A 288358-nucleotide genomic window follows, 5' to 3' on the forward strand; every position below is an offset into this window, starting at 1 on the left:
GATTACAGGCATGAGCCACCGTGCCCAGGCTTGTAGGTTTGTTCTGAAGTTGAATTTGTATGTACGTTAGAACAGGTACACTTAGCCTATTACCTGCAGTAACCTCTGTTTGTAAAAGGGAATTGTACATAAGGCGATGTTTGTAACTTGAGGATTGCAAGGACCATACTGAGTGACAGGACCCTAATTTTGGGACTCAACTGAAGGACTTTTTCTCCTCCTAAGAAAACAGGGATGAAGAAATGATAGTGAGGAAAGGAGACCTCTTGCAGGTTCCCTTTTATAATCAGTAGTTCACAAACAGAAAGGTGGGCAAGTGTGAGGGTACCTAGTGCAAATTTTGGGATGGAGTGAGTGTACCGAAAATATATCCCTCTTCTCAAAATAAATTCATTTGGTTTTATTGAATTTATTTTTTACACAGGTGGGTGACCATGCTGGAGTCTGAGCAACTCCACTTGAGAATTTTAGTGTTGTATCATATATTAGCATCAGTGCAGAGAGGGAGTTTCTTTCCCCCTAAGTGGGAGCAAGGAACGTATGAAAGTTCATTTGAGGGTGGCGCCTGTGGCTCAGTGGGTAGGGAGCCGGCCCCATATACTGAGGGTCGCGGGTTCAAACCCAGCCCAGGCGAACTGCGACCAAAAAATGGACGGGCGTTGTGGCAGGCGCCTGTAGTCCCGGCTACTCAGGAGGCTGAGGCAAGAGAATCGCCTAAGCCCAGGAGTTGGAGGATGCTGTGAACTGTGACACCACAGCACTCTACTGAGGGCGATAAAGTGAGACTCTGTCTCTAAAAAAAAAATGAAAAAGAAAGTTCATTTGGATTTCTGACTTTCCATCCTTTAGAACTAGCAGGATCCTCCCTTAGTGAGAGATTGGTGGTCATAAACAAGGAGTTCAAGGTTGAAGGAGTGTCTGTCTGTGTGTGTGTGGAAATATCCACTCTTTACAATCTTAAAATACTTTGGTAACAATTTTTAATTACACAAGCGACAGATAAGGACGTTCTCCCTATAACGAAAAATGATGGGGTAACTCCCCTTATGGAGATGGGTGAGTCCCTTGTTTGATGAGTATCTTGTCCACTTTTAAAAATTTAACTGTAGGGCGGCGCCTGTGGCTCAGTGAGTAGGGCGCCGGTCCCATATGCCGGAGGTGATGGGTTCAAATCCAGCCCCAGCCAAAAACCACAAAAAAACAAACAAACAAAAAAAAATTTAACTGTAAACATGTTACGTATCAGATACTGTAGTGAATTCTTTTGGGTGGGGAAGAGTGTGTGTGGCGGGGATAGTGCCCAGGCTTACTTCCTCTAGCCAGGTTTATGCTGGAGAAGGTAGGCAAATTGTTCAGATGAGAGGATTTCCAAGCACATTTCACGTAGCCGGGTACGGGTTAGTAGTGGTGGGTACGTCCCTTCCTCCTACTGCGTAGATTTTTACAATGGGAAGAAACGGTCAAGGTGTCAGAACTCCACGGGCACAATTCCGGTGTGGGCTGGGAAGGTGCATACCTCTTTGCTTCGATCTTACTATATTCACTCTTTACCGTAGACGGTGGGAAGGTGGTTGCACGTGAGCGCCAAGGGCACGCCTGTGTGTGCACGCATTCTAGGATACCAGCCCCTTCTCACCCGGGTCCTTGATTGGACGCCCGTTTACACCTGACTGCCTGGCCCTCGGAAGTCAGGTGCCTTCCGGTGGGTGTTTGGAAGGGGTGTGTTGGGGGGCGGAGGTTGCGATTCCCTCTCCGAAGATTCCCGGAGGTGGTGCCCAGATCTAACGCAGTCTGCCGGCAGTGAAGGCGAGCCCCGGGGTCTCGAGAAGGCGGCCGGCTCGTGACCCCGCCCCACTAGGCCCCGCCTTTTGGAGCATGCCCCGCCCCTCTATCTAGGCCCCGCCCCTGTCCCCAGGCCTGGCGGGCGCCCGCACCTCCCCTCGCTCCCAGCATGCCGTGCGGCAGCGGCGGCGCGGCGGGCGGAGCCGGGAGGCGGGGAAGCTGTGGCCGTGTGAGCTTGAGGAGCCGCCGCCACCGCCTCCTCCTCGCGGTCCTAGTCCTCCTGGGCCCCGGCGTCGTGGGCCGCGCACGGCCTTGGAAGAGACGTCGCCTTCCCTTCCTCCGCCTTCCTCTAGCCACACCGCTCCCGCTTCCTCGTCCTGCTCTGCGGGCTCAGGCGGAACCCGGAACGGCCGTCCACCTCCCCCGCCCTCCGCCGCCTCCTCCTCCTTCTCCTCATCGGCTTCCTCTTCAGTCCCGGGCCGGAGCGGGGTGTCGGCGGCGGCCGGTTTGGGCGGCGACTCGCGCTTCTTCGGGCGGCGGCGCTTGGCCATGTCGTGTCGGGGAAGGTAATGAGCCGCAGAGCCCCGGGGTCTCGGCTGAGCAGCGGCGGCGGCAGCGGCACCAAGTACCCGCGGAGCTGGAATGACTGGCAACCCAGGTGGGTGACCGGCGCCGAGCCCGCTACCCCGACCTCACGGGCTCCGCCTTGGGCGAGCGGAGGCCTACGGCCTCCGGGCCAGGAGGTGCGGCCTAGGCCCTCCACCCCTCGGGAACCGGGCGCGGCTTCCTGGGTCTCCTCCCGCCCGCCCCGGCTAGGGGAAGAAGGCCGCTGGGAGGCGAGGCCTACGTGCCTCCCCCTCCCTGCATTTCATTCCCAGGGCTGGAGCGGAGACCAGGGGCGCCCGGCGGAGCTATTGGCCTAGGGCTTGGGTCAAGGAGGGTGAAGAAAGAAGCTGAGGTTGGGAGTGGGGGGCATTCCAGTTACCACCTGTCTCCAAGTTGAGATTTAAATTGGGGGATCCTGAGAGTCCAGGATCCTTTCTGATACCCATTCACTTCCTCTGTTCCTCACCCTTTCAGCCGCCACGTGAAAGACCTCCTTAACTGTGTTCCCTTCTCTGACCCCCACGTGTTAATGTTTAAAAAAAAAGAAAACCCTCAACTAAGGCTTATTCTGACTTTAAACAGGGCAGTAGTGGAAACTGAGATGAGATTGTGTGACTGTTAATGGGATCGACCCACTCTGATCTTGGGAAATTAAGTTTTCCCCAAGTGCGGGGGCAGTTAACTCTGGTGAACAGAAATTCATACCTGGGAACTTGGTGAGTGAAGTCCTTGGGCTTTCACTTAGAAGAGTAGAGAATGTTCTTTTGTATGGAGGATTTGATCTCTTGACAGCTTTGAGGTTTTGTTGGATTTGAATATATCGGCATTAGCTTTTAAAATAAATTCAGTTTTCATAGCTTTCTGATTAATTATGACAGTTGTTCCTAATTTAGGACTGATTTATTAGTCTCTTACTAAACTGCTTGTAGTATTCAGAGGCTATTTGAAATTGAACCCAGTGCCCAGAATAACGCCCTAAATGAATGTAAATATATTTTACTGTTGTTTGATTCATTGAGCTTTTGTACTTTAGAGCACAGTTGCATTATGAATGTCCAGAAATTGGCTAGATAAAATGCACATCATGTTGGGATGCCTTTTTGCTTTCTGACAGATACATGTAGTTTCTTCAGTGCTTGGAAATTAAGAATTTGGAGAGATGTTAGAGTGTAACATTTTATTTAGACTTGGTAGAAAAATCAATAAGTAATGATGGAACACCTCTTAGTTTAGTTAATATGCTTCTCTCAAATACTGTGTCTGTTGAGAACTGATGTATATAACCTGGTGACTTTAAAGATTAGTGCCCGAGTCTACACTAGAGATACTAAGTAGTAAAAAAAAGCTGTTTGGAAAACATAGCTTTGACTTTCTCTGTACCATTTACTGTTTGAGTTAAATAAAATAATTGACTACTTCGTGTATTTTTGTAATGACATGCTTAGTTGTTTTGCCCTTTTATTGAATGTATAAAATTAGATCTTATTTTTTGGCATCTAACAAATTATGTGGTGAATGAACTTGAATTTGACATTTTTGCAGGGGTCCTCAAACTTTTTAAACACGGAGCCAGTTCACTGTCCCTCATACTGTTGGAGGGCCGGATTATAGTTTTAAAAAAAAACTATAAACAAATTCCTATCGGCAACAAATACAATCTTGCCGCAGCATGTGGCTGTGGGCCGTAGTTTGAGGACCCCTGTTTAGAGCTTTTCTTTAAGGGGCGGATTTTCTGTGATTTTTCACTAGTGATATTGGTATGGGTATATATGAGAATCCAGTTACTTTTTAGAGGACAAAAGTGCCTTTCCTAAATAGTCCAGAACTTTTAGAAAATAATAAATTGTAGCTTGTAGTTCTAAATAAAGGGAGAAGTGTTGCAGCCAGTCCTGGGTGGTCACATGACTTCATTGCTGACAGGTATGAAGTCAAATGGCTTATGTAGTTATGGAATATGTACATGTGCTATTAATAAATATTATCCATCTTGTTTCTTTCAAGTGCTTTATTTCTTGGCAGGGGGAGGGATTGGGAGGAGGATGAAGAGAGGAGAATGTTAAGTTCTCAGGAGCTGTGCTCTGTAACAAAGTCTCAGAACTTAATTCTTAGATTATACTGTGAGGTGCATTTGGTTACATGGAGTAACAGGATGTTGGAAATATTTTTTTTTTCCTGATGTAGAGAGACAGAGACATATGGACATACTCTGTAGTGTAACTTGATTTCTTTGCAAGATTGCCATAGTTGATTTGTTAACAGCCAATAACAAAACCCTCAAGATGTTTGCCAAGTCATACATTTCATAAGTTGAATTTGAGGTTTTATTCTGTCCCTTCAGAAAGATGACAGACTCCGCACAACGAACAGAATGGAACTTAATCTTTTCTCTTACTTAAATGAAGGTTTAAACTTCAAAACATCTTCAAATGCAGGCAGATTCTATGGTTCTTCTTAATCATTTTGATTAAAAAAATAATTCTTTGCCTTTTATGTATCATTTCTCTCTCTCTCTCTTTTTTTTTTTTTTTTGAGACAGAGCCTCACTTTGTCACCCTTGGTAGAGTGCGGTGGCATCATAGCTCACAGTAACCTCAACCTTTTGGGCTCAAGTGATCTTCGTGCCTCAGCCTCCCCAGTAGCTGGGACTACAGGAGCCCACCACAACTCCCAATTGTTTTTTTAGAGAGGGGTCTCAAACTCCTGAGCTCAGGCAATCCACCTGACTCAACCTCCCAGAGTGCTAGGATTACAGGCGTGAGCCTGGCTACTTCCTTGATATTTTGGGGGGAAGGCGGGGGTGCTTTCTACTTTCCTTGATTTGGGTTTTTGAAAAAGTAGGATTTCAGAAAGCAAATTTTGTTGGTTTCTTCTAATATTAGTTTGCCAGTTAGTCTGGAAACTTAACTGTTGAGTCCATTGTGGCCACACAATTCACTTCACACATATTGACAGGAAGTGTTCAGTTGGCTGAGTAATAAGGCAGCAGAGCAAGCTCATCTTCACTAGAAGCATACCTTTAACAGTAAGCATTTATATAGCGTGGCTTGTATGGTTTTTTTCATGAACTATACTCTAAATTAACATTTAAGAATGATTAGGCAAATGGCTGGTGGGATTTTTTTTTTTTTTTTTTGAGACAGAGTCTCACTTTGTCACCCTTGGTAAAGCACAGTGGCATCATAGCTCACAGCAACCTCAAACTCCTGGGCTCAGGTGATTCTCTTGCCTCAGCCTCCTGAGTAGCTGCCACTACAGGCACCCCCCACAACTCACGGCTATTTTTAGAGATGGGGTCTTGCTCTGGCTCAGGCTTGTTTGAACCAGTGAGTTCAGGTAGTCCACCTGCCTTGGCCTTCCAGAGTGCTAGGATTACAGGCATGAGCCACCACGCCGGGCCTAAATGGATGGTTTTAGATCAGTTTTATTATTTGAAATCTGTGGATCCCTCCTAAGTGGAAGTTTTGGGAACCTTTGAATGTCCGCATTTTTTCATATGGAGAGATGAGAGTGGTTGGCTTGTTAGAACAAAATGGGATCAGAATGATGTGTTTTAAAATTAAATGTGCATTGGTAATGTACATTTTGATATTCCAAAATGATTAATTTGATGTTGGAGTCAATATAGGTTAAATTAATTCAACAAAGGAGAGAAACATTCAGGTCACCAGAAAACAAGTAGATTTTACTTCTACACTTGGAGTCATAGGATTTCACACTTGGAGTCATAGGATTTCATTCGTTAACACAGTGGTTCTCAATCTTCCTAATGCTGCGACCCTTTAATACAGTTGCTCATGTTGTGGTGACCCCCCAACCATAAAATTATTGTCGTTGCTACTTCATAACCAATTTTGCTACTGTTACGAATTGTAATGTAAGTATCTGATAGGCTGTTATGAATCGTAATGTAAATATCTGATAGGTGACCCCGTGAAAGGGTCATTCCACTCCCAAAGGGGTCACGACCCACAGGTTGAGAACTGCTGAACTTTAACAGATGTATATGGAGTGTCTTACTGTGCCTAAATTTAAGACCTTATAAGACGATGAAACTGTGTATTAAAAATACCTTCCATTTTCGATAGAAAGCAGACAGATTGAAATTCTTAAAGGTACAAATATCTTTATTCTCTTTTATGATGGAACAAAAGATGGAAAAGTTACGTGAAATTACCAAAGCCAGAAAATTAGTATGGATGTTGTGAGAAACTGAATTTTTGAAACTAGACTTATTTATTCAGCCTTTTATGAATGTATATGAAGTCTGATGTCCATAGGTACATAATAGTGAATATATAAAGGATAAAATTAAGTGGAGTTACATGTCTTACAGCTATAAATGGCATTTCAGTTAAATAGAATTTAATGATGACCAATTCTGTACCACAAATTTCCAAACAGATTTTTCAGCCAATTGTGTATGGGTGTTTAATTTTGGATTTTGGAAAGGAAAGTTTGTTTTTCTCATTATGAAATAAAATATTCCTTATGAAACATTTGTCAATTTTCTCTTAAAGGATTAATATGGAGATAAGAAAAGGGCTTTGTAAATGGTAAAGCACGTGGATTTTGTGATATAATTCTTGGTATACTTATTTTTACATTTGATTAATGGAGTTTAAAACCTAGAGAGTAGGCTCAGCGCCTGTGACTCAAGCGGCTAAGGAGCCAGCCACACACACCTGAGCTGATGGGTTTCAAATCCAGCCCAGGCCCACCAAACAACAATGACGGCTGCAACCGAAAAATAGCCTGGCATTGTGGCAGGTGTCCCAGCTACTTGAGAGGCGGAGGCAGGAGAATCACTTGAGCCCAGGAGTTTGAGGTTGCTGTGAGCTGTGATGTCATGGCACTCTACCCAGGGTGACAGCTTGAGGCTCTGTCTCAAAAAAAACAAAACCTAGAGAATAAGAGGAGGGAAAACCATACAGTTGAGTAAGGGGCATTCGGGTGCTTAAATTAGTCTGTACATTTATTTTTTTTAAATTAAGAAACAGTATCACTTAGGTTGCCCAGGCTAGAGTTGTAACAGTTTTGACAGTACGTTATAGGGGGTGGGATTGCTCAAAAAATCAAAAAAGGAAAGGATTTGGCAAAATGTATGTTGTCCTTAGTTAGAGGGATGGGTACTTGGAGAATTAATAAAATAGGAGGTGAAGTGGAAGAGCTGGACTGGGAACTGTATTGGGTCCTGAATCATACTTTAAGTGTATTTTGATTGACTTTAGGGAGCCATTGAAATTTTACCAGCAGGGAGATTAAATCTAGTTGCTTCTTAAAGGGTGTGTGTGTGTGTGTGTGTGTATAACCACAGTTGGAGGCAGATGAAATAGTCTGGAGAGGAGGCTTCCTAAAGACCTGAGTATTCTGTTGATAATTCATGATTTCAATTAAAACAAAAGGATTCAGCCCAGTCTCTGGGAATTCCCTTAAGCAAAAGCCTCTCATTTGTTTTCTGATGTTGATTGAAGATGGTGACTAAAATAATCCTTTTTGTTTGCTCACTCTTTAGGACACATATATGAAATGTCACACATATATAAATAAGATAGAGTGTGGTCCATGGTGTCCTTTGGGAATTTTGAATTCTCCCAATTCTTCGGGATTTCCTGCCTTCATTATTTGGCATATAGTGGGCACTTGCTTCCTTTTAGTTTTTTTCCTTTTTCTAATTATCTGAAATAAATCCCCTAGTCTTCTTTCAGTGCACTACCCTTTATGGATTCATGCAAGCTGTTTGGTGTCTGTTTATATTGTTATCATTTTGGTTACTTGTCTTTGGCTGTTATAAAAGTTTTTCAGAGCCCATTTTATTTTTGGTACTACAAATTAAAACATTCTTGTATAGAGGCATAATAGTGAAGAGTGTAGAAATTTTGAGGTTTACTTTCTTTTTTTTTTTTTTTTTTTTTTTTAATTTGGCCGGGGCTGGGTTTGAACCCGCCACCTCCGGCATATGGGACCGGCGCCCTACCCGCTGAGCCACAGGCACTGCCCGAGGTTTACTTTCTATATGAAATGGTCCAATTCATTACATTTTGGCTTGTTTTATTTTAAAGTGTAGAGAGTGCCAGTTGTGGTGGCACTCTCTATACTTTAAATACCTATATTCCTAGCACTCTGAGAGGCTCAGGCAGGAGGGTCACTTGAAGTCAGGAGTTCGAGAGTAGCCTGAGTAAGACGAAGATCTCATATCTACTAAATATAGAAAAATTAAGTGGGGCATGGTGGCATGTGCTTGTAGTCACAGTTACTTAAAAGACTGAGGCAGGAGGATGGCTTGAGCCCAGGAGTTTGAGGTTGCAGTGAGCTATGATAATGTCTTTGTACTCTAGCCAGGACAACAGAGCGAGACTCCTGTCTCCAAAAAGAAAAAAAAAAAAAATAGTCTGTAGCCCCATGCAGGATGTTTAGTTTGCTATTCTATTCCATCTTTTATTAATTTATTGAGTGTACTTTTTCTTTCTAAGTTGAATTTTTTTTTTTTTTTTTTTTTTGTAGGCAGAGTCTCAGCGTGTCACCCTTGGTAGAGTGCCATGGTGTCATAGCTCACAGCAATCTCAAAACTCTTGGGCCCATGTGATTCTTTTGCCTCAGCCTCCTGAGTAGCTGGGACTACAGGCACCTACCATAACGCCTGGCTAAATTTTCAGTTTTTAGGGGAGAAAAACTGAAAAATTATCCTGGCATTATGGTGGGTTTTGCTCTTTTATTCTGGCTCAGATTGGTCCTGAACTCCTGAGCTAAAGCATGTTTGTGTTGTTTTTCAGGGGCAGGAAGTATTGTAACGTATACAGTCTTTTCCAGGGAAATCTGATAGGATATAGAGAAAACCATGGCTCATTTGTATCTATTTCCCTACACTGAAAATGTATTATTTGAACAATTAAGACCTTAAAAGTAACTATGTTTTGAGATTAAAAAAGATTAGAAATAAACAATGTTTATTTTATTTTTTTTTGAGACAGTCTCAGTTTGTTGCCCTCGGTAGAGTGCTGTGGTGTCATAGCTCACAGCAACCTCAAACTCTTGGGCTCAAGTCATTCTCTTGCCTCAGCCTCTCAAGTAGCTAGGACTACGGGCACCTTTCACAACACCTAGGTATTTTTAGAGATGGGGTCTCCCTCTGGCTCAGGCTGGTCTTGAATCCGTGAGCTCAGGCAATCCACTGGCCTAGGCCTCCCAAGTACTAGGATTATAAGTGTGAGCAACTGTGCCCTGCTAGCAGTGATTTTTTGTTTTTATTTATTTATTTTTTTTTTTGAGATAAGAATCTTTCTTAGTTGCCCTTGTTAGAGCACCATGGTATCAAAACTCATAGCAACCTCAAACTCTTGGATTCTGCGACTATAGGCTCCTGCCACCAGGCCTGGCTATTTTTAGAGACAGGGTCTCCCAAAGCTCAGCAATCCACCTGCCTCCACTATGCCTGGCCCTGCAATGATTTTTTAGTTAGAGCATATCTGCCCCCTTTCTTCCTAATATTTAGTACTATCTGAAGTTTTCATGTGTCTTCTCCCGTAAAACGTAAGTGCATGGATGTTGTATAATTGCTTTCTTTTTGTTATCCCTTTCTTTCCTACTAATGCTTCAATAAATAGTATACTCTGTATTTGAGTTCTGTATTTGAGCGTCCTTCCTCAAATATGTGAAAATGGGACTCTGCAAGTTTGTTCTGATGTTTAGAGTTAACTCCAGAGTTTACAACACTGTTGTTGGAGAATGCATTTTGAGGGGAATTGTTCCTCTTATGGCAGCCCTGTTAGCACGGGGCAGTAATTTAAACAAGCTGATCCAGCAGGTTCAAAGGGACAGTGTTCTAATGGACTGCAGTGGTCAGATCTTTTCACAGAGGGAATATGATAAAGTAAGATTCATAGGTTTTATCCATCTTGAAAAATACCTTGTTCAGGTATACATTAGGTTCCTTTAAACTCGGACCTCTTATCCTATATCTATTTAAATTGCTAAAAAGTCAAGCACTAGGTTGAGCTTTCAGCATTCTAATTAATAGAATGTCTGGGGAAACAAACCTCTTGCCAGTTGTCTTTTTCTTCCCCACTCTCTTTACCCTTTGAGATAGGGACTTTCTCTGTTGCCTGAGCTAGAGTGAAATGGCATCTTCAAGAGTAGCATTAATTTAGCTGTAATCAGATAAGGCTACGTTCAAGAAGCTTCAATTAGATATACTTAAAAACAAACATTATTTTGTAAAAGTTTAATTGCTTATACTTAATAACTTAAAAAAATGGAAACTATTTGTTAATTGAAAGTTAACCTTTTGCTGGGTGTGGGGGCTCTTGCCTGTAATTCTAGCACTTTAGGAGGCAGAGGCAGGTGGATTGCTTGAGCTCGTGAGTTTAAGACCAGCCTCAGCAAGAACGAGACCCCGTCTTTACTAAAAATAGAAAATCTAGCCAAGTGTTGTGACGAGTGTGTGAAATCTCAGCTACTTGGGAGGTCGAGGCAAGAGGATCACTTGAGCTAGGAGAGTGTGAGGCTGTTGGAAGCTATGATGCCATGGCACTCTACCCAGAGTGACTTAGAGTTAGACTCTGTCTCCAAAAAAGAAAAGAAAGGAAAAGAAAAGAAGGTTAACCTTGTAATGACTTTGTCTTGCCTGCATTTTGTTGGAAGGCATTTGAAGATTCGGTTGCAGCGTGGATGAGTTTGTAGTTTCAGTTGATTCTCTAGATGGGTATCAGTCATTTGTGACCTTAGGGGTGTCTTGATTTGAGTAAGATTGGAGAATGTAGATTTGCAGCATTAAGTGGTTGAAAAGCAAGAATGCATTTTGGGCATGTTGCTGAAGGCATGTGTATTGTTGCATTTTCCATATTTCAGTTGAATATTTCTTGGTATCAAACAATGCCTTTAAAATGTCATTTACTGAAAGTTCAGTCAATTCCAACTGAAGTTCTTTAGGTGCCTTGGGGATAGCAACTAGGTGAGCTGAAATGGTAATTTGAGTGTGATGTTGTGATTCTCAAAGTTAGTGAACCTTTCGTTATATTCTCCAATTCATAGGTCTATATAACAGCTGCGTTTTCTTCAAATAATTCACATATATCATCCTGCTCATCAGTGACCTTTGCCAACTGGTTCATCTGAAATTTCCTTTTGAAGAAGTGTTTTGAAAAAAAGTAGCTTTTTTTTGAAATGCTTGGATTTTTTTTTGCCACATAGCATGATAGACTTAGTTTTGCCTTGCAAAGAAATAGACAAGTTGTTTTGATTTGACATGATATCACGCAGAGATTTGCTGCATTCCTATAGAAATCTTTTTTCAAAAATTCATATTGCTAATTTTTTTCTTCATAAAATTTAACTATTCTTGCATAGGTAAAATTTTGGCTAACACCTGTTCCTGTGATATAGAAAGTCCACACTGGATAGTCATCATTCAAGTTAGCATGTTATGAAACTGAAGATGCTGTTGTGTTCTCACCAGTACAGTTAGTGATACTAACACCTTGTTATAAAGTGTCATTTAAAATAGTAGCTTTAGCACAAAGATTTTGCTGATGTTAAGATTCAGTGAAAAGAAGTGTGAGCATTTGGAACTGTTGATACTTTTTAAATCTGTGCAATAAATCCTTCATGTTTTCCTATCACGGAAAGCACACTGTCTGTACATACACGCACCTAAATTTATTGAAGTCAGTCCAATTTCATGATATTTATCTTGAACGTTTTCCCCCATGTTCAGTTCGCAAGAGTGCTCAAAGTGAGTAACTCTTTGTAGAACAGAAAATCTGTTATCACCTGAATGAAATAGATAACTGTGCTGAGTCAGTAGTTTATTCATCCAAGAGTGATTGAATAATATATATTTTCATTTTAAAGTATTACATGAAGTTGTTCTGTTAAGTTGAAGGGTTATTCATGCTGCTGGTGGGTTATGATTCTCCTATGAAGATACAGTTGTTTGTACTTTGAAATATTACCGAAGTCTAAGTATCCTACAACTTTGATGATGCATTCTTTCATGGTTTCTTCATCATTGTATGACTTTCCTTTTCCACACGAGTGTATAAGCTACTTTATGAGTTGTTTCAGTGGCACTATTTCTAGGTCTTATTATTTGTTTGAAAGAATTCTTTGCTTTGCTTTTGATCTTTTAATTTCTGTAATATAGGCAACCCCCTGGTTACAAATGAGATAGATTTTGTAGGTTTGTTGGTAAGTTGAATTTGTATGTTAAGTTGCAACAGGTACATTTACTCATTGCCTATAATAGCCTTGCTTTGTAAGTGCGATTTGTATGTTAGTCAGATGTTCGTAACTCAGGAACTGCCTGTACAACCTTTTTGTTTTTGTTTTTATTTTTCTTTAATTTTTAATTTTTTATATTTTTTATTGTTTGGGGTTGATCGAGGGTTTAAAGAATTAGGGTATACTGATTGCATTTGTTAGATAAAGTCCCTCTTATAATTGTGTCCTGCCCCAAAAAGGTGTGCCCATACACTGTGACTCCCCATCTACCTCCCTCCTCCCCTCTCTCCGCTCCCTCATTTCCCTACCCCACCCCTTGTATTAGCTGATCTACTGTCCTCTTATTAGAATTGAGTACACTGGATTCTTGCTTCTACATTCTTGTAATGCTTTACTGAGAATAATGTGCTCCACCTCCATCCAGGTTAATACAAAAGATGTAAAGTCTCCAGCTTTTTTTAGTGGCTGCATAGTATTCCATGGTATACATATACCACAGCTTGTTAATCCATTCCTGGCTTGGTGGGCATTTAGGTTGTTTCTCCGTTTTGACAATTGTAAATTGAGCTGCAATAAAGTGTGTTTTTTTTTTTTTTTTTTTGAGACAGAGTCTCACTTTGTCGAGTGCTGTGCCATCATAGTTCACAGCAACCTCAAAATCTTGGGCTCAAGTGATCCTCTTGCCTCAGAGTAGCTGGGACTGTAGGCACCTGCCACAGTGCCTGGCTATTTTTAGAGACAGGTCTCGTTCATGTTTAGGCTGGTCTCAAACTTCTGAGCTCAAGCAATCCACTGGCCTCTGCCTTCCAGAGTGCTAGGATTACAGGCATATGCCACTGTACCAGCCTGATCCATACAACCTTTTGTGCCTCTCCCTCTAACTTAAAATATTTGTTGTCCTTATGAGTGTTAGAATGCTGATGAGCATTGGATTTCTTTAATGTTGATAATATAATATCACATAGCAAGTAAATCATCTTATCGTTAGCTGAAATGAGATAATATTGCAATTCCCAGTTGTTAAAAAATTTGTTTTCTTTAGTGTTCTCTTGGTCTTCTTTGACAGGATGGGTTGTTAAGCAGACAGAATTTAAAAAATACTGTTCAGGGCCACTCCTGTAATCCTAGCACTCTGGGAGGACAAGGCTGGTGGATTGCTTGAGGTCAGGAGTTTGAGACCAGTCTGAGCAAGTGCAAGACCCTGCTTGGGGAGCTGAGGCAAGAGGATCACTTGAGCCCAAGAATTTGAGGTTGCTCTGAACTATGACAGCACTGCACTCAACTGAGGGCAACAAAGTAGACTATCTCAAAAAAAAAAAAAAAAAAAAGTGTTGAGCTGTGCAACTATTCACAGATTTCACTTCAAACAGAAACACAGTGTGCTATTGTCACATGCTGATAATGGACTGGTGTACTTGGTCCATATACACTCTTGCCAACCAACCTTGTGCGGTAGACGTGCCTGGTGGTGTAGTTTAAATCATGAGCATAGCAGCCATCAATTTTGCCCTTGTGCGTTACTTAATGTTCTAATTGTGCCTGTCAATCTGGGAGGATTATTTCACTGAAACTTATTTCATTCTTTGGTATTTTAAATGTTCATTTCCACAATAAAAATTTTAAAGACAAACAAAAATGAATTATTAAAAGGATTTGTTTTATAAGATTTGGATTCAGTCAAAAGGCCGCAGTTGATGAGGTAGCTCATGCCTATAATCCTAGGACTCTGGGAGGCCCAAGTGGGAGAATCTCTTGAGCTAGGAGTTCAGGACAACCCTGAGGAAGAGTGAGACCCTGTCTGTAATAAAAATAAGAAAAAATTTGTTGGGCATTGTGGTAGTTTCTACTAAAAATGGAGTAATTAGCTAGGTATTGTGGTGAGTATTATAGTCCTTGTGGTGAGGTATTATAGTCCTTGCTATTTGGGAGGCTGAAGCAGGAGGATTGCTTAAACTCAGGAGTTTGAGGTTGCTGTGAGCTAGGCTAATGCCAGAGCATGGTAGCCTGAGACAATAGGGTGAGACTCAGATTTTAAAAAGAAAAAAGTGTTTTGTAGAGACGAGGTATATCTAGGTTACTTAGGTTGGGAGTATCAATCGATTTCTAAACATAGCGAATTACTTTTTTTTTTTTTTTTTTTCAGTTTTTGGCCAGTGCCCTACCCCTTTGAGCCACAGTGCTGCCCGAGAATTACTTTCATACTAATCTCCATACCCTTTCAAAAAGAAAATTGGATTCCTGTTAGAAATTATTCCTTTGGAGGGTAATGTTGCTATTCATATTATTCATAATATATCTAGAACTGTCTAGAACTTCATTTAAAAACCTTTTATAGACTTTTTGTGTTTATTAAAAAACATTTTTTAGAGGAGTTTTGGATTTAAGAATTTTATTTATTTATTTTTTTTTTTGTGTGTGGTTTTTGGCTGGGGCTGGGTTTGAACCCGCCACCTCCGGCATATGGGACCGGCGCCCTACTCACTGAGCCACAGGCGCCGCCCCTTAAGAATTTTATTTTTTGTTATGGTGTGTTCTAAGTTATGCTCTTTCTTTGTTTATAAAGGGAGACACTACTTTTTTTCCTTTACCTTTTTTATCACCATAAAGAACCCCAGTAGTGCTCTTTTAGATCCATTAGAAAATTATTAGTGGCTCTCCAGTGGCCACTGGGGGTTATTAAATATCTTTGGTAGTCTATGGATTTTTAAAAAGTTGTTAAACTTAGAATTTTACACCATCTTTATTTTTGAGTGGCATCCAATATTGTAAAACCCTATGGAAAGAGCTCCACCAGTGATTGTATCTTGGATTATATGGTGACATGTTAGTTTTTTCTTAGTGTTTGATACCATTGGTAATTTTTTTTATATTTTAGTGCAGCTCTTTGAATTTAAAGTTTTTCCTCTTATTTGTTAATAGAACATTTATCTTGATTTTGTGCCCTTTTAACGTTTTAATTTTTTTAATTAGGTAGTGCTTTTGCATTAAATCTTCTGATTTAAAAAAATGTGTGTTTGAAAATTTAACTTTCTTATTTTTTTGAGGCAGAGTTTTCTTCTGTCCCTCTGTCTAGAGTGCAGTGCCATCATCATAACTCACTGCAACCTTAAACTCCTGGGCTCAAGTCATCCTCCTGCCTCAGCCTCTGCAGTAGCTGGGACTACAAATGTGTACCACCATGCCCAGCTAATTTTTTCTATTTTTAGTAGAGATGGAGGCTCAGGCTGGTCTTCAATTCCTGAGCTCTAGCCTCAGTCCTCCCAGAGTGCTACGTTTACAGGTGTGAGGCACTGCTCCCAGCCTGAAAATTTAACTTTCATATTGGAGTATTTAATTCTTTGACGCAAGCTGGGGTTCTTACTTGAGATCTCCCTTGTTTATATTCCTGACAATATGACCCTTGTAATTTCCTGTCTAAAATGTAGCACTCTATTTGCAGACCCTGATTTGATTTTTTTTTTTTTTTTGTAGAGACAGTCTTACTTTATTGCCCTTGGTAGAGTGCTGTGGCATTACAGCTCACAGCAACCTCCAACTCCTGAGCCTAAGCTATTCTCTTGCCTCAGCCTCCCAAGTAGCTGGGACTACAGGCGCCCGCCACAACGCCCGGCTGTTTTCTGGTTGCAGTTCGGCTGGGGCCAGGCTTGAACCTGCCACCCTTGGTGTATGAGCCACGGGTGATGCCCGACCCTGATTTGATTCTAACATGGGAAATTCAGATTCATTGCCCTAATGACTGATTCTATGTTGACTTCTTGAGATTTGCTGGATCTAGGTAGGAAAACCTACCAGTGCTGGGAAAACATTAAACTTTTTGTCCTCTTTGTAGAATGGAACTTGTTCTGATTAGTTCAATAATAATATGCAAAGGTGATCGCCATATCACACAGAATTAATACATGTAATCGAAAAGGAAACACATCCTGAAATTTCCTTCCTACAAAGATTGATAAGTTTGGTCTCATTTCTTGCCTGTCCTTATGATTTTTATATAAATGTGAAGGAAAATAAAAGTGTAGTAGGTTACATAGCAGGACTATAAAACCTGAGATTTAGTGTTTATTCATTAGATTTAAAGGAATTTACCATAAGGCATAGTTTGTATTGTTTTTCGAAGGATTCTGGTTTTTAAAAATTACTAATTCTAAAAAAAAAAATTACTAATTCTATCATTATTTGAAACATTGGTAGCATTTTAATGTGGCATCTTGTTCCTTTTTTTTTTTTTTTTTTTGAGACAGAGTCTTACTATGCCATCCTTGGTACAGTGCCATGGTGTCACAGCCCTCCTTGGGCTTTAGTGATTCTCTTGCCTCAGCCTCCTCCCAAGTAGCTGGGAGTACAGGCTCCTGCCACAATGCCCAGCTATTTTTTTTTTTTCTTTTTTTTTTCCCAGTTTTTGGTTGAGGCTGGGTTTGAACCCGCCACTTCCAGTATATGGGGCCGGCGCCCTACTCCTTGAGCCACAGGTGCCACCCCCGGCTATATTTTTGTTGCAGTTGTCGTTGTTTAGCAGGCCTGGGCTGGGTTTGAACCCGCCAGCCTCTGTGTATGTGGCTGGCGCCCTAACCACCAAGCTGCAGTGCTGAGTCTTGTTCCTTTTCTGAAAATACTAAAATTATAAATGAACTTATGCTTAAGAGTAAAGGTTATATGTATGTTTTAATCAATTTGCTGACTATAAATATTTTGTAAAAGAAGCCTTTTATTTCAAGGACTATCTTGACTGGGTGTAGTGGTTCACACCTGTAATGCTAGCACTCTGGGAGGGTCAAGTGGGAGGATTGCTTGAGCTCAGGAATTGGAGACCAGCCTGAGCAAGAGCAAGAGATCAAGTCTCTACTAAAAACAGAGATATTAACTGGGTGTAGTGGCCAGTACCTGTAGTCCAGCTACTCAGAGGGTGAAGCGGGAGGATTGTTTGAATCCAGGAGTTTGAGGTTGCTGTGAGTTAGGTTGATGCCATGCTACTGTAGTCTGAGCAACAGAGACTCTGTTTCAATCAAAGAAAAAAAAGACTTATCTTGTATAATTACTATCATGCTAATATTACTCATATTTTTATTGTAATGTTATTGGGAATATAAAGATTACATTTTTATTACTTCTGTTTCTCTTTTTTTTTTTTTTTCAAGACAGAAAAGCCTGAAAAGAGCCTGTTATCCAGGCTCGAGTGCCATGGCATCAGCCTAAGCTCACAGCAACCTCAAACTTCTGAATTTTTGTTATGTTTAGTAGAGATGGGGTCTTACTCTTGCTCAGGCTGGTCTCCAATTCCTGAGCTCAAGCAATCCTCCTGGCTCAGACTCCCAGAGTGCTATGTTTACAGGTGTGAGCCACCTCACCTGGCATATATATGTGTATATATATATTTTTGTTATTATTGTTGTTTTGTTTTTTAGAGATAGGGTCTCAGTCTGTTATCTAGGTTGGAGTACAGTGTTGTGATCAGAGCTCACTACACTCTAAAACTTCTGGGCTCTTGTGATTCTCCTGAGTAGCTAGGGCTATAGGTATGTGCCACTATGCCTGGCTAATTTATTAATATTATTTTTAATTGACAAATCATAATTGTACACATTTGTAGGGTACAATGTGGTGTTTCCATACATGTATGCAATGTGACCTTTTTTTTTTTTTTGATTCAGAGTCTTATTATGTCGCCCTTGGTAGAGTGCTCTGGCGTCACAGCTCACAGCAACCTCCAACTCTTGGGCTTAAGCGATTCTCTTGCCTCAGCCTCCCCCAAGTAGCAGGGACTACAGGCACCCGCCACAATGCCCAGGTATTTTTTTTTGTTGCAGTTGTCATTGTTGTTTAGCAGGCCCAGCCCAGGCTTGAACCTGCCAGCCCCAGTGTATGTGGCTGGCGCCCTACTCACTGAGCTACAGGCTCTGAGCCTGCAATGTGAAATTATTAACTCAAGCTAATTCACATATTAATCACTTATCATAATTTTTTGTAGTCAGACATTTGAAATTTACTCTAATTTTGAAATATTATTACTGACTATAGTCACCCTGCCATGGAATACAGTTCAAAACTTATTTCTCCTTTCTGAAGCTTTGTACCCTTGGACCAACAACTCCCTGTTCCTTTCTACTTTTTTAGTCCATTTAAAAATATACTTGCTGGCTTGGTGCCTCTAGCTCAGCCGCTAGGGCGCCAGCCACATACACCTGGGCTGGTTCCAATCCAGCCTGGCCTGCCAAACAACAACAACTGCAACCAAAAAATAGCTGGGCGTTGTGGTGGGTGCCTATAGCCCTAACTACTTGTGAGGCTGAGGCAAGAGAATCACTTAAGCCCAAGAATTGGAGATTGCTGTGAGCTGTGATGCCACGGCACTCTACCCAGGGCGACAGCTTGAGACCGTCTCAAAACAAAACAAAACAAAACAAAAGTGTGTGTATGTATGTGTATATATATACATACATACACTTGCTGTCTTAGCATTGGTGAAGTTAGAAGTAGATCCAAGGCGTTTTAGATTGCTCTCTCAGGTGTATTTATTTTTAAGAATGTGTGCTTTGGGTGGCACCTGTGGCTCAGTGAGCAGGGCGCTGGCCCCATATACCGAGGGTGGCGGGTTCAAACCCAGCCCCGGCCAAACTGCAACAAAGAAATAGCCGAGTGTTGTGGCAGGCGCCTATAGTCGCAGCTGCTCAGGAGGCTGAGGCAAGATAATCGCCTGGGCCCAGGAGTTGGAGGTTGCTGTGAGTTGTGTGTCGCCACGACATTCTACCAAGGGTGATAAAGTGAGACTCTGTCTCTACAAAATAAAAAAAGAAAAGAACGTGTGCTTTTTTTTGTGTATATTTTTTCTTCATAAATATATTTATCTTAGAGGTTGGTGTGATGAAAATAGCAATGAACTAAGAATGGAAAGACAAAAGTCTTTCATACTGGTGCTACCAGCTGTCCCTCTGAGGAGGTAATTCTTGCTTTCTAAAGATGTAAGGCTATGAGGGTTAAAGATAAAGTTTGAGAAATTACTTTCAAAAGTGTTAAAAAGTGCTACACAAATGCAATTTGTGTTGCTATGTCTGAATCAAATTTGAAATTTTAAATAACCTTTTACCTTTTCTTAAAATTTTAGAAATTACTATACACATATCACATACATGTACTATAGTTCAGATTTCATTTTTCTATCAGTATACAAGTGTATGGGTATGGTAACTTACAAAAGTTCCATAAAGTTTGTGTGAAATCTTTTAGAGAGTATATGGAATAGAAGCTGGTAGAATTACTGAATTTCTATTAAGCACAGCATATGATGTTCATGATTGTTTTATGCACACTATAAAAATATTGGTGGCAATAGAACTAATTGCTTTCCAACATAATGGTTCTTTTTCTACATTTTCTAGTGTGCTTCTGTTAGGCTATAAGTCTATTTCAAGTCTGCAAATAAGGAATTTCAGCATAGATCTGCATTATTCTATATCTTTTTCTGCTATATCTTATTTACTTTTAAGTACTACTACCATGAGGCTGGGCACGGTGGCTCATATCTGTAATCCCAGCACTCTGGCAGACCGAGGGTAGAGTGAGACCTCGGCTATAAAAAATAGCCAGGCATTGTGGTGGGCACCTGTAATCCTGGGAGGCCAAAGCAGGTGGATTGCCTGAGGTCATAGGTTTGAGACTAGTGTGAGCAAGAACAAGACTCTGTCTCTAAAAATATCTGGACGTTGTGGTGGGCACCTGTAGTGCTACTCTGGAGGCTGAGGCAAGAGAATTGCTTGAGCCCAAAAGTTTGAGGTTGCTATGAGCTTTGACACGATGGCACTCTACCTGGGGCAAGCTACTCTGGAGGCTGAGGCAAGAGAATTGCTTGAGCCCAAAAGTTTGAGGTTGCTATGAGCTTTGACACGATGGCACTCTACCTGGGGCAAGAAAGTGAGACTCGGTCTCAAAAAAAAGAAAAAGAAAAAAGAAAAAAAGAACTGCTACCAATCGAAAGTATATGCTAGCAAAAATATTCTAATCTTTGTGACTTGCATATATTGGAGGACAGCGATAATATAAATGGAATTTATTTAGAGAAAGGATAAGTTAAAAGGTAGCTTGTACCTTGCTTAACTTTTATCATACTGTTGGAATTTAAGAACTAATTCTTATAAGAATACCAGTTGAATGCTGAATTGTTTATCCCTCTATTGTATAAAAAAAGTATATACATTTTTATTTTAATTTTTTTATGGGATTAAGGCAAATGCCAGAATCATGGAAAGGGTGTACTGTGCCATTGTAATGGTTTTAAGTAATGGCTAATAAAACAACACACATGCATCTTCTAAACAAAGATAGAAATCAATAAAATTTCATTGAATTAAGAATGTATATATAGTATTAAGCAATTATAAGATTTATTTTTTTGAGATAGAGTCTTACTCTTGTCACCCTTGGTAGAGTGTCGTGGTGTCATAGCTCACGGCAACCTCAAACTCCTGGGATTGAGTGATCCTCTAGCCTCAGTCTCCAGAGTAGCTGGGAATACAGGTGCTGGCTAATTTATTTTTGTTAGTAGAGATGGGCCTTACTCTTGTTCAGGCTGGTCTCCTGAGCTCAGGCTATCCACCCACCTCAGCTTTCCAGAGGGCTAAAATTACATCCATGAGCCACCATGCCTGGCCAGTAAGTGTCTTTTTATGTTTGCCCCTATATTAAAATATGTTTCATGTTGAGGAATGAAAGAGTAGTTACTTGGTAGATATTGCTCTTTTGGTGACAAAAACCATATCTAAGCCCAACATTTGTAGGGTATACCATTCCATATTGTGGCAGTAATGTATAAATTGATAAGTTTTCTTGGTTTTTGAGATAGAGTCTCACTCTGTCACCCCAGGTTGGAGTGCCTAGGGATCAGCCTAGCTCACAGCAACCTTAAACTCCTGGATTTAAGTGATCCTTGTGCTTCACTCAAACCTCCCAAGTAGCTGAGACTACAGGTGCCACCACAACTCCTAGTTAATTTTTTATCTTTTTAGTAGAGATAGGGTCTCATTCTCAGGTTGATCTCAAACTCCTGAGCTCATGCAGTCCTCCTGTGTCAGCCTCTCAGAGTGCTAGCATTACAGGTGTGAGTCACAGGAATTAAGTATTCAATTATTAGAAAACTTATAAAACATGTCAGTTCCTTGGGCATGTGCTTGAGGTCCTAGAGGAACTTTATTTGAACAACTCTGCAATTCTTTTTCAATTTTTAGGATTTTGATGGTTGTACAAGTGATAAAACCTCGCACTGCCTTTTCCTTGGTTACAGAGTTCCAGTCTGCTTTTGAGACTCTTAAAATTCCTGCAGGGTGTAACCCATAATGATTCTTAATCTTCTGTGTCCTAATGGCTTGTGTTTGGCATTTAAGGGAGGGGAAAGAAGAGTGCATTCCTTTGTAAACTTTGAGTCTTTTTTTGTTCTCTTGCTTAAGAGGTCAAGGAGTAAGGTATTTTCTTTCAATCTTGGCAATTTCCCAGGCTGAATGGCATGTTTCTAGAGTACTTCCAAGACTTGCTGACAAAAGGGGATGATAAGCAATGCAAATGGGAGTGAAAGACGGTCTCTAATGCTGTGAGCTAGCTCCAGTTATCAATAAAGGCAAGGAGCCAGGAACTGTGGCTTGTGCCTGTAGTCACTGGGGATGCTGAGGTGGAAGAATCCCTTTAGCCTAAGAGTTGGAGACTGCAGTGAGCTTTAATTACATCAGTGCAAACAAGGCTAGGCAATGGCCAGGTGCAGTATTTACACCTGTAACCTTAGCATTTTGGGAGACAGAGCCTCAAGGTATCTCCCTCTGTAGAGTTCTGTAGTGTCACAGCTCACAGCAACCTCCAACTCCTGGGCTTAAGTGATTCTCTTGCCTCAGCCTCCTGAGTAGCTGGGACTACAGGCACCCACCACAACTCCTGGCTATTTTTTGGTTGTGGTTCTCACTCTTTGGCAGGCCTGGGCTGGATTTGAACCCACCAGCTCTATTGTATGTGGCTGGTGCCTTAGTCACTTGAGCTACAGGCCCCGAGTCAGGGTACTGTAATGAATTAAAAAAATTAACCGGGTCTGGTGGCTTGCACCAGCTGCTTGTGAGTCTGAGGCAGGAGGATTGTTTGAACCCAGGAGTTGGAGGTTGCCAGGGAGCTTTAAGTGTGCCATAGCACTCTAGCCTGGGTACAGAGCAAGACCCTGTCTCTAAAAAATAAAGAAATTAAAATAAATAGACATAAAGGCAAGGAGAAAGTCAAACTAATGTGCCCTTAGGTGAAGAATTAGTTGGCATAAAAAATTATTTTTGTTTAATGGAACACTTGAATTCACATTTATGGTAGAGATTAAAATCGTACTAGATTTTCTTTTCTTTTTCTTTTTTTTGAGACAGAGTTTCACTATGTTGCCCAGTAGAGTGCTGTGGCATCACAGCTCACAGCAACTGCCAACTCTTGTCTCAGCCTCCCAAGAAGCTGGGACTACAGGTACCTGCTACAACGCCTGGCTATTTTTTGGTTGCAGTTGTCGTGGTTTGGCAAGCCTGGGCTGGGTTTGAACCTGCCAGCTCTGGTGTACATGGCTGACGCCTTAGCCACTGAGCTATATGTGCTGAGCCTCATACTCTAAGTATCAATATTCACCATACCTAGTACGAATTTATGCAGTTGAGGTATGGAATCTCATACTTAAATTTTCAGCAGATTTCATGTGTCTGTTTCAGCCAGTGCTCTTTTCATTTTACCAGTCTAGTACTTTGGCTCTGTTTACATTTCTTTGTGTTTTTTTTTTCTAGTGGTAGATTAATGAGAATTTAGCCAGAAATTTGGAAGCCATCAAAATAGATAGGCAATAAAATATTAAGAATTTCTAGTGTATTTCTTTTTTAAAAAATAAAGTGCTATGTGGACTAGTGTAGGCATTTCTTGGGCATTGATCAAAAAGTAAAATTGTGCTAGAAATTTAGAACCTTTTTACTATTAGTATAGTTGACAATTGTCTTTTATTGGTTGATATAAGTTTCTTGCTGTACCTTGGTCAGCCTTTTCAAGGGTTTAAGTTCCAGCTCTTCTGACACCTGATTGATTTAGACACCAATGGTCTTTGGTTTCATTGGAAAAACACAGTGACTTCAAGGCAGTGCTACATTTTTGCTTTTTCATTTAGAATGGCTAAATATGATAGGTAGTATAAGACATGAAGTACTGAGTTTTTAAAAATAAATGAACAGTTTTATACTTTCTTCCTTTCTTATAAAGAAATGGATTGCCTTCAGACTCAGGCTTGTTAAGGTATAATTTACGTGATATGTAGTTCTTTTAGTTTTTACAAATGCATATTGGTAGTGTAACTGATACACTACCAGTTACAGAATCATCCCTCCCAGTTTCCTTTTGCCCTTTTATAGTCAGTTACTCCCCCTTGACCTTGGCAACAACTGCTTTTTTTCCTTCTATGCTTTTGTCTTTTCAAAAATGACATGGATGTTGTTTTATAACAACATGTGGCATTTTGTGTTTAGCTTATTTCACTTAGTATAGTGTTTTCCAGGTTCATTTGTGCTGTAGCATGTATTAGCATTTCATTCTTTCTTTGAGACAAAGTTTTACTCTTACACCCTGATTAGAGTGTAGTGGCATCATTTTAGCTCGTTGCAACCTTAAACTTGTGGGGGCTCAAGAGATTGTCTCACCTCAGCCTTCCAAGTACTTGGGACTACAGACCTACGAACTGCTCCTGGATCATTGCTTTTTATGGCTAAATAATACTCCACTGTATGGATATAACATTTTTCAAAATCCATTCATCCTTTGGTAGATGTTTGGATTTCTACCTCTTGGCTAATGGAAATAGGTAGTGTGATGATTATTTGTGTACAAGTTTTTGTTTCAATACCTGTTTTCAATTCTGAACATATACCTAAGAATGAGTTTGTTGGGTTATAGGATAATTCTATGTTTATCTCTTAGAGGGACTGCCAAACTGATTTCTGAAGTGGCTGTTCCATTTTACATTCCCACCAGCAATGCTTGAGGGCTCTAATTTCTCCATATCCTCACAATACTTTTTTTTCTTTTTAAATCATAACTATCTTAGTGAAGATGAAGTAGGTTTCTCATTGTGGTTTTGATTTGCATTTCTCTAATCACTAATGATGTTGAGCATTTTTCATGTGCTTATTGACCATTTGTACATCTTTGGAGGAACATTGATTAAAATCTTTTTCCCATTTTAAAATTTGGTTGTCTTTTTGCTGAGCTGTAAGAGTTCTTCATATGTTTTGGATGGTAGATTCTTAGGGGATACTTAATTTGCAGATATAGTCTCTGATTTTGTGAGTTGTCTTTCACCCTCCTGATAGTGTCCTTTAACAGAACTAAATAAGATTTTAGGCTCTCTGCCTGTGGCTCAAGCGGCTAAGGTGCCAGCCACATACACCTGAGCTGGCAGGTTTGAATCCAGCCCAGGCCCACCAAACAACAATGACGGCTGCAACCAAAAAATAGCCGGGCATTGTGGTGGGTGCTTGTAGTTCAGCTACTTGGGAGGCGGAGGCAAGAGAATTGCTTCAGCACAGGAGTTGGAGGTTGCTGTAAGCTATGATGCTACGGCACTCTACCCGGGTGACAGCTGGAGGCTGTGTCTCAAAAAAAAAAACAACAACTAAATAAATAAGATTTTTAAAAATGAGCCCAGTAGTTTGAGGCTGCTATAAGCTAGGATGTCATGGCACAGAGTGAAACTGTCTCAAAAAATCAATCAGTAAATAAGCATATTAAATAGATAAAATTCAAAATGCATTGAAATATATTGATGAGCTTGGCTCTTTCTACTTCAGCCTCCTTTTGGGTTTAGAAAAGTAATGTTTGTTGGCGGGAGGTTGTTTACAGTGGCTCACGCCTGTAATCCTAGCACTCTGGGAAGCTGAGATGGTGGATCTTCTGAGCTCAGGGGTTCGAGACCAGCCTGAGCAAGAGAGAGACCTCGTCTCAATGAAAAAATAGAAAAAAAAAAAACCCAAAAAGCAAAAAACTAGCCAGGTGTTGTGGGCATCTATACTCTATTCAAGAGGCTGAGGCAAGAGGATCACTTGAGCCCAAAAGTTTGAGGTTTAAGTGAGCTATGGCGCCACAACACTCTACCCAAGGCAATAGAGTGAGAATCTGTCTCAAAAAAAAAACAAGAAAAGAAAAATAAAAGTAATGCTGAAGACTTCATGAGTAGACTAAATTTTAGTTATGGAAATTGTATCTTAGATAACATTTTTACTTAATTTAAGCAATCATAATGATGTTTAAATTAAACTACCACCTTCTAATCTGTTCCTCTCCATGCAGTAACCACCATGTTGTTTCCCCTCTTAGCGTCCCCTGCTTTCAGTGCTAATAATATTTCAAATGAACGAGCAAGCAAGTTAAAAGTAGTTTGTAACTTCTGAAGTGTGAACTAGTGTGGGATACACTTTGCTATCAGAATGTGAAGAAGGAGCTCAATGATGGGATTTCTTCTGTAATCAGAGGATTATTACTACTCAAGACTTTTAAGATTTATCTAACAGTCTTTTCTAGACTTTTTTTAGGTTCTTAGGGGATTAGAACCATGTTCATTCAGCTTTGGGAATCTTCAGCTCTGGTCAATGCTCTTGTAGTAGATAGTCAAGAAAATGTAGTTGATTTTAATAGAACATTTTGGAGGGGAAGTGTGGATTGCAAGCTGAATCTTGCAGAAAAGTTATTGTTGAATTAGGTTAGGTGACTGAATTCCATAGTCAAGGGAAAGGCCCCAAGGATAACAGACAATCAAGTAATTTTATATGCCATCTGGTAAACAAAGCGGACAGGCTCCTGTCCTTCTAGTATTCACTGTCTCTTGGCAGAAGACAGTTAAATAAGCATTTCAGGTGGTGTAAGAGCTAAGGGAAACCAGTAGGTTCTCCATAGCATGTATGTAGCAGGGACTCCTAGCTAGCATTAGGGGAATCGGACACTTTCCAAAGGAAAGTTGAAGTTTGAAGGATAAAGAGAAAGCTAGGGTTGATGAGGACTGAGGATCCAGGACAAGGCTGTTCCATGCATGCAGGGGCAGAGCAGGGTGATTCTAGGCACCGAATGGTTAGGCTGGATAGGGTAGAGAATAAAAGAGGTGATTGGTAGAGATTTGGCTGAAAAGGGAACAAGTTATAGGATGATAGGGACAGTGGGATTGACATCAGATTTGTGTCTTGTAAAGAATTATTTTTGTTGCAGCACGGGGTAGAGATGCAATAGAGGAGAAAATTGGAGGCAGGAGACAACTGTGTCTGATCAAATAGTATCATTTATTAAAAAATAGCTGAAAACAATACCATTTATTAAAATAGGAAGACTGGGAAAAAGGAGCTGGTTGTTGTCTTTGAGGCAAAAGAACTTTGCGATCATTTTTAAATAGTTGAGTGTGTAAGTCTGGACTTCAGAGTGGGCATCTGTCTGGAGGTCTACACATGGGAGTTGATGTCATACAGGTGGTAAATACTGCTGTCAGAGTACAAGTGAGATGGATGGAGAGCCCAATACCAGGCTTTGAGAACTCCAAGGTTGAGTAGTTTGGTAAAGGAGCCCAAATTCAATATTTAGAATTCTCAGGAACTGAACATGACAGGGTTATTGTAAAAATTTAAAAAAATTTTTCACTCATCCTACTTTATTCCTCTGCAGGGTACCACTGTGCAGGGCAAAACTACTCAATCCTATTCAGCAGACCTGTGAAAGCTGCTGAGAGGATGAGCAGATTGAGGCCTGAGATATATCTTGGATTTAGCAATCTGGAGGTCAAAGCGGGTTTCCCTACTGTGGGAATGGGAGTATAGACAACTTTATTTGGCTACAAAGAGCACCAATAGATTGTTTGGTGTAGGAGCAGAGCATGTGAGATTGATGAATTTTTTTGTTTGTTTGTTTTTGCTTTTTATGTGTTTTGTATTTTTAAATGGGAGATGTTGTATATTTAAGAGGAAGATTTAGTTTTGTGAGAAAGGTATTTGAAAAGTTAAGGTAAGATGGAAGTAGATGGAATCTTAATTAAAGCCTTTTTTTCCTTGGGAAAGTAGGGAGAATGTGAAAGAGCTTCTGTGTTTGGGGGGGGTTAGGATATTTTGGAGTTTGAAGAGAATGGTGAAGGTCTGCATAATGCATGTAGTGAGTGGGACATAAACACTGCAGGACCTGGGACTGTGGTGCTTCCTGATGGGTAATTGGCAGTTGGGTTTACCCAAGGTTGGGGTTTTGCCAGATTGGTGTGAGAAAAATCTTAAGATGTCAAGAGTATCAAGGGTTATTGAAAGATAGACCATGAATTCTAAGCTAATTAAAGAATATTACAAAGAAGGAAGAGAACACTTGGACTGGGAAAAAGTAGAGAGAGTTATTAGAATTAAAGTCATTAAAAACCCCAAAGCTTTTAGAATGGCATTAAAGGAGTCCAAGGTGAACTGAAAAGAGCTAAGGGAATTGCAGAGACAAAGAAGGTCATGACTGATACTTCCTACCTTGGCAGATACAGTTTTGGTGGTGTGGTTTATTTTATTTTATTTATTTGTTTGTTTATTTATTTTTTGACAGAGTTTCACTCTGTCACCCTGGATAGATTGCTGTGGCATCATAGCTAAGCAACCTCAAGCTCGTGGGTTCAAGTGATCCTTTTGCCTCAGCGTCCTGAGTAACTGAGGCTACAGACCTGTGCCACCACACCTGGCTAATTTTTCTATTTTTAGTAGAGACAAGGTATCTCACTCTTGGCGCAGGCTGGTCTTGAACTTCTGAGCTCAGGTAATCCACTTGCCTCGGCATCCCAGAGTGCTAGGATTACAGGTGTGAGCCACCTTGCCCAGGCATTGGTGGTGTGTTTAGAGTGAACCCAGGTATTAGTGGGTTGAAAAGTGAGCGAAGTCAAGGAAGGGAAATTTTATTTTCCTTTTATATTTTTGGAGAGACAGGGTTTCATTCTTGCCTGGGCTACACTGCAATAGTGTTACAGTAGCTTACTGTAACTTCAAACGCCTGGGTTCACTATGTTGTGTGTTGAACTACTGGCCTTAAGCAATACTCTTGCGTTGGTCTCCCAAAATGCCGGAATTACAGGCATGAGCCACTGTGCCTGGCCCAGGAACATAAATTTTTCAAGAGGTTTGTCTGTGAAGAATATGGACAATTAGATTTATAAAAGGCAAAAGGGAGGTTTTCTTTTTTTTTGCCTCCAATTTTATTTTATTTTATTACAATTGAGCTTTTTTTTTCTTTTTTTTTTTTTTTATTGTTGGGGATTCATTGAGGGTACAATAAGCCAGGTTACACTGATTGCAATTGTTAGGTAAAGTCCCTCTTGCAATCATGTCTTGCCCCCATAAAGTGTGACACACACCAAGGAAAAGGGAGGTTTTCTTTTTTCTTGTGGTAAAGGTGCAACTTGAGACTGCTCATAATGATGATGTGATGAGTAGTAGTAAAATGGGAGATTTTACAACATCCAGAAGAGACACGACATACTGTGGAAAGAAGAGGGAATATCCAGCACTTGGCAGGAGCTCAAAAATGTTAGCTCTTATGGAGAATGCTGTGGAATGGCTTTGAGTGCTCATGAAGCAGGGTCACGCACTGGTTGTAGTGGGTGAAGGAAAGAGTGTACACAAAGTTTCGGGAAGGAGAGAATCTTGGCTAGGTAAACATGGGCAACATTGAAGGCCAAGTTGTAGTCAGTGAAAAGAAGAATGAGCATGGGGGAGGAGAATATTCACCAACCTTTTTTCTGAAGACAGTTGTGCACATGAAGCCAAGGATAAAATCTCATAGATTTTCCTCCTAGAGGTATTGGCTTTGTTTGGGTCTTCTGGTTAATATGAAGAGAGGTTTGATAATAGAAGTATTTGAGGTTCCTTAGAAGGGAAATAAACTATACAGAAGCCAATTTATCTTTCTTATGTTTCCTAAAGATGTTATTAAAAAACAATTTACATTTTGGTTTAGAGTTCCCTTAATGAGTTTACATAAAGATGCGGAATTTGGCGGGCATCTATAGTCCCAGCTACTTGGGAGGCTAAGGCAAGAGCCAAAGAGAATTGCTTAAGCCCAAGAATTGGAGGTTGCTGTGAGCTGTGATGCTACGGAACTCTACTGGGGGTGACATAGTGAGACTCTGTCTCAAAAAAAGGTGACATAGACTCTATCTCAAAAAAAAAAAAAAAAAGTCAGCCAAGGGCAAAGGCACATGGAGCGGACTGTAGGAAAAAGTCCCAAACATGGAGCTTCCAATTGTCCTCTCCCCATACAGTGGTGAAGTATTACATTTCTGATGGCATTGACGTGTGACAATACTCGTGGAGCATTGCTAACTGTGGAAGCTCACTCCAGCTTTCATGTCCAGAATTATTTGAGGACTCTGGGGTTGACTGCACATAAGACTGACCTAAGTCTCTAGCCCAGTGGTTCTCAACCTTCCAATTGCTGCGATGTATTTTCATTGTTACAAAGGGGTCGTGACCCATAGGTTGCGTCTAGCCCCTTGGGAGGTCAAGCTGATCCATGTGACTTAAAGCCTCCACTATAAGTCACCTTGTTGTACTCTGGTATGGCCCAAAGCTTCCAAGTGGAGAAGGATGCTCTTATTAGGCATGTCATTCCAAGCGTTTGGATATTACTTTCTAGAACCTACAGGTAAAGCCCAGACCTCTCTTTGGGCAAGGTAAACTTCTTTACAATGTTATTGACAGTTAAGTATATTTTCATGTTTTATTCTACAGTACCTCTTTAGCTGACAGTTTGATTTACAATTAAAATGGTTAGCAAAGTGCCCATCAATGGGTAATTAGGATCTAGTTATTATAGACACTTAATACTTGGGTAGCTAAGAAAGATTACCAACAAATTCTATTAACTTAATATTTCAGTATTACTATTACATAACTGACCCAGACTCATTTATAATTTTGACATAGCTGTTTCTTTCCATTTTGAACTTAAAATTTTAAGTTGAGTAAATTTGAACTTAAAATTTTCTGTAAGAAAAGTTTTGTATAATAAAGTTGCTGAGCTTTCCAAATTAATTTTTTTAGCTATAGTCTCATTTAGAACAGTGTTTCTGATAGAAGAGTGATTGGCAAAAGGTCCCAGGTTATGCATAGTTTCACCCTTTTATTCTTCATGAAAGCATAAGTGAGTCCAGGTAAGAGACATTACAGGGATAACCTTAATTTTATTTTTAAAGGATATAGCATTTCAAGTGGTATTAGTCTCATTTAGAACAGTGTTTCTGATAGAAGAGTGATCGGCAAAAGGTCCCAGGTTATGCATAGTTTCACCCTTTTATTCTTCATGAAAGCATAAGTGAGTCCAGGTAAGAGACATTACAGGGATAACCTTAATTTTATTTTTAAAGGATATAGCATTTCAAGTGGTATTAGTCTCATTTAGAACAGTGTTTCTGATAGAAGAGTGATCGGCAAAAGGTCCCAGGTTATGCATAGTTTCACCCTTTTATTCTTCATGAAAGCATATGTGAGTCCAGGTAAGAGACATTACAGGGATAACCTTAATTTTATTTTTAAAGGATATAACATTTCAAGTGGTATTAACTAAGTATGAAAACCTCACAGCATATCCTATAACTGCTCTGTGACAATGACATTATCTTGGAGTACCATTGCTTAGAATAAATGCCTTCCTACCTCATTGGCTTTAGTGCAAATCTCATTTCCTGGTTTATATCCATTACAAATTAGATCTCACCACAAGAGTGAAATCCCTTAATAAGCCTAGGTGAAAGCAAGTTGAGGCAATATGATGCTTATTCTAGTGGCACCACTAGTTGTGGTGTTTGCATCAAGTCATTTTGGGGTGCTTTACAGAAATGCTTGCTGATAGGGAATTCCCTGACTTCACTGGCTTTTACCCCCCGACCCCCCTTTCTTTCTATGCTTACAAGAACTGGACCACAAGACCACAGTTAGCCAGGAAATACTATCCCTCCCTAACACATGGTGGATTGTTGATGTGAGGTCTAAGGATTTGGGCAATTAAAAATGAGTGGCCTCTTAGATTTATTACATTTTCTGTATATTGAAAATAGATAACTAAAGTGAGTGGTGACTATATTTGCATGCTATTTGTATGTTATAGTTAACATTTAAATTCTTTTATGTACTGAAATTTTTTTGGTTGCCACATTAAGCCTCTTTATCCTCTATGGCACAAGGTGGCTTTCCATCTCAATTTTTGCTTTAACATATGAACCCTCAGGGGGGACCATAATTCAACTGCAAGCACCTAACTCATGAATGATATTTGCTTCATGTTTGAACAACAATGTTTTAACCCACTGTCTTCACTAATATTGTAACTACTGTCTTACAGATTGACTTGATGCAAAACATCACAAAGGCTCCATATTATACAGTATGCGATTTTTGAGGTATGAGCTTTAGAAACTTACCTCTCATGTGGCATGTACATCAGGCTTTAACTTCAGTTTGATCATTTTGGGGAAATTTATGCATTTCTTTTTTTCTTTCCATAATATTTTTAGAGTATTAAAAGGGGCTGTGGAGGTATTTTTGAATCCTTGCTAGGATTTTTAGCCTTAACAGATACATTTTCTTTTTTTCACTAAATTGAGACACTAATTCTGGCAGATGATATCTTTTCCAGCCCTTCTAACTAACTAGCTTAACATTTATGCTTGCTTCTTGGAGTTCAAATCTGCATTTTCTATTTTGTGCTTTTGATTGCCTCATTTTAAGTGCTCATTTCCGTTCTTTAACAATTTTCTATTCATTGGACTGAGATGATCCTGTTGGTGCTAACAGCCTGGCATTGACATTTTTTGAGACCTAAGCAGTCTAGATATTATAAAAATAGACATTTCATGTAAATGCTGAACCATTTTGTGATTTTGGGTTCAGAAGACTTATAATTAGAATTGGGAAAGTTTTAATCAATTTGTATTAAAAGAACTTGGCAACGAGGGAATTTTCAGGCAGTTCTGAGACATTGTTTCTATCATAGTGACTTTTTTGATATTTCTGAAAACCCAAACTTTTTTGGGGAAAAATCTGTTTATAATTCATGGGATTTAAAAACCCATGTTTCTAACAAATTAGGAATTGCTTCTGATTTTTACAGTTTAGTTTGAAATCAGATGCTTCCTAGTTTGAAATGGATTTATTGGTAGCAGTAGATGGCTTAATTTCTTCAGTGAAGAACTTAAGGTGCTATATATTGAGTCTAAAAACTTGTTATACTTGTATTCACATACTCATGAACTGCTTGTACCATTAATTGTCTATTAGACTGAAACCTTGAGTTTATTTTGTATTATGGTTAAACAACTTTTAATGTATTCTGCAAGATAAATATTTCTTAAGAATTCATTATCTTATTCAAGCCTCTTAAGAACATTATCTGTTGATAGTTATTGTCCCATTTTATGCAAAGACAACCAAAGGTTTGGGAGATTAAGTAATCTGTGCAAAGGCACACATACTTTTTCAGTGTTGGAGCTGGGATGTGAGCCCAGATCTTTTTTTAACTTGTATTCTCGGCTGCCTTATGTTGCTATTGTGTCACCAGAAAATGATAAAATTATTTAACTGTTGATAGTAAAAGTAGTATGTATGATATGTAAACATAATGAAAACAGGAAAGGAAGGCATGTTTAAATATGGTAGACTTCGGTTTTCTTTGTGTTTCAGAGTTAGTCCTGTGTTTATTTGCTTAAATATTACCAGCCCACTTTTTTGTATTAGGTGCTATGCATACCAGACAGGTTCAAAACCTATCAGAAAAGCTCATAAGCTATCTTATTTTTCAGTCCCCTTTGAGGAAAGAATGGTATGTTACAGTTGCTTATAGGTGTGCATTATGTATGCTATTTTTAAATATACAAGGAAAATCTTTCTATTAGCTTAAAACAGTTCACAGGCTTCTGGAGTGCTGTTAGTATTTTAGTGCTTATAGATTTAGTATACTTAGAAAATATCCCCATACTTTTTTCTGGAAATTCCATAGATTTTATTTTCTCATATGTTAGAAGTACTTAGCTTTGTCAATAAACAAGTAAACTCTGAATATTGGAAGAAGATACTCCATTGTGGACCTTAATGATTTTAGTAAGCTAGGTTATAGAATTTCATGAAATATCACGAGAGCCTTAGAAGTAATGACTTGTGCCAGTCAGGCATCCAAGTTTAATTGAACCTGTTGTCTGCATTCTGTATTGACAGCGATTGCAAGAATTACAGACCAAAGTGTCCAACTGACCGGGCCTATGCAAACTTTAAAAAAATTTTTTTAATGTTAGGTTACTTTTATTGTACATACTTTTATGCAGAGTTTTATGTTTAGTGTTTTTGTGGGTGAGAGCAAGGAAAGGCTGATCAATTCTGAATGAAATATGTAAAGTATATAAACGCTGTTGTCAGTTTTGCACATGAGGGAGGAACATGAGATTAGAGGAACAGGTTAGTTTCTATCCTTGCCAGTGTCTTTACCTTTTCTAAATGATTATGGCTTCAGAAGGTGTTTTTAGTAAATACCATGGAAGTGACTTTTTTCAAATGGTTGTTTCTCTCAGAAAGTCAGTAAGAGAGGAACTTCTTATTTTCATTTCTCGTATGCTACAGTGGAGTATTTTGTGTTGTCTTTTTTCTTGATTATGATTACCGGAAGAGTAAGACTCATGAGAAGTCTTGTAGCTCCATAGAGAATCTCAGTTCTCATTTACTGATGAGAAAATTGAGGCAGAGAGCAGTTAAGAGCTGATATTTAGGTAAGGACACTGATTTTACCCTGGGCTGCACTACTTGTTTATTAATATTTAAATACCAGGTATTCTAAACAGTACTTACATTTTAAATTTTAAACAGATTATGGATTACAAGTTTCAAACATACCAATACTTTACATTCATTTTCTTAAAACTTAGTCTTTTCGCTTTTTATAATTTTAATTGACAGTCTTTATAGTTAAGGCATCTTCATGAGGTCTTCATTATTGCAGTACATAAACATAATCTTTGTAGCTTATGTGTTTTTTCCTTATATCCTATTGAGTTTGCTTTCAAATATCATTCTGTATTTTTCCCAGCAAATTATTAAGTATTCCTCTGAGGCAGCACTTTTGAATAATTTGGTAGCACATTGCCTCTGCTTGACATGATGCCAGTGTTTATTTTTATGACTGGGAAGACTGAAATTTTGACTCTTTTGTGGGGAGAGTTTAGGAAAAATTACTCTATTATGTGAAGAGAATTCTGGACCAGACTGACCACTTTTGCCTGAACGTTAGACTTTCAGTGCTAAAACCAATAAAGTCTAGAGCAAACCAGGATGAGTTGGGTACCCTAATCCCAGTACTTATTTGTATTTCTGAATGAGTCTTTAGATTAGTATTATTGAATAGACTGAAAAGCTGGCATTTTATCCATTGACAGTTAATCTTTTCCCAGTTGAAAGAGTTATTCTTAGTCAAACAATTACATATAGTAGTAATAGTAAAATATAAAAGGTGGGGAGAAGAAAGAGACTTGTATAAAAGGAAGTTTATGATTTTTTTTAAAGATTCTAATCTTACACTTTTCTCTCTTTACAGAACTGATAGTGCATCAGCCGACCCAGATAATTTAAAATATTCTTCATCCAGAGATAGGGGTGGTTCTTTCTCTTATGGATTGCAACCTTCAAATTCTGCTGTGGTGTCTCGGCAAAGGCACGATGATACCAGAGTCCATGCTGACATACAGAATGACGAAAAGGGTACATATATATATTCTTATTGCTAAAGGGATGTTTTTAACCTATCTATCATAAGCCTTTCTCCCAGCCTGCTTGCTTTCTTCTACTACATTTAAGATGCAAATAACAAAAATGGTATCATTTCTGAAACCTTTATAGTAAGTTCACTCACTTTATTTAAGCATGTCTTTTTCCATAAACATAATTCAAAATGGCAGTTTCCTTGCCAATAACATACAGTATTATTGCTAAGGCTGAAGTTCCCCCAACTACCACATCCCCTGTAGACTTCGAGAAGAGTTTTAAACAAAATGCAAAGTCAGTCTTAATTTAGTTTTCATTTCTCTGCTTCCCAATCTTCCAATGAAGGAATCAAAATGATTTTACAGCAGGCAGCACAGAGTAAAGGTAGAAGCAAAGGCTGGGTGAATTGTAGCTTGGGTGATAAGATCCGGAAGTATCAGGATTGGATTGAGAAAAACAACCCTATTATAATAATGTAAACATTGCTGTTTTTTAGGTGGCTACAGTGTCAATGGAGGATCTGGGGAAAATACTTATGGTCGGAAGTCGTTGGGGCAAGAGCTGAGGGTTAACAATGTGACCAGCCCTGAGTTCACCAGTGTTCACCATGGCAGTCGTGCATTAGCCACTAAAGACATGAGGAAATCACAGGGTAAGGCTGAGAAAACTGGGGCTGAGCACACATTCCTACATGAAGACCTGTGTCTTCTTTCTCTTATCCTGGATGCCTCATGGCTTAGTAATGTCTTGTACAGATGGGAATTCATTGGTCTAGCATGTGTTGAAAAATGTGTAGGTGATAAATGTTTGCATTATTTTCCCATGAACTGTTAATTTTCCACAAGAAAGGTTATACTTTCTTTCTTTGTATTTTATTTTATTTATTTTTTTTTTTTTGAGACAGAGTCTCACCATGTTGCCCTTGGTAGAGTACCATGGCATTACATCTCACAGCAACCTCAAACTCTTGGGCTTAAACAATTCTCTTGCCTTAGCCTCCCAAGTAGCTGGGACTACAGGTGCCCGCCACAATGCCTGGCCATTTTTTTTGTTGCAGTTGTCATTGTTGTTTAGCAGGCCCGGGCCGGGTTCAAACCCACCAGCCTTGGTGTGTGTGGCTGGCGCCCTAACCACTGTGCTATGGGTGCTGAGCCAGAAAGATTATACTTTCTAAAAGAGTTTTTCTTAACAGAAGACTGGATAAGGTCTTGAAGGACTTCCCCAGTTGTCATGGATGATGAATGTACAGTACATAGTGGGCTTTTACTGCAGTAAGTCCTTGAACTCTTGGGCTTGTGGGGGATATGGGTGCAAATAGATTGGGCCCTTTTCTAAAGTTAAATACACCAATACCACTTTCTGCCTTTAATACAACTCTCACCACGTAGGTAATGTGCCTTGAAAATTCAGAGGATTAAAAGTAATAATTTCTTTTCTTAAAGGGAAATTTATTTTATTGGTAAAGGTAAGTGTGAAATTCAGATTTCTGATTTATATGCTTTGTTGAATATAATTACTCTTAGGACATTTAGTTTATGACCTTTTTTCCCCCTAGTGGGTATGTATGCATGTTGTATGTATCTTGGTGAAAATCTTTGTGCTTGTAGCTTTTTTCCCCTTTTATATTTATAACTTCTAAAAAACTGATTTCTTTTGTGGAAATTTTCAGAAGTGGAATGAATAAGTCAAAGACTGTGCTGTTTCTTACTAGAGTGAAATTTTATAGAACCTAAAACTGACTTTAAAGGTGATTTAGTCCAATTCCTCTTTCTCACAGGCTCAGAGTTGTGTAGTTTGCTAGTGGCCGAATTTTAAAGAGAGCCTAGATTTCCCACCTGGTAACTAATGACATTTTTGTTATCTGTTCTTATTGAAATAGTCTGTGGTCTAGGGATTTGTAAAAATCATATTCTTCTATCAGATGTTTCTTCTATTATCAGTTTTTTTTGTGCCTTAAAGAGAAATGTAACTTTCAGACCCTTTGATGTGGTTTGTATGTGTGTATCGGTCGGCTAATTATGGTAAATAGCACAGCTGAAAAATACTCTCAAAATGTTAGTTGTTAAATGCCTCTTTATTATACTAACATTGTCTAACATTGTTTGAGCATTTGTGCTTGTCTTTGTAATTAAAAAATAAAGAGGAGAAAGGTTGTGGTTTGCCACTGTTTAGTGGAAGCATACCTTGCACATGGTAGGTGGTAGTTAGACATTTGTTGAACAGCATGTGTGATTCTGGTTTGCCAAAAATTTGTCCTAGGGGAATGAAGCTAATGGGAACAATAGGCTCCCCCCCTAGTGTGATACAAAGATGAGAAATAGTCATTTATAGACTATTTTTACCTGAGACTTTAACCTGTAGAAGTCATCTATCCATACCCATGTTCTTCACCTGGATGTGAAAAAAGTTTGGCATGGACCTGAAGAAAATAGTTTCTCAGCCTTTATTTTTTTCTTTCATTTGGTCCTCTGGAATGAGTTATTCAGTTTGCTTAGGGTTATTTATTCTTTTCTTTTTCTTTTTTGTTTTTTTTACAGACACTGTGGTGACTTATTCTGTACTTCAGCAAATATTTATTGCAGGCCTGGTATGTGCCAGGTACTCAGCTGGGGCTTGGTATTAATGTATACAGAGGAACAAAAGATGATAGGGCCTGCATTCATTGAGCTTTTATTGTCCAGTAGACTTTGATTTTTTTTTTTTACACTCCCCTTGATTTCTTTTTTTAAAAATAATTTTATTTTATTGTTTGGGATTCATTGAGGGTACAAAGAATTAGGTTGCACTGATTGCATTTGTCAGGTGCAAATTCCCTCTTATAATTGTGTCTTGCCCCCAAGAAGTGTGCCATACACTGTGACCCCTCTCATCCCTCTCCCTTCTCCCCTCTCACCACGTCTCCCTGCTCCCTCCTTCTCCTACCCGTTATGTATTAGGTCATCTACTACCTTCATATTAGAATTGAGTAGATTGGATTCTTGCTTCTCCATTCTTGTGATGCTTTACTAAGGAGAATGTGTTCCACCTTCATCCCAGTTAATACAAAAGATGTAAAGTCTCCATCTTTTTTAGTGGCTGAATAGTATTCCCTGGTACACATATACCACACTTGTTAATCCATTCCTGGGTTGGTGGACATTTAGGTTGTTTACACATTTTGGCAATTGTAGATTGAACCGCAATAAAGTTGCAGTTGAGTACAATGCAAATGTCCTTATGATAAAAGGATTTTTTTTTTCCTGGGTAGATGCCCAGTAATGGGATTGCAGGATGAAATGGGGGGTCTAATTTGAGGATTCTCCATACTTCCTTCCAAAAAGGTTGTATTAGTTTATAGTCACATCAGCGGTGTAAAAGTGTTCCCTTCTCTCCACATTCATGCCAGCATCTGTGTCTTTGTGTTATGTGGGCCATTCTCACTGGGGTTAGGTGGTATCTCAGGGTGGTTTTGATTTGCTTTCTCTGATGATTAGGGATGATGAACATTTTTTCATATGTTTGTTAGACATTCGTCTGTCTTTAGAAAAGTTTCTATTCATGTCTTTTGTCCAGAGCTATATGGGATTGTTGGCTCTTTTTTGTTGATTAATTTGAGTTCTCTACAGATTGTAGTTATCAAGCTTTTGTCTGATTCATAATATGCAAGTATCTTTTCCCATTCTGAAGGTTGTCTATTTGCTTTGGTTGTTTAATTAAGTCCCATTTGTTTATTTTTGTTGTTACAATTGTCATGGAAGTCTTCTTCATAAAATCTCTCCCCAGGCCGACGTCTTCAAGTGCTTGCCCCACATTGTTTTTGAGTATTTTTATTGTTTGATGCCTTAGATATAAATCTTTTATCCATCTTGAATCAGTTTTTGTAAGTGTACTTAAAATATTTGGGCTATAAAATTTCTAAACTTATTTATATTTGAAGGGTAACAAAATGTTTATATTCACAGAGCGATCGATGTCTTATTCTGATGAGTCTCGACTGTCGAATCTTCTTCGGAGGATCACCCGGGAAGACGACAGAGACAGAAGACTGGCTACTGTAAAGCAATTGAAAGAATTTATTCAGCAACCAGAAAATAAGCTGGTGAGTATAGTATGTTTGAGAATGTTGATAATTTTCCATCATAAACTAGATAATGCTGTTTGGAGTAGTTTAAGAAGGGGAAAAGATTTACTTTTAAGGAGAAATAACATGGATTCTTTATGTATGACAAAATGTGCCCCATTTCACATATGAAAAATTAACAGATATTCTGTCCTAGAACACAGAAAGATAAATTCTGAGGAAAACAGGATTTACCCACAGGGTAAAATGTGTTAAAATTAGGCCACGTGCACCTGAAATCTCTGTACTTTGGGAGTCCAAGGGGGACTCCCTATTTAGTTGGCTTGTGTTATGATGATTTAGAACTTAATACTCCCTAAGATGTAATTATTTACTTCTACTCATTGTTGGATCCACATTGGTGCCTCTTCACTAAATTTTTAATGCTCTTCTTAACTTTTATTTTTTTAGAGACAAAGAGTCTTGCTGTAGTGCAGTGGCACAGTCATAGCTCACTGCAACCTCAAACTCCTGGGGCTCAGGTGATCTTTCTGTCTCCTTTTCCTGAGTAATTAGAACGATAGGCAGGCTAATTTTTTAATTTTTTGTAGAGATGAGGTCTCACTGTGTTGCCCAGGCTGGTCTTAAACTCCTGCGCTCAAGCATTCCTTCCCCCTTGGACTCCCAAAGTACAGAGATTTCAGGTGCACGTGGCCTAATTTTAACACATTTTACCCTGTGGGTAAATCCTGTTTTCCTCAGAATTTATCTTTCTGTGTTCTAGGACAGAATGTCTGTTAATTTTTCATATGTGAAATGGGGCACATTTTGTCATACATAAATTTGGGCTGGTGGCCGGGGATATAAGTAAATGGAAAAGCCCCCTTTAAAAAATTTTTTTGAGACAGAGTCTTACTCTGTAGCCCTCAGTAGAGTACCGTGGTGTGACAGCTTACAGCAACCTCCAACTCTTGGGCTTAAGTGATTCTCTTGCCTCAGCTTCCCATGGAGCTGGGACTACAGGTGCCCACCACAACACCTGGCTATTTTGTTGTTGTTGTTGTTGTTGTTGTTATAGTTGTCATTGTTTAGCAGGCCAGGGGTGGGTTTGAGCACACCAGCCCCAGTGTATGTGGTGGGAGCCCTAACCTCTGAGCTGCGGGTGCTAAGCTGGAAAAGCCCTTTTAAAAAAAAGTTCAGGAGCAATTTTTCCAGTCCAAGTAAATTTTTTTTTTTTTTTTAAGATAGTGTCTCATTCTTTTGGCCCAGATTAGAGGGCCCTGGCGTCAGCCTAGCTCATAGCAACCTCAGAATCCTAGGTTCAAGTGATCCTCCTGCCTTACTCAGTCTTCTAAGTAGCCAGGACTATAAGCATTTCACACAATGTCCAGCTAACTTCTTTTCTATTTTTAGAGAGATAGGGTCTAGCTTTTGCTTAGGCTGGTTGGTCTCTAACCTCTGAACTCAAGGATCTTCCTGTTTCAGCCTCCCAGAGTGCTAGGATTATAAGTGTGAGCCACCAAGTCTACTCCAAGTCGTTTTAATGTTAAATTAAGAAGTAGAAAACTAGTGAGAATGATATGGTTGGGCAAATAACATTTATTTCAGGACAAAATTTCTCCCCTGAGATTTTATAATTACAAGTTTCAAAATAGGGCAAGTTGAAAGAATTTTACAGTGAACCTCTCATGTCTACTATCTAAATTTAGTCATTCACATTTTATCATATTGTGTTGTCATATATCTCTTCATCCATCCATCAATCTGTTTTTTAGAGTAAATAAAACAAGCTTTTTGAGTTTGGTTTTTGTTGATGATTATGGCTCTATGTTCCTATATACGAATTTCTTTCATAATCTGAAAGGAAACTGACATTCCTGATGCATGCTAATTGGGGACTAGGAATAAGAAGGAAACTAAAGTGTTATCCAATTATAATTTGAAGTAAAAAGTAAAGATATACACATTATTATTAAAAGTATAGGAATTTGAAGTTTTTATGTATTTTTTTAAAGGTATTAGTTAAACAGTTGGATAATATCTTGGCTGCTGTACATGATGTCCTTAATGAAAGGTAAGTAATTATGGTTAAATTTAAATGACTTTAAAATACTTTTAGAAATTATTTTCAAATGTACAAGAAGATAAACCCATTGGCTTTGTTTATGAACATCAATTTGACATTTTACTGGGTCCTCTCATCATTTTAATCTATATTATTTATATGTTAATTGTCATTGTACAAATGAAATCTACTGGAAAGGAAATACTTTGTAATTTGCCAATCTGAGTGAGTAATTGAGCATTGACTGGAATGCAGTAAATGCTTTGATGCAGGCATGAATGAATGCAATTAGTATATGAGACTTTTGAAACTGCTTCAGAGAATAGAGGTAAAAAGGAGCCTCCTCCTTTGGGCAAGAATGGATTCAAATCATGTATGTTCTATGGATACTGGGGTACTGTAGAGGTGTACAGTAATTTCTTCATGTGGTGGTTCTCAAAACTCAGCAGATCAAAAACATTACTGCCTTTTGATAGTTTTATTTTATGATACTTAATAATATTATACTCAAGTCAAGTTTGGTAATCTTTTAAATTGATGTATTTAACTACACAGTCCTTATGTATTGAATATTGAATGAATATAGTCATTCATAGTAGCGATTTATCTAATCCTTTGCTGTTGCCCTTCTCTGAGAATCATTTAATATAGTTTGATGTGGAATTTGAAGCCTGAATTTTAGCATTTTTGAGCCTGCCTTCTCTGTTAATTGTGGAAAAGAAAACTAAATGTCTGGCAAGGGTAATTTGTGGCACTGCAGGATAGAGAGAACACAGTATTTAGAGTAGATAATATCACAATCTTTTATATAGTTTGAGTAGAAATTTTTAAAAAATCATTTAAGATGGTTCTTTTATAAGATGTGTCATTCTTGTCTTTGAAAGCTTAAGTCTTTTGTGTTTTGTTTTGTTTTGTTTGCATTAAAATTAACACAGTAGCAAATTGCTTCAGGAGTTGAGACAGGAAGGAGCTTGCTGTCTTGGCCTTCTTTGTGCTTCTCTGAGCTATGAGGCTGAGAAGATTTTCAAGTGGATTTTTAGCAAATTTAGCTCATCTGCTAAAGATGAAGTTAAACTCCTCTACTTATGTGCCACCTACAAAGCACTAGAGACTGTAGGAGAAAAGAAAGCCTTTTCATCTGTAATGCAGGTAAGAATAAAGGGGAAAAAAAGGGGAATAAAATTGTCCTTAACGTATATAGTTGGAGAAAGGAAACCTAGGGGTTTTTACTGATAGTAAATATGTTGTACATTAACATTCCCCTTTCTGAATTCGAGTAAATGATGCACATTAAAGATAGATTTAAAATAAGTTAGTCTCTTCTATTTTGTCTCTGTGCTTTTTAGAAACTTTCCTTTGAAATTGCTTAGGACCAAAATAATAACACAGATTTGAAAATAGGAACTCCATCAGGAGAACTGGACAGGAGGGTGCTTTCACATTTGTTGAGGGAGACAAAACCTAAGCCTTATAACTAATTTCTAAGGCTGTTTAGGTTTTATAACGTTAAAAATTATCATTTCAAGTGGTATAAGACTATTATGTATAAATGAATACCAGCTCTACTTAATTTTATTTTAGTTTGTGTATCTGAATATATTAAAAGATGATTTTTGATTCAGTTTTGAGCAAAATTTTAAGTAATTAAATGTTTGATGAGCTAATATTTTTAAAAGTTAGGGGATGGGTGTTTGAAATACCTGATTTTGTGGGGGGCGCTTTTTGACAATTCTTGATACGGTTTCTTTGGGGCATATAGGTTTTAAAAAGGATATAAGAAATAGTTCTGTTTTTTAAAAAATACGGTTTTTTTCCCCTTTAATTCTAGGTTTATGAGGAAAAACTTGGGGAAAGAATTCAGAAAATTTTCTGGAACTAAATAGCATACTACCCAATTGGGGTTATTCTGTATATAGTTTTCATATTAACATTTCTCCAGTTATTTATTTTGAAAAATTTCAAATCCACATGGAAACATACGGACCAGTGAAATACCCATTTATTCTTTACCTAGATTTATCACTTACTAATAATTTTGCTAATTTTATTTCTACACACATACTGACAAACTTTTTTGTTAAACCATTTGAAAGTAAATTATACACATGGTGACATTTCACCTCATGATACATAACTAAGCATTCTTAAGATTAAGGCTATTCTTCTATATAACAAAATATTATAATAATACCTAAGAAAATGAATTTTGTAAAACATGCAATCTATATTCAAATTTTTATAATTACCCCTAAGGTGTCTTTCATGGCTTTGTGTCTACCTGAACCAGGATCCCATCTAGACTCAAGCAATGTCTTGAGTAGTGTCTCTTTTAAAATCTCTTAATTTAAATTCTCTATACCTTTTTTGTCCCCCTTATTTTGTAGCATGCTCTACTTTCTGGGTTTGTCTTCTTGTTCCTTCTTGATTAGATTCAATTTAAACTTTTGGGTCTGAGTACTTCGCAGGTTGTCTCATGCCAGCATGCAGGCGTTGTCAGGTTATTGCACTCTCTGACATGCGGAGTTTGATCACCTGGCTGAGGTGACGGCCACCAGATCTTTCCATTATGAAGGCATATTTACTCCCCCCTTTGTAATTAGTGAGCAGTCTGGACATGATACCTGTTTTTTTTTTTCAGTAATATTTTACTAAATGCTCTTAGCATTGATATTCTGTACCTGTACCTATATAGGATATAACATTGGCTATTACAAAATGGTGATTTTCTCATTCTAGCCTTTCTTCCATATTTATAAGATTCTTTTATAAAGCAGACTTTTTTTCCTTTTGGGGAAAAATGGTTTTTAAACAGCTGCAATATTCTGGCAACGATATACCATATACTTACTTTAAGAATGTGTGTATATTGGTAACGTGGGCTTGCATGTCATTCATGTGGGATGCCACATTAATTTTTGTTAATTCCAATTCGAAGCAAATGCTAATATACTGAAGCATAAATTGTATAAAATTTTCTTCATATTTCAAATCAGAAAGTAATTATGGTACTTTAAAGAAAGCAGCTTCCCATACACATCTTTTTGTAATTTAATGACAGGGTTAGAAAGGGGACATTTAGAAATAATGTAAGTGGATGTTACTGAAAATGAATGTCAATTGATGTTAAAGGGATAATAACAAACATTTAAAACAACAGTATTTGGGGCAGCGCCTGTGGCTCAAGGAGTAGGGCACTGGCCCCATATGTTGGAGGTGGTGGGTTCAAACCCATCCCTGGCCAAAAACTGCAAAAAGAAAAAAAAAAACAACAGTATTTGTTTTCAGGCTAACATTTTAGTGGAATAAAAGGTTTTCAGTCTTTTTTCTTTTTTTTTTTTTAACTAAAACTATCGAATTTATTTTCTTTGGTATCATTATCAATTTTGGGTATAGTTACTAGTAAATAATAAACCTACTTTGTTTTCTTTCTATGTTGTTGAATGTTCATGTTTGTAATTTTTATTTTTAAGCTTGTAATGACCAGCCTACAGTCCATTCTTGAAAATGTGGATACACCAGAATTACTTTGCAAATGTGTTAAGTGCATTCTTTTGGTGGCTCGATGTTACCCTCATATTTTCAGCACTAATTTTAGGGTGAGTTCCCCACTCCTGTTTTCAGATAATGGAGTGAATGGATGGTTGTGTGTATGAGGAACTGGGAAATCACATAGAAAACAATGCTTTGCTCCTTTGAATATGTTCAGTGATATTTGAAGGTCCGGAGTTAAATGGTGCGATAATATATATATATTTTTTATAAAAATCATTATCTGTATTTTATTTTTTGTATTTTTCTTTCTGATGTTTATACCTTAAGATATTTAAAGAAATAAACTATTACAGTGGTGTTGTAAATGCAGTTTTTTTAATTCTCCTGTCATAGATGTTCTTTCTAGGATCTTTTACTGTGAAAGGGTCTTACTGTGGAATAGCAGTAACACCTTAAAAATGATTGGCCCCTTTCTTTTTGTCTCCATCAAGGATACTGTTGATATTTTGGTTGGATGGCATATTGATCATACCCAGAAACCTTCCCTCACACAGCAGGTGTCTGGTAAGTCATTTAACATATACCACTCACTTAAATATTGTGGGAGGAGACATGGTACCCAAACACCAGCTGTTAATATTGTTTAATAATCTAGGAAAACTAATTGCTTCAGAGAAATATTTTAATTATTATAAATGAGGATTACTTGTTAGCTTAGTTTATCTTTTCAGAGGGAGATTGGTAGTAGTAGGTAGAGTAAGTACGGATTTTAATGTTGAGCCTGTGAGAAATTAAAAGGACTTATTTTAAGTTATTTGTATTGTGTACTGGTATGAAAAAATATGGTAGTGGCAATACTTGAAATGTAGAATAGGATGGAAGATCTTAGTTATTTGTGATTTTTTTTTTTGGGGGGGGGTTGTTTTTGTGGTTAAAACCAGATTAATTTGGAGAATTGTCATAAAAGAAATGTTTTTGGGGTTTCTTTTTGTGCAGGGAAGTTAAGTGAATGACCAGAACTACTCATTTGCACATGAGATGTTGTTCCAAGTACTGTAGTTTCTCTTAACTTACTTGGTGAGATAAACTTTTAAAAATAGGATGTGCAGGCAGGTGTGGTTCTGTCTCATTTTCACTGGGAGACCAGTGCATTCTAGTGCATGCCTTTGATGGCTAGTTGTGGCCTTAGGTTAGACAGCCAGTCATGTATAGAAATAATATAGATGGGCGGCGCCTGTGGCTCAGTGAGTAGGGCGCCGGCCCCATATGCCGAGGGTGGTGGGTTCAAACCCAGCCCCAGCCAAACTGCAACAAAAAAATAGCCGGGCGTTGTGGTGGGCGCCTGTAGTCCCAGCTGCTCGGGAGGCTGAGGCAAGAGAATCGCTTAAGCCCAAGAGTTAGAGGTTGCTGGGAGCCGTGTGACGCCACGGCACTCTACCCGAGGGCGGTACAGGGAGACTCTGTCTCTACCAAAAAAAAAAAAAAAAAAAAAAGGAAATGAGAATTTCTGGTGTAGCATTGGTTAGTAATGATCAGTGTGTTTTAACATTTACCAGTAGTAATTGTATGACAGGGCATATTTTAAGGGTAAGCAATTAAAAACCCGATACTTAAAAAATAAGGCTCTTGAGTATTTTTTAATTTCTATTTTTTTTCCTATTTTTTCAAAACTTACGATTCCAAGGGTGGTTACAGAGTTTGGAGCCATTTTGGGTAGCTGATCTTGCATTTTCTACTACCCTTCTTGGTCAGTTTCTAGAAGATATGGAGGCATATGCTGAGGTGAGTTCATAGATAGCTAAGTTATTTCTTAAAATTTCAGTTGAGAAAAACAACAAAAAACAGGAGCCCGGCTGGGTAGCTCACACCTGTAATTTCAGCTGTTTGAGAGGCTACGTCAGGAGGATGGCTTGAGGCCAAGAGTTCTGAGACCAGCCTGGGCAACATTGCAAGACTTAGTCTCAAGAAACAAAAAAATTGGGATTTTTTTTTTCCAGATGTTTTTAAGTTACCAGCACAATTACTGAAAAAGACTAAGAACAATTGCAAGCCTAATGTTTTGAAAACTTGACATACTCTTGGTAACTGGTATTTTTCTGAAGACATTTTCTGTAGTTGATTTTTAAGACTCCCCCCCCTTTTTTTTTTTTTTGAGATAGTCCCACACTGTTGCCCTAGGCTAGAGTACTATGGTGTCAGCCTAGCTCATAGCAAATCTCAAACTTCAGGGTTCAAGCAATCCTCCTGCCTCAGCCACCTAAGTAGCTGGGACTACAGGTGCCCACCACAACGCCCAGCTAATATTTTCTGAGGTTTTAATTGAGATGGGCTCTGGCTTTTGTTCAGGCTGGTCTTTAATTCCTGAGCTCAAGGAATCCACCTATCTCAGCCTCCTAGGCTGCTAGGATTACATACGTGATCCATAGCACCTGGCCTATAGTTGATTCTTATTTTTCATTACCAAGACTCTTAAAAGGAATTGAATTTATGTCGTGTTTGTTTCCCTTCAAAAAGCCTTTAGAGACTTTCTTTTTGTATGTACCAGGGAATATTGAATCATGCTTTGGGGGATAGGCTTTGGCTTCAGCCAGCTTTCAAAGCTGTAGGAAGGAGTACAGTGTGTTGGCTTTAAGGATACTGCTATAAAGACTGTTTTTGGTGCTTGGCTTTTATGGCCCCACTGTCATGGCTTAACTCTCTGCCATCTCTTTGACTCTTTTTGTGTTTCCCCCCTATTCAGATATACCGTAATACTTGTTTTAGTGCTCAGGACTCCCATAAAGATTTAGCCTCATCATTTTTTTTAAAAACACGTTTTTAGTACTTGTAGCTATTAAGTATTCAGTAGTTTAAATTGTACCCCTCTTTTTGCTCTTTTTGAGAGAAAAACAAGAAAATACTTTGCTTAATTTTTTTCTTTGTCCCAATACCTAGACTGTCTTTTTTCCTAGCCAGTCTGTAAAGCTTCTCTGCCTTTCAGAAGCCACATGTTTTAGTTTGTAGAGATTCCCCTTAGTGTCCATAAGATTTCATTTCCTTCTGTTATTTGATGTTTATTTATATGTTGATTCTAGTACCCTGTTTTTTTTGCTAATCTTTTTCTTTGAGTATATCTTACTTCCTTAGTAGATTATGAATTTGCAGGGCCGGTCTCTCAATTTTCTAACCCTCCCTCCTCTTGGCTCTTCATGTGTGTACTGTTGGTGTGCAGTACTTAGTGTTGAGTAGCTTAAAGAATACCTACAGTGAGATTTTAGCAGAAAAGTAATTTAGGGGTGGCAAAAGTTTGTGGCTTCATTTATACCTATATAGAGTTAAAGTGTATGTAATAGAATTTCTTTTTCCCCAGTATCTTTCTGGATTATCTCTTCTGTATAAGAGATAATTCCTTAATTTGCTGTTGGTTGGATTTAATGTTGACTTATTTAAATAATTAGATAGATCAAATGCATTTTTATAGTGTAGACTCATAGTTTTCTCCAGTGGCTCAGAATTTTTCTTAATTTGTGAAGAATCGATTCTAAAATTATGATTTAAAAATTGTGAGTTCTTCTCTCTCTCTTTTTTAAAAAATTAAAACAATGTACTACTCAAATAAGAATGCTGTGAATTCACATCTAGGACCTCAGCCATGTGGCCTCTGGGGAATCAGTGGATGAAGACATCCCTCCTCCATCAGTGTCATTACCAAAGCTGGCAGCACTTCTCCGGGTGTTTAGCACTGTGGTGAGGAGCATTGGGGAACGCTTCAGCCCAATTCGAGGTCCTCCAATTACTGAAGCATATGTAACAGATGTAAGTGTCTTTAGAAGTTTATGTGTCATTTAAAAATAAACATTTTTTATATCATAAATGCTTCTTAACTAATGAACTGTGTTTCCTACATAGCATGTATGTACGTATGTGTCTGGCTGATTTCTTAAAATAGAAAAGTAGAGAATCCTGCTTCATCTCATCCTCTTCCCATCCCTACTCCCACGGAAACTAGACCACTCTGAATGTTACAATCTTACTCTTTTATTTTACAATAAATTATTATAATTTTACTTTTAAATTATTGAGTCTTTTAGTTTTTCAATATATTAAGAATAACACACTATAGGAAAAGTCTCAAAAAGTCATTTTCTTTAAGCATGACAGGATGAAATGCTTAGGAAATTTGTACATATTTATGTTCTATGATAGCCTGACATCAAAAAATATAAAGACATACTCATTTAAAATATTTACTAGTCAGTTATCACAGGTAGCTAGGTTGCCACACTTCGGCAACCTTAAATATTAGCAGCACTCTAGTATAGTCCAGTAAGTTGTTCAGTGTAATAGACATGAGAAATGAACCCCAGACATTGTACTCTATTTCAGTAAGAAGGGTAAGCAATATTTATAAAAGATATAATCTATAATGATTTAAAACTTTTCTGTTAGGGCAGAATTACCTTTTAGGAGCATTTACTTTTGTTGAACACATGGTTAGATAAAATATGTTACTGTGTATGTAATCCTTAGTGAGTTAATTGTGTATTTGAGATATGTTCAGGTTCTGTAGATAATTAAAACCAGCAAGTTAACATATAAATCTGATCTGAATGATTTAATCTTTTTCCTTCATTTTTACTGTTTAAAAGGTAGTTGTTTGAAGATGTTTTGGGAGTTGAAATAAAAGCAGTTAACTCAGATGTAAAGAACATAATCAGGGTAGTTATATATTGAATTGATTGTTTTACGATCCTTTTAGGGCTTTGTGAACGATTTTAATAAAAATACCTAAGAATAGATTAAAGAAAACTCAATGTGCAGTGGTTGTTGAATATTCAGGAAATATTTTTCCTTTCTGTTTTTTTCCCCCAGCTTATTTTTATTGGAAATTTAGTATGTGAATATTGACCATTGTAGTTTAGTGGGGTTTTTTTGCATTGTATATGTGTGTGTATTGTAAATGTTATGACTTTCATAATCCTTAATAGGTATTATGTGGTAAGCATAAAAACACTTACATTTCAAAAGAGACCATCAATACCTGAACTTTCATAAGCTTAAGGTGACTAGGTTATTAACATTGATTTCCCAAAAGCTTAAAAGCTAGATTGAAGTGATACGCACAAGGCAGGTATTCCCATGCTGTGAATATGGGTATTGTCCTGGCTCAGCCATTTAGTGACTTTGGGAAGAGAAGAGTAGAGCAAATTCTATTTCCTATCATAGTACTTACGGAATTTTAAAGCCAAGATCATTTTGGTATATTGTGCTAAGGATATTATTGTTATTCTATTACTGAGAACTAGAATATTAAGAGACTAACTAGCAAGGCTGGCAGTTAATTCTAGCTGAAACTGCATTAAATAGAAAATATTTTTTTGCTCTGTGGAAGCATGTGAATTTTTTTAAAAAGCTGCTTGTTTTCCCTATTTGCAGGTTCTGTACAGAGTAATGAGATGTGTGACGGCTGCAAACCAAGTGTTTTTTTCTGAGGCTGTGTTGACAGCTGCTAATGAGTGTGTTGGTGTTTTGCTCGGCAGCTTGGATCCTAGCATGACTATACATTGTGACATGGTCATTACATACGGATTAGACCAATTGGAGAATTGCCAGACTTGTGGTACCGATTATATCATCTCAGTCTTGAATTTACTCACATTGGTATGTGAATTATTCTTTTTTATTGCTCTCTAATGTGCTGCATTATTTAGGCCCTGGCATTTAAATTGATGTAGAATAAATTAAGGGCTTTGCTTTCTTTGTTTTTGAATACATTGATCAGTCTTCCTTATGTAATCCAGTATGCTTTTGTTGTAGTGTCTGTGTATTTTTGTGTGTGTGTGTGTGTGGTTTTTGGCCGGGGCTGGGTTTGAACCCGCCACCTCCGTCATATGGGACCTGCGCCCTACTCCTTGAGCCACAGGCGCTACCCTAGTGTCTGTCTATTTTTAGTATTTGATAGTTTTCCTCAGTGTAGCTTCACTCTTTTTTCTGATGAAACATCATCCTTCACCCTGGAGTCTCTGGTACTCACGATTAAAGAATATACTTGATAGCTATTTTAAAAGGCTCTTTTATGTTTTGTTTCCCATATGAAACTTCTTTTATAGTTTATTATGGACATTCTGAAGCACATAAAAATAGAATAAGATAATGGAATTCTACATTACTACAGTACTCAGCTTCTATAATTAGAAAGAAATGGTCCATCTGGTTTCATCTAGGCAGCTGACTCTGCCTCCTTCTAGTTGTCCCTTCATCTCCAACTGGATTATTTTATTTTATTTTATTTTTTGAGACAGAGTCTCACTGTCTCGCTCTGGGTACAGTGCCATGGGATCACAGTGATTCTCTTGCCTTAGCCTCCCAAGTGATTGGGACTATAGGTGCCTGCCACAATTCCCGGCTATTTTTTGTTGCAGTTGTCACTGTTGTTTAGGCGGCCCGGATGGGGTTTGAACCCGCCACCCTTGGTGTCTGTGGCTGGTGCTGTAACCGCTATGCTACGGGTGCCGAGCCTGGATTATTTTAAAGCAAATTCTAGATGACATTCTACTGAGCATTTCTGCCAGACTTTTACCTCCCTTTGTTAATATTTAAAAAAAAAAAAAATCCATGTTTAAGTGTAAAATACATATATTCTATTTAGGTATCCAAAATACCTCTGTCCCTCAACAGTTTCCCCTATCATTAACATACTGTGTTAGTGTGGTACGTTTGTTAAAATTGATGAGCAAATATTGACATATCATTAGTAACTAAAATTTGTAGTTTTCTTTAGGGTTCACTCTGTGTTGTACATTCTGTGGATTTTGACAAATCCATAATGGTATGTAGTCACTATTACAGTATCATACAGGGTAGTTTCACTGCCTTAAAAATCCCTCATGTACCACTTACTCATACCTCTTCCTTCTCCTAAAACCCCTGATCTTTTTACTGTCACCGCAGTTTTGTCTTTTCTGGAATGCCCTATTGTTGTAATCATTTTGTATCTAGTATTTTCTTTTTTTTTTTTTTTAGGGCTTCAGATTCTTTTATTTATTTATTTATTTATTTTTATTGGGGATTCATTGAGGGTACAATAAGCCAGGTTACACTGATTGCAATTGTTAGGTAAAGTCCCTCTTGCAATCATGTCTTGCCCCCATTGTATCTAGTATTTTCAATTCAGTTTTCCCACATAGCAGTATGCATTTAAGGTACCTCTGTGTCTTTTTGTGACTGAGAAGCTCATTTTTAAAAATCTTATTCTTTTAGATTGTTGAGCAGATAAATACAAAACTGCCATCATCATTTGTAGAAAAACTGTTTATACCATCATCTAAACTTCTATTTTTGCGTTATCATAAAGAAAAAGAGGTAAGTGATATGTTGACAATGACTTGATAACTTGGGTCATTGAAGAGTTGAACTTAAGACTATTGTTTAGTAGTCTACATAAGTAAAATTGAGTAAAATGATAAATATTTGATTTAGAATATAGTGATGGTAATAATTCTTTTAACTTAATATTTGTTATCATAGTGTATACCTTGATGAATGGTGTGCCAAATACACCTTTTAGACTGCTCATCGTTGTGTTTAGTAAACTTACTGGTTTCATAAGGGTAAAACAAGCACATATATTTATAAAGTTATACATTCAGAAGTGTTCTGTGTTATGTAAGTTAAAACTACTAGCAGAATCCATTAAAGACTTCTCTATAGATGTAGGAAAACTAATCTTAGACTGCTCTTTGCACGTGTATTTTGATGTTGCCTATTTTCCATTTTCAAAATGTTGAGAAATTTCATATTGGCAGGGGTATTTTTGTTTGTTTTTATTTGTTTTGTTTTGAGAAAAGATTTCTTCCTGTCATCCAGGAGGCTAGGGTGCAATGGCATGATCATAGCTGACTGCAACCTCAGACTCCTGTCCTCAAGCAATCCTCCTGCCTTAGCCTCCCAAGTAGCAAGGACTGTTGGCATGTGCCACCATGTCCTGCTAATTTTTTAATTTTTTTTAGATAGCAGGCTGTCTATCTAAAAAACTGTGTTGCTCAGGCTAGTTTTGAACTCCTGCCCCCAAGTGATCTTACTGCCTTAGCCTCTCAAACTGCTAAGATTACAGGCATGAGCCACTGTACTCAGCTGGTAATTGTTTTCAGAATAATTATAGTAAAGCTTTATAAAAGCTAAAAAAAAGTTCACTGATGATTATAGTTTCCCTAAGGTTCATTATTTTGTAAAGTTAAAAATCTTAGATGTTCTGGTTAGTGAATTTATCAGTCTTAAATTGGTTTGTACCACCAGTACTATGCAGATAGTGTTTTCCTGTATATTTAGAACATTGACATTCCATTTAATTATAATTATCATTTGCTTTCTCTTTTTCAGGTTGTTGCTGTAGCCCATGCTGTTTATCAAGCAGTGCTCAGCCTGAAGAATATTCCTGTTTTGGAGACTGCCTATAAATTAATTTTGGGAGAAATGACTTGTGCCCTAAACAACTTGCTACATAGTCTACAACTTCCTGATGCCTGTTCTGAAATAAAACATGAGGCTTTTAAGAATCATGTATTCAATGTAGATAATGCAAAATTTGTAGTTATATTTGACCTCAGTGCCCTGACTACAATCGGAAATGCCAAAAACTCATTAATTGGAGTGAGTCTTTAATTGTAATGACCTTGTTTTTTTTCATGGTTAAGCCTTTTCTTCTTGCATATTTATGTTTTTCTCTTACTGTCATGTCATCGTGTGTATAGAATCACTGTGTGGCCATATTTAGGATATGACTGGATAAATAAAATTGGCGGGAATCTTTCCTTGCCATTATATTTCTAGAAAATGTCTTTTAATGAATTTCCTCTGTTTACTCTGGCATGCTTATAGAAAACTTGTCAACATTTTCCACAGCTTAAATTTGTGTAATTCTTTTAATATGCAGTCTTTCTTCTTCCCTTAGTACTTTTTTCCCTTCTCTCCACTAAATTTAGGGCTTAAATATTGTCTTACGTATGTTGACTACCTATTTTTATCTAGTAACAGTTATACAGGTTGAGTAGTCCTTACTGGAAATGCTTGGGTCTGGAAGTATTTCAGATTTCAGATTTTTTTGGATTTTGGAATATTTATATTACAAAATATTAAAAGTATTTAATATTTTTTAGAATATTATATTAACTGGTTGAGCAGCTCTAATCCAAAAATCTGAAATCCAAAAAAAAGTGCTCACAATGTGAAACTTTCTTAGCTTCACCATGATGCCACAGTAGAAAATTCTACACCTGACCTCATATGATGGATTGCTGTCAAAATGAAGTCCAAAATTTATGTACAAAATTACGAAATAAATTTCATCATTCAAGCACAGTGGCTCACGCCTACATGTAACCCTGGCACTCTGGAAGGTGGAGGCAGGTGCATCACTTCAGCTTAGGAGTTTGAGACCAGCCTGAGCAAGAGCGAGACCCATCTCTACTAAAAATAGAAAAAATAGCCGGGCATTGTGGTGGGTGCCTGTAGTCCCAGCTACTGGGGAGGCCACAGCAAGAGGAGTTCTTGAGCCCAAGGGTTTGAGGTTGCTGTGAGCTGTGACGCCATAGTGTTCTACCAAGGGCGACAAAGTGAGACTCTGTCTCAAAAAAAAAAAAAAAATATATATATATATATATTTACATATTTATTTATATGTTTAAATATATAAATATCTATTTATCAGATTTCCTCTAGGGTATGTGTATAAGGTGTATATAAAACATACATGAATTTTGTGTTTAGTCTTGGATCCCAGCCCTAAGATAAGCTCCAAATTATGTATATGTACATATTCTAACAATCCAAACATTCCTACAAAATCTAAAACACTTCTGGTCCCAAGCATTTTACATAAAAGGAATACTCAATCTGTATTCTTTCTTTTAGAAAAACAATAAAGAAATTTGAAGTGGCCTGTGTTTGATTTGTAGTTATTGTTCATGGTTTGTATATTCTCCCTTTTATTGGGCCATGCAGGGTTGAAAAACATTATTTGTAGTAGAAATTAATGTGATATAATTACAGAAGAGAGAAAGATGAAAAGTTAAAATTTAATGTTTATGCTTACATGTGCTCTGTATTGTTTGATCAGATTGCCTTGTAAATCATTCCATAGCTGCTGTTTCCCTCATTGGTAGTTACAACTTATGTTGGAGGGCTCTGGTAAACTCTTGCCTTCTTTATGTACTAAAATTTGACTTTTGAAGAATTTACTTTATATACAGATTGGAGACTGCTATGTCCTGCACTCTGGAAAAAAGGAGATGGGTTGTAGATAGAGCAGTCAGATGAAATGGAATGTCTTAGTGGTAGAAAGGAAAAAGGAAGGATGAAAACAAAAAAAAACTAAGAGTGGAAAAGGTTTAAGAGTGGCAGATGTGCCTCTTCCCCCCCCCCCCATTGTTGGACAGGGCACTTTGCTATTTGCAGTATATGAGAAATCATCACACTGCCACCTATATTTGCAAAGAATGGAACACAGCTACTCTCAATCCCATATTTTGTCTATGGCTTTTTCTTAACTATAGTGGCAGAGTTGAGAGTGACCCTATTGCAACTAGGCGCTGTATGGTGCACAAAGCCTAAGATTTTTACTCATTTGTCTCCACACAAGGTATTTTATGACCTCGGTTTAGTGTACTGGATTATTTCCAAATTTAAATATGTAATTTTGATTTTAAAATGTCTAAACTTAAAGGATACACTCTTTGTATGCTTGTACATAACTTGGAGATGCCATAAATTTATTTTCTTTTGTATACCATCAGATGTGGGCACTGTCTCCAACTGTCTTTGCGCTTCTGAGTAAGAATCTGATGATCGTGCACAATGACCTGGCTGTTCACTTCCCTGCCATTCAATATGCTGTGCTGTACACATTGTATTCTCATTGTACCAGGTACTATATTTATAAATCCTTCAGAAAAAAGCCACAAAGCATTTTATTTTTAAGGAGGAAGAAGAGTTTTTACTGTACTTATTTATTAAAAATATGTGTTGCCTTTTTTTGATTAAAGATGATTCATACTTGTCTTTCAGGCATGACCACTTTATATCTAGTAGTCTTAGTTCTTCTTCTCCTTCTTTGTTTGATGGAGCTGTGATCAGTACTGTAACTACAGCTACAAAGAAACATTTCTCAATAATACTAAATCTTCTGGGAATATTGCTTAAGAAAGATAACCTTAACCAGGATACGAGGTAACTAAGAGTTATTTTATAATATTAACTGTTCCTATTAATTGCCTCATTAATTTGAGAATAAAAAATATACATTAGAGTGAGGTAGACTAGCTTCTTCATTGGGAGAAACATTTCATAATTTGGTGGGGCGACACGTATGGTGCATCTTAGAATGGGTACAGGCGAAACTTACTAAAGGCAGAATACAAATGTCTACATACAATAACTAAGAAAATGACATGAAGGCTACGTTGAACAGTTTGATGAGACTATTTCAGATTGTGTATGAAACCAGCACATTGTACCCCTTGATTGCACCAATGTACACAGCTATGATTTAACGATAAAAAAACAAAAAAAAAAATTTGGTTTTATTATTTAATCTAGGCTTTCTTATTCTTTTCCAAAAGAATTACACGAAAAATCTCAACCTCACCTCAGTATTTTGAAGAAGAATAAATCCTTAGAGATTTTTTTTTTAAATATTCTTTATTATAATTTATGCTACTTTGGGGAGGTTTTCTTAAAGGGCCCACAAGCATTTTGACAAAGTATTTTCTATAGTTTCTAATTTTATTTCTTAATGCTCGAGATGTATAAGAAGAGAATATAGGCTTTAAAATGTTTAAATTATTACTTTTTAGATGTAAATTCAACTGTATATTTTATATTTTAGGAAACTGTTAATGACTTGGGCTTTGGAAGTGGCTGTTTTAATGAAGAAGTCTGAAACATATGCACCCTTATTCTCTCTTCCATCTTTCCATAAATTTTGCAAAGGCCTATTAGCCAACAGTAAGACTGATTTTTTTATTTTGTTTATCAGCTTTTAAAAAGATCTTTGACAACAGGAGAAAGTAGTCACCTAAGTGCTTTTCCTGAGCTGAAGATATATAATCTTCACTTTAATGATAGATAAGTCAGTTTTGATGGTTGTTCATTCTTAGCATTTGAAAATTAAGTTTTTTAAAGTGACTTACATTTTTAAACTTAGATAAATGTTTATAAATTCCATGTACTTTTAGTTTTCTCTCAGAAAAAGATTTTTGTGAAGAGTATTTACTTTAAGTGGGTTTTATTGAATCTTTTATTCCCCACACATTACTTTCAGTGATGATTCCACATCAGAATGGTTACCAGTCAGTTCATTATAGGCACTTAGTGTTAAATAAATGGGTTCAGAAAGTTATGACAAATTGGGATATAAGTTCTGTTGGCAAGCTGAAGGTAACTTATCTTTTAATTGTTAATAGCTCTTGTTGAAGATGTGAATATCTGTCTGCAAGCATGCAGTAGTCTTCATGCTCTGTCCTCTTCCTTGCCAGATGATCTTCTACAGAGGTATGGGCTAAAGATCATTTTCTTTGACCCTGGCCCCCTAATAGCATGGAAAGTTATCACACCTGCTTTGTTTCATTTTTTCTTAGGTGTGTTGATGTTTGCCGTGTTCAGCTAGTCCATAGTGGAACTCGTATCCGACAGGCATTTGGAAAGCTATTGAAGTCTATTCCTTTAGATGTTGTCTTAAGGTATAGTAGTTATCTTGGGGCAAAGACATCCTGCTGTGTTCATATTGCCTAGTCATCTTCTAGTTTAAGAAAAGACAAATTGCCAATTAGTTTATTAATTTTATGTTTTGCATGGTGCTTTGTTTCAGTGATTGAAGGTGTCAAAGGATCAAATTTGCAGATGTAGAGGAAAATTATAAATTGTTTAAAAAACAATGAGCCTTGTAAATCCAGCAATTAGTATAAAATAATTCGTATAGTACCAAAATATATTTTTTAATAATTCAGATATTTGGAAAACTAAACTGTAATCTTTTATTGTTTTTGATTATGTTGATCTGGGAGCTTTAAGAGTATAGAATTATTAAGTAATAATAATATGTCTGAATCCATTTTAAACTCAGTATTACTGTATTTCCAATTAATAATAATCCATTTTTAGTATGTGATACCTTTTAACTAAAACATTTTGCATAACAAGGGCTTTTTTTTTTTGTCTCCAGCAATAATAATCACACAGAAATTCAAGAAATTTCTTTAGCATTAAGAAGTCATATGAGTAAAGCGCCAAGTAACACATTCCACCCACAAGATTTCTCTGATGTTATTAGCTTTATTTTGTATGGGAATTCTCACAGAACAGGGTAAGGCTTTTCTTTGACTATTCCTCTTGGGAAACGTAATTTTAAAAGTATCTTGACCTTATACCCAGTTTTGAGGAGAAATTATGTCCAGAGTGGCAACGTAGAAAGTTAAGATTCTTCTTAGCATTTTCATTTTCTTCAATAGGAAAATCATTTCGAAGATAGCATCTAGAGAAACAAAAGTGGGCTTTGGATTTGAGTAATGAAATGCAGTTGACACTTAACTGACATGATGTCCTTAACACTTTGGGGTGGGGGTTGCCACACTAATATTCTAAAGATGCTTAGTTGCATTGAATGAATTTTATCAGATAACTAAATTGTCATGAGGTGTTTACCCTAATTTTTTTTCCATATCTATATCCCATTCTATTTTAACTGTAAAAGACTCCAGAATGAGAGGTTGGAATGTAATGTTTCTATATTTCATAGGTTTTGCATTTTGGGAGTAAGAAAAATTACAGTCCTTTACTCCCATTTCTGTTTCAGTTTTTTTAAATTATTAAAACGAAGTTGTCATTTTCTATTTAATATGAAACTACTTTTCCCAGGAAGGACAATTGGTTAGAAAGATTGTTCTATAGCTGCCAGAGACTGGATAAGCGTGACCAATCAACAATTCCTCGCAATCTCCTAAAGACAGATGCTGTCCTCTGGCAGTGGGCTATTTGGGAAGCAGCACAATTTACTGTCCTTTCTAAGTTGAGAACCCCACTGGGCAGAGCTCAAGACACCTTCCAGACAATTGAAGGTAAATGACTCTTTGTGCTATTTCAAATTTTGTAATGTAAATGCTTTCAAAGCCCTATTAAGAAATAATGGATTTCAAATTCAAAGATTTGAGAATGTATGACTTTAAAAAAAAATCAGTAATTTTCAAGTATGAGGATTAGAATAAGCTTTTTTTGAATAATTGCATTAGCATTATGGTTGATTATTTTTGTTCAAAGATAGGAGATTTGTGTGGAGAAAACACTTTCATTCCCCCTTGAAATGAAAGATCTTTTGTGTTGGGATTTTTTATTTTTGAATGATGGATAGACAGTGTGGATGTTTGATGTTTAAAGATTATTTAAAAATTTAGAATGTTGTCTTTACTTTCAGGTATCATTAGGAGTCTTGCAGCTCACACATTAAACCCTGATCAAGATGTTAGTCAGTGGACAACTGCAGACAATGATGAAGGCCACAGCAGCAACCAACTTAGACTTGTTCTTCTTCTACAGTATCTGGAAAATTTAGAGAAACTAATGTATAATGCATATGAGGGATGTGCTAATGCCTTAACATCACCTCCCAAGGTTGGTTTCAAAGGGATAATGTTACTTTGTATCAATTTTACGATCAAACCAGACAGTATGTGCAGAGGTGAAATCACAGTAGACTTATATGTTGCGTTTATATGTTTTTGAGATGTCTATTGCTATAATTTGAACCAATCCTGAGCTCTTCTTTCCCTTTATCCTAAAGGTTATCAGGACTTTTTTCTATACCAATCGCCAAACTTGTCAAGACTGGCTGACCCGGATCAGACTCTCCATTATGAGGGTTGGCTTGTTGGCAGGCCAGCCTGCAGTGACAGTGAGACATGGCTTTGACTTGCTTACAGAGATGAAGACAACTAACCTATCTCAGGTAAAGTGGTGTGTTAAAGTTAAAAAAAAAAAAAAAGTCTGTTAATTAGAAAAACATGAGTTTAATTCATTCGGTATGATTTACTCTGTGGATAGAATAAGTTAAAACTTGATTTGTTTCAAAACCTTTTGATCCTATATTTTATAAAAGCAACAACTGCTGACGTCACCTATTTATGTTTTGTATATAGAACATGTTAAAAAATATGCATTTCTTATGTTTAAAGGTTGGACCTTTAAAAGTAATTTTAAGGGCTCAGCACCTGTAGGTCAGTGGTTAGGGTGCCAGCCACATACACTGGGGCTAGCAGGTTTGAACCCAGCCTGGGCCAGTTAAACAATAATGACAACAAAAAAAAATAGCCGGGCCTTGTGATGGACGCCTGTAGTCTTGGCTACAAATAAAATAAAAATTAAAAGTAATTTTAAGGAATTTGTTTATGGGAGAAATAATCATTATAATGCATGGAAAAGTGCTTGAATAATTCCTGGTTTGTAAGTGGGCTTACAAAAAATAAATGGAATCTAAAAGTAGCAAAATGTTTACTGATTAATGTAATGCCAATAAGCAACATTCAAAGAATGAAGTAAATCATTTTGTTTATATTTAAAATTTTTTACTTTTAATAACACATGAAGTAATGTATTATTTCTGTAGCATCTACAGATATAATATTAGGTTAACTTTGGCAGGGGCACAGATTTACACAGATTTACACCTGCTAAGGTTCTGTTTGTTACCTTTTGTGAGTGTTACTTCATATATAACATTTTAAGAATTCTAAGCTAACTACTGTGAAAATAATTGTTACATACATTTAACTTTAAATAGGCTTTTAGACTGTGATTAGTAGTTATAAATTTAGTTGAGATTTGGATTTTCATAGTATTGAGATCTGTGATTAATTTTTCTGAATGCCATTTTCAGGGGAATGATTTGGAAGTAACCATTATGATGGTGGTGGAAGCACTGTGTGAACTTCATTGTCCTGAAGCTATACAGGGAATTGCTGTTTGGTCGTCTTCTGTTGTTGGAAAAAATCTTCTCTGGATTAACTCAGTGGCCCATCAGGCTGAAGGGAGGTAAGTTGGAAGGAACCAAAGGGGTGATAGGATTACTTTTTGTTCAGATCCTTTGTAGTACTGGCTAACACTGTAATTAAATGTTTGAAATAGCTTTGTTCAATTTCAACAATTAAAGCTTGCTGTAAATCACTTTACTGGGAAGCATCTTTAATCTATTCTTGTATTAGCAGTAGGAATTATAGGAAATCATTCTGTAAAACAAAACCTGTCAATTACTTGTTTCATAAATACCTTTGAGCTTGATCTTTAAGTGAGAACCTTCCATTATTAGCCTCTGGTACAAATTACACTATTTGCTCATTAGTCCTGTGAATTCTATGTCCAAACATTTAATTCCTCTAGGTAAAGTAGTATGTATCATAATTGAGTCAAATCTGTTTATGTTAGTTTAACCAAATCTTGAAAATTTAGGAAAATAGAGACTTGCTTATACTTCTATTTCATGGTAATTATTAGTTTTGGTGTATATTCATTTCTAGTTCTCTTTTTTTCTTTTTCTCTTTCTTTTTTTTTTGAGATAGAGTCTTACTGTGTCGCCCTGGGTAGAGTGCCTTGACATCACAGCTCACAGCAACCTCAAACTTTTGGGCTTAAGTGATTCTCTTGCCTCAGCCTCCTGAGTAGCTGGGACTATAGGCACCCAACACAACACCTGGCTATTTTTTTGTTGCGGTTGTCTTTGTTGTTTAGAAGGCCAGGGCCGGTTTCAAACCCGCCAGCCTCACAGTGCATGTGGCTGGCGCCATAACCACTATGCTACGGGTTCTGAGCCTAGTTCTCTTTTTTTCATAGTTTTTCCCCCCACTTTTTACAGAAACAGCAACATATATAGGCACATGGTTTTATGGCTTGCTTTTCCACTCAATACTACTTCAAAAATATTTTGCCATGTTAAATATTCTACGACGTGATTTTGTTTTGTATTTGTGAGTGTACCATAATTTAGTACTTTTTATTGTTCGTCACTAATTTAGCATCAAAAGGTTTCTTTACTCCTCTTAACCCTTCCCCCCCACCCCCCCAATATCTGTTTGCATTGAGATAAGGTTTAATTTTTTTTCCCGGGCTGGAGTGCAGTGTTGCCATCACAGCTCACTGCAACCTCCAGTTCCTGGGTTCAAGCTGCCACTACAAGTGTGCACCAACAGGTCTGGCTAATTTTTTTTATTTTTATGTATTTTTTAGAGATGGAGTCCTGTTATGTTGCTTAGGCCTGTCTCAAACTCCTGATCTCAAGGGATCCTCCCATTCAGCCTCCCAAAGGGTTAGAATCTCCTTACTAATCTTAATGCACCATGGAACTTTCCTTCTATTTCTGATTACTTTTTTTGAATCTCTGCCTACAAGTCTATTTACTAGAAGAAAGGCTATATAGACCATAAATAAAGCTTATGATATATTCTGTTGCTAAGTTACCTTAAAGAAAAGATGCCTGCAATTATATCCCTAATAGGAGAGTACCCCACTTCCCTTCATCTTTGTAAATACTCTGGGTCAATGAGAAATAAGAACCCTGCCACTATTCCCAGTGAAAGTAGCTGTAGTTTACATTTCTTTACTAATGACATAGAACTTTCCCCCACATATGGACCATTTCTGACTTTTCAAAATGTGGGTTATGTCTTCATGGCCTCTCTTTTTTTTCTTCATTAATTTGTGAGATTTTCTTATATACTAAAGTTAATGATATTATCTAATTTCTTAAAATTTGTTTTTAACGTTTATGTTATATTCTAGACACCCAGAAGTGTCTTTATTATGCAGTTAGATCTGTTATGTTGTAGATTCTTGCATTTATCCTTCAACATAGCTTTCTCATACATTGACATCATTTACTTAGAACTATTTTCCACTACCTTGTATTTTTTAACATTTAACTTTCTTTGAATTTAGTTTCATTTGTTGTGAAGAGATCTAACTTATTACTCCCTTGCAGAATAGTTAACTCATTGTCTTAGCTTAATTTATCAAGTAATCCATTCTTTTGCTATTTTTTGGAAAATGAGATACGTGTTTTTAAAATAAGACTGCTTCAATTTGCATTTAAGGTTTGAAAAGGCCTCTGTGGAGTACCAGGAGCACCTTTGTGCCATGACAGGTGTTGATTGCTGCATCTCCAGCTTTGACAAGTCTGTGCTCACGTTGGCCAATGCTGGGCGTAACAGTGCCAGTCCTAAGCATTCTCTGAATGGTGAGCGTTCTGTATTTAAATGAAGCAAAACAAAAATAATACTCAAATATTATTTGATAGCAGTGATCTTACTTTAGATTTGTACGTTCTTTGAAATATTTATAATTGCTCTGAATCTCTCTCTTACTTCATAAAATACTTTCACTCAGGTGATTCCAGGAAGACTGTGCTGTCCAAACCAACTGATTCTTCCCCTGAGGTTATAAATTACTTAGGAAATAAAGCGTGTGAGTGCTACATCTCAATTGCTGATTGGGCTGCTGTTCAGGACTGGCAGAATGCTATCCATGACTTGAAAAAGAGTACCAGTTCTACTTCTCTCAACCTAAAAGCTGATTTCAACTATATAAAGTAAGGCTTTCTTTTTCTAATTATAGATTATGATACTTAATCCAATTCAAACAAATTTTTATTAACTACAGAGTCTTATACGGAAAAAAATATTAAAAGTGGTCAAATGCACAAATATCTTATAATACGGACATTATAAAAATGACTACAAGAAACTAACATTAGAGGTGAGGAGATATTTGTGTAACAGGTAAACAGACTCATAGCTACTTAGTAGTCATTTGATATGGATTCTTAGAACCTACTGTTCTAAGACCTAGACAAGCTTACCCTTCAAGGTGGACAAGAGTGAAAAAATGTAGATATAGCTTGAAAATTACACCAAAATGGATATGAAGAGAAACTTATTACTGCTTTATAAAGGATCACATTTGATGTCTTTGTTTCTAAATTGGATTTGAATATATTAAAGACATTTGTTGTAATGAGGACAGAGTTTGTGAGTGTCTGCTGATTAAAATCTTATGTCTCATTTCTTCTCCTTATTCCTTTGCATATTTATTAATCCCATAGTTCAAATTTGAGTACTCACTGTAACCCAGACACTTGGCTGGGAAAATAAAGACCATTAGACTTTATATGATATCCTTGCCTTGTGCTGGTAAATGGGTTAATCCGTGATTTCTTAATTGAGCCCATACTTTGTGCCAGGCAGTGGGACATAGCAGTACATAAAACAGACAGAAATTCTAACTTTTTAAAGCAAAGACTGAAGAAACAGGATATAGAACATTGATAGATTAATAATACTTCACCTTTTCTGTGCCTCAAAGAAGCAGGTATGCTTAAAACTGACTTCCTAATGAGAGAAAGACACTAAGACAGAGAATGTCCATGAGGATGCTGTATGGACACAGACTGGAGGGAACAGAGCTGATGTGGGAATGATGGGCTTGGAGTGTTCTAGAAATGGCTGGGAGGCCATTGTGATTGGAGCAGCCTGAATAATAGGAGATAAGGCCAGAAAGTAGCTGGGAACTGAGAAAAGGAGTTTGTTTACTCCTAATAAGATAGACGATTTCAGGTGGGATTTGAACAGAGTTGTGTTGTGACCTGACTTGGTGATTTACTCTTCTGTGTGCTGGAAGAGACCGGAGGTGGGGGTAAAAAAACACACATAGAACACTAAGGCATGTTTAAGATGCAGATGAAATGTACTGATGAGATTGTTGGGTTAAGCAGTTAAGAATTGGATTTGGAATTAAGGAGAAAGTCTAAGCTATTTGGACATCATTAGTGTATAGGTGATAAATAAAGGTCACCTTTCCTTTTCCCTCTCTACACTAGAGCCTTCATAAGCTACCAAACAGAGATAAGCCTCTGGAGAATAGTGAGTGAAAAAGAAAGAAGGCCAAGATCAGAATCCTTTTTAGTATTTTGTGAAGGGATGGCAGAGAAGGCCCCTGAAGAAAACACAAGGACATGGAGGAAGGAGGTGTCTTAGATGTGGGAGATCCAGATGGGACCAGTCAGCCTTGTCAGATGCTCCAGGGACTATAAGGAAGAAGAGTTTTGTAGAAAGATAAAGAGATGAAGCCAGGTTGAATAATACCGAATAGTAGAGAAATTTGAAAATGGAAAGCTGGAGGTAAGTTATTTGGTCAGTGAGTTTTTCTTAAAGCCAAGGAGAGGAAGTAGAAGGATATATTATGTGTTTATTTTAAGTATCGGAGATTAAGTATCCTTTTAGGATAGGGAGAAAGAGCTACTGGAAAGCAGAGGTTGAAAAAACAGTAGAGGCTGGGCGTGGTAGCTCACATCTGTAATCCTAGCCCTGTGTGTTTGGGGGGCTGAGGCAGGAGGATTGCTTGAGTCCAGGAGTTCGAGACCAGCCTGAGTAAGAGGGAGACACCATCTCTATTAAAAATAGAAAAAAAAAAAGATTAGTCGGACATTGTGGTGGGTGCCTATAGTCCCAGCTACTTGGGAGGCTGAAGCAGGAGGATCACTTGAGCCCAGGAGTTTGAGGTTGCTGTGAGTGAGGCTGACACCATGGCACTCTAGCAACAGAGTGGGACTCTATGTCCCAAACAAATAGACAAAACAGTAGAATAGTCATAAAAGGATTAATCAGATCTCACCTTTTCTCTGCATCAAGAAGAGCAGTTAAAGTTGGGTATAGGAAAAAAAATGTTGAATATAGTTTGGGGAATGTATGGTGGATTAGGGATAAGGGTAGGGGAAATTAAAGCCTTTTTGTTTTCCCCTGAGAAGTTAGTCATTAGATAAAGTATAGGACGTTGCAGAGCACAGTGGGAACAAGAGAACCTACCATTGGTGATAACCCAAGACCCTTTAGTGGTAGAAGTGATAAGTGTGTTGGTCACCAAAACTCAGCAGTTCATCAGTGTCCAGTAATCAAGGCTCCTCTGACAAGCTGGTGGTTGTATTGGTGTAGGTAGAAGCAGGTGCAGAGTCAATGTTGTACAGTGCTGGCTTCAGGCTGAGATGTCAGGGAGGTGATACCGTGAGAGGAATAGGCAGAGGTGGAAAAGAAAGTGAAAAATTTAACTCTTTTTTTCTTACTTGGAGAGCAATCATGGTAGAAATGGGGAGAGTGAGGGATCTGGAAGTAGCAGTGTGGAGCTGTGAGGATGAGGCCTCTCATCCTGGCATTTTTTTTTTATTAAATAATTAATTAATCTGTTAAAATTATATCATAGCTGTGTACATTAATGTGATCATCGGGCACCATATACTGGTTTTATAGACCGTTTGACATATTTTCTTCACACTGGTTAACAAAGCCTTCCTGGCATTTACTTAGTTATTGTGTAAAGACATTTATGTTCACATTTACTAAGTTTCACATGTACCCTTGTAAGATGCACTGCAGGTGTAATCACCAATCACCCTCCCTCCGGCCAGCCTCCCCGCTCCCTCATCCTGGCTTTGATACCCTGGAAAATAGGGAATAGTTTCAGAGGTGGTGTTATTTTTCAGATAAAGTGAGGGGATGGAAAGGAAGAGTTTTTTGAGAGAAGAGAAACGTGTGAAAAGGGGAGACAGGAATACCAGCAGTGAAAGTAGGAAGGTCTTAGAATAGGATTGAGATAGGAGGAGACCCACAGGGACTCATGTTGTAGGGAGGAGTCTTGCAGGGACCTCAGTGGCAGCTTGGAGAGAAATGGGTGTGGAAGTTGCCCTGGAGAGGTCTGCTGTCAGTGTGTTGGCCAGCTTTGGAGGTTAATAGGCTGCAAGACATAAAAAGAGGAAAGAGACGTGGAAGGCTGAGTAAGCACAGTCAGTGGTCTGTAGCTGTGACTTTCTACTTTGTCACTCCAGTTTCAGTGCTAATGAAACTGGTAGTCACATTTTCAACATGAAAACAAAAATGGTGGCATACTTATGGAAGGTATTTCTTCTTCCATACTTATGGAAGCATACTTATGGAAGAATGCTATGTACCCTGCTGTCTTTCTGGAATTTGTTCTGTTTTTTTTACATGGTTCCACAGGCTGGGGAGGACGTAATACAAGCTAACCAATATTTTCATTACAGATCACTAAGCAGTTTTGAGTCTGGGGAATTTGTTGAATGTACTGAGCAGTTAGAATTGTTACCAGGAGAAAATATCAATCTACTTGCTGGAGGATCAAAAGAAAAAATAGGTATTTGAGAAAATATTTTTAAAATTAATTATTTTTGTGGAGAAGTTTCTCAAAATGTTTGGCTTGGTATGCTGTGTATTTTACTGGAAAGTCAGGAAGGTGTTTTATGATTATTTGGGAGATAAAGTCCCATGTGAAACAACAAATTTAGGGCTGTTCTATTTATGTTTGATTTGGCAAATGAAAAATAGTTTAAGATTAAGCGAACATTAAAAAAGTCTTCATTAATACTTTTCTAGCCATTTTGTTTTAAAAAGTATGAACTGGTGTTTAAATATTTTTCTTGATTTTCATCTTGATGTGGCTCATTAAGTTATCGGAAGCAGAACATGTTACAATAAAGTTTTATGAATATTATGTAAGCATTGATTTGCTAGATATAGTAAGATTTGCTAAGGTCTTGATTGGCCTCTACATAGTAGGTTGTTACCCTGATTTTTTAGACATTGAAGGCAACTTATTTTTAGGGATCTGAGGTATAATAATTTTATATTCCTATATAGCTATAAGAAATCCTTAATTATAATGTTTAGCTGCTGAACTTAAATATGAAAAGAGGTATTGGCATTCATTGTCAAATATTTATCAAAATATATGATCACTTTCATACAATAAAAGCTAATTAACTTAATGGAATTTATTTAACTTCTGTAGACATGAAAAAACTGCTTCCTAACATGTTAAGTCCAGATCCAAGGGAACTTCAGAAGTCCATTGAAGTTCAGTTATTGAGAAGTTCTGTTTGCTTGGCAACTGCTTTAAACCACATAGAACAAGATCAGAAGTGGCAATCCATAACTGAGTAAGTTTAATCTTAAGGAGGTAAATATACATTATGTATATCATACAAAAAGTGACATGGGGTGAAGAGAGCTGGAAGGAGACAGTTACTAGATTGTACTAAATAGTGCTGATAGTTTCATTTTAGTTGTAGAAGCCATATGGTATGTGAACGCCACTTGCCAACATAGACTGAATTGAAAATAAAATGTAAAAGTCCCTGATATCAAATTGTCTTTGCTTGATTATATCATTTTACTACAGAGCTGGCTGATCCTCTTGCTTTCCCTACCTTTGCACGCGAGTATGGTAGCTTCTTATCAGCTGTTGTATTCGTTTAGTGGTTACAAGTTGGAAAATTTCATTAACTAGTTGACAGCTAATGTTTTGTTTTAGAAACGTGGTAAAATACTTGAAGCAAACATCCCGCATAGCGATTGGACCACTGAGACTTTCTACTTTAACAGTTTCGCAGTCCTTGCCTGTTCTAAGCACCTTACAGCTGTATTGCTCATCTGCCTTGGAGAACACAGTTTCTAACAGACTTTCAACAGAGGTGTGTATATGTGTATTTTCATGAGCATATTCTGATGAATATTAATATCATTGCTATAGAACAAAGACCTTATTTTTTGAGTTTTAAAAATAGCATTTGTAGTACAAGCTAATACTGAAATGTACTTGTACTACTGAAATGTAGTACAAGCTAGAAATTTGAAATGGTATTCTCATACTTGATTTGAGAGAAGTATGTCGGGTACGTGGAAGAACCTAAAATAATCTTCAAAGATGGCCAATTGCTTCTTTTTTCTTTTCCTTTTTCTTTTTTTGGAGTAGAGGGGTGGTGTATTTATATTTTCTCTTCAGGCATATTATGTAAATTTTAAATTTGTCTCAGAAACACCCGTTCCTCTTCCCAAGTAAGGTAAAGTTCAGCTAAAGAAAGGGATCTTCTCAAAGGAATTTTAATATATGCTTTTCTGCAGTTTAGTTTCTGCTTTATAGTAAATATGAGACTTTTTAATGGTGTGCTTTATTGATGGTAATTTGAACTTAATATTTGGAAAAACTTGTTTTTCCCCTGAAAAAAGGTTTTCTCTTAGATTTTATTTCTTGTAATTAGGAGATAAATGATGGAAGGGAATAGATCTGGAATAGATCTGAAGTAGCCAATCTGTATTGGAGTTAGCAACACTGTACTGTAGAAGAAAGACCTTATTTTGTAGCAGCATGTCTGCAAGCACTTAAAGATCCTGTTTTACTTTAATTGATCTTGGTTTTTCTCTGGCAGGACTGTCTAATTCCACTCTTCAGTGAAGCTTTACGTTCATGTAAACAGCACGATGTGAGGCCATGGATGCAGGCATTAAGATATACTATGTACCAAAATCAGTTGTTGGAGAAAATTAAAGGTAAGTACTTTTATTTTTAAAAGTTATCTTTATTGAGACATATTATAAATTACACATTTTAAGTGCATAGTTCAGTGAGTTTTAACATGTCTTGTGTAACTGCCAGTATAATCAAGTTATAAAATCAAGATTAAGACATCTCACCCTAGAAGGTTCTCTTTGCCTCTTTTTCTTTTGTCCCTATCCCAGGCAATTACTAATTTACATTCTATCTCTATAGTTTACACATGTATTTACTAAAGCTCCATACAAATGGAATCACATAATAAGTTCTTATATCTGGCTTCTTTTGCTCAGCATGATATTTTTAAGTTTTACCCACATTACATTTATCAGAAATATAGTTCATTTTATTGTATGCATGTACCACAGTTTGTTTCTCTTTCATCTTTTGATAGATATTTAGGTTTTTTTCAAATTGGGCTGATAAGTATAAAGCCTCACTCTGTAGCCCTGGGTAGACTGCCATGATGTCAGCCTAGCTCACAGCAGCTTCAGACTCTTTGGGCTCAAGTCATCCTCTTGCTCAGTCTCCTGAGTATCTGGGACTACAGACATACCATACCATGCCTGGCTAGCTTTTCTAATTTTAGTAGAGATGGGATATCACTCTTGCGCAGGCTGGTCTCAAACTCCTGAGCTCAAGCAATCCATCTGCCTTGGCTTCTCAGAATGTTAGGATTATAGGTGTGAGCCACCATGCCCAACCTGTGTTTGTCTTGAGTAAATACCTAATCATAAAATTGTTCGGTAATACGTCTTAACTTTCAAAATAGTTTAGCAGTTTCTTATGAAGTTGTATGTTTAAAATTCTTCCTGGCATCTTTTTATTTTTTTAAAATTTAATTTAATTTTATTTTTTGAGACAGAATCTCAAGCTGTCACCCTGGGTAGAATACTGTGGTGTCATAGCTCACAGCAACCTCCATCTCTGGGGCTCAAATGATCCTTTTGCCTCAGTTTTTTTATTTTAGTAGAGATGGGGTGTTGATTTTTGCTCAGGCTGGTCTTGAACTCATGAGCTCCAGCAATCCACCCGCCTCAGCCTTCCAGAGTGCTAGGATTATAGGCATCAGCCACCTCGCCTGGCCTCTTTCTGGCATCTTATGAAAGTTCCAGTTTTTCTGTTTTTTTGGTATTTGTTGGATTTTAAAATTTTAATCACTGGAGTGGGTATATAGTAGTATCTCATATGGTTTTACTTACGATTTTCCTAGCGATTGACGATTTGGGGCATCTTTTCATTTCCATAGTGGCCATTTGCATATTTTGTTTTTCAGATATCTGTTTGAATCTTTCACCTACTGGCCTTTAGCAGTAGATTAACAAAAAAAAGAAAAAAAATTTTTTATTCTTTTATAATGAAGTTATAAGACTTACCTTTGTGTTCTCAACATTAAGTTCTTTCTTACATAAAATGTACTTTGAATGTTACATATTAAACACTTCAGATAAATGGCTAGATATTTGTATATATATTTATACGTTTTTTATTTTATCTTTTGTTTTGAGATAGAGTCTCACTAATGTCACCCTCAGTAAAGTGCTGTGGCATCATAGCTCACAGCAAACTCAAACTCTTGGGCTTAAGCAATTCTCCTGCCTCAGCCTCCCAGGTAGCTGGGACTAAAGGCACCTGCCACAACACCTGGCTATTTTTTTTTTTTTTTTTTTTTTTTTTTTTTTTTGCAGTTGTTGTTGTTTAGCTGGCCTAGGCTGAGTTCGAACCCACCAGCCTAGATGCATGTGGCCGTTGCCCTACCCACTGAGCTATGGGCGTTGCCATGTTTTTTATTTTTTTAAAAGGTTTTTCTTTTTTAAAAAATTGAAAATATTAAGGGGGACAAATGTTTTGTTGCATGAATAGCTTTTGTAATGCTTGAGTCATGGTTACAAGTATGCCTATCACTTGAATGGTGTTCATTAAACCTGTTAGGTAGGTTTTTATCTTTCCCTGCATCCCCCTTTATATGTCTTTAAAGAAAGAAATGTTTGTCATGTTAAAGGGATGCTAGCAGTTTACTTTTTATTGCTCTAAGATAGAAAAGTTGCCAGAATGCTATGGAATTTTAATTGAAAATGTAGCTGGTGTTATTGAGGAATTTGAGTATTCAGTGTCAAGTAAGCCAGCTACCAACTTAAGGGCTTGTACTGCAGGGTGATAACTTGCAACTATGACTAAACTGTCTCCTTACTGCCAGACAGACCTGGGTTTTGGACCCTGGCCCAGTGTTTTCTTTTTTCCCTCTTTTTTCTTTTCTTTTTTTTTTTTCTTTATCTTTTTTTATTTTTTATTTTTTTCTGAGATGGAGTTTTACTTGGCACCCTCGGTAGAGTGCCATGTTGTGATAGCTCACACTAACCTCAAACTCTTGGGTTCAAGCAACCCTCTTGCCTCAGCCTCCTGAGTAGCTGGGAGTACAGGCACCCACCACAATGCTTTGCTGTTTTTTAGAGATGGAGTCTCGTTCTAACTCAGGCTGGTCTCGAACTCCTGAGCTCAGGCAATCTACCTGCCTTGGCCTCCCAGAGTGTTAGGATTACAGGTGTGAGTCACTATGTCTGGGTCAGTATTTTCAAATTGTGTAACCTTAGGGCAAGTCATTATACTTTCGAATTGCTTTCCATTTCAGTTATATGGGGATTATAGCATTTTTGAGATTTTTGCAAGGATTTTACAAGATGAGACAAGGTGTATAAAATGCCCTAGCACAGAGCATCATATCGTAGCAGTTTTGCAAGTACCATCATCTCCTTTCCAATCCATCTCATATCAAACACATTTTAAAATCGGAAAGAAAAAGTCAGAAACCCACCTGTTATGTTCGAAGACAGAACTTCATGCCTCTCATTTTTATTTCTTTATTCAACAAGTGTTCATCAAGTATGCTTTGTGTGAGGCACTGTGCTTGATGTTGGGAAACAGTGGTGAACAGGACAAGCCTGTCAGTGTGCTTGATGTTGGGATACAGTGGTGTGAGCAAGGCAAGCCTGTTGCCTGCATTTCTAGGATCAAGGGGATTCTAGATGGACTGTGGCAGGGAAAACTGGAATTACACAAGGAATAGCTCTATTGTATGCTGAATGGTATACTATTGTGTACCTGCATGGTGCTAAAGAAAACATATAACAAGGGCACCTGATTTAATCCTAGGAATCAGAAAAGGACTTGGGAAGGAAGTAACATTTAAGCTAAGACTTGAGAAGTATGGAGATGGGAAAGAAAGAAGGCTGGTTTGGTTAGAAAAAAACATGAAGTATGAAGGCCAGAGGAAATAATGAAAGATTCTTCTTCGAGGATTCAGTTTGCTTAAGGGTTGTAGTAAGAGATGGAGCTGGATCAGATTGAGATCAGAGTGGAATGCAAGGCATCAGGAGGTTGGACTCTGTCATAATGGCAGCAGGAACCAGCAGAAGATTTTAAGCAAAGAGGTCAATATTCAGATTTACCTTTATGTAAGTAATATCATTTTAGTTGCAAGTTGGAGAATGGATTAGAAGAAGATGAGCATGAGGGCAACCGGGGGTGGTAGTAGGGGCAGAAATGAGCACATGGGAGATTAGAGCTGAAGGCAAAATCTGAGATGATTGCTAGGTACCTGCTCAGGAAGCTGGGTTGTGATTGGAGCCAGAGGAGCAGATGCGAATGTCCAGGGAGGATATGCAGAGTGAGGGGAGTAGAGGGCCTAGGACCACGTTCAGCCTCTCAGTTTTAAGGGAGTGTGGTGGAAGGGGAGACTACAAAGGAATTCTTCCGCAAGGTAGGAGGAAAACCTGTAGAGGATACATGGTGAGAGGAAATGGGGGATGCTTACAGGAGGACAGGATGTGGTTTAGCCTTAGCCACCCTTGGCCTTGGATTTTTACTAAAGATTGAGAAACTAAAATGATAATTTCTTATAGTGAACGATTTCAGTATTTTCCACCTCATTGTACACATTTAGTTCAACAAACACTGTTTGTTCTATGCCAAATGCTGTGCTAGCTGCTAGGAACTTAGGGTAGAAGATCAGAGTGGAATGCAAGGCATCAGGATTTTGTTATCTTTGTTTCAGGTGAGGAAGGGAAATGGTTGGGGAAGAATTTTTTTGGCCTTGTTTCCCTGCAGCTGGGGGTAGACAAATCAGGGACTGATGAAATGTTTTCTTCTCTTCAGAACAAACAGTCCCAATTAGGAGCCATCTCATGGAATTAGGTTTAACAGCAGCAAAATTTGCTAGAAAACGGGGGAATGTGTCACTTGCAACAAGACTACTGGCACAGTGCAGTGAAGTTCAGCTGGGAAAGACCACCACTGCACAGGATTTAGTCCAGCATTTTAAAAAACTATCAACTCAAGGTCAAGTGGATGAAAAATGGGGTCCTGAACTTGATATTGAAAAAACCAAATTGCTGTATACAGCAGGTTAGTAAAATGAATTATGGTTAACACATGAGTATAATAAAAATCACATGTATGAATGTTACTGTGTATGGTGGAAGGCAGTAATAGAGAAGTTTATTTCCAGTAGTTATAAAACACTTGTGTCCTGAAAATTAAGTTGTTTTGTAATCGATGTGTATAATTCAGTGCTTCTAAAAGAAATAATTTTGTTACAGTGTATTAGATAGGTAAGAAATGTTTCCAGATATTGATTATTACTGAATCTTACGTGTTTTAAGAAATTATTTTACACTGGAATTTATGTCAGTCATTTGCTTTTATGGATTCTGAGTGATGATGTTTTTGTTTTCCATAGGCCAGTCAACACACGCAATGGAAATGTTGAGTTCTTGTGCCATATCTTTCTGCAAGTCTGCAAAAGCTGAATATGCAGTTGCTAAGTCGATTCTGACATTGGCTAAATGGATCCAGGCAGAGTGGAAAGAGATTTCAGGACAGCTGAAACAGGTTTACAGAGCTCAGCAACAGCAGAATGTCACAGGGCTTTCTACTTTGTCTAAAAACATACACACCTTAATAGAACTACCGTCTGTTAATACGGTGGAAGAAGAGTACCCTCGGATTGAGAGTGAATCCACAGGTAAGGTTCCTTATTAGCTTTAAAATACTTTTAGAAATTATATCTCCTCTTATTTTAAAGTGACTGGCTATAATCTGACAGAAAAAGTATGTCTATGGAAATTTAATGTATTACATTACCCGAGAGTAACTAAAACATACCTAGAATCAGGGTCTAATGTCCTTTAGATGTCACTAGACTCTGCCTCCAGGCCATACTTCAGTCCTCCAGATTCAAGTTGCTTTTATGGACTTTGATGTTTTTGTTGGTGTTAAGCTTCTGTCTCTGATATCTAAGGTATCACCTCATACCAGAAGAGATATTTTATATCTCTGTATATTTTATATTTTAAAATAATAGCTTGTGTTTACTTTGACTAGAAGAGTATTGAAAGGAAGCCCAGTGCCAGGCGCGGTGGCTCACTCCTGTAATCCTAGCACTCTGGGAGGCCGAGGTGGGTGGATTGCTTGAGCTCATGAGTTCGAGACCAGTTTGAGCAAGAGTGAGACCCCATCTCTACTAAAAATACAAAAACTGAGGCAAGAGGATCACTTGAGTTCGAGTTGGAGGTTGCTATGAGCTATAATGCCCTGGCACTCTACCCAGGGCAACAGCTTGAGACTCTGTCTCAAAAAAAAAAAAAAAAAAGAAAAGGAAGCCCAGTGAGAATTCCAATCTATAGGAAGGAAGATTCATGCTTCCCATTCTGACATTAGTGCTAGGAACAGAAAGTTACCTGAGAAATAGGGTAGTTGTTTCATTTAGTCAGTGTTTGAGTATCTTTTGTGGTAGGCACCATTGTCCAGTTTTTACAGTTTGGGAGATAATTAGCCTCTTTGTTGAAACAAGAGAATATACCTTTTTATTGTGTTGTTCTGAAGCTTAGGATTTTAATTATATTGCTCTCATAAAATAATTCTTATATATATATATGTAACAGGATCTTGATATTCATAAAGGATGTATTTATGATCATTATAAATCTTCATCTTAGCAAATGCACTATAGTTGGCAATTTTCTCACTTCTACCATGGGAATGAGGACTTTTGCTTCATGAGCCCTGATGAATGAGATGGTATACTCATAGTGAGGAAATAGCCAGGCAAAATCCAGAATACAGGACATTCTGCAGCTCATCTGATATTTGCCTTTTTATAAAGTTTAGCATTATGAAAGACATTGATATGTTCCACAGATGATAACCTAAGCCAACTGATTAATATCAACATACCAACCTCTGAGAAAAGCATAATCCAAATTTGTGCCTCATCAAATTATGTATTATAATATTGTGGAACTTATTGTTTGTAGACAAAAGCCTGAAATGCCAGTTGGCACATGACATTGTTGATTTCTTTTATTATTTTTTCTCCATCATGGCAGTGCATATTGGAGTTGGAGAACCTGACTTCATTTTGGGACAGTTGTACCACCTGTCTTCAGTACAGGCACCTGAAGTAGCCAAATCTTGGGCAGCATTGGCTAGTTGGGCTTATAGGTGGGGCAGAAAAGTGGTTGACAATGCCAGGTATGTACATTTAAATATGTAATTTATTTAATATGTTGCAAAATACAGATTTAGAATGTCTGCTTATATGATAAAGTTTTGGTAGCTAAAATACTGAAGACTTGTTTATTTTTTGTAGTCAGGGAGAAGGTGTTCGTCTGCTGCCTAGAGAAAAATCTGAAGTTCAAAATCTGCTTCCAGATACTATAACTGAAGAGGAGAAAGAGAGAATATATGGTATTCTTGGACAGGCTGTATGTCGGCCAGCAGGAATTCAGGCAAGGAAAACAGTGCGTGGGGGAGGTAGTGTCAAGATCACTATTCCAACTCACTGATTTTAAGAAAATTGATCACATATACTTGCTTAAATATTGAATGGGATTTTATTCCAACTCACTGATTTTAAGAAAATTGATCACATATACTTGCTTAAATATTGAATGGGATTTAGGCAATTATTGTTGCAAATAAAAACTTTTAAGTTTTATACTGGGCGGCATAGCAAGGCCACATTTCCACCTCAGAGACATTTTTTTTTAAACTATCTGCCACCTGTAGTCATCCGTCCTTGGCAGGCTGAAGTGGGAGGATTGCTGGAGCCCATTAGTTCAAGGCTGCCGTGGATTGTGATTGCATCACTGCACTCCAGCCTGGGTAGCAAAGTGAGACCTAGTTTAAAACACAAACAAACAAAAAACTCAAAACACCAAAACCACAAAGAAAGTTTGATTTTTAAGATGAATATAATTTTTTGAGAAATCAAGATATTTTCTAGGGTCTTATTGAGAATAGGTGGAGGATGAGTGTGGTGGCTTACACCTGTACTCCTTGTACTTTGGTAGGATTGCTTGAGGCCAAGAGTTTAAGGCCAGCTTGGGTAGCATAGACCCTGTCTTTACAAAATAACCAGGTGTGATGACACATGCCTGTAGTTCTCCTTGGATAATTGAGGCAAGGGGATCACTTGAGCCCAGGAGTTCAAGGCCTCAGTGAGCTATGATAGTGCAACTGCATTCTAGAGCAGCCTGAGTGACAGAGTGAGACCTGCTTTCTTTAAAAAAAAAAAGTTCTTTTTATGGCAAATTAAATTTCTCTTAATTGCTCTTCTGATTAGAAATTAGATTTTTTTTTTTTTACCCTAGGTTGATAGCTTTAAAAAATAAGCCAGTGTTTGATCCCTGCCCCCAGGTATTCTGAATGAGACCTGTGTTTGTGTGTTTTTAAGCTTACTGGGTGAATCTAAGACATAGCCAGAGTTAAAAACAATGGACTAGATGATCTGTAGGATTCACTCTCTACCCATCAAAATTCTGTCAATTTTAGAAGGCGGTAACTGTCAAGTACTTAATGTCATAAAAAGCATGGATTTTACTTGTTAGCTAAACTGTAAATAACTCAGTTCTTGCTCTACAAGTCTCTGCCAAAGTTTGTACATGCTGAGTACTGTAAAGAGAGTAAGGTCTATTGTGTATATTCTGTGTATATTCAGACTCAGGCTTTTGAAAAAGATTGTTTAATTTTCTGCAGGTAGAATATTAATATTGTAACTTGGAAGCATTTAAAGTAGAAAAAACAAAAACGTCTTTAATTGTTGCTAAATGCTTATGTCCTTCATTAGCTACCTTGACATGCATATTGACATTGATTTAGTGTATATAACACTAAATGTGTAATAAATGAAAAGAATGTTTTCATGATAGTCAAATCATACGTCTTTCTCCCTTTTCAGTTTGTGCTAAAAAAAATAGCCTTTTGTGCTGTATTTTCTTCAGGATGAAGATATAACACTTCAGATAACAGAGAGTGAAGACAATGAAGAAGATGACATGGTTGATGTTATCTGGCGTCAGTTAATATCAAGCTGCCCCTGGCTCTCAGAACTTGACGAAAGTGCAACTGAAGGAGTTATTAAAGTGTGGAGGAAAGTTGTAGATAGAATCTTCAGCCTGTACAAACTCTCTTGCAGTGCATATTTTACTTTTCTTAAACTCAATGCTGGTCAAGTAGGTAGCACTGTGTTCTGTTTTTGAAAACATTATTTAGAATTGATTTCATGTTAAATAGAAGCAGTGTTCTGAATTGTGTTCTTATTTCTTCCCTTAATCGTTCATCTTTAGATTCCTTTAGATGAGGATGACCCTAGGTTACATTTAAGTCACAGAGTGGAGCAGAGCACTGATGACGTGATTGTGATGGCCACATTGCGACTGCTCAGATTGCTCGTGAAACATGCAGGCGAGCTTCGGCAGTATCTGGAACACGGCTTGGAGACAACACCTACTGCACCATGGAGAGGTGATGGCTGTGTTTTAGGAAAAAGTATTTCAGAGTAGAGTATATAAGACAATGAAAAATATAGTGGTTTCTTCTTATTATTGGGATGTGTTAAAGAATAGTTGCATTAGTTCGAAGGGCAACTTGGATTGCTTAGTGTTAATACCACTAAGATCCCACCACCACTATTCAGAGAAGTGGGAGATAAAAGGCTTTTTATATACAATCCAAGTTTTGGAAAGGGTGGTGAAAATAAGAGGGTGGTGAAATCAAAATGATTTTCTATACTCTTTGTAAAAATTACTTTAGTCAGGCTTGTTTGTCAGCACTCACGGAAAACACATTTCCATAAAACGTTTTCGAGTTGCCCTGGACTTTATCACTCTATGCCTTAACAAAACGGGCAAATCAAGCAATATTGTGTCTGGTCCTTTGTTACCACAGGGAGAAATTTGAACTTTTAAATTTGTGCTGATGCTGACACACATCTGGTTTTGTCCTTTCACATACTATGTTGGTAGTTTTTAATAACTTTAAAGTATCTATCTTTCTTCTTATCTTGAAGGAATTATTCCACAGCTTTTCTCACGCTTAAACCATCCTGAAGTGTATGTACGCCAAAGTATTTGTAACCTTCTGTGCCGTGTGGCTCAAGATTCCCCACATCTCATATTGTATCCTGCAATAGTGGGTACCATATCACTTAGTAGCGAATCCCAGGCTTCAGGTATGGAATATTAAAATACTGCTATTTTGGTTATATATTTTGCCAACAGTTTATATTAGGTCAGTTATTTAGAGGAATAACTTTTTTATTCCAGAGTTGGAAGAATGTATAGTTATTTTTAGTACTAATAATTAAGATGAGGAGGGAGTAACTACTGTGTTTTTGGCATGACAACATACACTTGTACATTATCTTCTGTCTTTACAAGAGCCCACTCCCCAAGGTATAGACTGCAGGGGTCCTCAAACTGCAGCCCACGGGCCACATGAGGTGTTGGGATTGTATTTGTTCCTATTTTGTTTTGTTTACTTCAAAATAAGGTATGTGCAGTGTGCATAGGAATTTGTTCATAGTTTTTTTGTTTAAACTATAGTCTAGCCCTCCAACCGTCTGAAGGACAGTGTACTGGCCCCCTGTTTAAAAAGTTTGAGGACGCCTGGTATAGAGAAATGGAATAGCTCTCTCAGGTTCACTAAACTATCACTGGTAGTAAGCATCAAACCAAGTTTTGGACTTTGCCTGAGAGAGCATATTATTTGTTAGAGGCTCATTTATTATCCTTGCCCTGCAATGTATCTTCCATTAGCTTATAATATTAATAAGTATGAAACCTCAACTTGTAAAAAGGCAGAATATCCACAGTCTTTAGTCACTTACTGCACAGATGGCATTAAATGAGCACTCTAGAATCAAATAGATGGTTGGTGTTTTTAGTAATTCAGTTTATGCACATACAGGAAACATTCAAAATATTCCTATTCTCCATTTCCTTATAGGAAATAAGTTTTCCTCTGCTATTCCAACTTTACTTGGCAATATTCAAGGAGAAGAATTGCTGGGTTCTGAATGTGAGGGTGGAAGTCCTCCTGCTTCTCAGGATAGCAATAAGGATGAACCTAAAAGTGGATTAAATGAAGACCAAGCCATGATGCAGGATTGTTATAGCAAAATTGTAGATAAACTGTCTTCAGCAAACCCAACTATGGTGCTACAGGTATAAAGAAATCCAACTCATATATTTCTTTTTTTTTTCTTTTTTGATATGGGGTCTTGTTCTGTTGCTGGGGCTATAATGCAGTGGTGTCATTGTAGCTCACTATAACCTCCACCCCCGGGCTCAAGTGATTCTCCTGCTTCAGCCTCCCTAGTAGCTGGGACTGCAGGTGCATATTCTGTTCCCACCTAATTTTTTCTATTAACTGGGTCTTACTATGAGATTGGTCTCAAGCCGTCCTCCCACCTCAGCTTCCCAAAGTACTAGGATTCCAGGCATGAGCCCCTAAAAACCTTAAAAGCAAAACCCAAAGAACAAAACTTCCATTATTCATGGAAATAATTTGAGTAGTGCCTTTAGAATAGTCAAAATTGGTTTTGTCAGTATTGATAGACTCCCTAATGAGCATTCTTTAATTATATAATGAGCAACATTTGCCCCCATTCAACTTGCAATATTTAGTGTTTGAAGAACTGTGTTGTGTATAGACTTGGAGTTGAGCTGTTTTGGATGTGTCTATATGCAGGTCCAGATGCTCGTGGCTGAGCTGCGCAGGGTCACTGTGCTTTGGGATGAGCTTTGGCTCGGAGTTTTGTTACAGCAACACATGTATGTCCTGAGACGAATTCAGCAGCTGGAAGATGAGGTGAAGAGAGTCCAGAACAACAACACCTTACGCAAGTATGCATTCATATGCTTTTACTCAGAAAATGAAGCTGTTCCTTTTTTATGTGTTAAAATGTATGTAACAAAATTTATTCTTTTAACAATTTTTAAGTGTACAGTTCAGTGGCAATAAGTGCATTCAAATGTTGTGCAACTGTTACTACTATTTTTGGTACTTATCCCACATAGAAGCTGTGTACTAAACAGTGACTCTTCATTTCCTTCTAACTTTAGCTCTTGGTACCTCTATTCTACTTTCTGTCTCTGTGAATTTGCTTATTTTAGCTGCCTCTTATCAGTGGAATCATACAATATTTGTTCTTTTGTATCTGGCCTTTTCACTTAGCATGACGTCCTTAAGATTCATCTGTTGCAGCACGTATTAGAATTTCATTCTAATGTTTATCAATTCACCTTTTCATGGACAGTTGGATTGCTTCTATATTTTGGCTGTGTGAATAATGTGGCTCTGAACATTGTTGTACAAGTAACTATTAGCCCCTGCTTTGCATTATTTTGTGTGACTGTAGTGTATATTTTGTGTATAATACAGTGGATTTCCTGGATCATACGGCAGGTCTGTTTCTAACTTACTGAAGAACTGACAAACTTTTTGACAGTAGCTGCACTGTTTTACATTCCTACCAGCAATGCATGAGGCTCCCATCTCCTCATCCTTGCCAACACTTTCTTTCTTTTTTAAAAAAATAATAGCCATCCCACCAGATCTGAAGTAGTATCTTGTTCTGATTTGTGTTTCCCTAATGACTAGTGATGTTCAGCATCTTTTCACGTGTTTCTTGGCCATTTGCATATCTTCTTTGGAGAAAGAAGTCATGTCAATCAAGTCCTTTGCCTATTTTTGAATTGGGTTGTTTGTAGTTTTGTTGTTGTTGAGATGTTCTTTATATATGTTCTGGATAGTAACCCTTTCTCAGATACGTGATTTATAGATGCTTTCTACCATTTGTATGTAGGTTGTCTTTTCACCTTCTTTTTTTTTTTTTTGTAGAGACAGAGTCTCACTGTACCGCCCTCGGGTAGAGTGCCGTGGCGTCACACGGCTCACAGCAACCTCTAACTCCTGGGCTTCCGCGATTCTCTTGCCTCAGCCTCCCTAGTAGCTGGGACTACAGGCGCCCGCCACAACGCCCGGCTATTTTTTTTTGTTGTTGCAGTTTGACCGGGGCTGGGTTTGAACCCGCCACCCTCGGCATGTGGGGCCGGCGCCCTACTCGCTGAGCCACAGGCGCCGCCCTCTTTTCACCTTCTTAATAGTACCTTTTAACACATAAAAACTTTAATTTTAATGTAATCTAATTTAATCTGAGCTGTTGGTGCCATGTCCAAAGAACAATTGCCAAATCTGTGTCATGAAACTTTCCCCCTATCTTTTCTTCTAAGAAATCCTTGGTCCATTTTGAATTTATATTTTGTGTATGAGTGTGAGGTATGAGTCTGACTTCATTTTTTTTTTGTGTTTGGATATGCCATTGTCTGTGCACCATTTCTTGAAAAGAGAATCTGCTTCTTTTATGTTCTGGGTTTTTTTTTTTTGTTTTTTTTTTTTTTGAGCCAGAGTCTCACTATTTCACCCTCAGGAGACTGCCCTGGCATCGCAGCTCATAGCAAGCTCAAACTCTTGAGCTTAAGCGATTCTTCTGCCTCAGCCTCCCAAGTAGCTGGGACTACAGGTGCCCCCCACAACACCCATATATACACACACACACACACACACACACATACATATATATATAATATATGTATATTTTTTGCAGTTGTCATTGTTGTGTTAGATGGCCCGGGTTGGGTTCAAACCCGCCACCTTTGGTGTATGTGGCAGGCACCTTACCCACTGAGCTATGGACACCACCATGTTCTGGGTTTAAAAAAAAAAAAAAAAATTGTATGTTAGTTACTTTGCTAATGCTTAATTTTTAGGCTTATCCTTTGATAGTGTTTACTTACATTTGATACTTTTTTATTTTCTTTTTTCTTTCTTTCTTTCTTTTTTTTTTTGAGACAGTCTCATTATGTCACCCTTGGTAGAGTGCTGTGGCATCACAGCTTATAGCAACTTCAAACTCTAGGGCTTAAGCAATTCTGTTGCCTTAGCCTCCCAAGTAGCTGGGACTACAGACGCCCACCACAATGCCTGGCTATGTTTTTTTTGTTGCAGTTGTCATTGTTTAGCAGGCCTGGGCCAGGCCGGGTTTGAACTCGCCAGCTCTGGTGTATGTGGCCGGCGTCCTAGCCACTGAACTACAGGTGCCAAGCCTATTTGATACATTTGAACTGTCCCGTGTTTGTGTAAAACTTTCATGTACCATCAGTTTTTGAATAAAAATGTTTTCCTGGTCAGGGAAGAGAAAGTTGCCATCATGCGGGAGAAGCACACAGCTCTTATGAAGCCCATTGTATTTGCTTTGGAGCATGTGAGGAGCATTACAGCGGCCCCTGCAGAAACGCCTCATGAAAAATGGTTTCAGGATAACTATGGTGATGCAATTGAAAATGCTCTGGAAAAATTGAAGACCCCATCAAACCCAGCAAAGCCTGGAAGCAGCTGGATTCCATTTAAAGAGGTACAGAATAATCTCAAGAATGTTACTATGCTACAATTCCCTATGAGATATAAAATTTAAGTAAGTGGGCTCTCCTTACTTGGAACAAAAGTGAAGATTTTAAAAGTCTATCGGGAAGGCAACCTATGACCAGTTGCTTATAAGGAATATAGAGAAAAGTGTTTCATTTGAGAATTTGGATACTGGTGGGCAGAGGGAGTGGCAAAGGTGCTTATTCTTTCACATATAGAGGACTCATACTAGTAAACAGTGTACTGTAAGAAATTTGCCAAGGGACAGGTACTGGTCTAGAGCTAAATGTTGGGTGCCTGCTATATTCTTCTCATAAAAGATAAATTTTCCAGGCTCAGTGGCATGTGCCTGTAATCCCAGCTCCTTGGGAGGCTAAAGTAGGATAATCATTTGAGCCCAGGAGTACAAAAGCAGCCCAGCCAATGTAGCAAGACCTTATCTAAAAAAAAAAGATATAAAAAATTGAATTTTGGGCCAGGTGTGGTGGCTCAACACCTGTAATCCTAGATCTCTGGGAGGCCAAGGCGGGTGGATTGCTTGAGCTCAGGAGACCAATCTGAGCAAAAGCGAGACCCTGTCTCTACTAAAAATAGAAAAAGCAGCCAGGCGTTATAGTGGGAGCCTATAGTCGCAGCTACTCAGGAACTGAGGTAGGAGGATTACTTGAACCTAAGAGTTTGAGGTTGCTGAGAGCTATGATGCCATGGCACTCTAGGACAATAGAGTGAGACTTAAAAAAAAATTAATTTTTTTTATCCCTGTAGTTTCTCTTGAAGGGAGCATTCACTATTTCTAAGAAGACAGAATATTCAGATATAACAGCATTAATTTTTTAAGTAATGGTTCTGAAATCAATATTGCATAGGTTTCTTGGGATAATTAGTAAATCTAGGTATTTGAAAATCTTTATCTTTTATGTTTTGGTTTCCTTAATTCTGTATTATCTTTGGTCTTTATCTTTTATAGCAACATCACCTGTAGGTGGGGGACCTTCTTCATTACCAGCTCATTCTTGCTTTTCCTATCCCTTCTTTCTTTCTTACCTTGATTGCTTCTGATTTCCTTGCTGAGCTTTAGTAGTGAGAAAGCTGTTATAAAGAAATATGTAAAAACGGCAGCACCTGTGGCTCAGTGAGTAGGGCGCTGACCCCATATACCAAGGGTGGTGGGTTCAAACCCGGCCCCAGCCAAACTGCAACAAAAAATAGCCGGGTGTTGTGGCGGGCGCCTGTGGTCCCAGCTACTGGGGAGGCTGAGGCAAGAGAATCACCTAAGCCCAAGAGCTGGAGGTTGCTGTGAGCTGCGATGGTACAGCACTCTACCAAGGGCAATGAAGTGAGACTCTGTCTCTACAAAAAAAAGAAAGAAAAAGAAATACGTAAAAACAAATGTAGAAATAAAAAGTATAGTCAAGTATAGTAAATGCAAACTGCAAAATTCAAGGGATGTCTCTAGAAGTATAAGACAGGAAAACTAACACAAAGAATGAAGTTTATTAGGTGTTGCTTAGCCAGAACTCCTGTTTCCTTGTATTCTTTGAGTTCATGAGACCAGTCTGACCAGTTTCTTGCTTTGTCTGTTTCTCAGTAAATGAAGAAACCCAGAAAAGGAGATAGAAGAAATACTTTTATGAAAGTATGAAATAAATAAAATACTAATAAATAAATACATAAAATACTTTTATGTGTATGAAATAAATCAGAGAGGAATGTTTTTGTAATGATTGTGTATATTTTAAAGAATAATTTAAAAAATTTGAAATACCTCTGTTGGCTGGGTGTAGTTGCTCACACCTGTAATTCTAGCACTCTGAGAGGCTGAGGCCAAAGGATCAGTTCAGGTCAGAAGTTAAAGACCAGCCTGAACAAGAGGGAGACCCCGTCTCTACTAAAAACAGAAAAATTAGCCTGGCATGATGGTGTGTACCTATAGTCCCAACTATTTGGGAGGCTGAGGTAGGAGGATTGCCTGAACTCAGGAGTTTGAGGTTTCCTTGAGGCTATGATGATGCCATGGCACTCTACCCAGGGTGACAGAGTGGGACTGCCTCAAAACTGACCAAACAACTTGCTATGTCTCCCTTCATTTTTAGCTGTATTGTAGCTAAAAAATTAAAATTAGCTAAAGAAATAGAACTTTAGAAGTCCCACTTTTCTTTACCTAATTCTCTCTCTTCCCTACAACCAGTTTTCTGAGTTTTGAATTAATTGTTACCTACTTTTTAAAATCTAGTTTTTACTGCTACCATATTTTTTGGATTGGTGTTAGGTTTTTAAATGATTCAGCCATGTTTTTGTGCGTAGCTTAATAGTGATCTGTTATGTGAAAATACCACAGTTTATTCATTCTTTTGTCATTAGACACTTTGGATGTTTCCAGAGTTTTTTCCCTCTTTTTATGAACAAATTCTGTGGAAGATTGCTTTAAATTTTTTTTTTTTACGAACAAGATGGAGCAATCCTTTATTTTTACATACTTTGATAAAGAGGTTTTCAGTAAACAATCTTTCCAGTGGAGAATGAAAATCAGCCTCCAGCCATCAGCTGCTGCTCTCTGTTCAGGGTCTAGGCTCCTCCTGGCCCAAGTGGTGAGGTGGAAGGGTGTATTTCCCTTCCCTTATTAGCTTATCCTGCTGTTTCTGGATGGCTTTCAAGCATTGAATCGTTTTCACCCGAGTTATACATTCTATGAAATCATCAAATTCTATCTTGCACTTTTTCTCTTCCTGGATAGTACCAATTCCATGCGCACGTTCTATCCATTCTTTTTCAAAAGCATGGCATCAAGCAGGATTCCTGTAGGGTTGTTCAGCACTTTGGATTGTCAACCCGCGATCTAAATTAAGGCCCAGCCTTTTCTGTATATCAAAGAGAGGCATGGCTCACGATGCAGCGCCCTTGTCTGTTCTTAGTTGGCCGCCTGCTTTAAAATTTTTTTAACATGAAAACAGAGCCCAGAGTTTTATTAATTCAGGTGCATATTATTGAGTTAGCTATAACTAGGGACACAACTGTGCATAGAATTCATTTTGTGTCATCATTAGAAGAGGTATAAAGCTTGAAGTGGTCAGAATTCTAAATTGATACTTTTCTGTTAGAAATGTTTTTGTCTTTGCTTAGTTTTGTTATAGCTCTTGGAAACCAGCTTAATTTCTTCCTGTGTGACACTAATAGGTTGAGCTTCTTTTCTTTATAATTTAATGTTAATAAGTTTGCATGTGGCTTCCAAAGATGAGTTTTTCTACCTAATAGTCAAATACTAGCTGTATCTTTTGCCCTAATGGAAGGACTGAATTAATTCCTTTTGTCATTGCTCTGATGTAGCCCAACAGAGGGTAATTTGCTACTAAAAGTCCCAAATTGGGTGATCATAGCAGTGGTTTCCTTCTTTTCCCTGTGATTGCTTTGGACAGAGAAGAAGAAGGTATCTTAACGTGGTAGAAATCATCTACAGTATATCAGCACACTACTACTTTTCTTACAATGGCCCATATACCTAACATTGAATTAAATGTACAAATTAAAAGAACTGATATTTGTATGAGTTTTTTTATTTACCATCATAACCAAGTTAAATATAAAAGAAATGTTTTGGGCATAATATAAACCCATTTTTCCCATCTTATGACTATAGATAATGCTGAGTTTGCAACAGAGAGCACAGAAACGTGCCAGTTACATCTTACGTCTTGAAGAAATCAGTCCGTGGTTGGCTGCCATGACTAACACTGAAATTGCTCTTCCTGGGGAAGTCTCAGCCAGAGACACTGTCACCATCCACAGTGTGGGTGGAACCATCACAATCTTACCCACTAAAACCAAGCCAAAGAAACTTCTCTTTCTGGGATCAGATGGAAAGAACTATCCTTATCTGTTCAAAGGTAGGATTTAAAACTTCTTCCATTTTTAAGAAGAGTATTAGTCTTCTTAATGTGTGTGTGTGAAGATTATTTCAGGCATATTTCTATATGTCATTATTAGCTTAAAGTGTCCTGTATCCTATGTGATTTGGAATGGCAGTGGTTGGATACTATGCAGAGTGACTTTCCATAGCCCCTAACCCCCTTGTGTATGAACGTGTACAAACAAAACACTGAGGAGGTACAGCTGATAATTACTATTAATATCTTGTTCCTGAATAGAATTCTCTAATGCTCTTAGTCTTCCTCGTGTGTTGTCAGTTCTTGACCGCTGTTGCTACCCTGTTTCCCCGAAAATAAGACAGTGTCTTATTTTAAGGTGTGCTCCCAAAGATGCGCTAGGTCTTATTTTCAGGGGACGTCTTATCTTTCCTGTAAGTAGGTCTTATTTTTGGAGGATGTCTTATTTTCGAGGAAACAGGGTAGTTGAAAAAGAACACAGAGAGATGGTGTGCTCCCAGTACCATTTTGTCATCTACTCTTGCTACTTTAATTTTGTTTTTATAGGACTAGAGGATTTACATTTGGATGAGAGAATAATGCAGTTCTTATCAATTGTGAATACCATGTTTGCTACAATTAACCGCCAGGAGTCACCCCGTTTCCACGCTCGACACTATTCTGTAACACCACTAGGAACCAGATCAGGATTAATCCAGTGGGTAGATGGAGCTACACCGTTATTTGGTCTTTACAAACGATGGCAACAACGAGAAGCTGCGTTACAAGCACAAAAGGTCCATTAAAATTTAAGTAAAATTTTTATATTTAAAAATAAATGCATCTTATTATCCCATTCTTTTATTATGTGAAATATTTCTAGGCTTTCTATACTTGAGCATTTTTGCATGTTTGTAGGGGCTAAAGGAGGAAAAGATTTAAGGTCCTTAAGACAGTATTTTTGAGGTATATTTTATAAATACAAAGTTTTAAAAGGCAGAAATGATGGCATTGGGTTAATCTTCACTGTAGACAAATCGGAGGGCATGTGTATATTTTTTTTTCTTTTGTTTTTGAGACAGAGCCTCAAGCTGTCACCTTGGGTAGAGTGCCATGGCATTACAGCTCACAGCAACCTCCAGTTCCAGGCTCAAGCGATTCTCCTGCCTCCGCCTCCCAAATAGCTGGGACTACAGGCGCCTGCCACAATGCCCGGTATTTTCTAGTTGCAGCCATCATTGTTGTTTGGCAGGCCCAGGCTGGATTCGAACCTGCTAGCTCAGGTGTATGTGGCTGGTGCCTTAGCCGCTTGAGCCACAGGCGCTGAGCTGGCATGTGTATATTTGATATTTCACATCTTATTGCTTTCATTGGGCTTACCATGGTCTTTTGAGTTAAATTTATAAATAATAGCTTTGTGGCCAGGCATAGTGGCTCATGCCTATAATCCCAATACTATGGGAGGTTGAGGTGGGAGGATCACTTGAGCTCAGGAGTTTGAGACCAGCCTGAGCAAGAGTGAGAGATCCCATCACTACTAAAAATAGAAAAAAAATTAGTTCGGCATTGTGGCAGGGCACTTGTAGTCTTAGCTACTCAGGAGTCTGAAGCAGGAGGATCACTTGAATCCAAGAGTTTGAGTGCCATGAGCAAGGATGATGCCATGGCAGTTTTGGGCAGTAGAATGAGACTGTCTCAAAACAACAACAACAAACTCCCCAAGGGCAGTGCCTGTAGCTCAATGGGTAGGGCCCATTGGCCACATACACTTAGGCTCGTGGGTTCAAGCCTGGCCTGGACCAGCTAAAACAACAATGACAACTGCAACAACAACAACAAATAGCTGGGCATTGTGGCAGGCACCTATAGTCCCAGCGACTGGGAGGCTGACACAAGAGAATCACTTAAGTCCAAGAGTTTGAGGTTGCTGTGAGCTATGACACCACAGCACTCTACCCCAGGGTAACAGTTTGAGACTCTGTCTCAAAACAAAAAAACTCGGCTTAGCACCTGTGGCTCAAGCGGCAAAGGCGCCAGCCACATAACACCTGAGCTGGCGGGTTCGAATCCAGCCCGGGTCCGCCAAACAACAATGACGGCTGCAACCAAAAAATAGCCAGGCATTGTGGCAGGTGCCTATAGTCCCAGCGACTGGGAGGCTGACACAAGAGAATCACTTAAGTCCAAGAGTTTGAGGTTGCTGTGAGCTATGACACCACAGCACTCTACCCCAGGGTAACAGTTTGAGACTCTGTCTCAAAACAAAAAAACTCGGCTCAGCACCTGTGGCTCAAGCGGCTAAGGTGCCAGCCACGTACACCTGAGCTGGCGGGTTCGAATCCAGCCCGGGCCCGCCAAACAACAATGACAGCTGCAACCAAAAAATAGCCAGGCCTTGTGGCAGGCGCCTGTAGTCCCAGATACTTGGGTGGCGGAGACAGGAGACTCGCTTGAGCCCAGGAGTTGGAGGTTGCTGTGAGCTGTGATGCTACGGCACTCTACCCAGGGCGACAGCTTGAGGCTCTGTCTCAAAAAAAAAAAGAAAAACAACAACAAAAAAACCCTCAAAATCTGCAAATGTATTAATAATAGCTCTGAAACCCAGGTTTTTAAAACTGTGTAAATAAGAACAATTTTAAATTAAGTTTAGAGTTAACCATGATGGCATCCTCTTTTTATACCCGTGAATTTTATACTTTAGAGTAGGAGATTAATTTAGAATTCATTTTAGCTATGTACTTTTAATATGTGCCGGAAACAGTACTAAGATCTGCACATGTTCACATAAATTTTATACAGCCTCAACCTTAGGCTACTGTATCCAGCTAAACAAAATGCTTCTAATTAAGATAGGTCTAGGAAAAAGCAAGAGTTTGAGAGGAGTTGAGTTTTAAGCTTAGGCATAGGAGACTACAGGGGAATTATTGATGCACAAATTAGAGATAGGAATTGGAGATAGGCTATCTAAATTTTTATATAATGTGTTTCTGAATTACCATTTTTTTTTTTTTATGCCCAAGTTTTTTTTTTTTTGGAGAGACAGAGTCTCACTTTATGGCCCTTGGTAGAGTGCCGTGGCCTCGCACAGCTCACAGCAACCTCCAACTCTTGGGCTTAAGCGATTCTCTTGCCTCAGCCTCCCGAGTAGCTGGGACTACAGGCTGAATTACCATTATTTATACTGATGATTTAAATCACTGGCAAATTAGGAATTATAAATTTTAAGCTTAATTATATGATATAAAGAAGAATGTAATTTGAGTGTTGAGTTTTGAATTAAACTCTAAGAAAATTTAACACCAGAACATCTTTTTAACAGAGTAGTAGTATCTAAAGAAAGAAAGATAAATATACCAGCAAAATTGGCTATTTTTAGCTGGATAGGTAGAAAATCTGGGAAAAAAATCAGTTTTTAAAGTAGTACTTTGCATTTATTTAAAAAATTGATCTTTTCAATTGAAGGCCCAAGATTCCTACCAAACTCCTCAGAATCCTGGAATGGTGCCTCGTCCTAGTGAACTGTATTACAGTAAAATTGGCCCTGCTTTGAAAGCAGTTGGACTTAGCCTGGATGTGTCCCGTCGGGATTGGCCTCTTCATGTAATGAAGGCAGTGTTAGAGGAGTTAATGGAGGCCACGCCCCCAAACCTTCTGGCCAAGGAGCTCTGGTCGTCTTGCACAACACCTGATGAGTGGTGGAGAGTTACGCAGGTGTGTGCCTTGTGTTGGACTGTAATCAACATTATTCTTTCTTTTGCCTGCTGCCTTATCTATCTTTTTTATCTTCCTTATCTTTCTTCTTCTGTTCCTCCAGATTTGATAGTTTGAGACCTATATTGGAATCTAATAGTATAGTTATAGTGGTGTGGCCCTCACTGTGTCTGAGGGCAGGATGGGGAAGTGGTTGTGGATGAAATAGAAAGTAGAATAAAAAAATTTAGACTGGGAAAAACTTGGGAGACTGAAGAAAAGTATTAATCCAGCATTATGGTAATGATTAACTAGCAAGGGCAATGATGTTGTATGTGGCTGTCCCCTGCAGAGCTTGGGTGATAAGTATGCCTCACCCTGAAGAGTGTTTTTTATTTGTTGATTTATTTTAAAATAAGGATTATGGTGTTTTGTAAATTTTAAAGTATCACATCCATGTTGGAGGGAAATCTCCTGTTTAACCCCTGCCCCCTTTTCTTTAGTCTTATGCGAGATCTACTGCTGTCATGTCTATGGTTGGATACATCATTGGCCTTGGAGATAGACATCTGGATAATGTTCTCATAGATACGACGACTGGAGAAGTTGTTCACATAGATTACAATGTTTGCTTTGAAAAAGGTAAAATAAAAGGAGACTTTTATATTCACGTGAGGGTGAAATGTTTTTTATGAAATGGCAAAAATAGAACTTTTTTTTTTTTTTTTTAAGGTAAAAGCCTCAGAGTTCCTGAGAAAGTACCTTTTCGAATGACACAAAACATTGAAACAGCACTGGGTGTGACTGGCGTAGAAGGTGTTTTTAGGCTTTCCTGTGAGCAGGTATGTGGTCTTCTGCCTTTGCCTCTTTTATTATTCATGTGAAATGACAAAAAGCACATGTTAATGGGGAAACTTATGGTAACCCTTAAATCTCTTGTGCAAACAGGTTTTACACATTATGCGGCGTGGCAGAGAGACTCTGCTGACACTCTTGGAGGCCTTTGTATATGATCCTCTGGTGGACTGGACGGCAGGAGGCGAGGCTGGGTTTGCTGGCGCTGTCTATGGTGGGGGTGGCCAGCAGGCTGAAAGCAAGCAGAGCAAGAGAGAGATGGAGCGAGAGATCACCCGCAGCCTCTTTTCTTCCAGAGTAGCTGAAATTAAGGTGAAGCCCAATGTTGTAATAAGTCATCATCATTTTTTTGTTAATAGAGTAAACATGTTCATTAAAAAGTTGAGTAAACCTGTTTCTGTACTTTTTTGGGGGCAAGACTGTAATGTATAATATTGACACGGTGCTTGAATGTGTGGTAATTTGATGCCATCTTTTTGTTAGGCAGTTCTCCCATACAAACACGTAGGTTTATATTCCATAGTCCTGAGAGGTAGGTTAATGAAAAAAATTTTTGTTTTAAAATATGTTGACATGTGTCTGCTAATGATAATTGTAAATGTTCTTTAATTGGATAGTCTCCCTTCCCTATCAGGTAGCCAGTGATTCTAATCTCGATCTGGGTGCACATTGGTAACTAGAGGGTGTTATGGAATTGAGCCTGTCACTTTATGTCTGTGAATTTGAATATATTAGTTACTTTTTATGGTGGAGGTGATGCCATCATTCCTTCAGGATTTTGTTGAGATTTAAACAAAATGTGCAGAATGTGCTTTTGACAGACATTATTGTGTCTCACAGTTGACCCTGTTATAATCATCCTAATTATAACACCTTTTTACAGGTGAACTGGTTTAAGAATAGGGATGAGATGCTGGTTGTGCTTCCCAAGCTGGACAGCAGCTTAGACGAATATCTAAGCTTGCAAGAGCAACTGACAGATGTGGAAAAACTACAAGGCAAACTGCTGGAGGAAATAGAATTTCTGGAAGGAGCTGAAGGAGTGGATCATCCTTCTCATACTTTGCAACACAGGTATAAAACTATGATGAATTAGGGCGGCGCCTGTGGCTCAGTGAGTAGGGCGCCAGCCCCATATGCCGAGGGTGGCGGGTTCAAACCCAGCTCCGGCCAAACTGCAACAAAAAAATAGCTGGGTGTTGTGGTGGATGCCTGTAGTCCCAGCTGCTCAGGAGGCTGAGGCAAGAGAATCACGTAAGCCCAAGAGCTGGAGGTTGCTGTGAGCCGTGTGACGTCATGGCACTCTACCCGAGGGCAGTACAGTGAGACTCTGTCTCTACAAAAAAAAAAAAAAAAAAAAAAACTATGATGAATTCTTATTTCTAAATATGTTCCCTTAAGGAGAATTTTCACATATGTGTAAGCATTTTCAGTGTAGATTAAACTTACTGCAGCATCTCAGGTAAATGATAAAAGATCCCTGATTATAGTTTTAGAGTGTTATAAATAACAATTTACTTAAATTTTCTTTTTTATTATCTTTAAATGTTTGAATGACTAATTATGGGAGATAGGTGAGTGTTAATAGTTAGACACTTAGAATCAGGGCATGCAAGTTTTAGTTTTCTCAGTACAGTTATATGAATCCTTACTCATTTGTACCGTGGCAGTTATTTCATGTACTTTGCTGAGTTTTTTACACATTAGATAGGCTGATCTAAGTGAATGAACCTTATTGGAACAGGTGCCCTGTAAAGGGTAGTTTGAATATGAAGGTGTCAAGCATTGCATTAGGCTCTTAGAGTACAGAGACCTCTCAAGCATCTGTCTTTAACCTCTAGTGTACTAAAACCTTGAGATGTGGTAGTTTTATTTTGAACATTGTGAGCATAGTTGAGGAGATTACAAGGTCAAGAAAATCCAGAGAAGCAAGGGACATTAGAGCAAAGCCTTGAAGACTGAAAAGGACCTTACCAGGAGCCTTAAGTATGAGCAAAGTCTAGGTTACAAAAGTAAGTAAGAAAGAACAGCAAGTGATCTTTTGTTTGTTTCCCCATCAGGTATTCTGAACACACCCAACTACAGACTCAGCAAAGAGCGGTTCAGGAAGCAATCCAGGTGAAGCTGAATGAATTTGAACAGTGGATAACACATTATCAGGCTGCATTCAATAATTTAGAAGCAACACAGCTTGCAAGCTTACTTCAGGAGATAAGCACACAAATGGACCTTGGTATGGGTTGACTTATTTTAAATATATGTATCTGAGCATATGAGTTTCATAGTTGTGTGTTTTTATGTGGGGTTCTGCTTTGTGCTCCCTTTCAGTTCCTATTGACTTAAAATGGTTTAACTGTGATTAATACTGTCTTTTACCAAAAGGGCCCCCAAGTTATGTGCCAGCGACAGCCTTTCTGCAGAATGCTGGTCAGGCCCACTTGATTAGCCAGTGTGAGCAGCTGGAGGGGGAGGTTGGCGCTCTCCTGCAGCAGAGGCGCTCTGTGCTCCGTGGCTGTCTGGAACAGCTCCATCACTATGCAACTGTAGCTCTGCAGTATCCGAAGGCCATATTTCAGAAACATCGAATTGAACAGTGGAAAACCTGGATGGAAGAGCTCATCTGTAACACTACAGTAGAGCGCTGTCAGGAACTCTATAGGAAGTAAGTGGATAGCACTTTTTCTTTTTCTTCTATTTTTTAGGGAGTGGGGGAGGGGAGAAGGAAGAGGTCTCACTGTGTTGCCCAGGCTAGAGTGCAGTGGCATCATTGTAGCTCACTATAGCCCAAATACATGAGCTCAAGCGATCCTCCTGCCTCATCCTCCCCGTTAGCTAGGAATACTGGGAAGCGCAGCACTGTGCTAAGGTAATTTTTATATTTTTTGTAGAGATAAGAGTCTCACGATATTGCTTAGGCTGGTCTCAAACTCCTGGTCTCAAGCATTCTTACTGCCTTGGCTGGCTCAATGTCTAGGATTGCAGGCGTGGGCCACTGGGACTGGCTAATTTTCTTTATTTCTCATTGAAAGTGGAAGCAGCATTTTGTTCAATTTTTAGTTATATTTGTATTTTGTTTTTGTGAAAAGTTATGGATGAAATTAAAATAGAGTCACTTTGGTTTTGCTTTTAAGAGGATTTAAGGTCAGGTTTCTCTTACAAAAACTATGTTTTCTTTCTCTAATTAAAGTATATCCTCGTGTAAGAGTGGGGGGATTGGTTTAAAGAGAGCTAGGCTCAAACATTGACTTAGCATTTACCAACCAGTTACCTTAGGAAATTACTTAAGCTCATGACACTTTATCTGTATGATGGAAATAATGGTTCCTTACTGTTCAAGGTTTGTCTGAGGATCAAATACAATATTCTTTTTATATTTTGTAAAGTGTGAACATTATTTACAAACAGGGAGGTGGTTAGGTTGTCAACAAGTACCTCTCTCTTTTATAGATATGAAATGCAGTATGCTCCCCAACCACCCCCAACAGTGTGTCAGTTCATCACTGCCACAGAAATGACCCTGCAGCGGTATGCAGCTGACATAAACAGTAGACTTATTCGACAAGTGGAACGCTTGAAACAAGAAGCAGTCACTGTGCCTGTTTGTGAAGATCAGCTGAAAGAAATTGAACGTTGCATTAAAGTTTTCCTTCATGAGAATGGAGAAGAAGGGTCTTTGAGTCTAGCAAGTGTTATTATTTCTGCCCTTTGTACCCTGACAAGGTGAGTTAGCTAAACTCAGATTGGACCAGTTCATCATCCTACAAATACTAGTATTTCATGTTTCTTATTTTTAATCCCAGACTTAAGATATTATTTTACTTTCCTTTGCTTGATTTCTTTTCAGATTTTGAAGTATCCTTTTTTATGTGCACGTTAAACTAAGTTTCACTATAGAAATGCTTATCTAATTTAGGCGTAACCTGATGATGGAAGGTGCAGCTTCGAGTGCTGGAGAGCAGCTGGTTGATCTGACTTCTCGAGATGGAGCCTGGTTCTTGGAGGAGCTATGCAGTATGAGTGGAAACGTTACTTGCTTGGTTCAGTTACTGAAGCAGTGCCACCTGGTGCCACAGGACTTAGACATCCCCAACCCTGTGGAAGCGTCTGAGGCAGTTCACTTAGCCAATGGAGTATACACTTCACTTCAGGTAAATACTTCTCATTCATCCGAAAGTGAGTTTATTTTAGATACTGAGTATTGTCTTCCTCATGTTGTTAGTCTAAAAGAGTGATTTGACTTTCCCCTTTGTATGCTGCCATAATAACTTGGTTATAGTTGTATAAGTTTATTCTTAATATAAGGCTTTTAAGTCTCCAGATGTGTAACTCAGTTAAATTTGGAAAATGTTAAATATGTTTCTCACATACTTACAGGAATTGAATTCAAATTTCCGGCAAATCATATTTCCAGAAGCACTTAGATGTTTGATGAAGGGGGAATACACGTTGGAAAGTATGCTTCATGAACTGGACAATCTTATTGAGCAGACAACTGATGGCATTCCCCTGCAGACTCTAGTTGAATCTCTTCAAGCCTATTTAAGAAATGCAGCCATGGGACTCGAAGAAGAAACACACGCTCATTACATTGATGTTGCCAGGCAAGTGAAGGCTAGCTATGCCCTGTTTCCTTGTGAAAGAGATGGGGCAGCCAGATAAAGGAGTTCTCAGTCCTTACTTTACTATAAGTTTACTTTTAGTTTTTAGAGCAGATATGATTACTCACGAATACTCATACATGTATCTTTATTTATTTATTTATTTATTTTTTGAGACAGAGTCTCACTTTGTTGCCCTTGGTAGAACACTGTTGCTCACAGCAATCTCAAACTCTTGGGCATAAGCTATTCTTTTGCCTCAGCCTCCCAAGTAGCTGGGAATACAGGCACCCACCACAATGCCCAACTATTTTTTGGTTGCAGTTGTCATTGTTTGGCAGGCTCGGGCTGGATTCGAACCTGCCAGCTCCGGTGTATGTGCCTGGCGCCCTAGCCGCTGAGCTACAGGTGCTGATCCGTCATACATGTATCTTTTACAAAGTTTTTTTTATTTTGAAATAACTAGTGTCATAGAAGATGTAAAAGGAAAAAGTACAGAAAGATTAGTATCTAAGAAAGTAGAATAGTAATGAACCTTGATTTTACTAACTTTAGCAATTGTCTGCACCCAATCAACCTACCTTAAATTGTGCTGCCGTGGTTGTTTTATTTGTTTGTTTGTTTTAGAGACAGAGTTTTAGTTTGTCGCCCTCGGTAGAGTGCTGTAGTGTCACAGCTCACTGCAACCTCCAGCTCTTGGGCTTAGGCAATTCTCTTGCATCAGCCTCCCAAGTTAGCTCTGGGACCACAAGCGCCCACCACAATGCCTGGCTATTTTTGTTGTTGTTGTTGCAGTTTGGTGGGGCCTGGGTTCAAATCTGCCACCCTTGGTATATGGGGCCGACACTCTACTCACTGAGCCACAGGTGCCGCCCTCCATGGTTGTTTTAAAGCAAATATATTTTATTGAATATGTAGATAGTGTCTTGACTGCAATGTTATTATTTCATCAAAAATGGTAGCAGTAAGCGATTCCTTTTTTGTTAAATTTTCTCTATACATATACTTGTGTTTGTTTGGTTTCCACTTTTTGCCCTCACAAAATTAAAAAGGCTTAAAATTTAATAACAATAACAATGTTTAAGATAAAGACTGGAAACAAAAACCTCATAAAGAAGGGATGAAGATAAATACATTCAGAAAATAAATCAGATGATTGCTGCAATGAAATATTAAGCAATAATAATACTGCAAAAAAGTAACATTCACATTGTCAGATAAGGGTGTGTCTATCATAGAATACTTTGGCTTTGAATAAGTGATTCCTTAATGTTAATTATCCTGTATTCAGAAATTTCCTATTTTCTTATGTTTCTTTGTAGTTGTTATATTCATGTAATAGGAAACAGTATAATTATTATTAGCATAAACAAAATCAGCTAAATAGTGATTTAGGTTAATCACATTAATAGCTCTGTCCTATAATTTCTAGCAGTACTTACCAAGTTAAATGATAGATCTAAATACCTTTCTTTCACACTAAATATCAGACCTCATTTTTTCTTCTTTTAATATCTTATTCAGGTTCCTTTTATCCTCAAAGGGAAGAATGTTTAATGTGTGCTTTGAGGGACAAGCTTGGTGCCTGATTCTGTGCAGCCCATCTGTGCTTTGTTTCAAAAAAGCTCTTTTTTGATAATCTCAAAGAAAATTCATACCATCTTTGCAGCTCTTTTTTCATTAGACATTTCTGTAGTAATGTTAATTTAAAAATTAACATTTTTAATTCTCTTGAAAACTCTTAATAGTTCTAGCCATTTGGAATGATTTCTGTGTGTGTATGTGTGAGATGAAGTTGAAATTCCAGTTAATTTTAGTTTGACTCATAGTAATTATGAGTACTGCGAATTGTATTTTGGCTTTTGATATAAAATGTTTAGACATAGTGTCCGATTACCTAAGTGCTATATAAGTTTTAATGTGAGGAGTGAATTTTAAAATGTGTGTAAACCCAAACTGAGTATAACAAAAATATGCATTCAGTTCACTGTTTATAGTTGGTTCTGCCATATGGCAGTACTGTGAACATACCTTACAATTTGCAGGCCTACCAGCTTTAGAATTTTGTGATTCCTGACATTTTCAAAATGCGATTCATCTTGCTTCATATTCTGTGTGTAAAGTGAGACTAATATTTAATATAGTAATTTTTTAAATTGTCGTAACTCAAGTTTGCATTAAACTTAATCACATGAACAGTTACTAATACTAAAATTTAACTATTAAGTTAGACTTTTGATTGACATTGAATACCATTTCATCATAACATTACTCCCTTAATGCCAAAAGTTTAGACTTTGGCATTTTCTAAACTTTGCCTACTGTCTGTGAGACTTACCCAAAATGCATTACTCGACAGTGAGGGTTTAACTCCCTTTTGTTTTCCCATAGGGTACTACATGCTCAATATGGTGAATTAATTCAACCAAGAAATGGTTCAGTTGATGAAACACCTAAAATGTCAGCTGGCCAGATGCTTTTGGTAGCATTTGATGGCATGTTTGCCCAAGTTGAAACTGCTTTTGGCTTATTAGTTGAAAAGGTAAATATTGACTTCATTTTAAGAATAAGGCAAGTGAAATAAAGGAGTTGTGCAGTGTGTAGAAAATAGAGAAATGAAATTGTTTTTCTTTCATTTGCGTAGTTAAACAAAATGGAAATTCCTATAACTTGGCGAAAGATTGACATCATACGGGAAGCCAGGAGTACCCAAGTTAATTTTTTTGATGATGATAACCACCGGCAGGTGCTAGAAGAGATTTTCTTTCTAAAAAGACTACAGACAATTAAGGAGTTCTTCAGGCTTTGTGGTACCTTTTCTAAAACATTGTCAGGTAATAATATTCTACCTTTAAGCATAATGGGTTTGTTTGTGTAGTACTATAGAAGAGGGCAGGGTAGAGTAGGCTTAATTTAGTTATATATTCATAAAATCTTGAATACTTTAAGCAGTACATTATTTTTGTATGAAATACTTTAAGGAAATTTTCTCTTTTTAGGATCAAGTTCACTTGAAGATCAGAATTCTGTGAATGGGCCTGTACAGATTGTCAATGTGAAAACTCTTTTTAGAAACTCTTGTTTCAGTGAAGACCAAATGGCCAAACCTATCAAGGCATTCACAGCTGATTTTGTGAGGCAGCTCTTGATAGGACTACCAAACCAAGCCCTTGGACTTACACTGTGCAGTTTTATCAGTGCCCTGGGTGTAGACATCATTGCTCAAGTGGAGGCAAAGGACTTTGGTGCTGAAAGCAAAGTTTCTGTTGATGATCTGTGTAAGAAAGCAGTGGAGCACAACATCCAGGTTGGGAAGTTCTCTCAGTTGGTCATGAACAGGGCAACGGTATTAGCGAGTTCTTATGATACTGCCTGGAAGAAGCACGACTTAGTGCGAAGGCTGGAAACCAGCATTTCTTCTTGTAAGACAAGCCTGCAGCGGGTTCAGTTGCATATTGCCATGTTTCAGGTAAGGATTTCTCTTTGTAAAGTGTTTTTCCTCAATGTAGGAAACTTGAAAAACTGGGGGAAAGTAATATAAAATAGTACAAAGAAAGATTTTGAAAGTACCTGAACCCTGCCAACCCAGTGCATGTTTAACATTTTGGTATTTTTTTCCCCAGTGCTCCTTATTTCTTATTTATTTATTTATTGGCAGAGTCTCATTTTGTCACCCTTGATAGAGTACCATGGTGTCATAGCTCATAGCAGCCTCAAACTCTTGGGCACAGCAGTCCTCTTGCCTTAGCCTCCCAAGTAGCTGGGACTACAGGTGTCCACCACAGCACCTGGCTGTTTTTTTAGAGTACGGTCTTGTTATTGCTCAGGCTGGTTTTGAGCTCCTGAGCTCAGGTCATCTGCCTGCCTTGGCCTCCCAGAGTGCCTCATTTCTCTTTTACATATTTGAGAGCATTTCATGTTTACACTTTGAATTTGTTTCCATCAGGACTGTATGATAAGCATTATCTGTGTTATTAAGTATTTACAAATAAAATTTATAAATAATTTTTTTTGTTTTTTGAGATAGAGTCTCACTCTGTGGCCCCGGCTGGAGTGCAGTGGTCTTATCACATTTAGATCACTGCAGCCTCAAACTCCTCAGCTCAAGTAATCCTCCTGCCTTAGCCTCCCCAGTAGCTGGGACTACAGGCACCACTACCACCACCACACATAGCTCACTTTCCTATTTTTTTGTAGAGATGAGGTCTTTTGTATGGGTTGGTCTTGAACTCCTGGTCTCAAGTGATCCTCTGGCTTCAGCTTCCCAAAGCACTAGGATTATAGACATAAGTCACCAGATCCAGTCAATAAATATAATTTTCAATGATTGAAATTGTTATGTAGATATGTATTATTGTATTTTTTTTTTTGTATTATTGTATTTTTTAATGTAAAATTAAGGTTCTCCTAAAGAAATTTCTGTTTTCCTGATGTGATAAACAGCTTTGGCCATAAATCTGCCTTCATTTTGGGAACTTTTTTAGAAGCCTGTTTTTGTCCTTGATTATTTATAAAATGGGCAGTATGAGGATATAGGCTTTGGTGATAAAATGGATTTGGATTCAAATTAGACTGAGGTGTATAAACTTGCACTTAACTTCTCTAGCTCTGATTTCCTTTTTTTAAACTGTAGAATGGAGACAATACCTCCCTCATAGCTCCCTCGTAGGATGATATCTGTGAGGATTGAGTATGATTATCTATGTAAGAGGAGAAGCACAGTAGACATCATTATAGCTATTTGTCTTATTTCCTTTTTCTTTGTAGGCTTCACTGTTGTTAGTAGTGTCAATGAAGTTGTAATGCATGGAATAATTAGGGAACAACATTTTCTGGAATTGGCTTAGGCACAAACAGTACTTTGGGTCATTTATATTGAAGCTGCTTTTCAATAGTGATTTGTTGGTTTCAGCTCAGTTTTATAATTCGCTGTTTTCTTAGCACACAAGTTAAGAAAATAATTTAATCAGACTTCTAAAATTGCATTCGTTATATATTAATAGTCCTGTTATAGCATATTCCAGGATGAGTATATTTTATTGTTTCTAAAAATGTTCAATGATGACAAGTTTTGTATGTTTTTCAATTCATTCCCTTAAAAATCCATAGTCTTTTGGAAAATATATAGTAAAGTCCCCTTCAGTTTTTTTCTATCTGAACACATTTTAAGCACTAAACAAATGTATAATTTTTGAATTATAGCCCAAATATCCCTTGGAACTTCTGGGGTCACCTTTACAGCATACAAGCTGACTTGATCTTCTCAACACTTGCCTGCCTCTTTTTGTCACTTTCAGGTTCTGTGTTTGGAGAGTTTGTTTTCCTGTGACTGCTGCTGCTGATTTTAGTCTCCTGCTCAGCCTCCGTGCTGGACAGCTCAGCTGCCTGCCCACGTCTGCTTTATCCTCTTAACTGGAGATTGTCTTTAAGGGACTGTATACTAGACTTTTATATACATTACTGATCATCTTCAGAATTACTAGTTAAATGTTGCGTGTTACTGATGAAGAAATTGGTCAGCTTGGATGTGATTCTTTTATAGAGTTTCTTCTGTTACTCCTTCCTGCTCACCTGCAGCTCACCTCCCCATTTGCTGTGGCTGGGTTTTTTTCTTCCCCTAGTCCTGACTTGCACCTCTTTCCCATATTCATCTAAAGATTTTTTGCTGCTTATTTTATTACATTTCTTTTTCTTTGAACAGTGGCAACATGAAGATCTGCTTATTAACAGACCACAAGCCATGTCAGTAACACCTCCCCCTCGGTCTGCTATCCTAACCAGCATGAAAAAGAAACTACATACTCTGAGCCAAATTGAAACTTCCATTGCAACAGTTCAGGTGTGTTTTGTCAGCTCTTCCTTCCAGCATATCTCGCCTTTAGAAATAACTTATAGTGTGATTGTTAGTGCTTTGTATATCTATATGTTTGTCCTTGGCTTTTAAGCCAGAGGAACATAATCTTTTGTCATTTGTTTTTTATTTTTTACCCACCAATGTAACTAAATCTTATAGTGAGAGTTATATTTTGAACTAGGAATAGAAAATACTAATTATTTCGTTTTTTTTTTTTTTTTGAGACAGAGTCTTGTTTTGTCGGCCTCGGTAGAGTGCGTGGCGTCACAGCTCACAGCAACCTCAAACTCTTAGGTGTAAGCGATTCTCTTGCCTCAGCCTCCCAGGTAGCTGGGACTATAGACGCCTGCCACAATGCCCAGCTAATTTTTGGTTGCAGTTGTCATTGTTGTTTAGCAGGCCAGGGCCAGGCTTGAACCTGCCAGCCTCCATGTATGTGGCCGGTGCCCTACTTACTGAGCGACAGGCGTCAAGCCTATTTCAGGTTTTTAATGAGTTCAATCATTACATTATGTGTTAATATATGTATTAAGGGAAGCCTGGTGATTGAAAAAAATTTTGTGTGCTTAATTTGTTTTCTGAAATGCATATAAACAGTTATCTGGTTCATTATTATTATTAGTATTATGGTTTTTTTTTTTTTGAGAGACAGAGTTTCACTCTGTCACCCTTCATAGAGTGCTGTAGCATCACAGCTCACAGCAACCTCCAGCTCCTGGGCCTAGGCGGTTCTCTTGCCTCAGCCTCCTAGTAGCTGGGATCAAAGACAGCAGAATATTTTTCCAAACTGTTATTGCTGACTAGATTAATAGTAGAGTAAAATTAAATATCATTACTTCTGGAATAGTTGTAAAATTACAAAGAAAGGGCAAGAGTTCATTTTTTCATTGTTATAAATAAGGAACATGTCTTTTCTATGACTGTACACTTCACAGAAATCTTATTTCAATCTTCAAAGAACTAAACCCCAGAAAAGTTACATTATAACTTCTATAAAATTTTATAAAATACTTGAGAGATAGGAAGTGGAGGATGTCATAAACATTCACTAAGATTCTGCTGACTTTTATAGGAGAAACTAGCAGCCCTGGAAGCAAGTATTGAGCAGCGACTCAAGTGGGCAGGTGGTGCTAACCCTGCATTGGCACCTGTACTACAAGATTTTGAAGCAACAATAGCTGAAAGAAGAACTCTTGTCCTTAAAGAGAGCCAAAGAGCAAGTCAGGTATTGTGACTCAGATGCACCATCTTTGTATTCAGCTACAGGATCATATAACTTACTGAAAATTGTGTGTGGGATAACCTGGGGAGCTTGAGAGCCCATGCTCCATTTTAACACCCCAGGCACTTTTTAGGGCATCCCTTAGGGTAGGCTACAGCCATTTAGTTCCCCAGAACCTTGCTGTCTTTTGAATACATTTTTTCCCACGTAACAATTAAATGTCTTATGATCTGTGCCATACCAGAGGTTGTAGATTAACTTTGATGTGATAGAGAGAGAACCAGAAAAATTATCGTGGAAGTTTTTGACCAGGCACAAAATTATACTAATAAAATGATACCCATCCCTCTTGATAACCCCTCACCAAAATTTAGTAATTATCAACTTGAGTCCTGTATTATTGTATACATATTTCCTACTCTTCCTTTTCATCTCTTATTTAATGGAAATCTCAAATATTTTTATTTTAGTATGAGCCTATTAGGAGAAGAACTATTTAAGAACATAAATCAATATTATTAATCATACCTTTAAGATGTGCTTAATATTGACAAATAATCTAGTTAAAGCTTTGGGTCTTATAAAATTAATTAGGAATAGAAGCAGAAGGGGAATATTCTGGCAGCAATGTTCTCTGAAATTTGGACATAACAGAAAATTGCAGCTGGATATAACAACTGTTTATTATGGAGTAAATTTTCTATGTAAAATAATTACGTAGAAGATATGTTTGTTTACCTAATGGCTATTATGTGCTTTTGGCCATTTCAGATTTCACAGTACTGGCATAAAATAAAATGTACATTTACTTCTAACAGCCTTTATGAGGATCTGGTTTGTTTCCCAAAAGAGTCATACGTTTTCAGGACCAATTCTGGTCCTCAATTCTGGAAGTGAGAAGGTAGTATTTTTTCATGTCATTAATTACTTTTCTACCCTCATTGTGGTGATTCTGTTTGTCTCTTCACAGGTCACTTTTCTCTGCAGCAATATCATTCATTTTGAAAGCTTACGAACAAGAACTGCAGAAGCCTTAAACCTAGACGCTGCGTTATTTGAACTAATCAAACGGTGTCAGCAAATGTGTTCATTTGCATCACAGTTTAACAGTTCAGTGTCTGAGTTAGAGCTTCGTTTATTACAGAGAGTGGTGAGTCTTGATTTTGGTGGGAGTAGAGAAACTGATTAAAAGAAGGCCAGTGTCACACTATCAAAAAATCATTCTAATACATTCCCTCAGTTTGCATGTATTGCGTGGGTACTATATGTAAGAGATTGTTATGAGGGGTATCCAGTACTGATTAAATCTTGCTCTTCACCCTCAAGGAACTTAATATTTATTTAATAATATAACAAATGAAATAGTGAAAGGATTCTCAGAGACACAACCACAGTACTATGGAAGTTTAGAAGGAAGGAGAAAAGTGTATAGCAAATGTTTCAAATGCACTGAAAATAGAGTAGTAGAAAGAGCTTGTGGATGATGAATGTTGGAAAGGTCAGTGAAGTTCAGAAATAGCAAATTGGTAAGTGTGGCGTCTATATTTTGTGGAAAGGCTTTTTTACACTGTGTATTAGAAAGATCTGGGTCATTACTTTTATTCAGTGTGAGTTTGGGGACCTGGATGCCAATCATTTTGTCATTCCAAATAGATTTCTTGACTCTTAAACTTTAAGCATTATATCCTATATAATTATGCAGAAAAGTTAAAAATCTGAATCTGTATTTCATAGATTATTGAAGTTATTTAGTACTGTTTTGTAGGTAATTAATTCATGACTTAGCAGCTGAGGTTTTCTGTGTGTCAGCTTGAGTTACTAATATCTTTCAATAGTGATGCTGAAGAAAGGACTCATATTATTTCAGCTGATGCTTAAAATCACATTACTGTTCTGTTTAGGACACTGGTCTTGAACATCCTATTGGCAGCTCTGAATGGCTTTTGTCAACACATAAACAATTGACCCAGGATATGTCTACTCAGAGGGCAATTCAGACAGAGAAAGAGCAACAGATTGAAACAGTCTGTGAAACAATTCAGAATCTGGTTGATAATATAAAGACTGTGCTAACTGGTCATAATCGACAGCTTGGAGATGTCAAACATCTCCTAAAAGCAATGGCTAAGGTAAGTATCAATCTTACCTTATCTATCCTCGGCAGAGTGCCGTGGCGTCACACAGCTCACAGCAACTTCCAACCCCTGGGCTTAGGCAATTCTCTTGCCTCAGCCTTCTGATTAGCTGGGACTACAGGTGCCCGCCACAACACCTGGCTATTTTTTGGTTGTAGTTTGGCTGGGGCCAGGTTTGAACCCACCATCCTTGGTATATGGGGCTGGTGCCCTACCCAGTGAGCCACAGGTGCCACCCCTAAGATTGATACTATTGACATACATTTACTCTCCCTCTTTTATAAAGTTACAGGCAATTTTATTTATGGAAAAATAATGATATTTTGTAAATAAAAAGTTTTTATTGTCTCATCTTTTGAGCTGTAACTGAGTTAATTTCATCAACTATTTTTAAACCAGGTAGTATTCTGAATTTCATACACAAAGAAATTGAGGCTTAAAGGGATTCACTCAATGTCTATAACTTGTAATAGAACTAAGATTTAAACTGAGTATGAATGTTCAGATCTCCAACCTTTCCTTTTCCTCACCACCTGTACATCCAAACTCGTATGTAGTTGCCTCTCAAATGAAGAATGAAATACCATGTCTTCCCTCCAGCATCCTACACAGTCTAGTTACTAAGTTGAACAAGAGTGAGATCCTGCCTCAAAAAATAGCCGGGCGTTGTGGTGGGCACCTGTAGTTGCAGATACTCAGGAGGCTGAGGCAAGAGATCACTTAAGCTCAAGATTTTGAGGTTCTTGTGAGCTATGACACCACTCTACCGATGGTGACAACGTGAGACTCTGTCTCAAAAAAGAAAACAAAACCAGTAAATGCAGTAGAACCTCTCTTGAGTTGACCACCTAAGGGACTATAGCACACTGGTCAATATAGGGACGGGAATGGTCAACATAAGGAATTTGGCCTACTGTACTGATACATATGTGTGGTGAATGTGAATGTGTAGTCTGTGAAAAATTAGGTCAATTCAACTATAGAAGTTCTACTGTAATTTAATTTTAGGGTTTATTTTTACTTAGAGGTTTTTTTTTTTTTTTTTCATTTTTTTTTTTTTTTTTGGCCGGGCTGGGTTTGAACCCACCACCCTTGGTATGTGGGGCCAGCGCCCTACTCGCTGAGCCACAGGCACTGCCCAGGTTTGTTTTATTTTGTAATTTTGAGACAGCGTCTTGCTCTTTTGCCCAGGTAAGAGTGCCTTAGCTTTATCATGACTCACTGTAACCTTGAACTCCTGGCTCAAGCAGTCCTCGCAGTAAAGCATCTCAGGTAGCTGGGACTACAGGCATATGCCACAGTACCCAGCTAATTTGTGAATATTTTGTTGAGACATGATCTCACTTCTTTGCCCATGCTGATTGTGAACTCTTGGCCTCAAGTATCCTCCCAAAGTGCTGGGATTACAGGCAGTCATGAGCCATCATACCCAGCCTACTTTGAGGTTTTTATTTGGTGGTAAAAACTAAGTTCCTATAGAAAAGAAGTTGAACTGTAATAAGTAGATTAAACACACTGAAATTTGAAACACTTATTGCCTCTTAATCAGTAAGTAACTGAAGCATAATTGCTAATAAAAAATATTTTTCTTGATCATTAATTCTAGGATGAAGAAGCTGCTTTGGCAGATGGTGAAGATGTTCCCTATGAGAACAGTGTTAGGCAGTTTTTGGGCGAATATAAATCATGGCAAGACAACATTCAGACAGTTCTGTTTACATTAGTCCAGGCTATGGGTCAGGTTCGAAGTCAAGAACATGTTGAAATGCTCCAGGAAATTACTCCCACCTTGAAAGAATTGAAAACACAAAGTCAGAGGTAAGAAAGCTTTCCTTACAGCCAAAATATATCAAATGTAAGCAAAACAGCTGATATATTAAGTTTGTTTTTCTTGACTTAATTTTTTCAGTTTTGGTCGTATTTTTATAAGTTGTTATCTGGAAAGCATTTCATAAATGAGCCATTTTGTTTTGTATTTCAGTATCTATAATAATTTAGTGAGTTTTGCATCACCCTTAGTCACTGATGCAACAAATGAATGTTCGAGTCCAACGTCATCCACTACTTATCAGCCATCCTTTGCTGCAGGTATGAGTAAAGACCTGAGTCTTGATCTTATACTAATTTACACCTAGATGCTAAGATGTTTAATTAAATATAAGTGTTAAATATTAAACACTTAAATTCTGTCATACTAGAAACTCAAACTGAATAGATTGCAGCTTATTTTTTTAAAATACTCATGTGAGAGAGTTAAAATGCCTTCTATTCAAACACCGTTTATGATTTTAAAATACACGTCTATTAGAGAAATTTAGAAAATTTGTAGTTCCACCTCACATAGAGGTAAGAAATGACTGTGTATTTGTTGATTTACTTCTCTATGTGCATGGATACACAAACACATTGGGACCATTCTGTGAAAGCAATTTTTGTTGCTTTTTCCCACTTGTTATTAAACTAATACTTTGTCATTAAATAATCTTTAAAAATGACTTAATGGCTAAATTTAATATGCCATTTTATGACTGTTACATTAACCTTCATTTTGGGGTAATTTGGGTATACAGAGGGTGCCCCAAAGATGTATGCACTTTTTAAGGAAGGAAAAAACTGTATTAAAATTGTAATACTCAATATATACCAGTAACAAAAGATGACTACAAATAATGTTTGACTTCTGCACTTACAAGAAGTGCTTCTATTGGTTACCATGGGCGTCCATACACTTCAGATTACAGCGAACTACTGCTTGAGCAAGGCTGTGAGACCTCCTGGATCCTCCCTTTGTGCACATCACACATAGCACCATGCGCCTCAAACTTAACCACAAATGCTATTTAGGACCATGTGCGGTCATTAGGCATGTTGGAAGTTCTGTTGCATGCTCAGGCTTCCACTTTCATCCTACTTACACAACATTTTTGAATTTCAAATACCACTTCAAAACAGTCTTGCATTCCTCCAATGACAACTGTGCTTCTGCCATTGTCTTTGACTGTCCTGTCTGTCACATGGTTACGCTAGCATTCATTTGATTAACACCATCTTTAGAGCGAGCGTCATACCACACATTACTACTACCATAATTCAATTGAACTTCGTAAAGTAATATATAGATAATGTTTCTTAAAATGTGTAGACATATTTTTGGCACCCCCAGTATACGTTTTTTGGATGCCAGAAGCTAGTGAACATTATTGTACAAATTAGTATCTCAATGTCTAACAATATCTAATGTTTAGGATGTATTCTTAGGACAATTGCAATGTCAGAGGGTAAGGATTTGTAATTGGTTATTTAACATGTCATTTATCACCACCACCTGTTCTCCTGTTCTCTATCTGTTTACATATTAATTGAACCACTAACTCTTTCTCTGTAGCAGTCCGGAGTAACACTGGCCAGAAGACTCAGCCTGATGTCATGTCACAGAATGCTAAAAAGCTGATTCAGAAAAACCTTGCTACATCAGCAGATACGCCACCAAGCACAGTTCCAGGAACTGGCAAGAGTGTTGCTTGTAGTCCTAAAAAGGCTGTCAGAGACCCTAAAACTGGAAAAGGTACTTAGTTAGAATAAAAATGTCTCAAATTTGTATATTAAATGGTAGTTTGACTTACATGTGTTTTCATTGCTTCATAGCTGTGCAAGAGAGAAACTCATATGCAGTGAGTGTGTGGAAGAGAGTGAAAGCCAAGTTAGAGGGCCGAGATGTTGATCCCAACAGGAGGATGTCAGTTGCTGAACAGGTGACCATTTTTGAAACACATTTTAATGCTGCTGGAAAAGTGTAGGTTTAAAGATGCCTGCCACCTATTTCTTCAGTGGTTCATCAAGAATAAGGAACTTAGGCCGGGTATGGTGGCTCACGCCTATAGTCCCAGCGCTGTGGGAGGCCAAGGCGGGTGAATTGCCTGAGCTTGGAGGTTCGAGACCAGTATGAGCCGGAGTGAGCCAGAGCGAAACCCCGTCTCTACCAACAACAACAACAAAAAAGAATAAGGAACTTAAAATCTGTTTTCAGGGATTCAGAAGATTTTGAGTAACACAGCTCTGGCGTTGTCAAGTATTCACCATTTTATTCTTTACTGTAAACTGTTAGGACTTTCTTTCCCCTCCCCCAGCTCTCTCTCAACCAGAACCCCAAATTCATAACCCTTCTAGTCCCAATTATTTTGGATGACGGATACTCAATCTGTATCTGTAAAACATCCTTGGGTGTCACTGGACATTTGTCTGAAATCGTATTCTCAGATTTTTTTTTTTTTGAGACAGAGTCTCAAGCTGTTGCCTTGGGTAGGGTGCCATGGGGTCGTAGCTCACAGCAACCTCCAACCTCCAACTTGGGCTCAGGTGATCCTTTTGCTTCAGTTTTTCTATTTTTAGTAGAGATAGGGGTCTCGCTTTTGCTCAGGCTGGTCTTGAACTTGTGAGCTCAAGCACTCCACCTGTCTGGGCCTCCCAGAGTGCTAGGATTATAGGCATGAGCCACCACTATTGGTCTATTCTGAGATTATTAATTAGATGTATTAATATTGAATGTATAATAGCTATTTATTGAAAAAAAAATGTTAAACCAACAGAAAAGATGTAGGAATGCCCATACACTTTTTACCTAGACTCACCAGTTAACATTTTCCTACGTTTGCATCATCATTCTTTGTGTATGTATATACACATAGTTTTTCTGAACCATTTGAGAGTTAATAGATATCCTAACACTTCCTACCTAAATACTTCAGCTTTTGTCTCCTAAACAAAATATTGTAGTGCTATAACTGTTACATAACTGTCAACTCAGGAAACCTAACATTGTTGCATTACTAGTATCTAACATCACTCCATATTCACATTTCTCCAATTATCTCAGAGGGTCCTTCGTTCCTCAGCCCTCCTCTCTTGAGCATTGCTCCTCCTACTCCCCAGCAAGATCTAGTCAAGGCTCATCATGCTTTTTGTACACAAACAGTTGCTTCTCCACTTAGGACAGGGCCATTCCCAATAAGCATATTGTAAGTTGAAAATGCATTTAATACCTCGATAACTTCATCATGGTGTAGAAAACTTTAAGTCTGAACCATTGTAAGCCAGGGACTATCTGTGCTTGTCCTACTTCCTAGTCTCCTTACTATCTAGTGGAGTTAAGAGTCTTCCCCTTTCCCTCAGCGTTTTTGATTTGTCTAAACCAGTTGGCATGCAGGATGTGCCTTAGTTTATATTCTGCTATTTTCCTTACAGTTCAATTAAAATTTAACATTTTATTGTAGGAATGTTTCTTTCTTTTTTTTGGCTGGGGCTAGGTTTGAACCCGCCACCTCCGGCATATGGGACCAGCGCCCTACTCCTTGAGCCACAGGCGCCGCCCAGCAGGAATGTTTCTTTAGTGATGTTTCTTTCTCAGTATTTTACATCAAGTGACACATACCAGTTTGTGCCACCTTTGTTGCGATTAAGTCAGATTTGGTCAAGGATGGTATCCTCCTGATTTTACCATTACAGCTATCTTTTTCTTCTCCTGTGAAGTAAAATTTGAGATTATGAGTATTCTATTTTCCAGTGCTTTGGCATCCACAATTCAGATATATTTTATTTTATTTTATTTTTTGAGATAGGGTCTGTCTTTGCTGATTGAGCTTGCTGGTAGTGGTGTCATCATAGCTCACTGCAACTTCAAACCCCTGGGCTCAAGTGATCATTCCCTCTCTAGTCTTCTGAGTGTCTGGGTCTGCAAGTGTGAGTGCCACACCAAGCTAATTATTTTACGTAGAGACTTGTTTTCACTATTGCACAGGCTGGTCTCAAACTCTGGGCCTTAAGTCATCTTTTATATGACTTATATTATTGTGTAGGACTTGTACTTGAACTCTTCTTGGGCAAGAGTTTTTTTGTTTTGTTTTGTTTTGTTTTGCTTCAGAGACAGAGTTTCACTCCCTTTCCCTCCGTAGAGTGCTATGGCGTCACAGCTCACAGCAACCTCCAGCTCTTGGGCTTAGGCGATTCTCTTGCCTCAGTCTTCCAGTAGCTGGGACTACAGGTACCTGCCACAATGCCCAGCGATTTTTGTTGTTGTTGTTGTTGCAGTTTGGCCGGGGCCAGATTTGAACCCGCCACCCTCGGTATATGGGGCCGGCACCCTACTCACTGAGCCACAGGTGCCACCTCTCCCCCCACCCACTTTTTTTGAGACAGGGTCTCACTGTGTCCCTGTTGGTAGAGTGCCACGGCATCACAACTCATAGCAACCTCCAACTCTTGGGCTTAAGCGATTCTCTTGCCTCAGCCTCCCAAGTAGCTGGGACTGTGGGCACCCACCAAAAGTTTGCCTGGCTTTTTTTTTTTTTTTTTTTTTTTTTGGGTTGCAGTTGTCATTGTTGTCTAGCAAGCCCAGGCCGGGCTCGAACCCACCAGCTTTGGTGTATATGGCCAGCACCCTACTCACTGAGCTACAAGTGCTGAGCCGTTTTTTATTTTTTTATAAATAATTTTGTCAAATTTGTCAAAAAACAAAAGATGGCCAAGTGCAGTGGCTCATGCCTGTAATCCTAGCACTCTGGAAGGCCCAGATGGATGGATTCCCTCCACTTAGGAGCTTGAAATCAGCCTGAGTAAGAGTGAGACTCCCTCTCTAGTAAAAATAGAAAAATTAGCCAGGTGTGGTGGTGCACACCTATAGTCCTAGCTACTTGGGAGGCTAAAGCAAGAGGATTACTTGAGTCCATGAGTTTGAGGTTGCAGTGAGCTATGATACTATAGCACTCTACCCAGGCTGACAGAGTGAGACTGTCTCAAAGAAAAAAGAAAAAACAAAACCCGAAATGTAAAAGATATTCTGAGTCAGAGATGTCTTCAGAAATTTTCTAGTAGTTTAATGGATTTATGTGCTTTTCATATTTTGTAGCTCTCTATTTTTTATTTTTATTTTTATTTTTTTTGTGACTTTTTGGCCAGGGCTGGGTTTGAACCCATCACCTGCGGGCATATGGGGCTTGGCGCCTTACTCCTTTGAGCCACAGGCGCCACCCCAGCTCTCCACTTTTTTTTAAAGGATACTTCGCTATTGTGCTTTTTCTTTGTTTTTTTTTTTTTTCCTTCTTTTGAGACAGTGCCTCAAGCTGTCACCCTGGGTAGAGTGCTGTGGCATCACAGCTCACAGCAACCTCCAACTCCTAGGCTCAAGCGATTATCCTGCTTCCACCTCCCAAGTAGCTGGGACTACAGGCGCCTGCCACAACACCTGGCTATTTTTCGGTTGCAGACGGCATTGTTGTTTGGCGGGCCTGGGCTGGATTCGAACCCACCAGCTCAGGTGTATGTGGCTGGCGCCTTAGCTGCTTGAGCCACAGGCGCTGAGCCACTATTGTGCTTTTTATTTTGATAATTATTCAATTTTGTATGAAAGTTAAGGGGCTCACAGAGTGGCATAAGTCTAGAGTCCTTTGCACATAACTTTAGGCAGAGCTTATAATTCAGCAGCTATATATTGAACATTTACCATATAATTGGACCCTGATGGATGCTCTGGATATAAAATTGATTATGTTTTGCTGTAAAAGAAAATTTAACTGAATCAGAATCAGTGCACATTTGTTAAGCATCCACTGTATTCACAGCCTGTGTTGGGCTCTTGTTGATACACCACCTAAGTGGTGACTAGTGACTTTCGGTGTTCAACTCCAGGAGCACATATGGGGTCAGTATGGTTCTCTTTTCATCTAAGGAGGCGTAAAGATTCAGAGGGGTGGTGATTTTCCCACGACACCGCTTATAAGCTATGGGTTTATGGGAGAAGCCCAGTTTTACTTACCTTTTCTTTCCACCATAGCAACTACACATCCTTTGGGTAATTAATTTGGGTGATTAGAACTTTACTTTTAATTAAATAATTCATATGTGAAGCATGTCCTTCAAGGTTTAAGTGGCTTCTATAAATACCATCCTGTCTATTTTTATAGGTTGACTATGTCATTAAGGAAGCAACTAATCTAGATAACTTGGCTCAGCTGTATGAAGGTTGGACAGCCTGGGTATGAATGGTGAGACCGTAGATGAGTCTGGTTAAACGAGGTCAGACATCCACCAGAATCAACTCAGCCTCAGGCATCCAAAGCCACACCACAGTCGGTGGTGATGCAACTGGGGGCTTACTCTGAGGAAACCTAGGAAATCTCAGTGCACTAGGAAGTGAATCCTGCAGGACAGCTGCACTCAGGGATACGCCCAACACCGTGGCCTGCAACCCCAGGGTCAAGGGTGAAAGAAAGAAAGCTCACCGCCTGAACACGGAGATTGTCTTTCTGCCACAGAACAGCAGCAAACGTGTCAGGAGGTTAGCTGCAGAAAGAAATCGGGATGCCGCGGAGCACAGAGTGATTCGGAACTCCATTCCACCTGACCCTGTGTGTACAATCCAGGAAAAAACAAATCCCGCTCAGAAACAGAGAAAACTGGGGCCGCGAAGAAATCACAGCCAAGGAAGATTTGATGCACTCAGATTCTCGTGTAACACTTGTTGCTTGGCAACAGTACTGGTTGGGTTGACCAGTAAGTACAAAAAGTCTGTGTGATATGAATTTCAGAAATAGACTGAAAATGGAGAGCTATGTAACAGATACACTACATTGGAAGAACTTCTGAAATGAAGGGAAAAAAACCACCCCATTGTTCCCTCCTCCTCCCTACCAGTTACCCATTCCCCTTTTACCTAATCTAGTAGATTAGCCATACTTCAAATTCACTTTTATTTCAATCCTTATATTTCATATGCTTCCGTCTTGATGCTGTTAACAACTTGTATTTAGAGTGATAAAGAGAAATTTCTCCAAAACCACAGATAACGTGGAAAATTCAAGGATTGTTTAAAGGTCTGGTAATCACATACAAAATGTAATTCTGGTTATTTAAGTCATTTCTGTGATTCTATCATGTACAGTTTGCAGAATTGTCACTGTGCATTCAAAAGTAATGAATCTAACAGACATTTGATTTAATGTACACTCCCCTTTGCTTATAGTGTGCATATATTTGGAGGTCATTCAAATTTTCCCTCTTTTGTGATTGCTGTAGTTTCTTTCATAGAAAGTAGCTAATCTAATGTAACCTTTTACCTTTTTAAAGAACCAGGATAGAGTACCTATTAGAATTTTACATTGTTGATGACAGATTAACAATAAAGTGATGTTCTGGTGGAGGTAGAGTGAAATGTTTTTTTAATTCAGTTTTTTCATTTGATATTTTTAATTTGCACTTTGTAGATTAAAAGTGCTTTAGTTTACCTGGCATTTTAGGACATGTACATGAAACATCAACAAAGTGAGGTCGGTCCACCAACATCTTTTATTAAATTCAGTTATTGAAATAGTCTGTGAAGTGCTTTACTTTTTGCACAATTTTAATAGCTTGCTGTTTAGTAATACATTATAGTGAATTCATGATCAAGGTTTCCTTAAATTTAGCATTGCAATTCAGTACTGACTGTGTAAGCTAAGTTGTTGATCCAAAATAAAAATCCAGACTAGATAGGATTCTTAAAATCAAGTATCAGCTCAAAATAGAACACAATTGAAATCTTAATTGTTTGAGTACATTTTCCCTGCATTTTAGAGATTAGGATAGTGGTCAAGTTTTCTAGTTGCCAGTCTTTACAGACGAACTTAAAAGGTATTAAGGAAAAATTCCACATAGCTCTGGGCCCTTTCTGTATTCTGATTGCCACATTAATCTATAATCTTTAAGTACCTGTGAGAGAATGCATTTCAGTATCGGTGCTTTCTTAATACTTTAAGAAGTATTGCAAGAAAGGTGGTATTTTTGAATACCACATGTCCATCAGCAAATTAAGGAACCTAGCGCATCAAAGTTTATTTTCTCCATTTGTTTTGAACCTTATCTTCACAATCAAAACAACCTAGCTGGAATAATAATGCCATATTGTATTTTGCACACTGCTTTATTTCCTAGAGCTATTATATTCATCAATTACCTCTGCTGTCTCAAGATTAAAGTCTTTTTAACATTCTTTATTGTTGTAACAAGGAAAAACTTATCACAATGCTAAAGCCAGTTCACATTAGTTTGTTACAACTGATAGTATTCAGAAATTGCTTCCTCTTTGGTAAACAAGATTGAAATAGGGGAATTTTATTGCCTGTATTTTGAGGCATCAGAGGTACCTGGCACCTTATCTAAGCATAAGCAAAGCAGCTTTATTTCAAAAACATGTGCCTCTGGTAAATTATCCATCACTTTTACTTTAAATGGTCCCTCAGAGAGTAACTTGGCATATACAATGGATATCTGGTTGTGTGAGGCAGATATGAGTTACTGATGGCTTCGCAGTCTTGCTCTTGACTGCACTCTGGACAAGATCCTAGTCTGTATGTACTGTTTGGCTTCCTTTAGGAAGTTATTGTAAAAGCAGCCATTTTGAACATTTTTAAAGAGACCTCATCGGTTAGATTGAGAAGACTGGGCTACATTATAGGGATTATCTTGTAAAATAATGTGAAGTTAAGAGTGCTGAGATGAGAAGTTATACATTTTCGATGACACAAAATACCTGTGGAAAACCAGGGATCCTCCTATTTCTCACCCTTTCTCCTCTCTTCTAAGATTCAAGGGGTACAGAACAACCTACAAACAACCTCTTCTATTCAAAGTACTCTTGGAAATTGAAGTTAATTTTAAGTGTTTTGTTGCCTTGAATTTGCTAGAATTGCCTAGTTTTTAGTTGATTACTATGCTGTGGAGGCTTAGTGTTTTGGGAGCTAATTTCTCTTTTACTGTTTCTTTGGCGTGTCCTAAATTTCTCATTGATTTGGTCTTGAGTTCTTAATATAGGCTGCTAGATGATTATTAAGATTCTTTTGTGTCTACCACTTGTGGTGAGTTGTTCTTGAGACGTGAGATTTCTGTGTGAGAACTGATAATCAGGCTCTTGATCTGTGTCTGGAATTGTTTTTTTAGAGCCTAAACCCTAAGTTCAGGGTGAGGGCTTATAATAGAAAGAAAAACTTCATCACTTCTGCCCTTAACGCTTGCCTCTATTATCTAAGCTTAATAAGTAGTTTTCTTAATACTGTCCAATGTTTGGTGTTATCTGCATTATTTTTTGTTTTGTTTTATAAATTGTGGTTGTTCTGATGTGTGAAACTTAAGGAAAGAGCCATTTAAAAAATGCCGAACAGGGCAAAGCAAGTACAGCCAAATATTAGAGTTGATGTGCAATCTTAGGTCCTTTTTAACCTGGGGTATTATAGGCAGTACTTTAAATTGAAAAGTCTTCCTTGGCCTATTTTCCTCCACATTTTTGTAATTACTCTGGGGGGCTTGTTTTGGCAGTACTAAAATCAAAGGAGCTGGTTCTTCTTTTCTCCCAGTTCTTTTCATATTAAAGAAAGCACCTACAATTAGCCTGTTAGTCATATTCGCATACATCAAATATCAATGAATACTTAAGCATCTTTGTATTACATAAAATTAGATGAGTATGAAAACCAATGTTCCCTTTTTATATCTTCTTGAGTTTGTAAAATACCAGTAATTAGGACTTTCCCCCCTTTAAATCAAGGAGGTAGAATTATTAAGCAAGTGTTACTTCAAGGTGGTAGGTTTTGTTTTCAATATTTGGTTAGTATTTAGAAAGATTCCTTCTGTGGGGAAAATTTAGCAAGTATCTCAAATTTTTCCAAATGTTGGGGAGGGGAAAATTCATTGTATTTTGAGACCCTAAGAATTTGTTGTACTTTTCCTGCCTTTTTAGGGCTGAATAACAACCTCACTGAACTTAGTTAATAGAAGGGCAAACTCACTCTTTACTATCGGCTCAAGGATTGTAGAACACGAACCACTTAGGGTCCCTTGCTTTCCATGGGAATTTGGCCTGGACTACTAGGAAAAAGCTGTTTGTCATGCTAATTTTAAAATGTCAAACCATTAGCTCGATTTTTAAACATGGTAAACTTAAAAATTGCATGTTCTGAAATGTAGACTTTAAGAATGTTTTTCTTTCAAAACAGGCTGATTAAATATAGTTTTCCTTTTACTAACAGTTGAAGTTTCAGCTCCTCTTTGAAGTTACTGTGCCAGTTATTTTTCTGGTTTAAATTTCCCTTCTATTTCCAACTGTAATGTCAGTGGCAACAACATCATACTTCACTTGTTAATTTACTTTTTACCCTTATTGTAAGAGCAAGTTGCGTTGAACTGAATCTTCCTTGTCCTAGTAACATGTATAAATAGTGGCTTCTCTGTACAAAAGGTTGTAATGCCTCCTGATGGGTATAATTTTGTGATTGTATTTAAGATTAAAAGTTGAATAAATCACACCAGCTTCCTGAAAATGTTCAAAATGCATCTTTTGGAAAACAAAAATACATGCCAACTTTGTGCATATTTGCATTAATATGGCAAAGATTGTATGAAGTACTGTTTTTCAAAAAATAAAGGTTCAGTCTCAAAATCTATAGCATTTAAGTTCTGAATTTATTGGTCAAAGTAGATTTCAGAACCCTTAGTTTGGAACCTAGGCAGCTTTTCTTTTTCCTTTAAAGTACTAATGCCTCAAATATTTTGTTAAAAAACCTTAATTCTCAAGAAAGTGATTATTTTAAAGTTCTGTTGTATTTTTGAACAGCAGTGGAAATTCTACTTCCAGTAGGAAAGTTCTTATATTAAGGCTCAATTTATTAAGTTTAATTTTGGCAGTATTTAAAAACAAAATTTCTGCAGGCCATTATTGATACATGCATTCTCTAGGATGCAAAAATCTAATGGAAAATAGACACTATCCAGCTTGGTTTAATATCTTGAAAACTGCATTTGTTCCTGCTAGTTTACGTTAAGAGGATTTATGTTAACTGCTTAGTCATGTGGCACATTTCAAAAGATCACATCCGGTGTTTCTAGGACAAAAACAAAGCTCTAAAGAAAGCTACATTATGGGTTGGTGTTTTTAATAATTAGGCCAATTGGCAATTTAGTGAAAGACTTTATAACAGTGCTCCTAGGCTCTGAATTTAGAGCTTGATCTGGGAACACATTCTTGAAAAACTACATTGTGGAGAAACTGCCAGTCTAGTTAATTTTTCACCTACCTTACTTTCACAAGCTGGTGTTAAAAAGTATGCCTTCTGTACACAGAGAACTTGAGTGAAAACCAGAAGCATATTTTGTAGCAAAAGTTGATTCCCCAAAGCAGAAATGTCATGTCAGTTTTGAAGTCTGATAAGGACTTAACAGCCCTTCTCAGCTTTGGAAAGTACACGTTTTTGTGTCGACATTATGCACCCAGGGCTCAGCATATTCAGTAAGTATATGGCTGTTGATTGCTTAGCTCCTTTTGTCCTATTCTAAAGAGGTGGAGGAAGGCCTGCTCCTCAACTCCCATAGCTTATTTGTTTTTAAGACAGAGTCTCAAGCTGTCGCCCTGGGTAGAGTGCTGTGGCGTCACAGCTCATAGCAACCTCCAACTCTTGGGCTTAAGCAAGTCTCTTGCCTCAGTCTCCCAAGTAGCTGGGACTACAGGTTCCTGCCTTAACGCCTATTTTTTTGGTTATAGTTGTCGTTGTTTGGTGAACCTGGGCTGGACACCTGCCAGCTCTGGTGTATGTGGCTAGCGCCCTCGCTGCTTGAGCTACAGGCGCCGAACCCAACCTCCATAGTTTTAAACCTCCTAGTTCTCCCCAAGTGGAGATCTCTGTACCAACTGCCAGCATCTTACCTACACAACCTATTTTTTTCCACAACATTCCCAAATATGGCACTTTATGGAAGAGCAGTCTGCCTTTGCAAGGAAGGCTTTTTTTTTTTCCTAAAGTGTTTTGTGCCTGGTCCAGATGCTTCCTCCTCTCTGCAAAGATCTATGGCAAATTTGACACCTTTTCATGAAATTCACAATGTTCCTGCCCTTTCTCAATTTTCTTCCAGGGAGTATGTGGTCTGTTGTAGCTATGTTCTCTCCTGTTTCTTTATATGAGTTCCCTGAACTTTTTTGAGGACTTAGTAATTAAGCAATCTTTAAAAAATAAATTTAAAATTAAATGGTATAATACAGATGACTACAAAAGGATGAAAGACTCGTAGTTAAAAACTATACAAAGTGATAAAAGGTTATAAGTTAAAAACTAATTTACCTGAAACAAACATCAGGCCAGCATTTGACATGATTTTGTTAGTATTGAATAATGAAAATCAGATCTAGAAAAGAAAAATGTCTCTGTAACAGAGTTCCTAAATTATGAATTCCATTGCTTATGAAAGTTTACATCTTCTCATAACCTGTAATGCAAGAAAGTGCACGTCAAAACTAATTCACAAGGCAGCTTACGGTTTAAAAGGTAACTGAAGTGCGCACAAAGAATTTTCCCTAAAACCCCCCCACGTAAGTCCTTTTTCTAAGTCATTCTTCACACGTTCACAAACTATGCTGGCAAGGCCTTATTCCTATTAAGTAGACAGAAACTCTCAGTAAAATCGACATAAAGGGCTCTTTTCACGAGTGACCAATCTGGGGCCCGGCCGCGGCGGAGCTAAGCGTCACATGCCCCTGTCCGCCCTCCGCCTGATGGTGCGCAGCATATTTCTTCCAGTACTCAAGTTTGCAGAGAGGTTTCTCAGCTGCTTTAAGATCCAGCCACGGGTACGAAAGCTACCTGGGCGGCTAGGCCTGAGCAAACCAGACCGACAGTTGAACCGCTTCCGAAGGCCCTGGGCGGGGCGTCGCGCAGCCCCGCGCGCTTATTGGTCACTCTCCGTCCCCGCCCCCCTCGGCTGGTGAAGTCTTTCTGTCCTTTGACCTCCATTTCAAGCCATGCGCTGAGCGCCGGTTGGTTTGGCTTCCCTTAAGCGTGGACTCCGTTCACCCAATAAGGAGCGAGCTTCGCGGAGGTTGTCGGGAAAGGCAGCCGGCCTATATAAGCGGCCTGCGGGGCGTTTCCTCGCGCTGGGATCGCGGTGCGTTCTCGGCAAGCAGGCAGAATTGGAGGTTGGCTTAAGCTCGCTGAAGTAGCATCTCGGGGACGATGGCGGAGGGAGATAATCGTAGCACCAACTTGCTGGTGAGTCGTGGCGGCCTGTTCCGAGGGAAGCTGGCTGGGGGCTTCCAGACTTTGATGGGCATCGGGGGCAGCCACCGCGGCCTCGTTCCTATCACTTACGGCCAGCCCGGCCCTTGTCCCGGTTTCTGGCGCAAGCCTACCGCTTAGGCTTTGACCAGCTCCCGGGTGTCAGTCACTAGTGGAGTCGACCCCTAATCATCCTCTGGGGGTGATGTGCAACCGGGCAAGGAGGGCGCGTGATTAGTCACCGCGAATAGGGGTTGAGGAGGAAGTAGAAGAAGGGGGACCTTGTAACAAGCCCGGGGCGCGACTAAGGGTGAAGGGTCAAAGGGCTGCTGGCGAGAAGTTCTATGATTTGGCACAACTTAAAATGGCAGGGAGGCTGCGAGCTTACCTCCGGGAAGTAGGAGTGGGATCCAGCTGGAAGGACAATAGAAGGCCCTGGCATTTGTCTGGAATTTGGAAGTCGGGGTCACAAGGCAACTGGAAACAACTTTAGATTAACACGGAAGGATCTGAAAGAACTGCAGTGAGGTGGTGTCATAATCGGACACATTTTATTCATTACAAATTTAAGTGCACCATCTAGGCAAAATTCCTCCATCATTCTAACCCAGGAAAGGCAGGCCACACGCTAACAATGAAAAGAGGAACCAAAGAATATAATTTGGGGGTTTTGAATTTCCAACAGCCGGATGCGAACAAATTAAGTGACTTTGTAGGGCAGTTGGGATTGTGCCTGATTTTTCACTCGCATTTGTTTTTAAAAATGCATGGCTTCTCCCCCCCCCCACACACACACATACATTCTCCTTCTCTACGGTTAGCCCTCAGCATGGTTCCTTTTAAGAAGACTGAGGAACAAAGAAGTGGCCCAAGCCCTATTGAAATGACAGATTGTGGCTGAGTGCTCCTGATCCCAACTCAACTACTCTTTCCAGCAGAGCTGTATAACTTCAAGGAGAGCAAGGCCTTTGGTTTGGGATTTCTTAGATTCAAATCTGTTAACCTCTGAATCTAAATTTCCTCATCTGTAAAATGGAGATAGTACAATACCTTCCTTTCATGGTTGTTGGGAGGATTAATTGAAATAGAAGCATATAAGATACTAAGAGGAGTTTCTAGCACATCGTAATTTATTATTCAACTAATATTAGGCTTCAAATATAAAGTCAGAAATAAAGAGGTCCACCTGAGTGACTAGCATGGCACCTCTCTGTTAAGATTAACCTTTCCTTGCATTTTTCTCTTGTTTTTTTTTTTTTTGGCCGAGGCTGGGTTTGAACCCGCCATCTCCGGCATATGGTCCACCTGAGTGACTAGCATGGCACCTCTCTGTTAAGATTAACCTTTCCTTGCATTTTTCTCTTGTTTTTTTTTTTTGGCCGAGGCTGGGTTTGAACCCGCCATCTCCGGCATATGGGACCAGTGCCCTACTCACTGAGCCACAGGCGCCGCCCTTGTTTTTGTTTTTGTTTTTTTTTTTTTTTGAAACAGTCTCACTAGGTTGCTCTCCGTAGAGTGCAATGGCGTCACAGCTCACAGTAACCTCAAACTCTTGGGCTTAAGCAATTCTCTTGCCTCAGCCTCCCAAGTAGCTGGGACTACAGGTGACCACCACAATGCTAGGATAATGCCAGGCTATTTTTTGTTGTAATTGCCATTGTTGTTTAGCAGGCCTGGACTGGGTTCGAACCCGCCAGCCCCCAGTGTATGTGGCCAGGGCCTTACCCACTGAGCTACGAGGAACCGAGGCTTTCTCTTGGTTCTTTAAAAAAAAAAAAAAAAAAAAGATGAACCTGCCTTGTCCTGCTTTTGCATATTTCCCAGTGTTGACATTTATAGAGACATTTGGGTTTCTTATTCCAATTTTCTTCTTTACCAAAATCAGGTTTTTTTTTTTTTTTGCCACCTTAGCTCATACTAGGATCCAATTTTTATTTTCAGAAAAATTTGAAGTCTAACCAAAATGTCCTCAAAAGTGGTAAGAAACACTGTATTGAGGAAATATATTGAGCTTAAAATGCCGCATATAATTTGGTGAAACTAGTTTTTCTTAACTCTGCAATGAATGCCAGCATCTAAGTGATACCATTACGCAAAGAGCTATTTTAGAAATTGAATGCTGTTTAGGGGAAGGCTTTACTAATGGATTTGGAAGTAAGGGTTTAAATCAATGAAATGACAAAAGTAACAGATCAATGCTAACCACCAATTAAAGTAATCTTACTTGCATTAATACTCTGGGTGCAGCCATATAACTTCCGTGCATGATTTTGGGAAAGTTAATAAACTATTTTGAGTTCATTTTCTTTAACTATAAAAATAATGGTTATGTTACATCATGTATGTAAAAAATATCCCGGAACTTGGACTTGCAAGATGACCACCCCCATTGGTTTCCATCTTTGGTACTGAAGTTGCATAACTTTTCAGAAACTAGCTTGTTTAAGAGCGATTTGGTTAAAAGGTATTTTACATATTTGGTGCCTTAGAAGAATTTAACTCTATGAAGCACAAAATTGTTGAGAGTGGTTAAGATGATTGCTTTAAATGCTGACTGTATGCAGGCTGCAGAGACTGCAAGTCTGGAAGAGCAGCTGCAAGGATGGGGAGAAGTGATGCTGATGACGGATAAAGTCCTCCGATGGGAAAGAGCCTGGTTTCCACCTGCCATCATGGGTGTGGTTTCTTTGGTGTTTCTGTAAGTGAGCTATTAGATTGACTGGGGGTGGTGCTGTTTTTTTTTTTTTTAATTTTCATTCCACCTGAGAGCAGAGATTTGTTTGTTTTTCTTTTGTGCTTGTTATGGATAAAGGCTCAAGTGATACATAACCTCCATTTAAATGGAAACATCTTTAGTCTTTGGTAATACATAATCCATAAAGAATGCATTTTCTTACAAGTAATTCTTTTGGTTTCTGGAATCTATAGTACTTACGTAAACTTGGTGACCTAATACAGTTGAATAAATCAGTGACTCTCAAAACTTCTTAGCCTTGAGATTACACAGTTAAAAAGTATTGAGGACCTCAGAGAGCTTTTATCTATTAATATTTACATTGACTACTGCAGTTGTGGTATCTACATTTTATAAAGCCTTTGGAAAACGACTTGGTAGAAAATTAGAAAGAAAATGGGAAACATGTTTAAGAACCAATGGACTAAGTAAATAGTTAAATATCTTTAACTAGGAATGATGATTAAGTTTTTCTAATCTTTATTTTTTTAACAGGATTATCTACTATCTAGATCCATCTGTTCTGTCCGGTGTTTCCTGTTTTGTTATGTTTTTGTGCTTGGCTGATTACCTTGTTCCCATTCTAGCGCCTAGAATTTTTGGCTCCAATAAATGGTGAGTGGCATAATGATTTGGCAGTCTAATTCTGCTTAGTTACTGAACCGGGTGGTTGTGATTAGTATGTTGCAATGAAGCGTAGATAATTGTAGCCATCAGACACCTAGGTTTTTTAAATTTATGTCTTCAATGTGAAGAATTCCATGCCTGCATCTTTTATGGTCAACCATTTATTTTGACCTTTTATTTTCTTGAGACAGAGTCTCACTATGTTTCCCTCAGTAGAGTGCCGTGGCATCACAGCTCATAGCAACCTCCGACTCTTGGGCTTAAGCGATTCTCTTGCCTCAGCCTCCCAAGTAGCTAGGACTACAGGCACCTGCCACAATGCCAGGCTACCTTTTTTTTTGTAGTTGTCATTGTTGTTTGGTAGGCCTGGGCTGTGTTCTAACACACTAGCCCCAGTATATGTGGCTGGTGCCCTAGCTGCTGAGCTATAAGCGCCGAGCCTCTAACTAGACTTTTTGATTGAAGTGAAATTGTTTAAAGGTAATGTTTTAACAAGAATTACAGAAGTCATAATGGGTTTTTTATATGTACATTTGTATTTTTATATTTCCATTGATAATTTAAAATGGTATAATATCAATTTCACAAATTATTTTTGAATGAATATAAAAATAGTAACTGGCAGGTTTTTATCCACATTCATTTAGCAACTATTTATTAAATGTTAGTAATACTTATGTCAAGCACTGTTTTAGGTACTGTGAAATATTTTGACTTTTAAGATGTTGTGTTTTTAGCCTCAGCAAGACAGTGAGTATTAAAAATTAAGTATAAAAAATTAGCTGGGCTTGGTGTCATGTGCTTATAGTCCTAGCTACTTGGGAAACTGAGGTGACTGGATCAAGATTGCATCTTATTCCTAAATTTAACCTTATTTATTCAAAGGGTGATGAGCAGTTTTGAGAATCAAATTGGCAGCTAAGAGAGACATCTTCCTTGTTTCTTTGGGGAAAGTGGAAAATGCCTTTTACAAGTGAAGTGTGCTTGTCTCCACGGCCTGCTGCCGAGTTTGCAGGCCAGAAGCAATATCATGTGGGCACTGAAGAAACACGCTGTCTCTTAAAAAAAAAAAAAAAGATTCCCTGGGGCGACACTTGTGGCTCAAAGGAGTAGGGTCTGGCCCCACATACTGGAGATGGTGGGTTCAAACCTGCCCCTCCACCCCGCCAAAAACTGCAAAAAAAAAAAAAAGATTCCCTTGTGTTAAAGGCTGAGGTGTCAGTGGTAGGTAACCAAGTGCCTCAGAGTAGGATCAAACTGTGTATGTATGTTTCTTATTGATTCTGTTTATAGTGACCATTCTTTAAATGGTTGTTTATGAATTCCTAAAGTTTAGTTAAATAGCAAAGATACTATTGAAAGTATTGTAACTTTCCTCTGACATTTTGAATTCTCATCTTTGATTCAGATTAGCTAGACTAGTAATAAGCCAAATGTTGGAATAGATTTTTTTGTTTTTTTTTGAGACAGAGTCTCACTTTGTCACTCTTGGTAGAGTGCTGTGGCATCATTGTAGCTCACAGCAACCTCAAACTCTTGGGCTTAAGTGATCCTCTTGCATTAGCCTCCCAAGTAGCTGGGAATATAGGTGCCTGCCACAATGCCTGGCTTTTTTTTTTCTTTAAGAGATGGGGGTCTTACTCTTGCTCAGGCTGGTCTGGAACTCCTGAGCTCAGATAATCCACCTGCTTGGCTTTCCAGAGTGCTAGGATTACAGGCGTGAGCCATAGTGTCTGGCCTTGTAATAGATTTTTTTCCTTTCCAGCTACTATTCCACAATACTTGTGCCTTTAGTTTTTTATTTCCCCTATAATGGCAAATCATAAAATAATTCTGTAAAAATAAGAATTTTAAATGTGTACTTTATGGATCTTGAAATTCACATACGTGTGGGGAGTTTGTTTTAAATAATGGGATAATTAACCATATTTGTTCAAGATGTTTCCCTCCTAGCAGAAGGGATTAATGTTAGGAACTGTTTTTTGAATTGTTTTTCACTTGTAGTAATGCTGTTACTGTTTTTCACAGTAATTAATGCTGTTGTGTTTTGGGCAAGTGCAATGTAACAAATTTAACAAAGGGGAGCAACCATTGGCCTTGACTTTGTTAGCCAGATGACATTCTAATCAGCAAATTCATAATTCCTGGAGGAAAGTTTTCAGAAATAAGCCTGATAGTTTCATAATATGACTCGGTTATCCATAGAGCACATTTTATTTTCTGATCTTAGAGGGGAGAAAGAATACAATGTTGCTTAGCCACAATCTAACTAACCTTGATCATGGGCACAATATAATATCTAATTGTTTATAGAAAGTTTCAGGGCTGGGCAGCACCTGTGGCTCAGTGGGTAGGGCGCTGGCCTCATAGACCAAGGATGGCAGGTTCAAACCTGGCCCCAGACAAACCACAACAACAACATAAAAATAGCCGGGCGTTGTGGCGGGTGCCTGTAGTCCCAGCTACAAGAGAATCGCCTAAGCCCAGGAGTTGGATGTTGCTGTGAGCTGTGTGACACCACGGCTCTCTACTGAGGGCTATAAAGTGAGATAATGTCTCTATAAAAAAAAAAGAAAAAAAAGACTCTTTACAAGAAAAAAAATAAATTAATTTAAAAAAAATAAGTTCTAAGGCTCAGCAGAAATCCTCTTGTCACTGCAGTTTTTTAGAGAGGACTGGAAGATAGACGGCAACACGTTCCTCAGGAGAGGGCCTACTTCATCATAGCAAAGACAATATAAAGGCAATTTTTTAAAATTTTTTTAATTGTTAAATCATAGCTGTATAATAAAGGCAGTTTTATTTTTCATCAAAACCAAGCAAAATACTACAGATACAAAGGGTTTTCTTGGAGGGTTTTGTTGGATATTTACTGTTGTCCTGGCCACCATATATATGTAACCGAGTCACATATATATGGTGGCCATAAAGTTTATGTGCAATTTAAATAGTTACAGCTTTATGGCCACCATGTATTTTTCCTCACTGGGACTAAATTATGAAGAATTTGGATTTGAGCTGTTTATTGCTACCATGGCCTCAACTGCATGAAGCCCAATTTATGCTTTGGATGCTAGTAGTTATTATCTTACTGAAGAATGCTCACATACAACCATTTGGTGGGAGTCTGGTGGGCTACAGTGCAGGATTTGTTGAATTTGAAAAATAAGAATGACAAAATCAAACTTGGGCTAATTTCTGCATGGCTCATGGAAAACTTGAATCTTTTGTTATTATCCATAACCAAGTATGACTTAAGAGCCATAGATTAGCATTTCTTTAATAATTAAAAATATTGGCTTGGCACCTGTAGCTCAAGTGGCTAGGGTGCCAGCCACATACACCAGAGCTAGCGGGATCAAACCCAGCCTGGGCTGCCAAACAACAATGATAACTGCAATCAAAAAATAGCCGGGCATGGGCGGCGCCTGTGGCTTAAAGGGGTAGGGCAGCAGCCCCATATGTCGGAGGTGGTGGGTTCAAAACCAGCCCCAGCCAAAGACTGCAAAAAAAAGAAAAAAATAGCTGGACATTGTGGCAGGCACCTATAGTTCCAGCTACTTGGGAGGCTGAGGCAAAAGAATTGCTTAAGCCCAAGAGTTTGAGGTTGCTATGAGGTGTGATGCCACAGCACTCTACCCAGGGCGACAGCTTGAGACTGTCTCAAAAAAAAAATGATTAAAAAAAGGTAATAATTAAAAATATCTATATCTACATACTTCTTTAAGTAAAAATTTAGTCCTGTGCTACAAGAGGTATCTTAATGGGGCTGGGTGTGATGATTTACCTCTGTAATCCCAGCACTCTGGGAAACCACGGTGGGTGGATCATTTGAGCTCAGGAGTCTGAGACCAGCCTGAGCAAGAATGAGATCCTGTCTCTACTAAATATAAAAAAAACTAGCCAGGCATGGTGGTGGGTGACTGTCATCCCAGCTACTCAGGAGACTGAGGCAAGAGGATTGCTTGAACTTAGGAGTTTGAGGTTGTTGTGAGGTATATTGATGCCCGACACTCTACCCAGGGGGACAGAGTGAGAGTCAGTCTCAAACAAACAAACAAACAAAAAGGTGTCTTAATGGTAGAAACTGTTTTTCACTTGCATAAGATAATGGCGAACCATTGTTTTTTTGTCACTCTCTTTAGAAGATAGCTCTTTAGGATCCAAACCCTTGGACCCAAGAGTTTGAGGTTGCTGTGAGCTATAGTGATGCCATAGCACTGTGCCCAGGGTGGCAGAGTGAGACTCGGTTTCAAAAAAAAGAAGACAGTTTGTTCTTTAAACATGTATGACAGGATAGTAGTATATTTCTGTCTATAATAGAGCTTGCTTATAGCAAAAGGAAAATTCCTTTTTCTAGGACTACTGAACAGCAGCAAAGATTCCATGAAATTTGCAGCAATCTAGTAAAATCTCGACGCAGAGCTGTGGGCTGGTGGAAACGCCTCTTCACACTAAAGGAAGAAAAGCCTAAAATGGTACTTTTTTGTTTTGACTTACTTGAGAAAAGCAAAATTTTGAGATTGAGTCAATCTAACTTCATTGTAATCCAATGATACCCTTTTTGTTTAAATAGTTATAGTGTGATATTTATTATTATCCATTGGTTTAACTCGTAAGTATGTTCATAAATATTTATCTGTATTAGTTAGACTGAATTATTGGAAGTTAAAAGTTGTCGGCTTGGCGCCTGTGGCTCAAGTGGCTAAGGCGCCAGCCACATACAGCTGAGCTGGCAGGTTCAAATCCAGCCCGGGCCCGCCAAACAACAATGACGGCTGCAACCAAAAAATAGCCAGGTGGTGTGGCAGGTGCCTGTAGTCACAGCTACTGGGGAGGCAGAGGTAGGAGAATTGCTTGAGCCCAGGAGTTGGAGGTTGCTGTAAGCTGTGATGCCATGGCACTCTACCCAGGGTGACAGCTTGAGGCTCTGTCTCCAAAAAAAAAAGAAGTTAAAAGTTGTCATGTTTTTTTTCCAGTAAAGGAAAATTTTTCTGCTGCTTTTTCTTACTGAAATAGATGTAAAAGCCATATACTTAGCTTGGCATGGTGGCACATGCCTGTAATCCTAGCACTCTTCAAGGCTGAAGCAGGAGAATTGTTTGAGACCAGGATTTCAAGACCAGCCTGGGCACATAGCAAGACCCTGCCTTTACAAAATAAATAAAAATTAGCTGGGCATGGTGTGCACCTGTAGTTCCAGCTGCTTGGGAGGCTGAGGCAGGAGTATCTCTTGAGTGCTAGAGTTCAGGGCTATAGTGAGCTGTGGTATGATCGCACCATAGCAGTATAGCCCAAGCGACAGAGTGAGACCCTGTCTCAAAACAAACAAACAGAATACTTAGACAGCATCTTTTCTTCTCTTTCAGTTTCACAGGAGGTTACCATGTGGAATTATTAACTGAAGGGGTAGTTTATATAATAAAATATCTCTTATATAGAATTGTAATTACTCTAGGAAGAAAAGTATCCAAATTCTATAAAGTAGATCTAATGGAATTTTCTTTTATTAAATACATAGGGTTTTATAGAGTACATGTTTTTAAATCTAAGTATCTTTAAATAAAAGTGATAATAAAAGCTAAACTAATTTTCTGGGTGGTGCCTGTGGCTGAGTGGGTAGGGCGCCGGCCCGTTATACCATGGGTGATAGGTTCAAACCTGGCCCTGGCCAAACAACAACAAAAAAATAGCCGGGTGTTGTGGTGGGCACCTGTAGTCCCAGCTACTCGGAGTCTGAGGCTAGAGAATCGCTTACGTCCAGGAGTTGGAGGTTGCTGTGAGCTGTGTGATGCCACGGCACTCTACCGAGTAAAGAGAGACTCTGTCTTTACAAAAAAAAAAAAAAAAAAGCGAAATTAATTTCCAACCTTTGAAACAAACTCATTTTTGTTTGACAAAAATAATATATATTTAACACATATTTATAATGTCCAACATGATGGTTTTATATACATACATTGTGAAATGGTGAAACAAACTCTAAAAGTCATGCCACTTAGTCTGTTTCTGGCAGTTGATCAATTCTTCTTGTTTTCATTGTTAGTACTTCATGACCATGATCGTTTCTCTTGCTGCGGTTGCTTGGGTGGGACAACAAGTACATAACCTGCTTCTCACCTACCTGATAGGTAAGTCTTTGGGTGAAAACTACGGGCACATCCTGGCCAGTGAAGTCTAACAATAACTTAATCAATAAGCGAATATGAGAGTATTTCCCAACCTTGAGGCACCGATCAAGGAACCGTGGGAATATAGAAAGATGACTGAGACGCAGGTCCTTGTTTTCAGGGACTTTGTGGTCTTACGGGATGTGAAGACATAATAACCAAGGTAGAAAATAAATGTACAAGAGGTAAAAACCAGCAGTGATTGTTATTTGTGGTTGAATAGGGTGTGAGAGCAGAAGTTTCTGGGGATAAATACCAGCAGCAATAGTGGATTTCATATTGTTTCCTCCTATTAGAATATCTGATAGTCTGAGAATCTCCCTTGTCTAAAATGTCTTTTAGAGTTAGCCTTTAAGAAGTTAATTGCCGCCTCCTTAATTTTGTTTGTTTATTTTAAGTGACTTTCTTACTGTTTCTTCCTGGACTTAACCAACATGGAATCATCTCGAAGTACATTGGAATGGCCAAAAGGGAGATAAACAAACTTCTCAAACAAAAAGAAAAGAAAAATGAATAATCCATCTGCTTTATTCCGTGTGATAATGGGATGTACACTGTCCTTGGGAACAGTTTCTATTATACTGTCTGGAAACTAAAATGTTACAGAAGGAGCTCTTTGCCTCTCCCTCCCTCTGCCCATAGATAATAGAAATTCAGACTCACCGTGTATGGCTAGTGTCTTCTTGTCCAGTGTAGTTGGGTACATTCTCATCCGTTGGGCTTACGTGGACAACTCATTAGCAAGTATGAGTTATTTTGATTTTTCTCACCCAGCGTTAATTGAATTCTTTGAATTTTAGACAACTTCATTTAAAATAATATGGTGGTGGACTTGACTTTAGTGTGGTTAAAGTGACCGTGGATAATCGTTGGAGCCGATCTTTGCTTTAGTTAGATACAGGGTAGTGGTCTGTGGCTACAGGAAGCTGGTTCTACTGTTTGCTTTCACAGTCTGCTTGAAAAACTGACTTCAGGACTATAGAGACCAGGTTTACCACTCTGATGAAGAGACCAATTACGATTCATTCCTCATTCTGTTTCTTTGCGGTGAGAGAAGAATCCCCGTGATTCTTCTCCCCTATTAATAATTCCATGACCTAGCATGTGTAGGTCTCTGCCTTGTGCAAAGCTTAGCAATTTGTAGGAAACACTGGTCTTTTCTCCCAGTTGAGGAGCTCTGACATGCTTAGAGCTCTTGTCCCCCTGCACTAAGACTTTAAGTTAGTAAATCTGTGAAAGCTTTTTAATAGTAGACTTTCAAAAGATTCTATTTAAGATTTTTTGCATACTTTAAATTTAGCATAATATACAGTAAGTTAAAACTCATATCTATGACCTTTACTCCAAGACCATCCTCCAGTAAAGGCCAGAAGTCTTCTATGTTTAATTAAGATTCATTTCAGTAGGAAATAATCTTATCTGACTAATTTTTGAAACCAGAATACACCTTTAAAGGTAATCCTCAAAATTCTCATTTTTTTGTAATTACCTGGCAATTTCAGTCCCCATAGGTTTGGCATAGGAAATAGTGGCTACACTGGTGTTTGACTTTTGTCCTAGATATTTCTCTGAAAAACGCAAGGGCTGTTAAGAGCAGACTTGAGGTAATGATAGTTGGCCTCTGGTCTACTTAGATTTTGCAACTCCTTGGAAAGCTTATGATCACTTTTTTCTTCTCAGTAGCTAGAAATTTAGAGTAGTTGAAATCTGTAGGAATGAACCTCTGAGGGCCAAAAAATGTGACGTATTTGGGAACAAGTCTTAAACCGATTAGCTGTAATATAGTTTTGTGAATGTATTGCACTGATGCTGTAGAATCTGTCCCTAGTGGTATATCTGTCCCTATTACATGTTATTATCTCCCTTTCAATACCGCTGTAAATGGTAGTACCCACTGTAGCATATGTTTGATTGTTTTTAATGTTTCATGTGAAAACTACTTAACTTTACATCTGTTTCCTCACTGTAAATAAGCCCATCTTCCTATGCATATTTTTTGTGTATACGTGTTCTACTAATTCTTCTACTTTGGCAGTTTTAATCCTGTATTATTTCTTCTACTTTGGTTTGTGTAAAAGGGGAAAATAAAAAAACCTGGAATTTTTTGTGTCCTACTTTCTTTCTATCTTAGTCAATGTAATGTTTACACCACTGAATTTAAATACCTATAAGGTACTCTCTTAAGGCTGTGTGCCCATAGCTCACTGGTTAGGGTGCCAGCCACATGCACTGGGGCTGGCAGGTTCGAACCTGGCCCTGGCCTGCTAAGCAACAAACAACAAAAAAATAGCCAGGTGGTGGTGGTGGGTACTTATAGTCTCAGCTATTAGGGAGGCTGAGGTAAGAGAATCACTTGAGGCCAAGAGTTTGAGGTTGCTATGAGGTATGACACCACTGCACTCTACAGAGGGCCACAAAGTAAGTCTCTTGTCTCAATAAAAAAAAAAAGGTACTCTCGGCTCAGTGCCTGTGGCTCAAACAGCTAAGGTGCCAGCCACATACACCTGAGCTGGCCGGTTCAAATCTAGCCCAGGCCCATTAAACAACAATGACGCCTGCAACCAAAAAATAGCTGGGCGATGTGGCAGGCACCTGTAGTCCCAGCTACTTGGGAGGCAAAGGTGGGAGAATCACTTGAGCCCAGGAGTTGGAGGTTGCTGTGAGCTGTGATGCCATGGCACTCTATCCAGGGCAACAGCTGGAGGCTCTGTCTCAAAGAAAAAAAAAAGGTACTCTTTTAAGAATAAAATGAACTAAAAAGCTTAAATTCATTCATTCAGCACACATCCAGGCACCATGCTAGATGGAAGAGGAAATACAATGAATGAGGCCGGGCATGGTGGCTCACGCCTGTTATCTCAGCACCTTTGAAGGCTGAGGAGAGTGATTGCCTGAGCTTAGGAGTTCAAGACCAACCTGAGCAACACTGAGACCCCGTGTCTTAAAAATAAAATAGCTGGGCACTGTGGCGGGCACTTATAGTCGCAGCTACTCGGGAGGCTAAGGCAAAAGGATTGTTTGAGCCCAAGAGTTTGAGGTTGCTGTGAGCTATAATGCAACAGCATTCTACAGAAGGTGATGTCATGAAACTGTCTCAAAAAAAGAAAGAAAAAAAGGAAGGAAATACAGTGAAAGAGAGGGGGCCAGTGGTGGTGTGGGAGAGGGCCAAGCTGGAAGAATGGGCAGGGAACGGCAGGCTGAACAAGGTGCCTATGTACTCTAGGGTCCTGCCCGGTATTTGTATGTGATGGGGTGATGGTGCAAATAATTGGGTGACTTTTGTCTGCATTTTAAACATACCAGAACTAGAACTCAGAAGAAATTAAATTTTATTTTTTTGGCCGGGGCCAGGTTTGAACCCACCACCTCTGGTATAGGGCTGGTGCCCTACTCCTTTGAGTCAGAGGCACTGCCCCAAATTAAATTTTTTTTTTTTGCAGTTTTTCTTGAACCTGCCACCTCAGGCATATGGGGCTGGTGCCCTACTCTTTGAGACACACACAGGCGCTGCCCCCAAATTAAATTTTTTTTAATTTTTTTTTTTTTTTCTGGCCGGGGCTGGGTTTGAACCTGCCACCTCAGGCATATGGAGCTGGCACCTTACTCCTTTGAGCACAGGTGTTGCCTTTAAATTTTTTTTTTTTTTTTTAGAGATGGGGTCTTGCCATGTTGCCCAGGCTGTTCCAGGACTCCCAGGCTCGACTGATCCAAGTAGCCACCATGCCTGGCTCTCAAATTTGGATTTTTCAATCTTTTGAGTTTCATTGTCTATGCTTGTTAGTGGGTCTTGGGAATAGGTTCCTAGCAAATTAAATCCTGAGCCCCTCCACTCCAAGGAATATGATCTTTTGGATCCCCACAGGGTTTGGTGAGATTCAGAAAGAGAAATCTCAATCCAGAGTCTCTTTACTGTTGGCTGGTGTTGGAAATGCTAGTCTTCTACCGTGCAGCTAGTTACTTCCCAGGTCAGTCTCATGTGGCTGGCTTCCTTGCTAGGCCAGCTTGGCTCCTTCAAAGCTAGACTCCTGTAGGTCTACCCCTCTGCCAGCTGTGGCCACAGCGGAAGTCACTTTTCAACACTTTACCCTGACACTTCTTCTAGTAGAGATTCTATCCTCCCCGTGTTTACAGGGGAGACCATTTAGAAAGAGCTGTGCCAAGAAGAGTGAGGATTTGTGAGGTTTTTTTTTTGTTTGTTTGTTTTTTTGAGTCAGAGTCTCTATTGCCCTGGATAGGGTGCCTTGTCAGCATAGCTCACAGTGTCCTCAAACTATTGGGCTCAAGCAATCCTCTTGGCTCAGCCTCTGGAGTAGCTGGGACTACAGGCCCCTGCTACAACGCCTGGCTAGTTTTTTCTATTTTTAGCAGAGACAGGGTCTCATTCTTTTTTTCAGGCTGGTCTTGAACTCCTAAGCTCAAGCAATCTACCCGCCTTGGCTTCCCAGAGTTCTAGGATTACAAGTGTGAGCCACCTCCCCAGCCATTGATTTGGGAGTTTTTAAAAGGTAATTTAATACCAGCAGATCTTCCTTCCATATGTGACCATTTATTTATTTAGACACAGAGTCTCACTCTGTCACTCTGGGTAGAGTGCTGTGGCATCATAGCTCACAGCAACCTCACTCCTGGGCTCAAGCAATCCATCCTGAGTAGCTGGGACTATAGGCAGCTGCCATCATGCCCAGCTATTTTTCTATTTTTAGTAGAGATTTCTCTTGCTCTTGCTCAGTCTGGTCTTGAACTCCTAAGCTCAAGCAATCTACCCCCTCAGCCTCTCAGAGTGCTAGGATTAAAGGTGTCAGCCACCACACCCAGCCAAGATACTGCCAGGATTTATGTTCATTTATTTGGAATCTCTCATCTATAGTCACAGCAACTTCAATTTGGTCTTCAAGACTAACTACCAACTTCAAGTTGGGGAAACTCATTTGCCTATTCTTTAATTCTTGAGCCTTCAGATATGTATTGAAGGCCTACTAAGTGCCAGAAAGTTCTTGATAAGCTGTGGGTGTAGGAGTGAAAAAAGTCGAGCAAATCCCTACTTACTTGGAACTTGATGGTCTAAAGTTAGGAGACAGACAGTAAGTACACTTACAATGTGTTTCAGATGGTATATGCTATGGAGAAAAGTCCAACAGGGCTGGGAAGGAGGGGAGAAGGCTGTATGTGTGGAGGTGTGTGGCTGAATAGAGAGCTGAGGAAAGCCAGGGACGAAGTCTCCTGGGTAACTGGGAGAAGAATGAACAAGTCAAAGGGAGGAGCTAATGCAAAGGCCCTAAAGTAGAGTGTGTTTGGAAGGTTTGAAGAAAAGGAAGCCAGAGGCCAGTACAGTGGCTCATGCCTGTAATCTTAGCACTCTGGGAGGCCGAGGCAGGTGCATTGCCTGAGCTCATGGATTCGAGACAGGCCTGAGCAAGTGTGACAGCCCCATCTGTAAAAAATACCCTGGCTTGTGGCCGGCGCCTGGAGGCTGAGGCAAGAGAATTGATTGAGCCCAAGAGTTTGAGATTGGTGTGAGGTATGAGGTCACAGCACTCTACTGAGGGCAACAAAGTGACACTCAGTCTCAAAAAAAGAAAAGCAAGCCAGAGAGATTTGGTGTGCCCATGCCAGGACGCAGGCGTGTCAGTCAGCAAGCCCTTGTAAGCTTTTGTAAGGAATCTAGATTTTATGCAGGGTGATGGGAGCCCTTGGAGGGTCCATGATCTGACTTAAGATTTTTTTTTTTTTTTGAGACAGAGCCTCCAGCTGTTGCCCTGGGTAGAGTGCCATGGATCACAGCTCACAGCAATCTCCAACTTGTAGGCTTAAGCGAGTCTCCTGCCTCTGCTTCCCAAGTAGCTGGGACTACAGGCGCCCGCCACAACGCCCGGCTAGGTTTTGGTTGCAGCCGTCATTGGTGTTTGGCGGGCCCGGGCTGGATTCGAACCCACCAGCTCAGGTGTATGTGCCTGTCGCCTTAGCCACTTGAGTCACAGGCACCGAGCCCTGATTTAAGATTTATAAAAAGCCATTCTGGCTGCCCTGGCAGACATGGGTAGGTAGAGGGGAGGCTGAAGAGTGGAAGCAAGGAGGCTATTGCAAATATGTCAAAGATTAAGTCACTAGATTGCCAACGCTCAGCTCCAGAGAGGGCGGAGCCAGAGACCACCGCTTCTCAGGTGATCAGATTCCAGGCCCCAACATGTAACTCCATGTTCTTTCTAGGGCCACATACAGTGAGCACCAACTGCATGGCAGACCCTCGTGGGCCCTTTGCTGCCATTATCTCATCTGACATTCGCACTAACATTTAAGAGGCAGACATTATTATTACCCCCACCTTACTTCTCGGTAAGATTCAGAGAGGACAAGAGACTAACCTAAATTGCTTCTTGTCAGGGTGCAGGAGAGCAGATACAAGCCACCGGCTCAGAATCTCAAGTGCTTCTTGTTTCCAAACATCCGTGGCTCTCTCTTCTAAACTGGGAAACCCAGAACTCTGGAGGGTGGGGAAAAGAATGAACTATATTTGGAGCCCCAATAAATAATTTCTAAGTTTTTATTTTGTTTGTTTTTTTTAGACAGTCTCACTCTGCCACCCTGTGTCGAGTGCTGTAGCGTCACAGCTCACAGCAACCCCAAACTCCTGGGCTCAAGCGATCCCCTTGCCACAATCTCCCTAGTAGCTGGGACTACAGGCACCCGCCACAACGCGCGCGGCTATCGGGTCTTGCTCTTGCTCAGACTAGTCTCCAACTCCTGAACTCGGGCAACCACCCACCCTGGCCTCCCAGAGAGCTAGGATTACGGGCTATTCCTAAGATTAAAGGAGAGTCAAAAAGGACCCACTGCTTTAAAAAATGTATTTTTGACTGCTTCAAAAAAGTAATGCAGACGTCTCAGAAAAGAACATTTTGTATGGAGAAAAGCAAGGTTTGCATCCCAATTCCTAACGCCCTTTCCATAAGCAATAACTTCCGGAGGTCTTCCCAAAGATATTGTATATGCACGCGCATCAAAATGTATGGCGAACTGTTATTGCAATAAAAATTAGCAAATATCTAGGCCCTGTTGTTGGGGTTTTATTTTTACAGATTAAGTGCTAAAAAGTAATCTCTAACCCCTCCGCGGCCTCACCTGGTGAGATCGATTCCATCGACTCTCAACTACCAATCCCTGAGGAGACTCTACCTTTCTCCCCGCCTCTTTGAAGATCTCTTTTCGGGCTTGCATTCGAAAGTATCGCGATAGCCCTTCCGCTTCCCATAACTCCATGCGCTTCCACGCCCGTCCTTTTTCCGCCATCTTTCCGTGCCGGTGAGTAACTTCTTCTGAGGGCTCCAACATCATCCGTCCGCTGTCGGCACCATCCCACCATCTAAGGCTCGCCTTTGGTGTCCTGTGGGGACGCCGGACCCCTTTTGGGCAGGGAGTCTTGTCCTTGTGGGGGTCTGGGCCGGGTAGATATAAAGGCGGGCCATTCCCGGGCACCCCACGCTCTGCACTTTGGGGACCCGGATCCGTGGAGTGCCGGCGCCGGAGCTTTCGACCGCCTAGCCCCGGCTCGGGCCGCAGTGACGGACCTCCTTTTAGTGGCTGAGGCAGCTCCTGGACTCTGTGTGGCGGGAAGCATGAGGGATGGTGGCCTGCGGCCGCGCTGGGAGCTTGGGAGGCTGAGGGCACCCAGCAGGTAAAACTGCATCTTTTCGGGGTTGGCTGTTTTTCAGAGACTAACTTGGCTATTTGGGCTGAGAAGTTATTTCTTTGTTGTACTTGAAGGAGGTTGGATCTCTGCTCTTGGCCCTTTGAGCTCCATACGTAGGAGCTTCCAAAACTTTCATACATTAAAGAGTGCGTCTCATGCCCATTGGCGGTTTGTAAAATATTTATCTGTTGGGCACCACGGTACGTTTAATATTGTGCACAACTTTAAGTGGGAAAGGATGAATACCTTAATAGGTGCGCTAATAGTAGGTGGAAATGAATTTATTTTAAAGGACAACGTTCGCAGCACAAATTCTAACCTCAGAAATTGGGATAGCATTATCGGTGATTATCAGTTTCCATTCTGAATAATAACCGTTTCTTCCTGGTTATTTTCACTTGGGTAGCTGATAGTTCCCGCCAATTCTGAGGGTTTTCTTTTGTCGAGTTGGTTTTGTCCCACATCGTTTTGTAGGAGAGTGAGTAGTGAACGAGTGGGGTTCAAAATGTGGGGCTGATGTCTTGACTGTTTTGGTAACTGTAGAAGATAGTACAGGTAAGTCAAGGATTTGGGGGGTGCTGGGAATTCTGGAGAACCAGCCTCCTTGGGGTTAGGAAAACTTCACTACATTGGGGGCAGAAAGAAAAGGATGGGTTTGTAGTGGAATGATTGTCTATTGATGTTTGCATTGTCAGTAAAACTTATTTTGTTTTTCCTAAACAGCCATAATGGTGCGCATGAACGTCCTGGCTGATGCTCTTAAGAGCATCAACAATGCCGAAAAGAGAGGCAAACGCCAGGTTCTTATAAGGCCGTGCTCCAAAGTCATCGTCCGGTTTCTAACTGTGATGATGAAGCATGGTAAGTGCGCTGTTCTATGTTTTGATGTCAGACTATTTAAGGAATCTGTCTTGTAGAAATTAATTACGGGGGAGTAGTGTGTTAGTCATGTCTGGGTACTAATAATGGTGACTTGTGGGGCTACAGAGGCAACGTTCTGTACAAGTAAAACCATTAAAAGAATCACTTAGGGTGGAACTATTGGAAAAAAGTGGAAGCTTGTGTTTGTGACTGTTGCCTGGTAGGTGTTTGGGTCCTAAATGAAAACTAAGTCTTTGACAGGGCTCCTAAGCCCTTCTAGGACTTTGGGGTGGAGAGGAAAATTGTTGCCTGGCTTGGCCACAAGCTAGTCTTTGGGAGTGGAGGGCAATGAAGGGGCAAGGGAAAGATAATTCCTTTTAGAATTGAAAGGTGGATTGTTTTTAGTGTTGCCCACCAAAATTTTATGTATTAAAGTAGTTGTAAGGCTTAGTCTTAGAGCAACTGGTTTTCTCTACCCAGACTGCTTGGAGAAGCAGTCACTGGGATGATGTGAGAATGAAGAATGTAGTAGGTTAGGAGTGTAAAGATACAAGGTCTTCCATTTAATCCAGTCAGTTATGTTCTGTAGGTTACATTGGCGAATTTGAAATCATCGATGATCACAGAGCTGGGAAAATTGTTGTGAACCTCACAGGCAGGTTAAACAAGGTAAGAATAGATTTTATACATGAATTGTTTAACCTGGTGATATATGTTGTAATAGCTTTTGTAAATGCTGAAGAGTGGTGCCATAAGTTAATTGGCTAAAACTGTTCGTTTCTTTTTTGTCACATGTAATTTCATTTCTCTCTGGGGTTACTAGCTCTACATTTATGTCGGTTGGCCTAGTATTTGTGGGGTGTGAGCTATCTAAAGGGAGGTGGGGTGCAATTAATGCTGGTGCTGGTATTTGGATATTGTACTACCCACTTCATTGGCTTGAACTTGGGTAGCTCAAACCTCTAAACTACAGTATAAATAACTTGCCTTTCCTTCCTTGTTGATGTATTCTTTTGTTTGTTTTTTTTAAGGAGACAGTCTCTGTCATCCCTTGGTAGTGGCCTCACAGCTCATGGCAACCTCAAGCTCTTGGGCTCAAGCCTCTTGCCTCAGTTTTTCTGATTTTAGTAGAGATGGGATCTTCTCTTGCCTGGTCTCATCTCAAGCAGTCCATCCTCCTGAGCCTCCTAGAGTGCTAGGTTTACAGACCCACACCCAGCCACTGGGTTTTTTGAACAAAATCTTTATCCTCGAGTAACTGGGACCCTCTAAATACAATATAAGTAGTTTTTCTGTTTTTGATAGCATAGGTCTTTGATATCTGTGCTGCTATTTGTCTTACTAACAATGTAACCAGGGCCGTGCTTGTGGCTCAAAGGAGTAGGGTGCCTGCCCCATATGTTGGGGGTGGTGGGTTCATACCCAGCCCCAGTCAAAAACTGCAAAAAAAAAAAAAAAATCAATATAACCAAGTAGATCTGTTTGTCTTTGAGGTTTAACTAATTGAATGTATTTTGAGGACAAGTCACTGAGGCTACTACTCTGCTTTCTGTGTTCAAGTTTGTAGCTTTCAGATTCCCTGGGAGTCTGATAAGATCCTTTAGTCTCAGACCCAGAGAGTGAGTTGATTAAAGTCCGTAGCTAGTGATAATTGCTGGATTGGTATGGATATTTTCTGGTCCAGCAGGTTCTATTTTTAAAAGAAATTTCACTACATAATAAACTTGCTTATCACGTGTGGCTGGAGGTAACTAACCTTCAAAGTAAAAAACTAAGGGATCTGAGGTCTTCCTGGAAAGATTTGAAGAACTTTTGTAAGGCTAATTTTTAATTTTGAATCTTTCACCTTATAGTTACTAGCCATTACAACCAGCCCCAAAGTAGGATTTAGATTTGCTGTTGTCACTCTGACCTTCACAGTGTGTTTTTGAAGTGAGAGTTGTCTTTTTTCTCTTCTATTTAGGAGTTAGGGAAGACTCAGGTTTGAGTCATGCTGAAGGTGTCTCTCCTAGTTAGTAACTGGTGCCAGTATACAGTTTAGCACTTAAAACTATCCTGCAGAAAATTGAGTTGGTGTTTTAAAAAAACCCAACTAAGTTTCACAAGTACTGTGTAACAAATTCTCCTTGGATGTTCGCAAATTCTTGTTTGCGATACGTAATAGCTTGACAAACTTGAATGGAGCATTTTCTGAATGGAACTTACTTTGTGATATACTCGGTCTGTGGTATACTTGTTGAAAAAATTCTAGCCTTAGACCATTAAAATCTAAACTATACTTAACTGTGACTTTGGGCAAAACAAATGTTTTGGTTTCTCTGAAGTTAATTACCCACCTTCATAAAAGAATGTCTCTATCTTTTGCATGTAAAGGATGGACCAACCTTTATTGTGAAAATGTGTAAATGGAACTGGGAAGTAAGATAGTATTTAAAGACTAGATGGACTAGAATTCAGTTCTCTCTGGGTTGGGTGGGAGAGGTCATGCGGGTTTAATTCTGGCTAAATGAGAGGGATTTTGCTTCTGGAATCAGGTTGAGTGCTGCATGTAATACAGATGTGAGAAAGGTTGGTCTTTCACTGTAGCTTGCTTGGAGGAAACTGGTTTTCCTATATTCCTTCCATTTGGTGTGGGATTATCTGTTAGTCAAGTGACAGCAAAAGTGATTGGGATAATGGTAGAAAAAAGGAGAACCTGAGCAATCTTCCTGGCATAGGATAGTTGAGCCTGTTTGACAAGCCCAGTTTTGGTTTATGTGGGTCAAATTTCTGCCTTCAGGAAATGTAACATAGAGCTGCTATGAAGTTCTAATCTCAGAGCCTTTATTTAAAGCATTTTGGCGTCTTTTTATAATGTTCGGTTGATGTGCACACAACTGTTTGCCTGCTGTCTTGGCCTTCTGGAGTTTTACCTTAAGAGTATTGATCGCATTGTTATCACACTGTCAGTTCTTGCATTTGTGTAGTGGGAGCCTTTCCACAGTGATGTTTTTAAGTATAGCAGTCATTTGTAAAGCAGATCTTGTGAGCAGGAGAGCTTAAGTTTATGGATGATCATACACGTATTATGTTTTAAGATTGGCGTATAATTGAGTTATTGTGCTGTTGGAGTACTACCCTCTCATTTTGGAGGCTAGTTGTTGTCTGTGTCCTAGTAGCAAAAAAGATGAGGTAAATGTAAGAACTCTGCTCTTTCTGCCTTCCATCACTCTGCCAGGTGGTTAGTTGGGAAAGATTTGCCTGGGGTTGCAGGGTACTATCCCTCGGAAATGCATAGTAGCATCTCAGTGGAGGGGGCAGCAGTTCTTAGCTCAGTGCCTGTGCAGTGTGTTCCTTAGACATTTAATACTTGGCAGTTTTTAGTTTATGGGCTTAAGTATTTGAGACATTGCTATTTCTTTCAGCCTTATTATATAAAAAAGATTTGACTGTACTCTCCCTGTCTTGGTCTCTTTAGCTTTTCAAAATGTGGTCATTTGTTCTGGAACAGCTCTTCCAGCCCACAGGGGTGCATACTGACCTAGTGCTTTGGATTCCACCTCTGCAGGTGGTTGGCCTTGGAGGCAGACAGTCTTGGTATATTTTTTTGAATAGCATTTATATCAAAGATGGTCTGCAGAGTAGGTGCCAATCTAAATGCTGAGTTTGTTGGTTTGTGTGACTATTCAGTTATGAATGCCATCTTGTGTTACTCGGTTTTTGTTATTGGTAAAGTTTGAACAATTCTTCATTACTCTTTAACAGTGTGGAGTGATCAGCCCAAGGTTTGATGTGCAACTCAAAGATCTAGAAAAATGGCAGAATAATCTGCTCCCATCACGCCAGTTTGGGTGAGTTGGCTTTCCTCAATTAAAAGAAGTTACCTTTTGTTTGTCACATTGCTTTATTTTTTCTTTTAATTTTTTTTTTTTTTAAGAGGTGAGATTTTCCTATGTTGCCTGGGCTGGAGTGCAAGGGCTGATCACGGGCACAATCCCAGCTCACTGGTTTCAAACTCCTGGGGTCAATTAATCCTCCCAGTTTGGCCTCCTGCACCACGGGGTCCACCTGTCACATTTCATGTGCTGGTCTTCAGGTTTGGGAGGCACATGAGAGCTTAGGACCGTAGAGTTCATACTGTGTGTTCCCTGTGATCCAGGATTCTGGCCAGAATCACTTCAGAACCCTACACCTTTGTGGGAAGGGGTACTTCAGTTTGAGAACCTTTATCTTCCTAAAGAGCCTGAATTCAAATCTTTGTCTTTTTTTTTTTTTGAGAATCTCTGTTGTCTTTGCTAGAATGTTGTGGTGTCATATCCCACAGCAGCCTCATTCTGTTGAGCTCAAGCGATTCTCTTGCCTGCGCCTCCTGAATAGCTAGGACTACAGGGACCTGCCACAATGCCTGGTTACTTTTTCTATTTTTAGTAGAGACAGGGTCTAACACCTTGTCAGACTGGTTTTGAACTCCTGAGCTCAGGCTATCCACTCGCCTCCACCCCTCAGAGTGCTAGGGTTACAGGCTGGAGCCACTGTGCCCAGCCCTTTTAATTTTTTTTAAAGAGACGATCTTACTCTATCACTCGGGCTGGAATGCAGTAGTGTGATCATAGCTCACTGTAAAACTCAAGATTCCTGGGCTTATGCTATCCTCCCTCCTCAGCTTCCTGTGTAGCTGGGACTATAGGCACATGACACTATGGCTACTTCTTATTTTTTTGTAGAGACCTGGTCTCAAACTCCTGGCTTCAAGTGATCCTCCTGCCTGGGTCTCCCCCAACTGGTGGGATTATAGGCATAAGCTATCTCATCAGTGAGATGCTGATTTTAATGCTTCCTACTTAACTTCTACTTTATGCTTATTACCTTGACCCTCTTAGCAACACATGAGGTAGCCAGATGTTGTATACAATACATGAATGTCTTGCTGTATAGTAGCTTATCTGTTGTACATACATGAGTGGCAGAAACACAGTTTAGACTCAGATTTATCTGAATACTTTAATGCTTTAAACTCCCTGTCTCTTTTTGAAGTTAGTATAATTGCTTCCCAGTGTTAGCAGAGGCCAGGTGTGTGGGTGTGTGTAGCTGGGGTCTCTAATTGGGCTTTGGTTCAAGGAGCCACATTGTACCCTGTCAGCATAGGTAGTCACCAGCTTATGTAAGCAGCCTTAGTTCCTGTGTGCCTTACAGGAGGCTTTAGCCACTGCTGGGTGGTATTGCTGTTTTTCTAAACCAGAAAGCAGCTCTGTGTTGAATGTTAAACTCACCAGCATTTTTCTTTTCCGTTCCATAGTTTCATTGTACTGACAACTTCAGCTGGCATCATGGACCACGAAGAAGCAAGAAGAAAACACACAGGAGGGAAAATCCTGGGATTCTTTTTCTAGGGATGTAATACATACTGAAAAATAAAATGCTTCAATGGACTCTGATGCTTCTGTTGGTCGTTTTGAGCCTTTACAGCAGTGTAGCAAGAGGATCTGGGGATGTACAGCCATTGTATTAATCGGTGAATGCTGTTCCATGAAGTGAACAAGACAAGACAGGTTTGTAGTGTCTAGCCTTCACCCTCATGGCTCACCAGAGATTGGTGTATCCAGACCTAGGCCATTGAGTCTTGAGTTGGGCTTCAGGTTTGGGAAACTTGTGTGATTGCTTTACGGAGGAGAAGCCCGAGGGAGGTATTTTGTAAACAGTAAAAGTTTCATGAAAGTAATAAATGCATGGCTCAGTGCCTGTAGCACAGTGGTTATGGCCTTGGCCATATGCACCAAGGCTGGCCAATTCGAACCCAGCCCGGGCCAGCTAACTGATGAAAACTGCAACAAAATACCTGAGCATTGTGGTGGGTGCCTATAGTCCCAGCTACTTGGGAGGCTGAGGCAAGAGAAGCACTTAAGCCCAAGAGTTTGAGGTTGCTGTGAGCAGTGATGCCATGGGACTCTACCCAGGGGGACAAAGTGAGACTGTCTTAAAAAATAAAAAGAAAGTAATATATGCATAAGAAAACAATTAGCTGCTCTCCAACAAAACCAGTTATTTGACACTTAGTTTTGGTGTGTTTATTTTGTTGGGCTGTGATCATTCTGGAAGGTAATATTTTAGTTCCTGCTCAATTTTTATATCCAGTTGTAATAGACAATTGCTGGGAATTGTTTGAATAGGGTCTGGTGCTGTGAACAGGTTCCTCCTGGAGGCGAGGGAGCTGAGGAGACAGTGGTGTGTCCCTCAGTTTCTGGTCTGCCTTTGGCGAGCCAGGCATTGTTTAAGAGAGACTTGACTTCTGGACTAGGACATGGTAGATAGCTAGGAATGCCCTATAAATGTGGCAAATATCAGTTCCCATTTGTTAGAAGAAAGTGATTGGAGAGGCCTGTTTCGATTTGGGGGCTTCTGATACCTGGGAAGCTCTTGAATAAAGAATATGGTTTTGTTGGGCTCTGACAGACCAGAATTGAGATCTGCTTCTCCACTTGGTAACCTCAATTTCCTTATGAGTAAATGGGAATAATACAAAACCTACCTCAGCATTGAGAAAAGTAAGTATGTAAGATACACACTGAGCACAAAATTGTCATAGTATTATGAAGTTGTTTTTGTTAGGCACAGATGTGAAGTCCCGAAGAAACTTCAAGGGGCTTACAATTTTTTTTTTTTTTTTTTTTGAGACAGTCTTACTATGTCACCCTTGGTAGAGTGCTGTAGCATCACAGCTCACAGCAACCTTAAGCTCTTGGGCTTAAGTGATCCTCTTGCCTCAGCCTCCAGAGTAGCTGGGACTATAGGCCTGAGCCACCACGCCCTTCCAAGGAGCTCATTCTCAGTGCCAATACATTGTAAGGTCTAGGATGACAGGGCCCGTGTTTGCTTTGTTTTCTTTTCATATCTCTGGTTCCTGGCACAGAGCTGTCTCAATAAATACATGTTAATTGAATAAGTAATTTCCTTCTGAGCACAGTCTGCAAAAATAGAACATAAAATGGCTCCATATGCGATCACCATTTTGTGGGGATCCTATGGTCTTTGAAGTGGTAAGGAGTGGGGAAAAAATCTGGCTAGGGAAAAAGTGGGTGACTGGGCTAGCATTTAGTAACATTTATGCTAGCACAGAAGAAGATGGCTTTTAGCCCATGTTTCTGAGATCTGTAAGGTTTAACATGATCTGGGGCTGCTGTAGCCTGACAGCAGGGACAGTACTGGTACAATGACTTGGCTCAGAGACTAGTTCTTTCCCTAGGTAGGGGGGCCAGCACCTACCAGTTCTCAGCTTTTAATCTACCGTTAAGTGCCCTTTTTGAAAGAAAGTTTCCATGTCTTTGAGTATGCAGATAACTGTTATTGGTGAGTTCAACTTTCATTGCATGATGATCCAAGAAAATACAAGGAATAATTTCTATACTTTTAAATTTGCTGAGGTTAGACTTGTGACCTAAATTGATCATTTTGGAGGATGTTCCATGGGCTGATGAGAAGAATGTGTATTCAGGTTGTTTGTTTTTGAGACAGAGCCTCAAGATGTCACCCTGGGTAGAGTGCAATGGTATCACAGCTCACAGCAACTTCCAACTCTTGGGCTCAAGCGATTCTCCTGCCTCCACCTCCCAAGAAGCTGGGACTTCAGGTGCCTGCCACAATGCCCAGCTATTTTTTTGGTTGCAGCCGTCGTTTGGCAAGCCTGGGCTGGATTTGAACCCACCAGCTCAGGTGTATGTGGCTGGCGCCTTAGATGCTTGAGCCAGAGGCGCCAAGCCATGTATTTTTTTTTTTTTTTTTTTTGTAGAGACAGTCTCACTTTACTGCCCTTGGTAGAGTGCCATGACATTGCAGGACTCACAGCAACCTCCAGCTCTTGGGCTTTCTCGATTCTCCTGCCTCAGCCTCCCGAGCAGCTGGGACTACAGGTGCCTGCCACAATGCCCAGCTATTTTTTTGTTGCAATTCGGCTGGGGCTGGGTTCGTTAGGGTGAAATGTTCTGTAGATGTCTGTTAAATTCTATTATTGTATGGTGAAGTTTAAGTCCAAAATTTCTTTGCTTAGTTTCTTATTGGAGGATCTATTCAACACTGCCAAAGGGATGTTAAAATCTCCAACTATTATGGTGCTGGAAGATATTAAATTGGTCATGTCCGTTAGGATCTCCCTTATAAATTGAGGAGCATTCTGGTTGGGTGCATAGATGTTAATAATTGACATCTCATCATGTTGAGTGTTTCCCTTAACAAATATGAAGTGACCATCCTTGTCTATACTTTTTGTTGGTTTAAAGCCTAGTGTATCTGCAAATAAAATTGCCACCCCTGCTTTTTTTCTGATTTCTGTTTGTCTGGATTACAGATGCCCATCCCTTCATCCTGAGTTTATATTTATCCTTTAAGGTAAGATGAGATTCTTGTATGCAGCAGATATCTGGCCTGAGTTTTTGTATCCAGTCAGCCAACTTATGCCTCTTAAGAGGACAGTTTAAGCCGTTCGCATTAATTGAGAGTATTGATAAACCTGGTAATATTTTGGGTGTCAAGTTTTTCGAAAGTCCAGTGGACATTTTGAATCTTTTCACCACTGTGGAAATTGGGCTTTGGTCAAAAATTTCAGAGTGTGGGGCGGCGCCTGTGGCTCAGTGAGTAGGGCGCCGGCCCCATATGCCGAGGGTGGTGGGTTCAAACCCGGCCCCGGCCAAACTGCAACAAAAAAAAAAATAGCCGGGCGTTGTGGCGGGCGCCTGTAGTCCCAGCTACTCGGGAGGCTGAGGCAAGAGAATCGCGTAAGCCCGAGAGTTAGAGGTTGCTGTGAGCCGTGTGACGCCACGGCACTCTACCCGAGGGCGGTACAATGAGACTCTGTCTCTACAAAAAAAAAAAAAAAAAAAAATTTCAGAGTGTGTTTACTTTGGTGGTGGTAGAGCATTGTGCTGGTCATTATTGAGGATGGGTCTGAGGATATCCTGAAGAGCTGGTTTGGTTATGGCAAATTTCTTCAACGTGTATGTCATTGAAGTATTTAACTTCTCCGTCATAAATGAAGCTCAATTTAGCTAGATACAGGATCCTTGGCTGAAAGTTGTTTTGTTTTAGGAAATTGAAGGTCGATGACCATCCTGTTCTGGCTTGAAAAGTTTCAGCAGAGAGATCTGTAGTCATTCTAATATTCTTCCCCTTAAGGGTTATGATTTTCTTACGTCTGGCTGCTTGCAGGATTTTCTCTGTTATGTTAACTTTGGTGAAGTTAATTACAATGTGTCTAGAAGATGCTTTATTTGGGTTGAGTTGTGCTGGGGTTCTGAAACTGCTATCTGAATTTCAGTATCTCTTGCCATGTTTGGGAAGTTCTCCTCAATTACCTCTTGGAGTAGAGTATCTGTATCTTTTGGACCATCCTCTTTTCCTTCAGGGTTTCCTATGAGGTGAATGTTTGCTCTTTTGGAGTGGTCACACAATTTTCTCAGGGAATGATTCATTTTTGTTCTCCACTTCTCTTCCTCTGAGCATTTGGGAGAATTCAAAATCTTTGTCTTCAAGGTCAGAGATCCTTTCTTCTGTCTGCTCCATTCTGTTATTGAGGGATTCTACTGTATTGCTCAGATCTTTGAGGGCTGCAAGTTCTTGCCTCAATGTGTCAAAATCTTTGGTGATTTTGTCTTTGAATTCATTGAATTCTTGAGACAACTTTTGAATTGCTCCTTGAATTTCTAATTCCATCTTTACCTCCATTCTGTTAATCTTATTTGCAATCCAAATTCTGAATTTGATTTCTGACATCTCATCCATTTGTTTATGAATGGGATCTTCTGTTTTGTCTCCTTTGTCATTCCTTGGGGGAGTTGATCTACTCTGATTATTCATGTTGTCAGATTTTTCCTGCTGATTCCCCCATGATTATTTTTCACTGGCTAGAGAAGCTGGCAAGGTGAAATTGAATTGAGGGCTCGTGGAGTTGTAATTAACCAGCCCTTACCAAAGAACTGAGACTGGTGATAGACACTTTTCTCTTAGAGTTTTACAAAGGTCCCATTCAGAACTATAGCCTGAAACTCTTGGTGTGGTGGGGCTAGATTTTGCTGACTGGTATTCAGCTAGTCTCTGTCCAATCCTAGTGAATCAGTAGCTTTGGGCTGAAATCTCAGCTGTGGAGATATATAAGCAACTAAGACACCCTGCCCCCCACAGGCAACAACTGGAAGGGGAGAATCCCACACTCCCATAACAACACAACCAGGGTACAACCTTGGTGGGTCCCCAAATGATGGCCCAAATCAAGAGTTCCAAACCAATTGTTTTTGTCAACAAACACTGATCAGGGGGAAAGTTGAAAAGGTCTTCAGCATCTAGGCACAGAGGGTGCACTGGCAGCTCAATTTGACCCCAGTGGGAGGGACCATAGAGCTGCCACCACTGTCAGGGCTGCATTGCCACTGTTGGGGGTGGTGCTGCTGGTTTGGGATATGGTTGTGTGCAGGTCACAGGAGCTGGCAGGGAGCTGGAGGGCATTAACACCGGCTATAAGAGTCACAGGAGCCCGGTTGGGAACCAAAGGGTGGAGCTGCTGACCCCAGCCTGTGCTGCAGGAGCCAGGCCCGAAGCTGGACGGTGGAGTCGCTGGACTCAGGGGCCTCGGGTCGGAAGAGCCAGTCAGGAGTCACCAGCAGTGGGCCCGGGTCTCAGGAGCCAGGTGGGGAGCTGAAGGGTGGAGTCGCTAGCCGCAGGCCGTGGGTCTCAGGAGCTAGGGGGAAACCAAAGGGCGGAGTCATGGACAGCAGACCACAGGTGGCAGAAGCCATGCAGGAGTCACCTGCCATGGGTCTCAGGAGCCAGAGGGTGGATACTACGGCTGTGGGCAGCACAGGTTCCAGGAGCCAGGTGGGAGTTGCCTTCCGCAGGCCACAAGTCTCAGGAGCCAGCGAGAGTTGCTGGCTATGGGCTGTGGGTCGCAAAGGCCAAGTGGGAGTTGCCAACCGTGGTCCCCACAGGTCATAGAAGCTGGAGGGAGGAGTTGCCAGCCCAAAGATTACAGGAAGCAGACAGGAGTCGCCAGCTGCATTGCAGGTTGCAGGAGCCTGGTGCGGAGCCAAGCCACCCACCAAGGGCTGGCTGTGGTCCCCAGTGGTCAGTAGGGTGGGTCCCACCTATGCTCTTTCCAACACAGGGCAAGTCTCTCCCCTTGTGACTCCCCGCCTCTATTAAAGTTATAGTTTCAGCACAACTGCCCCACAGCTCATGAGGTGCCCTGCCCTAGCAAAAATCTGCTAAATGCTCAGGGTTTTGCAGAGGGTAGTCTTCCGGACTGCCAGGAGAGGGGGGAGGGGTGGATTGGGAGTTCAGGAAGGTAGGACGAATATTAGATCAACTTTTGGCCCAGACAAGAGACTGCCTGGGCTTGCGGCTGTATCTCTCCGTGGAGGGAGTCCCAGTCCTCAGTCATTCTCTCTCCTTTGGTGAAACAAAAGGTCCTCTGTTCTCTACTGGCCTCTAGTCGCTCTCCTGGGGGTGGGGAGGGGAAGGATTCCTGTCCTCTTTGGGATGAGTTTTATACCTGAAATTTGTTTCCTTGGAGTCAGCTTGTCACAGCAGGGGTGATGCGAACGTGTCTATTCTCTTTCTCAGCTCAGCTCCTGATCTTCTGCTTTATTGGGTTATTTGTGGCCATTATTTCTGCCCGTGGATGGCCATCTTGCCTCCTTCCTGCACGGCTGTTTTTTTCCTGTTTATTTATTTTAGAGACAGAGTCTCACTCTGTTGCTCTCGGTAGAGTGCTGTGCTATCACAGCTCACAGCAACCTCCAGCTCTTGGGCTTAGGCGATTCTCTTACCTCAGCCTCCTGAGTAGCTGGGACTACAGGCGCCTGACACAAGGCCCGGCTATTTTTTTGTTTGTTTGTTTGCAGGTTTGAACCCGTCACCTTCTGTATATGAGGCTGGCACCCTGCTCACTGAGCCACAGGCTCTGCCCGACTTCCAGTTTTTTTACTCGGCATTTCTAGGACTCAGACGGCATTTCTAGGACTCAGACGGCATTTCTAGGACTCAGACGGCTTCCCTAATAGCTTTTAACGAAAGAATTTAAGGACACATGTACCGGCCCCAACAGCCTGGGGAAGGGAATACACTTGGAGCAAGCAATAAATACAATAGGAAACATGGAAGGAAAAGGTGGGGAAAAGAGATGTGTTTGTGTAAGAGCTTTTAATCTTTGAATTTCTTTTGTTTTTTATTTATTTACTTTTCCCATTTCTTTTATGTAAGGGCTTTCACAAGCTTCCACGTACACCAGGGGCATCAAGAAAGCTATGTGCAGGCCCAGAAGGAGATGCAGGCTCCGAAAAGGCCTGAGGAGACCCTAAGCCCTCATCTCTCGCTGGCCTTCAGGCTATGTGCAAGTAGGAAGTGGAGACTAAGCAGAGTGTGAATGGCCTTGCTAAGTGTTGAAAGAGTGCCCACAAACATCTGATTTGCAAGAACTAAAATAGTGCTCCCTCCCTCCCTTTCTTCCTTGCCTTTTTTTTGGGTTTTTTATTTATTTATTTATTTTTTTTGTAGAGACAGAGTCTCACTTTATGGCCCTCTGTAGAGTGCCGTGGCCTCACACAGCTCACAGCAACCTCCAACTCCTGGGCTTAAGCGATTCTCTTGCCTCAGCCTCCCGAGCAGCTGGGACTACAGGCGCCCGCCACAACGCCCGGCTATTTTTTGGTTGCAGTTTGGCCGGGGCCGGGTTTGAACCTGCCACCCTCGGTATATGGGGCCAGCGCCTTACCGACTGAGCCACAGGCGCCGCCCCCTTGCTTTTTTTCTTTTTGTTGGCTCTAGGCATTTTATTTAATGAATTAATTTATTTTTGAGATAGGGTGCCTAGGCTGGTCTCCAAATCCCAGACTCAAGTGGTCCTCCTACTTCAGCCTCCTGAGTAGCTGGGGCGACAGGCATATGCCACCATGACTGGCTAATATTTTTACACTTTATAGATTTGACAAAAAGTAGTTTAAAAAATGCACTAAACAAGAAAACAATGGCAATCCACAACAGGCAACAGCAACAAACCCTGGGAAGTGAGGAGAATCTGATCCCCAGTGTTGCCATATATTCAAAATAGCCAGTATTCAACAAAGAACCACAGGCATGCAAAGAAACAAAGTCTGACTCATTTATATCAATAGAAAGCAAATAAGGGCGGCGCCTGTGGCTCAGTGAGTAGGGCGCCGGCCCCATATGCCGAGGGTGGCGGGTTCAAACCCAGCCCCGGCCAAACTGCAACAAAAATATAGCCGGACGTTGTGGCGGGCACCTGTAGTCCCAGCTACTCGGGAGGCTGAGGCAAGAGAATCGCGTAAGCCCAAGAGTTAGAGGTTGCTGTGAGCCGTGTGACGCCACGGCACTCTACCCGAGGGTGGTACAGTGAGACTCTGTCTCTACAAAAAAAAAAAAAAATAGAAAGCAAATAAAATTAATAGGAACTGTCCATGATGCCGTCCAGGTGCTGCACTTACTAGACTACTTTACATCAACTGTCTCAAACATGCTCACAAAGCCAATGGAAACCGTAGACAAAGAGCTAAACAAAGAACACTTTTCAGAAGATGTAGAACCCTAGGACCCAGCAGGGAAGCGGGTCAGTGAAGTGCAGAGTTATTACTATTGAAACTAATTCAAATTACGTGAATAGCAAACCATTAATACGGAGAAGTCTTTGTTGTAAGTATCACAATGGTTCTCTCAGCAGAGGTGGAATCCTGAACCCAGCACAGTGTCTGGCCCGTATTAGCTCCTCAGGAAATTGTTTTTTAATAAATGCATCCACAACACTATTTTGTTGTGTAAGGTCTTTCTAACAGTCGAAGTTTTAATTCTTTGCTTTTTTCTCCTTTATGGGGAAGAATGGCATAAACGAAAAGAAAACCAAACTAGAGTTGAGTTAGCGGCTATCTTTTTTCTGCCTCCTTTCTTTACCAAAAGTCAGGGTCTTGCCTTTGGGGCAGAGAGGCTGGATGGGCATGTGTTCAGAATAAAGGCCCCCAGGTGTGATGAAAGACACGGAGAAGTCACTGCTCGATGCCTTCTCTCTTCTTAAAAGCAACACCATGGTCTGGTGTGGGATGGGCTTGCGTGTCTGCATCCTTTTATGTTTTTATTTTTTATTTCTTTTTTGAGACAGTCTCAATCTGTTGCTTTGGATAGAGCGTGGCATCACAGCTCGCAACCTCAAGTGATCCTCTTGCCTCAGCCTCCTGAGTAGCTGGGACTACAGACGCCCACCACAACACCTGGCTAATTTTTCTCTTTTTAGTAGAGATGGGGTCTTGCTCTTGCTCAGGTTGGTCTTGAACTCCTGAGCTCAAGCAATCCACCCACCTCATCTTCCCAAAGTGCTAGGATTACAGGCGTGAGCCACCGGGTGTGGCCTGCATCCTTTTAGAAAAGCACACAGTATGGCAAGCGGAAGCCAGAAGAGCACCCAGGAGTGCTTTATGTCAGGGAAGCAGGTTTGTGGGTGGGCGGGCAGGAATTCAGTGAGAGTAGGTCCACATCCACCTAGACTTTCAGCACAATTAATTCCAGAGGGAGAGACATGAAGTCCTTACTTCTTGAGGTGTTCACAGGATAGGGGCTTGAAGAATGGTAGGGCAGGGGCTTGACAATGAACTTGAGAATAGACCGGGGCCGTGGGCTTAGCCTTGTCCCTTTGAGCTTCAGTTATCTCACCTGTGATGATGATGCCACACTTGTACAGTGCAGATGCTGGTCATATGATGCCTCATCTAATTTTCACGTCAGTGTTAAACATGGTCAGAACTATGATCATACCTGTTTTACAGATGAGGAAACTGAGGCACAGGGAAGTCCCTCAGTCATACAATCAGTGTTTGGAGGAGGAGGCAGAGTCAAGCCCTGGCCTGTGTCTTAACCACTGCATGGGCCTCATGAACTTATCATGAGGATTAAACGAGTGAAGACTCTCAGTGCTCACTCCAGTGTCTGGAATGGGATCAGTGTTCAGAAAATCCAAGCAGTTATTCTGACATATGAGAGCCCAAATGTACAAGCGGGGCTTTCTCCAGCTCTCTAATGTGACATACGCTTGTATCATCAGCCACCTTTTAAGAGGGACCATTGCATATTTACTTAGAACAAACACAAACAATCTTGAGCTATGTGAAAGGTGAAATTCACTCAAGCATTCCCTCATCCTGCCCCTTTGGCTGTGTGAGCCAACCCTGCTCTCTCTTTTTCCGTGGCTTCCACTCACTGGAGTATTGACTGATAGCTCATTAGTGCCATTGCCTTGTCATGAGCCACTCTCTGCTGGCCCACAGCAGGGCCGAGTGGTTCAAAATAAAACACCAGGGGGATACGGTTGGTCCTCTGTGGGATCCTCTGAGGGGCCCTGTGTAGACAGAGAGAAAGCAGAGGATGGGAAAATGCGAGCACTTTCCTCCCCAACCCATTCTGGCATTTTGCTGGTCAGAGGAAAATCCAGATGTTAGGGACTTTTATTTTCTTTGTTTCTTTCCTGTGAAATAGAATGTGGGTCTGGCGTGTGGGAAAGAATCTAATAATTCATATTATTCATATTTTCTGCTTATTTGCCTCCTGGCTGAACAGGAATTTACATTACTTAATGTCTGGCTTTTTCCTCAGGAATTAAAATAAGTTTCCTACTCAATTATTAAGCAAATTTCACAGCCATATAATCCTCTTATTTTTACAAGTAGGATTTTCCTTGGCAGAGGGTGTCTGGATTCTCTGAGTAGCTGATCCCTGCTTGCTAGTGGCATCCGTTTCCCCTGTCCTTGCCTGTCTGGGAAGGCAGTCAACCCTTCTCATTCATGCTTTAAGAGCTTCTCAATGACAGTTTGGGAGACTTTGGCTTTGCAAGCCAGAGGCAAATTCTTTTTTCTTTCTTTCTTTTTTTGTTTAATTTCAGACTAATATGAGGGTGCAAATGGTTAGGTTACATTGTTAGCATTTCTAAGGTAAAGTTCAAGTTGCAGTTGAGCCCTTCAGGGGATTGGTAAGCAGAGGCAAATTCTTTTTTTTTTTTCTTTTAGATACAGGGTCTCACTCTGTCACCCTGGGAAGAGTACTATGACATCACAGCTCACAGCAACCTCCAGCTCTTGCGCTTAGGTGATTCTCTTGCCTCAGCCTCCTGAGTAGCTGGGACTACAGGCGCCTGCCACAATGCAGTTTGGCTGGGGCCGGGTTTGAACCCACCACCCTCAGTATATGGGGCCCGTGCCCTACTCACTGAGCCACAGGCGCAGCCCTAGAGGTGAATTCGTAATATTCTACCAGTTGTGGAGTAAGGGTTTGCACACCCTCCCCCTCTATCCATCAGCTTGAGGCACAGTCACAAGCCACAGATTTAGGATATGTCTGCACTCAGTGGGGACAAAATGTGAAGGGAGGCGCCTGTGGCTCAGTGAGTAGGGTGCCAGCCCTGTATACTGAGGGTGGCGGGTTCAAAATGTGAAGGGAGGGCGGCGCCTGTGACTCAGTGAGCAGGGCGCCGGCCCCATATACTGAGGGTGGCGGGTTCAAACCCAGCCCCGGCCAAACTGCAACAACAACAACAACAACAACAACAAAATAGCCAGGCGTTGTGGCGGGCACCTGTAGTCCCAGCTACTCGGGAGGCTGAGGCAGGAGACTCACGGAAGCCCAAGAGCTGGAGGTTGCTGTGAGCTGTGTGTCGCCACGGCACTCTACCGAGGGCAATAAAGTGAAACTCTGTCTCTACAAAAAAAAAAAAAAAAAAAGACAAAAACAAAATGTGAAGGGAACAGAATGGTGTATAGGGCCCAGCGTGCTCTGCCTCTGCTGACAAGAAAAATGCCCCACAAGCCTGTTTTTTCAGAATCAGAGTGAAAGCTCTTAATATTCTTGCCAGCATTCATTATCTTTTGTTTTTTAGTAATAGTCATCTCAACATTCTGGTCTTCTGTTTTCCCTAGTAGCTCTACTAATTTACATTTACATTACCACTAGGTGTACAGTCCTGGTTAAGTTCTTCACACATTTTGGATATTAACCAAACCTTATTGGACATATGGTTTGCAAACATTTTCTCCCATTCACTAAGTTGCTTTTTGCTCTGTTCGTTGTTTCCTTTGTTGTGTGTTTTTACTTTTGTTATAACTATTCAAAAAACATAGCAATAAACAATCCCATTTACAACAGCTACAAAAAAAAAAAAAAATCTTTAGGAATAAATTTAACCAAGGAAACGAAAGATCCGTACACTGAAAACTATAAAATAAAGAAGGCTCAAACAAATGAAAAAATATCCTGTGTTCATGGATTGGAAGAATTACTATTGTCAAAAATGTTCATACTTCCAGGGCGGTGCCTGTGGCTCAAGGAGTAGGGCGCTGGTCCCATATGTGGGAGGTGGTGGGTTCAAACCCAGCCCCGGCCAAAAAACCACACACACACACACACAAAATGTTCATACTTCCCAAAGCAATCTACAGATTTGATGCATTCTCTATCAAAATTTCAATGGCATTTTTCAGAGAAATAGAAGACAAAATCCTAAAATTTGTATGGAACCACAAAACATCCTGAATTGTCAAAGCAATCTTGAGCAAAAAGAACAAAGCTGGTAGCATCATGTTACGTGTTCTAAAAAATACACTACAAAGCTATAGTAGTCAAAACAGCATGGTACTGGCATAAAAATAGATGCATACACCAATAGAACAGAATAGGATTTCAAAAATAAATCCATGAATTTACAGTCATTGGTTTTTGACAAAGATGCCAAGAACACACATAGAGAAAGGTCAATCTCTTCAATAAATGATGTTGGGAAAACTAGATATCCATATGTAGAACAATTAATTAGACCTCATGCCATATATAAAAATCAATTCAGCCAGATGCTATGGTTCATGTCTATAATTCCAGCACTTTGGGAGGCCAAAGTGGGAGGATTGCTTGTGGCCATATTTCATGACTAGACTCAGCAAAAGAGTGAGACCTCAATCTCTACCAAAAAATTAAAAAAAAAAAAAAGAAAAAAAATAGCTAGGCATTGTGGTGCATGTCCATAGCTCTATCTCCTCAGGAGGCTGAGAGGGTAAGATTGCTTAAGGCCAGGAATTCAAGGTTACAGTGAGATACAATTGGACCACTGTAATCTAGGTGATAGAGCGGGCCCCTGTCTCAAAAACAATTCAGTTGATATATATTAAAGACTTAAATGTAAGACCTGAAACTGTAAAATTACTAGAAGAAAACATAGGGAGAAAGCTCTAAGACACCAATCTGGGCAATGATTTTTTTAGATAGAACTAAAAAAGTATAGACAACAAAAGCAAAAATAGACAAACAAAAAATCTTCTGTATAGCTAAAGAAACAATCAATAGAATGAAGAGACAACCTAGGGAATAGGAGAAACTATTCGCAAACTATGAGTCTGATAAGGGGTTAATATTCAAAATATGTAAGGATCTTAACTCAAGAGCAAGAAAACAACCCTATTTAAAAAAATGGGCAGGTCAGTGTAGTGGCTCACACCTGTAATCCTAGCACTGTAGGAGGTCAAGGCAGGAGGATCACTTGAGCTCAGGAATTCAAGACCAGCCTGAGCAAGAGTGAGACCCCTGCTTCTACTCAAAATGGAAAAATTAGCCAGGCGTTGTGGCCAGTGACTTGGGAGTCTGAGGCAAGAGGATCACCTCAGCCCAAGAGTTTGAGGTTGTTATTAGTTAGGCTAACAACATGGCACACTAGCCTGGGCAACAGAGTTGAACTCCATCTAAAGAAAATAAAAAGGCAGCAAAAGACCTGCATAGATATTTCTCCAACAAAGAAATATCGATGGCCAACAGGTATATGAAAAAAATGCTTAACATCACTATTAGGAAAATGCAAGTCAAAAACAGGATGAGATTATCAGCTCCGGCCCATTAAAATGGCTAATATCAAAAGACAAAAGATAACAAATGTCATCAAGGGTGTGGAGAAAAGGGAACTCCTTGCATTGATAGTGGCAACGTGAATTGGGACAGCCATTGTGGAAAACAGTATGGCTGTTTCTCAAAAAAACGAAAAATGAACTACTGTATGATTCAGCCACCCCATTATGGGGCATATGTCCAAAAAAAACTCTCAAGTTCAGTGAGGCGTTATTCACATCTGACGGACGTATGGAAAGATACGGAATCAACCTAAGTGTGCATCAGTGGATGAATGGATAAAGAAAATGTGTCACATGTGGAGATGTGGTCTATATACTCTTCAACTTTAGAAAGGAAGAAAATCTTGTCATTTGTGACAACATGGATGAACCTGGAGGGCATTATGTTAAGTGAAATAAGGCAAATATCACATCATCTCACTTAAATGTGGAATCTAAAAAAACTTGAACTAATGGAAGTAGAGAGTAAAATGGTGGTTACCAGAGGCAGAGGAGGGGGTGTGACGGTCACATGCGGTAATGTTTCAGTTAGGAATAAGTTAGGGGGTCTATTGTACATCATAGTGACTTTGCTTGAAATTGATGAGAGAGTAAATTCTAAGTGTTCTGAACTCAAAAAGTAAGTATACGAGGTAATGTACTAGACAGATTGAGCCATTCCACATGTACATATACATTAAAACAGCATGTTGGACACCATAAATATATATAATTTTTGTCAATAAAAAGTGAAGTGAGTCTTTTGTAGGTAGCATACATATAGTCAAATTTTGCTATTTTCAATCCATTCAGCCACTCTATGTTTTTTTACTGGGGAGTTGAATCCAGTAAAACTTTTTTTTTTTTTGTAGAGACAGAGTCTCACTGTACCACCCTCGTGTAGAGTGCTGTGGTGTCACATGGCTCACAGCAACCTCTAACTCTTGGGCTTACGCGATTCTCTTGCCTCAGCCTCCCGAGCGGCTGGGACTATAGGTGCCCGCCACAACGCCCGGCTATTTTTTTGTTGCAGTTTGGCCGGGGCTGGGTTTGAACCCGCCACCCTTGGCATATGGGGCCGGGGCCCTACTCACTGAGCCACAGGCACCGCCCGAATCCAATAAAACTTTAAAGTAATTTTTTTGTCTTAGACTGAGTCTTGCTTTGTCAACCTCAGCTAAAGTGCAACCTCAAACTCCTGGGCTCAAGCAATCCTCCTGCCTCAGCCTCCTGAATAGCTGGGACTGTGGGCACCTGCTCCAATGCTCAGCTAATTTTTTCTACTTTTAGTCTAGACAAGGCCTTGTCTTTGCTCAGGCTGGTCTTGAACTCCTGAGCTCATGCCATCTGCCCACTGTGGCCTCCCAGAGTGTTGGTATTACAGGAGTGAGCCCCACCTTAAAGTAATTATTGATAGGTAAGGAGTTATTCAGCTTTCATTCTGCCACTTACTAGGAATATAACTTTGAGCCTATAATTTATCTTTTCTACATGAGCTTTCATTTCTGTTAAATGGGCACAATTAAAGAGGCCACCTCCTGGGACTGTCATCGGGATTAATTGAGATAATCTGTGCAAGGCTAGAATGGTTCTTGGTCCACAGTGAACAGTCAGTGCTAGTTGTTATTATTTTTTATCCTGTGAGATAGGGCAGGCTGGATATTCAGATGGAAAAACATGTAGACTCTAACCCAGGTCCCATTATATTTGCGTCCCTGCTACACCCACGGTTCCTTCCAAGGGCTTCTGAGTTACCCCATTTTGCACCTCATGACCCATGATACAGCAGATTGGACAGGAGGGGACATCCAAGTCTGAAAATCCAACCAAGAGAGACATTGGGGACCAACTGAACAATTCAGATACTTTCTTTCAGAGAATTTGAAATAAGACACAAGAGGAAGTATTAGTTGTCAGTATTGGGGGAAGAAGGAAAGTTATAAGAGAGAGCCTTGAATCAGCAAAAGGTGTGGGTGAGTAGGAGCCATGAATTGATAAGAATAGTGAGTCAGCAGAAACCTGAGTCCGCAGCAGCCTCGAGTCAGAGGAAATGATGAGCTAGAGAATGGAGACAGCAGAGGAATAAGCCAAGACCGGCTGTGCTGACTCAGGGTGGCATCCAGTGCCCAGGGCTGTGAGGCTCCTGAGTTACAGAGCTGCTGTCTGGTTACAGAGCTGCTGTCTGCTGTCTGGTTACAGAGCTGCCAGGGGCTGGACCAGAGTGAGTCTGGCTTTCCCAATCTTGTAATGTAACCCGAGAAAGTTTCTCTTCCTTGCAAGTTATAAGAACCTGAATGACTTGCCACATCAGAACTCCTCTAAGACACGCACTTGACTAGTTTTAAAAACCAACAATAAAACCCCCCAAACCCTCTAAGACTCAGTTTTCCTGTGAAATAGGAATAGCTGTTGCTTTGGGCTGCTCGGCATCCCTTCCTTGGGGACCCCAGCCTCTATTTGACACCTGCCATTCAGGGAACCCAATCTCTATGGTGGCCACAGAATCCAGGCTGGACCCGTCAGACCCTCTATCTCAGGAATTTGCCTTTAGGAAAGGAAGTTGGGCTCCTCTGCCTGGTGGGATCTTCCGAGCTGTCCAGGTTCCCCTGTTTTTCTCGTCTGGTTTATCTAGCTGTTTTTTCTTTCTTTCTGGGAGTTTCCTAATTAAATTATCCTTCAGTAGCCATGGGGGATTGGTTCCAGCCTCCTCCCTGCAGATACCAAAACCTGAGAATGCCTAACTTCCTAATATAAAATGGCTTAGTATTTATATAACTTATCACATCTTCCTGTACACTTTAAATCATTGCTACAGTACTTACACTACCTAATATGATGTAAATGCTGCATAGTTTCTTATTGTTTGAGGGATAATGGCAAGGAAAAAGTCTGTATATGCTCAGTACAGATGCAAATTTTTTTCCACCTAGTATTCTATTTATTTATTGAGATGGAGTCAGTCGCCCTGGGTAGAGTGCTGTGGTGTCATCGCTCATAGCAACCTCAAATTCTTGGGTTCCAGTGTTTCCTCTTGCGTCTTTTTTTTTGGAGACGGTGTCTCGCTCTGGCTCAGGCTGGTCTGGAACTCGTGAGCTCAAGCAATCCACCTGCTTCAGCCTGCCAGAGTGCTAGGATTGCAGGCCTGAGTCACGGCGCCCAGCCCACCTAGTATTTTTGATCTGCAGTTGGTTGCATCTATGGACGTGGATACTGAGGGCCAAATGTGGACTTTCTACAGATCTCTTTTTCTTAAGTAATAACCGTACCTGGATCTGTACCTCGTAGGGCTGCTGTGAACTGAAGCAAGCCAGCATGAGTGTGGAAACACTTGGCATATGATTTAAAGGGATCCTCTAGCGAACAAAGGCCTAGCGAGGAGAGAGAAGTGGCGGGTTCCGGGTGGTCGCTCTTCTACAGTCTCCCTTTCCCTCCCTCCTCTGTATTACCCACGCCTCTGGGCTCTGTGTACCTGAATTAGCCCAATATTTTCATCATTTGAAAGAAGATACCAAGCCTAAACCAGCCCCCCGTTCGCTCCGGGCTTTGCCAAGTCTTCCCCAAGCGGCTCTGAGCGCGGTTGGTTCTCTTTCTGAACAAGGAGAGGAAACGTGGCCACGCCCTGGGAATCTAAGTCCAACCGGGGCTCCTTGCTGCAGGACCACAGGACTGCCTGTAGGTGGCAGCGCAGGACCGCAAATATCCTGGACTAGCCTTGGCTCTGCGCTGAAGACAAGACGGGAGAGAGGGCTTGTGAGGTGCTAGGGTAGAGAATTTGCTAGCCAAGGGGGCGAGGAGGACGCAGGAGGGAGGAGGACAGAAAGTGAGAGTGTCACTGGCTTTGTGGAAAAAGAGGTTTGAGGGCTGGAGGACAGGTGTAGTTGGTGCACCCCATCCAGACATCCACATGCCCATTACACATCATCCACCCATCCACCTGTCCATCTACCTGCCCACCCATACAACAATCCTTCCATCCATCCTCCCACCCACCCATCTATCCTTCCATCTACCCACCCACCCATCCTTCCATACATTCACCCACCCACCCACCCACCCATCCATCCATCTATCCTTCCATCCACCCACCCACCCACCCACCCACCCATCCATCCATCCATCCACCCACCCACCCATCCACCCTTCCATCCACCAACCCATCCATCCATCCATTCATCCAACCATCCGTCCTTCTACCCATCCACACATCCAACCATCCTTCCATCCATCCTTCCACCCACCCACCCATCCATCCATCCTTCCATCCACCCACCCACACACCCATCCATCCATCCTTCCATCCACCCACTCAACCACCCATCCATCCATCCACCCACCCATCCTTCCATCCATCCACTCACCCACCCATCCATCCTTCCATCCACCCACCCACCCATCCATCCATTCATCCAACCATCCGTCCTCCTACCCATCCATCCATCCATCGATCCTTCCATCCGCCCACCCATTCAGATGTCCAGTCATGTACACGCTAAATATATATCACATACACTCGCAGAGAATAACTGGTACTACATCTTATTGAGTCTAGTTTTCTTAGGCCTGGCACTATGGCTCACAACTGTAATCCTAGCACTCTGGGAGGCCGAGGCAAGTGGGTTGCTTGAGCTCACGAGTTTGAGACCAGCCTGAGCAAGAGTCAGACCCCGCCTCTAAAAATAGCCAAACTTTGTGGCAGGCGCATGTAATCCCAACTATTCAGGAGGCTGAGGCAAGAGAATCACTTGAGCCCAAGAGTTTGAGGTTGTTGCGAGCTATGATGTTACAGCACTCTACAGAGGGTGGCAAAGTGAGACTGTGTCTCAAAAAATAAAAAGTTTTCTTTTATCTCTCTAGGTTTTTTTTTTTTGAGACAGAGTCTCACTATGTTGCCCTCAGTAGAGTGCTCTGGCATCACAGCTCACAGCAACCTCAAACTCTTGGGCTTACGTGATTCTCTTGTTTCAGTCTCCCAAGTAGCTGGGATTATAGGTGCCCGCCACAATGCCTGGCTATTTTTTGTTGTAGTTGTCATTGTTGTTTAGCTGGCCCGGGCTGGGTTCGAACCCACCACCCTTGGTGTATGTGGCTGGTGCCGTAACCACTGTGCTATGGGCACCGAGCCTCTCTAGCTGGTTTTAGAGACTGCTGGACTCATCTGTAGTGCCCATAACTAGCATCCCATTTCTAATATCGTTATTCTTTACTCCTTCACTTCTTAATGTAAAGCAGATGTCACCTGGGAGTCCTTTTGTCCCTCGTGATACAGTAAAATTTCCCTGCATGTTCCTTCTTCCTCCCCCACCTCTCTTCCAGTCTTGAGGAGGGCTCAAGTTCCTGCTAGGAGTTCTGCTAACTCCTGGCTTTATGCCTGTGGGGCTCTGGCTTCTATTGAGATGCCTTGGACTTGCAGCATATTACATTATTTTTTAATTTAAATAAATCTTTTTTACAGCAATAATACCTACAAAATAATTATCCACAGTATTCACACTAGACCTATGTGAGTTTAGCAGGCTCTAAGAAGGTTTTTGGGAGGCTCTATCCCAAAAAATTTAGCTGCTAATGCTGGGGGCTGGGGATTCCTTGAAGCTGGAGGGCCAGCTGTGGGTGAGTCTCCTAAAAACTCCATGTGGGACGATTAAACAGATGGGCTCTGAAGTCAGATAATTTGACCTAAGAAAGTGTGAAAATGAAGGGTGGGGAGAAGAACTGCTTGGGGGAAGGAAAAATATCAAGAGTTGGTTTTAGACTCAGAGCCTATAGCTCAGTGGTTAGGGTGCTGGCCACATACACTGAGGCTGGCAGGTTTAAACTCAGGCCTGGGCCTGCTGAACATCAATGACAACTGCAATAGAAAAATAGCTGGGTGTTGTGGCGGGTGCCTGTAGTCCCAGCTACTTGGGAGGCTGAGGCAAGAGAATCGCTTAAGCCCAAGAGTTTGAGGTTGCTGTGAGCTGTGATGCCACAGCACTCTACTGAGGGTGACATAGTGAGACTCTGTCTCAAAAAAAAAAAAAAAAAAAAAGAAAGACAATATCCCTTTGCTTCTCTCTTCTCAGTAGATTAGATTGGGTGATAAAGGACCTGCCCAAGGCACTAGAGCCTGTTAGCAACTCTCTTCCAACTGAGGGACAGGAGAAGACTATTTATCTCTCCTCAAGTGCCGTGTAAAATCCTGGAAGTCCAGAAATTTTTGTGGTCTGACTTGGTGCAACATGGGGGTCTCTTCCGTCCTACCAGCCTATCAAATCTGAGACCTGGCCATGAATGTGGAGCAGCAGCTTGAAAAAGCAGCACAGAAAGGTCAAGAGACTTGGCTGAGGCCACCGTCGGAGGCTCAGATCTGGGATTTGAAGCAGGTGTGCCTGACCTAGTGCTGGACTCTTCAGCACAAGCGTCGTCCGCCCCCCTGGGCCTCTTCCAGAAGGCAGGTGGTGGAGGGGCTGCCTCAGGGAGAGGAGCTTGCTGGGGGGGACTCTAAGGTGCTGCTGGGTTCCACAGGGCTTGGGGTGAGTAGGTGGCAGAGGCCACCCCCAAACTGAGATGTGGCCCAATCTTGGCTGGAGGGATGGGCTAACAAGAGTGCTCTGGTCAGGATGCCAGCCATGAAAGGGGCAGGCTGGGGAGGGCAAGAGGGAAGTGGTGCTCAGGCAGGACCCCGGGAAGGTGGTCATTCTGGTTAGTAGTTGGAAAGTACCAGAGACCCCCTTCAACTGAAAACCAAAGGAAGGAGGTTAGTTTTTTTTTCTTTGTAAAATGAAGACATATATAGACTTAGCAAAATAAGCAGCACTGGGCAAGTGGGGCTGGAAGTCACCAAATACTGTGCTATTCCCTAGAAGAAGGTCTTACATTCATTTGGAGTATTTCAGAGCACTTTGAATTGAGCAGCTGAGCAGCCACCATGTGGTCAGGACATGGGGAAGAGGACATAGCGCTGGTGTGGCTGCTGGGTCCTGCTTCCTACAGAACACGAGTGTCAGTGCCGGCTGGGGCCTCATAGCCAAGGGTAGCAGGTTCCGCGCTCACATCAGGTCTCAGAGGCCCCGCCCCGCTGCGCTGTGCAGAAAGAGGAGTGGTTTGGAGCCGGGCAGACCAGGTGTCTGTCGCGGCTTTGCCGATTTCCAGGTGGATAACCCGGGGCAACCCCCTTCCCTTTGAGTCTCAGTTTCCCTATCTCAAAAAGGGATGCTAATACCTCCCTTCCTGGGTTGCTTTAAAATTACCTGGGTCCCCAACCCAGAGTAAATGGATGGATGGATAGATGGAGGATTTAATTCAGCAGTTTTATGGAATGCCAGGCAGGATACAGCTGGAACCAGCAAACCACAGTCCTCGGTCTTGAGGAGCTCACATTCTGGCAGAAAAGACAGCCTTGGAAAGATACAGTAAAAAATAAAGGAGAAAGGAAATCATATTCAGTGTTGGGGTGGCGAGGTTAATATTTCGGATGAAGTGGCCTGGGAAGGTGCCGTTGAGAAGCTAATTGTTGAGTAGAGTTTGGAAGGAGAAAGATGACAAGCCACAGAGATATCTGGGAGAAGAGTGTTCCAGGCAGAAGGGACAGGTAGGACCAAGGCCCCAAAGCCAGAACGTGCCATATCAGAGTGGCAACTTTTGATCTGGGATCTGTTGAATTGCAGAATGACCCTCTTTGCTGAAAGGCTCCTTCTTTAACCAGAGTCTTATTGGTCCAGCAGGGGTCCTCAAACTTTTTAAACAGGGGGCCAGTTCACTGTCCCTCAGACCATTGGAGGGCCAGACTATAGTTAAAAAAAAAACAAACAGGGCAGCGCCTGTGGCTCAAGGAGTAGGGCGCCGGTCCCATATGCCGGAGGTGGCGGGTTCAAACCCAGCCCCGGCCAAAAAAAAAAAAAAATTAAAAACAAACAAACAAACAAAAAGCTATGAACAAATTCCTATGCACACTGCACATATCTTATTTTGAAATAAAAAACCCAAATGGGAACAAATACAATCACACCGCCGCATGTGGCCCGTGGGCCGTAATTTGAGGACCCCTGGTCCAGAGGGTTCTGGGCTGGAGAAAATCTTAAGGGATATATGCTGTGTTTAGACTACGTGGGATCTGGTGGCCCCTGAGGACTAGAAGTGCCTAGTTGAAGGGGCATCTTCTTGGACTCTACTCTTCATGTTGAATCTGTTACCAAGACCTTCGATTCTGGTTCCAAAGCATCTCTCAGCTCTGTCGTCTCCAGCCGCCCTGCTCCTTTCTACTTTCACCTGGTGACCTCAGTGTACTCAGCTGGGCTCTCTGCCTTCTCCTTTATTGCCTTCCCTTTGTCCTCTACCCAAGAAGAGACACATGATGGTGACAGTCCCCTGCCTAACATATGTCAGGGGCTCCTGTTGTGAGGATGGTTCAGGAGGTCCCACAGCCGCCACCCGCCCTGCTTCTTAGCTACACCAGCCGCCCTTTCCTCCAGCTGAGCAGGATGACCAGGTTCCTGAGTATGCCTTTGGATGCACCCTCATTTTCACCCTTGGACTTTGATCTTGTTATTCCCTTTGCATGGAGTTCTCTTGTCCCATTTCCTGCCTGACTCCTAGTTATCCTTTAGATCTCAGCTTAAATATCACTTTTCTACCCCTTTCCCCCCAGGAGATAGGTCAGTGTGGCAGATTGCATTTTCCAAAGATGGTGGCAACAATGGTTTCCATCCCACATGTTCTTACAAGGTGACCTTGATCCTCTTCCCATTGAGGCCTCGGGCCCGTGTGCTGTCTCCTTGAATTTTTGGGTTAGCTTTGTGATTACTTCCATCCAAAGAGTACAGTAGAAAGGATGCTACGTGACTGCAAGTCCAGGATGTAAAATAACCGTGCACTTCCACCTTGCTCTTGGGATCCAGCCCCACGTTGTGAGGGAAGGCCAAATTAGTCCATATAGACAGACACTGTGGAGAGGCCCCCAGTAGGTATTCTGGATGACAACCAGCATCAAATATCACAAGTGAGTAAGGATGCCACTAGATGATTCCAATCACCCCAGCACCTTTGACTTCTCAGCTGAAGCCCCAGACAGGAACATCCCCGCTGTTCACTTTCCAAATCCCTGACCCAAAGAGTCCATGAGCATAACAAAGTGGTTGTTTTGTGCTCCTGAGTGTTGGGATGATTTGTTATGCAGCAGTTGTTCACAAGCACAGTCGGGAGCTCCTCAGGTCTTCCATAGCTCTTTCCCTCCCACACACAGAAAATGCTGTATTTCTGGTTGCTTTGTCTTTCTCTTCCTCTGGGCTGTGTCTTTCATGAAGTCTCCCCTTCAGGTTCATGTTTCCTGAGCTTAGAGAAATACATAGAAACACTGGGATATTTTAAAATTCACTGATTTTTAGAATCAATTTTAATTGCTTGTGTAAAATAGAAATATATTCTCATTTTAAAAAAATAATGCAAACCCCCCTGTGTCTCCGGTCTCTCCGGCCTTGGGGGATGGTTCCATCATGGCGTCAATGCAGGTGGATTGTAGACATGGAAGGTGCACCAGGTGCCTTATATGAAGGGGAAAAATTTCAACTTCTATTTAAGTTTAGTAGTCGATATCCTTTTGACTCTCCTCAGGTCATGTTTACTGGTGAAAATATTCCTGTTCATCCTCATGTTTATAGCAATGGTCATATCTGTTTATCCATTCTAACAGAAGACTGGTCCCCAGCGCCCTCAGTCCAGTCCGTTTGTCTTAGCATTATTAGCATGCTTTCCAGCTGCAAAGAGAAGAGACGGCCACCAGATAATTCATTTTATGTGTGAACATGTAACAAGAATCCAAAGAAAACAAAATGGTGGTACCATGATGATACTTGTTGATGACACTGTTATCATCCTCCTAGCAGAAGATAGTCCTACTGAGAAAATGAGCACTCAGTCTTTGAACTTTAACCTTTGACTGGAAGTGACCTATAGGCAATGAAGACTACTTCCTTTTACTGCATTTTTACTCATGTGCATTCCGGGCGCATGTTGATCGCTGGTTCTGTCCAGGCAACTGACATGCTTTTATTAGTCATACAGTATTAATGCAGGTGTCAGGAAATGTCAAATATAATTCCATTTTTTTTTTTTTTTTGGCCAGGGCTGGGTTTGAACCCACCACCTCTGGCATATGGGACCGGCGCCCTACTCCTTGAGCCACAGGCGCCGCCCTATATTTCCATTTTTAATTTTTATTTTTTTAAGCTTTCGGAAAAGTTCCAGGTCCTCATGTATTGTGCAATAACAATGAATTCCTTGGCGGTTTGGGGATGTTCATTGCCGGCAATGGACGTGGTAATAGGAAAAATTTTCATTAACTCCTGCCACTTGATTAATGCATGACAGGGCCTATGAAATGAATTTATCGGTTATAGTGGGATTATAAATAAAGTGAGGGATCCAACATTACTTTGAAAGTCACCCCAACTGTTTATATTTGGATTCTATGCACTGTGATCCTAAGGAATTAACTTGCATCTTTAAAGGACTGTAATGAAAGATCATTGCGTATTTATTTAATTGTTTATATCTGCTGTCAAATTGTTTTGACATGGAAGGTTTTCAAGTAACATTGGCAGAGAGGTACAGTATGTTATTCCTATGGTGAAAATAAATTCATTTGTTGTCTATAGTTCCTCAATCTCTGAAGTAAAGGTATGAATAATATAGGGTATGAACGGTTTAATCAAGGCTTTATTTTGGAAGTAAGAAAAATGGCAGCAATGATTAAATTGCTGCAATCCATAGTTTGGGTTATTGGTTATTTGGTTATTAGTTTTGTTATTTGTACATTAAAGATTTTTTTTCCAAGTAGATTACACTCTGTTACTTCCTGCTAGCCATCAGCATGAGCCCTACTGCCTAAACACTATTTCATTTATTTATGTTTGGAAAATCCATAAGCATTTTTATTTGCAAAAAAAAAAAAGAAATAATGCAAACCTAAAGTCCCTTTAGCCTCCACATTCAATTCCCACCCCTCGTGCTATTATGAACATGGTATGCCACCTTAAGCACTTTCAAATACTTCCATATATATCTGTATGCATCTTAGTATTGCTCTAAAAACCCAAAGATGTAGCATGCTGTATGCATATTCTGCAAGTTGATTATTTTTTTTGCTCATCAATGTGTTTCTGTTTTTTTTAGACAGTCTTACTGTTGCCCTGTGTAGAGTGCTATGGCATCATAGCTCACAGCAACCTCGGAATCTTAGGCTTAAACAATTCCTCTTGCCTCAGCCTCCAGAGTGGCAGGGACTACATCACCTAGCTAGATTTTCTATTTTTAGTAGAGATGGGGTGCCCCTCTAGCTCAGGCTAGTCTTGAAAACCCTGAGCTCAGTTGATCCACTCACCTCAGAGTGCTAGAATTAGAGGTGTGAGCCACTGCACCAGGCCTCCTCAATGTGTTTCTGAGGCCACTCCTTGCTGACACATGCAGGGCTAGTTAATTTCTCGTACCTCTGTTTAGCATTTCACGAGGTTAGTAATTGCCTTTTGTTCTCTCAAGCTATTCCTGTGCTGATGGACATTTATGTCCTGTTTGCTGCCTTGCCTTTACAAATAGTACTCCAGTAAGTATAAGGCACTAGCTTTCTTATGCCCTACATGGAGTATTTCCTGACACCAGTTGTTCACAACTTGGCTGCAGATAGAATCATCTGGAAGCTTTTACAATTACATCAATGCCCCCCTCAGTAGAGTGCTGTGGCATCACAGCTCACAGCAACCTCAAACTCTTGGGCTAAAGCAATTCTCTTGCCTCAGCCTCCCAAATAGCTGGGACTTCAGGCACCCGCCACAAGGCCCAGGTATTTTTTGGTTGCAGTTGTCGTCGTTGTTTGGCAGGCCCCAGGCTGGATTCAAACCCGCCAGCTCTAGTGTATGTGGCTGGTGCGCTAGCCGCTGAGCTACAGGTGCTGAGCCACCCACCCCCCCCCTTCCCTAATTGAGTGGTCTCTGGTAAGCATTAGTAGTTTTAGAAGCTCCTCAGGTGATTCAAATGTGTATTCAGGGTTGAGATCCACTGTTTTGGGGTGTACATTAGGGGTACCGGTGATGGAATTACTGGGCCAAACTAAAACTGACCAAGCCCGTTTTTACTAGATCCTGCTCAATTGCTCTTCAAGGAGGCTGAACCAATTTGCATCCCCGCAGGCAGTGTGCGAGAGAATAATGACTGTTAGTGTGAACAAGTGAATGTGAGTCACTGCAGGTCAGTGACCCAGAGCCTTAGCCACAGCATGAACCGCCTTCAGGTGGCCCATCTCTGTGGGCCAGAAGCAAACACTTCTGGGCTTGAAACGCTTTGCGTCCTTAGGTGGCAGCATGGTACAGCTGAAAAGGTGCTGCTCTGTGACCGAGACCACCTGATTCTAGGTCAGACCTAGATGCCACCTCGCTGTGCATTCTGCGAGGTCATATCCCCATGCTGGCCTCAGTGTCCCCACCCTTGGAGGGAGGAGAGCTGGGTTCATTTTAATGCCCACCTTCAGTCTGAGCCATGAGTTCTTTGCAGCCAGTTGGTCACAGCATGAACTTCAGAGCACAGTTCTGAATCTTTTCTGCACCTTGGGCCTCTTTGGTATCTGAGGAAGCCCATGAGCGCTTCTCAGAATGTTTTTAAATATAAAAATTTATAGGATTATGAGGGCAAGCAACTATGTGGAAATATAGTTATCAAAATATTACAAAGCCAAATTGTGATATAGCAATACCCATGCTTCTTTTTTCTTTTTTTGAGACAGTGTCTCTAGCTTGTTGCCCACACTAGATTGCCTTGGCCTCAGCCTAGCTCATAGCAACCTCTATTTCCTGGGTTCAAGAGATCCTCCTGCCTCAGCCTCCCGAGTAGCTGGGAATTATAGGCGCCCACTATGACACCCAGCTAATTTTTCTCTTTTTAGTACAGATGAGGTCTTGCTTTTGCTCAGGCTGGCCTTGAACTTCTGACTTCAAGCAATCCTCCTGCCTCAGCCTCCCAGAGTGCTAGGATTACAGGTGTGAACCACCTTGCTAGGCCTCCCATGCTTCTTTATTAAGACACTAAATAATAAGATTGGGTGGTGGCTCAGCAACATTATTATAATTTCAGAGCATGGATGAAATGATATTCTAGTATCTCTGCAACAAATGTAACGGACATGAAAATGCTGTATCTGTGGGCGGCGCCTGTGGTTCAGTCGGTAAGGCGCCGGCCCCATATACCGAGGGTGGCGGGTTCAAACGGCCAAACTGCAACCAAAAAATAGCCGGGCGTTGTGGCGGGCGCCTGTAGTCCCAGCTACTCGGGAGGCTGAATCGCTTAAGCCCAGGAGTTGGAGGTTGCTGTGAGCTGTGTGAGGCCACGGCACTCTACCGAGGGCCATAAAGTGAGACTCTTGTCTCTACAAAAAAAAAAAAAAAAGAAAGAAAATGCTGTATCTGTGATTCCTATTGGTGACAAAGTCATAGGTTCTGTAGGCAACAAACTGCTGTACTGCAGTTTGTAACAATGTAACAATCCTTTCTATTACGCTCATAATGGAGCCTTGGTTTCCTCACCTGTAAAATGGGTATAACTCTAAATGAGCTCTTAGGTTGCTGGGAAGAATAAATGTGATAAATCAAGCCAGTACACGTTTGTTGAGAACTTTCTATGTGCATGAGGCTATTTTAGGTTCCAGGACACACTGAGGGCAAAATCCTTGCCCTCATGGAGTTTATAATGTAGGGACAGAAATGACGAAGTGAGCTGAACACATAAACATGGCTTTAGATAACAAGGGCTATGAAGAAAACAAGATCGCTGATAGGAAAGAGAACTAATGGCTGGTGCAGGTAACAGTAGATTGGGCAATTAGGGAGTAACACAGAGGTAAGTTAACTGTACTAATGAATAAGATGAGAGAATGAATCTATGTGAAGGATTGGCATAGTGCCTGGCACGTGGTGTGTGTTCACTTTGTCCTCTCTGCGGTGATGATGGTGTTGCTGCCTCGCTAGTTAGGCTGGCAGTTCCCTGGGGGCAAGGACCACTGCTCCCTGTGGCTGATGCTGGCTCTGTGGCTCTGCCTACTGTAGCTGGGGCTGGCCAAGGGTAGGAGAACTCGGCAGCCTTGTCAGGGCCAGATCTGAGGGAAGCGCGTCTGATTAAAGGAAGATAAAGTCTTCTCTCTGCTGTGTCTTGCGGGGAGAGCTAAGCAATCAATAGGTCTCACAGATCAGTGGAGGGTGCTTGGAATCTGGCAGCACGGGGCTTTTTAATTAAACTTATAACTGCGAGACAAGGTAACTGCCTTATTTCTGGAGCTTGTGTTTCTGCCTGTCTGCCAGAAACTGAACAAGTCAATGCACTTCCAGAGGTTTTTGGGGTTCTTGTCAAGGTGGCTTCTGGTTTGGGAGTGGCCAGACTCTGCTGGGATGAACTCTTGGATGGTCAGGGTGTCAGTACCAATTCTGGAGGGTGTGTTGCCTTTGACATTTAAACACTCATAGCAGGTTCAATTATCAATGGCAGTTCGTAAAAAAGCGAGGGCCCTTCCCCACCAGTAGTGGTTTGGCTCCCACAGTTTTGTACCAAGCTGGGCCCTCCTAAGACATCTACATTCCTTAAAAAAAAAAAAAAAAGATGGCATTGTGCTAGGAAACAGAGCTTTGCTACCTAAGGTGTGGTCCATGCACCAGCAGCATCAACCCCTGCTGGGAGCATGTCAGAAACGCAGATTCCCAGTCCTCACCCCAGACCTCCTCTGTCCGAACTTGCACTTTACCCAGATCCCCAGGGAGCTCAAATGCACATCAGTGTGTGGGGAGCACTCGAGTAGAGCCTACACACGAGACTCAGCAGACGCAGCAGCCCAGCTGCTAATGTGCAGATCTGATTTAAATCCTGAAGAAAAGTAACAAAACGTCTCTTTATGAGACAATTAGAAATGTGACCATTTGCTGGATATTTATTGACCTCGAAGAATGGTTCATTTCCTAGGTGATGGGGTGCTTTTATTAAAAAAGAGCCTTAGGCTTCACGCCCATAGCATAGTGGTTAGGGCACCAGCCACATACACCGAAGGTGACGGGTTTGAACCCAGCCTGGGGCCAGCTAAATAACTGCAACAGCAACAACAAGAAAATAGCCGGGTGTTGTGACAGGCGCCTGTAGTCCCAGCTACTTGGGAGGCTGAGGCAAGAGAATCCTTCCTGTAAGCCCAAGAGATGGAGGTTACTGGGAGCTGTGATGTCATGGCACTCTGCTGAGGGTGACATAGTGAGACTCTATCTCAAATAAATAAATAAATAATACAAAAGAGACTTTACCTTTTGTAGATTTTATTTATTTATTTTTAAGACAGTTTCACTATGTTGCCCTCGGTAGAGTGCTGTGGTGTCACAGCTTTGAGCAACCTCAAACTCTTGGGCTTAAGTGATTCTCTTGCCTCAGCCTCCCAAGTAGCTGGGACTGCAGGCGCCTGGCACAACGCCCGGCTATTTTTTGATTGCAATTGTCATTGTTGTTTAGCAGGCCTGGGCCGGGTTTGAACCCTCCAGCCCCGGTGTATGTGGCTGGCGCCCTACTTGCTGAGCTACGGGCTCCGAGCCTATCCTTGATCTTTTAGAGTTACGTGGAAATACTTATGGATGAAATGATTTCATGCCTGGTCTTTGTTCCAAAATAGTGGTAGAACTAGAGCCTTGGGGTGTGGAGAGACAGGGCTGGCTGGGGGTTGATGGTTTTCAGAACTGGGTCTTGGTTCATGGTGATGCATTATACTGGTCTGTTTACTTACTGTATGCTTTAAATTCTCCATAATAAAAAGTTGACTATGACATATACCATTCATATAGGAAAATGGATATATTACCAGGTCATTATCAGTTCCCGCCCTCTGCTAGGACCCCTTCCTCAAAATCACCTCTTCCTTCCACCCTCTGGGTAGTTCTCAGCCCTCCCTGCCCACCTGGGAAAACTTTGCAAAATAATGGTGCCAATTCCCTTCCAGCCCAATGAAAACAGAAGCCCTGGGTGTGGGCCCGGTGATTCTGACATGCATTCTCTGTTGAGAAGCAACGAGATTTCCTGACTTTTCAGGTGACAACGTCTTTGAGCTTGGCTTTCTCCATGAACTTCTCCTTGCATTCAATGGGAGGTTTTGCTGTTTATTTCTCAAGGAACTGAGTTGCTGGATTGTTATTTTGTGCATCGGTTATATTTGGCAGTGGACGTTGCATCCTGTTTTTGAAAATAATGACAGCAGTTACCCCTTCCTGTGGTTACCACTTTCTGAACGCTTTCCAACTCTCTGGCACTGTGCTAGGTACCTTATTTCATTTCATCTCCAAATGCTGTGGGGTTAGCATTCCCGTAACCCATTTTACTGATCAAGACACTGAGGCTCAGAGGGAGGGACGATGTGACTTGCCTAAGGTCATCCAGTTCAGAACGTGCTGAGTAGAGATTTGGGCCCAGAGCCGTCTGACTCAATGCTCTTAGCCGTCATTTCCGGCTGCTCATCTGTGATCTTAACAGAAGAGTTTAGGGCCATTTGGTCACCCAGAAAGAAAAGGAAGTAAACACTGAGAGCAGGTCACCACTTATGCTGTGTGCCTTTGAGCTGAGTTTTTTTGTATGTCAAATGGGGACAGCGCTGTTTTGTCTTCTCCAGCTGACAAGCTCTTACTCATCTCTCAAAGGTGCATAGTCACAGGATGGGGCTGCAGGAAAGCTCCTCTGCATTTCAAGTGACCTCCGGCTGAAGCTGAATTAGTCCCACTTTCCTTCAACCTCACATAGCACCTGTCTGGGTCTCTGAGGGTAGCAGGCACAGGCCCTGAGCTCCTGATGTGAGATACCAGCTCTTATTTTTTATTTTATTATTTTGTTTTATTTTTACTTATTATTTTTACGTTTTGAGATAGAGTCTTACTCTATTGCCTGAGCTAGGGTGCTGTGGCCTCAGCTTAGCTCACAGTAACCTCAAACTCCTGGGTTCAAGTGATCCTCCTGCCTCAGGCTCCCACCAGGTTGCCCAGCTAATTTTTTCTATTTTTAATAAAGACAGAGTCTCACTTTGCTCAGGCTGGTCTCCAACTGCTGACCTCAAGTGACCCCACCCCTTGCCTTAGCTTCTCAGAGTACAAGGATTACAGGCGTGAGCCACTGTGCTTAGTTGAGACACCTGCTTTTATAAGGATGGGGACAATTTCATAGTTAGTTCCCTGCCTGCAGAAGCCCAGCTCACGGGCTGGTGCATGATGGGGGTCAGCTCATAGCACCCAGCTCCCATCATGGGGTGGGGTGCTCTGATCCTAATTTGAATGAAAGGATGAGGGTGTTTTTCTCTCTTTTTTTTTTTTTTTTGTGGTTTTTGGCCGGGGCTGGTTTTGAACCCGCCACCTCCGGCATATGGGACCGGCGCTCTACTCCTTGAGCCACAGGCACCGCCCTGGGATGAGGGTGTTTCTCAAACCTAAAAACTTTTTTTTTTTTGAGGCAGAGTCTCACGGCATCACAGCTCATAGCAACCTCAATCTCTTGGGCTCAAGAGATTCTCTTGCTTCAGCCTCCCAAGTAGCTGGGACTACAGGAGCCCACCACAGTGCCTGGCTATTTTGTTGCAGTTGTCACTATTGTTTAGCAAGCCCGGGCCAGATTCAAACCTGCCAGCCCCAGTGTATGTGTCTGGTGCCCTAACCACTGAGCTATGGGCACCAAGCCAAATATCAAGACTTTTGTCAGCACCTATGACACAAAGCTACAAGGACCCGTGGGCAGAGCTCTAGCATACACAGGCACAGGGTTCAAGCCCCAACTTGCCACTTACAACCTGAATGACCTTGGGCAAGTTATCTAATTCCCTAGGCCTCCTTTTTCTGATCTGAAAAGTGGCTACCTCACAGCCTTGTAAGGATTCAGGGGGATTGTATCTGAAAAGCACTCTGAGCATGCTTGACAGTGCCACGTGGAGCCAGGGAAAAATGAAAGATTAGCAATACTGGTGTTGTCTTTATTTATAATTTTGATATTTTGTTTATCATGGATATTTCAGCCTTAATTTTGGTTTTTAAAAATTAACCATCAAATAATTTTTTATCTTGATAATTGGGTTTTTGGTGCTTCCTTAAATTTTGCTCCCAAGAAGAATGGCTCCCTTGCTTCGTTTTCATCCTAGCCCTAGGAGGCAACTGGGCAGCTCTCATTGGTCTAGAGGCCGCTCATCACCCTTCTATATACAATAGAACCTCAGCAAGTCAGCCACCCGAGGGACCGTAACAAATTGGTCAACATATGAAGGTAGTCAACTTGAAAAACTAGGCCTGCTGTGCCAATACGTACATGTGGTGCATGTCCGGTCTATAAAAATTAGGTCAACTTGAGGTGGTCAGTGCAGGGAGGTGGTCAACTATGGAGGTTCTACTCTATTTTTTTTGAGACAGAGTCTCACTTTGTTGCCCTGGGTAGAGTGCAGTGGCTTCATAGCTCACAGCAACTTCAAATTCCCGGGCTCAAAGGATCCTCCTGCCTCAGCCTCCCAAGTATGTACTACAGTCACTTGCTACCATGCCAGCTAATTTTCTTTATTTTTAGTAGAGATGGGGGTCTCATTCATGCTCAGGCTAGTCTTGAACTCCTGACCTTAAGCCATCTTTCCCTCTCACCTTGGACTCCCAGAGTGTTAGGATTATAGGCACGAGCCCCTGCACCTAGCTGACACACACACACACACACACACACACACATATAAATGCAGTATTTATGCAGAGCCTAAGCTCTGGGTACTGGGGATAGAGCTGGGAATGAGACATTCCAGCCATGGTCCTTGCCCCCAAGACATTGACAGACCATTGAGCCCTTACAGTATGCCAGACTTGCCGCTGGTGATGTTCTTATTAATCTTTTTTTGAAGCTGTCACCCTGGGTAGAGTGCTGTGGCATCACAGCTCATAGAAACCTCCAACTCCTGGGCTCAAGCAATCCTCCTGCCTCTCCCTCCCCAGTAGCTGGGACTATAGGCGCCCACCACAACACCCAGCTATTTTTTTTTTGATTGCAGCCGTCAATGTTGTTTGGCAGGCCCGGGCTAGATTCGAACCCACCAGCTCTGGTGTATGTGGCTGGTGCCTTAGCCGCTTGAGCTACAGGTGCCAAGCCTGTTATTAATCTTTATGGTGACCTCTTGAGGCATTTGTTATATTCGCTTTAAAGTCCTGATGTTAAGAGCTGGTTCTGGACATGAACACAGTCTTTCAGACTCCTACATCCAAACTCTTTCTACCACTATCAGGTGAGGCAAGAGCTCTGTCCTCACCTTCTGTAAGAACAACTTGGATGCCGAAGACATCAGCTGGATTTCTCTGATTATTCATGGCTCAGGAAGCTCCCGTCTAGACACGGAGGGGCCCGTGGGAGGCGGCCCTCCCCTTTTCAGAGTGGTTCTGTGAAGCCATCTGCCATCTCCCATTCCCTGTGGGGAAAAACATCGTGTTGAAAACTCTCTCAGACAAGGCTTTGGCAGAGTCTAAACAGCCTGGAAAAGCAGCTCCAGGAACTTTTAGAAAAAGGGAAGGGGGAGGAGAGGGCAGGCAGGAGAGAGAGGCCCAGAGAGGAAGGGAGAAGAAAGAAGGTGGGAGGGAAGATTGGAAAGAGCCAGCATACAGTATCCCCGGCAGCGCATGTGGGGCTGGAATTCCCTAAAGCATTTCTATTAGACACCAGCCTCCCACCCCCAGCAGGGAAACTGGCTTCTTCCATCAGCCAGGGACAGACAATTCAGGAGAATAGGCGGGTGGCAGTGATAACATTCACCTTGAAGGCTGGTTGAAAGCTCCAGCCGAAGTCGATACCTAAAGTTCAGGGCTGGCACACAGTAGGTATTCAGTAAATATCAGTTTATTTCTTTCTCACCAAGGTTTTCTCCCCTGGAAAGAGAAATGGTTGTTCTATGATAACGCTAGCTACAGTTTTTAAAGTTTTTACTGTATACCAGTTATTTTCACCCAAGATTTCATTTAATCCATGAAAATAGCTATGATCATCACAGCCTGTTTTGTAGACAATGGAAAGAGATTCGGAGAACTGAAATAATATGTACATAGCCTCCAGCGGCTTGTACCAGGAGCAGTACTGCCTGACACGGTGGCCCTCAGCCCCTTGTGACTACTGAGTACTCAGATGTGCCAAGTGTGAAAAGACAGCCAATCTTACATTGTACTGAATTTTAGTTAACATTTATTTTAAAAACTAAAGCTGTGTGAAGTCTTTCTCCATGAACACAATTTGATTGTTTTAGTAGGACAAATGTATTTCAGTTTAAGAATGTCGCGTCCAGATTGGGTGGCTCGCGCCTATAATCCTCGCACTCTGGGAGGCTGAGGCAGGTGGATTGGTTGAGCTCAGGAGTTTGAGACCAGCCTGAGCGAGAGTGAGACCCCTTCTCTAAAAATAGCCGGGCGTTTTGGCGGGTGTCTGTAGTCCCAGATACTCAGGAGAGTATCGCAAGAGGATCGCTTGAACCCAAGAGTCTGAGGTTGCTGTGAGCTAATGATGCCAGGGGGCGCACAGTGAGACTCTGTCTCAAAAAAACAAAACAAAACAAAAAGGAAATATAAAATGACATAACTGGTTTGTAATGTAATTTGATTGGTTAACACTCAGCTCTGAACTCAAAAGGCTGAGCCCGGACCCTCCCATTATACTCTCTGCCCCTTGAGTACTAAGGTGTGTTACGTACCCCCATGGAAGGTGGAAGGGGGAAGGTAGAGCCGCCCCTGACAGTTCCCTAGAATATGAGACTCTCTCTCAGTGCCTGACACCTTCTTCAAGAACTTGTTCCACCCAGAGTGCCTGTTGAGTACGATGACTTTGCAGGAGGCTCAGCTGACCAAAGGTTTCTACTTGACAGAGGCATACAAGGTTCTGTTCTTCTTACAAAAGGTTTTTCTATTCTGCTTCCTTCATCTGTTCATGGGACACCTGCTTAGTGAGGCCTTAGTGTGCCTGGCTCTGTCCTAGATACTGAAGACACAACAGCGAATGAAACAGGCACGAGCCCCTGGTCTTGTGGACCTGTCTTCTACTGGGAGAAGAAAAAGTATAAGAAAAAAAGAGAGAGAGAGAGAAGGGTGGTGGGGCGAGGGGGAGGAGAGAGAGATACAATCCTAGGAGCTTAGAGAGTCCTGGGAGAAACCAAGAAAGGCCGATGCAAGGTGCTGGGGACAGTACTGGTTTCCTTTCACTGCTGAACAAATCGCAGCATGAACTTAGTGGTTCATCATATGCTATGGATGTCTGCTCACAGATCTGGAGGTTGGGAGGCTAAAGTGGGTCTGCAGGGCTGTATCCCTTCTGCAGGCTCTAGGGCAGCGGTGGTTAACCTGTGGGTCGCGACCCCTTTGTAACAATGAAAATACATCGCGGCATTAGGGAGGTTGAGATCCACTGCTGTAGGGAGTAACCACGTCCTTGCCTTTTCCAGTTCCTGAAGGCTCCCTGCGTCCCCCCCATCTTCCTGGTCTCTGCCTTCTGCTCTCCCTCCTCTTACTCTGATTCTAACCCTCCTGTCTCCCTTGTATAAGGGCTCTTGTGATTAAATTGGGCTATACAGATAAGCTGGGATAATCTCCTCATCTCAAAATCCTTGATTTGATCACATCTGTAATCTCCCTTTTACCATGTAAAGTAACATATTTACATGTTCTGGGTATTGGGATGTGAACATCTTTGGCAGGGGAAGTTGTGATTTATTCTGTCTACTATAGGGACTGAGATTTTAGGTAAATCTGGGAGGAACTTATTGATAGGACATTGGAATAGAGACTGAGGGAAGAGGGAGGGAGTCATGTGGATACCTGGAAAAAAAGCCTTCCAAGCAGAGCAAACAGCATGTGTAAAGGCCCTGAGGTGAGAGTATGGCTGGTGTGTTTGGGTTAGTAGGGAAGCCAGAATGTCAGCAACAGAGAGATCCAGGGGCAGAATAGTAGGGTCTGAGGTCTGAGGAGTCAAGTGGGTGGAGCTGGGGGACAGGGCATGGTGGGCCTTGTGGAGGATTTTATAAAAATGTCTTCCTCTGAGTGAGATGGGACAGAATTGGAGGGCTTTCTCTAAGCACATGTTCAACGACTGACTATGAAAAAATCTAAAAGTGACAAGTGAAAGAGAAACGCAAAATGCAATATAAACATAGAAAAGGAAATAAGGAAATATGGAAGGGAGACAGTTGAATAGAAGTATCAGAAAATGCCAAGAATTTGGGAATTTCCAAAGGGAAAGGGCTCATATGTTTATGTCACAAAGAACTCAAACAAATCACGGAGACAATTCTTGAGTCTGGGTAGAAAATCAAGCAAAGAGGTGAGAAGAGTCAACTACTAAGGAGGAAACGTAACTAGCTAAGCACATGGGGAAATGTTTGGCCTAACTAGTAATCAAAGAAATGCAAATTAAGACAACAAACAGCTACATTTTCACCTAGTAAAGATTTAAAAAAAATGAGAATCTTGGTTAATGGTGAGAGGTGTGGGTCCAGTTTCAGTCTTCTACAGGTTGTCAGCCAGTTCACCCAGCACCATTTGTTAAATAGGAAATCTTTTCCCCATCGAATGTTTTTAATTGGCTTGTCAAAGATTAAATAACGGTAATTAGCTGGATTCATCTCTTGGTTCTTATTCTGTTCCAGATGTCTACTTCTCTGTTTTTGTGCCAGTACCATGCTGTTTTGATCACTATCGATTTGTAGTATAGTCTGAGGTCTGGTAGCGTGATTCCTCCTGCTTTGTTTTTATTTTTGAGTAATGTCTTGGCTAAACATATTCTTCTTAGTAAAGTGTCTCAAGAATGGAAGAAAAAGTACCCAATGTACTCACCCTTATTATGAAACTAATGTAGGACCTTCACATGAAAGCTATAACCCAGTTACAACCTAAGAATAGGGAGAAGGGGGAAAGGGAGGGGAGGGAGGGGGGAGGTAGGTGGAGGGAGGGGGATTAATGAGATTACACCTGTGGTGCATTTTACAAGGGAATATGTGAATCCTAGTAAATGTGGAATGTAAAGGTCTTAGCAAAATAACTAAGAAAATACCACAAAAGCTATGTTAACTAGTGTGATGAAAATGTGTCAAACGGTCTATGAACCAAGAGTATGGTGCCCCATGATCATACTAATGTACACGCTATGATTTAATAAAAAATAAATAAATAAATAAATGAGAATCTTGGCTTTGTCGAGGGCAGAATGAGATGCCTTGGCAGTGGGAAGTGGAGGTCTGACCCTTTTGGGAGGTGGAGGTCTGACCCAGTTGGCATCAAAACCTTGAACACGGGCATCCTCCTTGGCCCAATAAATCCATTTTTGGCTATCTAGCCCAAGGAGAAAATTCTAAATCTGGAAAGAGCTTCATGCATTGCAGCCAAGCAGTAGAAACAACTAAACTGTAAGCAATAGGTTAAATAGGCCGTGGGGACCATTCTTTGGATATCTTTGTCAATACTATGAATTAAGTGTCAGTTATGTGCCAGGCACTATTCCAGGTGCCAGGAGTACAGCTGTGAACAGAACAACCCCAACTCCCTGCCCTCATGGGGCTCCCATTCTAGCGAGGGAGAAAGAGAAGAGGTCAGCAAAGAGATGAGATGTAGATGATGAACAAGGACCGAGCAGGGCGATGTGTCCGAGAGTGGCGGCGATTGCGGAGTGAACTACTGTCCCCCTTTGCTGGAGACTTTTATTTTTCCAACTGGGGCAGTCCTGGGCAGAGTGGGATGAGTTGGGCACTCAATGAGGGGCAGAATTTTGATGGGGGTGGTCTCAGATGGCCTGTCTGAGGAGGTGGCTTGATTGGGGACTGAACAAAATGAGGGAGTGAGCAGTGGGAATGTTGGCAGAGTGGCTTTCTGGGCAGTGAGAATAGTGTGTGCAAAGGCCCTGAGGCAGGAGTATACTTGGGGGCAATTAGAGGAATTAGAGAAGGTCAGAACATCCACAGCAGAATACTAAGGAGGGCAATAGTAAGATGTAGGTTCCAGAGGGGGAGGTAGGGCCTGGCACCTGGTGCTTGTAGGAAAAGGAAGATGTTTGGATTTTATTCTGAACTCAGTAGAAGTCTACAGAGGGTTAAGTAGGGAAGCAGGGTGATGCAATTTCTGTATTTCTATATTTATTTATTTTTGAGACAGAGTCTCACTATGTTGCCCTTCATAGAGTGCTGTGGTGTCACAGCTCACAGCAACCTCAAACTCTTGGGCTTAAGCGATTCTCTCGCCTCAGCCTCCCAAGTAGCTGTGACTACAGACGCCCACCACAACACCTGGCTATTTTTTGGTTGTAGGTGTCATTGTTGTTTAGCAGGCCCAGGCCCGGTTTGAACCTACCAGCCCTGGTGCATGTGGCTGGCACCCTAACCACTGCGCTATGGGTGCTGAGCCAGTTTTCTTTTTTTTTTTTTTTTTTGATACAGAGTTTTATTCTGTCACCCTTGGTAAAGTACTGTGGCATCATAGTTCACAGCAACCTCAAACTCTTGGGCTTGCTTCAGCTTCCCAAGTAGCTGGGACTAAAGGCACCCACCACAATGCCTGGCTGGTTTTTCTATCTTTAGTAGAGACAGAGTCTCTCTCTTGCTCAGTCTGGTCTTGAACTCCTGAGCCTCCAGAGTGCTAGGACTATAGGCATGAGCTACTGTCCCTGGCAAAACTTTAATTTTCAATGAATGCATTTGATTTTTAGAAAGTGATTTGCTTTCAAATAAATCTATGGAGTAAAAATAAATAATAGTACAAGTGAAACTCAGATAAGGCACAACTTGATTCTTGAGTGGTTGTGATTTGGGAGATCCTGGCCTAAGCTTTGACTTCCTTGGGTCCTTGGAACTCAGCACTTTGACATCACTGGGTCCTTCATAAATCTCAGAGGCCCCCATCATCTCTAGCCACAGTCTTGGAGTCCACTATATTCTACCATCTCCCTTCTTCTGATGACCATGCTTTTATTTATTCAACCCACATTCAATGAACACCTACCAGGTTTGGGGTCAAAGTTGCAATCTCAGTTCACAGCATGACCTTGGAAAGATTTTTATAAGTGATAATGGTTCCTGGAAAGGAGCTTCTCAACAATTTACTAAGCAAAAGTCAAGAATAGGCTCGGCGCCTGTAGCTCAAGCAGCTAGGGTGCCAGCCACACACCCTGGAGCTGGCGGGTTCGAATCCAGCCTGGGCCTGCCAAACAACAATGACAACTACAACCAAAAATTAGCCGGAGGGCTAATTTCGGAGGGCACCTGTAGTCCCAGTTACTTGGGAGGCTGAGGCAAGAGAATCGCTTAAGCCCAAGAGTTGAAAGTTGCTATGAGCTGTGACGCCATGGCAGTCTATCCAGGGTGACAGCTTGAGACTCTGTCTCAAAAACAAAGTCAAGAATAAATACATACAGATGTCCATGACAATGTCCCTCTGTTGTCCTTGCTTGTGAATGTGCTTCCTTGAGCAGGAGAGAAAGAAAGAGTCGGAATTGCTAACCTGGGAATTACAACTCCCCTCCTACCCTGAGTACCCCCAAAGAAGGCATTGCTCTGGTGAACCTTACCTGTCACATGCATCCTACTGGTGAAAAGAAAAGTTGAGAACTGGTCTAGGTTACAGGACATCACCTGAGGATTTAAAATAGACTGTATGATCAGGTTTGGATGTTAGAATCTGTACTCTGGCAGCTGTGAGAATGGGCTGGAAGGGTGGTTAGGAAACAGTTTGGGCTAGCTGTGCAGACTTTTGGGGCCTGAATACTCGATTGGTTTGTGAGGGTAAATAATATTTTCTCTTGTGTTAAATAACATACAAGAGTTTATAAAATAAAATCACACCCCATTGCAGAAACATAGCTGAATGGATTTTCTCCAAACACGGAGCGTGTGCCTATAAATGGTCAGACCTACTCTCCGGCACACTGGGCCTTATGAGGCACTTGAGGGGAGGGTGGTGGCTCCCCTCGAGCTGCTGAACCTAAAGAGAATGGAGAGGATGACGTGAATCCTTCTAAGAGAGATTCACTCTGGCCAGAGAAGCTAAAGAACGGCGTTAAAAATGCCCCAACAAAAGTGGTGGGACGCCTCCCCCAAGTCAATGTTCCGTGGAGTGGCTTCTCACAGGGGAACTCTACGTGACCTGTGCTTGCAGGGGTTGCTACAGAGATTTCTTTAGCAATGATTAATACAGTGAATTTCCTTCAGTTCACAAGGGTAAAAGTGAAAAACTGGCTGGGCACAGTGGCTCATGCCTGTAATCCCAGCACTCGGGAGGCCGAGGTGGGTGGATTGCCTAAACTGGGGAATTCCAGACCAGCCTGAGCCAGAGCGAGACCCCGTCTCTAAAAAAATGGCTGGGCATTGTGGCAGGTGCCTATAATCCCAGCTACTCAGGAGGCTGAGGCAAGAGAATCACTTAAGCCCAAGAGTCTGAGGTTGCTGTGAGCTGTGATGCGGTCTTCTACTGAGGGTGACAAAGTGAGACTCAGTCTCAAAAAAAAAAAAAAAAGTGAAAAGCTGACCTGGGGGTGGGCATGGCTCATGCCTATAATCCTATTACTTTAGGAGGCTGAGGTGGGTGGGTCACTTGAGGCCAGGGGTTTGAGGCTGCAGTGAGGTATCCTTGTGCCTCTGTACTTCAGCCTGGGTGACAAAGTGAGACCCCATCTCCTGAATAAGAAAAAAACAAAACAGATTAAGTGGGATGATGGTAGACTTGCAAATACTTCACGGGTTACCCATCCTGCTCATTTCTGTATCTCTGTGGGGTCGGCTGGGTGCACCCCCAGACTCCCAGTCAAGTGCTCTCTCTCTCTCTCACTGCTCCTGGCCTGTGCTTCCGGACAGCTGTGGGGGAGGGGCTGACTCTCCTGCAGGGCCAGGGGGAAAAGAGCTTCATGGACATAGGAACCCTTGCCTATCACCTGTGTTTCCTTCTGTGGGCTCTGGGCAGCTGATGCTCTATCCCAGGGACTGTGGGGCCTACTTGGGACGCAGGCACAGCATCATGTCTGGCTTCAGGGACCTGAAACTCTCCCTCTTGCCCTTGGCTCATTCTTGGATGCAGATGGCAGTTTCCAGCTGTTCAGGATCAAGAGTCTGAGAAAATAAGAGCCCACCAACAAGAATGGTCTGTGTTAGTGGGTTCAGAGTTCAGGCATGTGGACTCCATTTAAATTGTGGCCCTGTCACTTGCTAGTTGTGTGACCTTAGGAAAGCTCCTAGGATCAGTCTGGGTCCTCTGAGAAGCAGCTGTTGCTCTGAGACGTGCAGGATTTTCACCCGTGTGAAAGGAGTCAGCCGGTGATGCCAGTCTGGGTCTGAGTGAAGGACAGAAGAGAAGCTTGGGCGGAAGTGTCCATGCCGTACAGTCTAAAGAAGGCTTGGTGGTGCAGGCCTACAATCCTAGCACTCTGGAAGACCAAGGGAGGCGGACTGCTTGAGCTCAGGTGTTCAAGACCAGCCTAAGCAAGAGCAAGACCCTGTCTCTACCAAAAATAGAAAAACTAGCAGGGTGTTGTGGTGGGTGCCTGTAGTCCCAGCTACTCAGGGGGCTGAGGCAAGAGGATCACTTGAGCCCAAGAGTTTCAGGTTACTGTGAGCTATGGTGATTCCATGGCACTCTACCCAGAGTGACAGAGTGACACTCTATCTCAAAGGAAAAAAAATAAATAAAGAAGGTTGGGGTGTTCAAAGTCAGCTTTCTTTTTTTTTTTTTCCAGTGAACTCTGAACTCTTTATTGGCAAAAGGGCACGCTGCTGTACTGCCTCAGTGTCTCAGAACTTTGGCGTCGTTGGTCTCAGACACCACTTTGCCGTCCATTATCCTGCGGGTGGTGGTCTTTTGGATGGTTTGCGTGGAGTTGCTGCTGTCCAGGGCATCACCAAGGTTGAAGTCCTCCCCGTCTTCCAGCAGGCGGCGGTAGGTGGCGATTTCAGCATCTAGCTTGACCTTGATGTTCAGCAGTGCCTCATACTCCTGGGCCTGGCGCTGCCCCTCTGCCCGGGTCTGTGCCAGCTCTGACTCCAAATGCAGCAGGACCCCATTGAGTTGCTCCGTCTGCAAGGCGTAGCGGGCCTCCACCTCCCTCAGGCTGTCCTCCGACCTGGACTTCTGATTTCTCATGGAACATTGTCTTAGCAGCTCCGACCTCAGCAAACTGTGAGGTGACCACTGAGGTGCTCTCCTCAATCTGCTGGGACCAGGTCTTGGCCAGCTCTTCTTGGTTCTTCCGAGCCAGCTCGTCATACTGGGCCCGCATGTCTGCCATGATCTTGCTCAGGTCCTGGGATTTGGGAGCATCTACTTCCACAGTGAACCCAGAGCTGGCAATCTGGGCTAGTAGGACTTTTACTTCCTCCTCGTGGTTCTTCTTCGTGAAGAGCAGCTCCTCCTTGAGAGCCTCGATCTCTGACTCCAGCTGCAGTCGAGTGATATTGGTGTCATCAATGACCTTGCGGAGCCCATGGATGTGGCTCTCCACAGATTGGCGCATGTCCAGTTCTGTCTCATACTTGACTCTAAAGTCATCAGCAGCAAGACGGGCATTGTCAATCTGCAGAAGGATGCAGGCATTGTCCACAGAATTTGCAAAGATCTGAGCCCTCAGGTCCTCGATGGTCTTGAAGTAATACACCCAGTCTCTGACCTGGGGCCCCTTCTTCTCTAGGTGTTCCCGGATTTTGCTCTCCAGCCTCCGGTTATCAGTCTCCAGGTTCCTCACTCTGTCCAGGTAGGAGGCCAGGCGGTCGTTCAGTTCTTGCATGGTCTCCTTCTTGGTCTGGATGCCCCCTATTCCTGCTAGACCCCCAGCCATCCCCGTGGCCAGGCCCCCGGACCCCCAGCCGTCCCGGAAGCTGGTGGAGCGGGACACGGAGATCCGGGAGCCCGAGCCCCCGGCGCCTGCATAGATGCTGGCTGCGCTGCTGGCGGGCCGGACACTGTAGCTGGGCTCCTGGACTGAGCCCAGGGACCGGTAATTGCTGGAGAAAGTGGTGGAACGAGTAGTGAAGGACATGATGTCTGAAGAGGAGAGAACAAAACTCAGGCGAGCTGGGTCAAAGTCAGCTTTCTGAGGGGCCCTGTGCTTTCTAGGAATGAGCTGCCTTAGTTTCCCTGATGCGCTCCTTTCTTGATGGGGTGTGATGGATTTTTAATCTAGTTGGGGCACTTGCTCGGTTGTGCTCCTTAGGGCAGGAGGTCTGCGGGTGCACTCCCGTGGCTGCTGTAAGACTTAACCTCTCACAGCACTGGTACTATTATCATCAAATGAGACAAGTAAAGCAGTTTGTACAAGATCTGGCATAGAATAAGCACTCAACACATTTAACTGTTATGATTACCTAAATACTCTTTTGAAGACAGCAAGAGAGTTCTCTTGTTTTTTTTTGTTACCAACCATTCCATATATCAGAGGCTGCTAATTCAGACTCTCTGTAAATGAGCAAAGTGGGCCAAAATGGAAGGCATTAGGGAGGGGTGGGGACTATGGTAAACAGCACATGCCCTGCCTAAAATGTTTTGAAAAAGGCAAAAGTGATCCAGCCAAAGCAAACCCAATTTGAAACCCCTCACCTTCCATGCACAATATCTATAGTAATTCCTGACGGTCTAGATTTGAGCAAGCCAGAAAGCCAATTTAATTAAGACAAGACAAAGCAAAACAAAAATAATTGGGTTGATTTCCCCCCTCATTGATACAGTTAGGGTGTATTTGACCAAAAGGAGAGATCTGACTGGTTGAGTTTTGTTTTTGTAGACAGTTTTGGGGTCAGCTTTTCTGGAGGGCTTTGAAAGTGGATGTGAGGAATTGACCTGCACTGGGATCTTGGCTCCTTCACTTATCAGCTATCTGGTCTTGGGCAAGTTATGAAATGTTTCCATAATTCAGTTGCACCATCTGTAAAATGGGGATAATGATACTCCTCTCATGGAGTCGGTATGAGGATTTAATATGCAGAAGGAACTTAGAACAGTGCCTGGAACGTAGGAAGGCTGAATGACTTTGATATTGTTCTAGAGATGATAGAGGAAGAGAGAAGAAATTTGGGTTGCTGAAGGCCTTTTTGGCTTTTCTTTTTAAAAATATTTATTTATTAAAAATTTTTTTTAAGTTGGTGCATCATAGATGTACATAGTTTCAAGGGATATGATATAATTTAATACATTCACATAATTTGTAAAGAGCAAATCACTGTACTTGGGATATTTATCACCTTGACTATTTGTCTTTTCTTTATGCTAGAACCATATGAAACCCTCCTGGCTTTTCTTTGTTGTTTTATTTCACGTAAACCTAAAACTTAATGATCAATATAGCACTCAGACAGGAATGAGTTTCTTTTACCCTGGTGATATAATCATATATAATAATGTCACTTACATAAGCTTCCTCACCTTCTTATTAAGGCCACCCACGCTCTGTTCCACTTCATGCCCTTAAAGAATTTTCCTCCTAGGGGGAAAAAGGCACTCAGCTCTGTACTAATTGTCACTGTAAAGCAGGGACCAATGGGGAGGGGGTGGTGGAAAAGGTGGATTTGGCAGTGTTCTTGATTTGGGGGAGTAAAGTCTTCAGTCCGGAAATAGTGAGTCAGGCCTGGAGTCCTCAGAGGAGCCAGAGGCAACCAATGGCCTCCCTCTAGCCAGGCAGGCTCAGCCCACACCTCAGATGAAAAGTGTCAGGGAGCCATCCTCTGCAGAACAAACACTGATCTACCATGCTCTTTATGGCTTCTTCTTTTTTTTTTATTGGAGATAAGAGTCTCTTTCTGTTGCCCAGGCTACAGTGCCATGGCGTCAGCCTAGCTCACAGCAACCTCAAACTCCTGGGTTCAAGCAATTGATCCTTTTGTCTCAGCCTCGAAGTCTTGGGACTATAGGCACCTGCCCCCATGCCCTGCAAATTTGTCTATTTTTAGTAGAGATTGAATCTTGCTCTTTCTCAGGCTGATGTTGAACTCCAGAGCTCACGGGATCTTCCCACCTAGGCCTCCCAGAGTGCTAGGATAATGGGTGTGAGCCACTGCATCCAGGCTTTTTTTTTTTTTTTTTAAATCTGAGCCATGCTCTACATGTGATGCATGCTTATTGTGGAAAATGTAGAAATTGGAGGGGAACAAAATGGACATGTAAAAGTCAGACCTCCTATGGTTGAGCTAAAAGAAAGAAAAATATAAAGTCAGGACTCAGCTGAAAGTGTCAGAAATCAATTGCAAACTGGTTTTAGGTGATTCAGGAGAGTACCTTGGTCCCATAACAAGGATGTTCCAGGGAGGATCAGGCATGGCTGAATGCTATCTTGATTGCTTTCTCAGCTCATTTGTTCAACAGGCCTTTTCCAGTTGGGGGAAAAAGGGAGACACTATCTAGTCTAGTCTAATTCTTCAACTAAACAACTGCTGGTAGAAAGGAAAAGTCTTTTCTTGGTTCTTAGGCAGAAAGGTCTCAGGGCGAGACTTGATTGGTTGGATGTAGATCACATGTGCCTCCTTGAGCCAATCCCTGAAATGAGGTGCTCTGATTGGTCAGATTAGTAAACCTTTGGCCAGGGGAGGTGGACTCAAGGAGCGTTCCACTGGAAATAGATTTCCCACAAAAAGGAGGGATCTGCTCCTGAAGGAAGAGGAGAAGGAGAAATGTGCTGATGAAGATAATGGGTGTTATTATATGAGAAGCAAATAACACTTTTCCAGTACTTTCACCACCTGGAAATAATGAATGTTGACTTCTTTATGTAAATCCTTCCATAATCCCCCACTTCCACACTTATACTTCTAAACATATATTAGACATACAGACATACCTATACTTATAAATATGTTAAACATATTGGGATAGCTCACACAAACTTTTGTAAGGTGATGTTGGCTGCCTCATTCAAAATTATCAATTAGATATTTTGAAATACAAGTGGTACATTTTCTTGGCAGAAAAATTAAAAAATGTGGGGCTTGGTGCCGGTAGGGCTGTGGTTACAGTGCCAGCCATATACACTGAGGCTGGCAGGTTTGAACCTAGACGATGGCAACCGCAACCAAAAAATAGCCAGGGGTTGTGCTGAGCACCTGTAGTCCCAGCTACTTGGAGGCTGAGGCAAGAGAATTGCTTAAGCCCAAGAATTTGAGGTTGCTGTGAGGGAGACACAGTGAGACTCTGTCTCAAAAAAAAAAGAAAAAGAGCAAAAAGCAAAAATACCATAATATTTATGACGATTTGAGGTTAACAGTAACATTTTAGGAAGTCAGATTAAGGCCGGGTGTGGTGGCGCTCTCCTGTAATCCTAGAACTCTAGGAAGATTCAATGAGCTCAGGAGTTCAAGACCAGCCTGAGGAAAAACAAGACCCCATCTGTACTAAAAGTAGAAAAATTAGTGGAGTGTGGTGGCAGATGCCTGTAGTCCCAGCCATGCCATAGGCTGAGGCAGGAGGATTGTTTGAACCCAGGAGTTTGAAGTTGCTGTGGGCTAGGGTGAAGCCATGGCACTGTAGCCTGGGTAATAGAGTGAGACTCTGTCCCTCCCCCCAAAAGAGATTAAAAATGGGGTTGAAATGAAGGAAAAACAGTTCATCTGATCTCCTCTTGTGACACCCTCTAGTTCTTCTTTGCAGTGCTTTTTACATTTATAATTATTAACAAATTACTTGAAATGGCTTATTTAAAATAATTTTATTATAAACTATTTTAGGCACGCAAAATAACCGTAAAGACTGAGAAAGTGAACAACCAATTACCCATCACTCAATTTAAGAAATGTAACAGAACAAATACAATCTAACCCGTGTGGATGCTTTTAATCTCACACCCCTTCCTCACCCCTCCGTTTCCAGTGGGCACCGCTACCCTGTAGTTATGTTTTTTATTTCATGCCTATTTTACACTTTCATCAAATATTTATTATCCATTGTAACACATAGTCATGTGTTGCACATTTTAAAACTCTAAGTAGAATCTGGTTGTAGACGTTTTCATGACTTGCTTTTTTTCAGACGTTGTTTTCGTGACTTGCTTTTTTTCTTTTTCAGAGTTGTACTGAACATTTTGCTCTTTATTGCCCTTACATCTAAGTCAGTTTTGCAATAGTCAGTTTTTTTTCTTCTATTAAACATGAAATCTTAGAGGGACTTTACCTAACAATTGCAATCAGTGTAACTGGCTTATTGTACCCTCAATGAATCCCCAACAATAAAAAAAAAAAATAAATAAAAAAAACAAACAAAAAAAATCATAAAATCTTACCTATAAGCCAACTATAGTTTCTTGGTAAGACTTGCTTTTTTTCGAAACTTAGTATGATTTTGCAGTTCATTAACGTTGATGCAAGTTGCATTTGCACTATTATTAGGATTAATTTCTTATGTTAGCATTACCGCTGGACGACCCTGCCGTGATACATTTATCTATTCTCTTGTAGATGGACATTTAAGTTTTTCTATTTTTCTGCTATTACACGCAGTGCTGCAATAAATCCGGCTGTACATTTCTCCTTGTGCAAACTGATGGAGCTTCTCCAGGTCGAGGGCATGTACCTCGGAGTGGAATTGCTGGGCTGTAGGAGCTACACATCTTCACCTTGACTCAATTTCACCAAATTGCTCTGCAGAGCTGTTGTACCAATTTACACTCTTACCAGCAGTACACGAAAATTCCTGTTTCTCCAACATTTGGTTTTGTCAGACGTTTCGTCTTTGCCAGGTTGATGTGTGGGAAGCGCAGGTTGTTGGCGTCTGCTGTTCCATCCCGGAGAGCTGGAATCATAGCTCTTGCTCTCCATGGCTTCCCCAGCACTTAGCACAGAGCCTGAAACATAGCAGATACTCAATATTTTTTGGTTGACTAATTAAGCGACAATTTTTTGGCTTCTCCCATGTCAAATTCTTTTATAATGCTGGAGAAGCCATTTATTCTGCAGGGACTCCTGCTTCCATCTCTTTCTTCTTACTTCAAAACCAGGAGAAACATTCAATCCAGACATTTTGGATGGGATCTGTGTTGAATGTCCTTAAAGGACTAAAGGCAAAACTTGAAAAGGCTTTCCCAAAATGGATAGTGGAGGGAAGAATGTCACATGTAACTCCACCTAGCTGGTGTAGGGAAGGGAAAAGCCTGAATTCGGGTCCCTAGAATTTCGAGCCCTTATGGAGACGGACACAATTCAATAAGATATATTTGGCACCCAATGGAATGTTTTAATCTACACACAAATCTCCCACGTGCTTTCAAGTCAGGCTCTTTCCCCCCCATGGATACTTCCTCTTGAGGTCGTTCTGATCTCTTTCTTTTTCCTTACCTCCTCCTTTCCCATCATCACCATCAAAGATTAAGTTAATTCAAATGTAGACTTGACCATGTCCTGATGCTATAATAAAAATAACTACCATCTACGGAAGGCTTGCTTACCAAGTATTTTTGCTAGCACTTCTTCATTCCAGGAGGTAGGTATCATCATTAAATCTATTTTGTGGATGAAATTTAGAGATTGCTTGGCTAGTAATTAGCAAAGCTGGGGTGCAAACCCAGTTCACTCCTACTCCAAAGTCTTGTTCTTCATGAACGCTATATATCATATTTCTATGAGTCTTAGTTTTCTCATTTATGCATTTACCAAATATTTATTGAGCATCTACTGGGTGCTGATGATGTGGGCTAATAAGGCAGACAAAACCCTGCTACAGTGATGTTTGTTATCTCCTGTTACTTTTATCTGTAAAAGGAAATAATACTATCCCTCTCTCAGGGCTACTGTGAAGATTCGGGAAATATTTGCTTAGCATACAATAGGTGCTCAAGTGTTGTGTTTGATACACAGTAGGGACTTACTAAGGATTGGCTCCCCTAAGAGCTGGTGACTCACTTCACATAGTTGATGGAGGAGGGTTGGAGCTGATTCCAAGAGACTATGTTCATCTAGAAAGAAGCATTGTACCATCTCTAAACCTGGTGCAACTCACACGCTATTTCTTTTTAAATTATATCATAGCTGTGTACATTAATGTGATCACGGGGCACCATACACTGGTTTTATAGACCATTTGAAATATTTTCTTTTTTTTATTGTTAAATCATAGCTGTGTACATTGGTGCAATTGCCTGTACCCATTCTAAGATGCACCATAGATGTGGCCCCACCCATTACCCTCCCTCCACCAAAACCTCCCCCCTCCCTTCCCCTTCCTTGGCCCTTTCCCCATAGTCTTGTGCTATAGTTGGGTTATAATCTTCATGTGAAAGCTATAATTTAGCTTCATAGTAGGGCTGAGTACATTGGATACTTTTTCTTCCATTCCTGAGATACTTTGCTAAGAAGAATATGTTCCAGCTCCATCCATGTAAACATGAAAGAGGTAAAGTCTCCATCTTTCTTTAAGGCTGCATAATAGTCCATGGTATACATGTACCACAATTTGCTAGTCCATTCGTGGGTCGATGGGCACTTGGGCTTCTTCCATGACTTAGCAATTATGAATTGGGCTGCAATAAACATTCTGGTACGGATGTCTTTGTTATATTGTGACTTTTGGTCTTCTGGGTATAAACCTAGTAAAGGAATTATAGGATCGAATGGCAGGTCTATTTTTAGGTCTCTAAGTATTCTCCAAACATCCTTCCAGAAGGAACGTATTAGTGGGCATTCCCACCAGCAGTGTAGAAGTTTGCCCTTTCCTCCACATCCACGCCAACATTTCTGGTTTGGGGATTTTGTTATGTGGGCTACCCTTACTGGGGTTAGGTGATATCTCAGAGTAGTTTTGATTTGCATTTCTCTGATGATTAAGGATGATGAGCTTTTTTTCATGTGTTTGTAGATTTTGCGTAGGTCTTCTTTAGAGAAGTTTCTCTTTAAGTCCCTTGCCCACCCTGAAATGGGGTCACGTGTTCTTTTCTTGCTAATAAATTTGAGTTCTCTGTGGATTCTGGTTATTAAACCTTTATCGGAGGTATAACCTGCAAATAGTTTCTCCCATTCTGAGGGCTGTCTGCTTGCTTTACTCACTATGTTCTTGGCTGTGCAGAAGGTTTTTAGTTTGATCAAGTCCCAGTAGTGTATTTTTGATACTGCTTCAATTGCCTGGGGAGTCCTCCTCATAAAATATTCACCCAGGCCGATTCCTTCAAGAGTTTTCCCTGCACTTTCTTCAAGTATTTTTATAGTTTCATGTCTTAAGCTTAAATCTTTTATCCAGTGAGAGTCTATCTTAGTTAATGGTGAAAGGTGTGGGTCTAGTTTCAATCTTCTACAGGTTGCCAGCCAGTTTACCCAGCACCATTTGTTAAATAGGGAATCTTTTCCCCACTGAATGTTTTTAATTGGCTTGTCAAAGATCAAATAATGGTAAGTAGCTGGATTCAACTTTTGGTTCTCTATTGTGTTCCAGACATCTACTTCTCTGTCTTTGTGCCAGTACCATGCTGTTTTGATCACTATGGATTTATAGTACAGTCTCAGGTCTGGTAGCGTGATTCCTCCTGCTTTGTTTTTATTGCTCAGTAATGTTTTGGCTATTAGAGGTTTTTTCTGATTCCATATAAAACAAAGTATTATTTTTTCAAGATCTTTAAAGTATGACAATGGAGCTTTAATAGGAATTGCATTAAAATTATATATTGCTTTGGGCAGTATGGACATTTTAACAATGTTGATTCTTCCCAGCCATGAGCATGATATGTTTTTCCATCTGTTAACATCTTTGGCTATTTCTTTTCTTAGAGTTTCATAGTTCTCTTTGTAGAGATCTTTCACGTCCTTTGTTAGGTATACTCCCAAATATTTCATCTTCTTTGGCATTACTGTGAAAGGAATAGAGTCCTTGACTGTTTGTTTGGCTTGGTTATTGTTGATATATATAAAGGCTACAGATTTATGGGTGTTGATTTTGTAGCCTGAGACATTGCTGTATTCCTTGATCACTTCTAAAAGTTTTGTAGTAGAATCCCTAGTGTTTTCCAGATATACGATCATATCATCTGCAAAGAGTGAACATTTGATCTCTTCTGACCCTATGTGGATACCTTTGATCGCCTTTGCTTCCCTAATTGCAATGGCTAAAATTTCCATTACAATGTTAAAGAGCAATGGAGACAATGGGCAACCTTGCCTGGTTCCTGATCTAAGTGGAAATGATTTCAATTTAACTCCATTCAATACGATATTGGCTGTGGGTTTGCTGTAGATGGCCTCTATTTGTTTAAGAAATGTCCCTTCTATACCAATTTTCTTTCTTTTTTTTTTTAATACCAATTTTCTTAAGTGCTCTGATCATGAAGGGATGCTGGATATTATCAAAAGCTTTTTCTGCATCAATTGAAAGAATCATATGGTCTTTATTTTTAAGTTTGTTTATGTGTTGAATTACATTTATAGATTTATGTATATTGAACCAGCCTTGAGACCCTGGGATAAATCCGACTTGGTCATGGTGTATAATTTTTTTGATGTGTTATTTTTGTTAGGATCTTATTGAGTATTTTAGCATCTATATTCATTAGTGATATTGGTCTATAATTTTCTTTTCTTGTTGGGTCTTTCCCTGGTTTGGGGATCAAGGTGATGTTTGCTTCGTAGAATGTGCTGGGTAATATTCCTTCTTTTTCTATATTTTGGAAGAGGTTTAGTAGTATAGGTACTAGTTCTTCTTTAAATGTTTGGTAGAATTCTGACATAAAGCCATCCTGGGCTTTTCTTTTTAGGGAGATTTTGTATAGTTGATGGCTATTTCAGAACTTGATATAGGCCTGTTCAACATTTCCACTTCGTTCTGGCTAAGTCTTGGTAGGTGGCGTGCTTCCAGGTATTGGTCGATTTCTTTCGAAATTAACTTTCAATTTAACTCCATTCAATACGATGTTGGCTATGGGTTTGCTGTAGATGGCCTCTGTTAGTTTAAGAAATGTCCCTTGTATACCAATTTTCTTTCTTTTTTTTTTTTAATACCGATTTTCTTTGGTATTAGAAAGAATAAATTGGCTTTCCGATTTTCATATTTGTGAGAGTAGAGTTTCTTGTAGTATTCGTTAAGGATTTTTTGAATTTCTGAGGGGTCTGTTATTTCATCGTAACCATTTCTGATTGATGAAATTAGAGATTTTACTCTTTTTTTCCTGGTTAGGTTGGCCAAAGGTTTATCTATTTTATTGATCTTTTCAAAAAACCAGCTTTTGGATTTATTGATCTGTTGTATAATTCTTTTGTTTTCAATTTCATTTAATTCTGCTCTGATTTTGGTTATTTCTTTTCTTCTGCTGCGTTTGGGGTTGAAGTGTTCTTCTTTCTGCAGTTGCTTGAGATGTTCCATTAAGTTATTGACTTCCTCTCTTTCCGTTTTCTTGAGGAAGGCTTGCAGTGCTATAAATTTCCCTCTTAGGACTGCCTTTGCAGTATCACAGAGGTTCTGGTAATTCGTGTCTTGATTGTTGTTTTGTTCCAAAAATATGGTGATTTCCTTCTTAATCTTGTCTATCACCCATGTATCCTTCAGCATAAGGTTGTTTAGCTTCCATGTTTTTGTATGGGTATTCAGGTTCCTGTTGTTATTTAGTTCAACTTTTATTCCATGATAGTCTGAGAAGATGCCAGGAATAATTTCTATTTTTTTAAATTTGCTGAGGTTAGATTTGTGGCCTAGGATGTGGTCGATTTTGGAGTATGTTCCACGGGCTGATGAGAAGAATGTGTATTCAGTTTTGTTGGGATGAAATGTTCTGTAGATGTCTGTTAAGTCCAGATGTTGAATGGTTGAGTTTAAATCTAAAATTTCTTTGCTTAGTTTCTTTTTGGAGGATGTATCCAGGACTGCTAAAGGGGTGTTAAAATCTTCAACTACTATGGAAGTGGAGGAAATCGAGTTGCTCATGTCTGTTAGAGTTTCTCTTATAAATTGAGGTGCGTTGTGGTTGGGTGCATAAATATTAATAATTGAGATCTCATCATATTGAGTATTACCTTTAACAAATACGAAGTGTCCATCCTTATCCTTAATTATTTTGGTTGGTTTAAAGCCTATTGCGTCTGCGAACAGGATTGCAACACCTGCTTTTTTCTGCTTTCCATTTGCCTGGAGTATAGATGACCATCCCTTCACCTTGAGTCTATATCTGTCTTTTAATGTAAGATGCGATTCTTGGATGCAGCAGATATCTGGCTTGAGCTTTTGTATCCAGTCTGCCAACCGATGCCTCTTTAGAGGACAATTTAAACCATTCACATTAATTGAGAGTATTGATAAGCCTTTCGAGAGACCGGTGGACATTTTTAATCCTTTTGCGACTGTGGAAATTGGAATTCGATCAAAAATTTTTTGGGTGGGTTTACTTTTGTGGTGGAGAATTACACTGGTCTTTATGGAGGATAGGTCTAAGAATGTCCTGGAGAGCTGGTTTAGTTGTGGCAAATTTCTTCAACATGTGAATGTCGTTGAAGTATTTAATTTCTCCGTCATAAATGAAGCTAAGTTTAGCTGGGTACAGGATCCTGGGTTGAAAGTTATTTTGTTTTAGGAGATTAAAAGTCGATGACCATCCTCTTCTAGCTTGAAAGGTTTCAGCAGAGAGATCTGCAGTTATTCTGATAGTCTTCCCTTTGCAGGTAATGGTTTTCTTTCGTCTGGCAGCTTTCAGAATTTTCTCCTTCATATTAACTTTAATGAAATTGATTATGATGTGTCTGGGGGATGTCTTATTTGGGTTGAGTCGTGCTGGAGTTCTGAAACTGTCTGCTAGCTGAATTTCGGAATCTCTTGGCATGTCTGGAAAGTTCTCCTTCATAATCTCATGGAGAAGAGACTCTATGCCTTGTGAAGCCACTTCGTCACTTTCAGGGATCCCTATAAGACGAATATTGGGTTTTCTTCAAATTATCCAAGAGCTCTCTGAGAGAGTGGTCTGTTTTTGCTCTCCATTTCTCTTCTTCTTTGAGGGTTTGGGAGCATTCGAAAGCTTTGTCTTCAATGTCAGAAATCCTTTCTTCTACTTGCTCCATTCTGTTACTGAGGGATTCTACTGTGTTTCTCAGATCTTTGAGGGATGCAACTTCTTGGTTTCAATGTGTCAAAATCGTTGGTTGTTTGGTCTTTGTATCCGTTGAATTCTTGAGATAACTTTTGGAATTCTAATTTGATCTTATTTGCTATCCAGATCCTGAATTCAATTTCTGACATCTCAGCTATTTGTGCATGGGGTCTTCTGCTGTTTCTGCCCCATTGATCCTTGGGGGAGTTGATCTACTCTGATTATTCATATTGCCAGAGTTTTTCTGTTGATTTCACCTCATGATTGTTTTTCACCGTTGCCTCTGTCTGTCCCCAGCGTTTGGGAGGTGTCTCTTCAAGATTAGACCCCAGCGGGATCACTCTATTGTTGTTGGATCTTTGTAGGGAGTGACCCTGTGTAGTTCCTCTGGGGCTGCTCTAGCTGGGGAGTTCTGGTTGTGGAAGCAGCTCCGGTTTGTGACACACCCAGATCCAGCAACAGGGCTGGGGGTGGTGCGCACAGTTCTGGGAGTGTCTGGTGCCCATTGACTTTGACACAGAGAGCCCAAGGCTCCAGCAGTCTCTGGCCAGGAGAAGAGCTCTGCGCAGAGGCAGGGAGGGCTCCAAAGGGCACACAGCTACCAGAGTCCCTGTCCAGATGAGCGGGCTAGTGTGGAAGCTGGGAGGACACAGGAGGGAGGATGCAGGGTTGTGTGGCTCCCGCAGTTCCTGGTCAGGGAATGCAGAGGCCCGGTGGGTGCGGGTCACCGGTTGGGGGTTGCTGCACAGCTCTTATGGAGGTCTGGGCGGTGCCAAGCCCAGGAGTTTGAGGTTGCTATGAGCTGTGATGTCACGGCACTCTACCCTGGGCAACAGCCCAAGGCTTCAGTGTGCCAAAACTGTCTCACTCTGCCCCTGAGGATTAAGGCTGTAAGGCAGCTCAGTCCCCGCCTTTAGGCTGCTCAGTCAGTAGGTTGACCCGCCCAATCCTTGCTCTGAGACCTCGAGGGCGGAGCTTGCCGGGGCAGTTCTTTCACAATGGCTTCCTGTGCCCAGCTCAGTGGCTCAGTCTGGGTCCCCAGATAATGCCAAAAGTTCTCCACACTCCTGCTCAAGCTCTCCCCAAGGCAGTTCAACTGAGTGCCAAGTCCAAGAACACCGAAACAGTTCACAGGTAAGGCCTTTCCAGTTTGCAGTCTCACTGCTGCTTGTACTTATGGTTGCCGGCGTGATTAGGTCAATCGAACTCACGCAACCACTTGCCAGTTTTTCACTGTTTTTGTCCTCCTCTTGGGGTCCAGAAGTCCCTTGCTGGCTCCCTGTATCCTCAAAGGGATGATTATAGGCAGATCCCACTGGCCAGAGATGCCTGGAGTCTTGTCTCCCCAGACTCGCTGTTCTCAGTTGCAGGGAAACTGTTACTCGGCTGCCATCTTTCGACATATTTTCATCACACTGGTTAACATAGCCTTCCTGGCATTTTCTTAGTTATCGTGTTAAGGCATTTATATTCTACATTTACTAAGTTTCACATAACTCACACTCTATTAACTCATCTGAGAAAACGCTTGTTTTCCTGGTCTCTGTGCACAAGACTCAGGTTCTTGCTCCCTTTTTCTTCCCCACTTTTTCCTGTCCTTCCCTGTGCAAGCTGGTACTTCAGCACATACACCATTTCAATAGACCAAAGGCACCGGGCAATGTTAGAAAACTCTTTGTGCAATTTTGAGAGATGTAAAATGAAGAAATGTGGGCTCCAGGCAACTCTTGTGATGAAGAATAGGAGAAGATAAGAGAAATGTGCAGCATAGGAGGGTGAATTTGTATAGGCTATAGGAAAAAAATAACTAACCAATGTCTACTTCAGGGTATTTTCCTTCCTTGAAAAGCATCGGGAGCTTTTCAAGAACCTGGAGGGGAACAATCTACATTTTTGGAATCTAGGCTGCTATTTATATAATTTCCATCTCTGAAGGCTTCAACTCCATTTTTGCTGTCTGTGGGCTGCTACTTATTTCTTTTCAGGCTCATTTTTAATAATTTTATTTTTTTTTCCTCCCAAGAAGAAGGTTTAACTTCTTCTGTGTACTATAATCAATGCACTGGAGCCCAAATTGGATATCTCCTTCACTACGAGTAAGACAGTTCAGAAGGGAATGTCATAGGAAAATTGTCATTTCTTTCCATACACCTGGATTTCAGTAGCTTAGCTGATGTAATTGGCATTTCGGCTTCCGATGTCCAGATAACTTCCTTCTGGTGGATTAAGAGCGTAGGTGCTTTTCTCACCAATCTTGTGACCTCGGGCAAAGTCCCTGACCTATCAAAGTTCAATTTCTTTATTTGTGGAAAGGTGACCATGAGAATATATATACTGTGAGGTGGTTTTGGTGGAGAGGATTAAATTAGATACAATTTAGAAATTCTTAACATGGTATTTGGAGCATATTTATGTTTTATAAAAAGGATCACAAATTTGTTTTGTTTTTCACAGAGCTGGGAGGGGCACAAATTTCTTACCATCAAAACTTTCCATCAAAAGGGTCTAAAGCTCATACAACAGTGTAGGGGAAGCTGAGTTTTGTAGGCCAAGGAGCCTTCAGCTCCTTGTTCTACCACCTCTGGGACCTTGGAGAAGTTAATTTCCTCTCTGAGATTCTTGTTTTCTCTTGATTTGGTGTGGGAGGGGGACTACAGGGAAGGCTGGGGGAGTTTTAAGGCCCAAAGAGATAATAAATAATATCTTGTATATCATATACTATATGTATACTATAGCATGTAATATATGCTATTTTATATTAGATATATTTTATATGTACTATATAATAAATGCTAGTATACAAGAAAGTTCATCAATACCAAATTACACAGAGCATATTATACTGTACATATAGACTTTATGGTATGCGTGAGATATTATATGTATTGAATATGCTATAATATATTGGGCATGAGGCATTTTATGGCATATATAATATACACTGTAGGATATAAACATTGTATAGTACATATGATATATGCTCTACCATATATACTATATAACATACTGATAGTGTACACTGCTCATCTTTTATAGTATATAACATATTTAGTATATATAAGAAGTATTCTGTAGTATATGTAATATATATCATATAACACAGAAAGCAATGTAGATTCTATATAAACTATATGTAACATGTTAATAGTATACAATGTAATATATGTTATATATACAAGCAACTTTCATCTGTGCTATAATTATATCATATACCGATATAATATATAATAATATATCATATATATGGTATTCTATATACTATGTAATGTATAACATAATATAATAATTATATTATATGATATACCATATACTATATATCATGTATCATATACTATATACTATGCAATAATATATAATTAATATATATATTATTTAAAATGAGGAGAAATATATTATACATATTATATACCAAAAATGAGGAGAAATATATTATACATATTATATACCATAATATATCATATTCTATATAATAATCATATGTAATCTATATCATAATATATCATATACTATCATCTGTATCATAATATATATGATATATAACATATCATATACTATAATATATAATATATTATGTACATGCCTTACATTATAATATATCACATACTATATACTATGTAATACACCATATATTAATATAATATAGCAGAGATGAAAGACTCTTGTAAACTGAAAAACCATGATTAATAGAAGATAGTATTATTCATACAGAAGTATAAGTGACTGGTAAGGTTTAAGGTGGGACCCTGACTCTTAAAATTTTACATTTTACCATTCTCCAAATATTTCTCCTTGTCTCTGCTGCCCAGTTAATGCGGCTATGCTCCCTTCAGTGTTCCCACCAAAGAGCCAGGGATCACCACTGTTCTTCCTTCCTGCTGTCCCATCCCTCACACTAGTCACACGCAATGCTCGGACTGCTTCTTCTGGTCCTACCTCCAAAGCATGGCCTGGATCCATCGCCTCTTCTCTGACTCCCACCACCTCCTTAGTCCAGGCCCCTCTGTCATCTGCCTAGTGCCTCTTAACTGTCCCCTGCTTCCTCCCTCACTCCCCTGTAATCCTCTCTTTGCATGGTAGCCAAAGTGATCTCTAAAAGGGTAAATTTGGCCATGTTTCTTGGCTGAAAACATTCCACTGGCTTTTCTAAGACATTCTGGATAAAATCCAAACTCTTCACTATGGCCTGGGAGGATCTGGTTCCTGACACCTGTCTTTAGCCAGCATTACTCCCCCGACCTATTCTGCTCATTCTATTCCTGGTAACTGTTCAGCTCTCAGATATACCATGTTAGATCCTGCCTCAGGGCTTTTGCACATATTGTTCCCTTAAACTGGAAAGTCTTTTCCCCAAGACATTCACATGGCCCACTTCCTCACTTCATTCAGGACTCTGCTCAAATGTCATTATATCAGAGCCGATTTTCCTGACCATCTTAGCATATGGTATACTATCTGGCTCTCTCTCTATATATATTTAGCATTTACAGTCTCCAAATCAGAGAAAGGCCCAGAGCACCTGGTGTGTGGTGCAAAACAGGTTTAATAACAGTAACTAGGGTGGTGCCTGTGGCTCAGTGGGTAGGGTGCCGGCCCCATATACTGAGGTGGCAGGTTTGAACACAGCCCTGGCCAAACTGCAATGAAAAAATAGCTGGGCATTGTGGTGGGCACCTGTAGTCCCAGCTACTCGGGAGGCTGAGGCAAGAAAATCACCTAAGCCCATGAGTTGGAGGTTGCTGTGAGCTGTGACGCCACAGCACTCTACCAAGGGCAATAAAAACCCCCCAAAAAGTAACTATTATTACTATTTATTTTATTATAATAAACACTAGTGTTTACAATAGAAATAACATTTCATGATAATTTCTCTCCTGAAAATCCTTTTTTTCTTTTTTTTTGTGGTTTTTGGCCGGGGCTGGGTTTGAACCTGCCACCTCTGGCATATGGGACTGGCGCCCTACTCCTTGAGCCACAGACGCCACCCCTTTTTTTCTTTTTTTAAGAGACAGGGTTTCACTCTCACTCAGGCTGGTTTTGAACTCCTGAGCTCAAGCATCCCATCTGCCTCGGCCTCCCAGAGTGCTAGGATTACAGGCGTGAACCACCATGCCTGGCTCATGAAACTCCCTTTATAAGAAAGGTTTCAATAGCAAGAAATTATATAGCTATAGTTTATGGAGCATAACTTTGTGCCTGGCACAGGCTAAATTAAGAAAAAAACACCTCTATCTCATTTAACCCTCACCGTTATGAAATGCCTTGAAGTTTGTTATCATTTTAGGAGAGGAAATGATTTCAGAATCAACTTTCTTCATATTGGTAATAATAGTAGTATTATTAGATAAGTGAATGAAAGTACAACATGAGGCCTATTCTGAAGCTATTTCATGTTGTTTTAGAAGACTTTAAGGCATTCAGTTCCAAGCAGGGACTGAATGGTGGAGAGGCAGGCAGTTTGGAAGGTGAAGTATCCAACTGTGTACTCCCAGAAGACTCCTTATCCAGGGTCAACCTTGGAGGTACCAGGATTTATTTTATTAGAGAAAACAGGCTTTCCTGACCTGGCACTGGATGCAGATCCCAGGCTTGAGGACTCTAAGAAATGACTTCCATAGTCTGTAGGCATAACCCATTTCCACTGGACAACAAGAATCCCTGGCGTATGGTGTCTGTACCTTTCACTGTGTGGCTGATAACCCTTGAGCCACATCAGAATTATTGGCCTTGTGTGCTGTTATCTGGGACTTCCTGACATGGTGCAGTGGGCTAACACCCACCTGCCTGTTTATTTATGACTTTTATTGGGTCTTCTGTGAACTCATTAATCCACCAACCCACTAGCTGACTGAGCCCTCATCAGGAAGCTCTCATCAAAGTGAATCACACTCTCACTAGGCACTTGTTCCCCAAAGGTTCATTGCAAATGCTGTGATGTTTCCTGCAACTTTCTTAAAGTTGCAGGAAATTTGTCAGCTCTAGGCAGCCCAGACTTGCTAAGCTAAGGATTTTTCCCCCCCATTTTAAAAAATGATAAAATACAAAGTGTTGAGAGATTGTATGTGTTTGGTCAGGGATTCTTCTATCTCAGTACAGAGTTCTGGAAATACTTCAATTTCTTGAGCTATGGTTGGGTGAAATTGACCTACTCTTCTTCTGGCCTAGAAATATTATGAGTAATTCTTACACCTTGGATTTGGGAACATGGCAGAGATTGACATATTCCTAAAGGATATGGAACTAGTAACTCAAATCAAAACAGGAGTTGGGGGTGGCGCCTGTGGCTCAGTCGGTAAGGCGCTGGCCCCATATACCGAGGGTGGCGGGTTCAAACCTGACCCTGGCCAAAACTGCAACCAAAAAATAGCCGGGTGTTGTGGCAGGCGCCTGTAGTCCCAGCTACTCGGGAGGCTGAGGCAAGAGAATCGCTTAAGCCCAGGAGTTGGAGGTTGCTGTGAGCTGTGTGACGCCATGGCACTCTACCGAGGGCCATAAAGTGAGACTCTGTCTCTACAAAAAAGAAACAAAAAACAAAAAACAAAAAACAGGAGTTGGACATTAGGCTTGGTATGGACTTGGATGGGAATGATTTCCCTGAAAGCACAGAGTATTGGAGAGTTCATAAGAGCTCTCAGACACCTGTCTGGCCTAGCACTGGGGGGACAGTATGAATGATCTCACCAACCCCTCAGCAGCCCTCTGTTTCATCTCCATTTTACAGATGGGGAATTGAAGCTCACAGAAGTTATGTCATTATGTGACTTACTCTAGGCCACATGGATAGCAAGTGGTAGAAATGAGTTTGAAAACAATTTTCTTTAATTTTATGAAAATTAAACCATTTTTCTTTGGCACTACTGTGAAAGGAATAGAGTCCTTGACTGTTTTTTCGGCTTGGCTATTGTTGGTATATATAAAGGCTACAGATTTATGGGTGTTGATTTTGTAGCCTGAGACATTGCTGTATTCCTTGATCACTTCTAAAAGTTTTGTAGTAGAATCCCTAGTGTTTTCCAGATATACGATCATGTTATCTGTGAAGAATGAAAATTTAATCTCTTCTGACCCTATGTGGATACCCTTGATTGCCTTTTCTTCCCTAATTGCAATGGCTAAAACTTCCATTACAATGTTAAAGAGCAATGGAGACAATGGGCAACCTTGCCTGGTTCCTGATCTAAGTGGAAATGATTTCAATTTAACTCCATTCAATACGATATTGGCTGTGGGTTTGCTGTAGATGGCCTCTATTAGTTTAAGAAATGTCCCTTCTATACCAATTTTCCTAAGTGTTCTGATCATGAAGGGGTGCTGGATATTGTCAAAAGCTTTTTCTTCATCAATTGAGAGAATCATATGGTCTTTATTTTTTAGTTTGTTTATGTGCTGAATTACATTTATAGATTTACGTATATTGAACCAGCCTTGAGACCCTGGGATAAAACTCACTTGGTCATGGTGTATATTTGGGAGTTTATCTAACAAAGGATATGAAAGATCTCTATAAAGAGAACTATGAAACTTTAAGAAAAGAAATAGCTGAAGATGTTAACAAATGGAAAAACATACCATGCACATGGCTGGGAAGAATCAACATTGTTAAAATGTCTATACTACCCAAAGCAATACATAATTTTAATGCAATTCCTATTAAAGCTCCATTGTCATATTTTAAAGATCTTGAAAAAATAATACTTCGTTTTACTTGGAATCAGAAAAAAACATCGAATAGCCAAAACATTACTCAGAAATAAAAAAAAAAGCAGGAGGAATCACGCTACCAGACCTGAGACTGTACTATAAATCCATAGTGATCAAAACAGCATGGTACTGGCACAAAAACAGAGAAGTAGATGTCTGGAACAGAATAGAGAACCAAGAGATGAATCCAGCTACTTACCATTATTTGATCTCTGACAAGCCAATTAAAAACATTCAGTGGGGAAAAGATTCCCTATTTAACAAATGGTGCTGGGTGAACTGGCTGGTGATCTGTAAAAGATTGAAACTGGACCCACACCTTTCACCATTAACTAAGATAGACTCTCACTGGATAAAAGATTTAAGCTTAAGACATGAAACTATAAAGATACTTGAAGAAAGTGCAGGGAAAACTCTTGAAGGAATCGGCCTGGGTGAATATTTTATGAGGAGGACTCCCCAGGCAATTGAAGCAGTATCAAAAATACACTACTGGGACCTGATAAAACTAAAAAGCTTCTGCACAGCCAAGAACATAGTAAGCAAAGCAAAAAGACAGCCCTCAGAATGGGAGAAACTATTTGCAGGTTATACCTCCGATAAAGGTTTAATAACCAGAATCCACAGAGAACTCAAACATATTAGCAAGAAAAGAACAAGTGATCCTATCTCAGGGTGGGCAAAGGACTTGAAGAGAAACTTCTCTAAAGAAGACAGATGCACAATCTACAAACACATGAAAAAAAGCTCATCTTCCTTAATCATCAGAGAAATGCAAATCAAAACTACTTTGACATATCACCTAACCCCAGTAAGGGTAGCCCACATAGCAAAATCCCCAAACCAGAGATGTTGGCCTGGATGTGGAGAAAAGGGCACACTTCTACACTGCTAGTGGGAATGCACACTAATAGGTTCCTTCTGGAAGGATGTTTGGAGAATACATAGAGATCTAAAAATAGACCTGCCATTTGATCCTATAATTTCTTTACTAGGTATATATCCAGAAAACCCAAAATCACAATATAACAAAGACATCTGTACCAGAATGTTTATTGCAGCCCAATTCATAATTGCTAAGTCATGGAAGAAGCCCAAGTGCCCATCGACCCACGAGTGGACTAGCAAATTGTGGTACATGTATACCATGGAATATTATGCAGCCTTAAAGAAAGATGGAGACTTTACCTCTTTCATGTTTACATGGATGGAGCTGGAACATATTCTTCTTAGCAAAGTATCTCAAGAATGGAAGAAAAAGTATCCAATGTACTCAACCCTACTATGAAGCTAATTTTTAGCTTTCATATGAAGGCTATAACCCAACTATAGCACAAGACTATGGGGAAAGCGTCATGGGAGGGGAAGGGAGGGGGGAGGTTAAAGTGGAGGGAGGGTAATGGGTGGGGCCACACCTACGGTGCATCTTAGAATGGGTACAGGCGAAACCTACTAAATGCAGAATACAAATGTCTACATACAATAACTAAGAAAATGCCATGAAGGCTATGTTGAACAGTTTGATGAGAATATTTCAGATTGTATATGAAACCAGCACATTGTACCCCTTGATTGCACCAATGTACACAACTATAATTTAACAATAAAAAAATAAATTAAAAAAAAGAGGAAATGCTACCATGTGAAGAAAATGTTGCTGTCAAAACCAGAGAGTTCAATAGTCTGGGGATAAAACTCACTTGTAGGAAAAAAAAAATAATATTCTACTTAGTAAGATTAGGATAAGTCTAGCAGCAGTAAAAAGTAACCCTAAATTATTGGGGCTCACAACAACAAAGCTGTATTTCTCATTCATTAAACACCTACTTGTTGAGTAAATTCATGAATAGACGTGTATGAATAAATGAATGAATGAATAAAAAAACAAAATTAAGCCATTTTAATGTACATCTCAGTGACGTTTAGTAAATTAAAAGCTGTGCAACCACCACTCCAATATAGTCTTAGAAACTTTCCACAGCGCTTGTTTGCACTCAAACCTATTTCTTATCTCTAGTCTGCACACCTAGGCAATAACCGTACCTAGCATTGGCTGTCTGTGTGCATTCACATGTTCTAGACATTTCATATAGATGGAATCATGCAATATGTGGTCTTTTCAGCTGGTTTTCTTTACTGATGGTGGGGTAACTTTATGTTGTTGTGTACCTTAACAGTTCATTCCTTTTTATTCCTGAATAGTATTCCATTATATGGGTATTTTAGTTATTCATTTATGAGTTGGTAGACATCTTGGCTATTATGAATAAGTCAGCTATGAACAGTCATGCACAGTTTTTTTTTTTGTGGACATATGTTTTCATTTCTTTTGGGTAGATTCCTAAGAGTGGAATTGCTGGTTTTTATGCTAAGTCTACGTTAAACTTTGTAAGAAACGGTCAAATTGTTTTCAAAGTGGCTGTGATTTTGTAACACATTGAACTCACTTCCTTGTTCTTAACCACTGCATTATGTATGTGCCTTACATTGCTCTATACCATGAATAACCAATTGAGTTCAACAGTCATTGCTTGAGTTTATTCTGTGCTTATCCTGGTAGTAAATGGTAGTAATAGATGAAAGAGAGATGGCTTATTTTCTGCCTTCTGTGGTAGATTGGATTATTAATCACCATTTTCTTCCATATGACCTTGCAGTGTACCAGATGAGCAGGGTATATTTCCCTACCCATGGTGCTGTGTTTGCCCATGTGACTTGCTGTGGCTACTGGAACATGAAGCAGAAAGGATGCAAACATACATGCTTTTGTGCTTTTGTTCACCTTCTTTGTGTTTTCCTGATCCACTATGAGCATACTCTGAGTAGCTGCTACTTCTTCAGCCTGAGAATTAGAGTAAAGGTATGTGAGGCAGGTTTTATAGAGAGAGGCAGAAATATAAGTAATCTATAATACAGAGTACAGCGAATGTTTGATGAGAGGTACAAAGTGAGTGCCATGAGGAACCTCCCTGGTGATGGGGTGAAGCACAATTTCATGAATAAGATGGTCTTGCAGGATAAGAGGGATTTTGACAAGTAAAAATGAGTGTGATAGGAAGTCATCTAAGCAGAGAAAATGACATAAGCAAACGCATGGAGATTTTATGCAGAGTTCTATCTATGGCTCATATTCTATGACCTAATTTTCTCAAAAAAAACAGGATGAATCTGCTCTTAGTGACAGGATCCTCAGATGTTGACTTCTGGTGGTCCCTGCAGAGTAAGCCACATATAATCTTTTATGTTAGATCTAAAACCAAAAGGCTGTTCTTCCATTTGTTAATGTATTCTGCAATTTCTTTTCTCATGGTTTTATACTTCTCTCTGTAGAGATCCTTCACATCCTTTGTTAGGTATATTCTAAGGTATTTAATTTTCTTTGATGCTACTCTGAAGGGAATTGTGTCTTTGATTTGATTCTCAGCTTGACTGTTGCTGGTGTCTATGAAGGCTACTTATATGTGGATGTTGATTAAGAACCTTCCATGCTCATGGCTGGGAAGAATCAATGTTGTTGAAATGTCTATACTACCCAAAGTGATCTACAGATTTAATACAATCCCAATTAAAACACCAACATCATATTTTGAACAACTTGAAAAAATAGTTCTTTGTTTCATATGGAACTAGAAAAACCCCTGAATAGCCAACACAATTCTAAGAAATAAAAACAAACCTGGAAGGATCATGTTATCAGACTTCATGTTGATACTACAAGTCTATAGTGATCAAAAAAGCATGGTATAGATTTACAGAACATAATAGAAAACCTAGAGATGAAACAAGCCTACATTACCATCTGATCTTTGATAAACCAAACAAAAGTGTACACTTTTTTGGGGAAAAATCCCAATTTAATAAAGTGTGCTGGGAGAACTGGTTAGTCACATATAAAAGACTGAAACTGGACCCACACCACTCACCACTTACAAAAATTGACTCATAATGGATAAAAGATTTAAGACACAAAATGATTAAAAATTCTAGAAGAAAATATGGGAAAAACCCTAATGACATAGGCCTGGAGAAAGATTTTATGAAGAAGACCCATTGGCAATTGCAGCAACATCAAAAATAAATAAATGGGACCTGATGTACAGCTAAGGACACAACAAACAAATCAAATAGACAACCTTCATGTACTCAATATTAACATGAAACTAGTAGATGAACAACTACACACCCAAATGAGAGGAAAAACACAAATTAAATTTAAGATGGGGGATGGGGGTAAAAGGGAAAGGGTCTCAGTAAACTCCCACCCAATGGGTACAACACGGGGGTACATGGCACACCTTCTGGGTGAAGGACTTTATACAACTTGAACTTTTCCTAACAAACATGAACACTGTAACCTAATCATATGTACCCTTCTATCAATTTGAAAACAAAACAAAACAAACCTGTAGAGATTAATGGTGGAAATTGATAGTTATTGCTCCTCTATAGGTCAGGTCAGGGAGGTGTTTCGCTGCTCACAAAAGGACCACCACCACCACCATTTGAAATTTAAGAATCAGTCTCTTAAATGCTGGACTGCCTTATCCTGCCAAATTATCAAGTCACAAATTATCTTTCTCCTTTTTTTTTTTTATTAAGTCTTTTGTACATAGATCATAAATACATTTATGCCCATTTCAGTGTGTTGATTATCTGTACAAATTGGAGTGCTTACATCATACCAATCAGCATAGCTTTCATCTCATACTTTGTTTTCCATTCCTGAGATACTTTACTAAGAAGAATATTTCCCAGCTCCATCCATGTAAACATAAAGGAGGTAAAGTCTCTATTTTTTTTTTACTACTGCATAGTATTCCATGGTATACATATACCACAATTTATTAATCCATTCATTGGTCGATGGGCACTTGGGCTTATTCCATGACTTGACAATTATGAATTGAGCTGCAATGAACAATCTGGTGCAAATATCTTTATTGCCAAATGATTTTTGGTCCTTTGGATATACACCTAGAAGAGGAATTGCAGGATCAAATGGCAGGTCTACATATAGATCCCTGAGTGTTCTCCAAACTTCCTTCCAAAAGGAACGTACTAGCTTGCATTCCCACCAGCAGTGCAGAAGTGTTCCCTTTTCTCCACATCCATGCCAACATCTGTTGTTTTGGGATTTTGTGATGTGGGCTACTCTTACTGGAGTTAGATGGTATCTCAGAGTAGTTTTGGTTTGCATTTCTCTGATGATTTTTTTCATGTGTCTGTAGGCCATGCACCTGTCTTCTTCAGAGAAGCTTCTGTTCATGTCTCTTGCCTGCAATGAAATGGGATCACTTGTTTTTTTGCTTAGTAATAAGTTTGAGTTCTCTGTGGATTCTGATTATTAGACCTTTGTCAGTAGTATAACTTGCAAAAATCCTCTCCCATTCTGAAGGCTGTCTATTTGCTTTATTTAGTGTGTTCTTGGCAGTGCAGAAGCTTTTTAATTTGATCAGATCCCAGTAATGTATTTTTGATGTTGCTTCAATTGCCCGGGGTGTCTTCCTCATGAAGTATTCTCCCAGGCCAATTTTCTCAAGTGTTTCCCCTGCACTCTCTCTCTAAGAATATTTATAGTTTCATGTCTTAAGTTTAAGTCCTTTAACCAGTGAAAGCCAATTTGTGTTAGAGGAGAAAGGTGTGGGTCCAGTTTCAGTCTTCTACAAGTTGCCAGCCAATTCATTCAGCACCATTATTAAATAGGGAATCTTTCTCCCAATTTATATTTTTAATAGGCTTATCAAAAATCAAATGACAGTAAGTGTCTGGGTTAACCTCTTGGTCTTCAATTCTGTTCCATACATCTACCTCTCTATTTTTGTGCCAGTACTATGCTGTTTTGATCACTATCAATTTATAATATAGTCTGAAGTCTGGAAGCCTGATTCCTCCCAATTTGTTTTTATTTCTGAGTAATGTCTTGGCTATTTGAGTTTTTTTCTGTTTCCATATAAAACGAAGTACTAATTTTTCCAGGTCTTTAAAATATGAGAGAGGTGCTTTAATAGGGATCGCGTTAAATCTGTAAATTGCTTTAGGTAGTATAGACATTTTAACAATGTTGATTCTTCCCAGCCATGAGCATGGTATATTTTTCCATTTGTTAACACCTTCAGCTATTTCTTTTCTCAGAGTTTCTTAGGTCTCTTTATAGAGATCTTTCACATCCTTAGTTAGATACACACCCAGATATTTCATCTTCTTTGGCACTATTGTAAAAGGAATAGAATCTTTGATTGTCTTTTCCCCTTGACTATTGTTGGTGTATATAAGGGCTACAGATTTATGAGTGTTAATTTTGTATCCTGAGATATTACTATATTCCTTGATCACTTCTAGGAGTTTTGTAGTTGATTCCCTGGGGTTTTCCAGATATATAATCATATCATCTGCGAAGAGTGACAATTTGATCTCCTGTGGTCCTATTTGGATCCCCTTGATTACCTTCTCTTGCCTGATTGTGGTGGCTAAGACTTCCATTACAATGTTAAAAAGCAGTGGAGACAGTGGGCATCCTTGCCTGATTCCTGATCTGAGTGGAAATGATTTCAATTTTACTCCGTTCACTATGATATTGGCTGTGGGCTTGCTGTAGATGGCCTCTATCAGTTTAAGAAATGTTCCTTTTATACCTATTTTCTTAAGCATTCTGTTTGTTTGTTTTTTTTTTTTTTTGTAGTTTTTGGCGGGGCCGGGTTTGAACCTGCCACCTCTGGTATATGGGGCCGGTGCCCTACTCACTGAGCCACATGCACCGCCTTCTTAAGCGTTCTGATCAAGAAATGATGCTGGATATTGTCAAAAGCTTTTTCTGCATCAATTGAGAGAATCACATGGTCTTTGTTTTTTAATTTGTTTATGTGATTTATTATATTTATGGATTTATGTATATTGAACCATCCTTGGGACCCTGGGATGAAACCCACCTGGTCATGGTGCATAATTTGTTTGATGTGTTGCTGGATTCTGTTTGTTAGGATCTTGTTGAATATTTTTGCATCTATATTCATTAGAGATATTGGTCTATAATTTTCTTTTCTTGTTGGGTCTTTTCCTGGTTTTGGTATCAGGGTGATATTTGCTTCATAGAATGAGTTGGGAAGTATTCCTTTTTTTCCTATATTTTGGAAAAGATTAAGTAATATAGGTACTAGTTCCTCTTTAAAGGTTTGGTAGAATTCTGATGTGAAGCCATCTGGTCCTGGGCTTTTCTTTTTGTGGAGATTTCTTATAGCTGATGCTGTTCAGAGCTTGTTATTGGCTTGTTCAACATTTCCACTTCTTTCTGGCTAAGTCTGGGAAGGTGGCATGTTTCCAAGTATTGATCTATTTCTTTCGATTTTCATACTTCTGAGAGTAGAGTTTTATGTAGTATTCATTAAGGATTTGCTGAATTTCTGAGGAGTCCGTTGGTATTTGGCCTTTATCATTTCTGATTGATGAAATTAGGGGTTTTACTCTTCTACTTCTAATTAGGTTAGCCAAGGATTTATCTATTTTATTGACCTTTTCTAAAAACCAACTCTTTGGTTGATCTGTTGTATGATTCTTTTGTTTTCAATTTCATTAAGTTCTGCTTTAATTTTAGTTATTTCTTTTCTTCTGCTGGGTTTAGGGTTGAAAAGTTCTTCCTTTTCCAGTTGCTTGAGATGACCCATTAAGTTATTGACTTCCTCTCTTTCTATTCTCTTAGGAAGGCTTGCAATGCTATACATTTTCCTCTTAGGTCTGCCTTTGCAATATCCCAGAGATTCTGATAGTTCATTTCTTCATTATTGTTTTGTTCCAAAAATTTGGTAATTTCCTTCTTAATCTTGTCTATGACCCAGCTATCATTCAGCATGAGGTTATTTAGTTTTCATGTTTTTGTATGCATGTGGATATTCCTATTGTTACTGAGTTCAACTTTTATTCCATGATGGTCCAAGAAAATACAAGGAATGATTTCTGTTCTTTTAAATTTGCTGAGGTTAGACTTGTGACCTAAGATGTGATCAATTTTGGAGGATGAGCCATGGGCTGATGAGAAGAATGTGTATTCGGTTTTGTTAGGATGAAATGTTCTATAGATGTCTATTAGATGCAAATGTTGAATGGTTAAGTTTAATTCTAAAATTTCTTTGCTTAGCTTCTTTTTTGAGGATCTGTCCAACACTGCCAGAGGAGTGTTAAAGTCTTGAACAATTATGGTGCTGGGGGAAATCAAGTTGCTCATGTTGGTTAGAGATTCTCTTATGAATTGAGGCGCATTCTGGTTGGGTGCATAAATGTTGATAATTGAAATCTCATCATGTTGAGTGTTGCCCTTAACAAACAAGAAGTGACCATCATTGTCTTTTCTTACTTTGATTGGTTTAAAGCCTATAGTATCTGAGAATAAAATTACAACACCTGCTTTTTTCTGATTTCCATTTGTCTGAATTATAGATGACCATCCCTTCACCCCGAGTCTATGTTTATCTTTTAAGGTAAGGTGAGATTCCTGAATGCAGCAGATGTCTGGCCTGAGTTTTTGTGTCCAGTCAGCCAACCTGTGTCTCTTTAGAGGGCAATTTAAGCCATTCACATTAATTGAGAGTAATGATAAACCAGACAGAGTTTTGGGTATCAAGTTTTTCGAAAGTCCAGTGGAGATTTTTAATCCTTTTGCCATTATGGAAGTTAGAATTTGATCAAAAGTTTCTGAGTGATTTTACTTTGGTGGTGGAGGATTGTATTGTTCATTATGGAGGATAGGTCTGAGAATATCCTGAAGAGCTGGTTTAATTATGGCAAATTTCTTCAACATGTGAATGTCATTAAAGTATTTAATTTCTCCATCATAAATGAAACTCAGTTTAGCTGGATACAGGATCCTGGGTTGAAAGTTATTTTGTTTAAGGAGATTAAAGGTCCATGACCACCCTCTTCTAGCTTGAAATGTTTCAGTGGAGAGATCTGCAGTCATTCTAATATTCTTCCCCTTGTATGTAATGGTTTTCTTACATCTTACAGCTTTCAGAATTTTCTCCTTCATATTAACTTTAGAAAAATTAATTATAATGTGACTATGAGAATTTTTATTTGGGTTGAGTGGTGCTGGTGTTCTGAAACTGTCTGCTATCTGAATTTCAGAATCTCTGGGCATGTCTGGAAAATTCTCTTTAATTATTTTATGAAGCAAAGCATCTGTATCCTTTGCAGAAACCTCATCACTTTCAGGTATTTCTATAAGGCGAATGTTAGACCTCTTTGAATTATCCCAGAGCTCTCTGAGAGAATCATCCATTTTGTTCTCCACTTTTTTCCTCTTTGAGTGTTTGGGAACTTCAAAAGCTTTGTTTCGGGTGGTGCCTGTGGCTCAAGGGGTAGGGTGCCAGTCCCATATGCCAGAGGTGGTGGGTTCAAACCCAGCCCCGGCCAAAAAAAAAAAAAAAAAAAAAAAAGCTTTGTTTCAATATCGGAGATCCTTTCTTCTGCCTGCTCTATTCTGTTACTGAGGGATTCTACTGTATTTTTTAGATCTTTGAGGGCTGCAAATTCTTGCTTTAAAGTGTCAAAATCTTTGGTCATTTTCTCTTTAAATTCGTTAAATTCTTGAGACATCTTTTGAATTCCTGCTTTAAATTCTAATTTCATCATTTCTTCCATTTTGTTGATCCTATTTGCTATCCAAATTCTGAACTCGATTTCTGACATCTCAGCCATTTGTTTGTGACTAGCATCCTGTGCTGTGTCTGCTTTATCGTTTCTTGGGGAAGTTGATCTACTCTGATGGTTCATGTTGCCAGAGTTTTTCTGCTGATTCTGCCTCATGATTGTTTTTCACTGTTGGCTAGGTGGTCTGATGAGGTGAGATTTGATTGGGGTTTCCTGGGGTTGTGGTTAACCAGCCCTTTGTTAAGGATCTGGGACTGATGATTGCAGCTTTTTCCCCTTTAGCTGTACTGTATTATGGTCTGAGGCTGGGGAAACATGCTTGGTGTGGTGGGGTCAGATGGCTCAGTCTTGTATTCACTGGTTCTTGTCCAATCCTGGTGGATCAGTGACTCTGGTGAAGTCTTAGCTGTGAAGAAATACAAGCAATTAAGAAACCCCACCTCCCCAAACAACAATTGGAATGGGAAAATCAACCCTTCCTGTTACTAGACAACCAGAGTTTCACCCTAGAGGGTCCTTGGGTGATTGTCCCAAGTTAGGTGTTCCAAACCGGTACGAACTCTCAGGTGGGAGAGTTTGAAAGGTCTCCAGCAGCTAGATAGCAGAGGTCTACTGGCTGCTTAGATTTGGCTCTCTCTGGTGCTCTATGGAGTCAGAAAGGCCTGCCCGGTAGCACAGTAGGACCAGGGGGCTGAGTCTCTTTCTCCGCTTTGTTCCTTTTTCATGCCCAACCACTGGTGACCCCACAGGCTGCAGTACTGTTCCCTCCAATAATACGAAGTGCCAGGGCTTAGTGCCTGTCAGAGTCAAAGGAAGGTCAATGTCCCTGAGGCCCAGCCACTGCCCTCAGCTACCAGCCAGCTGGGGGAGCTGAGTCTTCCCTACTTTGGGTGTTCAATATCCACTAGCGAGTGTTTCACTTGGGCTCAGTCTAATCCTGGCAGTACCAAGCCAGCAAATGCTTATCTCCCTCAGCTACCACAGCTTTGCCCCTTCTGCTCTGCAGCACCAGTATCCCTATAGAGTGACTTCTGGTTTCCTCTGGCAGTGCACAGAGTTGGGGGGAGGGTGTTTCTCCGAGATTAGACCCCGATGTGATCACTCTGTTGTTGCTGGATCTTTGTGGGAAGTGCTCCTGCACAGCTCTACTGCCACTGCCAAAGCCAGAGAATTCTGGCTGTAGGAGCAGCTCTAGGAGCGTGCTGCCCACAGATCTGGCAACAGGGTGGGGTATGCTGCACATGATTCTGGCGGTATCCAGCGCCTGGTGACTTCAGCAAGGAGAACACTACTCCACTGGTGATTCTGGTCAGGAGGGGGCCTGGCGCGGAGGCAGGGCGGGCGCGGCATGCAGCTTCAGCAGTCTCCAGACAGGCGGGGCATGGTGTGAGGCCTTGGTGGTCTCCAGGTGGGTGAGGCATGACACAGAGGCAAAGAGGGCACCGGGGACATGGCAAGGCTTGGAGTCAGGGAGGGCACAGGGGACTGGCCAGGTGGGGGGTGGGGCACTTGGTTAGGCAGGCTGGGGGGGGGCGCTGCTCATGAGCCTCCTCCCTCAGTCTCTGCAAGGGTTAGGGATCTGGTTTATTCAGTGAGGGGGGAAGGGTGGACTGAAAGTTCACAATGGCAGGGAAAATGTTAGTTCAATTTTTCTGCCTGGTAAGAGAATGTCCAGAGTCACTGGAGGGTCTCTCTGGAGGAAGGAGTCCCCACTTCTTACTGCTCTCACCGTGGGTTGAGACAATAGATCCTCATTTCACTACTCGCCTGTAGAAATCCCAAAGGAGCAAACAAAGAGCGAAAGGAAAAGGAAAAAAGAACCCACAGCTTTCTTGGGGAGGGGTTGGGCATTTTTCCTTTCAGTTGAGTTTTGTACTGTTGTCTTGGGATAGCAGCTTGCCTCAGCAGGGGTGACCTGCAGTTGTCTCTCTTTTCTCTCGGCTGGGCTTCCTGTCTTCAGCTCAATTGGATACCCTCTCCATCTTTCTCTTTTTGAAGTGACAACCAAGTAATTATTACAGGGTTATTTCTTTCTCTTTTTCTTGTCTTTTCTTCTTCTTCTTTTTTTTTTTTTTTTGCAGTTTTGGCCGAGGCTGGGTTTGAACATGTCACCTCTGGCATATAGGGCCAGTGCCCTACTCCTTTGAGTCATAGGTGCCGCCCTATAGGGTTATTTCTTTTTCTTTTCCTTTGGACTTGTTAATTTCTTTTTGTTAGAATTTATGTGATATACATTCCTTTGCTTTCAACATTTCTGTGCTGGCTTGTTTTATTTATTTGTTGTTTATTGTTTTGCATTGTTTTTATGTATAGCATTTAACTGAACTAAGAAAAAAAAAAAGTACCCGAATTTTTTTAAGACATTATTTATCATTGGGGAGATTTAGCTCATTTATGTTTATTGTGCTTATTGATAAGTTTGTATTTACTCCTGACATGTTATTTAAAATTCCAATTTACAATGTTTTCTTTTTTAATTGGTTTATAGTAATTGTACATCTTTATGAGGTACATGTGATATTTTAATATATGCATGCAATGTGTGTTTATTAAATTAGGGTAATTAGGATATTCATCAATTCAAACATTTATCATTTCTTTGTGTTCAGATCTCTTTTAGCTATTTTGAAATATGCAAAATTATTACTAACAATAGTTACTCTAATGTGCTATCGACCCTAGAATTTATTTGTTCTCATTGTGTATTTTTTAATTTCAAAATTTTAAAGGATACAAATGTCTTAGGTAATAAGGATCACTTTTGTAATGATTTGAGTCATGGATGTAAGTGTGCCCATCACCCAAAGAGTGTTCATTGCACCCATTAGGTAGGTTTTTGCCCCTTTCCCTAGTTGATTTCCACCAAGTTTTACCTCACTCTGTGCACATGTGTGCTCATTGGTTCATTCCAATTTAATAGTGAGTATAGCACAAATCACAACTGCAAACATGTGGAGTCAATGCAAGAGCCCATTGATTCATGAGTGGATTAATAAAAGTGGTATATGTATACCAGGGAGTACAACTCAGCCATAAAAAAGATGAACTAATACCTTCTGCAGCAATCTGGATAGAATTGGAGACCATTCTCCTAAGTGAAGTATTTCAACAATGGAAAAACAAACACCAGATGTACTCACTATTAAATCAGAAATAACCATTATGTTTATGTCCATTAACTAACCTCTCTTCATCCTTCCTGCCTCTACCCTTCCAAGCTCCTGGTAACCATCATTCTACTCTCTACCTTCATGAGATAAACTTGTTTAGTTCCCAGGTATGAGTGAGAACATGCAATAATTGTCTCTCTGTGCCTGGCTTATTTCACTTAATGTAATGGCCTCTAGTTCCATCCATGTTGCTGCAAATGACAGAATTTTATTATTTTTATATTTTTTAGGCCTGAATAGTAGTCTATGGTGCATGTACACTATATTTTCCTTATTGTTCATCTGTTGATGGACATTTAATTTTGTTCTATAGCTTGGCTATTGTCAACAGTGTTGAAATTAAAATGGTGCAGATATCTCTTTGGAATATTTGGCTCTTTTCTTCTGGATATATATCAAGCAGTAGAAGATTGCTGGATCATATGGTATATGGTAGATCTATTTTTAGTTTTTTGAGGAAACTCCATACTGTTTTCTGTAGTGGATGTACTAATTTATATCCCTGCCAGCATTGTACTAGTATTGTCCTTTCTCTGCATCTTTGCCAGCATCTGTTATTTTTTGTCTTTTTGATAACAGCCATTTTAACGAGGGTGAGATGATACCTTGCTATAGTTTTGATTTGCATTTCCCTGATGGCTAGTGAGGCTGAGCATTTGTTCATATGTCTATGGGCCATTAGTATGTCTTCTTTTCAGAAATGTCTATTTACCATGTTTTCTTATTTGTTATATCCCTTTCCTATTTCTTTTTTCTGTTAGATTGGAGGAGATTTCTTGTTGCATTCTTTTTTTTTTCTTTCAATGACTTGGAAGTATTCCATGCTAGTTCTCTTCTGCTGGTGATTATGTTTGACATTTTAACCACATTATTAAACATCTTATTCTTGCAAAGTATAGAGTGAATTAGGATCTTCACCCGGAGGAAGAGGAAAAACAGCATGTTTTCACTTCCCTGTTTTACCTATCTGCTGCTACCTCCTAGATTGAGATGGTCTGGAACTTCCATCTCAGAATATTTTTAAAAAACATTTTTAAAACTATGGTGAAGGGAGTTGTGTCCTTAATTAGCTTCTCATCTTGACTGTTATTGGCGTATACAAAGGCTACTGCCTTGTGGACATTGATTTTATATCCTGAAACATTACTGTATTTTTTGATGACTTCTAGGAGTCTTGTGGTTGAGTCTTTGGGGTTCTCTAAGTATAAGATCATGTCGTCAGCAAAGAGGGAGAGTTTGACCTCCTCCGCTCCCATTTGGATTCCCTTTATTTCCTTGTCTTGCCTAATTGTATTGGCTGGAACTTCCAGCACTACATTGAATAGTAAAGGTGACAGAGGACAATCTTGTCTGGTTCCAGTTCTAAGAGGAAAAGCTTTCAGTTTTACTCCATTCAGTAAAATATTGGCTGTGGGTTTGTCATAGATAGCTTCAATCAGTTTTAGAAATGTGCCACCTATGCCTATACTCTTCAGTGTTCTAATTAGAAAAGGATGCTGGATTTTATCAAATGCTTTTTCTGCATCTATTGAGAGGATCATGTGATCTTTATTTTTGCCTCTGTTAATATGGTGGATAACGTTTCAAAGAAAATGAAATACCTAGGAATATACCTAACGAAGGAGGTGAAGGACCTCTATAAAGAAAACTATGAAATCCTCAGAAAGGATAGCTGAGGATATTAACAAATGGAAGAACATACCATGGTCATGGATGGGAAGAATCAACATTGTTAAAATGTATATACTTCCCAAAGCAATCTACCTATTCAATGTCATTCCTATCAAAATACCAACATCGTACTTTCAAGATTTGGAAAAAATGATTCTGCATTTTGTATGGAACTGGAAAAAACCCCGTATAGCTAAGGCAGTTCTTAGTAATAAAAATAAAGCTGGGGGCATCAGCATACCAGATTTTAGTCTGTACTACAAAGCCATAGTGCTCAAGACTGCATGGTACTGGCACAAAAACAGAGACATAGACACTTGGAATCGAATTGAAAACCAAGAAATGAAACTAACATCTTACAACCACCTAATCTTCGATAAACCAAACAAGAACATACCTTGGGGGAAAGACTCCCTATTCAATAAATGGTGTTGGGAGAACTGGATGTCTACATGTAAAAGACTGAAACTGGACCCACACCTTTCCCCACTCACAAAAATTGATTCAAAATGGATAAAGGACTTAAATTTAAGGCATGAAACAATAAAAATCCTCAAAGAGGGCGGCGCCTGTGGCTCAGTGAGTAGGGCGCTGGCCCCGTATGCCGAGGGTGGCGGGTTCAAACCCGGCCCAGGCCAAACTGCAACAAAACAAACAAAAAAAATAGCTGGGTGTTGTGGCAGGCGCCTATAGTCCCAGCTGGTTGGGAGGCTGAGGCAAGAGAATCGCGTAAGCCCAAGAGTTAGAGGTTGCTGTGAGCCGTGTGACGCCACGGCACTCTACCCGAGGGCGGTACAGTGAGACTCTGTCTCTACAAAAAAAAAAAAAAATCCTCAAAGAAAGCATAGGAAAAACACTGGAAGATATTGGCCTGGGGAAAGATTTCATGAAGAAGACTGCCATGGCAATTGCAACAACAACAAAAATAAACAAATGGGACTTCATTAAACTGAAAAGCTTCTGTATAGCTAAGGAGACAATAACCAAAGCAAAGAGAAAACCTACACAATGGGAAAGGATATTTGCATATTTTCAATCAGACAAAAGCTTGATAACTAGGATCTATAGAGAACTCAAATTAATCCACATGAAAAAAGCCAACAATCCCATATATCAATGGGCAAGAGACACGAATAGAACTTTCTCTAAAGACGACAGACGAATGGCTAACGAACACATGAAAAAATGTTCATCATCTCTATATATCAGAGACATGCAAATCAAAACAACCCTCAGATATCATCTAACCCCAGTGAGAATGGCCCACATCACAAAATCTCAAAACTGCAGATGCTGGTGTGGTTGTGGAGAGAAGGGAACACTTTTACACTGCTGGTGGGACTGCAAACTAGTACAACCTTTCTGGAAGGAAGTATGGAGAAACCTCAAAGCACTCAAGCTAGACCTCCCATTTGATCCTGCAATCCCATTACTGGGCATCTACCCAGAAGGAAAAAATCCTTTTATCATAAGGACACTTGTACTAGACTGTTTATTGCAGCTCAATTTACAATCGCAAAAATGTGGAAATAGCCTAAATGCCCACCAACCCAGGAATGGATTAACAAGCTGTGGTATATGTATACCATGGAATATTATTCAGCCATTAAAAAAAATGGAGACTTTACATCCTTCGTATTAACCTGGATGGAAGTGGAAGACATTATTCTTAGTAAAGCATCACAAGAATGGAGAAGCATGAATCCTATGTACTCAATTTTGATATGAGGACAATTAATGACAATTATGGTTATGGGGGACAGGAAAAGCAGAAAGAGGGACCGAGGGAGGAGGGTGGGACCTTGGTGTGTGTCACACTTTATGGGGGCAAGACATGATTGCAAGAGGGACTTTACCTAACAATTGCAATCAGTGTAACCTGGCTTATTGTACCCTCAATGAATCCTCAACAATAAAACAAAACAAAACAAAAAACATTTTTAACTTGCTTTTTTCCCAGAGTACTGTCTTTCAGAAAGGGTCTGAGAGTGGAAAACCTCTGCATGGCCTTTGGGTCTCCAGTGTTACCAAAGAGAAACATGATACCAACCGGATATTCATTCTTTAGTGGGTAGCTCTTTGTTCTCCCGGGAACTTTTTGGAATACTGTCTTTGTTCTCACTCTTCTAGAATTTCACCATGTTGCAACTAGGTATGGTTCTCTTCCATGTCATATTGTTCTTATTTACAGAATATAATATCATCTCAGGTCTTTGAGGCCATCGGGAACACTTACATTGAAGTTTTTTTGTAGTTGTTGTTTGCTCCATCATAGTGATTAGGAGTATGAATTCTAGAACCAGAGCAAGGATTCTTTGTGGATGTTTGAGGATAATTCCTGTAATTGTAAGCAGGAGGAGAAGGGTAATGCCAGACTCCAATATCCCAGGTAGAGGCAGCATGTTTTGTACAGTCCTGGTCCTGGTGGAGCTCGCCTCCTTTTTATAAATCCAGCATCTTCAATAGTACAGCCTTGGAGGCTCTTGGGGTCCAGTCTAGAGGCATTAGCAGCTTTTGATCTCCAGTTATCAAAACTTCTTTTTGCTCCCCAGACACCCCCACCCTTTTCAGATTGCTCTTTCATCCATCTCCAAACCCTTATAACCAATTCCTTTGTTGAAATACCTAGTGCATTTTCTGATTGCTGACAACATTGCTTTCTGAAGCATGAGTGTAGGACACCCTTGATCTTGGGATGTGTTGGAAACGGGGAATGATGAGAAGCTGTCCACTTTTCAGTATCAGAAAGACACTGGAAAAGACCTTAATTGTATAGGCCCAGCATGGCCCTCAAATTATATTAATTAATTATATTATTATTTATAGCATGATACATTGAACATAGCTAGTCAATGTGTGGATGTTAGGTAATTGATGTTAAGACTTCCCTTGGGACTTTTTGCTTTTTAATTTGTCCTGAAGGTAGGCTAAAATAAACTATAAAATATTGAGTTAATTTAATTTGGCATCAGTCTGGAATTCTGGTTCTTTCTTTCCTATCTGACCTTCCATGTGAAGTTAGCAGCCCCAGGAGGAAGACAAGTGAAGGGCTAAGCTACATTGCACACAGAATGGTGATCTGCCTACTCAGTGCCCTGAGTTCTCCAGCCTTGCCCCAGATTACAGAATCCACACGGACCCTTTTATTGAAGCCCATCAGACTCCTGCATTTTATAGATGATGTCAGGAGGAGTGATTAGGGCCAGAGGAAAAAGGTACACAGGCACAGTTACTAAAATGTCTCCTGAGGTCTGCAATAGCCCCCAAGGTCTCCGTTGATTACTTTAAGCAAAGCTCTTCAGTTTCTCTGTGGGGAACTTCTCTCTAAGTAATGACAATCAGGTTAGCAGGTGGCTGAGGAAACAAGGCTGAACAATGGGTTTTCCATTCAAGTTAGTTCATATCAGCAAGAAGCTAAATCTGGTTTTTTTCAGCCTCTCATGGAGATGAAGGAAAGGGTTCAGTCATCCTGCTGAGGGAAAAAATAGGCTGTTATCGCTAAGAGAAGGCACCTGTCCTAGATTTGAAGGATGCATGTTGTCCTAGATGGTTTCTAGGTCTCAGTAGGATGGTCTATTGACATCATCTCACCTCCCCGTGTACTTAGGAAGGCAATGAGTCTGAAGATGGATTCTTCATGGAGCCAGACACCCAGGATCTGATACCTGAAGCTTCCAGCATTGTTTCAGTTTATCTACTTTTCTCAGCTCTCCACTAGGGAAATCCTGCTTTCTTACCAGCATAGGTTAGTTCCATTTCTTTTCAGTCAAACTACCAGCCTGGTGCTTATCACACTGGTTCAGAAAGATCTGCAGGAGAATCCCCTTTCCTTGAGCCCAGGAAGTCAGTGTTCAAGTCCCACTGAACTCGTCAGTCGTGTTACTCTGGGCAAGTAACTTCACCATTCAGAACCTCAGTTTCTCCATCTGTAAAATGGGCATGGTGCTAGAGCCTGTACCAGTTAACCTCATAGGGTTGTGCTGAGTATCAAAGGGAAGAGCTTTGCTTAAAGTAATCAAAGTGTTGAGTAACCTTCGCTGGAAGCGTATTGCTTTGCACTTCAGGAAAACTGGATTACAACTTTTTCTTTTTGAGATAGAGTCTTACTTTGTCACCGTTGGTAGGGTGCTGTGGCGTCATAGCTCACAGCAACCTCAGACTTTTGGGTTGGAACTACAGGTGCCCATGACGATTACAGCTACCTGCCACAGTGCCCAGCTAGTTTTTAGAAATGGGTTCTCACTCTGACTCAGACTGGTCTCAAACTTCTGAGCTCAAGCAATCCACCCCCCTTGGCCTCCCAGAGTAGATTACAACTGTTACAGAACCGGTCCTCCCTGTGCTGTTTCCTTTCTTTCCACATATAGCTGAACTCATTACCTAAGACTAAACCTCCACCCGTCTTGTCCTGTAAGTTCATATTTTTAAGGTCAGGATAGTTAAAGAAGCCCTTAAGATTCTGCTGGCTGGTATCGCCTGTAACCCTGAAGCAACCAAAGCTCACGTTGAGTTCAACCCTTCTGTTATTCATCTACAGGGGACAAGTGGCCCTGATCAGGTTAGGATTTTTACATCTCTGTGTCCTCTGTGCCCCAGAACAATATCACATGATGATCAAATCCTCTTGACATTAATAAGTCCAATGGCAAAGTGTTGAGTGACTAAAAAAAAATCTATGCATTGAAAGATAAGATATTTTACTGCAGTTTTACATTATAAAGCATTGAGGAGTATAAAAATCTCCCTCCCTCCATTCCTCCTTCCATCTTTTCACTTATTTCTGCCATGTTTAAAAATAGTATTCATGTGCTGGAGAAGAAGGAAAACAAAAACTAGAAGGGGGGGAAAGGATCCAAGGAAAGGGAAATGAAAGGTAAACAGTGTTTATGATTTTTGGATTTCAGAATTTGTTTTACTCACTCTCCACAAAACAAGCAAGCGGGCAAGTCGAGAAAGCCTGCGGGGACAGACACCAGATGAGCAAAGTTCTAGAAGGTTTTCCTCAGGGGGAAAAGAAAACAACCCATGCTGATTTAGAAGCCCCGTATTTGTTGTGAGGATTTTGAAGGAGCTGAAAATGTATCACTAGCCATCTCGACATTTGTCAAAACAGCTGAATTCTGTGAAGTGGAAAGGATAAATGAAAGAACCAGTCATAGGGAAAGAAGTTCAAAATGGACTCTAGTGTGTTAGAATTTGTCTAAAAAGACAGGGAAGCTGTTAGCCATGTGAGATAAAGCCTTTTGCTAAGTGAGAAACCAACAGACCTCTGGAAGGGGTGTTCAGTTTCACCCTGAAGGGCCCTTGACATTGCCAGCTCTGGACGGGTGGTCAACCCTCTCATTCTCACACCTGACTCAGTGTTCTTCAGTACCCTTCCTGGGTCCAGGAGAGCTGTCTGATTTAGGGGTTTATCATCCACCTGTTGGATATGGGGAAGGGTTCAAAACACCTTGATTTATAATTCCACCATCTCTCTTCACATAGGGGAAAGGCAATTTCCCCGAAGGAAGCAGGGAGGTTGTTACCTAAAGAAAGAGGATTTGATGTTGGGCAACGGAAATCAACAAATGCCTTTTGCACTTGGAGAGTGAAACTTGATTCCAATATTGAACTCAGCCTCTGTGGATGTCACAGTCGCCTGGATGACTGTGGACCTGACTTCCCTTGCCTTGAGGGTTAAGAGTGCATTTGTTCTGAAGCATGAGATCCTAGCAGCAACAGATACTTCTAATGTTCAGATCGTGGTTCCTCAATACTACTGTCCACTAGAAGAAACCAGGGCTCTTTAGAGAAATGGCTGATTTGAAACAGCTTTTTTCATCAGAAAGTATAATGTGTAGAATGTGTTTAAAAAAGGGGAGGAAGAAAGGGGCACATCCTCATAATATAGAAGCCAGCCTGAAGGGGCTCCCACTTCAAAATCTGAGTCAAAATCTTCCAATTTGGCTTCTTAAACTGAAATAATGGAAGCATCAAAATTGATGGCAGAAATGAATCGTAACACATGGAATTCATGAGTCCGTACTTACATTAAGAAAGAAGAAAGACAAGACTGGGGAATTCATGAGTCCGTACTTACATTAAGAAAGAAGAAAGACAAGGCTGGGGAATTCATGAGTCCGTACTTACATTAAGAAAGAAGAAAGACAAGGCTGGGGGAGAAGGGAAAGTGCTTGTCTACTGAAGGACTCTGACTAATAAATGCAAAGGGAACGGTAGACTTAGAAACTCACATTTTGCAACCACCGTGGAAATATTCAATTCATGCAAGAGTCGTCCATGCAGGCTAGATGGAGTATTTTTGGGAGGAGTATGGCACCAGCTTCAAAATACTTTTCCACAGATCATTTATTAATTCACAGAAGGCACCTTTAGAGTGGAGAGATGTGCAGGTACCCCCTTAGCTGAGTACTCAAACTGATCATCGCTGCCTCCTGAGAGCACGCAGAATGTCTCAGCAGGCCTTGTGCAGCATTCTTGCCAAAAATATAACCGTGAGGATACAAGCCTCTAAGTCCAAATTGAGGAGCATTGCAGAAAACAATAGGCCTGGAATTTTCAAAATTAGCAGCGCTCTAATAGATATCACAGGAGATTTTTCTTCTGGACTCAATTCCTAGAGTGTGATAATCGTGCTATAGTTTTACAGGACAATGCTGTCATTCTCGAGAAAGACCCGTTGAAGTCTCTAGGAAAGAAGTATCTGCAACTTAGTGCAAATGTTCCAGCAAAATATAGTTATGTGCATATATTTTTATTTATATGTGTGTGTAAAGATTAATTAGAAGAGATAAAATCCTAACAATTAGTCAAATCTAAGTAATAGATGTATATATTCTTTTGTTCTATCATTCTTAGAAGTTTTTCATAGATTTGAAGTTTCTAAGTACAGTCAGATGTCGCTTTACAACATGGATAACATTCCAAGAAATTCATTGTAAGGAGATTTTGTCCCTGTGGGGACACCACAGAGTGTACTTACACAGGAATGAGCATTTGAGGAGCAGAAAGACTGGTGTGGCTGCAACTAGATTTTAAAATAGAATGCAAATTCCTTAATAGTAATTTTAAAATACTGGTAATATATTGAAATAATAATTAACTTAAAATGTTATTAAAATGAATTTTGTACATTTTTTTGCTTTAAAAAATGACAGCTATATTGAGATCTAATTCACAGACTGTTTATTTTATTTTTTTTTTTTTTAGTGTTAGCAATTAACATTTATTTTTGCTTATACATAGTATATAAGGATTGGCAGGGAGAATCCTCCAGTGGAAAAACCTCATTTTGAAAGTGGGACAAGGGCGGGTGGGAAGGGCAGTTGGATGCTATGTCACCCTTGCATGTCTGACCATTCTCACAGACTGTTTAAAATGTACAATAGTCAAAGACTTGGGTAACCATCACCACAGTCAATTTTAGAACAGTTTTATTATCTAAAAGCCCCCCATCCATTAGCAGTTAGGGTTCACCTTTCCCCATACCTCTCAGCCTTAAGCAAACATGAATCTATTTTTTGGTCATTATGGATTAGCCCGTTCTGAACATTTCATATGATGGCCTCGTAGACTATTATAATACATGGTCTTTCGCATTAGGCTTCTTTCACTCAGGTAATGTTTTCCAGGTTCCTCCCTGTTGTGGCACATACAGGTAATTCATTCCATTTTATTACTGAATGACATTCTACACTACATTTCAGGGGTGGACATTAGCTTTGTATTCCCCTTTTGGTTCTTATGATTAATACTGAATATGAACCTTCATGTACAAGGTTTTGTATGGACATAGGCTTTGATTTCTCTTGGGTATATGTATAGGAGCCAAATTGCTGGGTCCCGTAGTTTTTACTTTTTAAAATGTGGCTGCTAGAAAACTTAACATTATCTATGTGGCTTGCGTTATCATTTTATTGCAAAATGCTGATCTAACCAAACCAAATGTCCCAAGAAGCCCTCCTCCTATGAGTAGCAAGGAAATAAACTTGCCCATTAGAGGTGTCCTGGTCTCTTAAACTTCTTCCTTTTTTCCACATATGTAAAACAATCTTATTCAGCTAGTTAAAAATGTAATTTCCTTGTGGGAACTGTCCCTCCCTTCTCCTGTCTGCATCCAAATGTGGTGTCTGGCTTTGAGGAAGAGTTGGGGGAGAGGCTTGTGCTTCCCCCATTCTCCTATGCACACTGCACATATCTTATTTTGAAGTAAAAAAATAAAACGGGAACAAATACAATCACGCCGCCTCATGTGGCCAGTGGGCCGCAGTTTGAGGACCCCTGCGGTATTATTTAATTAGTCTTATGGGGATATAGTACAAAGGTCATTTTTTAAAATTAAAAACACAATAATTCTGACCAAGATCACTTGAAAAAAAAGAAAAAGACAAAACACAATAAAAGGGAAAGTAATAGTAGTAATAAATGAGTTAACCTTGATAATACTCATTTGGTCCTAGGGGCATACAACTTAGGGTTTTTAATTAAAAATATAATATCATGTACCACAATTTATTAATCCATTCATGGATCGATGGGCACTTGGGCTTCTTCCATGACTTAGCAATTATGAATTGAGCTGCAATAAACATTCTAGTACAAATATCTTTGTTACGATGTGCTTTTTGGAGACTTTACCTCTTTCGTGTTTACATGGATGGAGCTGGAACATATTCTTCTTAGTAAAGTATCTCAAGAATGGAAGAAAAGGTACCCAATGTACTCAGCCCTACTATGAAACTAATTTAGGGTTTGCACATGAAAGCTATAACCCAGTTACGACCTAAGAATAGGGGGAAGGGGGAAAGGGAGGGGAGGGAGGGGAGAGGTGGGTAGAGGGAAGGGGATTGGTGGGATTACACCAGCGGTGCATCTTACAAGGGTATATGTGAAACTTGGTAAACGGTCTGTAAAGCTAGTGAATGATGCCCCATGAATATATCAATGTACACAGCTATGATTTAATAAAAAAAAATAAAAATATAATATCCAGATTTTTATTCTGCCTTAAAATTTTTGTATTTTACTTGCTCCTGGTATGTGCTTTCATTGCACCCTGTAATTTTTTAAATAGCATTTATCCAGCTTTATTTTTTTTTTCAGAAATGGGAGGTGTGTGTCTCACCATGTTGCCCAGGCTAGAGTGCAGTGGCTATTCAGAGGTGCAATCATAGCACGCTACAGCCTCAAACTCCTAGGCTTAAGTGATCCTTCCATCTCAGCCTCTGGAGTAGCTGAGACTATGGGCTCTTGTTACTGTGCCTGGCTAATTCTTTTTTTTTTTTGAAAAAGGGTCTCGCTCTGTAGCCCACGCTAGAGCACAGTGATATGTCACAGCTCACAGCCTCAAATTCCTGGGCTGAAGCGATCCTCTTGCCTCAGCCTTATACGTAGCCATGAGCACAGGTGTGTACCACCATGCTGGACTAATTTTTATATTTTTTGTAGAGACAAAGTCTCGCTATGTTGCTCAGGCTATGTGTGGAACTCCTGGCCTCAAGCGATCCTGCCCCCTTGGCCTCCCAAAGTGCTGGGGTTTTAGGCATGAACCAGGCCCTAATTTTTTATGTTTTGAAAACAGAACTCCAGACTTCATTTTTTTAGTTTGTCCACTGATGCTCTTTTTTCCATTCTGAGATCCCACTTAAGAGACTACGTGGCATTTAGTTTTATGTCTCCTTAGTCTCCTCTGCTGTGACAGTTTTTCCTTGTTTTTCATGAACTTGACAGTTTTGAGGAGGACTGCGCAGGGATTTGTTGAATGTTTCTCAGTTTGGGTTGCATGAAGTTTTTCTCACGACTTATCACTAGTGATGTTGACCTTGCTCTCAGAGTTAAAAGAGCGTCTGCCAGGCCTCTCCCTCCACCGTCAAGTTCCTATTTTTCTTTTCCATACTCAAGTGACACTCCACATTTGTTAGGAAACAGTTGCCAAGTGCAGCCAACACTCAGAAAGAGTGAAATTGGTGGTGGGAGGGTATCTACAGATATCATTTGGAATTCTTCTGGAAGGAAGATCTGTCTCTTCTACCCAAGTACTTTCATGTATTCAATCATTTATCTTATACTTTGAGTTATAACCCGATACTGTATTATTTAATTTGTTGCTCAGATCGTCCCAGCTTTAGGCACCCGGAGCTCTCTCAGGTGGCTGCTCCTCTGTCCTTGTGACATGTCCCTCCTTTTTGGGGTGTGTGTGTGTGTGTGTGTGTGTGTGTGTGCACTTACTTATTCTTTGCTAGGGCAGATGTTTATCTTGTGTTTTCCCTCCCCTCATCCTAGAAACAGCCATTTCTCCAAGGAGCCCCGGTTCCTTGGAGAAAGATATTGAGGAATGACATCTCGGATATGGTAACAAACTTTGTTTTTATTGCTCTTTAATTACTCCCATGCTCCCTGGTAGGCTGATGTTGTGCAGGGGTGTTCTCTCCCACAACATCATCTCTTGGACTTCATCTCTCTGTTGTTCATCGGATGAACAAAGCTTATTGGAACAAGTTTGAGCTTTTTTTCGATTCTTTGAACATTGCCACTAAGTTTACTTTCGTGTAATCCTGTCCTTTAGGTTGATGAAGAAAATGAGTCATGCCTGATTTTAACTCCCTGTCGTTATGAATGGGCCGATATCTCATATAATGCAGACATTTGTAATGCGTTCATTGAGTACGTCCTACCCTGCATGAATTTCAATAGCAGTCAACCATAATCAGTGAACGTTTGTGATTCTGGGTGACTTGTTTTTTATTCCTGGCCAGGGATTTGAAAAGGAATGTGTGCGATAGGAAAAAACAAATGAATAATCCCCAAGCAAATGGACTGTTTTCTTCTTCTAGTATGCTCAACACGACATACTTCTTTGACCAGACGTGTGGGTTTTTCTCCATATATGTTCCCCAGACCCCAATTGGGCATCTTCTAATTCAATTTTTTTTTTTTAATTAGAGATAGTGTCTCACTTTGTTGCCCTTGGTAGAGTGCTGTGGTGGCACAGCTCACAGCAACCTCCAACTTCTGGGCTTAAGCAATTCTCTTGCCTCAGCCTCCCGAGTAGCTGAGACTACAGGCGCCTGCCACAATACCTAGCTATTTGTTTGTTGTTGTTGTTGCAGTTTGGCTGGGGCTGGGTTTGAATCCACCATCCTTGTTATATGGGGCCGGTGCCCTACCCACTGAGCCACAGGTGCCATCCTCTAATTCAATTTTATTCTGACACTATGTACTTGGAGTTAGCGTCAGATCCTACAAGTTAAGGGCTCAGTCCCACAAAAATGCCCCTGTTTCACATCTTCTTAGTAAAATATCTCAAGAATGAAAAAAATCTTATTTGACAATGTGAATGTTACTTTCTTTGCATGATTATTATTATTATTGCTTACTATTTCGATGCAGCAATTCTCTGATTTCTTTTCTGAATGTATTTATTTTCATTCATTTTTTATGAGATTTTTGTTTCTAGTTCTTTTCTTAAACATTGTTATTGTTATTAAAATTTAAGCCTCTTTAATTTTGTGAAGGCAAAAAATGGAAAACTAATAAACACATATATATGTAAAACTAAAAAAAAATCCAATGTATTCAATATGAATATGAAACCAATATATAGACAACTACATGCCCACACGTCTAGTAAGGGGGAGGGAGAGGTGGGAGAAGGAAGGGGTGAGGACGGAGGGTGGTTTGTGAGACCTCACCTGATGTGTACAATGTGAGGGTGTTCAGCACACCTCCTTGGTGAAGGGCTCAACTGCAACTGGACCTTTACCTTAGACTTGAAAACAATGTAACCTAAACATTTGTACCCTCATATTAATCTGAAATTAAAAAAAAAAAGAATGCTCTCATTTCAGATACCAGTTGTAAGTTTGGGCCTCAGGAACTGACTGATTGGCTATAAATTAGGGGTTCCCACAATCCCTTGCTCGATTCAGTGATTTGCCAGAGTGGCTCACAAAATTCAGGTAAGTGCTATACTTAATGTTTACCCGTTTATTATAAAAGACGTTGCAAAGGATACAGATGAGTAGCCAGATGGAAGAGATGCCCAGGGCAAGTGTGGGGAAGCAGTGTGGAGGTTCAGACCCTCTCTGGGAGAGCCCCCTTCACACATCCAGCAACTCAGAAACTCCCCAAGTTGAGGGATTGTTATGGAGGCTTCATCACGTAGGTGTCATCAATTATTAACTCAATCTCCAACTCTTTTCCCCTGATGGGAGTAGGGCTGGAAGTTTCCTGGCTTGGTCTTCCTGGTGGTCAGCTCTCACCTGGGGGCCCTATTGAGAGTCACCTCCTTAGAACATATGACACCCAGGAGATTCCAAGGGATTCGGAGCTCTGTGGCAGGAACCAAGGTCAAAGGTTCATTCATTCCTTAATATCTTTCTCCAAACATTTTTTTTTTTCCCTAGAGATAGAGTCTCACTTTGTCACCCTTGGTAGAGTGCCGTAGCATCACAGCTCACAGCAACCTCCAGCTCTTGGGTTTAGGCGATCCTTTGCCTGAGCCTCCCATGTAGCTGGGACTATAGGCGCCCGCCACAATGCCCGGGTATTTTGTTGTTGTTGTTGCAGTTTGGCGCAGGCCGGGTTTGAACCCACTTCCCTCAGTACATGGGGCGGCGCCCTACTCACTGAGCCACAGGCACCACCCCAAAGACCAAATATTTGAACAGAAGAGTTTTCTAGCACCCATATTGCTCAAGCAATTATATACACGTAAGGGAAGAGAAAGACCAAATATATACATACATTTCTTATTATAAATCACAATATCACAGAAAGATACATCATTGCTCCCTTCTCCTCTAATTCTTTTCCTTCCACCTATTTCCCTATGTCAAACTGGATCAGAGTCTTAAGACCTAACTCCAAAATCAAATCTTTCAAGTTGCCTTTCTATCTTCCTGTCTAAAACAAATCTCTTCTACCTCTGAATCCCATGACTTCATGTTCACATGGTGGTATTTACATTTTTTAATTGTTCTTGTGTATATATTCCATAGTCCTTCTATAACACTGTAAATTCATCTGGGGCAGGATCCATATCAGATTCAATTTCTTACCTACAAATAACAATGAGAAATCAATTGTTCAAAAGGATTGGAAATTTTAAGAATTAAATTATGGCTCTGTAATAATAACTAACTCCCAGGAGGGAAAAAGATAGCAAATAAATCAGAAGGAATGGGGAACTATAAAAATTAAATTCTCCCTACAAATTTGTAAGTGATAGCTATGTGGAAGTTAGCTAAAGAATCTAATATAATAGAATTTCATTTTTCATCTTTAACCCCTTAGGTTTTGTCCAAAAAAATCTCAGCCAACCAACCAACTAACAACAATAACAAAAAAACCTTAGTCAATATCATCTGGTATTGAGGAAAGTATGGTGAATGGGTTACATATGTATAGTTGTGGGGGTGAGGACTCTCACCTAGAATTATAAAAAATGCACATGTGAGAAAATTTATTACCACACTGTATGTATCAGTGGAAAACGAACAAAAAAAAATCCAATGTACTCAGTATTATTATGAAAGCAATTTACAATCATTCACACTTTCTTTTTTTTTTTTTTCCTCTCTTTTTTTTTTTTATTGTTGGGGATTCATTGAGGGTACAATAAGCCAGTTACACTGATTGCAATTGTTAGGTAAAGTCCCTCTTGCAATCATGTCACTCACACTTTCATATGAAGAATAGATCACAGCTATGGCCCAGGATGAAGGAGGGGAGGGTTAAAGGGGAGGGGGGAGGTCGGATCAAGGGAGGGTGAATGGTGGGATCACACCTATGGTGCATAATACAAGGGTACATGTCAGATCTATTACTATAGAGTATAAATGTCAACACAATAATTAAGTGAACAAGATGAGGTATGTATTAACCAGTGCGATGTAAGCATTCCTAATTCTATATGAAATCAGCACATTGTACCCCATAAATGCATTAATGTATATATGATCTATGTGTTTATGATTTAATAAAAAAAAAATAAAAAAAGAAAACAGAACAAACTGGAAGCAACCTGAATGTCCATCAATAGCAAATGACGATACAATCTGTTATGTCTATTCTGCGGAAAATTATGTAGCTATTAAAAACAAATTAGATCACTAGCTATTTTTCCAAAGAGATGTTTATGGCATCCTGTAAAGTGAGAAAAGGAAAGAAGAGAGACGTGAGTTGAGCTTGATTCCAGTTTTGTGAAAACACCAACCCCCTGTAAGCGAATACTGATAAGAATAAGGCAGGGTAGGATGGCCAGCCAGACTGGGGAGGGGCAAGGTTCCATGTTCCCCCACCAGGCGGCCCGGTAGCTTCTCACTCAGAGAAACACACTCACCTTGGCAGGGGCCACAATCCATCAGTATCCTCGTTTACCATAGGAAGGCAATATCTGTGCTTCGTGTTTTAGAGGTTTCCACTTGGGAATTTCCCTGAAGATAGTGCATGTCATCATGACATCTTGAACTTTAAAGAGAACAAATTCATGTAGATTAACTTTTTGGTGGCATTTAAAGTCTCTGAGCTTTATCTTTTAGGGAGCGAGATTAAAAGGGCTATCAGTCTTCCCTTATTTATTTATTTTTTTTTTACTTAGGAAGGGCTTGTAGATTTAAAAATGCCCCATCCTTACTTGCCCACAAGAGAAAAACTCAATTTAATTCAAGTTGGGGGGAAGAGGGAGGAGACTGCAGGGGGGAGATTGGGGAGCTCCCACCTAATGGGCTCAATGTAAGGGTATCCTGCATACCTCCTGGGGGTGGGACACAAGTACAACAGGGACCTTACTTAATAAACACAAACATTGTAACCTAATCATTTGCACCCTTATATTAATGTGAAATTAAAAAAAAAGAGAAAAGAGAAAACAGAAACAAAAATGCCACTTACCTCCATTGAAACAGATGACAAATGTATACAAGATGCTCACACTCACCAGCATCAGAGAAATGTAAACTAAAGTAACAGTGAGATACATCGCTCAGGCTGGAGGAAAAAATGGAAAAGGCCAATCACACCTGTAACTGGTGAGAAAGTGGGAAAAGGGTCACTTTCCGATGTTGCTGATGAAGATGGGAATTATTTCAGCTGTGTCTGCTACAATGCTCAAAATTAAAAAAATGTAGATTACTGAAAGTTACTATATAATACTGAATATGTACCAAATAATCTAGGCAATGAGTGTAAATGATAAAAAATAATGATAACATGAACGCACCTTCAACCTAAGAACTGCGTGATCACCAGTAGTGTGGAAACCACCTGCAAGCTCTTCTTTTGTTCATTTCCTCTGCTTCCGTTGCCCTTCCCCTCGAGGGAGGTATTCACTGTTCCTTTGCTCTCTTAAAAATAGTTAAAACACACACACACTCTTTGACCCAGTAATCCCACTCCTGGGACTCTATCCTGTAGTAATAAAAGCCGTAGTGCATAAGGACCTTTGTGGAAAGGATGCTCACTGCGGCATTGTTTTGCAGTACCAAACGAGGAGAAACAAGTGAATGGCTCATTAATGACGGAATAAATTACAGGGCAGCCACACCATGGAATTTTCTGCAGCCATTAAAAATTGATGAATTAGAGCAATACCAGATGCCTTGGAGGGATTTCCATGGCACATATCTCTCAATGAGAAAATGGGAGCTAGGAAAATGAGTATAAAATGACAGTTGCCTATGTATTGTATAGAGAGTGAAAATATATACATTGGTGTGTGATTAGATGAACGTGGAGACAAATTTAGAATAATATATCCTAAGGTGGCAGCAAAGATTACCAGAGAGAGAAAGGGTGGTGTGATGTAAGGCGGAGAGAGGAGTGAACAAAAAGAGAAGAAAAAAATGGGGGTCAAAATTCCTTTTGATTTTTTTTTTTTTGGAAGAGACAGGGTGTCTCTCTGTTGCCCAGGCTGGAATGCACTGGTGAAATCACAGCTCACTGCAACTTCTAACTCTCTGAACTCAAGGGATCCTCCCTGTCTCAGCCTCCCAAGTAGCTGGGACTACAGATGTGCACCACCACACCTGGCTGATTTTTAAAATTTTTTTACAAAGCCTTGTTATGTTGCCCAGGCTGGTCTTGAACTCCTGGCCTCAAGTGATTCTTGAACCTTGGCCTCGCAAAGTGATGAGATTATAGACATGAGTCACTGCACCTGGTTCCAAATTTCTATCTTATTTTTGTCCCAGAGTTTGTGTGAGAATTTCACCAGATGCAAAAGCTTTTTGGAAGATGTTCAAGGCTCAAATGTGTGATGGTTGGATTTATTATGATGTGCGATTGATACTTACGACAGTGATAAGATTCTGAGCAAATAATTTTATTGCTCTAGGCTTAATAAGCTTTTGTCTATGAGACAGTGATAATAACAACTAAACCAATGAATAGCTGGTATCCTTGCAGGTGAACTATTAAAATCACTCTATTTGGATTAAATGTACAGTCCTCAAGTATGATAAAATTCAAAGTATGACCTGCTTAGCCCATTGCTAAACCATTTCCGTCTTTTGCATTTTACTCACACCACCTTTCAAACAATATTGTGGGGTCTGCCAACATGGGGATGGATACCCTCTCAAGGCCATACCATGCTTGGATTCTTCTGATCACAATGAAACCTAAAACCTCCTCTAGGGGAAGGGCAGAGGAAGTCGACAGGTCACAGGAGCTACCGACATTGTTTTAGCTTCTTAGGACTGTTGTAGCAAATTGCCAGAAAAAGAGAGGTTTAAAACCACTGAAAGTTATGCTATCTCTGTTCTGGAGGTCAAGAGTCTGGAATCAGGGTGTTGGCAGCATCATGTTCCCTTTGTAGGTTGTAGGGGAAGAATCCTCCCTTGACTCCTCCTAGCTTCTGGTGGGTCAGCAGTCCCTGGCTTGCAGCCACGCTGTGCCGACCTCTGCGTCTGCAGTCACCTGGGGCCTCTCTCTGGGTGTCTCAGTGTCTTCAGATGGCCTTCTAATCAGGACATCAGTCATTCCCCCACCCTGATGCAACATGACCTTACTTAATTACATCTGCAAAGACCCTTGTTCCAAAATAGGTCACATTCTGAGGCTCTGGGTGGCCATGAATTTTGGGATACACTATTCAATGCAGTACGGACCCGTGAGGGGGTTTGCTTTCTCTTTATTCCCTACTTTCTGTCCTCTGCCTGAAGATGGTGGAGCCAGCATTGCCCACTCTGAGATGAATCCCAGTGAGTCTTACCAGAAATGTGCAGCCAACCCCCTGCGAGCATGACCAGGCCACCATTGCCAGAAGGGGTGTGAGGTCAGGTGGAATGTTCTAGAAACTTTTACTGTTTCACGTAGAGCAAAAATTATGGACCTATGGCAACATCCAATCCATCTTTTTTCCTTACCTAATTTGGTATTCTGATGAGCAGAGTTTTCCTTAATTTTTACAGAAATGCGAAAAGCAAATAAGCATGAATTCTAAAATTAAAAGGGACTCTAGGGGACAAAGAGCCTTTAGGCACAGCTTAATTATTAAACAAGCTGAAACATTCAGCCAAGGACCTCCAGAGAGTGCGCATTCTTTACTCACTACAGATCAGCGGGCTGTTCCAGAAGTGCTAACACTGCGTAGAGCTGCCTTGTTTCTTTCCTGGCACCCACAGGGATGCGCTCAGGGCTCTTGTGTAATAAAAAGTGAGTTTTTGCAATTGAATGCCCAAGGAAAAGTCTCTAAAATTGTGCAAATCATGTCAGTAAGGATGACAAATCTATTTTAATTTTAATTTTTTTTATTGTGGTAAAATACCCGTAACATGAAATTTACCATTTTAACCCTTTTGAGCGTGGCACTCAGTGACATTTAATATAGTCACAATGTGTGCCATCATCAGTTCCATCTAGTTCCAGAATATTTTCATTTCCCCCAAAGAAAATCCCATTCCTATTAAACAGTCACTCCCCATTCATGTCCCCCCCTGCTCCCGGCAGCCATTGGCCTTCTTTCTGTCTCTCCCATAGGTTTGCTTATTCTGAACATCTCAGATAAATGGAAGGGACCTGCCTGTCAACCCAGACACCAATGCCACGTTCTGTCCACAACTCCACTCCTGGAGGGCTGCTAACAAATTGGTTTGTCCAAGGGCAGGTTCAACTGTACCCTCAGTTCCCCTCTGGTGGAATTTCAGTATCACCTAATTAGGTAACAGGGTAACTGGGCAACCATTACTTATAATAGATGTGGAGTTGTAAATTATTCTATCTAATTAAGAACTGCACGTTTCCTATTAAAGAAAAGCTTATCATAGGTTCGTAAATTTACTGGGAACACTTAACTTCAGCTAATTAAGCTGTTTGAACTGAAGGCAGGGCATTCATTAATAATCAAGCCCAAACAGTTAAGGGCAATTAGTGAAACAGCTGGTCTTTATCTCACTGATAAAGGATGGTTAATAGAGATCTTTACAGCTGTTATAAAGCTCCCCAAAGCAATATCTTCTTCAAAAGCTTGCATTAGTCAAGAATATAGACGGAGAAACTAAATCTCAAAGAGCTAAGCATTGGAAGCAATCTTGGGTCTCCAGTCCTAAGATGATTTTCAGAAGGTAAGTGAAGTCTGCTGGCATCTGACTCTTTCCTAGGAGTCTCCGTGTGCCTGGGAGAGTCTGACTTCAAAGTCAGTGGCAGACTTGTCTCATGATGTATGCTGTGATTTGAGGGATATTAGGCATGTTCTCACTACCTACAAATAAGTTTTTCTCTGGCCGGATGGTAGAGATTCCAGCTGGGATAATATTATACGATCATCACTCTGCTTCAAACCTTTGTGGATTGCCTGTTATATACTGGGCATGTGCCTTCACACAAGAGGGCCAATGACCTTGTTTCTTTTTAGTGCTTGTAATCTAATAGAAGAGGGATGGACAATAAACAGGTTGATAAATAAAGTAATTGTGGACTCGGATGAGTTCTTGGAGGGTGGTAGCTTGAAAGATGAAACAGGCCGGTTTCCACGTCCAGCCCCTCTTGTCTTGCCCAGGTACCCACCTGCAATAGTATCTGTTTCATATTTTGTATAGTTGCCTTACATTTTTTAAAATTGCAGATTAATATAAGAGTACATATGATTCAGTTACATTGTTTGCATTTGTAAGGTAAAGTCCAGTCAAGCCTTTCACCCAGGAGCTTCACCATATACCCTGACATCGTACCCGATAGGTCCATCTCTCCACCTGACCTGCACCCCACACCCAATCTCCTTCATTGTCACCATCTTATATCACCAGGGTATGTTTGTCCAAACTCAAGGATGGCACCTGGCCAGTAACTAAACTCCAGATTTTTCTTGGACTTCACCATTTCTTTTCATTTGCATTGTCTTTCAGCTCCAGGATCCAATCCAAGGTATCACATTGACAGTTGTCATGAATCCTCAGTCATTCTGGTCTGTGACAGTTTCTCCTAACTTTTCATGACCTTGACTGTCTTGAGGAGTGCTGGTCAGGTATCCCGTAAAGGTCCCCCAAACTTTTCTCACTATGACACTGGAATACTTTGGTTTTTTTTTCTGTTTTTGTTTTTGTTTGCTTTTCCCCTCTTCCCTCCTCCCCCTTTTTGAATTTAATCATCTTTTTCTCTTGTGTGGGCCTTGTTTTAAACTTAAATACAGTTATTTGAAAAGAAGACTTCCTATTCCTACAGTAAGTGGAAAGCCAGCATCCCTTATCAGAAACTGAAGGTAATCAGAAGAATAAATAATTAACTGTTAAGAGAAAAGCTGTCTTGTCTCACCTAGAAGTAGCTTAGGAAGCCCTGGCAGTGTGCACGCTGTATGTTGGAAACCCTGATATGCGCTGGGGGTAACTGAGGGTGCCACCTGCTGTGATTTGGATTGTCTCCCCAAATTACATATTGGAAACTTAATCCAGAGTGCAGCAATGTTGAGAGTTAGGGCCTGGAATAGGTGATTAGATCACGAGGGCTCTGTCCTCACGAATCAACTAAGGTCATCATCCTGCAGCTGGGTTCCAGGTTGCTCTGCGTTGCGGGGCTGCCTGTGTGTTGTAGGATGTTGGCAGCATCCCTGGCCTCCCACATTTTCCCGGAGCAGCTGTGACCACAAAAGTATCTTCAGACATTGCTGAAAAAAAAAATCACCCCCTGTAAAGAACTACTGGACTGAATGAACATTTGCTCTTACAACCCTGGGTTTCTTTAGATACCTTGGAAGCTCCTCCTGAACCCCCCAGCACATCCTCCTGGTGGTAACTGGGATCCCTCCTGCGCTGTTCTTCCCGCGCTGTTCTCCCTGCCCGGTCTGGGCAAAATCCCAACCATGCCAGGCTCTCTTTGTAGGGTTTACCACACATTTTTCATTTTATGTATGTAGTTATTATGTTAATTTCTTTTGCCCCCTAGAAGCTAAGCTTCATAAGGGCAGGAAAACATGCCTGATTTTGTTCATTCTTGTCAACCCCAAACACCTAGCACATTGCCTGGCCCATAACAGGTACTCAATAAACATCCATCAAATGAATGAATGAGTGATTTCTAGGTGAATAGCTTGGGTGGGCCCCTATGTGAATGGCATGCTGAAGGGTCCTCACCCTGTTTAGTACCAGGAAGGATCTAGACCAGGGAGGGGGAAGCTTTTCCAGGAAAGGGCCAGATGGTAAATATTGTCAGCCGTGTGGTCTTGGTTGTAATGACTCAAGGCTGTGGTGAAAGCAGCCAGGGACAGTACATAAATGAACGGACATAGCTGAGTTTCAATAAAAATGTACTTAGAAAAACAGATGGTGGACCAGATTTAGCCTGAGGAATGTAGTTTCCTGAGCCCTGATCTAGGCGTATTATTCCTGATTTCATCTTAATTTTGCTTCATATTTATTGAATTTCTGCTCCATAATAGGCATGATTCTGGATTTGGGGGATACAACAGAGAAGCAAGATTGATGACATCGTTGTCCTCATGAAGCTTATGTCCTTTTTTGACTAGGGACAGACAGTAAAGGAATAAGGGTGCAGAGGTTGGGTGAAGTGGCTCATGGCTATAATCGTAGCACTCTGAGAGGCTGAGGCAGGAGGATTGCTTGAGCACAGGAGTTGGAGGTTGCCGTGAGCTAGGCTGATGCCACGACATTCTAGCCTGGGCAACAGAGTGAGACTCTGTCTCAAGAAAAAGAAAAAAAAAAAGAATATTATTTCAGAAATTATATGTTCCATTAAAAAAGATAAAATAAGGTACTGAGATGGGGAGTGCCCAGATTGGAGGCCAGTGGCTGCTCTTCTAAATAGGTGGTCAGGCTAACTTAGGGATGATACGAGCATTGATTACAAGGATTTCGCTGAAGTAGCACATGGGATAAGTAAAAATCCATGAGTCCATAGTGTTATTAAAAATGAAAGCTTTTTATTTATTTATTTTTGAGACAGAGCCTCAAGCTGTATAGCCCTGGGTAGAGTGCTGTAGTGTCACAGCTCACAGCAACCTCAAACTCTTGGGCTTAGGTGATTCTCTTGCCTCAGCCTCCCAAGTAGCTGAGACTACAGGCACCTGCAATGCCCAGCTATTTTTTGGTTGTAGTTGTCATTGCTGTTTGGCGGGCCTGGGCTGGATTCGAACCCGCCAGCTCTGGTGTATGTGGCTGGCGCCTTAGCCACTTGAGCTACAAGTTCCTTTCCATCAAAAGGAAAGCTTTTTGTAAGGAAGAAATATTAGAAGGAATGATAGAGTTAAAAATCACTTGACGACCCCAGTGTAGTCATTGATTCTTATAAGAATTATCTCCTTCAGTTTGGCACCCATAGCTCAGTGAATAGGGTGCCAGCCACATACACCAAGGGTGGCGGGTTCGAACCCAGCCTGGGCCAGCTAAACAACCCTAACAACAATAACAAAAAATAGCCAGGCATTGTGGTAGGTGCCTGTCGTTCCAGCTACTTGGGATGCTGAGGCAAGAAAATTGCTTAAGCCCAAGAGTTGGAGGTTGCTGTGAGCTGAGACGCCATGGCACTCTACCGAGGGCAACATAGTGAAACTCTTGTCTCACAAAAAGAATTATCTTTCTCAAGAAAGTAACAACTGAGCAGAGAGCAGAATGATGGGACAAGGTCACCAGGAGAAAACTGTGGGGAAGGGTTCGCAAGCAGAGGGAACAGCCAGTTCAAACTGCCATGGCTTGCTCAAACACACACACACACACACACAAAAAAAAAAAAAAACAAAAAAACAAAACAAACAAAACAAACAAACAAAAAAAAACAGCAAGAAGATTCCTGTGGCCAGAGAGTGGAGGAGAGTGGTCAGAGAGGTGATGGACCCAGATCCTGCTGGGTTTTGTTGGTCCTGATGAAGAGTGAGGATCTTATACTAATGTAGTAGGAAATTGTTAGTCTTTAGGATGGAGAACAGGTGAGGCATGGTTTGCATTTTAACACGGATAGTGCTGGCTGTTGTGTGGGGAGTAGGCTGGAGAGGGTAGGGCAAGAAGGGAAGCAGAGAGGGAGACCAGTGAGGGGGCTTCAAAATCATCTGATGCAGGAGGCAGTGTGGTATCAGTGGAAGAGGTGAGAGGTGGCAGGATTTGGCATGTAGTTTTGAAGGTGGAACTCACAGGGTTTGAGTTGCATGGGGATGGGAGGGAATGGGAGGCTCCCAGACTGACTCCAAGCTCTCTGGCCTGAGTAATGTCTGGGTGGGGGCCATGTAGGCTCAGAGGCTGAGGTTCACGGGAGAATTGTGAACAACTGTACCTGGACGTGCTCTGTGTGACGTGCCCCTTAGGTGTCTGGTGATGTGGAGTTGACAGTGGGGGGATGTATGAGCCTGGAGGTTGCTGATCTATAGACAATTAAATCACAAGAGAGGATAAGATCCCTTAGATAAAGAGACGACATAGGAGTAGGAAAAATATTAAGAGACAGAGAAGAGACAGCCAGTTAGGGAGGAAAGCCAGAGGAATGGGAAACCAGTTGAGAAAGAATTTCAAGAACTTAGCATCCTTATTTTCCCCTATAGTACTTTTTTTTTTTTTTTTTTTTTTAGCTATTTAAAACTCATTCTGGCCTGTACCAGTGGTGAAATAATAGCTCCAGCAATAGTGACAGTGAAAGTAGCCATCATTTATTAAGCAGCGTTCTGTGCTGGACAGCATGCGGAACACCTTATCTTACGAATCTCAGTGACTCCTCACTCAGCTACAAATGAGCACAAAGTGGAGCCCAGAGATGTTAGGTGACTTGCTGAACATCACACAGCTTGTAAGTGGCAGAGCCAGAATTAGAACCTCACAGCCCTCAAATCCTCCCTGAAAATAGATTAGCTGTAAATGAATGTTCAGTGGAGTTCCTGAGAAAAGGGTGGTGGTAGGATGGGGAAATATATTCATCCCAGTATTTAACAAGATGTATTATCACACTAAAGACCTGCTTTTTTTTTTTAAGTGAATAAGCAGAATAGAGACAGACAATATAAAATTCCTGCTCTTGCTGGGTGTGGTAATGTGAGCCTGTAGCACCATCTATTTGAGAGGCAGAGGCAGGGGATCGCTTGAGCCCAGGAGTTTGAGAACACCCGGGGCAACATAGCAAGCAAAATAAATACATTAAAAAAATCCCTGTGGTCATGGGAGAGCCTCAGTATACTCCTCTGTAAAATGGGGGTACTACATGTATCTACCTTATCAGCTTTTGAAAGGAAGAAATATGTTGATGTAACAAATCATTAAGAACAAGGCCTGGCGTGTAGTTAGCATACAACCCTTGATGGCCATTATCATGGAGTGACTATATCACAATATGGTTAAGGCCTGGGCGTCCCAGGGCCAGGGTGTCTGGGTTCAAATCCCAGCACGATACCTCCTAGCTATGTGACACTGGGCAAGTTCTTTACCCTCTTTGTGGCTTAGTTTCTCCATCTCCATAATAGTAGTTCCTAGCAGATATGATTACTAAGAAGGCTTAATGAACTAGTGGATATAAAGTGCTTAAAGTGGCTGGTACATCATTCTCATTTGGGTGTTATTATTGCTGGCCTTGGATACGGTGGGAACACGGGTAATGAACATACGTGTCAGTAAAGAAGCACAAGTTATTCTCAGCAAGAAGAAAGTGTGGTGAATAAAAACTCTACTGGGTTTCCACATGCCCTTCAGCGACAGGCAGCCTGGTTTAAAGAGCGGAGATGCCACAGTGGGAAGAGCTGTCCTGTTCCCAGAGGCAAATGCCAACCTGCAGAAAGAAGCGGAACAAAGCTTAAGGAGGGGGGACAGGGGCCCGAGGGGAAAGAGGAGGGGCAGAGGATGCCACCAATCACTGTAATGTTTTCCCCAGGATAGTGGCAGGGGTTCTTGTCCAGGCCTTAATCACCTATTCTAGGCTTTGCAAGCTGCAGCTCCTTGCTCTTCCAGAGCTGTGCTCCCTTTGGCCTCTGTCTGTCTCCGCTGGAGCCTAATCATATTGGAAAGTAGTTTTTATCTGTGATTATTCATCCGTATGTGAGGAGCTTACACGTCTAAGCCGCCACTTCCATCAAATCCAAGCACATGGCCCCGTTAATACACACAGGCCTAATGCTGGCAGGGAGACTGCTCCCCACCCCCATTCGAGCAGGGAGATTTTGGAGAATTAGAGGTGACCAGCTTCGGGGTTGGGGAGATGGGGAGAGGCAATGCTGGCATTAAGACGGGATCAGAACTAATAGCAGGGATTCTAGCCAGGCCCATAAATCGATAGGTGGGTTTATCCTAAAGGCATGTCTTCTCAAACTTTAATAAGATGGTGTCTATGAAGATTACATATTAGCTTAGAGAACAATATTTCATTTTCACGGGCTCTTTCTAATCTGCGGGAGATGATGTGCTGGCCGAGGTTTAATGCACATACTTGAGGTTAATTCTCTGTTAAATTGTAGTGAGGTTAGAGTGGACTTTCCCCCCTCTTCCTAGGGTGCGAGGGTCTGATGTGAGTGCAGGAAGATGGCTAAGGGACCAGGCTAAGGACAAGGCTGAGAGACACCAGCCTACAACAAACACAAAGCCATTTGATCATCCTTGTTTCTCCTGCTGATGTTCATCTTTTTAAAAATTTATTTAAAAATTTTTTTTACTTTTTTTTTGAGACAGAGTCTCACTATGTCGCCTTTGGTAGAGTGCTGTGGTGTCACAGCTCACATCAACCTCTAACTCTTGGGCTTAAGCGATTCTCTTGCCTCAGCCTCCCAAGTAGCTGGGACTACAGATGCCGGCCACAACGCCCGGCTAGTTTTTTTTTTTTTTTTTTTTTTTTTGTTGTAGTTGTCATTGTTGTTTGGCAGGTGTGGGCTGGATTCAAACCTGCTAGCTCCGGGGTATGTGGCTGGTGCCCTAGCCACTGAGCTATAGACACTGAGCTATAGACACCGAGCCACATCTTTTTTTTTTTTTTAACAGCATTGAGATATAATTCACGTACCATGCAATTTACTCATTTAAAGTGTACAATCCATTAGTTTTTAGTATATTCACAGAATCGTGCAACAGTCACCACAATCAATTGTAGAACATTTTCATCACTTTCTCCTCCACCCAACAAATCTTCACCAAACCCAGTAGTAGTCATTTCCTATTTTTCAATAACCTCCAAGCACTAGGCACCACTGATATACTTTCTGTCTCTATAGATTTGCCTGTTCTGGACATTTCCGATAAATGGTACACATATCACATACTATGTGGTCTTTTGTGACTGGCTTCTTTCACTTAGTAATTCAAGGTTCATCCCATGGGAGCCTGTATCAGTCTTTCATTCCTTTCTTCGTTTTTTTTTTTTTTTTATTATTATTGGGGATTCATCGAGAGTACAAAGAATCAGGTTACACTGATTCCATTTGTTAGGTAAAGTCCCTCTTCTTCATTCCTTTCTATTGCTGAAAAACAATCCATTGTATGGAGATGTGAAATTCTATTTACCCATTCATCCATTGATGGGCATCTGGATCTTTTTTACTTTTTGGCTTTTATGGATAATGTTGCTGCCAACATTAGTGTACACGCTTTTTCACGGACATATGTTTTGATTTCTTTTGGGTATACACCTACGAATGGAATTGCCAAGTTGTTTTTCAAAGTGGCTATACCATTTAATATTCCCACCAGAAGTGTATTTCTCCACATCCTCACCAACACTTGCTATTATCTCTCTCTCTTTTCTTTTTTTTTTTTTTTTTTGTAGAGACAGAGTCTCACTTTATGGCCCTTGGTAGAATGCCATGGCATCACACAGCTCACAGCAACCTCCAACTCCTGGGCCCAAGCGATTCTCTTGCCTCAGCCTCCTGAGCAGCTGGGACTACAGGCGCCCGCCACAACCCCCAGCTTTTTTTTGGTTGCAGTTCAGCCGGGGCCGGGCTTGAACCCGCCACCCTCGGCATATGGGGCCGGCGCCTTACCAACTGAGCCACAGGCGCCGCCCTCTCTCTTTTTTTATTATTGTTGGGGATTCATTGATGGTACAGAGAACCAGAGTATACTGATTGCATTTGTTAGGTAAAGTCCCTCTTATTATTGTGTCCCACCTCCAAGATGTGTGTCACACACCGTGACCCCCCACCCCTCCCTCTCTCTGCTCCCCCGTTCCCCCACTTCCACCATGTACGAAGTCATCAATTGTCCTCATATCAGAATTGAGTACATTGGATTCTTGTATCTCGTTCTCTCTTTCTTTTTTAAATAATAGCCATCCTAGTGGGTGTAAAATAGCACCTCATTGTGGTTTTGGCTCGAGTTTCCCTAATGGTTAATGGTGGTGAGTATCTTTTTATGTGCCTGTTAGCCAGTGCAGATCTTCTATAGAGAATGTATAGTCAAGTTTTTATCCCATGTTTTTAAACTGGGTCATTTAATATCTTTTTATTATTGAGTCATAAGTGTTATATTCTGGATGCAAGTCCCTTAGAAAACATATGATTTGCAAATATTTTCTCCCATTCGATGAGTTGTCTTTTTGCTTTCTTGATGGCATTATTCACAGCACAAAAGTGTTCAATTCTGATGAAGTACGATCTACTTTTTCTTTTGCCACTTGTTGCTTTTTGGGTTTTATCTAATAAAACTTTGCCTAAATCAAAGTCACTAAGACTTACTTCTGTGTTTCCTTCTAATAGTTTTAGTAGTTTAGCTTAGTTAGGTTGATAATCCTTTCTGAGTTAATTTTTGTGCATGGTGTGAGGTAGGGATCCAACTTCACTCTTCTGCACGTGGTTATCTAGTCATTCCAGCATCATTTGTTGAAGGTGACGTTTCAGTCTTTTGTCACCATCTCAGTTCACAGTAATTCCCTTGTCCAGTTTTTCAAGTCAAAACTCATTCTTTTCTCTACTAATCCATGAGCAAATCTTATAGGATCTATCTTCAAAATAGATGTGGAATCTGACTGCTTCCTACCTTGTCCATTGCTATTACCTTGGTTCTGGTCACTGTCACTGCCAGGATTATGGCAGTGGCTTCCTAACTGGTCTGCCTCCTTCTACCCTTGGCATTCCTACTGCTGATTCTTACTATGCACATTAGCTAGAGAGAGATGTGTTTATAACTGCAAAACAGACTGTGTTATTATTCTGCTCAAAACTCCCCTTCTTGGCTGCTATTCTCCCCACATGCACACAGGTTCAGCCACACTCCATTCCTCTTTGCTGTTCTTCAATCATATCAAGCATGCTCGTACCTCAGGGCCTTTGCACTTGCTATTTCCTCTGTCTTGAAACATCATCACCCTCCAGATATCCTCATTGCTCCCTCCTTGACTTCCTTGGGGTCTTTACCAAAGTCATCTGACCCATATAGTTTCTTTGCATATTTTATCTACATTTTCATCCCCATCCACTCTTCCTCCCTACCTTCCTTGAGTTTTTTCTCCTAAATACTTTTTATTATCCAATATAAGATGTACATTACTTATTTATCTTGTTTTTTTTTTTGCCCTTCTCAACTCAAATACTTTCCAAAAAGGCAGGAGTTGTGGTTCCTTCACAACTTCTGACATCCCCAGAATCTAAAACAGTCCCTGACACAACAAATAGATGTTGAATAAAAGAAGCAGACTGGCTCTTGCCTTTCCATTGCTTCCTATGAGTTTTTGTCATAATAATTTTTTTTTTTTTTGAGACAAAGTCTCACTATGTTGCCCAGAAGTAGAGTGCCATGGGGTCACAGCTTACAGCAACCTCAGACTTGTTGGGCTTAAGTAATTCTCTTGCCTCAGCTTCCCAAGTAGCTGGGACTATAGGCACCTGCCACAACACCTGGCTATTTTTTGGTTGTAGTTGTCATTGTTGTTTGGTAGGCCCAGGCTGGATTCAAACCCGCCAGCTCCAGTGTATGTGGTTGGTGCCCTCGCTGCTGAACTACAGGCACAGAGCCAATCTTTTTTTGTTTTTTAATGAGTATTTTGTCAACTAATTATCTAAAAAAATTATGGAAATGGAAGTACTTTTGAAATGTGCTCAGGGATGCACCTCTGATCCTGTCTTTCCCAGGTCCAGATGGGACCTTTACCTTACTTGCAGGGTTTGGGTTAAGAGTACAAATAGAGGTTCACAGAATGTTGGTTACTGAATATTGTTGCTGAATGTTGGCACATTTTCAAAGACCACTCATTAAATTATATTGGGTACTTTCTGGTTATTCTGTTGGTAGACTAGCTGGCAATGTTTGGATGAGTAAAAAAAGGATACATGTAATTCACAAATTATATTTTTGACAACTCTGCAAATAATCCTAAGAGCTGAGACTCTTATGGGTCAAAGTAGTGACAAATTCACACATTATATATTTCATAATTTTTTGTCCTAATTTTAGCAAGATCACTAGTACTGTTTTTATAGTCCAGATTTTTGTTCATTTGTTTCTATTGACTGTAATGATTTAGTAATTATAAGAGAAAATATAATAGGATTCAAAATATTTGGATATAGTTTCATCAAGAAAGTACATATTGGGGGAGGAGACAAGATGGCTGACTGAAGCCAACTTTCCACAGAGGCTCCCGTCCAGTAGGAGAGTTAAAGGACAAAAATTCAGCAAGTAACCTGGTGGATTTGAGCTGCACTAAGAGAGAAGGTTGAAGAATGCACGTCAACCCCGCTGAGGTGAACTACGACCACAAGGATACAAACAAAAGGTACAAAATCCATCACCAAGTGGATGGGAGTCCCCTCCCCCATGAGAACGGCTCAGAGTGCCCCACAAACAATCTGGCAGAGTTCAAAGGTCCTCCCACTACACTCCACGGGAGAGACCCTCTAAAAACTGGACCTACCTCCTCTACTAGAGTGCCACGGTGTCCTCCTGCCAGGCATAAAACTGTATGAACTGTATATAGTCTCTACCTGGAATTCTGAGCTCCCAGGGCTCCCCTTCACTCACACTGGGGTCTGGAGGCCAGTCCCAGCCAGTGGAGAGGGGACCGCACCGGAGTGGCAGTTCCCTGAGGCACAGTGTGACAGCCATCTTTTGGTGACAATACGGCCAGGCATAAAACTGTGTAAAGCTGTGTGTGTTCTCTGCCCGCAACCCCAGGCTCCCAGAGCTCCCTGCACTCCCCTCTGCTCTGGCTGCAAGGTCTGGAGGCCTGTCCCCCAGGGGTAAGAATCTTGGGCGATTGCTCGAGGGGTGTAGACAGTGCTGGGCTGCAGCCAGTCAGTGCAGACTCTGGGGTACGGGAGCAGAGAGAGGACGGTTGGCCGGAGGGGAGCTACACCGGAGCAGCAGTTGCCTGAGCCATAAAATAGCAGCCCTCTTTTGCTAGCAATACGGCTCACTACCCAATATTCTGAAGCCATACCCCCTGTCTCCTTGGGCAACCAGAGACTCTTAGTATAGGATTTGCAGGAGGCTACTCCAACTTGCAAACCGGGAAAACTCCCAGGGCGGGGCTGACCCAAAGGTCCACTTTACTAAACCTAAGATGCACCTGGCCCTCAGGGGATTGTCAGCCTGTAGACAATACAAGAGGAAAGACAAGCTGATTTGGAACTCAATTCAGCTTCTCTTCTGCAGGGGAACTGCAGAGTTGTTCTGTTCTGTTCTGTTCTGTCAGTAACATTAATCAGGGGCGAGATTGGATCTGAGTGAAAACCCCCCAACCTTCAACAAGCACCCGAGGTTGTCAGGCCTCACCTCCTCCTGCTGGAGAGAGGCAGAGCGCAGTGGCCTGGCAGACTTCCTTGTGATTCAGGCAGGTACAAACTCCTGGAGTACCGATTCACTACATGCAACTGGGTCAGCCAACTGCAGGGCTATCAGTGACTGGGTGTGACAGTGGTGCAAGGTGGGAAAGGAGGCAGCAACCTTCCGAGACTGATTTATAGGCTGGGTGGCTTCTCCTGAATCCATGCAGCACTGGAGCAAGCCACACCAGAGTAGTCACCAGACCCCTGTGATCCAGTTCCCAGAGACCTCTTAAACTCTCTCACCTGAGACAGGTGCAGACTGAGACAATTGATTTGGACATTTTTGAACTGAACCAATCACCTGAGGACAAATCAGGTGGTGCCCTGGGTTCACGGTGGTAGGAAGGTTTGATTTTTCTTTTCCAATTGTTTGCCGGTGGGGGTGGGGTGACTTAATTGCTGATATTTCTCCACAGCTGAGATTTCAATCCAGAGTATCTGTTTCACTAGGGTGGAACAGGAACCAGCTGAAAACAAGACAGAACCACTTAGCTCCACCACACCAGGGCCCCAGTTTCTCAGGCCACAACACTGTACAGGCCCTCGACAAAGCCCCAGGGGAAAAAAATCAAAGGGAGTAAAACAACCATGGGGTAGAATCAGCGGAAAAACTCTGGTAATGAATAACCAGGATAGATCCCCCCCCCCAAGGAAAGATATGGCAGGTGTAATTGAAGATCCCATTCATAAACAACTGGCTGAGATGTCAGAAATCGAATTCAGAATTTGGATTGCAGACAAGATTAACAAAGTGGAATAGGAATTCGAGGAAAAATTCAAAAGTTGTATCAAGAATTTAATGAATTTAAATACAAAACCACCAAAGACTTAGACACATTGAAGCAAGAATTTGCAGCCCTCAAAGATATGAAAAATATAGTAGAATCCCACAGCAACAGAATGGAGCAAGCAGAAGAAAGGATTTCTGACATCAAAGATAAAGCCTTTGAATGCTCCCAAACTCTCAAAGAGGAAGGGAAATGGAGAGCAAAAATGGATCATTCTCTCCGAGAGCTCTGGGATAATTCGAAGAAGGCGAATATCCGAATCATAGGAGTTCCAGAAACAGATGAAGTGGTCTCGCTGGGCACAGAGGCCCTTCTGCATGAAATTATGAAGGTGAATTTTCCAGACATGCCTAGAGATTCTGAAATTCAGATAGCGGACAGCTTCAGAACCCCAGCATGACTCAACCCCAATAAGACATCCCCCAGGCATATCATAATTAACTTCACTAAAGTTAATATGAAGGAGAAAATCCTCAAAGCTGCCAGGAGAACGAAAACCATTACCTTCAAAGGAAAGAATATTAGAATGGCTGCAGATCTCTCTGCTGAAACTTTTCAAGCCAAAAGAGGGTGGTCACCGACTTTTAATCTCCTAAAGCAAAATAACTTTCAACCCCGGATCTTGTATCCAGCTAAACTGAGTTTCATTTATGATGGAGAAATTAAATACTTTAATGACATTTATATGTTGAAGAAATTTGCCATAACCAAACCAGCTCTTCAGGATATTTTCAGACCTATCCTCCATAATGACCAACCCAATCCTATACCACAAAAGTAAACTCACTCAGAAACTTGAGATCAAACTCCAATTTCCACACTGGCAAAAGGATTAAAAAATGCCCACTGGACTTTTGAAAAACTCAATACCCAAAACTTCACCAGTCTTATCAATATTCTCCATTAATGTGAAGGGCTTAAACTGTCCTCTAAAGAGGCATAGGTTAGCTGACTGGATACAAAAACTCACGCCAGATATTTGTTGCATACAAGAGTCACATCTTAACTTAAAAGACAAATATAGACTCAGGGTGAAAGGATGGTCATCCATATTTCAGGCAAATGGTAATCAGAAAAAAGCAGGTGTTGCAATTTTATTTGCAGATACAATAGGCTTTAAAACAACAAAAGTAAGGAAGGACAAGAATGGTCACTTCATATTTGTTAAGGGTAATACTCAATATGATGAGATCTCAATTATTAATATCTATGCACGCAACCAGAATGCACCTCAATTTATAAGAGAAACTCTAACAGACATGAGCAACTTGATTTCCTACAGCTCCATAATCGTCAGAGATTTCAACACTCCTTTGGCAGTGTTGGATCTATCCTCCAACAAGAAGCTGAGCAAAGAAATCTTAGATTTAAACCTAACCATCCAACATTTGGATTTAGCAGACATCTACACAACATTTCATCCCAACAAAACTGAATACACATACTTCTCATCAGCCCATGGAACTTACTCCAAAATCGATCACATCTTAGGTCACGAGTCTAACGTTAGTAAATTTAAAGGAATAGAAATTATTCCTTGCATCTTCTCGGACCACCATGGAATAAAACTTGAGCTGAGTAACAACAGGAATCTGCATACTCATACAAAAACATGGAAGTTAAATAACCTTATGCTCAATGATAGCTGGGTCAGAGATTAAGAAAAAAATCGCCAACATTTTAGAACAAAACAACAATGAAGACACGAACTATCAGAACCTCTGGGACACCACAAAGGCAGTTCTAAGAGGGAAATTTATAGCACTGCAAGCCTTCCTCAAGAGAATGGAAAGAGAGGAAGTTAACAACTTAATGGGACATCTCAAGCAACTGGAAAAGGAAGAACATTCCAACCCCAAACCCAGTAGAAGAAAAGAAATAACCAAAGTTAGAGCAGAATTAAATGAAATTGAAAACAAAAGAATAATACAACAGATCAATAAATCAAAAAGCTGGTTTTTCGAAAAGGTCAAAAAAATAGATAAACCTTTGGCCAACCTAATCAGGAAAAAAAGAGTAAAATCTCTAATCTCATCAATCAGAAACAACAAAGATGAAATAACAACAGACTTCTCAGAAATCAAAAAAATCCTTATTGACTATTACAAGAAACTTTATTCTCAGAAATATGAAAATCTGAAGGAAATTGACCGATACTTGGAAGAATGCCACCTTCCAAGACTTAGCTAGAATCAAGTGGAAATGTTGAACAGGCCCATATCAAGTTTGGAAATAGCATCAACCATACAAAACCTCCCTAAAAAGAAAAGCCCGGGACCAGATGGTTTCACGTCAGAATTCTACCAAACTATTAAAGAGGAATTAGTACCTATATTACTCAACCTGTTCCAAAAGGTAGAAAAAGAAGGAAGACTACCCAACACGTTTTATGAAGCAAACATCACCCTGATCCCCAAACCAGGGAAAGACCCAACAAGAAACGAAAATTATAGACCACTATCACTAATGAATATAGATGCAAAAATATTCAACAAGATCCTAACAAACAGAATCCAGCAACACATCAAACAAATTATACATCATGACCAAGTCGGTTTTATCCCAGGGTCTCAAGGCTGGTTCAATATATGTAAATCTATAAATGTAACCCAGCACATAAACAAATTAAAAAACAAAGACCATATGATTCTCTCAATTGATGCAGAAAAAGCTTTTGATAATATCTAGCATCCCTTCATAATCGGAACACTTAAGAAAATGGGTATAGAAGGGACATTTCTTAAACTGATAGAGACCATCTACAGCAAACCCACAGCCAATATCATATTGAATGGAGTTAAATTGGAATCATTTCCACTCAGATCAAGAGGCAGACAAGGCTGCCCATTGTCTCCATTGCTTTTTAACATTGTAATGGAAGTTTTACCCACTGCAATTAGGGAAGAAAAGGGGATCAAGGGTATCCATATAGGGTCAGAAGAGATCAAACTTTCGCTCTTCGCAGATGATATGATTGTATATCTGGAAAACACTAGGGACTCTACTACAAAACTCTTAGAAGTTATCAAGGAATACAGCAGCATCTCACTTTATAAAATCAACATTCATATATCGGTAGCCTTTATATATACCAACAATAGTCAAGTTGAAAAAACAGTTAAGGACTCTATCCCATTCACAGTAGTGCCAAAGAAGATGAAATATTTGGTAATTTAGCTAACAAAGGACGTGAAAGATCTCTATAAAGAGAACTACGAAACTCTAAGAAAAGAAATAGCTGAAAATATTAACAAATGGAAAAACATACCATGCTCATGGCTGGGAAGAATCAACATTGTTAAAATGTCCATACTACCCAAAGCAATATATAATTTCAATGCAATCCCTATTAAAGCTCCACTGTCATACTTTAAAGATCTTGAAAAAACAATACTTCATTTTATATGGAATAAGGAAAAACCTCAAATAGCCAAGACGTTACTCATAAATAAAAACAAAGCAGGAGGAATTACGCTACCAGACCTCAGACTATACTACAAATCAATAGTGATCAAAACAGCATGGTATTGGCACAAAAACAGAGAAGTAGATGTCTGGAATAGAATAGAGAATCAAGAGATGAATCCAGCTACTTACCGTTATTTAATCTTTGACAAGCCAATTAAAAACATTGGTGGGGAAAAGATTCCCTATTTAACAAATGGTGCTGGGTGAAATGACTGGCAACCTGTAGAAGACTGAAAGTGGACCCACACCTTTCACCATTAACTAAGATAGACTCTCACTGGATCAAAGATTTAAACTTAAGACATGAAACTATAAAAATACTAGAGGAGAGTGCAGGGAAAACCCTTGAAGAAATTGGTCTGGGCGAGTATTTTATGAGGAGGACACCCCGGGCAATTGAAGCAGCTTCAAAAATACACTATTGGGACTTGAGCAAACTAAAAAGCTTCTGCACAGCCAAGAACATAGTAAGTAAAGCAAGCAAACAGCCCTCAGAATGGGAGAAGATATTTGCGGGTTATGTCTCCGACAAAGGTTTAATAACCAGAATCCACAGAGAACTCAAACGCATTAGCAAGAATAGAACAAGGCATCCCATCAGAGGCTGGGTAAGGGATTTGAAGAGAAACTTCTCTGAAGAAGACAGGCGTGTGGCCTTCAGACATATGAAAAAATGCTCATCATCTTTAATCATCAGAGAAATGTAAATCAAAACTACTTTGAGATACCATCTAACTCCAGTGAGACTAGCCTATATCACAAAATCCCAAGACCAGAGATGTTGGCGTGGATGTGGAGAAAAGGGAACACTTTTGCACTGCTGGTGGGAATGCAAATTAATACATTCCTTTTGGAAAGAGATATGGAGAACACTTAGAGATCTAAAAATAGATCTGCCATTCAATCCTGTAATCCCTCTACTGGGCATATACCCAGAAGACCAAAAATCACATCATAACAAAGATATTTGTACCAGAATGTTTATTGCAGCCCAATTCATAAGTCATGGAAGAAGCCCAAGTGCCCATGGATCCACGAATAGATTAATAAATTGTGGTATATGTACACCATGGAATATTATGCAGCCTTAAAGAAAAATGGAGACTTTACCTCTTTCATGTTTACATGGGTGGAGCTGGAACATGTAAAGTATCTCAAGAATGGAAGAAAAAGTACCCAATGTACTCAGCCCTACTACGAAACTAATTTAGGGTTTTCACATGAAAGCTATAACCCAGTTACAACCTAGGAATAGGGGGAAGGGGGAAAGGGAGGGGAGGAAGTGGGGAGGTGGGTAGAGGGAAGGGGATTGGTGGGATTACACCAGCGGTGCATCTTACAAAGGTATATGTGAAACTTGGTAAACGGTCTGTGAAGCTAGTGAATGATGCCCCATGATTATATCAATGTACACAGCTATGATTTATTAAAAAAAAAAAAGAAAGTACATATTATGGAAAGGTAAAAATTAAAATTATTTTTCATACATGTTTTTAAAAAACGTATTTCTTCCTAAAGTATTTGAAATTACTTATTGAAATTAAAAGGTTAAATACAAGTTAGGACTAATAACCATTGAAGTATTAAACATTAAAACATAAAGTTGACCCAGGAGTGGATTAACAAGCTATGGTATATGTATACCATGGAATACTATTCAGCCATTAAAAAAAAATGGAGACTTTACATCCTTCGTATTAACCTGGATGGAAGTGGAAGACATTATTCTTTCTTAGTAAAGCATCACAAGAATGGAGAAGCATGAATCCTATGTACTGAATTTTGATATGAGGACAATTAATGACAATTAAGGTTATGGGGAGAAGCAGAAAGAGGGACGGAGGGAGGGGGGTGGGGCCTTAGTGTGTGTCACACTTTATGGGGGCAAGACATGATTGCAAGAGGGACTTTACCTAACAATTGCAATCAGTGTAACTGGCTTATTGTACCCTCAATGAATCCCCAACAATAAAAACAAAACAAAACAAAACAAAACAAAAAAAACATAAAGTTGAAATTTAAATTTTGAAATTCTAATAGATCTTATTGCATATTTTTATTTAAAACTATTCACAATTCTAGTTTTCCATGTTCATTTGATAGTCAGTGTCAAAGAGTGAATATTATGGTCAGACTTGTGTAGAAACAAAATTAAGAGTTGTTTAGCCCTGTAACATTTTCCTCGGCCACAATATGCAACTGTTGCAAATGCTGAGCTGATTCCACTTAGGCCCAGCACCACAGATTGGAACACAAAGAGAATCAAGAAGTCAGCAGTCAGCACTACAGGGAAGTGAAGCTGTGCTAGGTAAGAATCTATTGCATTTGCTTTATTGGAGAGGAAGTATTTGACAAGCTAGTTAAGTTGTCCTTTCTCTTACCTAAGTGCTTTGGTGACTCAGGCCATTTCTGCGCTCTATAGCAATGCCCATCTCTGCTTTGGCCATGGGAACCCCACGCAAACCTTCAAGGGGTTGAGACACAGTTGCCTTTTGTTTTGAGAATAGAGGTCAAGATCTGAGGGAACGTGTTTCTCTGCGGCTTGAATGGTGTAACTCATGGGAGCAGATGTTTTCTGTAATCACTATGCTTTTTTCAGTGCTAGGTGCTAGATTCCAGGTGACTGAGTGGCCCAGGGTAGGAGCCCTTGGTGCTCAAGTTTAAGGGTGGTATTTCTGAAATATGGGGTGGGGTTTTCGGGAGTGGGAGAAGGCCTAAACACCTAGACAGCATCTTGGAATGCATAAGCCATCTCTTTTGATGCTCGTGGAACTTAACTCTGTATTTCTCGTCCAGGTGGTGTTCTTCTGAATTCTGATTTGACGATTCTGCGAATAATCCTAAGAGCTGAGACTCTTATGGGTCAAGTAGTGATAGACATTCCCATTTTTATTTAAGGAGGCAAGTATTAGTTTCCTAATGGAGATAGTTTTCATTGTCACGGACACATATTCTGAAATATTCTCATCTACAGATAAAGAACTCAGCACATTCTGTGGTGTTTGAATAAAAATGTAAAAAAACAAACAACAAAAAAATCAAATCACCCAACCTCACGTGATCAATTTTATTTGTGCTATTAGCAGAGAATATTTTGCACTAGAGACTTCTTGCATGAAGCAATAACTGAATGTTAAGCAAACAGATGATCAATTATTAAAATGTAGCTGCTATTAATGTAATCCTTTACATTTCAGTAGCGCCAGCACTTGGGGGGTGTTGTAAAGCTAGTTAAAAGCTTCTGATGTGCAAAATAGAAATATAAACATGTTCCCTTTGCTAAGCATCTTTGGAGGCTCTATCTCTGAATTTTTCATTTAGGAGTGGGTGTTGGGATTGGGAGAGGGAGGTATAAAATCTGATGCAGACGTATCTGATCAAGATGCTAGCAAATGCAGTGTTTTGAGGGCTTAGAGCTTTACAAAACCAAAATTTATCTTTAATATAGGACTTGGATACCCTTTTATATTGGCCAAACTCAGGACAGCTTCTTTTTGTGGGTGCATTTTCTTTTATTTATTGTTTTGAATACAGCTAGTACCCTCACATGGCTCAAAAATTAAAAATTTAAAAAGCAATTGCACTGAAAACTCCTTCCATCTCTTTTCCTATGTATGCCTCTCCTGCCCTGAAGGAATCACCGACATTATTTTGATATATCTGTCCAGGGTTTCTTTGTCTATATCAGTAAATACTAATTACAACTCTTATTTCACACAGTTTTGCATGTTGGGTTTTGATTTTTGTTACTTATTTCCTAATACATCTTAGTATTGGGATATCATTCTGTATTAATACCTAGAGAACTCCTTCAATCTTTATCACCAGCCCCACAGTAGGGATTATAGGGTGTACCATACTTAATTTAACTGGTTGACTATAGATGGACATTGGATTGTATCCAACTATTTGTTAGACCCAACACACTGCAGTGGATAACCTTGTACATGCATGATGTACATATATACTTATACACATATGTAGGATAAATTTCCAGAAGTGGAATTTCTGGGTAAATTGTACATGTGTTTGTCATTCCGATAGATATTGTCCAATAGGGTGACGATAGTCCTACGCGACCCCCTCAGCAATGAATGGGAGAGCCTGTTTCTCCAGGCTGGCTGGTGTTTTGAAGAACTGTCCAAGTAGAGACTATTTCATTCAGCATCAACTGGTAGGGGAGGATAGCATTATTTTATTCATATTCTCTGATTACTCTGCTACCTTTTACTCCTTGCCTCTGCAAGGACTGTGGCCAGGTTATTTAAGTGCCAGTGCCTTAGTTTCTTCACCTACAAAATGAGGCTCTGAGAGGTAGTTGGGGTAATATCATGTGCTCATGCATAGAAAGCACTAAGCACAGTGCAGAGATAGTAAGTGCTTAAAAATGCCATCTGTTACTAAGTATGTCCCCTGCCTCATGCCACCCAGGGATTGTTTCAACTCTGCTTCTCCTAGGCCAGCTATTAAAGACATCAGATGAATAGGGCTTTACAAGCACCACATCTCTGGGACACAAGAGGGACCCCGAGGGGCTGCATGCTAACAAATTCAAGCATTAATGTCTATGCCACAACATTACAAAGTCACTGAACATTTTCTTGGAAGAAGAGTATCCTTGGTTCTTGGTAAATGAATGTGAGTCCTCCTGTCCTGAGTATAATTGCAGAAGAGGAAACAAGGGGCTGTGAGCAGAAAAGAGGGGTAAGAAGGATGGTGAAGCAGGAGCAGAAATTCTGCATTGAGCCCTGGAGAGGGAAAGGAAACTAATGTGGAGGAGAGCTTTGGCAGCGAACGCCCTGTCTGTGAGACAACGTTCCTGAACTGTGTGTCGCAGGTGCTGAGTTTCAAGGGCACTCACCTGGGTGGCCAAGGTTCTAGAGTCTAAGTATCAAGGATTGGTCAGAGATCAAGGTCCTCCCCTGGGCCTGGTGGAGTTGGCGGCACACATTCATTGTTGGAACCTCTTTCTCTGGACTCAGCTCTTGGTCTAAATCCTGATCATGCCACTTGCTAGTGGAATGGCCTAGGTTAAGTTCATTTCTGTTATCTGAGGCTGAGCATCACGGTAGAGGTGGTCCCTGACTGCCTGAGTTTTCACAGGGAGGCCAGCTGTGGGGATTACATGCTGCAATATTTCTAAGATACTTACCACCATGCCTGGCACGTATTTAACACTTAATAAGTGTCAGCAGCTATTAAAGGCATCAGATGAATAGGGCTTTACAAGCACCACATCTCTGGGACACAAGAGGGACCCCGAGGGGCTGCGTGTTAACAAATTCAAGTCAAAAAATCAGAAAAGGCCCATTTAGATGGATGTACAGTGATAGAGAGGAAAATGCCTCTTGGCATACATGTTATTTACAACAAAGCAAAACAGATCTGTGAGCTGCTTACTGCAGATGAAGGAGGGGGAAGGAAGGCCTGAAAAATGTCTTGCCATCTTGTAGCAGTGAATAGAAAATGAGTTGCGTGGTACCGATTGCTGCTAATTTAAGACATATAAAAACTACCAATAGTGGCTTTTTGTTTCCCCCCTTTTTTATGTTGTTTACTAAAGGTAAAAGGGTCATACATTTACATGCGTTATTTTTATCTCTTTTTCCTATTTTCATGTTCTTCTATCTGTTCCACTCTTTTTTTTCAACCCATCACTCCATGCAAACTTGATTTTTGTGCCTGGGAATCTTCCGCTGTGCTATATTTTCCCTGCCTGGAAGCCCCTGATTTGTCTGCCTCTGTACTTGCAACCTCTTACTGCTCAACCAGCTATTACCTTTGTGAAGTATTTCCCAAGACCACTAGCCATCCATGGCCCTTTCTCCTTTGATTCTGTGAGCCTCTGTTTAATGTTTCTTTTATAGCATTTTTCATATTGGGCTTTAGTTCTTTGCGTACATATCTATCTTTCCCTTTGCACTAGGAAATCTCTGAGTGGAAGAAAGTATCCTTCCCTCCCTGCCCTCCTTCATCAAACATGTATTAAGTGTCAGACCCGGTGCTGGGGTGCTGGATACAGAAATGAATTAGACATAGCGCCTGTTCTGGAAGGGGGAGACCAACACAGTGTAGGAGCCATTAAAGAGCCAGGCACTGAGCTAAAACCTTACATAATTCTTTCAGTTAATCTCCTAAAATGAATCCTTTATGGTTCTCATTTTACTGTTGAAAAACCTGAGCCAGGGAGGAGATGTAACCCTCCAAAGAACAGAGGGCTAGCAAGTGGCTCTAATTCCAGCGTCAAGGTGGGCAGGCAATGCCCGGCAGCATCCTGACTGGGAGAAGGATTTGGCTGTATGAAGGAGTTAAGGAATTCTAGGCAGACAGATAAGGCTGTGCAAAGTCTTGGGGCTGAGAGAGCACTGTTCTTCAGGGACTTGCAAGAGTCTTAGTCATCTCTGCATTCCTGGTATTCACATGGAGCTCAGCACATCACAGGTGTTCATTATGCCTGTAATCCCAGTACTCTGGGAGGCTGAGGCAGGTGGATCCCTTGAGCTGAGGAGTTTAAGACCAGGCTGAGCAAGAGGGAGATCCCATCTTTAAAAAAATAGCCAGATGCTGTGTTTGGTGCCTGTAGTCCCAGCTACTTGCGAGGCTGAGGCAAGAGAATCAATTGCTTAAGCCCAAAAGTTTGAGGTTGCTGTAGCTATGATGCCACAGCACTCTACCCAGGGTGACACAGTGAGTCTCAAAAACAAACAAACAAACAAACAACAACAACAAAAAGAACCCAACCAACCAACCAAACAACAACAACAAAAAACCCATAGGTGTTCACTGAATATTTGTAGTAAGAATGCATGTTGATGGTGAAGTCCTCAGAATGGGTCATTCAATTCTGGGTTCATGTTCATGACATTCCGCAGGGTTTTTCCCCCATAAATTTCCATTTTCCCTGAGGTCCTGGGGATGCACAGACCAGTGTCCTAGCTTGGGAGAGTGTTTGCTTAAATTGCCTCCATTTAATCTCCTAGAAATAACAGTGGAGAGGCTTCCTCCCCTACCTCCACCCTTTAAATGTCCAGGAAGTGTTTCTGCATTTGAGGAAGTCAGATTCAGCAAAATTTTGGGCCTGAATGGGCAATTTATAGGTGGACAGCTGAAGGAGCCTCACGGCTGAAGCCATGTGCCAGGCAACTCAGCTCTGAGGTACTTAAAACCCACCCCTTGGGATGGGAGGCAAAACTCAGGGGACATGACTCTTGGGGAGGCTAATATCTGGCCAAAATTCCTAATGTTTCCATCCCTTTCTCATCTGTTCTCCTCCCCGTAAACCCGGAGTGCACCTTTCTACTCTGGATGGGGTGGGGCAGATGGAGAAATCATACCTACCTCTTGCCTTTTGATTAAAACATGTTGTCAAGGCCAGGCATGTTCCTTTCATGGCATAGAAAAGACTCTTTTGTGAATAGAAAGAAGTCTGGATCCAGGCTGCTTGGGGTCTGGATCCAGGTTCTGCTACTTATGGGATTTGCAACCTTGGATAAGTTACTGTGTATCTCAGTATAGAGTGCTTACCCTGTCTGTAAAACAGGATTGACAATAGTACCTATTTCATAGGGTTTTTGTGGGAATTTAAAGGAATTAAGTCCAGATGCAGTGGTGTGTGCCTATAGTCCCATATACTCAGGGGGCCGAGGCAGGAGGATCTCTTAAGCCCAGAAGTTTAAGGCTGCAGTGAGTGACCATTGCATCCGTGAAAAGCTACTGCACACTTCAGCTTGGGCAACATAGCAAGACCCCATCTCTTAAAAAAAGAATACAAAATAAAGGGGCTAAAATGTTTAAAGCACTCAGAATAGTACCTGGCACACTGTAGGTATGATGTATGTGATGAGAACGATGATGATGATGATTAAAATTTCTCTACGCAAACCCCCTCCTTTCTTCTCCTTCCTTTGCACTAGATGTTAATGGCCCATTTAGTCCCAAAGTCCTAATCAAATGGAAACTGGTCCTTTTAGCTGAAGACAGGATGAACTTAGACCTTAAGTTTATAGATTCAGGTTTAAGGTGTGTAGTGCAATAAACAAAGGGAAGAAAACCAAAACCATAACGTTTCCTTTTAAAATAGTTGGACTATTCGATGAATGTTATACCCCAAGTTGTTTGAGTTAATCTGTTACTCAAAACCAGATGAAACCTAATCTAGTCCACTTACTGAAATAATGATACATAAACTGAGGCTCAGAGGAGGGAACAACTTAGGGCCACACATCTTGTATGGTTAGAATTAGAGCAGGTTTCTCTCATCTCTATTCATGATCCTTCTACTGTCCCACAGCCAAGTGAAGAAATTCAACCATTCACTGAAGCTTCTGTAATTTCTTTTATGCCAGGACATCAGCAAATGTTTTCTGTACAGGGCTTGATAGTAAATGTTTTAGGTTTTATGGGCCACGTGTCTAGGTCACAAGTCTGCTCTCCATGACAGTGTGAAAGCAGTTATAGGCAGTACGCAAATGATTGGATATGCCTGTGTTTTAATAAAACTTTATTTATAAAACAATGTGGTGGGCCCGATTTAGCCTGTGGGCCCTGATAGCAGGTCCCTGCTCTATAGCATCTCCAGCTGGAGTGTTAGAGGGGAATGTCAGGATAATAAATGTTTTTCTATATGAAACAGAAGCTGTTAGTTAAATGGTCAATGTGAAGCAGTGGGCAGAGGACAGAGCTGTAGTGTGTGAAGTTTTAAATATGATTAAGCAAAAACTAGCTTTACTTCTTTTTTTTTTGAGTGTTTATAGCAGCTTTATTTCTTTTTTTTTGTATTTTGCTAAACTTTTATTTATTTATTTATTTATTTATTAAATCATAGCTGTGTACATTGATATGATCATGGGGCATCATTCACTAGCTTCACAGACCGTTTACCAAGTTTCACATATACCCTTGTAAGATGCACCGCTGGTGTAATCCCACCAATCCCCTTCCCTCTACTCACCTTCTCCCTCCCTCCCTCCCCTCCCTTTCCCCCTTCCCCGTATTCTTAGGTTGTAACTGGGTTATAGCTTTCATGTGAAAACCCTAAATTAGTCTCAGAGTAGGGCTGAGAACATTGGGTACTTTCTCTTCCATTCTTGAGATACTTTACTAAGAAGAATATGTTCCAGCTCCATTCATGTAAACATGAAAGAGGTAAAATCTCCATCTTTCTTTAAGGCTGCATAATATTCCATGGTGTACATATACCACAATTTATTAATCCATTCATGGATCCATGGGCACTTGGGCTTTTTCCATGACTTAGCAATTATGAATTGGGCTGCAATAAACATTCTAGTACAAATATCTTTGTTATGATGTGCTTTTTGGTCTTCTGGGTATATGCCCAGTAGAGGAATTACAGGATTGAATGGCAGATCTATTTTTAGATCTCTAAGTGTTCTCCATATCTCTTTCCAAAAGGAATGTATTAATTTGCATTCCCACCAGCAGTGCAAAAGTGTTCCCTTTTCTCCACATCCGCGCCAACATCTCTGGTCTTGGGATTTTGTGATATAGGCTAGTCTCACTGGAGTTAGATGGTATCTCAAAGTAGTTTTGATTTACATTTCTCTGATGATTAAAGATGATGAACATTTTTTCATATGTCTGAAGGCCACACGCCTGTCTTCTTCAGGGAAGTTTCTCTTCAAATCCCTTGCCCAGCCTGCTATGGGATCCCTTGTTCTATTCTTGCTAATGCATTTGAGTTCTCTGTGGATTCTGGTTATTAAACCTTTGTCAGAGACATAACCTGCAAATATCTTCTCCCATTCTGAGGGCTGTTTGCTTACTTTACTTACTGTGTTCTTGGCTGTGCAGAAGCTTTTTAGTTTGATCAAGTCCCAGTAGTGTATTTTTGAAGCTGCTTCAATCGCCCGGGGGGTCCTCCTCATAAAATACTCACCCATCCCGATTTCTTCAAGGGTTTTCCCTGCACTCTCCTCTAGTATTTTTATAGTTTCATGTCTTAAGTTTAAATCTTTGATCCAGTGAGAGTCTATCTTAGTTAATGGTGAAAGGTGTGGGTCCACTTTCAGTCTTTTACAGGTTGCCAGCCAGTTCACCCAGCACCATTTGTTAAATAGGGAATCTTTTCCCCACTGAATGTTTTTAATTGGCTTGTCAAAGATTAAATAACGGTAAGTAGCTGGATTCATCTCTTGATTCTCTATTCTATTCCAGACATCTACCTCTCTGTTTTTGTGCCAATACCATGCTGTTTTGATCACTATCTATTTGTAGTATAGTCTGAGGTCTGGTAGTGTAATTCCTCCTGCTTTGTTTTTAATTCTGAGTAATGTCTTGGCTATTTGAGGTTTTTTCTGATTCCATATAAAACGAAGTATTGTTTTTTCCAGATCTTTAAAGTATGACAGTGGAGCTTTAATAGGATTGCATTGAAATTATATATTGCTTTGGGTAGTATAGACATTTTAACTATGTTGATTCTTCCCAGCCATGAGCATGGTATGTTTTTCCATTTGTTAATATTTTCAGCTATTTCTTTTCTTAGAGTTTCATAGTTCTCTTTATAGAGATCTTTCACGTCCTTTGTTAGATAAATTCCCAAATATTTCATCTTCTTTGGCACTACTGTGAATGGGATAGAGTCCTTAACTGTTTTTTCAACTTGACTGTTGTTGGTATATATAAAGGCTACCTATTTATGAATGTTGATTTTATAACCTGAGATGCTGCTGTATTCCTTGATCACTTCTAAGAGTTTTGTAGTAGAGTCCCTAGTGTTTTCCAGATATACTATCATATCATCCGCAAAGAATGAAAGTTTGATCTCTTCTGACCCTATATGGATACCCTTGATCGCCTTTTCTTCCCTAACTGCAGTGGCTAAAACTTCCATTACAAGGTTAAAAAGCAATGGAGACAATGGGCAGCCTTGTCTGGTTCCTGATCTGAGTGGAAATGATTCCAATTTAACTCCATTCAATATGATATTGGCTGTGGGTTTGCTGTAGATGGTCTCTATCAGTTTAAGAAATGTCCCTTCCATACTGATTTTCTTAAGTGTTCTGATCATGAAGGGATGCTGGATATTATCAAAAGCTTTTTCTGCATCAATTGAGAGAATCATATGGTCTTTGTTTTTTAATTTGTTTATGTGCTGGATTACATTTATAGATTTACGTATATTGAACCAGCCTTGAGATCCTGGGATAAAACCGACTTGGTCATGATGTATAATTTGTTTGATGTGTTGCTGGATTCTGTTTGTTAGGATCTTGTTGAATATTTTTGCATCTATATTCATTAGTGATATTGGTCTATAATTTTCGTTTCTTGTTGGGTCTTTCCCTGGTTTGGGGATCAGGGTGATGTTTGCTTCATAGAATGTGTTGGGTAGTCTTCCTTCTTTTTCTACCTTTTGGAACAGGTTGAGTAATATAGGTACTAATTCCTCTTTAAAGGTTTGGTAGAATTCTGACGTGAAACCATCTGGTCCCGGGCTTTTCTTTTTAGGGAGGTTTTGTATGGTTATGCTATTTCCGAACTTGATATGGGCCTGTTCAACATTTCCACTTGATTCTGGCTAAGTCTTGGAAGGTGACGTGCTTCCAAGTATCGGTCAATTTCCTTCAGATTTTCATATTTCTGAGAATAAAGTTTCTTGTAATAGTCATTAGAATTTTTTGGATTTCTGAGGAGTCTGTTGTTATTTCATCTTTGTTGTTTCTGATTGATGAGATTAGAGATTTTACTCTTTTTTTCCTGATTAGGTTGGCCAAAGGTTTATCTATTTTTTTGACCTTTTCGAAAAACCAGCTTTTTGATTTATTGATCTGTTGTATTATTCTTTTGTTTTCAATTTCATTTAATTCTGCTCTAATTTTGGTTATTTCTTTTCTTCTACTGGGTTTGGGGTTGGAATATTCTTCCTTTTCCAGTTGCTTGAGATGTCCCATTAAGTTGTTAACTTCCTCTCTTTCCGTTCTCTTGAGGAAGGCTTGCAGTGCTATAAATTTCCCTCTTAGAACTGCCTTTGTAGTGTCCCAGAGGTTCTGATAGTTCATGTCTTCATTGTTGTTTAGTTCCAAAAAATTGGCGATTTCTTTCTTAATCTCATCTCTGACCCAGCTATCATTGAGCATAAGGTTATTTAACTTCCATGTTTTTGTATGAGTATGCAGATTCCTGTTGTTACTCAGCTCAAGTTTTCCATGATGGTCCGAGAAGATGCATGGAATAATTTCTATTCCTTTAAATTTACTGAGGTTAGACTTGTGACCTAAGATGTGATCGATTTTGGAGTAAGTTCCATGGGCTGATGAGAAGTATGTGTATTCAGTTTTTTTGGGATGAAATGTTCTGTAGATGTCTGCTAAATCCTAATGTTGGATGGTTAGGTTTAAGTCTAAGATTTCTTTGCTCAGCTTCTTGTTGGAGGATCGATCCAACACTGCCAAAGGAGTGTTGAAATCTCCGACTATTATGGAGCTGTAGGAAATCAAGTTGCTCATGTCTGTTAGAGTTTCTCTTATAAATTGAGGTGCATTCTGGTTGCGTGCATGGATATTAATAATTGAGATCTCATCATAGTGAGTATTACCCTTAACAAATATGAAGTGACCATTCTTGTCCTTCCTTACTTTTGTTGGTTTAAAGTCTATTGTATCTGCAAATAAAATTGCAACACCTGCTTTTTTCTGATTACCATTTGCCTGAAATATGGACGACCATCCTTTCACCCTGAGTCTGTATTTGTCTTTTAGGTTAAGATGTGACTCTTGTATGCAACAGATATCTGGCGTGAGTTTTTGTATCCAGTCAGCTAACCTATGCCTCTTTAGAGGACAGTTTAAGCCCTTCACATTAATGGAGAATATTGATAAGTCTGGTGAAGTTTTGGGTATCGAGTTTTTCAAAAGTCCAGTGGCCATTTTTAATCCTTTTGCCAGTGTGGAAATTGGAGTTTGATCTCAAGTTTCTGAGTGAGTTTACTTTTGTGGTATAGGATTGGGTTGGTCATTATGGAGGATAGGTCTGAGAATATCCTGAAGAGCTAGTTTGGTTATGGCAAATTTCTTCAACATATGAATGTCATTAAGGTGTTTAATTTCTCCATCATAAATGAAACTCAGTTTAGCTGGATACAAGATCCGGGGTTGAATGTTATTTTGCTTTAGGAGATTAAAAGTCAGTGACCACCCTCTTCTGGCTTGAAAAGTTTCAGCAGAGAGATCTGCAGCCATTCTAATATTATTCCCTTTGAAGGTAATGGTTTTCTTTCTCCTGGCAGCTTTGAGGATTTTCTCCTTCATATTAACTTTAGTGAAGTTAATTATGATATGCCTGGGGGACGTCTTATTGGGGTTGAGTCGTGCTGGGGTTCTGAAGCTGTCCGCTATCTGAATTTCAGAATCTCTAGGCATGTCTGGAAAATTGTCTTTCATCATTTCATGCAGAATGGCCTCTGTGCCCAGCGAGGCCACTTCATCTGTTTCTGGAACTCCTATGATTCGGATATTTGCCTTCTTCGAATTATCCCAGAGCTCTCTGAGAGAGTGATCTGTTTTTGCTCTCCATTTCTCTTCCTCTTTGAGAGTTTGGGAGCATTCAAAGGCTTTATCTTCGATGTCAGAAATCCTTTCTTCTGCTTGCTCCATTCTGTTACTGAGGGATTCTACTGTATTTTTCATATCTTTGAGGGCTGCAAATTCTTGCTTCAGTGTGTCTATGTCTTTGGTGGTTTTGTCTTTAAATTTGTTAAATTCTTTAGACAACTTTTGAATTTCTCCTCGAATTCCTAATTCCACTTTGTTAATCTTGTCTGCAATCCAAATTCTGAATTTGATTTCTGACATCTCAGCCAGTTGTTTATGAATGGGATCTTCAATTGCATCTGCCATATCTTTCCTTGGGGGGTTTGATCTATTCTGGTTATTCATGTTACCAGAGTTTTTCCGCTGATTCCGTCCCATGGTTGTTTTACTCCCTCTGATTTTTTCCCCTGGGGCTTTGTCGAGGGCCCGTACAGTGTTGTGGCCTGAGAAACAGGGGCCCTGTCCGGTGTGGTGGGGCTAAATGGTTCTGCTTGTTTTCAGCTGGTTTCTGTTCCACCCTAGTGAAACAGATACTTTGGATTGAAGTCTCAGCTGTGGAGAAATATCAGCAATTAAGTCACCCCGCTCCCCACCGGCAAACAATTGGAAAAGAAAAATCAAACCTTTCTACCACCGTGAACCCAGGGCACCACCTGATTTGTCCTCAGGTGATTGGTTCAGTTCAAAAATGTCCAAATCAATTGTCTCAGTCCCCATGTGTCTCGGGTGAGAGAGTTTAAGAGGTCTCTGGGAACTGGATCACAGGGGTCTGGTGACTACTCTGGTGTGGCTTGCTCCAGTGCTGCGTGGAGTCAGGAGGAGCCATCCAGCCAATAGATCAGTCTGGGAAGGTTGCTGCCTCCTTCCCCACCTTGCACCACTTCATACCCAGTCACTGATAGCCCTGCAGTGGCTGACCCAGTTGCCTGTAGTGAATCGGTACTCCAGGAGTTTGTACCTGCCTGAATCACAAGGAAGTCTGCCAGGCCGCTGTGCTCTGCCTCTCTCCAGCAGGAGGAGGTGAGGCCTGACAACCTTGGGTGCTAGATGAGGGTTGAAGGGTTTTCACTCAGGTCCAGTCTTGCCCCTATTAATGTTACTGACAGAACAGAACAGAACAACTCTGCGTTTCCCTTGCAGAAGAGAAGCTGAATTGAGTTCCAAATCAGCTTGTCTTTGCTCTTGTATTGTCTATAGGCTGACGAGCCCCTGAGGGCCAGGTGCGTCTTAGGTTTAGTAAAGCGGACCTCTGGGTCAGCCCCGCCCTGGGAGTTTCCCCAGTTTGCAACTTGGAGTAGCCTCCTGCAAATCCTATACTAAGAGTCTCTGGTTGCGCAGGGAGACAGGGGGTGTGGCTTCATAATATTCTGTAGTGAGCTGTATTGCTAGCAAAAGAGGGCTGCTGTTTTAGGGCTCAGGCAACTGCTGCTCCGGTGTAGCTCCCCTCCAGCCAACCGTCCTCTCTCTGCTCCCGTACCCCAGAGTCTGCACCGACTGGCTGCAGCCCAGCACTGTCTACACCCCTCGAGCAGTCGCCCAAGATTCTGACCCTTGGGGGACAGGCCTCCAGACCTTGCAGCGAGAGCAGAGGGGAGTGCAGGGATCTCTGGGAGCCTGGGGTTGCGGGCGGAGAACACACAGAGCTTTACACAGTTTTATGCCTGGCCATATTGTCACCAAAAGATGGCTGTTGCACTGTGCCTCAGGGATCTGCCACTCTGGTGCAGTCCCCTCTCCGCCGACCGACCGGGACTGGCCTCCAGACCCCAGTGTGAGCGAAGGGGAGTGCTGGGAGCTCAGAATTCCAGGTAGAGACTATATACAGTTTATACAGTTTTATGCCTGGCAGGAGGACGCCGTGGCACCCTAGTAGGGGAAGGTCCAGTTTTTAGAGGGTCTCTCCTGTGGAGTGTAGTGGGAGGACCTTTGAACTCTGCCCGGTTGTTTGTGGGGCACTCTGAGACCTTCTCATGGGGGAGGGGACTCCCGTCCGCTTGGTGATGGATTTTGTACCTTTTGTTTGTATCCTTGTGTTCACAGCTCGCCTCAGCGGGGTTGTCGTGCGTTCTACAACCTTCTCTCTTAGTGCAGCTCAAATCCACCAGGTTACTTGCTGAATTTTTGTCCTTTAACTCTCCTTCTGAACGGGAGCCTCTGTGGAAAGCTGGCTTTAGTCAGCTATCTTGTCTTCCTAGCTTTACTTCTCCATCCCAATTGCTTGTGTTTCTTTTCATTTCTAATATATATATTTTGAGACAGAGTCTCAAGCTGTCTCCCTGGGTAGAGTGCTGTGGTGTCACAGCTCAAACTCTTGGGCTTAAGCAATTCTCTTGCCTTAGCCTCCCAAGTAGCTGGGACCACAGGCACTCACCACAATGCTGGCTATTTTTCCTTTCTTTCTTTTTTTTTGCTATTGCAGTTATCATTGTTGTTTTAGCTGGCCTGGGCCAGGTTTGAACCCACCAGCCTCAGTGTATGTGGCCTGCGCCCTACCCACTGAGCTACGGGTGCCATCCTATTTCTAATATTTTTAAAGCAAGAAAATAGAAATGGAAAGTTTTTCTATATTAATAGTGAGATTAAGGGAAAGATTTTGTGAAGTCATGTTGGTTACCATGGCATTCCTGGTACAATTTACTAGAAAATCCAAATAAAAGGGCAAGCTTTTATCTCTCCATGCAAGTCAATTAATTTTAATCTATAGTATGAGAATTATCCACTTAGCTCCTGGAGATTAGCTTGCTTTATTAGGGTATCAAAAAATAGGCAAAAAGAAAAGAAAATATGCTTGGAGATGCTTTGCTTTTGTTTGAAAACATCAGTTCACAGTTAACTATGACAAAACATAGAGGGTGTAGGTAGGTTAGCAGAGAGAGGTTTAGTCATTATCTGATAAGTGTGGAGGAAATAAAATGCCACTAAGCATTTGCTCTGAGATGAAGTTAGTTACCAAAAACTTTTAAAATTGTTTGTAAGGTGGGTGTGCATTAATTATCTATTGCTACATCATAATTATACCCACATTTAACAGCTTAATACAAAAATACCTTTGTTATCTCATACTTTCTGTATCAAAAATCTAGGCACAACTGAGTTGGATCCCTTGCCTCAGAGTCTCTCATAAGGCTGCAATTAAAATGTCACCTTGGTTGAAGTTTCATCTGGAGGTTCAACTGTGGATGGACCCCTTCCCAAGCTTTTGTGGATGTTGACCAAGTCCAGATCTGCAAGAATTGTTGTATTGAGGGTCTCAGTTCTCAGCTGGCTATTGGCTGGCAGTCACCCTCAGTTCCTTGCCATGTGGGCCTCTCCAACATGGCAGCTTCCTTCATCAAATCGTGTGAGTCAAGAGGGCAATAGAGTTGGCTAGCAAGATGGAAGCCACAATCTTACATAACATCATTATGGAAGTGACGGAAGTGACAGCCTATCATCATTGCCATATTCTATTGATTGGAGGGAGATCACAGTCTTGCTCCTACCAAAAAGGGAAGGAATTAAACAAGGACATGAAGGGATGATTTGGGGCACATTTTAGAGTGATATAAGAGAGACAGTAATGAGAGTAAGTGCACTCCCACATTAAGAGGGCCTTGGAAGCTATATTTACTCTTAAGGGCGGGTGATTGACGATGAAAGAGGAGAGGTATATCACACAGTTGCTGTCCCTAACTAGAATCTCTGTCTGGCTGCTGGAAAATTTGAACTGTGGAGAGATTATTCATTCTCATTAAATCTAGGTGCTAGAATATAACAGTGGATATACAGTATCCATGTAACAAAACAATTGGAACTCTTTTTGTGACAAGCAATAGAAAGCCCAACTCAAATGGCTTAAGAAGAGGAGACTTTATTAGCTTACGTAACTGGAAATTCCAAGAGTAAATGTCACTTCAGGTATGGCTGGGTTCAGGACTTAAGCAGTGTATTTTATTTATTTGTTTACTTTTTTGGTTAGGGTTACTGGAATATAATTAATGTAGGGTAAAATCTACCCTTTCAGTATACAATTTCATGAGTTTTGACAAGCAAATATGGCATGTCACCCCCACCATAACTGAGATACAGAACATTTCCATGACCCTCCTAAATTCCTCTTAACCCTTCCTAGTCAGCTTCTGCTACTAATCTCGGCCCCCAATAAGCACTAATTTCTTTGCCTTTTTCAGAATATCTTTTAAATGGAATTATATATTATATAGTCTTTTGAGTCTTGCTTCTTTCTTTCTTTCTTTTTTTTTTTTTTGTCTCCCTCAGTAGAGTGCTGTGGCGTCACAGCTCACAGCAACCTCCAGCTCTTGGGCTAGGGTGATTCTCCTGCCTCAGCCTCCCGAGTACCTGGGACTACAGGTGCCCGCCACAATGCCTGGCTATTTTTGTTGCAGTTACCACTGCTGTTTTAGCTGGCTGGGGCCGGGTTCAAACCCGTCACCCCTGGTATATGTAGACTGGTGCCCTACCCACTGAGCAATAGGCACACCTGAGTCTTGCTCCTTTTATTCAGCACAACACCGTGTCACCCCTGTCACTTCACTTTATCAGCAGATCATTCCTTTTTATTGCTGAGTAGTAGTCCATGAATAGATGTTCGTCAATTTATCTACTAACCAACTGAAGGATATTTTGCTTGTTGCCATTCTTTGACAACTATGAATAAAACTGGTATAAACATTATGAATTTCTTTTTTTTTAGTTTTCATTGCTCTGGTAAACACCTAGCAGTGAAATGGCTTAATTAGGCAGTAAATTCATGTTTAACTTTATAAGAAACTGCCAAGTTGTTTTCCAAAATCACTGTACCATTTGCATTCTAGTCAGCAGTAAGGGAGAATTCCAACTGGTCCCTAGTCACAACAGTACTTATATCCTCACTTTTATTTATTTGTTTATTTATTTATTTAGGCCACTCTGATAGGCATGCAGTGCTATCTCAAGGAGGTTTTAATTTGCATTTTCCTAAGAAGGAATTATGCTGATTATCTGTTTATGTGTGTATTTGCTAATTGTATTCCCTCCTTGGTGAAGTGTCTGTACAAACCTTTTGCCTATTTTAATGATTGAATGTGTACTGATTTTGAGAATAAATGTCATTCTTGGATAGCATTCTCACAAGTTGAATGTGAGTACATAGAACAAAAGGACAATGAGGGGTCCTTTTGTGAACAGGTGCTCTATTAAAAAAATAAAGCATGTAAAAGAACATAGAGTTCCAGAGACAATAAAATAACATCACATTAAAAATTACATTGTTGTTTTCTTAGCATTGAATTTTCGGAGTTCTAAAAATATATTCTGGATGTAAATTTTCATCAGATATATGTTTTGCAAATACTTTATCCCAGTCTGTGGGTTGCATTTGTATCATTTTAATAGTGTTCTTTTTTTCTTTCTACAGAGCAGAAGTTGTATAAAATGTTATGAAATATCACTTACCAATTCTTTTTTTTTTCCTGGATCATTCTTCTGGTCTCATAGCTAAGAAATCTTTGCCTAACACATGATGCCTAACAAAAATTTCTTTTCATGTTTTCTTCCAAAAGTTGTATTGCTTTAGGTTGTACATTTCGATCTATAATTTATTTTGAGTTAATTTTTGTATAAAATAAATGTAGAAGTTTATTTATTTATTTATGTTTTGCCAGTGACTCCTCAGTTTGGCACCAGTTTTGAAAAGACAATATTTTTCTTTACTAAATCGCTTCAGAAGTTTGTAAATCATGACTACACAAGCCTGGGTCTCATTCTGAGCTCTCTATCTTGACTCTTTCTCAATATTGGATTCATTTTCAGGGAGATTCTTTTGTATGTTTTTGAGATTTCTGACAGTTACTCCTGAAACCCCTTTCTTCAGCTTTATGTTCCGTGACAGATAACCATCTTTGATTTTGTATTCTCTACACCATCCTGAAATTGATCCAGTCTGATCAGATCAGTTTAGGTCACGTGATACACACACTGATTGCCTCAGTCCTGGCCCCTTCTCCACCTTCAGGGCTAGGAAGGCACCCCACTCAGCCCACATAACTATATTTGGAGAAGAGTGAATCCTCAAAGGAAAACCAGGACACTGATAGAATGGGGAAAATGTATGTTGCACAGGCAAACAAACAATAGCAACCAAACACCCCAATAAGTAACCGTGATTGCTCCTAACTCAAGGATTTCAAGTGTAATAGACACCGCAGGGAAGAAAACAAATCATAATAAACATCAGAGTATAGTAACTGAAGTGAGTGTAAGGGATCAATGAAGGAATAATTAAATTCATCTGGGCATTCTGGGAAGACTTCTGGGATACGATATTTAAAATGGGTTTAAACAAATTTTTTAAAAATACAAGAACTATAACATATTTAAAGAAAAGAGCAGAAGAAGAATGTACAGCTCACTATATGACCTTAATGTGAGCACGCTTGCATAGTTAGCATCACCAAAGTTTTCCCTTTTCTCCAAAAGTTTCTTACTTCCATACTGAGTTTTAATACCAGAGATTAGCTTTTGAGTATTTTTTAATTTTTAATTTTTTCAGAATGTCTGTTCAGAACTCCATAATTTTAACAATTTATAAAACAATGTAAATAAACTTGGGCAATATGAATCCACTTACCCTTACTTATTTTATACAACAAATGCCTATGAGATGCATCCTCCTTGTTGCACATAGTCCACTAGGGATGCCTAGTTAATTTTCACTGCTGTATAGTATGCCGTCTTATAACTAAATGCCCTTGATTTATTCATTTTATCGTTGTTGCATATTTGTGTTATTTCTGGTTTTTGACTGTTAGAAAGTGTGGCTGTGTGTTGCTTTGAACAATTTTGTACTTGATTTTTGTTTACATGTGTCGATAGTTTTATTTCTAGGAGTAACATTTCTGAGTCATAGAATATAAACACATGTTCAAATTTGGTAGATTCTGCTAAACAGTTTTCTAAAGTGCTCAGATTAATTTGAACCCGTGCTAGCAGCGGGTGGGAGTTCCAGTTACTCTGTGTTGTCCTCAACAGTTGAGAGTGTTCGTTTTTAAAAAAAATTTCAGTCATTCTAATGTCTTTGTAGTGGCATCTCATAATCATTTTATTTTTTAATTTACCTAAATGACTAACGATGGTGAACACCTTTTCATCTGGCTATTGACCATTTAGATATCCTTGTTTTGTGTTTGTTCCAGTCTTTCCTTTGTTTTTTTTATGAGCTTTTTTTCCCCCTGTATTGATTTAGACAGGCGGGGATACTCACCACTATGCTAATGAGGAATGAGCTGTGGAATTGATTTAGAAATTTTTTTGTACTCTTGTATGAGTCTCTTTTCATTTATATGCTGCAATGATCTCCTTCCACTATGAGGCTTATTTTTTCACTTTCTCAATGGTGCCTTTTCATGCACAAATGTTCTTAATTTTAATAAAGTTCATTTTATTAATCTATATCTTTATGGCTAGTGCTTTTGGGGGCCTGTCCAAGAAACCATTTCCTACATGAAAATAATGAAGATACACCTTATATTGCCTTCTGATGCTTAATATTTTACCTTTTATATTTAGAACTACAAAATTTGAGATTTTATTTTTATGTATGATGAGAGACAGGGGTCAAGTTTTGTTTTTTCCCACGTGGTTATTCATTTAATCTGGAATCATTTATTGAAAAGACTTACTATTCTGCCATGTTAATAGAAATCAAGTGTTCATAGATGTAACATCTGTTTCTGGACACAATTCTTTTTAAATTATTTATTTTCTTGCTCATACCACAATCTTCCTGTCAATCATAATAAGTCTTAACTCTTGGTAGAATATGCCCTTCTACTTTGTTATTTTTTTCAGATTGTCTCAGCGAGTCTTGACTCTTTGCCTTTACACATACATTCTAAAATCAGCTTCTCAGTTTCCCTGGATCAGGTGCAGTGGCTCATGCCTGTAATCCTAGCATTGGGAGGCCGAGGTGGAAAGATTGCTTGAGCTCAGGAGTTTAAGACCAGCCTGAGCAAGACCTAGTCTCTGCTAAAAATGGAGAAAACTAGCTAGGTGTTGTGGTGAGTGCCTATAGTCCCAGCTACTCGGGAGGCTGAGGCAGGAGGATGGCTTGAACCTAGAGTTTAAGGTTACTGTGAGTTATGACACCAGGGCACTCTACCCAGGGTGACAGAGTGAGACTCAAAAAAAAAAAAAAATCAGTTTTGCTTCTCAATTTCTAAAACAGGCAACAAACAACACCAACTTGGAATTTCATTGGAATTATGCTAAATGTGTAGATCAATTTGCAGACAAACAGTAATGGAGTCCTCCAACCCAGGACTTTGGTTTATCCCTTCATTTAATTAGGTATTTAAACATTTTACTCAGTAACATTTTAGAGTTTTTCATGTAGCAGTTTTGCACATATATTGCTAAATTTTTTCTAGGTATTTTACCTTTCTTTTTTTTTGAGATAATGTCTTATTTCATCACCCTGTGTAGAGTGCAGGGGGGCGTCATAGCTCACAGCAACCTCAAACTCTTGGGCTCAAGTGATTCTCTTGTCTCAGCCTCCTGAGTAGCTAGGACTACAGGTACTTTTTTTTTTTTTTTGAGACAGTCTTGTTCTGTCGTGCTGGGTAGAGTGCCATCATGTCATCATAGCTCATGGCAACTTCAAACTCCTGGGTTCAAGTGATCCTCCTGCCTTAGCCTCCTGAGTACTGGACTACAGGTGCCTACCACAACGCCAGGCTAATTTATTCTGTTTTTCATAGAGAAAAACAGGTCTTGTTCTTGCTCAGGCATGTCTTTAACTCCAGAACTAAAGCAATCCACCTGCCTTGGCCTCCCAGAGTGCTAGGATTACAGGTGTGAGCTGTAGCACCTAGCCATGTGTTTTCTTTTAAAAATATTATTATAAATGGATTTTTTTTGTTTTCTAAATGTTCGTTGGTATAGTAAAACACATTTGATAATTTTGTATTTATCTTGATGGACAGGATTTTTGAAATCTTATCTTTTTCTTGGTAGGTGAGTTGAAGCCTATATCCCCATATGTTCTCTGGGTCTCCCAGACTCACTGCACATGGGATTCAGGGTTGCTGGATTGTTCAACTCCAGGGACCAGCAATGACACTGTAGTTCATGTAGTCAGAAAAGGCACCATTTACATAAAGTAGAATATAACTGGGGCCCTATACATTGTGTAACCTTGACCACTATGTCAGAAGCACACGAAAGGTGGAATTTTCCAATTTTTCAATGACTAAACTATTCCTTCCTAAAAGAAAAGATGTTTCCCTCTTCCAGCCTGTTGTAATTGAGAAATGAAATAGCATTGCCATGTGGGAGAGCTCCCCCCACCCCCTTCTGCATAGTCTAATCCTCATACTAAGTTTTATATCCAATTACACTTAAATTACCTTTGGGGTCCAAAGCTAACATAGTTGATTCCTGACTTAGCAGGGAAAAATGGGACACTAATATTGTTAAAGGGATGGGAAAATGGGCAGTGATCTGGATAGGACTGTTTTATGCAGTTGTACAGTTTGCAGACTGCACAAAGACTCCTGTCTATAAGAATAAGTTTGAAGAAAAAGGGCTAAAACCTGGTAGCTCTCTGCTCATCAAGCTGTGTGACCTGGCGTGGGGCTGCATCCATCTATGGGAAACACTTTTTTCTAAGTTTTACTAATGTCAGATGGGGTACCTTTTCCCATTTTATGCAAAGACGCCTTTTAGGCCGGTAGATACCCAGGTGGACTCATCTCCACATTGACCGTCAGTGGTTGCATTTATCAGCTTCTCTTGGCACATATTAGCAGTGTTGCCAGGATGCTGACAAAATGTTTCTAGAGAACTCCTTGCCCTCTTCTGCCTTTTCTGTTAGTCTTTTATTGATTCTTCTCTCTTGCCTTTCTAAGCCTGAGCCAGAAACCCTCCTGTTATTAAAAGCAGTCCCAGTTGCCCATACCTTTCATTTCCTTTGAATTACATTAATTGCCTGACAGCTAAAAAGTGAGCTGGTATTTTCAGATTTCAGCTGCTGGTCGGCAAAGAAATATTTACCAGCTCCTGCAGATTTATAAAGATGCCACGGAGATGCCTGGAGACTAACAATCAGAAAATACAGCAGCAAAACAACACTATTTTTCAAGGTTAAATGCTCAGAATGCTAAAAAGAAATTGTCCATAAAGCAAAATGAGGATTCGGAAGCAGGCAGCCTGTACCCCAGACAAAGAAAGGAGCCGGAGGTTTAAAATAAGATTTCACAGCTTCACAATAATTATGAATTTAATAAGGGGAGCTTTATTTTTAATTTAGTTTCAGTCTGGCAGTCTCCTCCCTCCCGCCCCCTCTCTGCAGCATAGTAATGTTCTTTAATGTAGTCCTAAGGCGAGGTCACAGTGAGAGCTGGGAAGGACCTCCAGCCATAGGACTTTCTGATGAAGAAGCATTTAGACAGATAATGTTCCTACCTTTCTGCAGGCAGATGGGATAGACTCCACTGGCTTTATTCCCTCCTGGCAGTCAGAAATGTCTCTTGCTATGTAGGAAGATGGTAGGCTCTGAAAATTCCAAGACAGGAAGATCCCCCCCCCACCCCATAGAACCCTAAGAAGCTTTGTCTCCTGTTGTCCATGAACAGAATAATAAAACTCAGCCAAGGCCACCAAGAATCATCATAGACCTTCTGTCCAAAACCATCTCCAATGCTTGCTTACAAAGTGCCTTTAGTACAAGCCTTTTTCCAGGGCCACACACGTTCATTTGCAGTTCATTCATTCTACAAATATTTATTGAAGGTCCGTTTTGTTGTTGGTTTTTTTTGAAACAGTTTCACTTTGTCACTCTTGGTAGAGTGCCGTAGTGTCATAGCTTACAGCAACCTTAAACTCTTGGGCTCACAGTGATTCTCTTGTCTCAGCCTCCTTGGTAGCTGGGACTACAGGCACCTACCACAATGCCCAGCTGTTTTTTAGAGACAGAGTCTCAGTCGAGCTCAGGCTGGTCTCAAACTTCTGAGCTCAGGCAATCCACCTGTCTCAGCCTCCCAGAGTGCTCGGATTACAGTTGTGAGCCACTGTGGCTGGCCAAAGGTCTACTTTTTTAAGGTGCTCTTTTCTTTTTATAGGAGTTAAATTCATAAAATAAAATTAATCATTTTAGGTGCACAAATTAGTGGCATTTAGTACATTCAAAGTATTGTGCCGCCACCACCTCAATTTCCTAAATATCTTTATCATTCTTTTTTTTGGCCGGGGCTGGGTTTGAACCCGCAACCTCTGGCATATGGGGCTGGCGCCCTACTCCTTTGAGCCACAGGTGCCGCCCTTTATCATTCTTAAATAAAAACTTATTGCTTCTATTCCTTTCTTCCCCCAGTCCCTAGCAACCACCAGTCTACTTCCTCTCTCCAGGGATATACCTGTTTTGGATATTTCATATAAATAGAATCATATGTGACCTTTCGTGTCTGATTTCTGAGGCTCATCCACATTGTAGCATATATAAATATTAGCAGTACATTTCTTTTTATGGCTGAAAAATATTCCATTGTTTGTACCTGGGGGTGCCAAAAGTATATATACACATTTTCAGACATCTTGCTGGAAGTAAAATTGATGATTCTCTAAAAGTGTATGAATTGCAGGTAAAATAGGTGTGTGTTGCATTGTAGGTACACTTGACCAGTAGTGGTACCTTCAATTCAACTTCAAAAAGTAATACAGAAGATGAGCATTTTTTCATGTGTCTGTAGGCCATGTGCCTGTCTTCTTCAGAGAAGCTTCTGTTCTTGTCTCTTGACCATCATCATCTTTAATCATCAGAGAAATGCAAACCAAAACTACTCTGAGATACCATCTAACTCCAGTAAGAGTAGCCCACATCACAAAATCCCAAAACAACAGTGTAGACGTGGATGTGGAGAAAAGGGAACACTTCCGCACTGCTGGTGGGAATGCAAGCTAGTACGTTCCTTCCTCAAGGAAGTTTGGAGAACACTCAGAGATCTAAATGTAGATCTGCTGTGAGATCCTGCAATTCCTCTTCTAGGTGTATATCCAAAGGACCAAAAATCATTTGGCATTAAAGATATTTGCACCAGATTGTTCATTGCAGCTCAATTCATAATTGCCAAGTCATGGAAGAAGCCCAAGTGCCCATCGACCCAGGAATGGATTAATAAATTGTGATATATGTATACCATGGAATATTATGCAGGATTAAAAAAATGGAGACTTTACCTCCTTTATGTTTACATGGATGGAGCTGGAAAATATTCTTCTTAGTAAAGTATCTCTGGAATGGAAAAAAAAGTATCCAATGTACTCAGTACTACTGTGAAACCAATTTATAATAACTCACACTTGCATATGAAAAATGAAACACAACTTTAGTCTATGATGAAGGAGGAAAGGGGAGGGTGAGGGATGGGGAGGGGGTGGGAGGGATAGAAGGGACCACAACTACGAAGCACATTGCAAGTACAAGTTGGTTCTATCAGGTGTAGAACACAAAATGTCCTAATGCTATAATTGGGTAAATGAGATGAAAGCTATGCTGATTAGTATGATGTAAGCACTCCAATTTGTACAAATAATCAACTCACTGAAATGGGCATAAAGGTATTTATGATCTATGTACAAAAGACTTAATAAAAAAATAAGAGAAAAAAAGTAATACAGAGACAACATCTCTTAAAATGTGCGAATATTTCTTTGGCTGCCTCTGTATATACCACAGGTGTTTATCCCTTCACTCATTGAAGGACATTTGAGTTATTTCCACATTTTGGTTATTGCAGATAGTACTTCTAGTCTCATTCATGCACAAGTATTTGTTTGAGCCCATGTTTTCATTTCTCCAGGGTATATGCTTAGAGTGTTTCTCTGGGGCGCAGGCTCAGTGGTGGAATTGTTGCGTCATATGGCTAAGGATCACAAAGACTTTATGGTCTTGTTACCTCTGTTATTGGAAATAACCTTTTTATACATCTGCAGTTTCTTCAAGACTGAAGTTAGTTTCTCCAAGTCAGAAGAAATAGCTTCTTTCTTGAATAACTCTGTCTTCAACTAGACAGGAAGAGCTCAAAAGCATAATGGTGGTTCCTAGTGATTTGGATATCTAGATATCTGTATCCATGTATGTACATGTATGTGTATCCACTATATACACAGACACACACACATACATATACAAGTTATATTGGACCAAAAGGAGTAGAATCAGTCACTGCGGATGCCTACAAAATGGTAGGAATGAGACTAATAATATTGGCTTGCACAAAAGGCACCATCTTGAAAGATGGTTGGGAGGAAGCCATTAAATGGCACATGGCAGAGGTACAAGACGTGGGCCTTGCTCTGTCTCCTTTACCGTTCTTTTGTTTGCACAAATGATTATCTGAATTCCCTTGTAGATCTGTGATATAATTATTCAGAGTTTAGTATTCACCCGGGGTGGGAACCTGTAGCTTCAGGCCACATGTGGCCCTCCAGATACCTTGACTGATCCGGAAGGCCACAGGTGGCCGTAAGGCTGCAGGCTCCCCACCTGCAAGTGCCCTACACATGGTTCACTCAGGAAATAATGGTTGAAAGTTTTACCTGTTCCTGGTATGTGAAAGAAAGAAAGAGAGAAAGAAAAAAAGAAAGAAAGACCAAATGTTTATCTATTTATGTCCACTGCTAGACAACCTGCACCCCACATTTTATATCATATCTGTTATATACTGGTGAAGGGCCTGTGTGAAATTTCCTGTGTGACTTTGGGAAAGGCTGAGAGGTTTTATTTTTGGTATTTAATCTTATCCTCTTATTCCCACGTGAGCCACAGGACTGGTCCATCTTAAGGGATATAAAAAAGCAATGTTCAGTTTTCAGGTTGCTCATAAATCTGCCTTTCTGCATTACCATTTTTTATCTGCTTACCTCTGTTTCCCCTGGGTTCAAAGGAAGTGCTTTACCATAGAAATGATTCACTACTCCAGGGCTATCGTGGGCTTTGAAAGCCACACAATAGAAGTTCCATTTCAAATCCCTCCATTTATAATCATGGGAGAAAGCTGTGTGTTGTCTTGGGGGTTATCAATGATTTCACAAAACTCAACCTTTGTTCCTCATGTGTCGATTTTTCAAAAACTTACTACTCCAAATCTCTGGAAGCCCTTGCCCCCATGGAGACATTTATCTTTGGTTTGACATCTTTTGTACTGTACACCTTTTCAATTCTCCTCTCTCACGTAGGACAAATGGCTCTGTGGGGTTTGCAATGAAGATTTCCATCTTGCAGTATGTAAGTGTGTGGAGATCCCTATCCTGCTCCTTATCCCGCTTCCCCGTGTCCCTGAATCAAAAGATGGAGAATATAACCTGCTCAGTGAGACTGAGTGATATTACGGGTTGAATTGTGTCTGCCCCAAATTCTTATGCTGAAGTCCTAACCCCCAGTACTTTGGAATGTGACCTTGTTCAGAAATAGATTGTTGCAGATGTAATTAGGAAAGATGAGGTCACACTGGAGTAAGGTAGGGGCCCCTAACCCAGATGACTTGTGTCCTTAGAAAGGGAAATTTGGAGACAGATGTACACACAGGGAGAACAGCATGAGAAGATGGAGGCAGAGGTCTGCAAGCCAAGGCAAGACAAAGATTGCCAGAAGCCGAGAGAGAGGCAAGGAATAGATTCCTCCTCATAGCCCTCAGAAGGAACCTCCCCTCCAAACACCTTGATCTCAGACTTCTAGCCTACAGAACTGTGAGACAACACACTTCTGTTGTCAAAGTCATCTTGTTTGTGGTCTTTTGTTACGGCAGCCGCAGGAAACTAATTCACACACAGGTGGTATGTTACAGTGTTTTTGTAAGGACTTGTGTTTACCCCATTACTCTGTATTTATCACATACAATATAGTGGCTAAGTACCTGGGATTTTGGAACTAGATACCCAGTTGGGTAATCTGGGGAAAATACTTCCAATTTCTTCAAAATAAAATAAACGACAACACACACTTAGACCGGATAGTTCTGTCACGAGGATTACATTGGATAATCTATTTAAAGCACTAAGCCAGCATATCTGGCATATAGAAAAACACTTGATGGACGGTAGTTAGTATGATGGTTATTATTAGTCATAATTGGCAATATTTACTGAGCCCAGAAGAGAATTTTACTACCTACAATTTAAACATTTCTCTTCAGACCCCACTTAGCCAGTAATTGAAATTTCCCCTCTCTCTCTGACCTCTGTACACTGGGCTAATGGTCTAAGGCTCTATTCCAGCTCTGGTCCTATTCAGGGATTCAATCTCTCTCTCTGTGAAATGGGACTTGTTATATAATTGACACACAAGACCATTCACTTACCAATTACAGTAGTGAAAGGAAGATGATCCTAAAAGCTGAATGAGAATTTGAAGCAACCACAACAGTCACCAGGATTATGTATTTATTCATACAAAAAAACTCTCACATTGTATGTATGAAAGTGATGGGCTAGGTCCAGGATCTGGTTCACAGGTGGTTGTTTCTGAATATTCCCTGGAGAAGGGAATCATAATTCCATAATTTCTACCACTTACGAAATGCATGCTAAGTGCTGGGCCAAATTTGTCTCAGTACAATTACCTTTCAAAATTCTGCCAGGTTAGATGGTCCTACCAAGCTTATTTTATAGATGAGGAAACTGAGGCACGGAGTGATTAAATAAATCATCCAAGGCCACGGCTGGTTACCAGCAGGATCAGGAATTTAAACCATATCCCTTAGGCCCTTAACTCTTGCGAGCCACTGTGTCTGTCAATACCACCAAGACTCCAAGGCCCTCAGGTGTATGTTTGAAATGGGGTATTATGAGTGGGACAGAGAAAACCAGGTTATAGACTCAGATGCTGCCATGAAAAACAGACCATCAAAAACAAGCAAACAAACAAAGAAAAACAAAACCCAAATCAACCCCCCATTTCCCCAAATCCAAAATATAAAAACCTGCCACGAATTGATTACTGGAGCAAAATAAGCACTTTTCCCAATGTTTAAATTCTGAGACTGAACTTCAGACTTGTTTTTTAATTTTGCAATTGTCTGGAAGCTGTTAATCTGCCAGGCATATGGTGCAGGTGGATTTTGCCAAGTTGGTCCTCAGAAGCATTTTGTTATGATAATAATCACAAGTGTGACCTCAGTCCTTTTATCCTGTTTCATTTCCTGTGATGAGCAGGAGTTCTGTAGTTTGCCAACCTCCTCAATCCCCATTTGTTTAGGGAGAGAACAGTAAGGGATGCTAAGGAGACTGTGGGCTGCAAATGAAGTTTGTCATAGAATGGAATTCCTTCTACTGTCTTTGCTCCCCAAGCCATCCGCTATTGAAGCAGTTCAATTGAATATAATTATTAACATAAGTAATAATTATAATAATTAGCATTGTTTCCTGCGACAGTTGTTATTCAGGGAAAACTGCCAGCCAGCTCTCTTCCATCTTTTGGCCTCAGTTAAAAGAGGAAAACAGATTTTCATTTTATGTTTTATCTCCCTATCATTTTCACTTTGCTCAACTCTTTCTAAGCAGCTGGATCCTTATGATGGTCCTTAGTGGATTTTGTTTTTTTGCAGTTTTTGGTCAGGGCTGGGTTTGAACCCGCCACCTCCAGCATATGGGGCCAGCGCCCTACTCCTTTGAGTAACGGGCACCGCCCATGGATTTAAAAAAGAAAAAAATTTCTTGTTCCAGTTTGAAAGAGGAATCTTTCGAAGGTGGAAAGCCTCCAGTAGGTCAACTGTTTATGATTAGTTGTCTTGAAGCTCTGTTTGTGCATTACAGACATTCTGCAAAACCTCTGCTGACTTGTCATTCCGCTCTCCCAAACCCAAGAACAGGGAGCACTGAGAGTCAGGTCTCCAAAAAGCAAATCCGGTTTTCCTTGGCTGAAAAACCTTGATAGACTTGCCACTGCATTTGGGATAAAACCCAAATTTCTTTCTTTTAAATTTTTTATTTAAAAATTTTTTTAGAAGGAAATTTATGTCAGGTTAATGTCAGGGTACAAACAACCAGGTCAAAATATTTGATTTTGTTAGGTAAAGTCTCTCTTGCGGTTATGTCCCCCACACAAAAGGTGTACCAAACACCCCCTACCCCATACCCATTCGGTGAGAAAACCTCAACCCCACCCTTCCCTCATTATCCATTCCCCCAACTTGAATTGAGTATTTCTCCTATGTGGGCATGCATCGAATCGTCTAATGCCTTCATATTAGTATTGAGTACATTGGATAATTGCTTTTCCATTTTTTCTTTTTTTGAGATAGAGTCTCACTTTGTCACCCTTGGTAGAGTGCAGTGGTGTCATCTCTCACAGCAACCTCAGACTCCTGGGCTCAAGCATTCTCTTGCCTCAGCCTTCTGCCACAATGCCCAGCTACTTTGAGAGGTGGGATCTCACTCTAGCTCAGGCTGGTCTAGAACTCGTGAGCTCAGGTGATCCACCTGCCTCAGCCTCCCAGAGTGCTGGGATTACAGGCGCCAACCACAGTGCCAGCTTTTCCATTCTTGTGATACTTTACTAAGAAGAATGTGTTTCAACTCATCCAGGATATTACAAAAGATGTGAAGTAACCATCTTTTTTTATGGCTGAATAGCATTCCATGGTTTGCCTGTATCACAATTTGTTAATCCATTCCTGACTTGATGGGCATTTAGGTTGTTTTCACATCACATCACATTTATAATGGTGATTATAAATTGGGCTGCATTCTAGTGCAAATGTCCTTGTTACAAAATGATTTTCTTTCTTCTGAAAGCCCAAGTTTCTTATTATGCCTTAATGTTGTGAATCTCATTCCCCCAGCCAGCATCATTCTCCGCCCTCTGTCTCCTTCCACAGACTGATTGTACTAAATTTTGCGTTTGTAGAGGGTCCTGCCATCTCACCTCAGGCACATCACATGCTGTAAATGATGTGCCCTTTTCCTCTCCAGTTTGAGTCTCAATGCAGCCATAAGTCCTAGGAGCCTTCCTGTCTTCCCAGGAAAGTATGTGCCTGAGTGTGAATTCTAGGGCGATCCAAAGCTGGAGAATCGCTGCTCCCCTGGTACGGGGGAACGAACAGCTTGGGATATTCTGTATGGAGGACACAGTACCCTTCTGACCCTCCACTGCTAGGCGGATTGGCTTAGAACCGAGAGAAGGCAACAAACTTTGGTTTGTGGGCCAAATATAGTTGTCCATCTGTTTTGTTTGTTTGTTTTACATTTTTTAAATTATAGTAAAATTCATACCACATAAAGCTCACCATTTTAAGGTGTACCATTTAGTGGCATTTAGGACATTCACAACCTTCTGCAAACTTCACGTCTACCCAGTTCCACAACATTTCCATCACCCCTTAAAGAAAGCCCAGAATGGTTAAGCAGCTGTTTTCCCACTCCCTGCTTAGTCCCTGCCAACCACAGATCTATTTTCTGTCTCTACGGGTGCCCATGCTGGACATTTCATATAAATGGCGTCATATGGTATATGGCCTTTATATATGTGTATATATTCATTTTTATTTCAGACTAATATGAGGGTACAGACGATTAGGTTACAATGCTTGGGTGTGTTAGGTAAAGGTCTCTGTTGTAGTTGTGTCCCACTCCCAGGAGGAGTGCCATATATTGTTACCTTGTGCCCATTAGGTGGGACCAAATCAATTCTGCTCCCTCCTGCCCTGTTCCCCTTCCCTTTTCCCCCCTTTCCTCTCCCAACTTCCCCAACTTGAATTGAGTTTTTCTCTTGTGTGAGGATATGTTAGTTCTACAGGCTTCATATTAGTATTGAGTACATTGGACACTTGCTTTTCTGTTCTTGTGATACTTTACTAAGAAGAATGTGTTTCAACTCCATCCAGGTTAATACAAAAGATGTAAAGTCTCCACCTTTTTAACAGCTGAGTAGTATTCTATGGCAGACATATACCACAGTTTGTTTATCCATTCATGGGTTGGTGGGCACTTGGGTTGTTTCTACATCTTGTTAATTGTAAACTGAGCTGTGATAAATACTCTAGAGCAAATGTCCTTATGACAAAATGATTTTTTTCCTTGTGGGTCGATACGTAGTAATGGGATTGCAGGATCAAATGGAAGGTCTGCTTTGCGTTCTTTGAGGATTCTCGATACTTCTTTCCAAAGAGGCTGTATTGGTTTATAGTCCTACCAACAGTGTAAAAATGTTCCCTTCTCTCCACATCCATGCCAACATCTGCAGCTTTGGGGCTTTGTGATGTGGGCTATTCTTACGGGGATAGGTGATATCTCAGAGTAAAATATGGCCTTCTGTGTCTGGCTTCTTTCACTTATCCACATGCAGCCTGTGTCAATACTTCCCTCCTTTTGATGGCTGGACACTATTCCATTGTGTGCATATGCCACGTTCTGTGTGTTTATTCTTCAGTTGGAGGGTATTTGGGTCATTTCCACCTTGTAGCAGCTATGAACATTTATGTAGAAGTTTTCGTTTGAATTCCTGTTTGTAATTCTGTTGGGCATATACCTGGGAGTGGAATTGCTGGGTCATATGGTGATTCTATGTTTAGCTTTTTGAGGAGCCACCAAGTGGTTGTTTTTGGCAAAGCCCAAACTCTGGGGCTTAAGCTATTCTCTTGCTTGAGCCTCCCAAATAGCTGGGACTACAGGTGCCTGCCACAATGCCCGGCTATTTTTTGGTTGCATTTGTCATTGTTGTTTGGCAGGCCTGGGCCAGATTCGAACCTGTCAGCCCTGGTGTATGTGGCTGGCACCCTAACCACTGAGCTACGGGTGCTGAGCCCATTGTAACCATTTTTAAGTATACAGTTCAGTGGTATGAAATGCATTTATATTTCAAATATGCAACAGTACCATCATACATCTCCAGAACTCTTTTAATTTTATAAAACTGAGATTCTGTCCCATTAAATGGCAACTCCCCATTCGCCCCTTCCCCCGGCTCCTGGCAACCACCATTCTCTTTTATATCTTGATGATTTTGACCACTCAAGGTACCTCATACAAGTTACACCTGTGTCTTTTTAACACAGAATTATAGCCCCAAGTCATGGAAAGTGTTAAGCAGACACAGCCTTTGGAGGTTATCGTAACTTTGGAGTTTATGAAATATTTGGAAAAACCTGTAAGATAGACATCGATTGGACACTGCTTGAACCTCACAGGACAGGGGAACATCGTAACATTTTCTAAGACTGCCCAGACCAAATCGTCCTTTTTCCTTTGTAGGATCCCAGAATCACAGGGCCCACGAATACCAGGGATGCCACTTAAACAATTCCTCCTTTATGCACGTTTTGCTCCATCAGAATGCTCCCTGTGTGTCAGTACTGTTTCATGTGTGTGGGCCTTGATCACACACTAATATTCTCAGCCTTTAGCCAGGTGTCTGGCACACTGTAGGTGCTTAGGATCTGTGTCCTGGAATTCAGCCTACTTCCAGGAAGTGTCTCAGATACACTGCAGAGTGGTTTATTAGGTAACTATACAACACATATTAGAGGGTGTAGCTTATGAATTTCACTTAGCATAAGGTCTAGGAGGAGTCGTGTCAAGTAACTATCTGGCTATTTGGATTTGGAGTCTTACTCTAGGACAGGAGTCTGCAAACTACCACCTATGGGCCAAATCCAATCCACTGCCCAGTGCTGTAAATGAAGTTTTCTTGGAATTATGCCACATCCATTTATTTACTTATCCTTTCTGTCTGCTTTCATGCTACATGGCTGAATTGAGCAGTTGTGACTGTGACCATATGGTCTGCAAAGCCTCAAATATTTACTCTCTAGATCTTTACAAACAAATGTTTGCTGATTCCTGCTCCACAGTGCCACTCCCAACACATTCATTCCGTTAA

The 288358-nt window shown here is 40.5% G+C and overlaps 3 protein-coding genes and 1 pseudogene across 7 annotated transcripts; 3 read left to right on the top strand and 1 right to left on the bottom strand.

Annotated features, from left to right (window-relative positions):
• Nucleotides 1–1948: 1948 nt before the first annotated feature.
• SMG1 (SMG1 nonsense mediated mRNA decay associated PI3K related kinase) lies at nt 1949–117805 on the top strand. Of its 2 annotated transcripts, XM_053555883.1 has the most exons (64): nt 2378–2440; nt 31966–32023; nt 35200–35363; nt 35863–36018; nt 39308–39444; nt 41421–41479; nt 42406–42619; nt 44941–45066; nt 45454–45526; nt 46647–46744; nt 48584–48757; nt 50378–50602; nt 52202–52303; nt 53321–53590; nt 55732–55862; nt 56003–56164; nt 56823–56941; nt 57400–57487; nt 57574–57675; nt 58158–58298; nt 58850–59049; nt 59403–59599; nt 59769–59933; nt 60861–61015; nt 63067–63209; nt 63359–63560; nt 67062–67171; nt 67826–67973; nt 68348–68507; nt 69243–69363; nt 73520–73768; nt 74103–74387; nt 75751–75895; nt 76014–76152; nt 77647–77877; nt 77992–78169; nt 78714–78875; nt 79652–79869; nt 80396–80550; nt 82898–83120; nt 86766–87012; nt 87559–87788; nt 90454–90702; nt 91185–91323; nt 91414–91523; nt 91630–91848; nt 92420–92610; nt 93597–93769; nt 93919–94198; nt 94984–95256; nt 95450–95684; nt 95911–96137; nt 98526–98676; nt 98779–98968; nt 99134–99603; nt 101836–101973; nt 103061–103213; nt 104181–104360; nt 105112–105339; nt 106952–107163; nt 107327–107433; nt 108731–108910; nt 108991–109097; nt 113301–117805. In XM_053555883.1, the coding sequence occupies exons 2-64, from the start codon at nt 32010–32012 to the stop codon at nt 113376–113378; spliced, it is 10908 nt and encodes a 3635-aa protein (XP_053411858.1). In that variant the 5' UTR covers nt 2378–2440; nt 31966–32009; the 3' UTR covers nt 113379–117805. The 2 variants fall into 2 exon arrangements, with proteins under 2 accessions (XP_053411857.1, XP_053411858.1); XM_053555882.1 differs by lacking the exon at nt 31966–32023 and having other exon boundaries at nt 1949–2440.
• Nucleotides 117806–120245: 2440 nt separating this feature from the next.
• Nucleotides 120246–132052, top strand: ARL6IP1 (ADP ribosylation factor like GTPase 6 interacting protein 1). Its single transcript, XM_053555884.1, has 6 exons — nt 120246–120401; nt 122972–123105; nt 123637–123756; nt 128129–128246; nt 129815–129899; nt 130337–132052. Exons 1-6 carry the CDS (start codon nt 120366–120368, stop codon nt 130453–130455), a joined length of 612 nt encoding a protein of 203 aa, XP_053411859.1. The 5' UTR covers nt 120246–120365; the 3' UTR covers nt 130456–132052.
• A 5059-nt stretch (nt 132053–137111) lies between these two features.
• On the top strand, nt 137112–143895 carry RPS15A (ribosomal protein S15a). Of its 3 annotated transcripts, none has more exons than XM_053555886.1 (5): nt 137112–137237; nt 138349–138486; nt 139076–139155; nt 142231–142316; nt 143762–143895. In XM_053555886.1, the coding sequence occupies exons 2-5, from the start codon at nt 138354–138356 to the stop codon at nt 143853–143855; spliced, it is 393 nt and encodes a 130-aa protein (XP_053411861.1). In that variant the 5' UTR covers nt 137112–137237; nt 138349–138353; the 3' UTR covers nt 143856–143895. The 3 variants fall into 3 exon arrangements, with proteins under 3 accessions (XP_053411861.1, XP_053411863.1, XP_053411862.1); XM_053555887.1 differs by lacking the exon at nt 137112–137237 and adding an exon at nt 137271–137610; XM_053555888.1 differs by lacking the exon at nt 142231–142316.
• Nucleotides 143896–185072: 41177 nt separating this feature from the next.
• LOC128561532 (keratin, type I cytoskeletal 18-like) lies at nt 185073–186394 on the bottom strand (annotated as a pseudogene). The gene has a single exon (XR_008373275.1). The product of XR_008373275.1 is annotated as a keratin, type I cytoskeletal 18-like (transcript).
• Between the last annotated feature and the right edge of the window lie 101964 nt (nt 186395–288358).

The sequence above is a fragment of the Nycticebus coucang genome, chromosome 12, assembly GCF_027406575.1.
Source record: "Nycticebus coucang isolate mNycCou1 chromosome 12, mNycCou1.pri, whole genome shotgun sequence".
NCBI classification, from domain to species: domain Eukaryota; kingdom Metazoa; phylum Chordata; class Mammalia; order Primates; family Lorisidae; genus Nycticebus; species Nycticebus coucang.

Coding starts and splice junctions, on each gene's coding strand:
- ARL6IP1 (XM_053555884.1), top strand. CDS start 120,366: ATGGCGGAGGGAGATAATCGTAGCACCAACTTGCTG. Junction 120,402..122,971: donor ATCGTAGCACCAACTTGCTG/GTGAGTCGTGGC, acceptor GACTGTATGCAG/GCTGCAGAGACTGCAAGTCT. Junction 123,106..123,636: donor GTGGTTTCTTTGGTGTTTCT/GTAAGTGAGCTA, acceptor TTTTTTTAACAG/GATTATCTACTATCTAGATC.
- RPS15A (XM_053555886.1), top strand. CDS start 138,354: ATGGTGCGCATGAACGTCCTGGCTGATGCTCTTAAGAGCATCAACAAT. Junction 138,487..139,075: donor AACTGTGATGATGAAGCATG/GTAAGTGCGCTG, acceptor TATGTTCTGTAG/GTTACATTGGCGAATTTGAA. Junction 142,317..143,761: donor CTCCCATCACGCCAGTTTGG/GTGAGTTGGCTT, acceptor TCCGTTCCATAG/TTTCATTGTACTGACAACTT.
- SMG1 (XM_053555882.1), top strand. CDS start 2,352: ATGAGCCGCAGAGCCCCGGGGTCTCGGCTGAGCAGCGGCGGCGGCAGC. Junction 41,480..42,405: donor CATGATGTCCTTAATGAAAG/GTAAGTAATTAT, acceptor AAATTAACACAG/TAGCAAATTGCTTCAGGAGT. Junction 107,434..108,730: donor TCAGCCATCCTTTGCTGCAG/GTATGAGTAAAG, acceptor CTTTCTCTGTAG/CAGTCCGGAGTAACACTGGC.